At 43.2% G+C, this 277,413-nt stretch overlaps 2 protein-coding genes and 1 long non-coding RNA gene across 4 annotated transcripts; 1 reads left to right on the forward strand and 2 right to left on the reverse strand.

Annotated features, from left to right (window-relative positions):
• The first annotated feature begins 23,856 nt into the window (after positions 1-23,856).
• Nptn (neuroplastin) lies at positions 23,857-102,094 on the forward strand. 2 transcript variants are annotated; one of them, XM_052762207.1, is made up of 9 exons: positions 23,857-24,058; positions 66,483-66,830; positions 71,534-71,702; positions 76,074-76,168; positions 89,346-89,479; positions 92,334-92,607; positions 99,460-99,481; positions 100,507-100,581; positions 101,089-102,094. In XM_052762207.1, exons 1-8 carry the CDS (start codon positions 23,968-23,970, stop codon positions 100,565-100,567), a joined length of 1,194 nt encoding a protein of 397 aa, XP_052618167.1. In that variant the 5' UTR covers positions 23,857-23,967; the 3' UTR covers positions 100,568-100,581; positions 101,089-102,094. The 2 variants fall into 2 exon arrangements, with proteins under 2 accessions (XP_052618167.1, XP_052618176.1); XM_052762216.1 differs by having other exon boundaries at positions 99,472-99,481.
• Positions 101,720-209,981, reverse strand: Rec114 (REC114 meiotic recombination protein). The gene is made up of 6 exons (XM_052762231.1): positions 209,826-209,981; positions 177,834-177,923; positions 123,690-123,773; positions 110,321-110,518; positions 106,826-106,912; positions 101,720-102,323 (listed from the first exon to the last, which is right to left on the reverse strand). Exons 1-6 carry the CDS (start codon positions 209,979-209,981, stop codon positions 102,165-102,167), a joined length of 774 nt encoding a protein of 257 aa, XP_052618191.1. The 3' UTR covers positions 101,720-102,164.
• Positions 209,982-245,814: 35,833 nt separating this feature from the next.
• LOC128104273 (uncharacterized) lies at positions 245,815-267,880 on the reverse strand. The gene is made up of 3 exons (XR_008215932.1): positions 267,482-267,880; positions 248,580-248,676; positions 245,815-245,921 (listed from the first exon to the last, which is right to left on the reverse strand). It is a non-coding gene; the product is annotated as an uncharacterized LOC128104273 (long non-coding RNA).
• Between the last annotated feature and the right edge of the window lie 9,533 nt (positions 267,881-277,413).

Consider the following 277,413-nt stretch of genomic DNA (forward strand, 5'->3'; position numbering starts at 1 on the left):
CTACCTGCCTGCCTGTCTGCTACCATACTCCCTCCATGACAGTCTTGGACTCTACTACCCTCTGGAACCATGAGCCCCCAAATTAAACGCTTTCTTTTAGACATTGCCTTGGTCGTGGTGTCTCTTCACTGCAGCAGAAAAGTAACTAAGACAAGCACAGAAACAGGTGATTCAAAAAAGTCTGCAGTTTTGCCTCAAAGTCCCCAAGGAAGTCACAAACCAATCCTGAAAGACCCAGATTGAGACAGACAGTCCTTCCCCACATTTTCTACCTATACAGCCTGCCGGCTCCCCAGACTCAACAATACAAAACTAAACTATCACCTGTCCTTGAAACCTGTTCCTTCTAAAACCAAGAAGGACCTGAGACACAAACCAGGACTCAGTTTGTTCTTACCTCCTTACAGCCAAAACCCAGATAGGCACTAAAGGACACCCCTCCCCCAAACGTCTCCAGAGTCCATCCCTTCTCTGAATACCTTATTCCCTGCTCACCCTTCTGGGTCCCCAGTATTCCTCACTGGATTGTTGTGGGGTCTCTTCACTGATTCTCCTGAACTTACTCATCAATTGTCACTTGCCAGAGATTTTTTTTAAAATATAAATTCTCTTACAACGTTCCTGTTCAACTACCAGCCCTTTCTCTGTTCTCATTTGCCCTCAGGCTGCCAATTGTCACCTAAGATTTATTCTCCTCTTCTTCCTTAAAATAGAGTACAGTTTCTGTTCTCTGAAGTTCCAAGTTAGGCTGGTGGATGTAGCTAGGTTGACACAGTGCTTGCTTACTGTACACAGACTCCTGGGTTTAATCCCCAGCATTATATGAAAACCAAATTCCAGCACTGGGGAGGGCAGGGGGAGGATCAGAAATTCAAGGATGTCCTTTGCTAGATAGCAAGTTTGATTCCCATCCTGGAATACATGAGATCTGAAGAAGAAGAAGAAGAAGAAGAAGAAGAAGAAGAAGAAGAAGAAGAAGAAGAAGAAGAAGAAGAAGAAGAAGAAGAAGGAAGAGGAGGAGGAGGAGGAGGAGGAGGAGGAGGAGGAAAGAAAAAAAGATTCTATGCCTAGTTAAAAAAATGTTTGTTTGTTTTTTTTCCCTCAGACTTCCTTGCAGCTAGAAGTGAGCATGTGACCCAGTGTAGCCAATGAGATGAAAGTGAAACTCTGATTAGGGCTAGCGAGGGGGGGCGGTGTTTATTAAAGTAGTAGGCTTGTATTTGGGGACGGGTGGAGTTCCTAAACAATTGAAATAGGATTACCATAGAATCCAGCAATTCTACTTCTGAGTTTATTCCCCCAAAGAATTGAAAGCAGAGTCTCAAATCAATGCCTATATATTCATGTTCACAATATCATGGTTTACAATTGCCAAAAGCAAACCAAATTTCCACTGATAGTTAAATGGGCAAGTTAATGTCATTCCATACTATGAAACCCACTCTTGTTACTTTTCACAGATACTTTCCTTGAGAGCTTGAATGTCCTAGACAGGTCCTTATATTCAAGGTTTAGCCCCTAACTTGGCACTATTGAAAGGTGATGAAAACGTTCAGAGATAGATCATGGGGGAGGTTTACACCCATTCGAGGCAAGCCTTTGAAAGTGATAATGGGATTTCCTCCAGGTTCTTACCACCATGGTGTGCTGTGCACCAGTGGCTCAAAAGCAACAGGCCAATTGACTATGGACAGAAACCTCTAAGACTATAAGCCAAAAATTAACCCTATATCCCAGACTGGCCTCAAACTCCCAATCCTCCTGCCTCAGCCTCCCAATTGCATGCACCACAACACCTAGCGAACCTTTTCTGTTTATAAGTGTCTCAGATGTTTCTCATGGTAACAGAAGGGTAACACACCAAGGCAGGTGGGAGTTAATGGCAAAACTAAGAAATAGCTTCCCTTGGCATCATGTGTCCTTCAAAAGGGCAAATGCCTCCCTTATCTATTTAAATTCACTTGAGAAAAATGAGTTCCTTTATCTCGCTTTAAAGTGAAGGCTATGAAGACGTTTCTGGCTCTTTAGAACATCCCACCTTTGGGTGGTTGGTTGGTTGGTTGGCTGCTTGGTTAACTGGTTGGTTTTTTGAGACAAGGCCTCGTATAGCCCAAGCTGGCCTCAAACTTGCTATGTAGCCAAAGATAACTGTTAATTTCTGATCCTCTATGCCTTTACCTCCTGAGTGCTAAGATCACAGGCATGTGCCATCATGCCCAGTTTTATGGAGAGCTGGAGATCAAACTTAGGGCTTTGTTTTTGAGACAGGGTCTTTTTTTTTTTTTTTTTTGGTTTTTCGAGACAGGGTTCCTCTGCGTAGCTTTGCGCCTTTCCTGGGACTCACTTGGTAGCCCAGGCTGGCCTCGAACTCACAGAGATCCGCCTGGCTCTGCCTCCCAAGTGCTGGGACTAAAGGCGTGCGCCACCACCGCCCGGCAAACTTAGGGCTTTGTGTATGCTGGGCATACACAAAGAAGCAGCCCATCTTAAAAAGCCTCAATACTCAAAATCTACTTTTTTTATCTGCTTCTTTAAGAAAGAAAAATCAAGCCTTGGCAATGCCAGAGCCCAAGGCCCTGTGTGGGTATTTTCTAGAGAATCTCTGTGACACTTAGCCAATACTTTGGCCCTGGCCTCCAAGCTCAGCCTGGAGTTGTTTACATTTTCAGGCCCCACATCCTTGGAGTTTTGGCAAGGGCCACCACTCCACCCTGTGAACTCAAGTAGGACCCACAGGACTGCCCTCCAACATCCAACCCAGACCGAGGCAACCACATTTCTCCAAATGACCAAGACCAATGCAGGACTGGAAACAGTAAGTGGTGGCCACTGCAGGCTCCTTCTTTCTGGCTTCCTATTCCTGGGAATTGAATCTTGGAACAGGCTTCAAGTGTCTAGATACAAATGCTTCCAGCTGGAAGCAGCTGGAAGGCAAAATAGCAGAAGCAACCTCCAAAAAGAACTGATTAGCCAGGCAGTGGTGGTGCACACCTTTAATCCCAGCACTCGGGAGGCAAAGGCAGGTGGATCTCAGTGAGTATGAGGCCAGCCCAGTCTACAAAGCGTATTCCAGGACAGCCAGGACTGTTACACAGAGAAACCTTGTCTTGAAAAAAAAAAGAGAGAGAGAGAGAGAGAGCTGATCACCCAAAGAGGATCATCTGAGACATTCCACTCCACCTCAGTACATACACTCAAAACAACAAACTATAACCCAGCTTGTATAGCCAGCTGCCTCCGTCTGACTCACTGTCCCCTCTTCTTCCTTGTTCACCCTCTTCTATAGCTGTCCTCCTTCCCCATCCTCCGTGAAACCATTCATTCAACCCATTCTTGCTTTCCCCAAGAGTTTTTCAGAGCTCAGGCTGACACTCCCCATACCAGGAATCTATTTTAGACTTTCTTGGAGGTGCTACCACTGAAGGTTTAGGACATCCTCCAAATCAGAGCCTTAGGACAGTGTTTAGAGAGAGAGAGAGGACAAGCACTGAAAAGATGGCTCAGCTGGTTAAGTTTGTTGTCCAAGCATGAGGACTTCAGCTCAATACCCAGCACCTACATCATTGTGCACCCGTAATCTCAGTGCTGGTGAAATGGAGACAGAAGGACCACTGGGGTTAGGCCAGTCTAGCCTAATCACTGAGCTCCAGGTTAAACAGGAGACCTAGTCTTAAAATGTAAGGTTGGAAGCCAGACATGGTGGCACATACCTTTAAACCTACCACTGGAGAAGCAAAGGCAAGCAGATCTCTATGAGATCGAGGCCAGCCTGGTCTACATAGAATTCTAGGCCAGCTAAGGCTACAGAGTGAGGCCCTATCTCAAACAAAACAAAAACAAACAATCTTAGAGTTTCTATCGCTGTGAAGGGACACCATGATCATGGCAACTCTTATAAAGGAAAATATTTGATTGGGGCTGGCTTACAGTTTCACAAGTTTCATCCATTATCATCATGATGGGAAACATGGTGGCGTGCCGTCAGACATGGTGCTGGAGAAGGAGCTGAGAGTTCTACATCTTGATCTGCAGGCAACAGAAGTGGAAGTGACAGCAGGCCTAACTTGAGCAACTGAGACCTCAAAGCCCGCCCCCACAGTGACGCACTTCCTCCAACAAGGCCACACCTCCTAACAGTGCCACCCCCTATTAGCCAAGCATTCAAATACATGAGTCTACGGGGGCCATTCCTATTCAAACCACCACACAAGCAAAAAACAAAATAATCAAATGTGGTTGGAAAGCGATTACAGAAGATGACTGATATTGATCCCTGGCCTCCATAGGCATGCGCACACATGTACATGCACAACCCCATGCATAAACATACATACCATGTACACACACAGATACAACCAGACCAAAATGAAGTCCATACTATGGTGCAGGGGTGAAGCTTCCATCTTACTGTTGTCAGTTTCTAGTAGCTTCCGTGTATGAAGACTGAGTTATTCCAAACAGGCTTCTCACTTGACCTGAAAGTGAGAACCTTCTGTGAGTTTGAACTCTAAGGGGTCTCACTTCACAGTAGTCTTGCCCTTTCTCATAGGTTTGGTCCATGACAGGATCCAAAAAGACACACAGGCCTGAATAAGACTAAGACCAGGGGTTTGGAGAACAGAGGTCTAGCACATGAAGTCGACAATGGCGATCCTCTTGTAGAAGGCAGTGGATAAGCCACAGGAAATCCAGAAATCTTGACCTCGAGCCAGGTGCTAGAGCTCCAGGGCTAATGTTGCTGTGTACAGAGTCACAGGGTCCCTTTGAGTTAGCTGTTACCAGATAGGTCTGAGATACTGTGCTGGAGCATCTTTGGGTATCCTACTACAGCCTTGGCCCTCAAAGGAAGGCACCAACTGGGATAACACCAAAGCTATCCCAATGGGGAGAACATTCCTAGTCCTCCCTAATGAACACTCCTAACCTGCCAGTCCTCACACACTTTCCCTGCTACCCTACTCTGCCACCGGAAGTGGGGCTCTCTGCCCACTCGAAGTTACCACAGTTGATGTGGGGCATTATTGCTTAACTGTTTCTTCCACTGTTGTGGTTAGCAGTTGATAATGAATACAATCTTACGCTTGTTTTCTTAAAACATAACTCTTAGCACAATAGTGGATTTGGCCTTTCTTCCTCTTTCCTCATTTCCCATGAGATCTTCACAAGTGTACCTTCTACAATTCTTACAGTCACTGTTTCAGAGGAAACACAGCCCTCTCCAGGCAAGCAGTGGGCCTCTGTACTCCTAGGAGGAACTTTAACTGTGGTGGACCTTTCTCCCCTAATTCTAAATATCCCCCCGATTAGGGAGAGGGATGCAGCTCAGCTGGAGGACTGCTTGCATGAAGGCCTGAAGTCAATGCCAAGCACTGTATAAGCCAGATTGCTAGCACACCTTAACTTTGGCACTTGGCAGGAGGATAAGAAGTTCAAGGTCATCTTTGGCTACATAGCAAGTTCAAGGCCAACCTCTTTCACAAAAAAGTCCATAATCAGTCTCTCAGTACACTCTTGGGGTCTGTATTGCTGTTACAATGTGGCTTCCCCATTATCCCTCAACACTCCTACCCCACCATAAATAACACAGTTTCCTCTCCCATCAGGGAGGAAGACTATCATTGATAGTCTCACTAGCTGGATAAATTCACTCCCCTTCCAGTCTTCAGGGCACAGGGGCTGTCTTAGTCACTTTTCTATTGCTGTGACAAAACACCAGGACCAATGCAACTTGTAAAAGAAAACATTTAATTGGGCTTACAGCTTCAGAGGGTAGAGTCCATGGTGGCAGTGTAAAGGCATGGTGGCAGGGACAGCTGAGAGATCACATCTTGATCTGAAAGCCAAAGGCAGCAGTGTGGGGGGGGGAGCAGCTCAAATCCCACCCCCAGTGACACCTCCTGCAACAAGGCCACACCTCCTAGTCCTTCCCAAACAGTTCCACCAACTTCTGACTACGTAGTTAAATACATGAGCCAATGGGGGCCATTCTCTTTCAAACTACTACAGCTCCCAAAATTAGCCCTGCTCTGTTCAGATATGTATTGTCCACGGTTTTCTGTTCTGTACTATTCATGTGACTTACGTGAGGGTACTGGACCTGGCAAGACGGTTCGGTGGTGTAAAGATGCTTGCCATCAAGCCGGACAACCTGAGTCTGATATCCTGGACTCACACAGTGGAAGGAAAGAACCGACTTTGGCAAGCTGTCTTCTGAATTCCACATGTGTCATGGCACACACAGATACTATTGCATGTGCTTCAATCCAAACACACACACGCACGCACGCACGCACCACTAAACCACTAAATAAATATATAAATGTTAAAAGAAAGAATTCCCTGATGGCAGGGACCCTGGCCTATCCCCTCCATTCCCCACATTGCACCACAGCCTTCCCTTCCCCACTGCTAATGCTATAGCTGCCCCAAAGCTTAAACTCTGGGGGGAATGCCCTACCTTGGCTGGTGGAAATAGGGTAAAGGGTACATGGTTCAGCAGGCTGGAGACCAGGGTTCTAAGCTCACCTCTCAGGCCTGCTGTGGAGGAGCTACATGGCCAGGAGAAAGAAGTGACTTAACGGTGCAGGACCCCTGCCTCCTTTTCTTTGGTGCATCCTCCCCAGACTTGCCTGCAGCCTGTTGGGTCACCGACCATTTCTCACCAAGAGTACCAGGAGGGTCTTTTCCTTGGCCCTGTAGCATGGGACCCAAGAAACAGGGCAGCGCAGTGGGCAGGCAGCCTACAAGGCCAGGAATAGAATAAGTCTGCTTCCAGCTTTCCATCCAAGTTCTTGCCAAGGTTGACTAGGGCACTTGTTCCGGTGAGTCCCCTAGTGGTGATAGGTGGAAACGCAGCTAAAGAGGGTTCTTTCTCACTCATGCTGAGGCACTGCTAGGTCAATCTCTTAACAGCCACTTGAGACATCCCTCTCTAGACCATAGCACTGGCTTGTTTTTCCATTCACCACAGTGGTGGTTCCTTCTAGTTTCTTATGCTGGCCTCTTCTCTCCATAACCCCTTAAAGTTGGGGAATCCCAGGACTGAGTACTCAGATTTCTTTTCTTTGGGGTTTTTTGCCCACTCCTTTGTTGTCCTGTCTGAGGCTTTGACTGAAATTACGTGAGACTTCTCTAAAGAAAATCTCCAGCTAAGCGGAGTCACTGAGATTTGCATATCCAAAGGCCTACTTAACATCTTCACTTCACTTTTGTTCCCCAGAACTTTCACAGCCCCAACCACTGTCCACAAAACAAAATGAGCCATTTGCCTGCCGATGGCAAGCCCATTTTCCCAGCAGCTCAGACTAAATACTTTGCAGTCATTCTTGCTTTTTCTCTTTCTTGCCAAACCCACATTTACTACTCTACCTTAAGACTCTTAATGGTGAAGGGGTGTGATGATTAGCATATAGGTCATGACCCAGGGCCGGGAAGAACCGCTCCTTACATGGGCCAGAGGAGAGGGTAGAAGATGGGTAATAGAATGTGAAAAGGAAACTGATGGATGTGACTGGTAGCTTCTTTTATTTTTTCGCCTGTTACATATAAGGCAAGATCACCATCTATTTTCCTGTTGCCTAAGGATCAAAGATGTAGAATTCTCAGCTCCTTCTCCAGCACGTCTGCCTGCATGCCACTGTGTCCCACCATGATAATGAACTGACCCTCTGAACTGTAAGCCACCCAATTAAATGTTTTCCTTTATCAGAGTTGCCATGGTCATGGTGTCTCTTCACAGCAATAGAGACCCTGACTAAAACATTGATATGTTTTAACATTTTGCTTGCATGCATACATGTGCCTGGTGCTCATGGAGAAAAGAAAATGTCATTAGATTCTCTGGAACTAGGGTTATAGATAGTTATAAGCACCCACCATGTGGGTGCTGGGAACTTAACATGGGTCCTCTGCTTTTAACCCCCAGCCCAGATCCCCACTCTCCAGCCACAAAGAACTTCAAGGGTCAGTAAGGACCAGAAACAGCAAAGCATCCATACACACAAAATAAAATAAAATTTTAAAAAATTCCATCTAAAAAACAGAAGTCAAGTGGAGAGAAATGGAGGGAGGAAGGAGAACGGAGAGAAAAGGTTAAAGAGCTGTATGTTCTCTGTCCTACCTTCCCCCATTAATTTTCAGGTCCATAAAGGGTTATAGGTAAATATTTTCATAACTTCAAAAAAAGATAATCCCCATAATATTTATAATAACAAGTTCCAAAACTCAACTGATTTTTCTGGGCCCACATTTATATATTTGTTTACTGATTGATTAATTGCTTAATTTTTGGTGCTGGGGATTAAACTCAAAGCTTGTGTAAAACTACCACTAAATCACACCCTTTTCCTAGAAAATGTTTTAAAAATACATCTATTTCTTGGCTTCTCAAACTCAGTGAACTAAAAATCCCCAAAATTTGGCCTGGGAATCTTTCCCATAGGATCTTTTATTTTCATTTCAGAAGCTGTATTTGGTGATTATTTTAAAAATTCAAAAATGTGAGCTGGGCGGTGGTGGCACATGCATAGGCAGGCAGATTTCTGTGAATCCCAGGGCAGTCTGATCTGTAAAGCGAATTTTAGGCCAGCCAGGGCTGGCTGCACAGAGAAACGCTGTCTCTAAAAACCAAAAAAAAACCAAAAACCCAAAATCAGAAACAAAAACAAAGTTTATAGGACATTCTCATTTTAAAAGATGCATATAAATTACAAATAAAATATGGTTCAGTGATTAAGAGCTCTCAATGCTCTTGCAGAGAAACTGGGTTCAATTCCCAGGACCCACAAAGAGTAGCTCACAATTGCCAGGAATTCCAGCTCTAGGGGATCCTACACTCTCTTCTAGTCTCTTCAGGAACCTTCACTCAGGTGCACACACACACACATACACGTAATTGAAAAATAAAAATAACTCTGTAGTAGGGAATAGTAGCATATGCTTTTGATCCCAGCACTTGGGAGGCAGAGGCAGGTGGATCTGTGTTCTAGGCCAGTCTGGTGTTCATAGTGGGTTCCAGGACAGCCAGAGCTACACACTGAGGCCACTCTGTCTCAAAAAATAAAATAAAATAATAAAAAAGAAATCCTTAAAAAAAAATAGAAACAATTGGTAAAGATGGTAAAGAAGGCACACATTTGTCTTTTCTTTCTCCTGAAACTGCATTAGGATGATTGTGGTCATATTGTGTCCCCCAATATACTATGCACCCTAATAAACTTATCAGGGTTCAGAGAACAGAACAGCCACTAGATAGATATAGAGGCCAGAAAATGTTGTCACACACCTTTAATCCTAGCATTCTGGAGGCAGAGATCCATCCGGATCTCTTTGAGTTCAAAGCCACACTGGAAACAGCCAGGCACGATGACACATGCCTTTAATCCCAGGAAGTTATGGCAGGAAGCAGAAAGGTATATTAAGGCATGAGGACCAGGAACTAGAAGTCCTTTTAAGCTTTTAGGCTTTTAGCTGAGATCCATTTGGATGAGGACTCAGAGGCTTCCAGTTTGAGGAAACAAGATCAGCCAAGGAATTGGCGAGGTGAGGAAGCTGTGGCTGGTTCTGTTTCTCTGATCTTTCAGCGGTCACCCCAATACCTGGCTCTGGATTTGTTTTTATTAATAAGACCTTTTAAGATTCGTGTTACAGATGATAATGCAGTAAATAAACTTTGCACAACAAAGAGAATGAAATTAATATGGAACGCTGAAGAGGTAGCTGGTACTTTCAGCAGAGGCCATAGTTCGCAGCTGAAGAGAGAAGAGGTACAAGGAGAGAAGAGATGAAGTGGACATCTTTCCACACACAACTTCTGGGTGACCACTGCCCCTTGCTACCTCTTCTCACACAGAGCTCAAACATATGGGAGTAAGAAAATGAAAGTTTCTAGGTGGCTATCCTGGTTTCCTTTCTGTTGCTGTGATACAATATCCAGTCAAAAAGCAACGTATGTGAGGAAAGGTTTATTTGTCTTACAGTCCCAGATAATAGTCCATCATTGCAAGGAAGTCCAGGCAGGAGCTTGAGACAGCTAGTCACATCACATCCAAGAGCAGAGAAAGAATAAATACATGCATGCCTTCTTGTTCTCAGCTAATTTCTCCACTTGTACACAATCAAGGACACATTGCCTAGGGTGCTGTTCACACTGGGCTGGGTCTTCCCACATCTATTAACTTCTCCTCCTGCCCCAGAGACAGGCTAACCCAACATAGACGATTAATAGTGCCCATCACAATGGATACCTATATTTCAGAATAAAGCCTTCTCCTTTTTGAAGCATTCCCTGTGTAGGCAGAATATAGTCTTTTCTGTCAAAGGATTAAATAACACGAAGTTCTATTTTAAACAGTTGTAGCAAGCTAGAGAGGTAGCTCAGAGGTTAAGAACCCTTGTTGATCTTGCCAAGGACCTGATTTAGTTCCTAGTACCCACATGGCAGCTCACAACTCTTTGCAACTCCAATTTTAGAGGATCAGAAGCTCTCTTCTGGCCTCCACGGGCACCAGGCACACATGTGGTGCACATACACACACATAAAATAAAAATAAATAAATCTTCAAAAATTTGTGAAGAAGCTACTTTGCAGAAATTCAGATCTCACCATGGTCAGCTCTTCTTGGAATCAAAACATGCTTGCTTGATTTCTTCCTAGAAAGTGCACTGTGTTGTATTGGGTCAATCACATAAGAATGTAAAGCAGAGCTCTGACCACTAGGGAGGCACAGGACATTTCTCATTAGGTATAAAAGCCCAGAGGGACTCCTACTGTGTATGCTCTCTCATTTGAGTGTGGCTGGAACTTTTCTGCAGAAAGAAACCATTTTTCCTTGTCAAAATACTTTGGACTGTGCAGTCATCTTCTTGAGACCCCAGATCCACTTCTTACATCATCACCATTCAAGCCCAATGCCACTCTTTCAAAAATGACAAACCTTGTTCAGAGAACCTTGGGGCAGTATTTTCTTTATGGTGGCATAAGACAGGAAAATAGACAGACTCATAGAACACATAAGGAATGCATATCATCAACCCAGCCAAATATATATATATATATATATATATATATATATATATGGTTTCTCATTTATAAATATAAAACAGTAAATGTAGACCACTACCCAGGCAAATAAAGGAAAAACATTATATTGAACTATTTTTTAAAAACTTCCAGCCGGGCGGTGGTGGTGCACGCCTTTAATCCCAGCACTCAGGAGGCAGAGGCAGGCGGATCTCTGTGAGTTCGAGGCCAGCCTGGTCTACAGAGTGAGTTCCAGGAAAGGCGCAAAGCAACACAGAGAAACCCTGTCTCGAAAAAAAAAAAAAACTTCTAGCCCAAGAGAAATAGAGAACACGGAGAATGTAAAACCTTTACAAATTATATTTCTAGAAAGATTTTAAAGTAATAGCATATCTACAAAATGGTACAAATTGTTATGATAAAGGAACAGCAATGGAGTAAGAAATTGCTCTTAGAATTTTATGTATAACTGCTGAAGTTAGAAATGTCATAGAAGAATTGGCAGATAAAGGAAATCTTTTAGAATAAATCAAAAAGTAAAAGTAACGGTAATTTCGAGGTAAAAGATAAAACAGAGAATAGATTCAGAAAATCAAACATTTCAGAAAGAGAACAAAGAACATGGAATGTTAGGATCCATCTTGAATGTTAGACATTAATTTTCAGATTAAAAGATCCCAGGAGTATTGAGCAGAACAAATGATTAGTCAGTCTAATTTCACATTTTTATTTACTTTGTGTGCCTGTGTGTGGGCACACATGTGCCCCAGTGTGTGTGTGTGTGTGTGTGTGTGTGTGTGTGTGTGTGTGTATGTGTGTGTGTAGGACAGAGGACAACTTGCAAGAGTTGGTCCTCTCCTCTCACCACGTGGGTTCTGGGGATCAAACCCAGGTCATTGGGTGTGGCAAGCGCCTTTATCCACTGAGCATCTCATCAGCCACTCAGACAAAGTTAAACTTAAAGGGGGCTGACTTCCAGGTAAGACAGAGGACTAGAAGCTGCCTCCCTGTGGCCCAGTGAAGGAGACTTGGAATAAAAATAAAATAAAGTAAGTCTGTTCTAAAAAGTGGAAGTGAGGAAGATCTTTAAGAATAGCAGAGGTGGTAGGATACCTGAAAAACATGGAAAAATCAGCAGGTGGTATACCAAAAAGATACAAACCAAGTCACTTTCAACTCCAGCTGCACACCTCCACAGAGACGGTGGGAAACAGAAGCCTCATCTAAAAAGCAAACCAGGCCCGTCTCTGTGAAAAGTGACAGGAAGTCCTACCTCTCAGGACAAGCCCTCAGCCTTCACAAACCTTAGACCCAGATTCTGCTTCAACAGGTGGATCAGAATCCTATTTTGTCTTGTCACTCAACATGTCCTGGAGGGCAGTGATCAGGGTCATCTTGATAGAGAACCTGTCATTTAAAATTGAGCTCCCCTGGCGCCCTGAGAATAGGGAGCACCTGTAAGCTGGGGAGTCTGAACTTACCTTGCTGTAGTGTCAGGGTGAGTGACAGCTCTGGAAAGCAGTTCTAAAGAGAGAGAGGGCCAAGGAGACGGTTGCAAGGGGTTTGGATCAGTGAGTGAATACACAGGAAATGTGTGGCTACAGGCAGCCAGAGGAATCTCATCAGCTGCAATGAGCCTGGAGTTCGATGGTCCTGAGCCTCAGGCCAGCAGGTGGATCAGCCTCTGGAGCCCTCATCTACTGTTCCCTGCTGCAGAACCTAAAATTCAGAAGCTGCAGCGGGCAACTTGATATCAACAGCTGCATCGATCCAGCAGGGTGATTAACGTCCAGTGGGGTTTTGAAAGCATGGAGAAGGGTCCACGACATCCAGGAGCTCTGTAATACAATCAAGAGACCAAACCTATGTCTATGGGACGGAAAAAGAAGAGCTGAGAGAAAACAAAACAAAATTCTCATAAGCATAGTGAATCTGTTTAATGAAATTACAGCAAAATAAATAAATAAATAAATAATTTTTTTTTTTTAAAAAAATGCCCCAAATCTAGAGAAATAGACACCTAAATACAAGAAGCACTTAGGGCTCCAAATACACATGACCAGAGAAGAGCCTCTCCATGACATACAATAATTAAACATCAGACAAGCAAGCCTGGCCTACTGGCGCAGGTGGATTTCCGAGAGTTTGAGGCCAGCCTGTGTAGTGAGAGTCCCTGCAGAGCTCTGGCCGGTTTGATTCTGGAGTTTTAGCAGCTAGCTTTGATCTGCCTTTCGTGATTGCCACCTCTTGTGTCCTGTGTCTTCTGTTTTAAGTATGTAAATCTTTCCCCCCCTTTTTTTAATTATAAAGAAATTTTCTATTTATTTTATATACCAACCACAGATTCCTCCCTCTTCCCTCTTCCTGCCCCCCCCCCCAGCCTTCCCCCACAATTCTCCTCCCCATTCCCACCTCCTCCAAGTCAAGGTCTCCCATCTGAGAATTTCCTAAAGGTTCAAAGCCTATGTGAAACTTGGTTATGAGAGGACTCAGCAAGCTGAGATATCCTGTGCCTGGGAATTGTTTTGGCGTTTGTCTCTTTGGGAGTTTCAGATAAGAGATTTTGGTATGAGGAAACTGACTTGGTAAAAGATGTAAATTGTATAACAATAAAAGAGCCTTTGGCTCAGCTACAGTCAGTCAGTTCCCCAGAGGCTGCCTCCCCTGCAGCTGAGAAGGCTAAAGTTCATCCTCTTTCTTCCACAGACGAGTGAACCGAACACCCTACACAAAAAGCCTGGTCTAGCTGGGCAGTGGTGGTGCATACCTTTAATCCCAGCATTCAGGAGGCAGAGCCAGGCGGATCTCTGTGAGTTCGGGGCCAGCCTGGTCTACAGAGTGAGTTCCAGGACAGGCACCAAAACTACAGAGAGAAACCCTATCTCGAAAAAAGCCTGGTCTACACAGTCAGTTCCAGGACAGCCAGAGCTATATAGTGAGACCCTGTCTCAAAAACAATAACAAACAAACAAAAAACCAAACAACAACAAAAACATATATACCAAAGAAATAATATTTAAAGCCATAAGGAAAAAAACCCAACTTCCCTACAAAGGCTGATACATTAGAATAATATCATCTCTCTTATCAGCAACCCAATAGCTGGGAAAGCATGGAATGATATATTTAAAACTCTGAAGGTAAATCACTGCCAACTGAGATTGTTATTCCCAGCAAAGCTAGCTTTAAAACTGATGGAGAAACAAGTACATTTCAAGACAAATACAAACTAAGGCTCATGTACCCGTCCCTAATTGAAAAGGTATCTAAAGAAAACAGTGGACACCAACTTATGCTTGCTAGAGAGGATTAGGGTCCCACCCAAAGCCCTCAGTTTGATTTTCAGCACCACATTTACCAGGCATGGAGGCTCAAACCTGAAATCCCAGCAACTCCAGCAGTGTAAGTGCTGCTAAGGAACTTGTTGCAGATCCTCAGGCCCCATCCCAGGCCAAGTGAATCAGAAACTGAGGAAGTGGGGCCCGGCAATCCATTTTTGAACAGTTTTCAAAGTAATTCTACTGAAATTTGAAGCAATAGGGGCTGGTGCTGCAGCTCAGTGATAGAGCATTTTCCTAGCATGTGTGAAGTCTGTGTTTGATCCTCAGCACCATGTAAAATATTGAAATAATAATACAAATCCATTGGAACACATGTTTCAATTTTTACTATGGGTTGGAATTAATTAGAGTCTTTAAAAAAAAAAAAAAGATTTATTTTAGCCTGGTGGTGGTAGCGCACACCTTTAATCCCAGCACTTGGGAGGTAGAGCCAGGCAGATCTCTGTGAGTTCGAGGCCAGCCTGGTCTACAGAGTGAGATCCAGGACAGGCACCAAAACTACACAGAGAAACCCTGTCTCAAAAAAACAAAAAGAAAACAAACAAACAAAAAGACCTAGTGCAGATCCATGAAGGCTCCATTATTGCGGCTTCAGTCTCTCGCCCCCTCTGAATCCTGCTTAGTTGAAGTCTGTGGGCCGTGTTCTCCAAGTGTCCCTGACTCCTCTGACTCCTACATTTCTTCCTCTCTCTCTTCCATGGGGTTCCCCAAGCTCCAAGGGGAGGGACTTCGTGGAGATCTTCAATTTGGGCTTTCTGTCTCCCTAGTGTTCGGCTGTAGGCCTCTGCATCTGCTTCCTGTAGCCTCTTTGATGACGATTAGGGTAGGCACCATTTTATGAGTATATAAGAATATCATTAGGAATCACTTTTATTGATTTTTTTTTCTATTATAGTTCTTTGGGCTTTCCAGCCTCCAATTCTTGGTCATTCAGGTAGTTGGTCATGGGCTCCCTCTCGTGGTGTGGGCCTCAAGTTAGACCAGCAATTGATCACTCTAACAAGTTCTGTCCTTCCATTGTCCCAGTCCACCTTGCAGGTGGGATAGATTATAGGTTGAAGGTTTGTGACTGGGCTGGTGTCCCAGTCTCACCTCTGGAAGCCTTGCCTAGTTAAAGAAGGTGGCCAGTTCAGGCTCTGAATCCTGTTACCAGGAGTTCTTGATAGGGTCACCCTTGTAGAATCCCAAGAGTTCTACTGGACTAAGTTTCCACATCACACCCCACCACCCAGATGCCCTCCAATTCCAGTCATCTCTCCCCATCCCTCCTGTTCCCATCCCCACCTTCCCCCAGTCCACCCACAAAAGCTATTCTTTTTGTCCTTTCCAGGGAGATCCATGTGTCCCCCTTAGAGCCCTCCTTGTTACTTAGCCTTTCTGGGTCTGTGGATTATAGCATGATTATCATTGACTTAACAGCTAATATTCACTTACGAGTGAGTACATACCATGTTCATCTTTTTGGTTCTGGGTTACCTCACTCAGGATGATTTTTTCTAGTCCTATCCATCTGCTTGCAAATTTCATGATGTCATTTTTTTTAAAACAGCTAAGTAATACTCAGTTGTGTAAATGTACCACATCTTCTTTATCCATTCTTCTGTTGAGGGACATATAGTTTGTTTTCAGTTTCTGGCTATTATGAATAAAGCTGCTGTGAACATAGCTGAGCAAATGTCTTTGTGATAGGATGGAGCATCCTTTGGGTATATACCCAAGAGTAGTATAGCTGGGTCTTGAGGTAGATCAATTTCCAGTTTTCTGAGGAACTGCCATATTGATTTTCATAGTGGCTGTATGAGTTTGCACTCACACTAGCAATGGAGGAGTGTTCCCCTTGCTACACATCCTCGTCAACATGAGCTGTCAGTTGTGTTATTGATCTTAGCCATTCTGTCAGGTGTAAGATAGAATCTCAAAGTAGTTTTGATTCACATTCCCCTGATGGCTAAGGGCATTAAACAATTCTTTAAGTGTTTCTCAACCATTTTGCTTTCCTCTTTTGAGAATTTTGTTTAGATCTGTACCCATTTTTTAATTGGATTATTTGTTTTCTTGATATCTAATTTCTTGAGTTCTTTGTATATTTTGGATATGAGCCCTTTACCTGTTGTGGAGTGGGTGAGAGTATTTTCCTATTCTTTAGGCTGCTGTTTTGTTCTATTGATGGTGTCCTTTGCCTTACAGAAGATTTTCAGTTTCATGAGGTCCCAGTTATCGATTGTTGATCTTAGTGCCTGTGCTGTTGGTTTTCTGTTCCAGAAGTTGTCTCCTGTGCCAATAGATTCAAAGTTACTCCTCACTTTCTCTTCTGTCAAGTTCAGTGTGTCTGGTTTTACGTTGAGGTCTTTGATCCACTTGAGTTTTGTGCAGGGTAATAGATATGGATCTATTTGTATTCTTCTACATGGCAACATTCAGTTAGACCATCACCAATTGTTGAACATGCATTCTTTTTTTCCATTCTGTATTTCTGGCTCCTTTATTGAAAATCAGGTGTCCATAGGTCTGTGGATTTATGTCTGAGTTTTCAATTTGATTTCATTGATCAGTGTGTCTGTTTTTATGTCAATATCATGAGGTTTTTATTATTATAGCTTTGTAGTACAGCTTGAAATCAGGGATGGTGATACCTCCGGAAGTTCTTTTATTGTTTAGGATTATTTTTAGCTACACTGTTTTTTTTTTTTTTTTCATATAGGGTTGAGTACTGTCTTTTCAAAGTCTGTAAAGAATTGTGTTAGAATTTTGGTGGGGATTGCATTGAATCTGTAGATTGCTTTTGGTAGGATAGACAATTTTACTATGTTGATCTTACCAATCCATGAGCATGGAAGATCTTTGCATCTTCTGATGTCTACTTTGATTCCTTTCTTGAAAGACTTGAGGTTTTTTTTTTTGTTGTTGTTTTGTTTTTTTTCCCGTTTTTCGAGACAGGGTTTCTCTGTGTAGCTTTGCGCCTTTCCTGGGACTCGCTTGGTAGCCCAGGCTGGCCTCGAACTCACAGAGATCCACCTGGCTCTGCCTTCTGAGTGCTGGGATTAAAGGCATGCGCCACCACCGCCCGGCCGAGGTTTTTTTTTTAATCATACGAGTCTTTCACTTGTGTGGTTAAAGTTACTCCAAGGTATTTTATATTGTTTGTGGTTATTGTGAAGGGTATATTTCCCTGATTTCTTTTCCTTTCATTTGTCATTTGTATATAAGAGGGCTACTGATTTTTTTAAGTTTATCTTGTATCCAGCCACTTCACAGCACACACCCTTACCCACTGAGCTATCACTCCAGCCCAGGATTGAAATTGTTTAATAGTTCTCTGGTTGCTCTAAGGTGCAACAAATCTTGAAATGCAGAACATTTGCACAGTAGCACATTACAGATCATTATGGAGCTACTTAAACTGGGACCCACCCCAGACAATGGAATAGAAATCTCCTGAGCCTAAGAGCTGAATGTTGGTGTGCCTATCTCTTTTAGTGCTGGCATTTTATTCATGTTCCCCAGTTGATTCTAATGTGTAGCCACAAAGGATCATTTCATTATTGTAATTCTCACAGCTTCCTTTTACTCCCTTCTTGCCCTGTGGGCTCGAGTGAGGTTTCTGGTAAGCCATTGTGGGAAGGAACTGAGCAAGTTTGAGATCTGCTATCTACAGAGGATATGAAAGTGTTCGGTTTTGCTTCTCTGTCATGCCCTAAATTTCCAAGTGGTAATGGGAAACTTAGGGTTTTCACTCACTGTTGGTGCCTCTGACTGTACATATACAAGCCACTCTCGGGAGCAAACTATTCCCAAGGTGGTGTGGCTAGCAGACTCTTGGATGTTATCCAATGTAACCTTTATAAGAGGGATATTTTAATCTCTCTAGGCATACTCTTAAGTCTTTCATTCAATTATTTCCAAATCTGAGCAAGATGAGCCCCTAAGATCCAACCCCAACCATAGAGAGCCTACCCCAGCTGTCAGGTTGCTCTGCCTCATCCCTGCAATAGTCATCAGGGTAGGTATGGTACCCAAAGTTCTTCCCCAAGAAATGGTAAACATCCCATGCTACTGTCAAGTGAATAAACATTATTCTAACCTTAGCAGATCCTGAATGGAGAGGGTTGCACAAGGAGGTTGCTTTACTCAGACAAAATTCATACTGAATGAGGAGGGCCATTTGTTGCAAGAGACTGTCTTCCTCTACATCAGTGGTTCTCAACTTGTGGGTCATGACCCCTTTGGAAGGGTCACCTAAGACCACCAGAAAACACAGATATTTACATTACGATTCATAACACTAGCAAAATTACAGTTATGAAGCAGCAAGGAAAATAATTTGATGGGTCACCACAACATGAGCAACTGTATTAGAGGGGCGTAGCATCAGGCAGGTTGGGAACCAGTGCTGTAGGTGGTGTCTCACTCATCCTTAGTATATTCCCTTTGGGTTCAAAAGGACTTTGATTCTAATTCTGCCTTAGTTGCCTTCCAGGTGGGAGCTGAGAAGAAGTTATTCTCCTTTCTAAGCCCTGATTGCCTTATGAAAATGGTCATAGTGATAATCACATGGGATAATATAGAAATGCTTGCTTTCTTTCTTTCTTTCTTTCTTTCTTTCTTTCTTTCTTTCTTTCTTTCTTTCTTTCTTTCCCCCAGACAGGGTTTCTCTGTGTAACAGCCCTGACTGTCCTGGAACTCTCTTTGTAGACCAGGCTGGCCTCAAATTCACAGAGATCCTCCTGAGTGCTGGGACTAAAGGCATGTGCCACCACGTCAGCCTTGGAAATGCTTTCTAAGTTGTGGAAAGGTGCAACAGATAAGAGTTTGTTAGCATAAGCCTGATGTTCTAGATGGGAAGTGGAAGTAGGGATGTGTAAAGCTGACCTGTATCACTCATGGCTTGCTACTAGTTTTCAATGGTACAGAGAAGAGGGAGGAAGCATGGAGGGCTGGTAACCTGCCAATCATTGACAGTTTATGGAGGCAGAATCATCCCTCCCTCCCTCTATGCTTCATTCCCTTCCCCTGTAGAGACAGCAGTCCCTACATGATGGCCTCAGGGAGGAAGACACATGCCCCTTTATGTTTCAACCCAAGGGATAAATATCCTTTCTTTCAATTCCTGAAGACCAAATCTTTGGGAGACAGTTAAAAATAAATGCTACTAATAGAAGAGAATGTTAATAGAGAAGCACACCATCAGGCTTTCAGAGAGAGCTCTTTGAGGATTGGTGGTTGTGTTTTGTTGGGCAGAGGTTTAATTGGTGAGAAGAATGAGGTAGTTGGTACTTGGAACTCTGGGTACTAAACCTTCTGAACTGTCCTCTCTATGTTCTAGGCTGAGACCTTCCCTCACCTGAGACAGGAAGACAAGTCAATGAATTCTAGACTGCAACTTACTGTGAAGAGTAGAAAAATGCGTGCTAGGCTACAAGTCCACTCAGAAGATGACGAGACAAGGCAAAGCCATGCTAGTTGCTCTCAGCTAGTCGCTGTTCACCATCATGGCATCAACACCATTGAGATGATCTCAGTATCAGGAAAATACAGAGTATAAACACTGGTGACCCCAGACACTAGTAATTCTGACATAAGAAGCATGCCAGGACCAATGGTGGGAAGCAAACCTACCAGAACTTATTTTTGCTTGTACTATTAGTTTTGTGGGGCTGGGGGTTGAAGGAGATGGACTAAAGTGTTCAAGTGGAACCTCAGTTGGTTCCAGTGAGAAGGTTGTTGGAAATGAAAAGGTAAAAGAACTGAGACACCAAAGTACTGAAGAGGTTGTCAGCACAACTGTTGAATTCATGTATGGAGTTCAAAGACAGTGCAAGGAGCTGGAAAGGACAAGGAAAAGATGACATCGACTGGAAGGTCAGATGACAGCAATCAAGACAAATGGAGCAGTACATATGAATAGAAATAAATCTGTACAGGATGAAGAGAGAAAACCATTAGGAAGTTCAAGGTCATCTCTAGGAACCCCACTAATGTAGCCTTTTGACCAACCTTCCAAGGGCAGAATGAACCAGTTAAACCAAACCAAGGGAAGACTTTCGGTTGGGAATTACAGGCCTTCCCACCAGGGGGCGCTACCAACACTAAAAAGAAGACCTCCAAGGGAGTACTCAGAGGCTGGGAAAGTGTTTCAGTCTGAGCTCTGAGGACCCCTAGGGCTCTTCTGATATATTACAAGGAGCTTAAAAATGCTGGGACACATCTGCAGTTGCAGTTTCCTTAGTGTGTATAAATAAATATTGGTTTTATTTAAGACAGGGTTACACTCTCTGTAGCCTAGCCTGACCTTGAACTTGCAGTGATCCTCCTGCCTCAGCTTTCCAAGTATTGGTGTGAGCTACAATGTCCGGTTTTAGCTAGTTTGTAAGCCATAAACGACAGCAAGACCCCTGCATTTCTAAATTCCTTCAACGAAGCCACTGAATCAATAGGTGATTTTAGTTATGTTTTTTTTTTTTTTTTTTTTTTTTTTTTGGTTTTTCGAGACAGGGTTTCTCTGTGTAGCTTTGCGCCTCTCCTGGAACTCACTTGGTAGCCCAGGCTGGCCTCGAACTCACAGAGATCCGCCTGGCTCTGCCTCCCGAGTGCTGGGATTAAAGGCGTGTGCCACCACCGCCCGGCTTAGTTATGTATTTTAACAACAGAAGGAAACCAGTAATACTGCTACTGTCATGTGGGACTTGCTGACATTTTCTTCTAGGCAAAAGGGTTCTTCTTCATAACTGAGTGTTTTGAGAGATTATCGGTAGCACTCAGAGTCAAAAGGTTGTTCCGATTCACTTCTTGTAATCATGATGTTGCAGCAGTGGGGAGGGGAACTGTAGGCTGGAGTCCGAGTTGTAGTGGTGTCATGATAAACATTGGTGTCTTGCCACACACCACAGATGGTTCGAAACATTGCACATAAACTTACCCAGCTTTTCTTACCACAGTCTTTTGAGGTTGCCATGATCTTTGTCCCTACTTGATGGCTAATGTCAAGAGAAATTCTTAGGTCACTTGTGCAAAGATGCCTAACTCATAGATACTAGTGATACTGTGGGGTGGATTTGTTCACTTGTGCTTTAAGAACACCCACTGGGGCTGGAGAGGCAGCTCAATGGTTAGGAACACTTCCTGCTCTTGCAGAGGACCCATCTTCAGTTCTCGGCACTCACATGGACCCTCACAACCATTTGTAACTCCAGTTTCTGGGGTTCCAACGCTCCCTTGTGACCCCCCCCCCCCCACCCAGGCACTGCACGGCGCACATACATACATCAAGCAAAATATTCACACATGTAAAATAAAGATTTTTAAAGTGGAAGAGAACAAGCGTCCTTGAATCTCAATAAGTTTAACTCAAGAGATGTTATCTGTTCTGTGTGGGTGGGCAGGAGGGTTCAACTTACTGTGCTAACTTAAGGATCCAAGTGGATATACATTTCCTGTTGGCATGCATTTTCACTATCATAATCATTACCCATTATTACCAGGGCAAAAGAGTTTGAAACCCTGGATGCTTCAATTGGAAAAAAAAAAAAAAAAAAAAAAAAAAGATGCATGCCACTTCTCAAATTTCATTGGCTGAGTCAGTCACATGACACTCCTAACTTCAAGAGGGCAAGGAGCTATGCTTCTAAAGTAAGCCTAGAAGCAAGTGAACTAGACTGTCTGGCATCAACATTTATGCCTGGAGATCCTGAGCAAACCATGCCATCTTCTTAGCCTCAGTTTCCCTTTCTACAAATGATAATTTTGTAAGGATTCCTCATTGCAAGGATAAAATAGGCATGTTTGTTGTGGGTTCTAGGAGGCAGAAGGGCTGCATTCAACCAGCGCTTCCATCAGCTGAGAATCTTGGCTTCACTACAGGCCGCCGGGTAGCTGTCCTTACAGGATGTCAACAGAATGGCCTTTGTTCAGACAGAAATACCTGCCAGCCCTTTTATCACACGTACACATTTGAGGTTTTGAACAGGTTTTCCTCTGTGAGCATACCACAGTTGTAGTGCTAGCCCTTGCTGGAAAGCGCAGTCTATAGCCACTAGTTGTCTTGTTCTTGGGAAAGCTGGCGAGATTGTGAGGGTCTCCTTCCTCCAGATTCTCTAAACCCTTTGAATAAAGTCAGGTCAGCAGGCTGGTTTACAGTTTCTCATTTTTAAGTCATAGACACACCCGAGGACGCCTGTTGTGACTCAGGGATGAGATAAGCCCCAGAAAACACTCCTTTGCTAACCACAAGTGCTGAGGGTGGTACAGAAAAAAAAAAAAAAGGCCAACTCCCCCAAAGCTGTGTTTGTGTGTCCGTGTGTGAGCAAGCCTGCATGCACTTGGAGGCCAAAAGGCAACTTCTGGGTATCTCCCTTAACCACTTTGCACTTCAGTTTTTGAGGCAAGGTCTCTCAACTGAAGCTGGAGTTCATGGACTGGCGAGGCTAGCTAGCCAGCAAGCTCCAGGTCCTCCTGTTCTCCACCTCTCCAGACTGGGATTACACAGGCGGCCCTGGTGGTCATCTTGTTCCTTTTATGCTGGGGAACTCAGGTCTTCATCCCTGGGCAGCAAGTATTTTTACGGACTATGGCATCTCTCCAATATCCTCCTCCCCCCAAAGGAAGCATTTCTCAAATTTCCATGCAACGTAGATAAACTTTTTTTCTGACCCCTTTCCTATGGGTCATTTGACTCTTCCTAATCTCCGATAGACTAGGCTGAACTGTGAACTGAGTGGAAACTATTTCCTTACCGGTGTCTCTCCCAAAGATTCTGCCTACCACTTGACATATGACGACTTCCTTGTAGAATTGTATCTATGGCCCTACAATTAGACTAGTTAACTTTGGGCCCTCAGAGCCTGTGAAGCTAAAATAAGGCCAAAGGGGGGTGGGGAGGGCATAGGTAGAGAGGAAAAGGAGGACACTTGAAGGCAGAGGGAACAGATGTCCGCGCAGGAAGGCGCAGCAAGCTTGTAACACTGCCTGGGAGGGGGAAAAAACATGAGGCAGAGAGGTTGTGGCCAGATACCTCTAGCGGTCTCTGGTCAAAGTCCAGAAGGAAGACTAGCAGGTTTTTGATAAGGGACAATGACAGGAAGCTTAAAAGCAGAGTCTGGTGTATCCATTTCTGAAGCTTAGAGCGGTAACGCATGAAAGGCAGGATGGGTGGAGGAGAGACATTGTTTTCTCAATGCTTCCTCTAATTGATGGGCACTAGGATTCCACCGAAGGGAGAACTGTACTCCGCCGTGCTCTCCGCCGTCCTCCCCCGTGGGAGAGCGGGCGGGTGGAGTCCCCGCCTCGCCCCATCACGTGGCCAGAAGCGCCCTTTGCACGTGACCTCCCTTGCGCTAGGCCAATCAGCCTCCGCAGGGGCGGGGACTTCGGGCTAGGGCCTCTTCTCGCGAGCCTTGCCGCCGGAGCTCCTGGACCGCCCACGGCCGCCAGCGGAGGTCTCGCGAGGCTTGGGCGCTGCGGCGGTAGGAGGAGGACGGGGAAGGACGGAGCTCGGCCGCGGCTGCCTCCCTCGCTCACTCCCTCGCGCGCTCGCCCGCCCCCTCCCTCCCTCCCCTCCCTTCCCCGGCCCCGGCCCCGGCCCATTCGCTGCGCGCTCTCCGGCTAGGGAGGATGTCGGGCTCTTCGCTCCCCAGCGCCCTGGCCCTCTCGCTCTTGCTGGTCTCTGGCTCGCTCCTCCCAGGGCCAGGCGCTGCTCAGAACGGTAAGCCGAGGGGCCGGGGGCGGGCCAGGCGGGGGCGCCGGGCTCCGGCAACCAGAGGGGCCGGGCCCAGGCCTGAGGGGGATGCCGGAGCCGGGAGCGGGCGGCCGGGCTGAGGCGAGGAGGCGCTTCGTCGAGAGTGGAGGCGTCGCTGTGGTGCGAGCGCGGGGCGCTGGAGACAGGTCCGCGGCGTGGGGCTCTTCGCTCGCCCGGAGCTGGAGTAGCGGGGGCGGCTCTGGAGAAGGCGGCGGGAGACAGGCGTTCGAATTCGAGCCGGCGGAGGGGTGTTGGTGGCGAGAGAACCGGGCTCCGCGGGCGCTGACACCCGGGATTCTACTGGGGCCCCGGAACACTAGTGACAGCCTGAAAAATGGGAGGAGGGGGAAGCTGGGGTGAAAAGGATCCTGAAGAACACCTAGCGGGAGCCGACTACTTGAGTCTCTAAGGAGAGGGCTTAGTAAGGGATTCGGGAACCTTGGATTTGGGGGTAGAGGGAAGGTGGGCGGAAAGATGATGGAGTGGGTTGACTGCAGTAGGGGACCTGGAAAAGAGAAGCAGCAGTGTCTCCGAGCGAGCTGGGGGAAGAGGACTGGGTTTTGCCAAAGAGGGTGGAGTGCTGGGCATTCTAGGGTAGCGGCTGGGAAAGCAAAAGGGAGTTTCTAAATAAGGAGAGGAAAATGAGCAGAGGATGGGGGGAAAGCATTAAAACTGGGGTAGAGGAAACAGAAGTAAAGGGTGCCTGGGTATAGAGGTGGGTGTGGGGGCAGACGAAAAATAAGGGAAGGGAGTAAAATGCAGGAAGTCGGGGGTGTAATGTTGCTTTGCAGCGTGGCGGATACATTAGGGAGGGGATGAGTTGTGGCAAACGCTGTATGATGTTGGTTCGGCCTTTGGGGAGGGCTGGGACACAGTCACATCTGCAGTGGTGGGATTGAGGGCAGTTGAGTGATGGCAGGGAAATGTGGGCTTTTGAGATCTGAAAGTTTCAAGACTGAAAAGGTATTATTTCTGAGGAATATGAATGTGGCCTCTGGGATGTGTTCAAGGTACAGTGGAAGCAAGAATTGGGTTTTGAACTGAAGCTCTTTAGAGAAGATGGTGAAAGATAATGGCATGGGGGAGCTAAACATGACAGATTCTGATTGACAGCATTGTCATAGTTCTGTTGCTGAACTGATCTTTCAGAAACAAACTTAAAAGGATAATGAACTTATTTCAGCTATTGTGGAAACAACTATTAAGAGGTTTAAGGATTTTTTTTTAATATGGAAAAACTATAAGAAGTCGGTTAGGTCTAGGGAGCCATAAATTAGTTTTAATCTCCGTATTCTTTGTTGTTAGGCTAAAACAATTGAAATTGCTCTTGTCTGAAATTAAAATGACTTTCATTAAAACAAAATCACTCAGTCAGTGGCGTCGAGTGTTCTGAAGAGAAACTCACCTTAAAATGCTAGAGGTTACAGTGAAAATATATTACAGTATTGAAAAAGTCACTTTAAGTATCAAATTCTACTAAGGGAATTTTATGCCCTATGGCTTTGTTTCTGCATGGGTCAGAAAGGAAACATTTTTCTGTCTCTTACATTGAATATTCTAAGGATGTGGGCACACCCCACCCCCTTTTCCTTAAGTACAAAACTGTGGAAGGGAAATGGTAGAGTTAGCCTGATTGGCATTTTTTAATCAATCAGTCATCTATGTTAATATGAGTTAAGTCTAATTCCTATTGCAGTTATTTGTGGAAATAGCACAGTTTCATTTTGTCCTATAGGTGAGATTCTTGATCGTAGATGTTTAATCTCTGCTGGCATAAGTTGGTAGATGTTTAATCTCTGCTGGCATAGTTGTTTCCGATGATTTAGAATATGGTAAATTGTAGTTTCTTAGCAACTAAGGCAAGGTTTTTGGATAGGCCTACAAAGACTCATCTGGCTGCTCTTAGTGATAATATGTTCTAAATACAGCATAGTACAGCCTTTCTCTTGAAGTGAGCTTGGATTTAGTCACATGACAAGACTAGTAAAGCGACGATGAGCCCATAGTTGATCCAAATGAATGTAAATTGAATTCAAGAAAGAAATGGTTACTTTTGATTTTATATGGTTAAGGATGCCATTTTAAAGCTTTCTGCAATGTGTCTCGGTGATAATATTCAAGCTTTCTGTTGATAATAGCCCTGCAATAGTCTGATTTCATGTCCTGAAGGTTTTACTTTTTATACAGTGATTCAGAAAGGGATACTATGTTCCATATATATAATATTGAAATGTTAGACATACATATTACCTATCTAAAATAATGCTTTGGAAAATCAGTGGTAGAGTTACTGCTTCTGAATCGAAAATATGGCAGTTTAGATTAGGCATTCAGAACTTTTTGAAAAGGCTTCTGTTTTCATTATTCCTCAAATGAAGACTTTGGTCTAGATGACCCACAGCTTCTCTTAACTCCAAAAGGAATCGACTCATTACTATAGGGATTCAAGTAGATTTCGTTTTCCATATAAATATTTAGATTTGTAAGACCACAGTTTCAGGTACCCCCCCCCTTTTATGTATCACACACCAACAATAAAATTTTAAGGCAAAGATCTTAAGATATTCAAAAGTGTTAGGTTAAAATTGAATATTAAACCAAGCAGTATAATGTGATCTAGAGCACAGGCTTTGAACACAGATACAGCTGTTTTGGTTTTATTGCGCTCTCTCTCTCTCTCTCTCTCTCTCTCTCTCTCTCTCTGTGTGTGTGTGTGTGTGTGTGTGTGTGTGTGTGTGTGTGTGTGTAAGAGAGAGAGAGAGAGAGAGAGAGAGAGAGAGAGAGAGAGAGAGAGAGAGAGAGAGAGAGAGACTAGTCCTAGGGTTCAAACCTTTGTACATAATACTAGGCAAGCATGCTACCATTGAGGTATATCTTCCCAAGAATTGGGTTTGGATTCTAATTCTCCACAGCTAAGTGACCTTGAGTAAGGCAAGTCTTAGTTTGATCTATGAAATGGGGATTAGGGTGTTAGTCATTTAGGGATGATGTAAGGATTAAATGAGGTAATGAGGCTAGTTGGATTTCAGTTTGGCAGTATTTCAAGTCTCAGTGATGGTTAACCATTACTGTTATTCTTAAAAAGTAGCATAATTGTTTTTCTTGTGCGTATTAAACACTTGTTAAGGCTTCTGTCATCATAAGTATAAGTAAATAGGTCATGTGAAGGTCCCTTATAGAGATTTGTGCCAACCATGTGCCTGCAATTGAAATTCTGGTGAGGAAGCTCATATTTCCTTTTGATTGGGAGATTTCACGACATTCATTTCTCCTGACCCCCACTGCCCCAGCAAATGAACATATTTTCATAAGGGTCAAGTGCTGCCTTTTCTTAGAATACCATTATTGTAAGAGAAGTAGAATGTGGTAGCTGGAAGATACTCAAGAGCTTTACAGATGTTAGCTGAATGAATGAATATGAATGGAGTATAAAAATGTAATATGTTCATCCTGAAACTTATCAAATTAGGTTAAATAATACTGTTATGTGGGGGTCAAATAAGAGAATCTAGTGAATTTCATTGTTATGGCAGCATTTGGAGAGACCATTTTGTTTAGGTGACCGTAGGTAGCTGTGAACATTATGCTCATAACAACGCCAGTATCTGTACTAGGTGATTCATAAATCTGTCAAGTGTTAGTTGCTTCACTTGTTTGACAATTTGCTGTTAACTATTTTCCCACTTAGGGTGAACTGAAACGACCATCAGAAAGATAAACCTTATCAGTGGTGGCCATGGCACAAATGATATGACAAATGTCAAGCAACAGATTTAAACATAATTCAAATATTATTTGACCAGAATAAGGAACCTGCCTTTGAATAAAGTCTTTACTAAGGAGACCATATGTCTTTAATCTCTTTGATGACTGAATGGAGCACCAGGCACAAATTTGTCAGGAGTCTGGCAGGAAAGGCCATATGACTACATTAGAACCTATTTCTTGGCTTGTTTTTTTATATAGTTATTGGGTCCTTATTAGAGAGACAGATTATTGTGTGTATGTGTTGGCAAACACAGAGCTTAACCTGTGAGTATGCCAAAGTTTAACAGAAAATGAAAGAAAAATCCTTAAATATAAATGCTCCACAGTTAATTTACTTGCCACAAAGATTTGATTTCATTGTAGATTTGATTTTGCATGAGTTTTATTTTCCTGAGAAATTAGACTGTTACAAAAAATTTCTTGCTTTATTTCAGTATAGTTTTGCTGTGAAACATTTCCTTGTAGGCTCTAAGGCAGAGTTTGTGAGTTGGAAACCCCTTTGGGACTCATTTGACCCTTTCACAGGGGTTGCTGTAAATCAGATGTTCTGCATATCAGATATTTACATTACAATTCATGACAGAAGCAAAATTACAGTTATGAAGTAGCAATGAAAATAACTTTATCGTTGGAGTCACTACAACATGAGGAACTGTATTAAAGGGTCACAGTGTTAGGATGGTTGAGAACCACTGCTCTAAGGTGATGTTACTGTACTATCATTTTAATTTTATTAAAAATTTTTTTTAATAGTGGGGAGATTAAATTTAGGGCCTCACTCATGCTAGGCAAAACCCTGATCTTATTTGTTATTTAAAACTTTCTTGGGGCTGGGTAGATGGTTCAGCAGTTAAGAGCACTGGCTCCTTTTCCAAAGGACTGGTGTTCAATTCTCAGCACTCCCACAGCAGTTCACAACTATCTGTACCTCCAGTTCCAGGGGATTTGGCATCCTCACACAAGCATACATGTAGGTAAAACCCCAATGTACATAATAGATAAATAAGTCTTAAAAAAAAAACACCAAAACTTTCTTACACTTATTTACCTCTGTGTGTGTGTGTGTGTGTGTGTGTGTGTGTGTGTGTGTGTGTGTGTATGTGTGTGTGTGTGTGTGTGTGTTTCTATGTATATGTGCGTGGACATTCCATTCCTTGGTACATCTGTGCAAATCAGGACAACCTACAGAATTAGTTTTCTTCTACCATGTAGATGATCTTGGGGATTGAACTCAGGTGTCAGTCCTGGTGGTTTGGTGGCAATGCCTTTACCCTCTGAACCATCTCCCAGTTTTATTTTTTAAATAAGAATTTAACTAGGCCTTCAAAGATGTGACTTAGAAAAGTGCTCTGTGAGTTTGAATGTTTTTAGTTAAAATGTTCTTTGGAATTGGGAGCTAGGTAAAGTGTTTGTTCCCCTTCATTTCATTTTGCTTTTTTTTTTTTTTTTTTTTTTAAAGACAGGTTCTTGATGGGCAGTCCAGTCTGACCTTGAACTCAGATCCTTATACCTCAGCCTGAGTACTAGAATGTGTGAAAATTTTTATGCTTTGGGAAGGAGATTGGGTGCTGTTATCTGTGAAAATGAAACACAGAAAAACGAGTGACCATTTTGAATAACATATAAAAGGTGTTCAGTGAAATTTTGATAAATAGTTTGATAATAAAATTACACAGCAGTTTTGGAAAATGGAAAAAAGCTTTGTGAAATAATTTCTGATGTTTAACTTACTGTTTAACTGTTTACAACAAGAGCACAATCTGGATAGCTCAAACGTAATGAATGAGGTTTTGAGACAAGGGAAAGCCAGAAGGTAGCAGTAGGACAAGGAGAAAAGTTGTATGTACAAATAAGGAATGGATGGACCTTTATCTGAGGAACATCTGGAGTGATAGAAGCTGCTGGAAAGAATAGCAGGATAGGGGCTAGAGGAATGACTCAGCAGTTAGGAATGCATACTGTGCCTGGCAGGTGGTGGTGTGCACCTTTGATCCCAGCACTCAAGAAGCAGAGGCAGGTGGATGGATCCCTGTGAGTTCAAGGCCAGCCTGGTCTACAGAGCAAGTTCCAGGACAGCCAAGGGCTACACTGAGAAAGCCTGTCTCAAAAAACAAAAACAAACAAACAAACCCTCCCCCCCCCCCCAAAAAAAATGCATGTTGCTCTTCTAGAGGATGCTGGTATCTCACAATTGCTTCTGACTCTTACTCTAGGGGATCCAGGAACCTTTGGCTTCTGTGGACACATACCCCATAAAAATGATAAGAATAAATCTTAAAAAAAGGAATAGTAGAGACTTTTAAGTAAATTGACACATCAAAATTGTATAAGTGGTGCAAAAGCACTTCCTGTAAACAACTTAACTTTGATAATGACTGTGAACAAAAACAATTTACATAAATGAACAAATGACATTGATACTGTAGAGTTTAATTTTAACAACCTTAGACAATACATTTTAAAACTCATTTATGAGGTTTTTGAAGACTACCTTTTAAAAGTTCTTAATTTTAGTCGGTAAGCATTTAGTTTTAGGAAAACAGGAAACTTCCTATAAAAATGAATTGATTATAAACTGGTACATTTTATAGACTTATATACTTAAATAAACTCACTTATTTTAAAGTGATCATGTATAAAAACATGTCTAAATTTAAAAGTGAATATGTGACTTGATTTTCTAGTGGTCTTTTTGTTTGCCTTTTCATATATACAAAGACAAGACAAACTGTATCTTAAACCTAATTAATTAGAGGTTATTTTGAACTGATTTCTCAGAACTTTTAATTGATATGTGTGGAAATGAGGTTTCCTAATGTTTAAAGAATTACCCAAGTGTCCACATTTTTGGTCTATGTAGTAAGTTAGGGGATAGTGTTTATATTCCTTAGATACCCGGTGGCATTTTGTTTCTTGCTTTTATTTTTCAAACTAAAAGCAAAAAAGCTCACATCTGACCTGTCACTTAAAACAGAATATGATCTACTTGATGGTTATACCCTGTGCTAAGTTTCTTATGCTAATAAATACTAAGTAGTATTTCTGAAAGACAGTTATATAATGTTTAAAACTAAGCCTTACTAAACAATTAATTTTTAGCGCTTTATATTTTTTCCAGATGTTTATCAATTTGAATATGATTTGCTTTCCTTTGTATTAAATATTGTTTCAAATTGATCAAACAGACGTATCAGATGATGTGAAATCACTCTGTATGTTATTTAAAATTATATTTCAAAACATTAAGTTTCAGATTACACCAACAGTTTTAATCACATCCAGGTGTATCCTCATATTCTAAAAATGATTAAACAAAATATATGTCAAAACTTTAAAACCTTTCCAGATAGAATGCTGACCAGGTCCACTGCTCATGCTCATGCAGAAGAGTTACAAGTAAAACTGTAAGAATGCTGCATGTTTGGGTTATTGTTATTGACTCTTCTTTCCGTTCCTGCCATCTTTTTTAGATTGCTGGGTCTGATATCTCAACTGTCTTCCAGTTCTAAAAATGACTTAGTTCTGTTGATTTACAGTGTAGGTGCTGTCTCCAGTGGGTTTTTATAAGCATCTCTTTTTATAAGCTTTTAGAAACTTACTTTAGGGAAGATGATAATATTAAGATATAGACTTTTGAAATCTGACTTTTTTCTGCATATATTTCAAACAGTACTTGGAGTTTCTGTTTTAAGGAAGGCAGAGCAGTGTCTGTTATAGAGATTACAGCTTAGTGCAGAAATTGCCAGTGTGAATTAAGAACAATTAAGAAATGAACATTCTTGCCAAATAGATATTTTGTATTCCTTTCTGTTGGTTGAAAACTGTTTGGCTAATGAAGAGACAATGAAATAATACTTAACTATTATTATTGTTTAATGTTATCCTTTGAGGAAGTCTGTTTTTGTATATGACTTATTTCCACCAATTATTTACGTATCTAAAATAGAATAAAAATCTCTTTGTGGGTGAAGAAACAACATGTAAACCTTTAAAAATATTTATTTTGTGTGCATGCACATGTGTATATACATATAATGTGCATATATGAGCACTCACCTGCCTCAGTGTGTGTGTTGAGGTCAGAGAACAACTTGTAGAAATTGATTGTCTACTTTCACCAAGTGGATTTCTAGGATTGAATTCAGGTTGTCAGGCTTGGTGCAAGTGCCTTTACCCACTGAGTCTCACCTTTCCAAAACATCAAATTTAAAGGACACAGTTTATCAGCTTATTTATCATGCTTGCTAGGTCTGCTTCTTCTTTTCCATTTTTGTTAGAATTGTAAACATACAGCAAATAAACTACATATGGTGGCACATGCCTGTAATCCCAACAGTTGGGAAATGGAGGTAGGAAGATCATGAGTCTAAAATCTTCATTGGCTACATAACAAGCTGGAGACCAACGTGGGCTCAGAAAAACAAAATCAGCCCAACGAACAAACCAAAACTAAAAGAGAGCATGTAATAAACTCCTATGTACTCAACTACTTTCAGTAGTTGTCAGCCACATCTTTGTTGCTTATTAACTGAAAATAACCTAAGAAATGTAATTTTGCATTACAAACTAGAATTTTTTATGATCTAAAATATAGTTAGGATTTAATTTGTAGTACAACAGTGTATTTGGCTCACAAGATGTTAAAATAACTGTGTAAGATTGTAAGAATTACTGTTGGCAGACTTGGTGTATGTTTGTAATCCCAGAACCCAGGAGGTTGAGACAGGAAGGAAAAGAGTTTGAGACTAGCCTAGGTTACATAGCAAGACTCTGTCTCCAAGTGTGTGTGTGTGTGTGTGTGTGTGTGTGTGTGTGTGTGTGTGTGTGTGTGTGTGTGTCTGTGTGTGTGTCTGTGACTCGGAAGAGAAGATTATTAGGCTGATGAGATGGCTCAGTGGGTAAAGTTGCTTGCTACCAAGACTGGTAACCTGAGTTCAATTTCCAGAACCAACTCCTGCAAACTGTTCTCTTACTTCTACGTAATGTGCACTTTGGCACACATGCCCTCTCCACCATGCATGCACCCACATAAATATTATAATAAAGTTCACAACTAATGCAGTATATTTAACAACCTGGGGAAGTAGTATCTTTTAAGAAAATTGTAGTGATCACCTCAGTTGATTTAACAGTTCATTAATGGGTCATGACACTCAGTTTGAAAATAATATTTTTAGTAGAAATAGTGATTGCGTGAATACTGTCTTTACTTGCACTCTTTCAGGAAATCAAGATTCTTATATATTTTTAGAGTATAATAAAACAGATGTGAATTGTACTTAATGAATAATGTATTTGTATCTGTGCATATTACTTAAAAATCTATAAAGTTTCTAGGGCATTGACTACTAGATTTTAAGCATTTTTTTTCTAAAATATTTACAAAATTATAAATATAATCTCCATCTTTTCTTAATAGTATAAAGAAGTGATGAACTCTTACTAATTAATAGTAGAAGGGTAAATATGTATTTTAAAGACCATAGAGTACATTTTCTATTGTACCTTTTGAAAAAAGAAAACTGAAGAGGATTCTAAAAGTATAGGATATGTGTGCTTCTTTTCCTTTTAGGAATTTTCTTCTGAATTCCCTGAGGGAATTTTCTAGAATCTCAGAATTGAAAGAGACCTGAAGTTCATCCAGTCTAACCTGTTAACAAATGCAGGCGTCCCTTTTCCAAGGTTGTCTTTCCACCTTGAACACTTGCAGTGACTTTACCTTACAAGCAGTGCATTCATTGTTGAGCAGCTCTTTAGGAGAGCTCCTTAACAGAGTTGAAGCCTCCCTCCCTTCTCCCTCCCTTCTGGTAACTTTTGTCAGCTCTGTTCTCCAAGAGAGTGTTAGAATGAGAGTGAATCCTCCACCTTCTCTTTCACAGGCTGTTGGTTGACTCCTTTGCTGAAGTGATTTACAGAAGGACTCCTTAGATACATTGTTTCCACATCTAATGGAATCCAAGGTGTAGCTCTAAAGAACAAAGTTATATTTTAATTTACCCTCACATGTATGTAGAAAGGTAGATAGATCCTGTGTCATTTTATGTAAATGATACCATAACTGAAAACATTTGGGAGATGGTTTGTGCTGTTGCCGGCCAACTAGGAAAGCTGTTCCTTTGCTTTGGGGTAGTTTGTCCCTGACTTGAGCAACCCACTTCCTTTGGTGTGCACCCGAAGAGGGAATTTCTGAAGTACTGTCCAACACCAGTATTTTGAATATATACATGAGCAAACACAGTACCATAAGTTACTTTATAGTTAGATACACCTAGTGTGGGAAAAGCACTGGACCTAGTTCTGTGGTATTTTTACCTCACCTGAAGGGAAAAGCCTGTCAGCCTTTAACTTCTTCATGAAAGGTGACATCTGAGATATGTATTACAGTAATGTCAGCTTTTGCTCAAAAACAACTTTAGGAAAATAGTGATGATAGGTGACCTCGAACAATGTCATTTAGTTCAGGAGATCTCTAAATGTAGCTGTAAATTTGGGGTTAATTTGGCTTTGTATATTGGATCTTTAAATCAATGGTTTTCAATTTGTGGGTCACAACCCCCTGGGGGGGTCACACATCAGATATCCACTTTATGATTCATAACAGTAGCAAAATTACAGTTTTGAAGTAGCAACTAAATACTTTTATGGTTGGGGGTCACCATAACATGTGGAACTGTGTTAAAGGGTCACAGCTTTAGGAAGGTTGAGAACCACTGTTTTAAATATAAGTTTTTTAATGCAGAAAAATATATTTTCAGGTATGGAGTCATTTTAGAATTTAATTTATTTACCTATTTTTAAGCCCCCTTTCCCTACCCATGCAATCTGACTTGGAACTTTTCATTCTTCTTCCTCTCCACTTCTTATCCCCCTGCTGGAATTACAGAAGTATGCTGCCCTATTCAGATTTATGGCTTGTTTACTTGTTTTGATTTTGTTTTTTTTTCAGACAGCAGAGTGTTGCTATGTAACCTAGGCTGGCCTCAAGCTTTCAGTAATCCTTCTGCCTTAACTTCCTAAATATTGGGTTTACGTGGCATACTTTTATTTTTTAAAGATTTGTATATTTCTATTTTATGTGTATGTGTATTTTGTCTGCATGTATGTGCACTGTGTGCATGCCTGTTATCCACAGAGAATTCCGTGGACCTCGAGTTACTGACAGTTGTGAGCTGCCATGTATATGCTGGGAATCAATAAGCACGCTTAACTGTTGAGCCATCATCCCAACCTGTTTTTAGTTTTTTGTATGCCATCTTAATCTTGACAATCTAATGATCTTAAGGCATTTATCAATCTGTACTATCAGCACATACTGTTACTAGTATGTTTCTGGTAAAGTAGAGGATTTTAAAAGTTGGCTTTTCCACCCTCCTTTATTTGAACTTGAGTTTGGGGAAGGTAGTAGTAAAGTGAAGCCACAATACTTTGAGTATTGTAATAAAAACATAACTTTTCTTCCAGTATGTTTAGTTGTCCTTAAATTAGGGTTTGTGCTCCTTGCTCTAGCCCCCCTGCCTTTTTGTTAGTGATTGAGTGCAGGACTGGCACTGCTATCTTCTGAGCTGCTGCAGAGAGGCAGGCAGGCAGGCAGACAGACAGACAGACAGACGGGCACCTCCAGTTGTCATTGAAGAATCATCTCCTTTCATGAAAAGGTCTTAAGTGCAGGATCATTTTCTTCATTTTAGGTTTTGCTACTTATAGGGGAAACACAGGAAGATGTCCTCCCTTCTGTTGGCAGCTGTCAGTGAAATACTTTTAATGTATAGTTTGAAGGAATGTGTTACAAGTTTAGCCAGTTTGGGAACCATTACAGGGCAGCAGGAAAAAAATAGCACAGCAGTTCCAGCATTGAAATTATATTCATTAATACTGTATCTCAAGTCTTTCACCAAGGGAGACGAGAAAATGGCCTTAATGCAAACCAGGAAACTGCTACCTGGAAAAGAGCAAGTACAAAGAAAAGAGGTTTCAAATAGCTGGCAGTGAACTGTCATTGAATTACCCTTAGTGAGCAGCATAGTGACCACATAACAAAATGATGGCACAGTAACAGTGTTACTGTTTTCTTATTAAGATTAAACTACAAATAATTAAAAAATCTTCTGGACACATTTAGGAGAGAGTGTGGATAATTGTGCATTGATTGTAGTTTAAGATTCAGGAGCTAAACTTAGGAAAAGGGAGCACTAGGGGGATGTGGTTGTCTATTAATACCTTCAAGGTAGCAGTGTAAATGAAGTAAGGGAATTACGCAGTCTCCAAAGATGGATGGGCTGTATGAAAGAGCAAAGGCCTAGAGCTTGGGGAAGAAAAACAGAGGTTTAGTATTTGATTTTTTTTTTTTAAATGAAACTAGCAGAATATAGTTATTTGCACTTATCATTGCTAGGCTCATCATAAGTAGGGCACAGCTGCTTGAAGGGGGGCAAAACAAAACAAAATCTCTGTTGCAGGTAGTGCTTGTTTTGGAGCTCAGTAGGAGAAAAATAATAAAAACTGAGTATGAAATGAAATGAGCTTTCCCAAAGTTTTAAAGGGTCAGAAATCAGTTCTAGTTCTAAAGTTCCATGCCTATGAATTCAAGAAAAATTTATTAGTTTGTAGGAAAATTGGTAGTACATAAAACTGGATTTTGTTTAACTATAACCTTCATAAGCAACTTTTTTGTTCAGTTATCTTGTAACTTGATTTTTGTCTCAACAGTTCTAAGGAGGGAGCAGGATTAAAAGATCAAGGCCATTCTCACTTTTGTATATGGAATTAGAGGCCAGCCTGGTGTACCTGAGACTCTCAAAACAAAAAAAACAAACAACAACAAAAAAACAAAAACACCCAATCCAGAAAGCCTTCTAAAGTAGATTAGTATGGGTAAAAGTATGTTACATTGATGCTTTGTATGAGAAAATACAGCTTAGATATCATGCAGATTTATTTGGGTCACACTTTAGTTCTGTATGTGTCTTCTTCAGCTACCTTGTTTGACAGAGTCATTTTTAAGTTCTGTGAAAATTAAAGCTGTTTTTGTGGAGATAAGCAGAGGACCTCACTGAGTTCTACCCACACTACTAATTCAAGGGTACAGAGTAATTTTTACTTGCTAAAATATAACCAACTAATCTAAAGAATCAGAGAAAGTGGAGTTACCTCTTGGAAGACTAGGGATGTAATTTCTTTGCAGTTAAAATTAACAGTAAGAGAAACCTTGGTTTCTGAGGGTTTTTGTTGTTTGGTTTTGTGGTACTGGGCATTGAGACTAGAGGCTTGCACATGTGCAAGTGTTTTCTCCTGAGCTGTATCTCCAGCCCTTAAGAGTTTGGTTTAATAAGGTCTTTTGAGTAGTGGCATGCCTCTCACTGTATGTCAGTACTCTTATGATTCTTCTGGGAGCCAGGAAGAGGATGGTGAATATAGGAATAAGTAACATAACTTTCCAAGAAGAGTGGAATTAAGCATAACATGAAGCATAATCATAGCTGAACTTACACATGTTTTTTTAAATATCTAATGCAGCTTTAAATATTTAGCTAAAATAGTGTTTTTATGAAACTGGGAAATTATACTCTAAATTTGTTGTTTAAACTTGGAGGTAGTTTTATAGAATAAATAAATGGATGCACTCCATGATCACTGTAAATATAACATGAGTAAGAATTCTGTTAAGGGGCTGGAGTGTTGGCTCAGTGGTTAAGAGCACTGGCTGCCCTTCCAAAGGACCCGGATTCAATTCTCAGCACTACATGGCAGTTCACAACTGTCTGTAACTCCCGTTCTAGGGGATCTGACACCTTTACACCAATACACATAAAATAAAGTTAAATAAATTATTAAAAAATATTTTAAAGAGTTCTGTCAAGAAAGATCAACTTGTGAGGCGTTGAGCTTGAGTAGAAAAGGCACTGGGCATGTTAGGAGTCTGAAATTTTCTTCTTCCACTTTAGTTCTTATGTCATTTAAAAAAATTAGTATAATACTTAGTCTATAAAGTTTTGTGAGAGCAAATGATAATGTATAGAAAGGTACTTAAACCACTCTATGTTGTGAATGGCATGTTTGTGTGGTTTTTAAGATTTAGGACCTGGTAGTTCACTGCAACAATAGTTCAGAGAAAATAATGTATTTATGAAAAGGATCAGATTATTTCATTGTTTGTGTTTTGAGACTGGGTCTCACTATGTGGACCAAGCTGGCCTCAGAGTTGCAAAAATCCTGCCTTTGCAGGAGTGTATTCTACCACATCCACTTGTTTTTTTTTCTTTTTTCTTTTAAAAAACAAATGATGATAGTATAAGGTTGCACATTTTAGATGGTTGTTGATAGACTAATAAACTTTCCATTGGATTATTGTCAACTGAGAAAAGTTCTTAGGATTTTTGATTGTTTGTTTGTCTTTGAGACAGGATCTCTCTGTTTAGCTCTGGCTGTCCTGATATTCCCTTTGTAGACCAGGCTGTCCTTGAACTCACAGATCCGTATGACTCCCAGGTGCTGGGATTAAAGGTGTACACCACCTTGGCCCATATGAATTTCCATAATCTTCAAAGTATGTCCATTGTTCTTATCTCAAGTTAAATGTAGTTCCAGAGGTACTTTGTTATCATTCTCCTCATATTTCTCTATCCCCCAGGTATGGACAAAAGTAAAATCTCAGGCATTTCTCTTTTATCTCTTTTTTTATGGCCAGTTTGTATATAGTTCCCTTTTATTATCATGAAGTAAAATTCATGTTTTATTATACCTAGATTATTAAAAAAAGAGCTCCAAACTATATGATATAAGGGAGAATAACTTAAAATATTTAGATCAATCATTCTTAAATACATATGTATATTAAATATATAGAAATATATATATATATATGCATATATAGAAAAACAAAGTTGCGATACCAAATATGTGCTAACTGATAGTGTGCTGTGATGGTGACTTACATTCTACAGCTAGCATCATTGTTAATAATGTGATTTTTTTTTCTTTATTTTTTGGTGGTGGGGGGGTGGGCAAGATGAATAGTTTTGGGTAACAGCTAGTCTTGACCTCACCTCACACAGGAATTTTGTTCCTGGAAAATTGAGTGAGGATTAAAACCAAGCAAGAATACTTGTATTTAAGACAGGGTTAGGTTCTAGGCTCCTAGCAAGTTTTCCATCTTGGCTTTCATTCAGAGTTGTCTACAGTTCTTTGTTGTATACGATCCCACCCCTTATCCCCTTTTGTAACATATTGAGGATCCTTGGGGACTGTCTGCAATTAAAAAACTATACCCACAAATTTCCAAAGTGCCCTCTAAAAGGCAGAGTGGGTCCCATTGAAAATAATTCTGTTTTGTCACTGTATTTCTTAAGTATCTGCCCATGTAAAATCACAACACTTAATCTCCTGCACTGCCACTTGTCAGAACTCTATCTTTTCTAGGAACAGAAAGACAAGGGTAATTGCTGTTTGCTTGTCTTTATTCTCTTGGTGAACTGCAGTGAAGTAGGAATTGCAAATTCATATATTTACCTTGGGATCAAAGCATAAATGCCATTTGATATATTGAAAAGTGCTTGCTTTGACTCAAAGTGTAAGTTAAACTTGGTCCTGATTTTTGATGAATTCCCTAATCTAGCTCAGTTTCTTTTCTGATATACTTATTGGGCATAATGTACATTTCATAGGATGGTAAAAATAATATCATATACATAAAGTACCTAGCACAGTGCCCGACACAACATGTGCTTGAGAGTTTCTCTTTGCACTGATAATGCTTTTTTAAATTGTTTTATTTTTTAAATTAATTTTTGAACACGTAACAATGTGTTCTATAGGGAAATGACTAAGAAAATTTGAAAATTTAATATAAGGAGTGTTAGTCACCCTCTTATTTTTTTTTTTTTTTGGTTTTTCGAGACAGGGTTTCTCTGTGTAGCTTTGCGCCTTTCCTGGGACTCACTTGGTAGCCCAGGCTGGCCTCGAACTCACAGAGATTCGCCTGGCTCTGCCTCCCGAGTGCTGGGATTAAAGGCGTGTGCCACCACCGCCCGGCCACCCTCTTATTTTTAAAAAATTAATTTAGAAGACAGACTCATGTAGACTAGACTGGCTTTGAATTTCCCATGTAGCTATTGGGTTTTCAATTTTTTGTTTGTTTGTTTGTTTTTTGAGACAGGGTTTCTCTGTGTATCTTTGGTGCCTGTCCTGGAGCTCACTCTGTAGACCAGGCTGTCCTCGAACTCACAGAGATCTGTTTGCCTTTGCTTCCTGAGTGCTGGGACTAAAGGTGTGCGCCACCACCGTCTGGCATGTTTTCAGATTTTAACAGCAGAATTTTTCTTAAATTTTACTCTAGTAAATAAGACAATGATCTAAATGATAAAAGCAATAAAAACTATCTTTGTTTTCATAGCTCTATTCATTTTCTTCCACAGTATGATTTTTGAGTCCTATTAAAGAACTTTCTGTGCCTTAGTTATATGTATATTATATTTTTATAAAGTATTTTTCCTTTTGTTTTTCCTATTTTGATTTACCCTTTCCATACTTAATCATTTCTTTTCTGTTACCTTAAGTTATTTCTAGGTAAGCACCTGGAGTTACATTGTTTTATTTGGCTATTTTAGGTAAAAGGTGACTTTGTATTACACTTGTAACAAACATTTAGTTTGTTGTATACTTGTAACAATCATTTAGTTTGCATCTTTGAGTGTTTTGAGTAGAAGGTGACATTGTACTATATGTGTAACAAGCGTTTAGTTTATATCATTGGGTATTTGAACAGGAATGTTTGGGCATTGGGAGTTCACTTTATTTTCTGTTTTCTAGTGGGTTTTTTTAATGGTTTCTTTTTTGGTAGATATTTTTCTAACATGCTTTTTTTAATCTTTTAATCCCTACAGGGTCATAATGTTCATATTTCTCAGAAACAGCTCAGCTAGTCTTCGAGGCCTAGTCACAAAGAAAATTAATTCCTGATGGAACTAAGGACATCAAGGCAGAAAGAATTCCAGGCAGGCCGCTAGAAGTGAATATTGATTGTGAGCTATGAGGTATTTGCTGTGGGCTGGTCAATTTTAGTGTTTTCCTGTAAGGTTATCATATACTGTACTTACAAACTGTACTGACGTGTAGCATATAATTTGCTACCTGTGGCAAGTAGATATAAAAGTTCAGTTATGGAATGGGGGTGATATTAGAGAGTTACCCAGTTTTACAGCTGGAAGAAGAAAAGGGTAAATTCTGATTTACATTAGAGGAAAGAAAAATCTACCAGAGTATACAGAGTGGTACTTCTTGTGCAAATAACCAGAGCTGAGTTCCTTAGCATTTATATTTCAGTAGCAAATATGTATATTTTAGCATCTTTTCAAAGCCAGAATGGAAGAGTATATGGAATATGTTTTAGTTGTAGTTAGTGAGGTGTCATTTACCTTCCTGTAACATAATATCTGTTTGTCACTGAAAGAGCTCAAGAATTGTATCGTCTTAAACTCTTAAAATAACACCACTGGAAAAACTTGACAGACCTGGCAGGACTAGGTGAGCTTTAGGTAACCAGATACACAAGCTTGCCATTAAATTCAGTGCATAGAACTCTAGGGTTTCATCGGGTTGAACTTTTAGAGTAGATGGAACTAGCTGGAAGTATTAGCAGATAGCAAGGATGACCCCTCCTGCATTGAGTAGTGGTGAAACAAACTTTCAACATGGAATTATTTCACTTTTTCAAAACAAAGGGGAAAGGTTATTGAATTTCTAAAAATTATTAATGCAAACATAAAAAATTCAACATGGAACTTAACAGGGAAACTTCAAGTACTTAAAGTGAAATAATTGAACTTCTCCCTTTCCCCCTCATTACCACTTCATGGGAATAAACCTTTGTAGTTTATTGTATATGGTTTCAAAGCTTGTTCTGTGTAGACATGTTATTGATATACTGTGATACTTTTATATTATTTGGTAATATTAACTATGTCACAATTCATGCTGTTCTATATAGTCTTTTGAATACAGAATTGTAGTGGTTTTCATTTATATACAGTTAGGACAGTTCTAGTATACATTTGTTATTATCACTGAAAGGGAATTATATTGATGATGAGTTCATTCTTGATACTGAAATTGGCCTACTGAGAGGGCCTTTAGTATCCCAAGCAGAAAGGCTTCATTTAGTGGAAAAGAACAATATAGTACTCTGATTTTTATTCTTAGTTGTACTTTTGGGCAGGAATCTAAATGTTCATTCACACATAACAACTTAGCTTTGTGAATAATTTCTAGGGTAACTGCTAATTTTTAGCAAAAGTATTATAGAAAATTTGCTGTTCCTCTTTAGGAGAAACAGTGATATTTTGCTTATGCAAATAATATTGGTCATAAATGATCAGAACTAAAAGTTCCTTGGTGTTTGTACTTCAGTAGCAAGTATGTGTGTATGCATGTCTGGGACACTAGGTAAGTAATAAAACTTGACCGTCCACTTGATTGTAGAGGTAGAGAGAGATTGTAGTGTGGTGATGAAATTATGAAGGCCCCAAAACAAGTGTAAATAAGTAATTATTAAAGAAAATAGACTTGAGTAGTTGGCTGGGTTTGGAGATTCCCAAGGGATTGAGGAGGCAGCAGCAGGTTTTAGTACATTTAGAATATTAGTGAACGAGACTATTTAGATGTTATGTAGAGTTTTACAACTAAATTAGAGCCTGGACACTAGATTTTCTCTATATGCTAAACCTTTAGAGTAAAAAGTAGTGTTTTTTTTCCTTAATATTACATAGAATTTTACTTTGTTAATTAGATAAAAGTGTATCTGAGGTATTATAGTGTTTCAGAGTTTGAAGAGTTGGACTTTTTAATTGTAGAAGTGGAGAACTCCTTTGCAGACTTACTCTAAAACCTTTAGATAGGAAGTTTTTTTTTTTTGTTTTTTTTTTAAAAGATTTATTTATTTATTTATTATGTGTACAGCATATGTGACTGCAGGCCAGAAGAGGGCACCAGATCTCATTACAGGTGGTTGTGAGCCACCATGTGGTTGCTGGGAATTGAACTCAGGACCTCTGGAAGAGCAGACAGTGCTCTTAACCTCTGAGCCATCTCTCCAGTCCCTAGATAGGAAGTTTTATACCTTTGGTTTATGATCTGCTTGGTCAGTCTTGATGCCTTCATGGACGTGGTCATAAGGATGTTTTTGCAAAGTCAGTGATTAAAATTCTTATGTTCATGGTTGCACTGAGAACAAAAGGATAGGACAAACCCTTTAAAGCTAAGGCACAATCTGTAGAATAGCATGAAAATAATCTCATACGACAGACTCAGCACATTTTGTTTTAAATTTTGGTTATACTCTAGATTTAATTTGAGGCCTTGCACGTGCTAGATGAGCACTCTTACACTGTCCTGTGTCCTCACACTTCTTCCCTCTCACTTTTATTTATTTATCTTTTTTAAACTTTAAAGACCAGAGTGTATGAATGCTTGCTTGAGTTTGGGCATGTGGCAGTCAGAGGCAATTTAATGGAGTAGTTTCACTCCTTCCACCTTACTGTGGGTTGTTGGTATTGAACTCAGTACTTGCATGCGTGGCAAGTACTTCTACCCACTAAGTCATCAGCTGGTTGGCTTTTTTTTTTTTTTTTTTTTTTAAGATTACTGAGTGTTTTGCCTGCATGTATGTATGTGTACCACATGTGTGCAGTGCCTGAAGAGAGCAGAAAAGGGTATTGGATCTCCTGAAACTAAGAGACAGTTGTGTGTGAGCTGCCATGTGAGTGCTAGAATCCAACCTGGGCCCCCTGGAAGAGCAGCCAGTGCCTGTAACTGCTGAGCCACCATTCCAGCCCTATTTGCCTTTGAGACAGGTCTCAATCTTAGCCCAAGCTGGTTCCAAATTTACTTTGCAATCTAGGCTGGCTTCAAACTACAGTGTTGTCTTAGTGTCCTAAGTGCTGGAATTACATGTGAGCTATCATGCCCACCCCCCAATCCCTATTTTGCTTCTTATTTTTGAGAAAAGGTCTTGCTAAAATACTCAGGCAGAACTTGAGTTTGCTGTCTTTGGCTCCCAAGTAGTTGGGATTCCGGGCCTGTGCCTCCAGGACTGACCAACCTGACTTTGAAATCTAAGAATATCCACATGATAGGAGAGTACAGAAGCATATTAAGTCTCTACTTGGGAAAGGGAAGAAATAGGATTTTTATTCCTTCTTGATGGGAAGAAAATCTTTGTGAGTATAGTTTTGGCAACCTTCTGGGAGATATACCAGTAAGAACTAGATGGAGATCTAACAAAGTTCTGGTTTTCTGGCTAGGTAGGAACACTGGTTCAAGAAAATTGGAAATAATTGGTAATGCCAAGAACTCTTTAAACTCTATTATTATGATCAATCTACGTGAGTCTATTTAATGGATAATAGGGATTTATTAAGATACAAATTGAGGAAATACACTCAGGAATACAGAACGGAGTAGACAGCTGAAGTCACGCTCTGATCTGACCTAGAGCGAATCCATCTCTCAGGCAGGAGCCAGGGAGAAGGGGCATATGACCCTTCTCGTTCTCTTTTTAAGAGGTCACGTACAAAGGCAGGAAGCGCCACCTCCTTTGGGCCCTATAGCCCAAGGTCATGGGTGGAGCAAATAGCACTATTTTCTATGCCTGCACAAGATTTCTGTTTAGTAAAGGCGACCATGATAGTACTGGGTGGTTGTTTAAGGTTCTCTGAGAAGGAAGCAGTCATTCTAAGATTTGGATTTAACTTCCAATATTTAGATACTATTTAGTTCTAGTTGTCCACAGTAAATAACTCATTGCTGTCAGTCAGGCTAGTACTTGTAAACTCTAAAATTGGGCTGTGAGAGAGAGCATCCTATCTCTGTAGTATAAGAAAGTGCTATCTTCTGTGCTTAAGTCAGTAACACAAGATAGTTGGACATTAGTGGCTTGTCTGAAGAGAATCAGTTCTATTGCTTTAAAAATGCTTTTCCATGTTTCATTTTGTTTATTTGAATTACTAATCAGCATACTCAGACTCAAGGCAGGTAACTCTTAGAACATTTTCCAATTAATGATTTTTTTTTTTTTTGGTTTTTCAAGACAGGGTTCCTCTGTGTAGCTTTGTGCCTTTCCTGGAACTCTCTTTGGAGACCAGGCTGGCCTTGAACTCACAGAGATCCTTCTGGCTCTGCCTCCCGAGTGCTGGGATTAAAGGCATGTGCCACCACCGCCCGGCCCAATTAATGATTTTTTTTTTTTTTTTTTTTTTTTTTTTTTTGTTTTTCGAGACAGGGTTTCTCTGTGTAGCTTTGCGCCTCTCCTGGAACTCACTTGGTAGCCCAGGCTGGCCTCGAACTCACAGAGATCCGCCTGACTCTGCCTCCCGAGTGCTGGGATTAAAGGCGTGCGCCACCACCGCCCGGCCAATTAATGATTTTTAATTCATTTAAAAATACACATTTTTTAAAAGAATGTTTTTAGGTTCACAATAGAACGAGAAGGTGCAGACAGTTCTCCCTCCTACCCTTGTTCCTTCACACATACGCTCTCCCTTACTACAGCATCTCCCGATAAGTACATTTGTTACAGTTGAGGAACCTCTATTCATTATCATTAAAAGCCCATAATTGATCTTGGGGTTCATTCAGGGTTTTTTTTTTTTTTTTTTTTTTTCCCTGAGACAGGGCTTCTCTGTGTAGTTTTGGTGCCTGTAGATCTTGCTCTATAGAACAGGCTGGCCTCGAACTCACAGAGATCCATCTGCCTCTGCTTCCTGAGTGCTGGGATTAAAGGCGTGTGCACCACTACTTGGCAATTTGTTGTCTTAAAAAGGAAAAAAAATTAATGAGAGCTGGGGAGATGGCCAAGACAGTAAAGTGTTTGTCAAGCAAGCATGGGAGCCTGAGTTTGAATTAGTGGCCAAGTACTAAGCCTGTGTGAAGTACTAGCCTGGTGTGGGAGCGTACCTTCATAATGCTGGGGAGGTGGAGTAAGGCAGGATCTAGCTTAGTCAGTTGCCCCAGCTGAATTGAACAGCTCCAGGTTTAGTGAGAGACTGATTAGGATCGACATCACGTCTGTGTATACATGCACACTTACCTACACACATATGCATACACCACACATGCAAAATAATTAAGACTATAATTTTTATTATAAATATATTGCTATGTATATACAAATAATGTATACTGGTTATATATGTATACATTCATATATGTATGTGTCCAGTGTTACAGGACCAGAGAGTGGATCCACGTCTCTCAAGTTCCCTATAGCTTACCTGTATACTTCCCTTCCACTTACCTCTTGGTAACCTCTCATCTTTTTGCTGTCCCCATAGTTGTGCTGTTCATGGTGTCATATAATTGGAAACATTCTGTGTAATAGCTTTTGAGACTGGCTTCTTCAGTTAATAGTACACATTTAAGGTTTCTCCATGTCTTTTCATGACTTGGTAGCTCATTTCTTTCTAGTGCTGGATAATATTTAATTTTCTTTTCTTTCTTTTTCTTTTTCTTTTCAAGGCAGGGTTTTTCTTTGTAGCCCTGGCTGTCCAGGAACTTGCTCTGTAGACTAGGCTGGCCTCGAACTCAGAGATCCTCCTGCCTCTACCTCCTGAGTGCCAGGATTAAAAGTGTGTGCCACCACTGCCCTGCTATATTTAATTTTTTATAAGTGTATTAAATATTAAGGAAGTTTACTGATTGACTCTAGATTTGAATAACAAAATTTGCAAGTAGGATCTGTTTGATTCTTTTAACAGTAGGATGAATATATGATAAATTCCTGTTTAGTGAGGATGAAATTGTTTTATTCAAGCATGACTTGGCATGTAACTGAATGAATTGTAATTATATGAATTGTTGAGAGTTTGGGAAGAAATACAGCTTTTTATAAATAGTGTACTGTGTCAGATATTCTTGAAATCCTGTGTAATTTTACTATCTAAAAATAGTTGCCACCATTATGACTTAAGTTGTGGTAAAATTTGATATTTCAATATAATTGTTTTTTCTCCATGTGGAAAGTTTTATTGGGAGGGGAGATAGGAAGGGGGTGGGGAAAGAGAAAGGGGGAAATGGGGGAGGTACCTCATGGGAATAGAGAAAAAGAGAGTTGATATAATTGTTAATGTGGTCTTTTATGTTTTATAGTTTTTTGTTTTTGTATTTTAAAGCTGGATTGTGTTCAGAAGGGTCAAATGTGAGGTTATAAGACAATGTTGTGGAGTTGGTTTCCTCCTCCTACCATGGGGGTTTGAACTCCGGTTACCAGGCTTGAGAAGTAAGCACATATACTTGCTGTGTCATCTCACTGGCCCATTACGATGATATTTTATTTGTATTAAAATGTTATTTGTATGTTAATAAATAAAGTTCCCCGGGGGTCAGAGCTATTAGCAAGCCATAGGAAAGCCGGGCGGTGGTGGCGTATGTTTGTAATCCCAGCACTTGGTAGGCAGAGCTAGGTAAGTTTCTGTGTGTTCAGGGATACAGCCAGCATTGGATACACACGCCTTTAATCTCAATACCAACCATAGAAGACCTGGAGGTCTATACAGACAGGTAGTGACGAGGCGGTCATGTGGTTGGGTTTACAACCAATGAGAAGGCAGGACAGGAACTCTATATAAAGACTTTAACACAGGGGTAGCTCTGGTTCGGAGAGGTAGGACCACCGCAGGAGGAAGGGTAAGGTTTTAGCTCTTAGCTCTGACCTCTTGGCTTTCTTCTTTGCATTGGTTCTGTGTTTCTTTTTTTTTTTTTTTAAAGATTTATTTATTTATTATGTATACAGAAGAGGGAGCCAGATCTCATTACAGATGGTTGTGAGCCATCATGTGGTTGCTGGGACTTGAACTCAGGACCTCTGGAGGAGCAGTCAGTGCTCTTAACCTCTGAGCCATCTCTCCAGCCCCTGGTTCTGTGTTTCTTATTTAATAAGATGGTTGGTTACATCTACATTTGGCGCTCTACAGCCCATCATAACTTACTTTTAAAAAATTCAGAGTAAGGGGCTGGAGAGATGGTTCAGAGGTTAAGAGCACTGGCTGTTCGTCCAGAGGACCTGAGTTCAATTCCCAGCAACCACATGGTGGCTCACAGCCATCTGTAATGACGTCTGGCGCCCTCTTCTGGTGTGCAAGCATACACACAGAACACTGTATACATAATAAATAAAACCTTTTGGGCCTGGAGAAATGGCTCAGAGGTGAAGAGCACCGACTGCTCTTCCAGAGGTCCTGAGTTCAATTCCCAGCACCCACATGGTGGCTCACAACCATCTGTAATGAGATCTGGCACCCTCTTCTGTATACATAATAAATAAATAAATCTTTAAAAAAAAAAAAAAAAAATTCAGAGTAAGCCAGGCTAGTAATCCTACCAAGGCAGGAGGATAGCAATTTCAAGGAAAGCCTGGGCTACAGAATGAATTCTTGGCCAGGCCAGCCTGGGCAACGTAGTGAGACCCTGTCTCAAAATTTTTTGAAAAGGAAGAAACAGGCCTAAGGATATACATCCCAGTAGCATAGCACTTACACAGTACGTGTCTGTCTTCAATGCTGCAATCAATCAGTATATTAATCAGTGTCCTCTTGAGTAGCCTCAGTTTTTTTCTCCTCCTCCTCCTGCTCCTCCTTTTATTATGTTTTTTCGAGACATAGTTTCTCTGTGTATTCTCTGTGTAGCCCTAGCTGTCCTAGAACTAGCTCTGTAGACCAGACTGGCCTCAAACTCACAGAGATGTGCCTGCCTCTGTCTCCCGAGTGCTGAGATTAAAGGTGTGTGCTGCTGCGGCCCAGCCTAATAACTTCTGTTTTTTTCCTTCTTTCTTTTCTTTCCTTTTTCCTTTCCTTTTTCCTTTCCTTTTTCCTTCCCTTCCCTTTTCCCTTTTCCCTTTTCCCTTTTCCCTCTTTTCTCTTTTCCCTTTTCCCTTTTCTCCCTTTTTTCCCTTTTCCCTTTTTTCCCTTTGGTTTTTTTGGTTTTTTTCGAGACAGGGTTTCTCTGTGTGGTTTTGGTGCTTGTCCTGGATCTTGCTCTCTAGACCAGGCTGGCCTTGAACTCACAGAGATCTGCCTGGCTCTGCCTCCTGAGTGCTGGGACTAAAGGCATGGGCCACCAACACCCGGCTCTTTCTCTCTTTTTTTTTAGTAGCCTCAGTTTTTAAAATTGAGAGACCATGGGAGCCTAGGAAGGAAAAGGAAACTCCATTCTGTGTCATTATTGAAATGGAGAATTTCCTGGTCAAAAGTCTGTCACATCCTTTTGTTTTTATTTGTCTTTTGTCTGAGATAGGAGTGGGGAACACATGTATATACATGTTATATTTGGGGTGGACATATATGTATGCAGGTGCATGTGTTTGTACATGTATGGAGGCCAGAGGACAACTTGAGGTATCATTCTTCAGTTAGCAGCCACCTTCTATTTAGTTGCTTTTATTTTATTTTATTATCATTATTATTATTATTATTATTATTTTTTTTTTTTTTTGGTTTTTCGAGACAGGGTTTCTCTGTGTAGCTTTGCGCCTTTCCTGGAACTCACTTGGTAGTCCAGGCTGGCCTCGAACTCACAGAGATCCGCCTGGCTCTGCCTCCCGAGTGCTGGGATTAAAGGCATGTGCCACCACCGCCCGGCTTATTATTATTTTTTTAAAAGGCAGGGTCTTCTACTAGTTTGGGAATTGCCAAGTAGGTTAGGCCTGGCTGGCTGGCAAGCCCCAGAAATTGGCTTGTCTCTATCTTCACAGTGCTAGGATTTCAAGCATATACCAGCACTTGGTTTTTGCTTTGCTTTTTTTCTTATTTTAAAAACATGGGTACCAGATATTGATTTTGGGCCCTTACGATTTTGTAACATTCAGTTACTTTGCCTTAACAACTAAGTCATCTCATCAACTTTCTTTACTTTTGAGAAAGGGTTTGTGTAGTCTAGGCTGGCCTTGAACTTGAGGTCCTGCCTCTATCTTGAATGCTGGGATTCCAGGTATGTACCACCATGTCCAGCATATCCAGTATTTTTCAAAATCAGATTTAGTTAATCTTTGCAGAGATAGGGATGAGGCCAAAAAGGTAGGGGGAAAAAAACCATAAATATTATAATACCTGATGAACTTTTAAAAAAATTAGTAATTAAGATAGAAGTTACTGTTTCTCTAGATATTTTCCCCTAGGAATGTCTGGAACATTGTTGCTTTTTTCAGTACTCTAGAGTGAGGAAGGAACTTGTTTAGCCTTGGGCTTTAGGCTGAGATTCTATATATTTTCTTTCTTACAAGTTGAGAAGATTTGTCAGGCATGGTAGCCCATGTCTTTAATCTCAGCATTTCAGGAGGATGTCTGTGACTGCAAGGCCAGCCTGGTCTACATAGTAAGTTCCAGGCCAGCTAGGGCTACGTAGAGAGATCCTATCTTTAAAAAATAAAACATTTCCAGAGAAGAAATGTTTTTTTCTGAGAGCTTAAGGAGTCTTTATAAAAGCTAATAATCTCATCATGTATTCTACTCAGGTGAAGTTCAGTGGTGTTTCCAGTTTAGATAATATGCCTTATATTTAGTCACAGGTATCAAGTACATGAAAAGCAGCAGAAAAAAATGTAACATGTTATTAAAAGTATTGCCTAGAAAGGTAATTCCCATTTTGATGCATTTTATCCTAGTGAATGTATTTTGTATTTAGTGGTGAATCTTTGTTTTGGAAAGAATGGCCATGTAAAAAGTTCCATTCTGTATTCCTTTTCCATCCTCCCTAACTGTCCCGTTTGCCCATGGCTTCAACTGCTGCTCAAGCTGACCATCTGCTAGTTCCCTAGTACATACTGCCAACTGCTTCTGCACGTTAGGTCCTTGCTACTTCTGGACATGTCACCAGGATAACTTGTCTTGTATATATGCCTCCACACAAACCTCAGCCTCCCTTCCTTTACTCCATTATGCTATAATGTTCTATTCAGTGGTCATCAGTGGTCATTTGATTCTGTCTTGTTAACATTTCTCACATTCCCGAAGCTACTCTTATTTTTGAGACTCATTTTTTCATTTGGATTATTGAAGGAGATTCAGACTTTTCTGATATTGTTCTTTGTTTTTGACATACTTTGTGTTGTCACCATTCAGATCAGAATCTTTGTTCAGGGGAAGGAATTTCAGGCTGTTCTTCATAGTCTACAGGATGCTTTTCATTCTTATTTTTCTGAGTAACATTAACAACTAACAGGTACTTGAGGTGTAATAGCACTAAAAAAATGATAACCTTTCTTTGCCACCTTTCTTTAGAACTGGACTTCCCTGACTCCTTTGAACATTGTTCATGCTATTATATCTCTTCAGGTTAGTCTTTTATCTTCTGCACTGACAAGGCTCCGCTCAGATTTTATCTCATTTAAAATTAAAATCTCGTTTTTTATTATATACACTTGTTCTAAATGGCCATTATCATTTGTATTGTATTTTGATGAATACTGTGTATTGTGGGATTTTTTTTAGACTTTTAAAAAAAATTCTTTTACAATTTCATAGATGTGTACATTGCATTTCAGTCATATCTACTCCTAACTCCTCTCTTCTACTCTCCCTGTATTGCCCATGTGACCACCACTTAATCCTCTGAGACCAATTGATGCTGCCAGCTGGAATGTTGACTGATGTTGTTCCCTTGATTTTGTGCAGGTAACCATAGCTACAGTGAGTTCATGCGTGTAACAACCATATCATGTCCAAAAGGCAGCATTTCGTAGCATCTCTCCCTGTCCTCCCAACTCAAAGACAGCCTTTCCATCCTTTCTTCTGCAATGTTCTCTTTGGGGGTCATGATAAAGATGTCCCATTTAGAGCTGAGCACTCAGCAGTGATTCTCAGTACTTTGACCAGTTGTGAATCTTGGCATTGCTGCTGTCCACTGCAGAAAGAAGCTTCTCTGGCCAGTTTAGAGAGTAGCACTGATCTGTGGGTATAAACATAAATATTTCAAAGGCTGTATGGCAATATGTCCATTTAGTAAAACAACAGTAGTAGGTACCCCTACCTAGGGCCTATGATCTCTCCAGCCATGGGACTTTGACCAGGTTTATAGTATCAGGTATGAATACCCTCTTGTGGTGCAGGTTTCACATTCAGTCAGGAATCAGTTGTTTTCTCCTATAACCTTCATGCCACTCTTGGACCAGTGGGTGTATCTTACCTGGCAGGTTAGTATTGTAGCATGTGAGGTTCACCATTGATGGCTTTTCTCCCCTAGCTTCTAGCACTATGAAAGTTAGTTAGCAGGAAGCAAGTTTTCAAGTGAATTACAGCTAGATTTCTCTATGACCTGTAACCAAAGTGTGTTGTGCAATAGGGTCTTACCCTATCTCGTTATGGTAGACAACCAAGACCAATGATAATAGTCTGTGTTGTTTTGGAGGCCTCTGGATCCTCTCTGGTCAATATGTTGCAGGGCAGTCTCCCACACCTGGCACTGAAATTTTCATTTGCTGTGTCTACCCATGCAAGGTACTTGTGTCCAGACTCCTTATAAACACACACACACACACACACACACACACACACACACACACACACACACACACACAATTATATATATTTAATTAGCTTTCAAAGTAATGGACTTCCATAGGAATTTTCATAGCACCTTCCAGCACTATGAAAGCTAGCCAATAGGGATGAAGTTTCCAGGTGAGTACCAACTTGATTTCTCCCTGTTCTCTGTCTCAAGTTTCTTCAGCAGTAAGGTCTTACTGTCAGATTCTTGGGTAACTAAGAATATTGGCGTAGTCTGTAATAATGAACACTTTTTAAAGTGTTTATTAGCCATTTTTATTTCTTTTGGGAACTCTCTGTTCAGTACCATGACCCAGTTTTTTTAAAATTGTTTTTTGATGTTAGGTTTGACTTTTTTGTATATTTTAGATACTAATCCTCTGTTTGATAAATAGCTAGTGAAGATTTTTCTCTCATTCTGTAGGCTGTCCCTTCACTTGATTGATTTTTGCCTATGCAGTACAAAAGCATTTAAATTTCGTGGTATTCTAATTGTTGATTACTTGCCTTATTTCCTGTTCCCAGAGTCCTTACCTGTGCCTGTATCTTGAAGTGCACTCCCTACTTCCTCCTCTAGCATTGTCAGAGTTTCTGAGGTCCTTGTCCCTTTGGAATTGACTTTGTGCAAGATGAGAGTTAAGGATTTAATTTTATTCATCTATATGTAGATACTCAGTTTTCCTGGCATCTTTGCCAAAAATCAGGTGCTGTAGCTGTGTGGCCTTATATCTAGGTTCTTTTGTTTGTTTTCTTTTTTTTCGAGACAAGGTTTATCTGTGTAGGTCTGGCTGTCCTGAAACTCACAGAGATCCACCTGTCTCTGCTTCTCAAGTGCTGTGACTAAAGGCATGTACCGCCACTGCCTAGTTAATGTCTAGGTTCTTTATTCTATTCCATTGATCCATGTGTTTGTGCCAGTACCATGATATGTCTCTGTAGTAAAATTTGAAATCAGGTATAGTGAATCCTCCAACAGTATTCTTTTTGTTCAGGATTGCTTTGGCTATCCTGGGTTTCTTGTATTTTCATATGACTTTTAAAAGACAGATTTTTTTCCCCCTATTGTGGTGAATGTCACTAGAAATTTGATTAGGATTGCATTGAATCTGTAGATTACTTTTGGTAAGATTTCACAGTATTAATTTTCACAATTTGTGAGCATGAGAGGTCTTTATATTCTAGTGTTTTCTTCAATTTCTTTTTTCAGTGTTTTAAAGTTTTCATTATAGAGTATTTCATATTTTTGCTTAGGTTTATTCTACAGTTGTCATTTTTGTTTTTGAGGCTATTGTGAATGGGATTGTTTCCCTGGTAAATATTCAGCTATTGATTTTTTGTGAGTTAACTTTGTGTCCTGCTATGTTGTGGAGAGTGTTAACAGTTTTAAGAGTTTTGAGTCTTTTGGATCTCGTATGTATGGAATCTGCAATACCGTCTGCAAATACAGATGCTCTGACTTCTCCCTTTCTTGTCTGTATCCCTATTATTTACTTCTCTTGTCTTACTGCTCTAGCTTAGACTTCTAGTGCTATATTGACTATGAGTGGAGAAAGTCAGCAAGGCAACAGTTACCCAAAATGGGGACCAGGACCCTACAGGTTCCCCCTTTTACTAAAAAATGAGCTTCTGACTTAGGTTGTAGCCACCTTACCCGTCATGGAGATACCTGCCCAGGCCACAGGCGCTCTGTCTTAGGTTGGTGAGTGCCCCCCCATTACCCATCTCTGAATACTCATTATCGTACAGGCTCAATCCTGTGTGAGCTGCAGAGTTAATTGTTGCCAAAGATCTCAAAGTGGCGCTGGGCTTGCAATCTGTGTGTTCGACACAGAAAAGACCAACAGAAGTCCTAACCCACCCATAGCCAGTAGGCTAAAGGCAACTGAGCCATTCCCTTCCTTAACAAGCCTTACTGCAAATTGGAGTCTTTGTAAGATGGTATTGCAAAAGCAAATGGAACTTGAGTTTATAAATCTATAATTTTCAAAGCCAATTGAAATGTATGTAACTATTGAATTAAATTTATCATGCCCAATAGAATGAAAGATTAACTAACTGTGGTAGCTACTTTTGCTGCTAGGGTCTCCACTGTGCTAGCTGTAGTAACTAATTATGAAATGGTAATCCCAGAAACAGTAGCAGCGGTGGCCGCCACTGCTATAACAGCAACAACGGCAGCAGTGATGTCAAATTCTCTTCTGGAGTGTGTGGGCATCCACTGGCGTGGACCTTGACCTTGATATCATCCCTATGCTAATTCCCTGCCGGTTTCCACCCTTCTGAATGCTTAAGGGAAGTTCCTTGTCTGTGTATCCAGCATATTGGGTGTTAACAGCTTAGACGCAAGATTGTAAAACATCGGTAGTGAACTTCTGCCCTCCAGGTTCTCCCATTGTGCTGTAAGCCTGTATTTAAGACCTCTTCCCTCCTTCAATAAACGGCATTCGGCATTAAAAAAAAAGAGTGGAAAAAGTAGACATCTATACCTTGTTCTTGCTTTTAGTGGAAATACTTTTGAGTTTTTTTCCCCCATTTAATGAAACATTATAGGCTTGTAGTATATAGTCTCTGTTAGGTTGAGATGTGTTCCTCCTATTCTGAAGGGGGGGGCGGGGGGGGGGTGGCACTCGAAGTGCCTATTCCCAGGGTCTCACTGTGTAACTCTGGCTGTCCCCAAATTCACAGAAATATGCCTCCCTATTCCCCCCTAATACTGGAATTAAAGGTATGTGCCCTGACAACCAGCCCTTTCATGACTCTTAACCACATAGAATGCTGTTTTTGTCAAGTTTTTTTCCTGAATCTGACAAGATGCTCTATCTCAGAATTTAAGGAACAAAGTTTATCTGTTCCTATACACAGTACTTGGAAAATAGGTCCTCAGCAAACAATTATATTGCAGATATGTTCCCAGTGTATAGACTAATAAATTAATTGAAAAGACAAGACAAACCAGGGATGGTAGCACTTGTTTTTAATCCTAACACTCAGGAGGCTGAAGGAGGAAGATCAAGAATTCAAGGTCAGTGTTGGCTACGTAGGGAGTTTGAGGACCATCTGAGGTGCATCAGACTCTGTATCAAAGCCAAACAAACAAAACGTGCAAATACAAAGCAAAAGTCATGGCTTTGGAGTATGGTATTTTTTTGTTTTTGTTACTTTTGGCCTTGGGACATGAATTCACCTGCTGGAATAATATTTATATGGTTTTAAAAATAACGGTGGCTCTTATTCTTTTACTTTCCTTCTATTTGAACAACTTGGATTTGTAGCAGTTTCAGAGTATCTTAGACATTAGATGTCAAAGTGTGGTCCCTGGACCAGATGTATTAGCATCAGAATTTGGACACATGCTCAAGCCTCACTTCAGATTGACAAAGTCAGAAACTCAGTTCAAGTCAGTAGTCTGTTTTAGTAAGCTCTCTAAATGATTTTAATACATGAAGAAGTTCAAGACTCACTGTCCTCTGGTCTTATCATCTAAGGAAAATTTTGCCCTTGATATATAATAACAAGATTCCTGTTTTGGAAATAATTCAATAGCTGAAAAGAGAGCTAATATCACTTAACAGCCTAAAATGTGAATAAGAAATTCCCCACTGTGCAATGTAGTTGACTGCTGAATGTTTTAAAAACAGAGAAAGCCAGTTGGTGGTGGCACAGGCCTTTAAATCCCAGCATTCCAGGGAAATAGAGGCAAGTGGATCTTGGTGAGTTCATGGCCATCCTGGTTTACAAAGTAAGTTCCAGGACAGCCAAGGCTACACAGAGAACCTCAAAAAAACAAACAAGCAAACAAACAAACACCACCCTCCCAACACACACACAAGGGTATTTACTACCTCTTGGAACTAAAATATTTTCTAGATTATATTATGATCAGCTTGAATAACTGGTGTTATGCTCATGGGATGTGTCATGATGGAAAAATGAGATGAATTGTGTGGTGTTTATTGGATTTTTTTGTTTTGTTTGTTTTTGAGACAAGGTCTCTGTATCTCCAGCTGGCCTCAGAACAGTCCTACCTCAGTCATCAGAATTCTAGAATTATCATTGTGAACCATATGGCCCATTGTATATAAACTGTTATCTCTAGCATTTAATACTGAATTGTAAGTAGTTGTCAGAGACTGTGAACTTGTTATCAGACGTTAACACTGTAGAAAGTTATGCTTCACAGTAAAAGTAGTGGAGATGAGCTTTTGTTTTTAATTTCTCATAGTTTCTGATAATTGTTTATTTAACTTATGAACAAATTATTTGGTGCTGTTTGTTAAAGCCTGATAAAGAAGACTTTGTTTAGACAGTAAATATAGGGACTGCTTCAGTGGAGGGTTAGGTTCTACCCTGAATACAGCACAGCAAGCTGGAATTTATAGCTATGGAGAATGATGGGGGGGGGGGGGGGGCGGGCGTCAGTGGAGGATTCTGAAGAAACCAACCTAACAGAATTCATTTTTTTTGGAGACAGGTTCTCACTATGTAGCCCTGGCCGTCCTAGAACACATTATTTGCAGGCTGGCCTTAAACTCATAGAGATCCACATGCCTCTGTCTCTGCAAGTGCTGATTAAGTTGTGCACCTTGCCTAGTTTCTAACAGAATTCTGAAGACAGACCAGAGTAATCAGACCTCACTTGAGGCCTGGTAGAGGATGCCTGATCATGTATCAAGGGTTGGCAGATACTGAAGATAGGTAAATTTTTTTTGTTAAACTGACTTAGCAGAATTCTTTGCTAAAAGTGAATCTTACAAGGACGTACATTGATGATCCTAGAAGAATCAGAAGCATGACTTAATGTTAGTCATGCAAAAAATTGTCAAATTGGTATATTCAACCTTTGTAGCATATCATTTTCATTTTGCTTTTTTTTTTTTTTGGTTTTTCGAGACAGGGTTTCTCTGTGTAGCTTTGCGCCTTTCCTGGAACTCACTTGGTAGCCCAGGCTGGCCTCGAACTCACAGAGATCCGCCTGGCTCTGCCTCCCGAGTGCTGGGATTAAAGGCGTGCGCCACCACCGCCCGGCATGTTACTAGTTTTAAAAGGCCAAGATCAAAGTCAAATAGGACCTGATTTATATTTGGTCTCCCTTCCTTTGATCTCATTGTCTTTGCTTTCTGGGTTAAAGAAGAAATGTTTGTCTCAAGGTGTATGGAACTGTTTACTTCAACATTGTAAAAGCCTAGACTAAGTGTCTTTGCTGTTTTGGTAACTTACTAAGGAGAACATTCAGTCTCTTAGAGCCCACACCAAGGCTATTGGATATCAAGGTAGCCATTGGAACTGCAGTTATCAGAGAAATGTAAGAGGTCACTCCAAGCTTCTGATTCTTTTCTTTGTTATTAAAATCTTCCAGTTCAGCAAGGTGTAAAGCACGCCTTTAATCCCTGTACTTGGGATTCCAGGGCAGGCTGATTTCCATGAATTCAAGGCCAGCCTGGTCTACATAGTGAGTTCAGGACAGCCAGAACTACATAGAGAGGCCCTGTCTTAGGAAAAAAAGAAGAAAAAGAAACCCAAACCATTTCAGTCTGTTCTTAGATTTGGTGTCAAGGTCTATAATTTAAGACATTTTATGAATATTGGTGTTTTGCCTTCATAGTTGTCTGTACCACATGTGTGCCTAGTGTCCATGGAGGCCAGAAGAGGGCATTGGATGTTTTGGAACTGGAGTTACAGACAATTGTAAACGTCCATATGGGCACTGGAAAACTGAAACAGAGCTCTCTGAAAGTGTTAAGCTCTTCAGTGCTAAATTCTCTCTCAGTGCACTTAACCACTGAGCTATCTCTCGAGCCCCACAAGCCAGAATTGATTATAAGTTTTTATTTTTTACTCACAATCTTACTTCATTTAAGGTTGGTCAGTTTTGGTTTGAAACATGTTGGAATTCTTTGTGCTGGTGATTTTCAATACTCTTTTAGAAAACTGAAAAATAAAAATTGAGATAGTCAGGCTACTGGGATGGCCCAGCAAGTATGCTTGCCACACAAGCTGATCTCCTAAGTTTGATCACCAGAGAGAGAACTGACTACTGAAAGTTGTCCTTTAGCATATACGTGTCATGGTGTTCACACTCTCAAATGCACAATGAGTAAAGGTTACAAACATTCAGAGCTGGACATGTTGGTGCATGCCTTTATTTTAGCATTCAGTAGGCAAGTGGACCTCTGAGTGAGTTTGAGTCCAGCCTGGTGTATAAAGCAAGCTCTAGGCCAGCCAGGGATACATAGTGAGGATCCTCCACACAACACAATCAGATAGTCTAGATAAGTTTTCCCCATTCCCAGTGAGTGAGTCTCCTGAGTCAAGACTACATTCTTTCAACTTCTTTTTAAAAATTAGCTCCACAGAACACCTAGGACTGACTGGTTTGGACTATTTTTTAGATTATAGAGTAGAATGTTTGTATAATATGCCGTTTTATAATATATTTGTAGCTTCCCAGGTTACAGGTATTTTATATACATGGTTCATGTGAACTTCACTTTACCATCACGGTTAAGATAGGAATTATTGTTCCCATTTTCCAGATGAGAAATTTGAGATTGAAGAAATGGAAGACTCCCATCCATTTCCCTATAAGGTGAGCTGTTGGCTTCATAGAGAGACTCTTAGATGTCCATTTATCTAACAGTTGTACAGTGTAGACTCAGGGTATTAAGCCTTGGGTCTGCAACACTACAGAAGTGTGCTTATATTTTTCTGAGATGAGAGAAGCCTGTGGCCTTTTAGTCATACTTCTTTTTGTTAGTGACTTTTTTTTTTCTTTTTGACAAAGGGTCTTACTGTCTTACTCTGGTTGGCCTGGAACTCATTATGTGGACTAGGCTGGCCTCAGACTTCTAGATCTGCTTACCTTTGTCTCCTCAGTGCTGAATAAAAGGCCTGCACATGCCTGGTTTGTCAATGGCTTTTTTAAGCCCACAGAGCTCAGAAGATTATTGTTTGTTTGCTCTGTCAGTGGGAATTAATAGCAAAACTGAAATAAGAATGCTTGTTGAAGATCACTATCTCAAGTGCTTTTTTTCCTCTTTGGGTCTTTCCTGGAGTTATTTAAGATGTGGAATGTCTTTACAGTTTCACAGAACTGTTCCACACATGTTACATGATCTTCATAGCATCATTCCTTTTGAAGAAACTGTTGTAAGTGAAGAGGATTTAAGTTGTGGAGACGCTAACTTAGAGTGTCACATTTTTCACGCCGAAGTTAAACTAATTTGATCTGAATAAATCAAATCTGGTTTTATCTCGAGTTTTTGTGAATTTACAGTTTGGCCTAACCAGTATTCAGTGTTTTTCTGTATCTCAATTGTTAAGCCAAACTTGTAATGAATAGGCCTTGTTCTGAGTTGGTGAGATGGCTCAGTAGGTAAAGATACTTGCTTCCAGGTCTGATTACCTGAGTTTGATACCTGGGACCTGCATCATAGGACAGAACTAATACAACCTGTCCTCTGACCTACACATGGCACATGGCCTTCAGCATGCTTCTGCATGTGCCCAGTGGAGAAAGAGAGAGAGGGAACACGTGAGCGCACAGCGCTCGCACGCTCTCTCTCTCTCTCTCTCTCTCTCTCTCTCTCTCTCTCTCTCTCTCTCTCTCTCTCACTCACTCTCTCACAGAGAGTGGGGGTGGAGGTCTGTTTCTAAAAATAGGCCTGCTCTTTCTTTATGGAGAATATCTACTTTCATAAGGAGAATATATACTGTCTCTCTTTTTGTTATCTGTGTTTTTGAGACAGGGTTTTATTTGTAGTTTGAACTGAACTAGAATGTTGTACTAACTCTATTCTTAAATATTTAAAAAAATATTTTATTTATGTACATTGGTGTTGAGGGTATTGGATGCCCTGGAACTGGAGTTAGACCGTTGTGAGCTGCCATGTGGGTGCTGGGAATTAAACCCAGGTCCTCTGGAAGGCAGTCAGTACCGCCAGCCGCTGAGCCATCTCTCCAGCCCCCTAACTCTACTCTTATTGGATTCATAATCTCTCAGGTTCAGTGGCTTACAACTTTTAGCAGCTGCCAGTTACTTGTGTCAACATATGTGTATCTGTTGTTAGTTACCACTCTATCAAGTCTAGTTTGCTCTAAGAAGAGGAAGGACTGAAGAATTCCCTTACTTTACATTGTTCTGTTAACATCGCCACAGTGGTCCTCATTTTATTTGAAAAGTTACAGTTAATTTTTTTTTAAAGTTGGATTCTAAGTTAAATTTGTTGTATGTGTAAAGTTCTGTTTCCCAGACTGTTGTAAAGCAATGCAAAGGTTGCTGTATGTGGTCTGTTCAGCATTTATTTCTTTGGAGACACACAATAATAGGTAACATTATTGAGTGCTTAGTAGTGCCATGTGCTGTTGTAAGCTGTGTTGTTTTCTTTAATCCTCACAATAACCCTCTAAGGAAATCGCTATTATTAACTCCTTTTTACAGATTAAGCAGATGAAGCTCAGAGAGGTTAGGCCACTTGCCTAAGGTAAGACAGTTAGTAACAGGATCTTATGTGAACCCAGGCATTCTGATTTTACTGTTTGTTAAATTTAATCACTAAACTATGCAGACTTTTTATTTTTTTGGCATCAGCCAAATTTCCCTGTTTTTCCAAAGCAGAGAAGCTAGTTAATTTAGGCTAACCAAAATCCTATTGCTATTTTGGATGGTATAATTTCATAACCAAAGGTGGACTTTGGTTTATAATGTTTCTAATACCCACACTTTGACATGTTTGCTTGATTGAAAGGCTCAGGCTTGAATTTGGAAAATGTTTTGTGATGGCTGCCATCTCTGCCTAGTGCTAGTGATCAGGATAATCCAAGAGTTTACCAGCGCTTCCCCCTTCGCCAACATCTTCTGCTGCCGAGAATGAGATTGCCCAGTTTCTACTACTGTGAGATCTTCAGGCCTGCTTTACTCTTGGTTGGTGTACATGGAATGAGTGCCTGTGGACTTTTGACCAGTTTAGTGTTAAATGGTGGTGATACATGGTCTGCTTAATTAGCAGTAAAGATAGGCAAGCTATCTAGGCTCAAGTCTATGACATTTTTACAGCAATTTCATGCAGATTCTCATTCCCTGTAACCACACTGAGCTATCAGTAGGCCTTGCTCAGTATTTTTGAGGTAGGTGATTTGAATTTGTGTATGTATGTGAGAGAGAAAGAACAGACACAATTTCTTGAATCTTTTGCTATCATTTCTTTTTATTTTGAGATATGAAGGAGAGACAGCATGAGCCACCCACAGGAATCTATGGTAGAGGGGCTTGAAGGGAACAGCTATTTCCTTTCCTTTCCTTTCCCTTTCCCTTTTTCCTTTTTCCTTTCTTTTTCCCTTCCCCCTTCTCCCCTTCCCTTTTCTCCCCTTCCCCCTTCCCTTTTTCCCCCTTTCCCTTTTTTCTTCCCTCCCCTCCCTTCTTTCTTTCTTTATAAAGCAAGTGGCAAGTGTAGGTAAGATTTAAAGGCCTGACCTTGGCAGCAGTCAGCTGAGGGAGAGAAGTTAATGAATGTTACCTGTTACTGTGGTTGCCTTGAAGGCAAGTAAGAATTTGATGGTAAAAATTCCTTCCTCTTTTTTAAGGTGTATGTGGAGATAGTTTTCTTGATGAGTTCACCGTGGCTCTTCTGTGTTCCCTTTCTATTTTGCACTCTGTTTATATCTACACACCCAGGTTTTCCTGAACCCAGTGCTCCTCTTTTTCCCTGCTGCTCGCCCCAGCTGTCATCTGTGCTTCCCACCCCCAACCTCAGCTCTGCAGATTTTCATTACACTCTTCTGGGGTTTGCTGCCTCCATTTTCACCTCTTTAACACCAGCTTCTGTTCCCTCCCTCCATTCCCAAAGCCCTGTGTCATTGTTCAGATAAGTGCTTCTGGAGGTCCCCAACTTCAAGCTGTTGTATACTTTCATGTTGAGGGCACAGTTTGTTTAAAAGCCCTTGGTGATGAAAGGCAGGGCAGTGAGTCAGGTTCTGAGCTGCTTCTGAAAGCTGGTTCTTCTGAATTGGAGCTAATTTTGGGTAGATAATGAGGTGGATGATTGCTAATAACCTTCCCTTGCTAATTGTGATTTATTTCCTGGTGCTGTATAGAGAAGTTCTTCTTTCTTTTCCTCTCTTTGGAGGGGAAATATTTACATGGCTTTTTTTGATAAGGGTTCAGCTATCAAGGAGTCTCATAGTTTCTGTAGAGACAGTATAGTTTGTGGGAAGGAGCCTCAGAGTAAGAATTAAAGACACTTTAGTTCCAGGTAAACTCAGGCTTAGCCACTAAAGTGGAGGATATATAGTGGTTTGTGTCTAAGAATTAACCAATTAATTACTAAATTAAATGATAAAGTATATCATTAATTTACTTTTAATAATTACAGACACTTGTCTAGCCTTGTAAGACACAATGACTGCAGTTGTGGACAGTGTTAAGAGATTATGCTTTGGCTTTGGACTGGTTCTGTGCTAGACTCTCATGATAATGGGCAAAATAGCCTTTCCCCGCTCTTGCAGCGCAAGAGATTCAGACCCAAGCAAGGGCTTGTGTATGTTAGGCAAGCACTCTTAACACTGAGCTACATCCCCAGCTTGTAACACTTAACATTTTTGGACCATAGTTCTATCTTTAAGGGTTTCAACAATAACTATTTTATAAAGTAGGAGAGCTGGTGTGGTGGTGCAAGACATTTAATACCAGCACTCAGGAGTCAGAGGCAGGCGGATCTCTTAGTTTGAGGCCAGCAGTCTACAGAGTGAGTACCAGGACACCTAGGGCTATACAGAGAAACCCTGTCTCCAAAAAACAAACAAAAGGCAGTATTGGGAATAATGTAGACAGAGTGCCTGAAATCTAACACATACTTAGAAAATGTTTCCTTAGATCAGGGAGGACCTCATGAGCCTCCATCCCTGACCAAGGAGTTATTGAAAGTTAATGGCTTCTGGAGGACAGAAAACGCCTTGGTTTTTTGTTTATTTGTTTTAAGAGTATGGTCCCTTGTTAGCTGGACCACACTCCAGTAGATGGTCTCACATCCATAGGCAGCTCAAAGTGGATGCAGTGGGACATTAAAAAAGAGGTACGTATGGGGGGGGGGGTGGGAGGAGAGGGGGGAGGAAGGAAGGCTGGAGAGATAGCTCAGCAGTTGAGAACACTGACTGTTCTTCCAGATGACTGGGTTCAATTCCCAGCACCCACATGGCAGCTCACACCTGTCTGTAACTCCAGTCCCAGGATTATTAACACCCTCATACAGACATACATGCAGGCAAAACACCAGTGGACATACAATATGAGTGTGCAGTTCCTGATAAAGCCAGAAGAGGAAGTCTGATTTCCCTGGAGTCTGTGAAACTAGACCCATTTGGTTATAGGAACCAAACCCAGGTCCTCTGCAGGAGCAACACGTGCTCTTAACCACTGAACATATCTCCAGCGCCTTCTATTTTGTTTTTAAAAATTTGCATCTTATGATTTACCAGTTCAAATAATAAATTTGACTTGGGCTTGATATGACTGATACATGTAGGCTTTTTTGTTTTTTTTCTGAGATGGAATTTCTCTGTGTAGCCCTGGCTGTCCTGGAACTCGTTCTGTAGACCAGGTTGGCCTTGAACTGAAAGATCTGCCTGCCTCTGCCTTCTGAGTGTTGAGATCAAGGACATGTGCCACCAAGCCTGGTCTAAGCCTGACCTACAGGTAGGCATTTGAACTGAATTAGATCATCATTTTTTCCTTCTTGGTAGGAAATCTTGCCTGGGGTAGCAGGACCAGCCTGAGTAATTTGCTTTGTTTTGTGCAGTGGGAATCATGTTTACATCCTTTTCTCAATACTTTTGAATTGTGTAATATTGAGATTTGGGGTTGCACTGGAGTTTCATGGATTGTATTGATTTGGATCATCCTTTTTATATTAGCTTGGTCAACAGATTGGTAAACAAGTTTAACTTTAAAAGCTTTGTGCTGTTCAGAAGAAAGTAGAAAATATGCAAGTCTACTAATAGTTTCTAGGATATTGTCAAGTACTTAATTACAGCATCTGAGGGATATAAGAACCCCACTTTCGTGGACAGTGTCAGAGTAAGATGTGATTTCTATTAAGTGGTCAAGAATATGATTAAAAAAATCTTCACAGTGTTTTAAGAACTTACTGATAGGTAGTTTTCACTGGTGATGACACTAATAGTAAAACCCAGCTTCCTGAACCTCTCCCCTTCTATTTGTAGGCATTGACTTTTTGACATTGGTAACAGTTTATGAGGCTGACTGAGACATGACCCTTTAGATCTAGCAGCAAGCTCAGCTCTATACAGGACCTTTGGGGCTCTTTTCTATGTTTATTAAACAACTTCTGTGTCTGAGATTGACATTTGTTTGACCTGTTGGGGCTTGTATTAGATAGTTTCTTACAAGGAATAAATTCTAGATCCAAAGGGGAAGTTTCAAATAGCCATATTCAAAGTACAACATTTAGTATAAACCTGTTAATTACTGTATTTCTTTACTATTCACTCTGAAAGCTAGTTGATAGGCCAGAATGAATTTGGAGGTCTTGACCTGTACTTGAATGCGACAGTCAGCAACCTCCTTATAGATCTACAGAATGGGATTTGTTTCCACAGGCAGATACTGCTGTGGCTATAAACAGTACTATTTCTATTTACTAACCTTCAGTTTCAGGTAACTAATTACATCCTTGGTACCTAGACTATAGAAAAACTTGCATTTTTGTTCTCTCTGTCCTCCGGAGTGTTCTTTAGTATTGGCAATTCTGACCTGGTAATCTGTTCACTGCAGGTGAGCATGCTTAGCTCATGAGCCAAGCTACTCAGACTGTCCTCCTCTAAATTCTTGACTTACACTTTAGGGCGTTGCCTAATTGGTAGAAATTTGAATAAATTTGGGGAGTGAAAGAGTGAGTGGATGGTTGCACTGTGGTGTCTTTCCCACTATAGGCTCTACTCCAGGTTTTAAAATAAGCCTGGGTGATGATAATGATTAAAACAATCAAACAAACAAAACCCCAACTCTTTCTGCCACTACTACCTTGCCTTATAGACAACAAGTTATGGGCAGGTAGACATAAGTAGGCATGAGCTTTAGTTCTGAGCAGTGCCCTCGAATGCAAGTTGAGGCATAACCTTCACCCTTACAGTATAGTTCATCAATGTCAATTCTCATCCTTTTGTATTGACTGCTAGCAACCAAATACCCTTTAGAGAGAACCTATCAAGAACCACAGTTATTTCAAAGACTGGCTGTTGAGGAGATTTACTAGTAGAATTTATAGGATCATGAAGAGCATTGTCCCTCTTCTCACTGGCATTGATTGGGTTGCTGTTAGTGTTGGTTCAGCTCCTGGGCTGAGCTCAATAGTTCTCACTTTGGTGTGAAGTACAGACTGTGCCTTATTTTTCTGTTCCTGAGGGTCTGTATTCAGATAGGTTGGCATAGACAGCTAGGCTGTTTGTTTGCTATGGGCCCAGGGAAGATTAGGAGATGGGAAAAGACTAAACTAAGGATAGTACCCTGCATGTGAGAATTTTGCTGCCCTTCAGCTGAAATTTGGACTCTGAATAACAAGAGAAGGTACCAGTAGATGAGTTACTACATCTTGTTGAGGCTTAGGAAAGATACTGCATCTCTAATGAAATGTTTACCCATTCAAAAAAGATCCTGACTTGGCATAAAAACCCATTGCCACTTCCTGTTATCTTCCATCATTTGCCTGAGTTTGGAAAGGTAATGGTTTTGTGCTGTTGGAAGGATGCTCTTTCCAAGACCCAAGGCTTTCTCATTCCTACCAGCTGGGCCCATTGCTAAAATGCTTTCCAGTGGGCTTGCTTCTGCCTGGCCAGCACCTGGGCTGCCCCAGCTTGTAATTGGCCTGCCTTCGCTTCATAAGCTTCCCAGGGTGGTTCTTCTTCTAAAAGCTTGTATGAATTGCTATTACTGTCTCTTTATAGTTTAAAAATGAATCCTTTTTTTGTTCTCTGCAACTCATTTGCTTTTTTTCTTTTCTTTTCTTTCCTTTAAATTATTAACACCTGTTGATTCTTTTGTTTTTTTTTTTCTGGTTGGCCTGTCACTGCATTCCTGCTCCCCCTCCCTCTAGCTGGGTTTGTCAAGTCGCCCATGTCAGAAACTAAGCTCACGGGGGACGCCTTTGAGCTGTACTGTGACGTGGTCGGGAGCCCCACGCCAGAGATCCAGTGGTGGTACGCAGAAGTCAACCGGGCAGAGTCTTTCAGACAGCTGTGGGACGGTGCTCGGAAGCGCCGTGTCACCGTAAACACCGCCTACGGGTCAAACGGCGTGAGTGTGCTGAGAATAACCCGGCTCACCTTGGAGGACTCTGGGACTTACGAGTGCAGGGCCAGCAACGACCCCAAGAGGAATGACTTGAGGCAAAACCCTTCCATAACATGGATTCGAGCCCAGGCCACCATAAGCGTCCTTCAGAGTGAGTCCAGCACCCTACAGTAGTAGTACTGTAGTCTTTAGAGGTGGCCCAATGACCCTTCCCTTCTGCTTCCGTTCCCCCTACCCCAGTATGATCGCTAACCCCACCCCTTGTCTTCGTTTTTTCAAATCCACGACCCTTCTGGTTGTAGTGTATGAAAACATTTGTGGCAATTTTTTTTTTTTTAATTTGCCGTCCTTTCTACTTTCCTTATCCCCCAACCCTTCTCTGTGTCTTTCTCCTCAGGAACAAAGAACTTGAGGAAATCCATGACTGTCCAAAGTCAGCTGCGCTGGGAAGAGGTGGGGAGGGAGAACTGGGGAAGCAAAAATTTTTTAGAAGCACAAATGCCAGGCAGTCGAATGAGGGTAGTGTTGAAACTGTTTCTTTCCCTCCTCCTTAATTTTGTAGTAGGTTTCCTGCTCTCCTTTTGCTGATTGCTTCTCTGGTGCCTTTCTATTTTTGTTTCTCTCCCCACTCTAACTACTTTTATTTCCCCTGGTCATCTGTTGGAAGTTTTCTGAATAGCTAGCTGCCTTCACCTCTGGTTTTAAGTTTGTGTCTGCCCAGCCTTTTCCCTCTCTGTGACTTGGTGTTATCCTGTTCTGTTGGTGGGAATGTTGCTATGGTGCAGCGTGGTGGTGTGTGTTTTGTTGGGTGGCATGTAAGCTTGGATATTCCATAGCTCCAGCTCTTTTTCTTTTCTAAAGCAGTGGCATGTGCTTCTCTGACAGCAGACCTCCAATGCAACAGCACAGTTCTTACTGAGACTGTTTTCTTAAAAGTAGCTGCCTGAGATTCTCTCCCTTGCTCTTGCTATCAGGAGCTAAGTGGTCTGAAGCTGCAAATTATATTGTTTTTAAAACTATTATGCTGTCTTTAAAGTTGGAATTGCATTTGATCCCTGTTCACAGACAGCTTGACTCTGATGTTTGCACAAAGTTCCTTATCGTGGTGGATGATAAACCCCAAGATAGTTTGGACACCATTCACACTGCCTCTTTATTTGTCTTCAAAAAAGAAAGCTGTTAAATTCCAACCCCAGTCCTCTTGAGTCCTTTGTTGTAAAAGTTAGGTTTGGGTGGCCAGTTCTCTTTCTGAAACCTGCATGGTAGGAAACAGAGAGCCCACCACAAAATCAGTGTTCTCACCAGGAAGGGTTCTAGTCCTGCATTGGACTTATTTATGACTGAGGGGCATTCTCAATTTAATGGAGGGGCCTCATACTGTTATATGATCTTGAATGACTCAGTGAGAGACCTGTAGCCATTTTTAGCATGAAGAAGTGACTGATTTAGGGAGAATGAAGTTTAAGTAGTAAAATAGACTTTTTTTTGTGTGTGAGAAATTTGGTGGCAATGCAGCAATAGGAGAGGGTCCCTGAATCTTTATACTTATAATGGAAAAATAGCAAATTAGTGTCCGTTTTGTATCCACTTGAAAAACTGGGGGAGGGGTGTGAAAGGGAGACAGGAGAGGCTGTTGCAGTTGCCACTGCTGAATCAGAGAACCTGCTTCTGTGAAGGGGAAAAGAAAACCTGTCTATGTGAAAATGGGGACTATTAACCCAGCAATTTTTCTTTCTTCTTCTTCTTTTTTTTTTAAAACAAATTTTTCCTCCTTGCATGCCTCCTTCTCCTGCCCCCTTGCTCCTTTCCTTAAACAAAAAGCAGAATTAATCCAAATGGCCACAAAGGTCTGTAGAAGTTTATAGTCATAGACTGGGCATTTGGTAGTTTTACTTCCAAGAACTTTAACTTGTAGCTAAAAAGACCATGCCTAGAGAGTATAAAAATAGGGCTTTGGGGTTACCTATGTATCAGTTCCTAAGAACATATAGTACTTCCCCAGTTTACTTAGAAATAAGTTCATTAACTTATGGGTGTCTGCATATACTTGAGCCACAGCCTGCCTAGTTAGTCTCTCCCTGGATATCCACATCAGTTGGTTAACACAAGTTAGCTGTAACATCCTGAGTTTAACTTTAATTGAATTGTTTTGTGATCTTAGGCCTCCCTAGAAACATTGCCTCCACAGGGAGGTTGGAATCTTCTAAGAATGATATACCAGCAGTACTTTTCTCAAAGGTCTTTAAATAATGTAAACCAGAAGAGAAATGGGTCCAGTTTTTAGGCTTTCTTTGCCATAATATGTTCTTTACATATACATGGTGGCCAGGGTAAGGGTCCTACTACCTGATGCTTCTAAATAGGAGTCAGTGATAGGTAAAAATATTTGAATTCTAAATGTTCATCTCTCTTGGACTTTTCACTGGGTAGCACTGGGCCACAGAGCTAAATGTCTCACCTTCATCCTGGTGTAGAATACAAATGGAGTACTGCAGCCAAGGAACTCAGTAATCATAGGAGTCAGGTCATCCCACCTACAGTCCTCCTCTGATACAGAATCATATTTAAAGCTAATCAACTTGCTCCCAGCTGACTCTCTCCTGGATCCTTAACATTTAAGGGAAAAAGTACTTTCTTTTGCCTTCTAAGATTTCTTGGCAGAAAGTCTACCAGATTGCTTTCCTCACCTTCTTAATCTCCCTGAGCTGGAGTGGCCATTTGCACCGTCACAGGTAAGAGTAGCATTTACTTTGCCTCCTTGTATATAAACATCTGGGAACTCTTGGCCTCCTTCTCCTCCGAGTTCGCCCTTTCTCAGTGCATCTGAGAGGAAGAACTGGGAGATGATTCCCAAGTGGGACAGAAAATGAAATTGGACAATAAAAATTGAGTGAAAACTTGAAAGTGTGTTTGGGTTTAATGTTGTTTTTGATACATTTTTTTTTTTAAATTTCTCTTCTGTGGAGTACTGGTTCTATCCTTTTCTCTTCTGTTTTTGCTTGGTTTTAATTTTTCTTGGAATTGTGATGCTTTCTGCTGATGGTGTATGTGCGCCTTCCATTGCAGGATTTGCAGCTATTCTGCTAGACTTACTAAAGCCCAGGGAATTGGCTTCTGTCCAGTGTGTCTGGAAACCACGGGACACCACTGCGCTAACGTGTTTACATGCATCTGCTTTTGTCTTAGTGGCTGCTATGCCTCCATTATTTGTATATAGAGACCGTTTGGTGTTACTGAATAGGACCAGTACTGAATGGAAGATAACCATTATCCTGTTGTCAGAATTGGAAATAAGTTAGAATCAGTTTGTTAATTGAGGCAATTTCAAGATTTACTTTATCATAAGATTATCAAGATACTAATATTATAAGTTAGTATAATGCAGAAGTTACATGGGTTAGGAAGTCATTAAGGCATTACATTTTCCAAGTATCTTGTGACTTCTCCATCCTCTTCCCTCCTCTGAACTAGAAAAAGAAGCAGTTTCAGAAGAGGGAGGTAGTTCTATCCTCAAGACTTAGAACCATTCTTTATAAAATGATGAGGTGAGCTGCTGTGGAAATATATACTAGAAGTAGCCAGATACAGGGAAGTGGGAAATCAGCCATGGGTGTTTGAGAAGGGGTGTGGGGAGGAGGCAAATACCTCTTAATGTGAATGGGGAAAGGTGATTGGTTGAGACTTCACCTGAAAGAAAACGTTTGATCCAAAGTAGGGGGGAAAAGAAACCTGGGAAAAGATAAAACACACATGCAACATAGTCCTGACTATAATATGGAAATGAAAATTTCAAAGTTTTTCAAGATAAATCTTCCAGAAATGATTCGATGTGATTTATCAATTTTCTGCTTAATGGGTTCTATTTATCTAATTGTAGGTTATTTTTGTAGACCAAGTGCTATCTTAAGTTACCCAAGCCCAGAATAGAACCATAAAGAAAAAAGTCTTTACCCTGTGTTAAGGTGAAGGTTTTTGGGGGCTAGGAGGTGTTGGGAGTAGGGGACAGGATAAGGACACTCAGTCAGATGCATTTTATAGGGACACTTTTGCCACTGATAGTAATTAGGGCCTTGTACAAGTCATTTCACTTCTCTAGCCCATAGGAGAGAAGGGTAAAGTCTAAGGGCTTGTAGTTCTAAGTTTCTAGGAGCCCATATGCCAAGACATATTACACTCCAGTATAATCGTGTTGTCTTGTAGTGAGTGTGTGTTAAAGTGCAATTCTGAGAAGGTTGTTTTGGGAATAAATGTGGGCTGGAGAAAGAGTCAGTGGTTCTTTAAGAAGTTACCTTCAGAATTTGAAAGAGTGCGAGAGACTTACAATGGGAAGTTTACTTTTAAATCTAGTACCCTTTCTATATGAAGGCCATGGTTGGTTTGCTCTAGGTAAACAGATTCCAATGTGGGAACAATCATACATGTATTATATGTTGCTGTTCCTAGGCCAGTGGCTCCGTAAGGAGTCTGACATACTGCCTTTGCATTCAGAACTGCAAGGTAGAGCTCCATTTTCTTATAGATGCTGAATTGGCTGGTGGTTCTTAAAATTCATAAAATTGTGGTATTCAGAACTGTAAGTGAATTGTTGACAGTGCAAGCACATGTAATACTCTCATTCTTTCACGTCTAGGCCAACTGGTCTTCAGGCTGTTGTCTGCGCTAGTGGTCATTTGCTTATGATCATTGTTTTTCCTTTTTTAACTTCCTCCAAAGTGGTAAAGTGAAAGTCCTAATGTAGTCCTGTCTGCCTGCCCTCTTTTTCTAGTCTCCCCGTCCTACCCCATCCAAGTCTCAGGCCAGGGCTGCAAACAATGGAAAGCTATGGCACTCTGTCATTGTGTACTCTAATTACAGAGCCAAGAATTGTCACCAGTGAAGAGGTCATTATTCGAGACAGCCTCCTTCCTGTTACCCTACAGTGTAACCTCACCTCCAGCTCTCACACCCTTATGCACAGCTACTGGACAAAGAATGGGGTAGAACTCACTGCCACTCGTAAGAATGCCAGCAACATGGAATACAGGTGAGAGGGACTAACATTCTTGGGAACAAGGGAGAGAGTATGGATAAGATTACTTGTTCATAAACCTTAATTATTAGCAATTTACATTTATGTGATGTAATTATGAGTATGAAAATGCTACTTAAAAGATACATTGTGGAGCTTGGTGAGATGGCTCAGCAGTTAAGGGTGCTTGCCACCAGGCCTGATAACCTAAGTTTAGTCTGAAGTCCACATGGTGGAAGGAAGAACCAACTCTGGCAAGTTGTCTTGTGTGTGCATGTGTGTGTGTATACACTAAACAAATAAATGTTTTTTAAAAAGAGATATGGCCGGGCGGTGGTGGCGCACACCTTTAATCCCAGCAGCACTTGGGAGGCAGAGCCAGGTAGATCTCTGTGAGTTCGAGGCCAGCCTGGTCTACAGAGTGAGATCCAGGACAGGCACCAAAACTACACAGTGGAAACCCTGTCTCAGAAAAACAAACAAACAAACAAAAAAACAACAACAAAAAAAACCAAAACAAAAAAGTAAGAGAGAGAGAGAGAAAAATACATTGGGTGTGGTGGATGTGATCCTAGCACTTGAGAGGCAGAGGTATGCAGATCTTTGTGAGTTCAAAGTCAGCCTCATTTACATAGTGAGTTTCAGGACTGCCAGAACTATGTAGAGAGACCCTGTCTCAAAACAAAACAAATAAACAAACAAAAAACCAAAACAAAACCCAACAAAAAAGGAGGTGGGGTGGGGTAGAGACAGAGACACACATTGTGGATTTTTTTTGTACAGTGAGTTGAACTGGTTTCTAATCTGGACCTTTACCTTTGTAGTGATGTGTGTTTTCATGCTTCTCTAAAGGCCTTTCTTATGTGTCTTAGCCTCATTAGAAATTTTATATGTACATGTTGAAAAGACAAATTTGAGAATGTTTCTATAAAAAAATTTAGTATGATCTCATTCATTTCAGTGAACTGAACTCTTCTAATTTTCTAATTTTGTCTGTCTATCTATCTATATCTATCTATCTATCTATCTATCTATCTATCTATCTATCTATCTATCTATCTATCTATCTATCTATCTATCATTTTTGAGGCAAGGTCTCTTTTTGTAGTCCTGGTTGTCCTGGTATTCTCTATGTACAGGCTGGCCTCCAACTCACAGAGGTCCTCCTGCCTGTGCCACCTAGTACTTCTGAGACCTGCAATCAAAGGCATGTACCTCTGCACTCAGCCTTGGCCCTCTTAGATGGTCTAGTCTGGTGTATCTGAGGCAAGGCCCAGAAATCTGTCAGAGATTTCTAAATGACTCTAGTGGGCAGTCATGTTTAGAGCCATAGATGGTCCTCTCACTGGGATAATTAAGAAACAGAAACTGAGAACAACAGGGAGTTATTTGCTCAAGGAGTCAATATTAGTTAACAGTTGAGTTACAGTTAGAATACAGGCTCTTGACTTACTTCAGTAGTCAGAAGCAAAGTAAAGTTAGCTTTGAAACTTGACTCTTGGCACAAGGGATTTTTCCTATGAATAGGTGTCCTAATGAATTGTCTTCTAGGAGTAACATCACCATAATCTAATCAGGACCAGTGGATACAGTGGTCTTTAGTGATCTGGGGTGAGGTTGGTAGCCTAGAAATACCCTCTGAATAAAGGGTATTGCTGGTCTTAGTTACCTGGAACCCCAGTGATTTGGTGCCTTTTAGAGTGCTGAGAACACTTGGCAACCCATCTTTCAGAAAAGTTTGTTTGCAAAGAGATCTGGAAAAGGATCAGCTCATCCCGCTTGGCAGGATGACACAATATCAAGAAATAGTGCTGAAGGGAGACCAGGAAAGCCTGTGGAATTAGCAGCAAAGACATTCTGCAGTATTTCCACATCACTTAGATTTTCAGGCCCTTACTTAATTGGTCTACATGAGTTTGTAGGTCCTCATCCTGTTTTCAGATGAGGAAACTAAGGCTCAGAGAGTAGCAGGTCTTGGTTGCCTTTATGGTCAAATATTACATTATATTTGTACCAATGTGCGATTTCACATCTACTTTGAATTGTTTTTTAAGTACTTTCCTCCCAACCTGTACCATACAGTTAGTGGCAACTTGCTCTGTCTTCACTGTGGTTTCTTCTGATGCTAATTGAGAATTTAGTCTTGACTGAATTTTCATAGCTTGGAAAGTGTTAACCAGGTGGAGCTCTTAGGTGGTATTTATTCCATACCTCTTTCGAGGAAGCAGGTATCCACTAATCTTTCCCTGGGTTTTGTCTTGCCCACAGAGCTGTTAGCTGTAAGTAAATGAAGTTTCTGCTTGACTTTATCAGCTGTCTCTTTGCCTCTGCTCCTGTCTGCCTCAGTGCACTTGATAGTCTCTGGGTTATGGATTAACAGCTTAGATATTCTTGGGCTACTCAGGAAGTCAGCCATTGAATCAGCTTTAGAAGACTGTTCTGCCTACCTACCCTGTAGGGAACATTGTCTGTTTGCTTCAATTTCCTTCCCAATAGTTAGTTCAAGGGAATGGTTTTGGGAGATTGTACACACAAAGGCATGCCCTTGAGCTTGGGAGTCTTTTTTTCCTAGGTTTTCTTTGTGGAACTTAGAGTCAGCCAAACCCTGAAGATAGGCTGTTGCTCATTCCTAGAATACTTAAGAACAGCTGATATGTATGTATTTTGAGAGCATAGATTCAAGGTGGGATATTTGTGTCAAGTTGAGAAGACGTCTTGACTGCTCCTTTTAGAATATTGTGCCGACATAGATATGCTGAGTCAGTTCGTATCTGTGGTTTCTTAACTTGTGTTTCTTTTTTTGTAATGAACAATAAGATGGGTAAATTCATTGGGCCAGTAAGTAGTTATGAATAGGAGCTTTTATTAAACATTAATTTCTGCAGAGGAGGTTTGATTATCCTTTAAGAATATGGATCTAGCCCTGTAGTAGCATTTATCCTCTAATCTGGGGGTAGCTGAGTTTTTTGTTTTTGTTTGCTGCAATTAGTCTCTCTGTCTCTGGTCTGTGTGAGGTTGGCATCAGCTGTGAGACTTGAAGGGAACTAATATCCTGGCCACACATGGTTCTTACAGTAATTTCTTAACTTGTTCTGGGTCCACATACAGTTGTTTGCTCTGACTGTATTTGTTCGTTTATTCACTTGTTTATTCTTTTCTTTTAAACAGTATGAGTACCAGGTGAGGGCTGAGTGTAGAACTGTGTACCAGTTAAACAGTGTCTACATAAAACTTGTTCTGTTGTGAATATCAATCAAGTGATATCATAAATACATGATTATGCTTTGTGGTAAGTGCTGGGAAGAACCAATGTGATAGTTAATGGAGGAGGAGGACATTTAGATGAGGTGAAAGTGAGATGTGAGCCCAGACCTGACAGAAAAGTATGCCAGGGGATAGGAAGAGCAGTGCAGGAGCCAGGAGCATTGTATGGAGATTTTGAGGTGGAAACAAGTTCGGCATATTAAAACACTGCAGAATGCCTAGCAGAGCTAGAAAAGAGCATGATTTTTTTTTTCTTTTAAAAAAGCTGGATCTTAGTAGATAAATGTTCTCTTGGTAGGTTTGGTTGTTTGTCTTTTTAAAAGAAAACTATGCTTGAACCTCTTTGTGTGTTGACTTCCTGAAAGGCATGCTACTTAAATCAGATCTTCAGAGAAGCTCAGAAAGACTTGTGAAACACCCCACCCCTTTGTGTGTAGCCTCCAGAAGAGCAAATTTTTATTGATGGTTCTGTATTTCAATATAAATTGTGCTTGGTGAAGCATTCTTTTTTGGTTTTTCGAGACAGGGTTTCTCTGTGTAGCTTTGCGCCTTTCCTGGAACTCGCTTTGTAGACCAGCCTGGCCTCGAACTCTCAGAGATCTGCCTGCCTCTGCTTCCTTAGTGCTGGGATTAAAGGCATGCGCCACCACCGCCCGGTGAAGCATTCCTTTTTTTTTTTTTTTTTTTTTTTTTGGTTTTTCGAGACAGGGTTTCTCTGTGTAGCTTTGCGCCTCTCCTGGAACTCACTTGGTAGCCCAGGCTGGCCTCGAACTCACAGAGATCCGCCTGGCTCTGCCTCCCGAGTGCTGGGATTAAAGGCGTGAGCCACCACCGCCCGGTGAAGCATTCCATTTTTGATTGCTTGTTTTGTAGTTGTTTCTCCCAATAAACTATAGCTAAAGACCAGAAGCCCATTCCATTTCTATTACTGGTACCCAGCAGATAATAAGGCATTAACATTTGGGAATACATAAAGGAAGGCTTTTATGAGGAAGAGGTGAGTTACAACGAAGAGCAGGATTTGGAAAGTATGGTGCCATCTTGTTACCCATTTGCTTTGCCTTCTGTTATATTTTGACCATTCCCAGTTACCTCATTTCATTTTTCTTCTTATCTCTGCAGGATCAATAAGCCAAGAGCTGAGGATTCAGGCGAATACCACTGTGTATATCACTTTGTCAGCGCTCCTAAAGCAAATGCCACCATTGAAGTGAAAGGTACAACCTTCAAAGACTTCAGTGTTAGCCTCTTGTTTCTTCTGAGATCCTACCTGGTTCTGGATGCCTGGCCTTCAAATTCCTTTTATTTCCATTTTGAGAAGCAATGTAATTTATGGCTAAGACCACAGGATTAGGAGCCTGGCTGCCTATTTTTAAATCCCAACTTTATGTACTAGCTATATATTGGCAAGTCCCTAATTTCTATGCTTCCTTTCCCTTATTTGTAAAATAAGGATGTCAGTAACACTTGATACATTTGGTAGGAGCATTAATTATAGTAGACTTACTATATGAAATTAGTTTCACATGTCAAAATGTTTTAAGTAGTAGCATCTTATATAATCCAACATTGTGTAAGCTCTTAAACCATATCTTATAGGTGTGACTACATAGGTCTCCAGTGGGCCTGGCCACATTTTTTGAAAGTACATTGTGCAAGGTTAATATAAAGCTATTTGTTTTTAAGGAAACCCTGTGGGTGTGTGGCATCTTAAAGATGAGGCTGTAGCAGAAAGTTTCATGGGCAAACAGAACTATACAAATTGGAGCTACCTAATAACATTAATCTCTGTTTTCATACATTATTCACAAGGAGAATCTGAGACCCAAAAAGTGAAACCATTGTGCCCTGTAATGAGTTTGTGTCAGAGCTAGCCTAGAGCCCAGGTCTTGACTCCTCAATACAGTATTTTTCGCGTTGTAACAATATCTAAGAAGAGGCAGAACTACTGTTTAAGGTCCTACTTAGGAAACAAGTTTTTTTTTTTTTTTTAAAAGGAAACAAGATTTTAATTTATTTTATTTTGTTGAGGAGGGACTATAGAAAGACAAACTTGTGCTGGAAGGACAGATTTGGTAAAAAGAAAGGGCTAAACAGATACTTAGCTCTTCCTTAAAACATTTGGAAGATTAAAAATACAGATCGAAGAAAGAGTTAGCCGTGTTCTGCATCCACTGAATATGAAGGGAAAGTAGTGTCGTGGTGATGCAGTCCTGACTGAGAGCTGATAAAGGCACTGTCAGATTAAATTCCGACTTGTGGAATTATAGTGGTTCCAGCAGGTCCCAACAGGCCAGGACTTGTTGCTTGCTTCCTTTCTGCTTTTAAAGAATGTCACATTTGTTTACATGACTATGTAAGGTGTGGGAAAACATTTTCTCTATGGCAGTCATGGACCTTCCCAACTGCAAGTGTGCTGAATTGTGTGGGGAGACTTTGACTTTGTAGTTGAAGCCCTGCATCATTCCTGCTGAACTCTTGGTACAAAGTCCTAAGAGCTGTGGGACTGGATAGGTGTATTTGGCTGGTGGTCTTCCTCATGCCTTTGGGACAATCACACACATTTGCAAATACTGAACAACTGCTTCTTTATGGATTTGGCAATAATAATTTATAAGCATCATTTCAAGAATGCAAAAAAAAGTTTCTCCTCTTTGTTGAGCCAGCTTAGATGTAGGATTCAGAACTGGTGAGATGCTTGCTGTGCTAAGCTGGTGGGTGACCTGGTTCAATCCTCAGAACTCAAATGAAGTTATAAAGAGAGCACCAGCCCCACAGTTATTCTCTAACCTCCACAGGCTCACCATGTCCCCAATGCACACAACAACCACACAGAAGTAAATAAATCTTGTTTTTTGTTTGTTTTGTTCTGTTACTTTAAGGTGGGGTTCAGCCGTTCCAGAGGTATCCTTCTTTATATTTCTGTAGCAGATATGAAGCAGTGGTGAGGAGGGGCAGAACATAGAGGCTGGCTGCTGACTTAGTGTTTTGAGACAGAAGTTACAACTTAGAAGATTGGGGAGTAGCTCAGTAAAGTGCTTGCTATTACAAACATGAGGATCTGAGTTTGACTCCCCAGAACTCGCATGAAAAATGGCATGACTCTGCAATCCCAGCTCTGTAGGCAGATACAGGAGGGTCCCTGGGCTTTGATCCCATCTCAAAATAATGTGGAAGGTAGTTGAGGAAGACACCAACATTGACTTCTAGCCTCCACTTGTAAGCACACCCTTGGGCGTGTATCTTCATGTTATTTCATTTGCTATCGTGTTCAAGTTGTTGACTTCACTGTTAATGTTTCTACTGAACCTATAGCCCTTTGACGAAGACAGATGGTGGTATCCTCCTTTAGAAGACTGAGACAGGCTGTATGTGAAATCTTAAGGAATTGACTGGGACTCCATTGGCTAGATCAATATGTAATATACAATCCATCAACAGCCAATCAGAATTCCTAAGGAGTTTTATAAGTTTTTGTATTCTCTTCCTTAACATGTGGATAGAAAACAGTGTGTAATATGTTGAGTCTTTAAGATTGTTGATAGTTTAGTCTGGTAAAGATTAGGAACGTTGAGATTTTTCTAAGTTCAAAAAGCTTTTGACTAAACCCAGGATCATATTCTAAGCTAGCTTCCAGTTCTGACTTAAATTTAGAGGGGGGTGTGCTTTAATTCTAAACCACTGTGAAGTATACTGTATTTTCATCAGAGCTTCTGGGGTAGGGTTAGAAACAGTTGCCATTTTATAGCTGTGAGACAAACCCTGCCTCAAAAAGTAAGGTGAAGAGTTATAAAAGACAACACCCAGTGTTGACCTCTGTGTGGACATAAACTCATACCTAGATCACCCACACACAAACACTCAGATACACACACATGTGCATACTCCAAAAGTAATATTTTCCCCATTCTCTTATAGGATCTATAGCCTAAATTGGCCTTGTGATCCTCCTGCCTCAGAATCCCACCACATAGCTTAGGTGTTTGACAAACAACTTGAGCAACTGTTGGGATGGAAGAAGGAACAAGACTGGCCAGGAGAGGAGAAAGAGTTGTGATAATGTTCCGAGTCTGTCTTCCCTGAGATCTGCCAAGCTCGTTCAGAGGAGAGCACATTTCTCCAGCTTCTTGACTCAAGAGATTGTGGCTTCCAGGGACTGTACAGATAGAGGATTCATTGAAGAATACATGTTCAGTTTTTTTCTTCATATAGTTCCTCAATCCTTTGCCCCTTTCTCTTTTTTTTTATCTACCTATCTTTTCTAAACTGATGTTCTTCTATCCTCCCTACTTAGCTTTCTTTACATGTGAATATTTTTTGAGGATGAAATCCCAGGATTTCTGGAAGAACGTGCCCTGCTGCCAGCTGGACAAGATACTGTGTGGTGATGTTGAGTGTCATTATTGAAAGGAATAACAATATCTCAGATCTGTTTATTATCTTGAACAAAAGCAGTGTTTTCCTGGTCTTTCATTCAGGAGGCTGTCCAGATAATGCCTTTAGGCTGCAACTGATATAAAAGCTGGTTTTGACTCCCAAGTTGTGTCTACATGATAACTCTTTGAAAGCATAATTATAGTATTGCTGAGGAGTAAATGAGCATCATCTTCAGCTCAAATAACTATTCCTGATCTACTCTCAGGATGCTGTTGACCTTTCATAATAAGAATAGCTAACATTGTATACTTACTGTATGCCAGGCATACAATAATGAGTGTTTCTCTCCTCTCCTTGAGTCTTCACAAATGTATGTAGTAAATATTATTATATCCACTAGCCAGGTGAGAAAATAGGGTTTTTTTGTGGGATTAAATCACTGGTCCATTGTGGCTGAGTTAACTAGTGGAGCCAGATTTCACCCAGGCACTCTAGCACCAGAAGAGCCTGTGCTTAGGAGCACAGGCTATGCTGCTGTGTTTGGCACAGGACAGTTGAAAGGCCTGTGACTGAGACTTAGAGAAAATGGATTCTAATCCTGTCCTGTCTTTAAACTCACCACAAGCTTGACCAGGCCACTTTTCACCTCTGGGCCCCAGTTTCCTCTAGTGTTAGATGAAATAAAATTAAGACAGTAACCTTTAAAGTTCCTTTATGGTTTTAAGTCTGTGGAATCCTCAGTTGGACACAGGGGAGAGTTTAATACTGAAGGAAATTAATTTTTATCCTGTTGCTTTTTGTTTTCTGTTTTTGGAGACAGGGTCTTACTATATACCTTAGTGACTTGGATATTTACTGTCTAGACTTGGCTGGCCTCAAATGTGGTACAATCCTTTTACAGCTGCCTCTCAAGTTTTGGAATTACAGGCATGTACCACTATGCCTACCCTTAGTATTTATTTCTGACTGAGTTCTCACCTTTTGTTAGGTTTGTGTAGAGTTGTGATTTAATCTTTTCAAGGCCTCTATGAAATAATGTGTAGCTATTGCATTTTACAGGAGGAAACACTGAAACCCAAAAGATTTTAAATGACTAGTGTTAGGTTGCTCAGTTAGTTAGTAAACTAATAGAGGCCTGGTAGCATCTAGGTATCTTTGATTTCCAAATTCACAACTTTGCTTTTTATATTATGTGGCATAGTTAAACTCTAAGGGGTTAATCAGTCTCACTTTATAGTCAGATTATTCCAGCATATATACAAGCAATAATAATGTGAGAAATTGGTTTTGCAGTTTTCACTTAATCATATAATATATTGTAATTTTTTGTGTAATCTGTTCTCGTTTCCCCCTCAGTACAGTACAAAATGCGTGGTCTCTGTAATAAGTCATGAGTTAGATTCTAGCTTTGCCTTTTACTAGCAGCCTAATTAGAGACATCAAATAACTTCCAAACTTGATTTTTCCAGTTCATGTATGTATTGTATGGGGTAATATATGCTTTGTCATTCAGTGTAGTTGTTATCTGTTCCTTGTTCTGGAATTACCTGAAGCCTGACTAAGTGTCTGTTCTCGGAATGGCTCACTCATATTTGTTTTCACTGGTCCTCCTTCTGAGGGCCTCTACAAGTGACTGTTCCCTATGGTGGCACCAACGCCCCCACCCTCAGAGAGCAAGCCAGGGAAACACAGTGCTTTTTGTAAGTAGTTTATAGAACTGTCTATCTTTACTTACCCTTTTATTTTGTTAGAAGGGAGTCATTAAATCCAGTCCCAATTCAGCAGAAGGGAAATGGGTTTCATCTCTTGAATGGCAACATCTGAGAATTTGGTTGGGCCTGAATAGTTTCTCACTGGTAACTCTCACAGAGTACCTGGGTGTCTTGCTGTGGATGTACTGTCCTGCCCAGCAGGTGAAGCTGAAACAGGCTGCCTGATTGAGCTGCTACTATAAATGATAAAGTGATAGGTCTTTGTATTGACCCAAGGTTAAAGTGATCATTATTATAGTCATTGCCTTCAGGGATAGAATGGTTTAGCTTGGATTGACTTTCTCTGTTCTTAATGTAGTAGTGATGCTTCTACCATCTAAAGGGTGAATAACCAGGACCTTATTCTTTGGAATGCATTTTTATGCAGTAGTCTTTGAAAAGAAGAGGAGAAAGCAGCAATTGGTCTTTTTTAGTAGGCTTATATCTGTAAACACGACCAGTAAAGCACAGTTGGGATTAACTAAGCCAGTAGTAGCCTTTAAGGTCATGTTCCCATATGTAAATAGAAACCTCTATAGAATGCTTTCCTTACTAGGTGAATGAAACAAAAAGTGGTACTGTCCTTTTTTAAAACATCAAGGCAGGAGTGAAGACCATTTTTATCCTTCTCTCTGTTGGGACCATTTAAGTTTGAGGCCTTTCAGAATCGAGATTTGATAAGAGGCAGTGGAGCTATATATCAAACCACCTTTTAGTCTTCTATGTTAGTGATTCATACTAGCAGCAGAATTACATTTATGAAATAGTAATGAAAATAATTTTATGATTGGAGGTCACCACAACATGAGGAATTGTACTAAAGGGTGACAGCATTAGGAAGGTTGAGAACCACTGTTCTAGTGGTTTTGATATATACTTTAGAAATGAGTTCCTGTATTAGTATTAGTTATCCCTGTATTTCTGCCAAAATACCAAGCAGAAACAATGTAAGGGAGGAAAGGTTTATTTTGCTCATATTTTCAGAGGAATTTAAGTGCATCATGGCAGGGAAGTCAGGGTGGGATAGTTCCATTTGTGGTTTTGCAAGTTTGAGGTGTTGGCTTGTTCACATTGTGGCAGACAGGAAGCAGTATATAGGCCAGAACCATGGGTGGGTCAGCCCCACCCCTAGTTATCTTTTTCCTCCAGCAGTGTGCTCTAAAGGCTCTGTAGCTTTCAAAACAGTGTCACAAGCTGGGGATTGAGCATTCAAAACATGAAAAACATAGGGAATATTTCAGATTCAAACCATAGCAAAATCACTGGATTTACATATCTAAGAGCATCAAGCAATAATGGTCCAGAGCGGAGACCAAGTCAAAGGGGAATAAAAGTGAGGGGGAAAAATAAAACCCACATCCTGTTTCCTCATATTTGTCTGTCTTAGACCATTCCCATAAGCACCTGAAGAGCCTACCAATAACTCAACCTGAATGGATATATATATATATCTCCATCTTTAACAAATTTTAATCTTGAGCTCCTGGTTTTCATCATCACGGTTGCTCTCTTCCTCAGCATAACAACAAACAAGAAGTTTCCTCCTATGGTCTTCCTTACCATAGTAACTGGCAGTTGTTTTTGGAGCTACTCAAGGCAGAGAGATCTTTGAGTCATACCTGAAGCCTTTTTTCTGATGTCCCATATCCAGTTGTTAACAAATATATCAACTCAGCATATACACTGTAACAGAGTCCCTTACCTCTTCTCACTTCTGCTACTACCATCACGTGACTCTCACTTTTCTTGTCTGGATGTTGAGTACCCTTCTGACTGGTCATACATGTTCTTATTTACTGTAAATTGTAAACTCTTAATGAAACAAGTACATGCCTGCCTCAGGGCCTTTGCTTTTCCCCTCTCCTGTAGTGTTTTTTTCCCTCAAGATACTTAAGACCTATACCCTGGTTTTTTCAACAACGGTGCTAAAATACAACTAAGCAGTAAGGTCTTACTTCTGTAAGACATGCCTTGGGCTTGCGGAGGAGGTACTAGAGAAGTGTGTCGAGTCAGTAAACACAGCTGGGGAACATGGTAGCTTTTCTACTCCTTGTGTATCATGTCTCTCTGCAAGTGTTTTGGTTGACATATATCTATAGAACTTTCCTTGCCTTGGAATGATTATATATATATATATATATATATATATATATATATATATATTTTTTTTTTTTTTTTTTTTTTTTTTTTTGGTTTTTCGAGACAGGGTTTCTCTGTGTAGCTTTGCGCCTTTCCTGGGACTCACTTGGTAGCCCAGGCTGGCCTCGAACTCACAGAGATCCTCCTGGCTCTGCCTCCCGAGTGCTGGGATTAAAGGCGTGCGCCACCACCGCCCGGCTGATTATATATTTTTTTAGATTGTAATTTAATTACATTTCTTCCTTTTCTTTCCTCCCTTCAAGCTCTTCCATATAACCCTCCCTATTCTCTTTTTTTCAGTAATTGTTTTGCATATAGGTATGTATTTGTATATACATATATATTCCTAAATATAACTGGTTGAGTCCATATATTGTTACTTGTATATGTGTTTTCAGGGTTGTCTGTTTAGCACTGGACAACCAATTAGTGTGCTTTTCTCTGGGGAGAACCACATTTCTAGCTCCCAGCTTTACTCAGTGCCTGCGGTTCTTTGTGTAGAGTTGAGGTTTTGTGGGCTTTTCCCCATCCAGTTTGGCATGTTCATTGGTATTGTCATTGTTCAGCTTAAGTTTGGGTGGTCATGCTGGTAAGACTTTACAGTTACAGCTTCTGATGTTACTAGGTGACAGCAAATTCCCTGATCCTCTGGCTCATAGAATCTTTCTGCCTCCTCTTCTGCTGTGTTCCCTGAGCCTTAGGTGTGGGAGTGTTTTGGAGATGTAGCCTTTGGGACTGGGTTCCATAACTCTGCATTTTGATTGGTTGTGGTTTTCTTTAGTGGTCTCTGTCTGTTGCAAAGAGAGGTTTTCTTGATGAGGGGTGAAGACTACACTTACAGGTTAGATCCTGGAGGAGGATGTGGAAAGTCTGAGTATGGAGTTGGGTGGTAGAGGTGGCACAGTGGGTCCTTAATATTTTTGACTGAAAAAAAATATCTATGAGAAAAAGTGATCAGCAGACCATAGAAATGGCAGAGTAGCTGTGGAAAAGTGGAGCAGTAGAGGCAGCCTGATACTCCTCGGGTAGTGAAGGAAAAACAAAAAGACATTTCCTTGATAATATCCAACCTAGAAAGCATTTCACAGAGCGGTACCAAAGCAGACTTGGATTTGGCAGGAACCCAACACAGTTTGGGGCCTTACCTATTCCAGTCCATCCCAGGTGCCTCTGGAAGTTGCAAGCAAGTCCAGTCTACTTGGGAAGCAGTCTGTGTACTGTAGGACTTTGGATTGTTTTTAAACTAAAAAAGCCGAGCAGTTCAAAGGTAGTATATGGCATCAGATCAACAGTTCTCCAGGATTCTACAGTTTTAGTGGATATTGGACATCTTACCTACCTGTTTAAGACTACTGGGAACTAGGCAGGTGCAAGAATTATCTCCGTTTGATAAGTATAGATCAAAGCACAGAAGAAAGCTCCAACTCAACTGGGATTTGGATCAATGTCTCTTTCCTAATCTGGCCAACAAAGAGATAGCTGGCCTACTTTGATTTCATTGCTTTCAGATGTCTTGTCAGGTACTAGTGGAAAATAGAATTAGGACAAAAGAAGTTTAAATTCAAAGAATTAGCTCCACATCAGGCTTCTTGGATCCTTAAAGCTGATCTGAAACAGGTGCTGTTTATTTCTTAAGTGAGTCCTAAAAGTGGAGAATAGTCTCTAGCATATCTAGATCTCAAAATTCTCCAAATATTGGGCTTAAGATTGATAGACGTGGAGAGTCATTGTTTTTGTTTTGTTTTGTTTTTTGCTCCCCTTCCCCAACGTGGTCTCATGTGGGTGAGGCTGGCTTCAAATCCCCCTTTTCCCCTTCTGCCTCCTAAGTGCTGAGATTGCAGCATGAACCACCACATTCAGTATTATTAATTTGTTTCTTTTTAAAATTTTCTCTTGAAATTATAATTATGTCATTTCCCCCTTTCCTTTCCTTCCTCCAAACACCCCTCCTTGCTTTCTTTCAAATTCATGGCCTCTTTTCATTAATTGTTGTTATATACATGTATGTCTAGATGTGTGTGTGTGTGTGTGTGTGTGTGTGTGTGTGTGTATTCGCACACACACAACATCTGCATACATAAATACAACCTGTTTAATATGTATAATGTTACTTGTTTGCATGTTTTCAAGGCTGACATTTGGGGTCACCAGTTGGTGTGCTCTTTTCTGGGGAAGGCTGTTTCTCCCACTCTCAGCATTCATTAGTTGTCTTTAGTTCTTTGTGTAGGGTGGAGGACTTGTGGTATTTCCCCGACCACTTTGGCATATCTGTTGTTGCCCTTGTTCAGCTCATGTTTAGGCAGTCATGTTAGTGAAACTTAATGGGTGTAGTTCTGGCGTTACTATGCAACACAGTCTCAGCAAACTCCCCAGTCCTTTGGCTCTTACAGTTTTTCTGCTTCCTCTACTGCAAAGATCCCTGAGCCTTAGGTGCATGGGTGTTTTGTGTATTCATTGGCACTGGGCTCCACAGCTCTGCAGTTTTCATCAGTTGTGGTTTTTCTGTAATGGTCTTTTGTCTGTTGCAAAGAGAAGTTTCCTTGATGAGGGATGAGGACTACATTTATCTGTAGGTATAAAGACAAGTATTTACAGTGTCATTAGAGCTTATGCTGGTTTAGGAAAGTGGTGGTTATAGGTTCTCCTCCAAGACCCATTACTTCACTAGCATTGTGGGTAGTTTGCTAGGTTTTCAGTACCAAGCTCAGTGTCTCTTGTTGAGTGGTTCTTAAGCCTTATTAGAGAGTTGTTAATTACTGCTAAACCACTACTGTACCCGTATAGTTAGCGTGCCATGCTGGTTGTTGTTGTGTTTCATAGATATCATATCTGGGTAGGACTGTGGATTGTTTTCCTCCTTTGGAAGTTTGCATCTGATGAGCTAGTCCTCTGGGAAAAAACAAACACTCAGTTCAGTTCCAGCTCAGGGGCCTCTGGGCCTTGTGTATGAGTGTATCTTCAGCAGCAGTCACATAACTTCCACTTTTGTGAAGCTGTGAAGGGCAGTAGCAATAGCCTACCTATATGTTTTGGGAGTTACTTGGACAACCCTGACCAATAACCTCATGCTTGGTATTGGAGTTTGTATTAGATGATCTTTGGTTTTTGGAGGGAGAATTGTCAGCCCAGATAAGAAAATTTCATTTAAATTATATATGCACGCATACATACACACACACAGACTTACGTGTATTATAGGTCTTTTTAAGGTAGTTAACTCTTTCAGACATCCTTACTGTTACTTCACTCTCCTCCCTCCTTCTGTGTTTATCTCCTTCCTCTCTCATTAGAGCCCCCCCTTTCCCATTTCCCTGTTATTCCACCTCTCTATTGTTCCCCACCTCCTTCCCCCCACAGTGGTCTCTTTTTACTTCCCTGGATTCTGCAGTTACTCTAGGATAAGTCCTCATACCTGGAGATTTGGAACTAGGAGCTTCCAATGAGAGAGCTCATGTTATGGTTGTATTTCTAAATCTGGGTATCCTCACTCAATATGATCTTTTCTAGTTCTGTCCATTTACCTGCAGAGTTCATGATACCATTTTTATTTACAGCTGAGTAGTATTTCATAGTATATATGTCCCACATTTCATTATACACTCATCAGTTAGGTTGTTTAAGTTTTCTAGGTATAGTCCATAGAGCAACAATGAACATGTCTGAGCAGTGTCTGTGGAGTAGGATGTCAAGTCCTTTGGGCATGTGCCAGTGAGTGGTATAGCTGGGTCATTATTTTTAGTTTTGGAGGATTCTCCACATTGATCTCCATTGTACTGCACTAGTTTTCAGCCCCAACAGTGAATGAGGGTTCCCCTCTCCCCATTTGTTAGAGGTTTGTTTTTTTGATCTTTTCCATTCTGACTTGGGTAATATGAAATCTCAAAGTTGTTTGATTTGCGTTTCCCTAATTGCTAGAGATGATTAATTAATTAATTTTAAAAGCTATTTATTAGCTTTTTTTTGTTGTTTTGAAAACTTCCAGTTCCCACGCCCATTTTTTGAATGAGTCTTTTGTTGTTATTGTTGTTGTTGTTTTGAGTTCTTTATATATTCTGGGTGTTAATTCTGTCAGATGTATAGCTGGTAAAGATTCTCTTCCATTTTGTGAACTTCTTTTCACTAGTTGATTGTTTCTTTAGCTGTACAGAAGCTTTTTAGTTTTAGGAATGTCCCACTTGTCAATTGTTGCCTTTAATTGGTAGGCAAATGGACACAAAATCCCTTTCTTTTCCTGTATCATAGAAGTATGCTTATGGGACTGGAGAGATGGCTCAGAGGTTAAGAACACTGACTGCTCTTCCAGAGGTCATGAGCTCAATTCCCAGCACCCACATTGCAGCTAATAACTGTAACTACAAGATCTGACATCCTCACAGAGACATGCATACAGGCAGAACACCAATGCACATAAAATAAAAATAAATAAATTTAAAAAAAGTATGCTTATATTTTCTTGTAGCAGTTTCAGGTTTCAAGTTTAGATCTTTGGTTATTTGGAGTTAGTTTTTTGTTGAAGGAGATAGGTACAAGTTGTCTAATTTCATTCTTTTGCATCATTTTTTTTTTACAGCTTCATTTGTTGAAGATGCTTTCTTTCCCTCAGTTTATGTTTTTGGCATCTTTATCAATTATAAAATGGCTGGTTATATGTACTCGTATTTGGCTCTTCAGTTTTGTTACATTGGTCTGCATATCTGTTTTTGTTCCAGTACCATGTTGTTTTTATTACAGTGGTCTGTAATATATCTTAAGATCTGGAATGGCAATTCCTCCAGCATTGCTCTTTTTGTTTAGGATTATTTTGGCCATCCAGGGTCTTCTGTGGTTCTATATGAACGCCAGGACAGTTTTTGTTTGTTTGTTTCTTAATTTTATGTAAATGTGCGTGCGTGCGTGCCTGTGTGTTGCAGAGGGGGCAGTGTTGGGGGACAGTATGTGTGGTGTGTGTGTGTGGTTCATGTGTGTGTGTGTCTCTGTGTGTGTCTGTGTCTGTGTGTGTGTTGCGGGTGGGGGGGCAGTGTTAGGACAGTATGTGTGGCTCTGTCCTTCCACTCTGTGAGCTAGCTGCAGGGATCTAAATCAGGCTGTCAGGTTTGGCAGCATTGTTTGTTTCCTTTTTGGAGAGAGGGTTTTGCTGTGTAGTCCCAGGCTGCCCTTGAAATCTCCATATACTTGCCTCCACTTCCCAGTAGACACGTCTCAAGTCACGTTTTTATTCTTCTAACAAACACTTGGGGATGTTGGTTTTCCTGGAAGAGCTCTGGTCCTTAGTTCTTAGCGATTAAGCTTTTCAAGCATGCATCCATTTTCATATATCTTACAATAACCTTGATTTTATGTAGCTCAATCTTTCGTTTCCTTATGAAAATACATGACATTTGTTATTTATATATATAGTATATCTATATACTATATATATAAATACTATATATATATAAACATATAGTTATTGCAGGTGTTTGAAGAAGAAAACTTGTACTAATATAAGTGACAATGGCTTCTGTTTGAATGTTTTCTGAGGAAGGTATTTGGGCAGTTAGGGCAATTGAGCTTGTGTATTTTTCCAGTTCTACACTGGTAGAAATTCTTATATCAATAACCCTGATATTTCCTTGCTGCTTTGGTAAGTAAGTGTAGGGAATGGTATTGGTCCTCTTACCCTATTCTGACCTGAAAGGCTCTTTAGACACACTTTCATATTTAGCTTTGATAATATGATAAGCTGATGATAATTGTGGGATATTTTGAGTGCACTCTGACACTCCTGAGACTGCCAATAAAGTTTACTTTGAATCAGAGGGCGGGGCTAGCTATTAGCTGACTAAATTAGCCATAGAGGTTTCAGAGGACCAAGGACATACAGAAAGACACAGGTAGTTGTAAGGAGGGGCTTAGAAAGATTCTCAGCTTCTTGAATGGAGGAAGGAGAGAAGAGGAGGTCACTGGTTGCTTCTCCACCTCTCTGATCAGTCAGGTTCTTACCCTGAAATCTGTCTTCTGAGTTTTTATTCATAAAGAATAATTAGTTAAATGCTTCAGATGATAGTATTAGAAACAGGGCTCTGAGCCAGTAGGTAAGGCCTTTGGTATCCTCCTCAGGTGGTAACAGTTTAACACCTTTTTACAGCTGCTCCTGACATCACTGGCCATAAACGGAGTGAAAACAAAAATGAAGGGCAGGATGCCATGATGTACTGCAAGTCAGTTGGCTACCCCCATCCAGAATGGATATGGCGCAAGAAGGAGAATGGTATATTCCAGGTGAGTAGGAGGTAGCCCTATACCTATACCGAAATCTCTTTGCTTGCTTACTAGAGTTTTTCCTGAGGAGGTCCAGACATCTGGACCAGTTACTGCAACAACTATTTCTTTGAATGTAGGATGGCTTGGACCATTGTGGAGTGAATTACAGTTTACATCATGAATGTGGAGGTTAGTCGGTACTCCATTGCTAAAGCTGTCTGTCTGGTAAGAGATTAGATTGCTTGCTTTCACAGTAGAACACAGAGCTAAAACCAATCTAAATGTTTTGCTATGATTCTGGAATGGGTTGTTTTTGTTTGTTCTTCAGAAGAAAAGGGACCAAGAGATACTTAAAAAAAGTCAAAGAACATTTTTTTCCAGTCTGTGGAATGATTTTATTTGTGTGTGTGTGTGTGTGTGTGTGTGTGTTTTGTGTTAGTTTACACATTTGTGTGGGTACCTACAGAGGCCAGAAGAGGGTGTACTACCTGTACTCCTGCTCCAGAAGTACAGGTAGTTGTGAGCTGTCTGTTGTGGGTGCTGGGAACTGAATTCCAGTCCTCTGCAAGAGCAGCAAGTACTCATAACTGCTGAGCCATCTCCGCAGCCCTAAATAATTCTGAAGCTTTATTTGTTTGGGGGTGGGCTTGACCTACCTGTGCATATTTGTGGAGGTCAAAGAGGGTATTAATCTTCCTCTGTCCGTTTTCATGTGCTGAGGCAGTGCCTCTCCCTGAACCTGGGGCTCATATTTTCTTGGCTAGTCTGGAAGCCAGCCATCCTCCTGTAGCCACCCCTTCTCAGAGCTGGGGTTACAGGTGCTATGCAGGATGCCTAGCTTATTACATGTGCACTGGCATCAGAATTCTGGTTCTCCTGATTGCACAGCAAGCGCTCATAACTGCTGAGCCATCTTCTGGCTCCTGTGGAGCGGTTCTTGACAGTGTTTAAATAGTGCCTTGGAGTCTTTTATTCTCTGATTCAGTGATTTCCAAACAATTTCCTTTCCTGACAGGGGATTTTCATACATCCACTTCAGCTTTTATGCCCAGATTATACTTTATAGGCATCCTTTTTTATTACCATCCCTCAGAATCAGAAAGGACTCTGCAGCTCATCTAATCCAGCTTCTTTGGAAAAGTAACATATTGAACAACATAAGTTACTGGCAAAATCAAGGATAATATGCAATTTTATTTCAAGTCCTGTGTATTTCCCATCTTATGACCTCTTGATAGAAAATGTCAAGTATTGATGACTCTGGTGTCAACAGTGATTTTAGAACTACTTTAGTAAAGAGGATCAGGAGCTAGGAGGTGAAGATGCTGAGCTGAGTATTTTCAGGGAAAGCCATTGTGTTTTCTAAGGGGCTACGAAGGAATATCCATTTCTCTTCTGGTCATTAGAAAGGATGTCTCTGGCTTTTGCCAAAACTGATTGAAATTACTTCGTATTTTCATTTCTTGAAAGGTGAAAGTTGGAATTTCACTGTGCAGGTTGAGTTCCCTCTTTCAGCTGTGTACCCACACAAAATGCAAGCATGCTGTAACTGGGATAATACGAAAGATGGTCTTCCTCTTTATCTGTGCTATTTTTGTATGTTGTTAGCTGTTGCTAGTGCAGGGTGAAGATGCCTAGAGTGCTCCATACCTGTCACAGCTCCATGACCCTGTACTAGGGCCAGCTCTTTGAAGCTCTTCCTGGCTCTCCTGCAATGGCTCCTCAATACTTCCCAGTTTTCCATCCTGCACTCTTTTGTTTTAAAAACAAAAACAACAACAACAACAACAACAAAACACATTCTCAGCCGGGCGGTGGTGGCGCACGCCTTTAATCCCAGCACTCGGGAGGCAGAGCCAGGCGGATCTCTGTGAGTTCGAGGCCAGCCTGGACTACCAAGTGAGTTCCAGGAAAGGCGCAAAGCTACACAGAGAAACCCTGTCTCGAAAAACCAAAAAAAAAAAAAAAAAAAAAAAAAAAACACATTCTCTCTGTGAGTTCGAGGCCAGCCTGGGCTACAGAGTGAGTTCCAGGAAAGGTGCAAAGCTACACAGAGAAACCCTGTCTTGAAAAAAACCAAAACCAAAAACATATTCCTGAAGTCAGTCATCCCTTTGGATGTCCACCCTGCCTTAACCTATCATTACACACATACTGAGGTCTGAGGACAACTTTTGGGAGTTTGTTCTCTCTTGCTATCCTAGGTTCCAGGGATGGAACTCAGGTTGACAGGCTTGCATAACAAATGCATTTGCCTATGGAGCTCTCTCCTTCCTTCTTGAAGCTAGATTTCTTGTGTATCTTCCCTTTAATAGGATATGAGATGTATAGGTATTTATTAATTAGTAGATACTTGTTGATTGGTTGAATAGTCTTTAATGCCAGAGTCCTGGAAGGGAAGTCAGGGTTTTCTCCCTGCTCCCTCCTGAGAGCAAGTTTTTAGCATTGCTTCTGAGCAGTTTAAAGACTTGTCAGGACTGGTCAAGTAAAGAAATAAATGTGCTGGCTCTTACCAGACAGTCCTGAGGTTCTCAGACATGCCAGACATTGGGTATCTTGCTTCTCAGCTACAGTTGTTCTCCCCTGTTGTTTGAAGCAGCATTTGTTAATTTGTCTGTCTGTAGGGTCTGCAAGCAGCAGGCCTCCACTCACTCTGGAAGTTGGAGAAGTTCAAAGGATCAACAGTAATGGAAATTTGTACCCTATTTCTACCAGAAGTGTATTGAATCCTGAAGGGAAGTCATCAGTTAAGTGCTCAGAATCTTCTGAACAAAGATGGTGTCTCATTCCAGCCATTATCCTGATAAGAATGAGGATATTGTCACCCTTCCTTGGGTAGCTCATCTACTCTGACCTGCCTTTTTCCCCCCAGGACATTTCCAATAACTCTGGTCGCTTCTTCATCATCAACAAGGAGAATTACACTGAATTGAATATTATGAATCTCCAGATCACAGAAGATCCCGGCGAGTATGAATGTAATGCCACCAACTCCATTGGCACTGCCTCCGTTTCCACCGTCCTCAGGGTACGGAGCCACCTTGCCCCACTTTGGCCTTTCTTGGGAATTCTGGCTGAAATCATCATCCTTGTGGTGATCATTGTTGTGTATGAGAAGAGGAAGAGGCCAGATGAGGTTCCTGATGGTAAGAGCATCCCAACAAAACAGTAAAGTTGGGGTTGGTTCTTGGGTGGTTTCCAAGTACTGAAAGAGGAATATAAGGATCTGGTTAAGTACCGAAAGAGAAGAAAGAAAACTTTCATACTAGTGATAATCTGTGCTCCCCACTCCCCACAATTTTTGTATTAGCCACCTAGAGATATAATTAGCTCTCTCCCTGTTTAGGTGTTCTCCAAACCCTAGGCCTTGGCCTTCAGGCCATGTGGTGAATGGGCAGCTGTCAAACTCTTTGTTCAGCTCTGTCCTCCTTCAATACAGATCATCAGGCAGATTGAGCTTGAGGAGAATCCAAGTCAAGCCTAGAAGCCACCCCAAGATCACAGGCCACCTGTCCTTTCAGGCAGATTTAAGGTATATAATTGGTTGTCACATGATTACCTGGCATAGTCCCTGTAGGTAACTGTCCCAACCCAGTCTAGACGACTGTTCAGAAAGCCATTAGAAGGAGCCAGACTTGGGTTCCTTTTGTTGGTCTCTTTGGTAGGTCTTCAAGGCTCTCTTCTGGCTTTTCTGTTTGTGTCCCACTGACAAGAATGGCAGGGAAGATGTAGCTTACTCTAGGTTTAGGAAGCCAAGTGCCAACTCCTCAGCACACACTCAGGGCATTTCCCCAGCTGGCCCCGAGTTACAGAAGATACCATGGGAGTAGACCCGTCTGGAACCGTCATTAGAAAGCATGAGACCTGGATATGCGGGATATGCTTAAAATCGGGAAAGCTGTGGGAAAGTCTTGTATATTTGGTTATAGATTTTTGATTTCTAACCCTGTGAATAGAACAGAGAACTTATCGAAGCTTGAATCACTAGTATTCACTAAAAAGCTCCTCATCTTCTCCCCTATGAACTATAATACTGTATCAGCAAATAGAAATTGATTGGTCAACTAGCCATAACTGCCCCTTGCCTGTCACTGTCTAGACTAGAGGATGTACCCCAAGCTCAGTGCAGACTGCCTGGGGCCAGTGGTGGTGCTGGCTACCATCTGTACTTGTGGTACAGTGTCCTCCCCCAGACTTGATGGATCTATATCACTGAGCAGTAGTGTGTTTCCCTATCTCCACATCATACCATATCTGTTAGTGGACAGCACCAAGTGAGATCTTGTACTCCCTTGGAGAGAGTACAGCCTCAAAAGCATGGCATGGCTTTAGACTCTGAAAAGAATGTTTAAGAGCGACAACCACCTTTTCTTTCTTTTCCTTTCTTCTTAGCAGCTCTAAGTCTCTTGTCTGAACTAAGTAGAGTCTGAGTGGAGTTGAGTACTGAGATGGGTAGGAAGTCTTGACATTCATCTCTGAGGGAGATCTGGTGGGCTTCCGTCCTGATGAGCCGGATAGAAAAATGAGAGAGACGAGCTGGAAGTAGGGGGCCTTTGTCCAGTTCCTTGCAATAAAGGATATCCCCAGTTTTGCTTTCTCATTCTGTGAAGTGAAGCTGCATTCTTAGGATTTTCATGTGTCCCTGATGCCCCTTTCTCCAAGTTTTTCTTTTTCTTGTTAAATGTTAAGACACTCCCAAGGTAGAGTGCTGTGCCTAGATTCAGACCTGAGAATAAGGGAGGGAGAAGGTCGTCTACCTTTCAGATGTTTACAGCTTGGCTGTCTGGGAAGTCACATTTCATTCCTAAAAAGGGCCCATCCTCTTAGAATGTTTCAAACATTAGGAGCCTAAGGGCTTAGATTTAGGTCGGTGTTAGAGCCCAAGACCTGGAGTTTGTTCTTCATCACTGGAAGGGGATGGGATCCCCAAAAGGCCAGAGAGAGACTGAGACAGATACAACACTAGCTGTGCCAAATACCACCTTCTTCAACTTATATAAAGCTGAGGAGCCAAAAAGTTAGCTAAGAAAAGGCAAAGATGGGCTTCAAAGTCTGGTTTTTAAATTTAAGACAAGGGTGGCTGCCATTTTCACAGCAGTTGCACATTGGCTTAGCCTGTCCTTACCAGAGGGACCAGTCTTATAAGCCATTTGTGTTAGTGTTTCTGTCCCAGCATGTTTTAGGTTAGACTTCAGAAACTGTTAAAGGTAGTTCTGTCTGACAGGCACATGCCTGTGCATGGGAGCAGCTCTCCTCTTAAGAGTTCTTGGTGGTTGAAGTGAAGGGGGAGGGAGGGTGGCTGGTAGAGCCAGTCTTCGAAGAGCTTCCTGGATGGAAAAGCACGAGCTACATTTCTATAGAGAGTGAATGGACTCTCCGTAAAACAGATGACTGCAGGGTAAGTGCAAAGTGAACCTCCTTGCACTGGCTTCGGGAGAATATTATCATGCAAGCAGCTTTTACTTCTTTGTTGTTGGATTGGGTGAAAATCTGGGATTCCGGAATGATCGCACTGTTCACCATCTCTCCTTTCCCGACAGCCAGTACGGTCCAGGGTCCATTTTCCACCTCCACTTCCCTGCCCCCTTCAGCATTGTCAGACTTCTCCCTGCTTCCATCTCCCTCTTTGGGTTTTGGCTTTTCTTCTGGAAGAGGGGTGTGTGTTGATCTTCAGTGAATTTTCCTTATGTTGTGGCCTTTCCTTTGTTAAGTTTCTCCTCAGCTCCCATCTCAATTCATAAGAACGGCAAACTCACTGATGCTTTGTTCCTATTTTCTCCTCCCTTAATTTACTTGTAGATACACATACATATTTTTAGTCTGTTGAGGATGAATGAAGAGGTGTACTCTATCTGAGACAAACTCAGAATGTTTTAGTGATGAAATCTTACCTATAATCGTGGCTGTTAGCCTCTTTATGCCACTATGAAAACGTGAAGTTTTTATAGGTCTGGTGTGCTTTTTATTACCAACATCTGTGGTTGATTTGAGCTTCAGTGAACTCTAAAAAGAAACTCATGTACTTATATTTTCGGTAGTCTGTAGTTATTGGTAACTTTTCTGCTTAAGTAGAAAGCACTAAGTGAACAGTGCAACAATATAAAAGAACACAAATACAGAATTAGAAAAGCATGTGTCCCTTTCGATTTCTCGCACTGAAAATGTATATGGTTGAGGTTAACTGCTTTCTTTGAAAGCGGCTTTGGTCCATTTATCTCCTGAGTACTCAGGCCATTTCATAGAAGAAATCACACAGTTCTTTAGTCCCCTGTTAGATCTTTTTGAGGACCAGTGCCACATAAGTTATCTCATAGGTAGATTATTTACACATGCACTTCACTTTTAGTGTTTCTAGTAACAAGTCAATTACAGAGTCCATTCAGAGCTTTGCCTTTCATGGAGAGTACGCCGAGAGTGTTAAGTAGTGCAGTCTTCCTTCTGTTACAACTGGACTCCTACTTGGAGCCACATTTGTGTTGGTCCCTTTTTGACTCAGCTCAGAGTACAGTTAACATATCCCTCCCAGGATTCCTTCTACCCACTGGTAAACAGGCTGGGGTGAACCTGCTCAGTCTTGGGGCCTTCCGTTCTACTAGATATTTTGGTGTCCTTGAAGGCATTGAGTTAAAACAGCTGATTTAAGAAAGAAAATACTAGCATCAGAAACTCTTCAATTTTCACACTGGGATAATTTTTTAAGTTGGTCAAAGGATTCTTCCTGAAGTTACTGGTGGAGGAGGTACTAGCATAGCAAGTTTGAGGGGCAGAAGAGGGAGAGCACTGTTTAGTAACTGTGACCTGAGTTCTCTTAGACTCTTTGAACTGAAGCCTTGTTCTGATAGTCCAAAATTTGTCAGTTGATCAAAGCATTTGGTAGCATATGGAGCTTCATAGCAGGCCAGAGATGCCGGAAAAGAGGGACTTGGTAACGTGACACCAAAAATACATTCCGTGTGCTTAACTAGGGTCAGTCACAAGTACCTTGTGAGAAAATACAGATGAAACATGGAAAATGATTCAGAGATGGGGCAAACCACAATAAACTCTAGCACTTGAGGCAGGAGGATTGTTTGATGCCAGCCTAGGCTAGATAGCAGGTTCTGCCAAGGGATGGTGGTGGTGGCTGAGGACGTAACTTATTTGGTAGAGGGCTTGCCTGGCAGGCACGATTCCACCTTCGATCCTCAGCAACTTAGAAACATCCATGGCAGTGCATACCTGGAAGCTTAGCACCTAGGAGGTGGAAGCAGGTCACCCTCAGCCATGTAGGGAGTTGGGCCAGTGTGGGGAATAAAGATCTTATTACTCCACTCCACAAAAAAAGATCGAACACACACACACACACACACACACACACACACACACACACACACACACACACACACACACACACCCCAGTGAGGTGATTAAAGTGGCATAGGGGCTTTGACCAGAATCAACTCTTGACTGTTTTGAATCTAAAGCCATCACTTTATGTTGTATAGTGGGTGCAGTATGTTACTTACTGCATCTCAGTGCCCACCCCAGATAATGAGGTGTGTGTGTGTGTGTGTCAGGATGGGGGTGGGACGGGCCTTGAGGGCAGCCGTACTTCAGCGAGGAGAGAGCATTCAGGCAAATCAGTCTGTGCACCACTCCAACAGGAGCGTCACACTCATCCAATGGATTCCAGAAGCATCTTGTTTCCTTCTCCCTCAGTCCTCTCCTCTCATCTAGCCAGTGGCTGTGAGTAATCCCCAGGTGGAGAGAACAGTCTTTAAGGCGGCTTTGACCTGAGGGTTTGGGGGTATGTTGATATTTGTCGGTTACTGTGACTTCTTTTTTTTCCCCCTTCAATTGCATCAAACCCTTAAAAACATGGTGGTAAGTGAGCGATATGCATGCTTTTGGAGTTTGTTTAATCTCCGCTTCAGTCTATACAATGCACAGTTCATAATGTTAACACTTTCTTCAAGTTTACTTCATTCACTTTCACAACTAATTTGGATTTTCAGTTTGCTGTTTAGTCCTCATTTACTTTATTTTGTGCCTTTCTCTGTAACTCTGTTCTCTCCTGACCTCCTGTGGAGGTCAAGGTGTTCTTTTGTCTGGCCTGTATGGGAGAGTGGTGCTGCAGGCAGTGGCTCAGCACAGGGTGGGGTGGGGTGTCCTCTTCTTTGTGGTGTCCAAGTGGATTTGGGAATGAAAGGGGGTTCCTGGGATTTAGACACTGTGAGTCACAGCTGCTCCCACTTTCAGGCATGGCAGCTCCACCAGAGACACTGTTGCTCATACTCACATGCAAACCCTTGCATGTGGCTAGCTTGTTCCGTTGGAAAGTGGTTTAGACACCAGGGTACATCCCCACGCCAAAAGAAAGGACTGTGGTGTGAAGTGCGCTTGGGTTAGTCTAGTGTCCTGCTAGGAAAAGACTGGCCTTGCTATTGTGTTTTCCCTTCTCTTGTTTTTTTAAAGTTGGGAGTGGATTTGGCTGTCTTGCATTAGAATTTTGTATTTTGGGGTGCACACTAAAATTAATCAGTTTGTTCCTGTGTCGTCTTTAAATTCCCAAGGTGCTTAGCTTCTAGCATGTTATCTGATTGGCCTGCCCTGGGTGCTGACCAGTAGGCTGTGGAGGGGAGGGTTCAGGCTGGGCTTGTGTGTCTTAGTACCTGGTATGTCCTTGTATCTTTCCACTGCATACACAGCAAACAGATGTCTTGGGTGTCCTGAGTCCTAGTTTGTTCTCTGTACCTCTTTTAATAGCAGTGTTGTTAGTGGTGGACTCCTGTGGACACTGGTATGTTGCTAGCCTATTGTTTTGCTGATGAGTCATTGGTTTGTGGTTAGTTTTTGTTTTGTTTTGTTTTGTTTTAAATCCTGTTTTGCTCCAGTCACTGTGTGCTGGCGGTGGCTTTGCCTCTCCGTTGCCTGAAAGGAACAGGTGGAGCAATGTCTCCCTGACAGACATTACTCCTGATATGTGCTCCTGCAGATGCCTACACCAAGATTGTAATCTCCATAACTGCTTCATGTGCACCAAGTCCCCTTGTGGAATCCTGCTGAGAGTTTTTCTAGATGCCTTCAGTGAAAGCACCCAACTGTTGTACAGTAAAAACAAAGGGTGCTTACTTGGTATCCTCCTTTTGTGAGTTTTTAAATAACTTTTTTTATTTTAATAACATTTTCTCGATGTATGCATATCTACTAAGAGAAGACCAAGTTGTCAGAATTATGAAGTATTAATAAGGCTTCTAAATGCAAATGACAAAAACTTTTTAATTAAAAAAACAAACATCCTATGGCTTTTCTTGTTTTGGCCAGGGCACAAAAGTGAGCCCATCTTTTTGTGTGGAGTTCTATAGAAGGGTGTCACTCTTCAGCTCTCCCTATGATGTCACAGAACATCCTCTGCTTCTCATATGTCTCTTCCTGGCCCAGTTGAGCATGGGTAGCCAAGGATTAGGTTGAACTATTATGGCTTCATCTTCCTCAGTCTCATGCTTCAGATCAGTGACCTCATAAAGATTGTAAAACAGCAGGAAAAACAGTGCCCTCTGGGGAAGTGAGGATGTGTGGTTAAATGTATAGAATGTACACATCCATTTACATTGAAGAACTGCATACATTCTCCACAAGAAAACAAACAGCAGGATTTTACAACTGAAATGTTGGTTTGTCTTCTCATCTATTTTGAGTGAACCACTGGAACTTGGGGACAAGATGAGTACAATGATATTGCAGCCTATCTGTCCGCTACAGTTGCAGTTTTTCATGACGAGCATTCAAAGTGTTAACTAAAACCATTGAAAGAACATATCTGCCATTAAAACTGAATCTAGAAACAACTTCATGAGTGTTTTGCACCTCCAGATGGAATGGCCTTTAATAAATGCTATGAATAGCCATGTTTGCCACTTGCACTTGACTGTCCTGTTCATTCTTAGGCAGAGTCTAATGGCTTTCTCCTTTCTTCTCTTCTATCTCATGGATCATTAAAAACCGAACATCTCATATAGATGATGAACCAGCCGGGCCAATGTGAGTACTTCATTGGATAGATTTTACAGTTTGAATTGTGTTGTGTTTGCAGTTTGGCCAAAAGGAATACTAAAGATTGTAAGAGAAGGCAATTCCCTTACAATGAAAGTTGCAGTGTACACTTTTTTTCCTCTGAGACAGGGTTTCTCTGTGTAGTTTTGGTACCTGTCCTGGATCTCACTCTGTAGATCAGGCTGGCCTCGAACTCACAGAGATCCACCTGGCTCTGCCTCCCGAGTGCTGGGATTAAAGGTGTGTGCCACCACCGCCACTTTTTAAGCCTGACAGAATTCTGACTGGTGACCTCTTGATTCCTAGGCCAGGTCTTGTTTTTAGCCATACAAGTGAATAGTATGCAAAAGAAATTGAAAAAAGATTATGCGTTTGACATGCTTAAACTGATAATATAGGAGAAGTAAGCAGTATAACCAAGTCAACTTCAAACTGGACTGTAGAATTAGACAAACTACTGTCTAGTTCCATTAACAATTGCTGACGAGAGATGGAGCTGTAACATGGAATGAGTCCAAGGCTACCAGGCTTTCCTAGAGTTGGACGTTATAAGAAACCAGAGGGGCAGTTGGTGGGTTAATGGCCAAAGGGCTCAGCATGGCTAGTTGCTGGTCATCTTTTATCATTTAAGAAATTAAGTGTTCAAGCCGAGCAGTGGTAGCGCATGACTTTAATCCCAGCACTTGGGAGGCAGAGACAGGTGGATCTCTGTGAGTTAAGGCCAGCCTGGTCTACAGAGTGAGATCCAGGATAGGTTCTAACGCTACAGAGAAACCCTGTAAGCATAGTTTAGAAATCAAAGGGAAAGCATTGTCTGCCTTTGGGAGTCTGAAGGATCTATTCATTGAAAGTAGGAGGTACTTTATGTAAGGAATGTTATACACTACTGTTAGAAGTAGACTTTGCTGCTACACCAGGGATGGAAGGAAGTGAAGAGTCTCTGTTTCCATGTGTTGTATTTTTCAAACGATAATGACTAGTTGAACTCACACAGTGCAATTTTTCCTCCAAAGGAAAACCAACTCTACCAACAATCACAAAGATAAAAACTTGCGCCAGAGAAACACAAATTAAGTACTGCTTATAATGTAAGTATGGCCTTCTTTAGAGATTTAAAAGTTCTATTCAAATGAACTGTGCCTCTGCTCACCTTTCTACGAATTCTTCAGTAGTTCGTGTTATGTGGTAAGACCTTATTGTTAATTTCAGAATAGCTGATACTGATGGAAAAAGTTCTTTCTGTTCACTGCAATGTATGGAAAGGGAATGTATTTCAGCTGTGTTGACCCACATATTTATATTAGGTTTATTTCACAATAAATACCTTGCATTGCAGTCTCCTTACATATTTTTAAAAAGAAACAAATTGTTACCTTCTTAGATAGAGTATCCCAAAAGCCTGTTAGTACCATGCGTGATCTCCGCTGAAGGCAAGACAGAGGTGGTGGCCGTAAGGCAGCATGCCTACACACATGGAGATCAGAAGTTCATCCCACATCCCTGAGCATGCTGTTTGAACCAAAGCTTTGTTTGATGTGGCACTGACAGCTGTGAGTGACAGTGCATATTCTTAATTTCTAATACTTCCTTTACAGCTCTTTAGGTTCCTGAAAACGGTGGCATCATGACCTGCTACATTTTCTGCTTGGACCTTTTTGGTCTCTCCCTTCAAGTGAGCAACACCACAATGACCGTCTAAAGCATGCCTTATTTAGCCTCTCCTATAAGGGTGACCTAGCCAGGTACATTTTAAACAATGCTTCAGTGTAGAAGGTGTAAACTATTTTGGGCTTGATGTGCTGTGAATGTTGCTTCCCCTCCCTTTGGTAAAATATTTAAATAGAAGTGAAAAGGTCCTCTGAGGATCAGATCATGCATGCGCCATTTTTTACATATGCAGCTGTTAAATTGGCAAAGCTCTAAATGCACTGCTGCCATCTAGTGATCATTTTGTAAAGTACAGCAAAACCTACAGATATATACAGTATATAAATATATATATATATTTATATTTTTGGGGGTGGGAGAAATCCAAAATAAACTAAACGCTTGTTTCATTTTTAAGCTGCTGATACTCATTCCTTATTGTCTGTTGTCAGATGAGGAAGCTGCAGTTCTGGTACATGAGAGTGTAAACTTAAGTCTCATTCTAAGGGCTTACCCTATAACTTTTAAGAACCTGGAACAGTCCACTGAACAGCTGTAATGAATTGCAGTATATATGTATGATTGCTTTTTAAGTGACTTTTCCTTTTGTCAAATCATGTAAATTCTGAAATCTTTTGCACTGATGTGTTGAACTACTTATTCTTGTACATTCGATCAAGGCAACTTTTATAATTTCCCCTTTTGTTTTCAATGACCCTGAAATGTTAATAGCATGGTGATACTCTATGCAACTCTAGTTATACTTTTTGGTTTGACACTGTATTTTTCACATCGATTTAATGATTGATGATAGATTTTATAACCTGACTGGGTTCTCATTCGGTACTAACTGTAGATGCATGTACTTGTGTTCTGTGTAATTATTGAAGTGCAATGGTGTACAAAAAAAAGTGGATTCACCTCTTTTTAACAATAAAACATTGATAAAAGGTGCTTGGAATAATACTCTTTATTCAAATATTTTCAGTTCCTTAATTGCATATGTGTGCAGGGCTTTGGTTTCTTAGCTCTGTGTGATCTTTTTAAGTTCCTTCTCCACCTCTTCCACAAATGCTGGGAAGTTTTGATCCATGAGGCATAAGCGTAGAAAGGGGCGCAACTCTTCTGCTCCCCATGAAGATTGTTCATAGGCTAGGGGCAGCTTCTCTGATGCCAGGAGTCTCTGCAGGGGTGCCAAAAAAAAGGGAGGGTTGACTGCGGGTGGGAACACTATCCCAGATGATATAATATAGGAAACAATGCCTTAAAATTTAGAGAAACACTACCCCAAAACTAAAAGTTCCTGGCTTTACAAAGTCCTTTTCCACAGTTAGGTTTCACATTTATTAGGTTGTGTTTATGTTTCCTTCTTTCATCCCTCTGGCACACTTGTATTGTCTCCCTGCTTCCTGTCTCCCCACCCTCACAAAAAACAAGAGTTTCACTATCACTCAGGCTGGTCCCAAATGCCTATATTATAGCTAGGTAGTATTTACTGTTTTATTTTCTAGATATATACAAAAAGTAAGAGAAGCTTGGATCCTTAAGGAGATGTATCTATAAAGTTGAGATCCAGGGAACAAACACTATGCTACTAACATTCTTCATGTGGAAGGTGGATTCTGAATGGAAATAGGTGTCTACCTGGGGATGTAGCTTAGTGATAGAATACTTGCATAGCATGGATAAAGTGTAGAGTTTGATCCTTAGCATCACCAACAAAAGCAGGGTTGGGGGAGGTGGTTGTAAAGTGACCATCCAAACGACAAAAGTCATGGTTTTGTGTTTTGTTTTGTTTTTTTTTTTTTGGTGGTGGCCATCTGAGTAATTTGACAGAAACACGCAACCTTTCCCACAATCAAAATACAGGATGCTTTGTGTCCTAAAAAAAAAATTTCTTGTGCTGTTGACTGTTGTCAAACCCTTAAGGCTGGATAACTCTGAATCTCTTCTCCAGCCTTCATGTTGCCTTTTTAAAAAATGTTATCTTCTGTACAATAAATCATAGTGTAAACTCCCTTTTTAATGAGTCTCACTCCCTTGATTTCTTGACTAGACAGTGGAATAAAAGTAGTATGCATTCCATAGAAATTGCACTTTAGCGCTTGTCCTTTCCTTCGGTAGCAACATGAGATGCAGGCAGCATGGTGAGCTCTGGCTTCCTGTCCCAGGCACGAAGGTCTGTAGCCTGTACTCCACGCTTATGTTGCTAAACTATAATGTTCCAGAGTTTAGGTGTTTGAAACATTTTAATGTATTTCGCTTTACAATGACTTGATACAGATTCAGCCACACTGTAAGCTGGAGAGCATCTGTATTTTGGCTTCTTTCACTTAATATGGGTTAATGTTAAGTGTATGTGTAATTCATTCCCATTTTTGAAATTAAATATTCAGTGGTGCAGGTGTACCACAATTCACACATTCTCTTTCAGTTGGCCTGGGTTTTGCTTTGTGTTGCTATAAATGTTCAGAAGGTTTGTTTGAGATGGTATCTTACCATGTGGCCTAGACAGTTTTCTCTGACTCACCTGTGTGAACCCTTCTGTGTTCACCTTATATAAGTACTGGGATTGCAGGCATGTGTTACTGTGCCTCTTTAAATTCAGAGTTTCATTTATTAAAATAGGCAGATACCTAGGAGTAGCATGGCTGGGCCATATACTAAGTGTACTAAGTAACTTAAGGCAAACTGCCAGGGCCCTATCGTTGTGCACTTAGAAGTACTGCAGTTTTTCTTCGTATTGTGACTGTATGGAAATGCAGGGGCACACATACCACAATGTGTACCTAGAGACCAGAGGATGACTTTTAGTAGTCAGTTCTTTCCTGCCACCTTGTTGAGACAGGATCTCTCTTGTTTCTGGCCTTGTAGCTTCAATAAATTCTTTTATCTCTGCTTCCCATCTTGCCACAGGAATGCTGGGATTTAGGGTGTCTGGGACTGAACTTGGGTTATCAGGCTTGCCTGGCAAGTACCTCTACCCACTGAGCCACCTTACTGGCCCTCTGAGTTTGTTTTTAATTTTGGCTTTTCTAAAAAACATGCAGAGCTGTCTCATTGTAGTTTTAATTTACATTTCTCTGATCAGAAGTAATACTGAACATCAATTCATGTATTTATTGGACATTCATATGGCTTTGGGTAACCTGCAACATTTTAAAACCAATTAAGGAGCTGGAGAGGTGAGCTCATAAAGTGCCAGAACTCATGTGAACAGAAGTAGTGTGGTATACCTGCAATCCTGGCACTGGGATTGATTGTGGGTTTCTTGTTTAAGAGGTCTCAAGTTGCACAGGGTGGTCTCAAACCCCTTATGTTGCCAAGGGTAATCTCGAACTCCTGGTCCTCCTGCCTCTACCTCTTGAGTACTAGGGTTACAGGCATATGAATAGAACCCAGGGCTTCATGTGGGCCTACATCACCAACCCTGAAAACCAATTCATAAGTTTAAATATTAGAGTTCAAACTGAAGTCTGACTGTGCTTGACTATTTGAAAGATGTCATCTCTTGACAAACGTGGAGTCAGTGAGTTCCAGCTGTTGAGATCCACTTAGTTTTGGATCTCTGGCTCATGTGTCTGGCAGACTGCTTACACTAATGCTGTCAGGTAGATAACTCCTGTCAGAAAGGTAGCTCTCTTTCTGTGGGAATACTACATGGCTTACTGCCTGTGTTCCAGAGTATTTCTCTAAGAATAACATGTATCAATAACAGGAATTTACCTTTCTAAATTTAAATTGAGTTTTAGATTCTGCCTAAAGGAAGTAAAGAGAAAATGAAAATAGTCCATCGTGTTCTCCATTGAGAGCCGCTGTTAACACGCAACAGTGTTTATATATACTTTCAAATTTAGTATATGAAAGAATGGTATTTCATAGCTTTAAGGAAAAAAATCAGTGTGCTATGATTGTCCATGCCAATGACAGGGCTTGACATCAATTTGATTTACTTGTTGCTGGGGAGGTTGTGGGAGGTTGCCATGACACACACGGAGGTCAGAGGACAACTTGCCGAAACCAGGTCTTTTCTTCCACTTCATGGGTCCAAGGAATCAAAATGAGGTCATCAGGCTTGGCAACAAATCACCTTTAGCCACTGAGTCACTTGCTGGCCCTGATCACAGTTCTCATATGTGTAGTAATACTGTACTTTAACCACTTAGGATAGTGAGCATTTATGTTGATTCCATTCTTAATTGTAAACAGTATTATAATAAACATTCTATGTACAACTATATATCTGAAATGCAGCTGTAAGAAAGTAGAATAATAAACTTGGTTTATATTAACTGGCTTCCAAGAAGTTTATCCAACTTTGTATTCACAGGATGATCTGCCCAAAAGGTCAGAACAAATTCGTGCTGTTTCTGGTCTTGTCAGTATTGTGTAAATCAGCTGCTGGGGCCCCACTGATGGCAGTGTTCTCCTCTGTAAGAGCGCAGCACCTTGCCCTGCTCACTCACTCCCCAGAACAAAGAAAAAAAAAAGTCTACCTACTGCTGGACAAGGTTTTTTACCTTCACAGTTGCTGGGTCATTAAGGATAAGAATTCTGTCTTTTTTCCCCTCTTCTGTGTGTGCAGATTGGGGATTGAATCCAGGGTCTCATACATAAGCATTTGCTTTCCTGCTGCCTTCTCTCAAGTTCTTTATCTGTAACTACCCCATTTTATTTTTAGTGGTAAGCCAGACCCCCACCCCACCCCCAAAAGCCCTTATTTTTCTTTATGTTCCACTCTTTACACAGTTTAATAGATACTATTCAAATAAAAACTCTTCATCCTTGCATATTGATGGATATGCTGGCTCTGCGGAAAGCACGAGCTGCTGGCACAAAGCCCTTGCCTGGTATAGCCAGGATATAGTGAACCAAAAACTCCTCGGGATTCCAGCAGAGGGGGACAGCTGACAACTATAAGTGTGACTGGAACTACAAGTGGGCAGGAGCTGTCTGCAAGGCAGCTGAGATAGCAAGCCAAAGAAGATTCTGAAGGGTCCTGGCAATAGTTCTTCAAAGGGCTGAGTAGGCTCCCTGGGCTCAGGCAGACTTACCAAGCTCACTGTTTATGAGCTGTGGCATACAGCCGTTGGTCCAAGGATTTAAAGAATCGGGGGTAGGAGAGGTGGGTCTGTAGGCACGGGCAGCTCATATGGCTTTTATCACCTGTGTCCTTGGAAGTGTGGTGTTCATGTTAAATGTTCTGGAAATGGTTCCAAGGCCATCTTTACCAGAGCCCATGTTCTGAAAAACAGCAATAGGTTTTTGTTTTTTTTTTTTTTTTTTTTTTTATATGCCTTCCACCTACTTTCCAACGCTCCTTAGTTGAGACTGTAGCACTGAAGGTTGGCCCTGCAGGAATTATAGTCCAGATTTGGTTTGGGTATTTGTTTTAGAATAGTTTACAATCTTCATTCCAAAATTGAATTCATTTCTTTTGTCCTTTTGGGGAGGTGGTGATTTAAGTTCTTTCTAGCACGGTAAGCAGCCCCTCTTCATTTCCTCAGGCAGGCAGTCTGCACAGGCCACCACCATCTGTACTCGAAGGGCAGGGTAAACGGCAGCCACCGTCCTTTTAGCTTCTGTTCGGAACACTTAGGTTCTTTCCTATAGCAAGGGAAAGACTTGAGGAATATCAGTTCTTGTGGACTACCATTTTTAGGACAAAACCCAGCACAGAGATACCTGAGCTAGATGCGTCACTGAAGTCCTTCCCTCCAGAGCACCAGTGCCAGCTGCCATATACACCTGCTGCTCCAGGTTCAGGTAAGGCTGCAGAGAAACATACAGTTAGAGGAGGGGGTTAGAGATTGATCTCAGTGGGGTGCTCTTGAGTCCTCAGCTCCAAGGGTTCATCTCTGGAGACAGACAAACAAAGAAACGTACTTAGGAAAGACAGTCCTGGTGATAGGTACCACAGCACAGGTACCTATCACCGTCTACCTGGTGGTCTCGGCCTGATGGGCAGTTAGCTATCACAGCGCACTTCTGCCCAGAAGACCCATGTGTGACTCAAGACTATGATCCAAGGAAGCAGGAGCACTGTGTGCCACCCTGTGTACCCTATGTGCTTATGGAACCCCTGCATGCTGTAAGACAGCATTTTAATAAGAGTACATTGTAAGAATCTCATTTTGAACAGTGTGCAGTTGTGAGTTTTTCATTAAATAAAATTCCTTAGATAGTTCTAGCAACTGTTTCTACTTTATCCAAGGCACTGAGTGATACAGGATGGGCATTAGATGAACAGGACAGAGGTCCCATCCTCTGGAACTCTGTAGCCTGCTAAGAGCCAAGTTTATCTCCTACCACATCCACAGGCCTGGCCGTGCTCTGGGAACCTGTAGCCACACTGCTAATCTTGAGGAGAAGAGTGTCCCTGTGCTAGGTAATAGAGAAAATAAACTGCTCTCTGAGGGCATCTCTTGTCCATCAGAAACATGTCTGTCTGCCAGAAGAAGAGGTTACTCAGCCTGCCTTCTATGAAGAAGCTGACTTGCTAGTGAGTTGGTGACAGAAAACCAGACTTGAAAGTACCCTCTCTGCTCCCCAAATAGGGATGGGCACACAATGAGAACTAGTGGATACCAAAAATCAAAATGAGAAAAGGCCAAGGCGGGTGTGGGATATGGGTGGGGAATGGGATGGGAGTATATAGGAGCCCTTAGGTAAGTCTGGATCACATGTTCTGTTTCTATAGTTTCTCTAACAGAAGTCAAACTCTGGTGCTTAGTAACCCTCCATCTCTGCTGTCAGTGCTTTCTGGGACACCTATTAGTTCAGTTCACATGGTGCTGCACCAGTGGAAAGAGGCCAGCCAAAATACCATCCCCCAACACTGAACAGCAGCTGAGGGTGGCCAGACTCTTGAATCTGGTGGACTCTTGGACTCAGGTGGGCCTCCTCACCAGCAGAGGAGAGGAAGGCTTTATGCACATAGTAACAGACTTCACCCACCTCTGTGCTCACTAAAAGAAAAGGTCATAAGAACTACCACCTTCTTCCTGTCTGCCCACACTCCCTGCCCAGCCCTCTCCTATGGTGGGGTGGGTTGCCTCAAAGGCCCTTGATTGAGAAACACCTGGTGAGGCCACAATTAACAAAATTACAAGGCTGAGGAAAAGTAAAAACTAAAGCCAAGAAATGACTCAAGAACTTTAAATAGAAAAGACATAGAATTATCCCTATCTGCAAAGAAGGGAACAACTACTTCAGACTAAAAGGACATAGTATTGGTAGACATACACTTGAACGCAGCAATGAACCGAACTTGGCCATGCCTCAACTTTTAAGGTAGACTAAGCATGTATATAGATTTGCATGTCAGAAGTTGCGGGTCAACTTGGGAAGCTCAGTGGATTTACCTAGCTGTCTGCTCTGCCACCTCAGTGTGTCTCCTGTTCCTTCTGGGTTCTGGAGGTTCTGATCTTTGCTCACTGGCAGGAAGAGCAGAGCTGAGAAGGTAGCTATGCTGGCAGCAGCGATTGTGATGGACAGTGTGGTTTCTGTTTTGTCTGTCAGGCACTGTTCAGTGTTCCCAGCAATTCTCGCTCACCACTTCACAGAGGAGGTTCATGGCTTGCACAAGATCACTCAGCTACCACAAAACCAGGCCAGAACTCTGACCTAGATCTGTTCAGATACCAGAGCTTATGGCCTTTGTATAACATCAGGCTGTCTCAACTATCCAAAACACCAAATTACAGATGAGACAAGACCCTGAAAATAGACCCAGTACTTTTAGGGTGTTTCTACCTAGCCAGTTGGGACCAGCCTTTAAAGTCAGCACACCAGAGCCTTCATCTGCTGTTCCAGCTCACAGCTCCAGTCTGCATGTGTTCCTAGATGGTGCGGCCCTAACTTGCCTTACTGGTTTATGTGCACACAGGCAGCACAGACTGAACCATAGCAGTGCACTTGCAATGCCCCGACACCACAGCCACTTGTCTGTTTTGCACTTGGACAGCTCTCTCGCAGCCATTTGGAATCTTTAGGTACCATGCATTGGTCAGCTATAGATACTGGTTCAGTCAACTACACCTAACTTCCAGGTGTTAACAGAGTCTGTCACTGGTTCATAAAGAGTAAATCACATTCACTTAGGCTCAGAATGTCTTTGGGGTCAGGAAGGCCCAACACCTGTGTGGTAGACACAAGTTTTCCAAGATTCTGATTTCAACTTAGACTTCCAGCCCAGCACACTGCACAACCCTGTAATTTTAGCACTCTGGAGGCTGGGGCAGGAGGATCACAGGTTAGAGGACAGATCCTAAAACCAAAACTGGGACCTTCTGTGCCTGTCAGTAAGTAGTGTGCATTGTTATCTGGGGTGAAAGGCCTAGCTTCCCTTTGAGATGATCACTGGAAGCTGCACTGCTATGGGGTGGGTGCCCATGGCTCTGTTAAGCACCATGTGAGGGCAGAGGCAGTTTGGCTGCTGGGGCCAGGTGTCTCACCCAGGTGCTTTCCAGAAACAACCAGCACTCATCCAGTGTGGGCCCTTTTTACTCTGCATGCCTTGTGAAGGAAGGGTGTGGCGGCTGGCAGTTGTGTCCACTGCTTGGCTTGTAGTGGCAGGAGCCAGACCCACAGGTCTTTGGTCCTCCTAAAGGACAGTGAAAGTGGTGGGTAACATTTTACTGTGATGAAAGTGTTTTGACCTTGGGTCCCAGGGATCAGGCTTTGAGAACCCTTGCTCTGTGATGACACTGAAATACTGCTGAGGCTCCCTGTCATTTCTTTGAGATTAGGCAGCTAATTTGAAAGTATGAACCTTGAATTGAAAAGATCACTCAACAGATACTTTTAAAAATGATTTGTGGGGGGCTGGAGAAATGGCTCAGAGGTTAAGAACACTGGCTGTTCTTCCAGAGGTCCTGAGTTCAGTTCCCAGCACCCATATGGTGGCTCACAACCATCTGTAATGAGATCTGGCGCTCTCTTCTGGCCTGCAGGGATACATGCAGACAGAACACTGTATACATAAAAAATAAATCTTAAAAAAAAATGATTTGTGTGTGTGTGCATGCACGCATGTGTACACACTCGAGCATATGTGAGTGAGGAGGCTCGGAGAGCATAGTGGATCGCCTTGAGCTGGTGTTAGAGGTGACAGTTCACCTGGGTCCTCACTGCATTATGCCATCGGGTTTCTTGTGGACCTAGCACATCAGCACTCACCCCCTGCTGCAGCGGTTCCTTCCCTTGGCTTTTGCCTGCCCCCGGTGGGCCTGGGCTCTGCTGATGCTGCTGGCCGATGCTGTCAGGTGCCTGAACGGTGATGTACTGGGCCAGGATCCGCACACAGCTGCAGCAGTGCTCCAGCGCCTCTTCCTCAGACTCCCCACTAAACTGTACACGAAACATGCGGCTCTTGTTCTGTGTGAAAATCAAATGCCATCACTGAGAGGTGTTTGCTGTGGGGTCTTCGGGTGAACACTCTCCTGCTTGTTGGGGCTAGTACAGAGAAGCCAGGAACTTGTTTCTGTGCCTTTTTAGAAGCCTTTCCTCGTGGGAATGCATTTCTCTCAGGCAACCGACACTAGCAAACTGGATGGTCTACTGAGTGAGTGGTAGGCTGGTGTTTTGTCTTGCTTTCAATACAGATTTTACAGCTGATATTTTTAAATTTTTAATAAATTTTTAGGTTAGCATACAAAATAGCAAGTTTCACAGCATCTAATTCCTTAAATAGAAAAATCTGGAAACAATATACGACAGTCCTGGTTCAACAAAATGTTTCTGAATGGAAAGGGAAGAGCAGGCCAGGCTGGGGAGATGGTTCTGAGAGTTACGTGCTTGCTGTGCAGACATGAGGACCTGCATGGGACCCCAGCGTCCAGGTAAAGGCCAGGCACTGCAGTTGGCCTGTAATCCCTGCACTGGGGAGTGGAGGAGGGAGGACCCCAGGGTCGCGGTGGCCAGACAGCCTAGCTGAAACACAGTGAGAACCTGCCTCAAAAAATGAGGAGGAGAGGGACTGAGAAGACTGAGCTCTGACCTCAGGGAACATCCTACATACATGAAGGCTTACGCAGGAGGGAAAGGAGAGGAAGCAGGCTGCCATATGAAATGAGGTAGGGAACTTCCATGTCCTGGGGAGAGGACACCTCATTAAGGATCCCTAGACAGCTGACTGTTACCCCTTTAGTTTCCTCTATGAGTTACATCCTTGGGCAGATTGACAAGTGTGGGACAGGACAACTACAAACAACTCCCCCTCCCAAACCTAGATGTGGCAGTTCAGAGTTACTTGATCATAGGCTTAAAAACAGGCCTGGGCTGTAATAACAAAACCACTAGTAACAGTTTCCTCCTTCTAGGCTGGTATTCTGTCTAGATGAGTCAACCTACACAAAGCCACCCAAGCGACAGCAAATGCAGTTGTGCAGGTTTTTCCCCCGTAAAGAAAGCAGGTGCGGAGATGAGCATGCAGACCACCCACCCTTTATACTCTATGTAAACCACATATGTTAGTGGGAAAACATTTCTGACCTTAGCAAATTCTAGAAGTTCCTATAAGCAAGTTGTTGCTTTCCCCCAGATCAGTTTATTCTGTTTAAATAAACCACATCAAAACAGTCATAGTCTTGGACTCTAGGGAGTGTGTAGCATGTCCCACCCCCTCGCCACCCTGCTTCTCTTCGCATTTCCATTTACTCTTCTTTCTGAGTGTGAGTTAATTGTTATCACTCCCTTGGACAGTCTTGTGTATCCGGATCTGTTAGAAGACATCTTAGAGCTCTCCTATATAAAATATAATATATAGGTTGTATTTTGTGCATATTTTTAAGCTACAGTGCTGTAGCCTAATTTTCTATTCAATAGGTGTATAAGAATAGAAGTACAGCTCATTACTTCTAAAAGCCGAAGCATATCCCTGTATTTAACTGGCCTCCTACTGACAGATATTCAGGTTGCCCCAGCCTTTCCCTATCACAAACCACACAGAGAGCTTTATAAACTCTGAAAGCATCTTTGAATTAAAAATGCCTAAATGCAGACTTGCCCATGTGCCCACTCCCTGTGCATTCCAGCACTGGCATGCTTACTCATTTGCATCACATAGTAGGTAAACAGATTTTCAAATGTGCATTTCTCTGGTTACAATTGAGCTTGAAGAGTTTTCTTAACTTTCCTAGTTGATGTGTATTTTTCTTTTGTGTGGGCTTATTACTGCCTTTGGCCTCTGAGTCTTTGGGGTGAATAATTTCTAAATTATCCAGTCATTAAAAGCGGCCTTCCCTGAGGAAAGGAAATGGCATGTTAGCCACCTGCTTTCTCATGTGGTTGTTTTGAACTCATCCTACCCCAGGTGCTATAGGAAGATGTCTGTGCACTCCTTTACCCCTAAGAGTCACACGCACCAAAACCCAGGACTCTAACTGCTGAAAAGCTGCAGCGCAGACACACTAAGTGACCAGGCACAGACACTGTCAGCAGCTGTGCCTCTGGAGGAGCCCGTGCAGGAACCGGTTTAGACAGGGCTCACCTAGAGGAAGGCCTTATGTCTGACGTCTGTGGCTGGCTTCCCCATCTACATCTATGAAACCCTCAGGAGGAGTCTGAGCTTACTGTCTGGAGCCAGAAATGCACCTCATGCATACAGACCCAAGCTAACGGCAGCACCCACTGGGGAGACAGAAAAGAAGACAGACACAGCCATCTTTATCTTCCGTCCTCACTACCTGTGGGCCAGCCAGAAGGTGCGCTGGGACGGAACTCTTGCATCTATTAAAAGAATGATCTTACTAGGAACAAAAACATCTTTGTATGTACACGTATTTGCATACGTGTGCATGCGTGCGCACGTATGTGCATGTGTGCACCCACAGAGGCCAGAAGAGGGTGTCAGATGTCCTGGAGCTGCAGCTACAGGCAGTTGTTAGTGAGCGGCCTGATGTGGGTGGGTGCTGGGAACAGAACTCTGGCCCTCTTCAAGAGCAGTAAGTTCTATCTGCTGAGCCATCTCTCCAGCTCCAAGGAAAACATTTTTAAGTTCACAAGCTGTCAGGACAGTCTCTGCTGTTAGTCACCTAATGTATTACAATATTTTAAGAAGTGGTTCTGATGTTAATAGAAGATAATTTCAAGTTAATCTCCAGGAAACTCCACCTTCCACAGACCTCTTGAGGACAGAGGAAGTGAGGCTGAATGCTGGCCTCTGCGCTGTCTCCACACACAGCAAAGCAGGGGAATTTCTTCCCGGGAGGGACTGGGCTCAGCAAGGCTGACAAGCCATTCTACAGCATTTACTGTCCTCCGGCCCAGGTGATGGGATACCCCCATGCCACTCAGAGCCAGGGAGGCCTCAGAGAGCTCACACGCCCATTGTACTTTCCTGTGAGGTCCTAAGGAATATAATGCCACTGTCAAGACTTCACCAAGACTCAGTTGACTGAATCTCTGTACTGTCAAAAGGTTCAGGAATACAGAAAAAAGCCTCCATGCTGAGGGTCAAACTGGGTCTTGAGGCCCAAGAGGACAGACTGTAACCCAGGAGTGTGAGAAGTCAGGCCTTTAGGAGGTCATTAGATTGCGGAAGGTCGCTGGGGAGAGGCTAGACACATGCTTGCACCCTAGTTCTTGCCGTGACATGCCCTGTACCACTTTGAGACCATGTCAGCAAGAAGGCCCTCACCAGATGCCAGTCTCTTGAGCCTCCAAGACTGCGGGCTATGTAAACCTTTTTTCTTTATAAAGTAACCTTGCCTGTTATTTCATTATAGCAACAGAATACAGTCAGAGAACAAGTTTCAGTGTGTTTGCTTTGAAACCAATAGGTAATCCTCAAAGCCCAGGCCAGACAAAGTCAACAGACTTGCTTTAGTGAGTCACTAGGATGAGAAACGAAGACAACACTGGTCTAGGTTTTCTCCTTTCATCCAAAGTGCCCTTCAGACAGGGATTAAGTGTCTGCTGGTAGCCAACTGGCCATTATTCTGACGAGTGATCAGAACTGTTGAAAGGAAGGAGACCCACCTCACAAGCCTATTTTAGTCTGTGTATTCTGCCTAAAGAGAGAAAAATACTATTTACTATCTGAAGAATCTAAATTATGTTAAATTTCTGCTACAGGAATGCAAACTTTACCTCGATTTGTTAATTTAAACAGTAGTGTATGCTGTGTAGTACTTAGGAATTAAAAGTGATCCAAAGCCAGAAGCCAGCTAAGACAGAAGGCAGAGGCCGACAGTTGTTATGTGACATCAAAGCAGCAGAGAGGAAAAAAGAAACATCATTTTGCTAAGTGTCAAAAAGTATTTGTGAGGCCTGCAAGATGGCTTAGTGTAAAGGCACTTGCTGCTAATGCTGATGGCCTTAGTTCTCTCTCTGGGACCCACATGGTGGACGGAGAAACTCAACTCCCAAAGTTGTCCTCTGACCAGGCACTCCCGTGCCTCTTGCCACTCAAACAATAAACTGTTTTTAAAAAGCACTTGATGGACTGTATTGTACAATCCTGGTAAAGGTCTTAGTAAATAAACTACAACTGAGCAATACTTCCTTGATGTAGCGAAGACCTGAACAGCAGCTAGAGATCATTTACCATCTAAACACCACAACCCGTGCAGTCATGGGGAGGCCAGGGTTCCAGGGCTCAGTACAGACACAAGTGAGTTTTCTGTTGCTCTGACAAGTACTTGACGGAAAGCAGCTGGAGAGAAGGAAGGTTTACACTGGCTCAGGGTTTTATGGGGTTTAGCTTCTTGTGGAGTGGAAGCGGTAGGCAGGCTGACAGGGCGGGTCACATGCCCTCTGCAGGCAGAGAGGAATGCTGTGTTCAGACTTCCCTGCTTCGCCTCCACTTTATTCAGTCTGGGTGCCCATGCCACAGCCAGGGTCAGTCTTGTCTCCACACTGAAACTTCTCTGAGACACCTGCACAGACATGCTTAGCCGTGTTTCTCCTGGCTGATTCTAAAAAGCCAAACTCTTTCTTTTTCACTTCACAAACAACACAGGTTAACCATCAAAGGTGAGGAAAGTATGACAAAATGTGAACCACTGGAAATAAATATTCATTGTTTGCTGATGATAAAATCACTTTCCTAGAAACCTAAAATATTATCACGTTATTGTTAATAAAAGTTTAGTAAGGAAGTTCAATTTAAGTTGATTCAGGACAGGCCATGCCACTCAACAGCTGCAGGGCACACCAGCCAGAAAAAGACCACACCAGCCAGAAGAAGAGACAGGCAAACTCAGGCAGAGACTCCCTGCTGGACCAGAAACCACACCAGCTGCCAGAACTCCAGATAGGTGGCTCACTCGAGACCTCCTCCACTCTATCAGTGCCCCCCAACACTATTCCTAGTCCCCACTCCCCTCATCACTGTGTCCCACCCCCTAAGCTGGGCAGCAACCTCCCCCCCTCCGCCCCGTTGGACCAAAGGCCATGCTAACCACCAGAAGTGCTGCCCCCAACTCAGATGGAGACTCTGCTGGACCAGAGGTCACACTGGCTTCTAGAATTCCAGGCCACAAAGACAGAAGACCAAAGAGGAAACAGAAACCAAGAAAGAAAACACTCATCCAACAAAGACAACTCAGAAATTGACACCTAGATCTATACTTCCCCCAAACCTAGATGCCTAGACACCAGTGTAAGAACTCAAATCAACAAGAGCCAGAGCAATGTTACCACTAGAGCCCAGCTATCCTACAACAAGTCCTGAATATTCCAACACTGCTGAAGCACAAGAAAATTACCTTAAAACCAACTTTATGAAGATGGTAGAGGTCCTTGTCTTAGTTGGAGTTTCTATTTCTGTAAAGAGACACCATGACCATGACAACTCTTATAAAGGAAAACGTGTGTGTCTTACAGTTTCAGAGGTTTAGTCCATTATCATCATGGCAGGACATGGTAGTATGTAGGTAGACATGATGCTGGGGAAGGAGTTGAGAGTACTGTATCTTGATTTGCAGGCAATAGGAAGTGAACTGTGCCACACTGAGCATAGCTTGAGCATAGGGGACCTCAAAGCCTATCCCCACAGTGACACACTTCCTCCAACAAGGCCACACCTCCTAATAGTGCCATTCCCTATGAGCTTATGGGGATCAATTATATTCAAACTACCACAGTCCTTAAAGAGGAAATGAATAAATCTCTTAAGGAACTTGAGGAAAAGACAAAAAATTGGAAAAATGAATAAATCCTTTAAAGCCAAGAAAAAAGCAAACAAGTAGTTGAAGGAATGAATAAAACTGTTGAAGACCTTAAAATGGAAATAGAAACAATAAAGAAGCAGAAACTGAGGGAATTCTGGAAATAGAAAATCTAGGTAAGAGAACAGAAACTACAGATGCAAACATCACCAACAGAATACAAGAGATGGAAGACAGAATCTCAGGTGCTGAAGACACAATAAAGAAAATAGATAACATCAGTCAAAGAAAATGTTAAATATAAAAATTCCTGACACAAACATCCAGGAAATCTGAGATAGTATGAAAAGACCAAACCTAAGAATAATAGGAATAGAAGAAGAATCCCAGCTTAAAGGCCCAGAAAATATTTTTAACAAAATCATAGAAGAAAATCTTCCTAACCTAAAGAAGGACATGTCTATAAAGGTACAAGAAGCTTACAGAACACCAAATACATAGGACCAGAAAAGAAAGTCCCCTCACCACATAATAGTCAAAACTCTAAACATACAGAACAAAGAAAGAATATTAAAAGCTGCAAAGGAAAAAGGTCAAGTAATATATAAACGCAGATATATGAGAATTACACCTGACTAATCAAACCGAGACTCTAAAATCCAGAAGGTTCTGGACAGATGGCCTACAGACTCTTAAGAAACCACAGATGCGAGCACAGACGATTATACCCAGCAAAACTTTCAGCCACCATAGATGAAGAAAACAAGAGATTCCATGACAAAATCAAATTTAAACACTATCCACAAACCCAGACCTACAGAAGGTACTAGAAGGAAAATTCCAACTTAAGGAGGTTAAAGGTTAACTACACTTATGAAAACACAGGAAATAAATAATCTCACACCAGCAAAAACAAAAGTACGTGCGTGCGAGCACACACACACACACACACACACACACACACACACACACACACACACGCTACCACCATCACCAAGATATCAGAAACTAACAATGATTGGTTATTAATATCAATAATCTCTCAATATCAATGGACTCAATTCAATAATGAAAAACCAATGGATGCAAAAATAGGAGTCCATCTTTCTGCTGTATATAAGAAACATACCTCGACATCAAAGATGGACATTAGCTCAGAGTGAAGCGTTGGAATAAGATTTCCTAGGCAAATGGACTCAAGAAGCAAACTGATGTAGTTATTCTAAAATCTAACAAAATAGACTTCAAACCAAAATTAATGGGAAGGATACTTCATACTCAAAGGAAAAATCCACCAAGATGACATTTCAATTCTTAAAATCTATGCCCCAAACGCAAGGCACCCACATTTGTAAAAGAAATATCACTAAAGCTTAAATTACACATTGACCCTCACACATTAATAGTAGGAAACTCAATACCCCACTCTCATTAATGGACAGGCCATCCAGACAAAAACTAAAGAGAGAAATCCTGGAGCTAACATGTTATGAACCAAATGGACCTCATAGATATCTACAAACATTTCAACCAAACACAAAAGAATATACTTTTCAGGGACTCATAGAACTTTCTCCAAAACTGACTAGTATACATGAAAGTTGAAATAACCCCCTGTATCCTATCAGACCACCATGGATTAAAGCTGGATTTCAACAATAGAAACAACAGAAAGCCTACAAACTCATGGAAACTGAACAACTCTCTACTGAATGACTACTGGGTCAAGGCAGAAATAAAGAAATTAAAGACTTCCTAGAATTCAATGAAAGTGAATGCACAACATACCCAAACTTAGGGGACACATGAAAGCAGTGCTAAGAGGAAAGTTCATAGCACTAAGTGCCTATATAAAGAAATTGGATAGATCTTATATTAGCAACTTAACACCACACCTAAAAGCTCTAGAAGAAAAAGAAGCAAACACACCCAATAGTAGACAGCAAAAAATGATCAAACTGAGGGCTGAAACCAATAAAATAGAAATAAAGAGAACAATACAAAGAATCAATGAAACAAAGAGTTAGTTCTTTGAGAAAAATCAACAAGATAGACAAACGCTTATCCAAACTATCTAAAAGACAGAGAGAATATTCAAATAAAATCAGAAATGAAAAGGAAGACATAACAATAGACAATTGGACAACTGAATAAAGTCAAAGGCCAGGTGGTTTTAGCACAGAATTCTACCAGACTTTGAAAGAGCTAATCCTCAAATTATTACACAAACTAGAAACAGAAAAAAAAAAAAGCCAAATTCATTTTATAAGGCCACAGTCACCCTGATACCCAAATCACACAAAGATTCAACAGAGAAAAGAGAATTACCAACCAATTTCACTCATGAACAATGATGCAAAAATACTCAATAAAATACCCAGAAACTGAATCCAAGAACACATCCATCAAAAACATCATCCACTATGATCAAGTAGGCTTCATCCCATAGATGAAGGGATGGTTCAACATACGAAAATCTATTGGTGTAATCCACCATATAAACAAACTGAAGGAAAAAAAAGAAAAAACATGATAATCTCATCAGTTGCTGAAAAAGCCTTTGAAAAAAATCCAGCACTCCTTCATGATAAAAGTCTTGGTGAGGTCTGGGATACGAGGAACATTCCTAAACACAAAGAAGGCCATTTACAGCACCCTGACAGCCAGCATCAAATTAAATGGAAAGAAACTCAAAGCAATTCCGCTAAAGTCAGGAACGAGGCAAGGCTGTCCACTCTCTCTGTACCTAGTCAACATAGTACTTGAAGTTCAGCCAGAGCAATAAGACAACTAAAGGAGATCAAGGGGATACAAATTGGAAAGGAACAATTCAAAGTATCATTATTTGCAGATGATATGATAGTATACATAAATGATCCCAAAAATTCTACTAGAGAACTCCTACAGCTGATAAACACCTTCAGTGAAGTAGCTGGATATAGTATGAACTCAAAAAAAAATCAGGAGCCCTCCTATATACAGAAGAAAAATGGGCCGAGAAAGAAATCAGGGAACAACACTCTTCATAATAGCCACAAATAATATAAAATATCTTGTGGTAACCCTAACCATGCATGTGAAAGACTTTTATGACAATAACTTCAAATCTTTGAAGACAGAAATTGAAGAAGATATCAGAAGATGAAAAGATCTCCCATGCTCATGGATTGGTAGGATTAACATAGTAAAAATGGCAATCTTACCAAAAGCAATCTGTAGATTCAATGCAACCCTCATCAAAATTCCAACACAATTTTTTACAGAACTTGAAAGGACAATACTCAACTTCATATGAAAAAAAATCCAGGATAGCTAAAACAATCCTGTATAATAAAAGAACTTCCAGAGGTATCACCACCCCTGATTTCAAGCTGTAATACAGAGCTATAATAATAAAAGCCACATGGTATTAGCATAAAAACAGACAGGTTGATCAATGAAATTGAATAGAAGACCCAGACATAAATCCATATACCTATGGGCACCTGATTTTTGATAAAGAAGCTAGAAATAATAGAATGGAAAAAAGAAAGCATCTTCAACAAAAGGTGCTGGTCTAACTGGATGTCTGAATGTAGAAGAATGCAAATAAATCCATATTTATCACCCTACACAAAACTCAAGTCCAAGTAGATCAAAGTCCTCAACACAAAAACAAGAAACACTGAATCTGAGAGAAGAGAAAGTGCGAAAAGCCTCGAATGCACTGCACAGGAGATGACTTTCTCAGCAGAACACTGACAGTGCAGGCACTAAGACTGACAATAAATGGGACCTCGTGAAACTGAAAATCTTCTGTCAGGCAAAAGACACTGTCAATAGGACAAAACATCAGCCTACAGAGTGGGAAAAGAACTTCTCCAATCCCACATTGGACAGAGGGCCAATATCCAAAATATATTAAAAAACTCAAGAAACTAGACATCAACAAACCAAATAATCCAATTTAAAAATGGAGTAGGGATCTAAAGAGAGGATTCTCAATAGAGGAAACCAAAATGGCTGAGAAACACTTAAAGAAATGTTCAACATCATTAGCCATCAGGGAAATGCAAATCAAAATGATTTTGAGATTCCATCTTGTACCGGTCAAAATGGCTAAGAGCAAAAACACAAATGAGGGCTGGAGAGATGGCTCAGAGGTTAAGAGCACTGACTGCTCTTCCAGAGGTCCTGAGTTCAATTCCCAGCACCCACATGGTGGCTCACAACCATCTACATGTAATGAGATCTGGCGCCCTCTTCTGTGTACATAATAAATAAATAAATCTTTAAAAAAAAAAACACAACTGACAGCTCATGCTGGAGAGGATGTGGAGCAAGGTGAACACTCCTCCATTGCTGGTGGGAGTGTAAACTTGTACAGCCACTTTGGAAATCAATATGGCAGTTTCTCAAAAAACTGGGAATCAATCTATCTCAAGATCCGGCTATCCCACTCCTGGACATATACCCAAAGGATGCTCCATCCTACCACAAGGACACTTATTTAACTATGTTCATAGCAGCTTTATTCATTATAGCCAAAAACTAGAAACAACCTAGATGTCCCTCAACAGAAGAATGGATAAAGAAAATGTGGAACATTTACACAATGGCGTATTACTTGGTTGCTAAAAATAAAAATGGCATTATGAAATTTGCAGGCAAATGAATGGAACTAGAAAACAATTATCCTGAGTGAGGCAACCCAGCCCAGAAAGCCAAATGTGGCATGTACTCACTTTTAAAAGGATAATCATGTGACAATCCACAGACCCAGACAGGCTAAGTAACAAGGAGGGCTCAAGTGAAGGACACATGGATCTCCCAGAAAAAGGGAAGTAGAATAGATTTTGTGGATGGACTGGGGGCCAGTGGGGATGGGAACAGGAAAGATCAGGTTGGCAGGGAGGAATGGATGGAGAGAGTACTAGGAGAAACAAAAAAATTGGGAGACATTTTGGGGATGAGGTAGAAACCTAGTGGAATTGATGGAAACTCCTTGGAATTGATGAGGAATTGACACTAGTGAAGACTCCTAGTAATGGGGGATATGGAGTCTGAACCAGCCATCTTCTGTAACCAAGCAAGACTTCCAGTGGTGGGACTGGGACACCAACCCAGTCACAAAACCTTCGAGCTACAATTGTCCTGCCTGCAGGATGTGTTGGAGTAAAGGTGGTACAGAGCTTGTGGGAGTGGCCATCCAATGACTGGTTCAACTTGAGACCCATGCCATAAGAAGGAGCCCACACCTGACACTGCCTGGAGGGCCAGGAACCAGAGGCTGGGTAGCTCAAAGACCTAGGATAGAACCAAACATAAATGCCAAAAAAAAAAAGTCAATGAAATTATTCCTAATGATATTCTCCTCATAGACTGGAGCCTAGCATAACTGTCATCAGAGAAGCTCTATCCAGTAATTGATAGGAGCAGATGCAGAGACCCACAGCCAAACATGAGGCAGAGCTAGGGGAATACCACACAAGAGAGGGAGGAAGGACTGTAGGAGCCAGAGAGGTCAAGAACACCATAAGAACATGGCCCACAGAATCAACTAAGCAGGACTCATAGGGGCTCACAGAGACTGAAGTGACAATTAGGGAGCCTCTGTGGGTCTGAGCTAGGTCCTCTGCATATATGTTATGGTTGTGTAGCTTGGTGTTCTTGTGGGACTCCTAACTGTGTGAGTGGAGGTGTCTCTGAATCTTTTGCCTGCTCTTGGGACCCTTTTCCTCCTACTAGGCTGCCTCTTCTAGCCTTGATATGAGGGTTTGTGTCTAGTCTTATTTAAATGTTATACCATGTTTGGTTGATATCCCTGTAAGGTCTGCTCTTTTCTGAAGGGAAACAGAGGAGAAGTAGATCTGGGAGAGGGGAGTAAGGGAGAGAGACTGGGAGGAGAAGAGGGAAGGGAAGCTACAGTTGGGATGTAATGCACGAGATAATAATAAATAATTTAAAAAATAAACTGACTCAGACAAAATCAAGAAGCTGGAAATATGTTGTGGATAAAGAATATCATTTATATAACAGCAAGCAAAAGACACACTTGTTGGAGATGGGCTGGATCTGCTGACCTCTCCATTGTGTCCCCTTGTGGTCCTGGATACCAGTTCTTATGGAGAGTTGTTACAGTAGTAAACACTACCTGTGAACTGCTCATGTAGGCCTTCTTGTTAATATATTGTAAAGGGTTAAATGTCAGGACTGTAGCCATCTTGAGATACAATGAGCATAAATGGCACCTGAGACCAACAACTGTACTGTGACAGGGAAGTATCTGTGGGTCCACTGTGAGAAATCCCATACTATTGCAGTTTGTTGCCCACACTCAGGGCAGAAAGAACTGACAAGTTAGAGGTCACTGAAAATCCCTATTAGGTTCACAGACCCCCTGCTCTGTGAAGCTCTTTGGGGCCTGTGCTCCAGGCTAAGATCTGTCCACTAGATGCTTTTGAGGTCTCCTTTAATTCCTAAGGTTTGTGAGTTACTTAAAAATTTGCACCTTTCCCCTAAGTTTCATTATTATATGCTCAGTGGATGATAACAAATTGCTTTTCATGGTTATTTTTAAGGGGCATCATCTAGGTGATGAGTTTGCATGTATCTTTCATGAGGATCACCCTTCATGTTTAACACAGCTAGCAAACAAATAAAAAGAAATTTTAATTTTTAAAGATTTACTTGCATTATTTATTTATTGTATATGTGTGTGGGTTCCCACAGAGGTTAGAAGAGAGAATAAGATCCCCTGGAGCTGAGTTACAGGGGGCTATGATCTGTCTGAGGTGCCATCCCATGGGGGTCAGAGTGTAGCTTATGGGTGTGGGTGCTCTCTGTTCATTGTATGGGTCCCATAGATTGAACACAGGCTATCAGGTGTGGCAACAAGCACCATTACCCACTAAGCCTTCTTACTGGCCAGGGACTTTTTTGTTTGTTTTTTGTTTTGAGACAGTGTTTTTCTACATAGCCCTGGCTGACTTGGAACTCACTATGTAGACCATACACACTGGCCTTGAAGTCACAGAGATCAGCCTGCCTCTGCTTCCTGAGTGCTGGGATTAAAGGTGTGTACCACCACACCCAGATCTTATATTTTAATATTACACTGAGAAAAGGTGAAAACACATATTCAATGGAACTGTCAAAAATACCCTTTTAAACATCTAACTAACCCAGACACATAGTGCCAACCCACCCGCTCCCAGTGCTCAGAGCAGAGAGGCTCACAGCCCAGTGCCACACTGACCAGCCAGCCTGCACACCAGGGGCAGCTCCAGCTTGCTTTGGGTCTTGCTTACTGGGCAAACCTTTCTTCAACACATTATTTTCCCATCACTGGTCCCCCACCCAGAGGCTCCCCACCCCCACCCTGACAAACACACAGTAAGGGAAGAGTGGGGCATTCATGTAAACATGGCTGGCCACACAGCTCTGTGTCATCTTGCCTTTATCGTTGTTCCAAACAGAAGACAGTCCATGCGTCTTACAATCTTCAACCAGCTCTTGCTGCCAATGAGCGAGAATCCTTCCTGAAACAGCAATTAGGAGGGTTAGCAACAGAAGCAGAGAGGGACACTGGAGACAGGGTCCCTATGAACAAGTCGGTCCTCTTAATTCACACCCATGGAAGCAATGCCACCAGACGCTGAGGTGAACACCTCACCAGTGCCAGGTCCTGGCACTTATTTAAAAAACGGTTCTTAACGTCTTTGTATTAAAATGATACTGAAGTAGTAAACATCACATTCATACTTGCTGTAAAACACATCTATGCTTCCAGATCTGCCCAAACGACCTTCTGTTCCCAAGAAACAGGCTTCGTTATTCTCGTTTTTCAGTTTATCAGACCCACTGCTGGCAGCATGGTGAGATTCCTCATCAGAAGAACCTTGTTTTCCATTATTTGGTTTTTTGAGTATTAGTTCTTCATTTACATCTGATAGAGGGAGAGAAAGGAAGAACCAGCAGAAAGGGCAACAGAGGGCGCACAAGTCTCAAAGAGTGCTGAGGGGGTCTAGAGCTGTCTGCAGACCAGACAGCAAGGACCCTGTGGCCTGCAGCTCCTAAGCTACCTGCACGCTGCTGGCTGCAGCCTGAGCTGAATGTGTTCAGCCTGATCGCCCGCCGTGAGCAAAAACTCCAGTGGACAGTGCCTTCACCTGAGAAGGTCAAGAACTCAAAGGTCAAGGTAAACAAGAAAATGCCCTTGACTTTCTTGGAAAGTTACCAATAGTTTCTTCTTCTTAAAGGAAAAAAAAAAAAAAAAAGAACAAGAAGTCAAGCAAAGAATTTATAGTTTCTCCTTAAAACTTTCTCAGGCTGGCATGGTGGTACACACCTGAGATACTCAGAAGTACTGAGTCAGGATGATCGCCACAAGTTTGAGGCCTGCCCAAGTTGCATAATGAGACCTGGTCTCAAAATAAAAACAAAACAAAAACTCCCAGATTCGTAAAAGGAAGTATGTAATTATGATACCCCAGAGAATAAGCTGTTGTTTCAGGCGGCAGGCTGTGGAGAAGGCATAGAGTACACATTAGTGCAGTGCTTATGGGGGGCAATTTGATAATACTGGTACTGCAAATGTGTTTATCCTTTAGCCTAATAGTCCAAGTGTTAAGGACGCATTCATGGGTCAGCCTGCACTCATCCTGACGTGATGCATGGATAGGATAGACATTACTGCATTAAATCTGATTACATTTAATTAATTAGTTAATTAGACAGGAGGGAAAAGGTGGAGGGTGCCATCATGCAAGTGTGGAAGTAAGAAGACATTCCACAGGGATCAATGTTCTCCTTCCACCATGTGGGTCTGGGGATTGAACTCATGTTAGTTATTAGGCTTAGTGACAGGCACCTTTACCCACTGATGTGGCTCATCAGCCCCTGCTGCAATTTAAAAAGGATTTTATGTGTATGAGTGTTTTGCCCACGTGCATATGATGCACATCACATGCCTGCAGTTCCTGCACAGTCCACAAGAGGGCCCTGAATCCCCGGAACAGGAGTTACAGTAGGTTGTGAGCCCTGTGAGTGCTGGAGACCAAACCCAGCTCCTGTCAGAGCTGGAAGCGCTCCTAACTGCTGAGCCATCTCTCCAGGACTCTGCCTCACCTGCCTTTTTAAAAGGGAAGAAGAACCCAAGTGCACACCAAAGACAGACTGATTAAGTTGTGGATGCTGTGCAAGGTCAGAACATACAGCTATAAAAGAAAAGAATGAAAACTCCATCAGTGCTGTCCAGTAGGAAGAGAATTTGAACCACATTTGTAACTTAAAAATTTCTAGTTATTATTTTAAAAAGATACCGGTAAAGTTAATTTTAATATTTCATATTTTGTTAATAACAATTTGATTTACTATATATTAAATTTTATATAAATATAATCTTTTTTATATATAAATATAATAATTTATTTAACCTAATATATGAAAATATGTCAGTATGCAGACAAAGTAAGCAGTTAAATTGTTTTTTAAAATGATTAAAATTGGCCTGTGAAATCCAGCATGTTTTACACTCACTGTGGGTACTATATACTTTTATTATTGGTGTGCCATGTGGACGGAGGTCATAGGACAACTGACAGGAGTGTTTCTCTCCCTCCACCCTTCAGGAGGGTCCCAGGGGTCAAACTCAGGTGGTCAGGCCTGTGCAGCAAGCACTGTCCTGCTGAGCCACATCACAGCCCCAAGGGAGGCTGCTATAATTTGCTAGTTAATGTGAAATGTAGTCCTAGAAAAAAGTAGAGTTTAATAAGAAAATATTTCATATCATGTCTATTTTAAAAAATATATATTAAAATGAAGTTATATTTGGAAGACGGGTTTTTTGTTGTTGTTTTGCACTTCATATCCAGCCTGTCTGCACCATAGGATGGAGAGGCCGATCTCTGGCCTATGCCTGACTCCCCCCCACTTCCTCTCTTCACACTCACTGCTGTTATTCTGCTGAGCTTGGACAGAGTATCCCAGAGGCCCTTTGGCTGGAATGGCACTGGATTCCAAGGGGCCTGCAGTGCACATCTCTGGAAGGACAGCTGCACACAATGGCTTTCCTGCATTATTACTGTGCAGCTCATTTCCAGAGTCTAATCACAGTGTGGTCCTTGATCCCCCAGATCACACCTAATGCTTGCCATGGTGGCTCATGTCTGTAATCCCAGTACCTGGGAAGCTGGGGCAGAAGGATTGCCATAAGCTCAAAGCCAGCCTGATCTACACAGTGAAGTCCAGAGTGAGACCCAATCTAAAAAAATTAACAATTAAAAAGTAAAAAAAAAAAAACAATAAAAAGTCTCCATAAACAAAGAGGAAGCCATAAAGAGAGGTAGCAAAGGACCCTAAGACTGGTGCTAAGTCCAAGGATGGCTACCTCACTGAACTGGTTTCTTCATGGCTCAGATGCACCCCCACCCCCTTTCCAGGGTCTTGCTATGTAGCTCACACTGGCCTCTAACTTGGGGTCCTCCTGCCTCAGCCTCCCAAATGCTGAGATTACAGGCCTGCTTCTCCACACAGCCTCGGATGCCTCCTGGCTCCAACTTTACTGGCCAGTGTAAGCCAGTCGCTACCCAGGAGGATGTCATGGCAGGTAGGGTCACTGGTACTGAGCAAGATAAATCAGCTTTAAACCCATGCCAAGTGTGACTTTATAAGCTTTGAAGTGAGCAGGGCACTTCACTTTCATGAAGATGACAAAGCATTCCCACCTGCTACAAAGACCCTGAATCCGAGGGAAGCAGCAGAGGAGACTGTGGTTCCAAAAATAGCTCAATGACTAACTGCTGATAATCCTTTCAGTCCTAAGCTCTGGGTGCCAAGGGCTTCTTGATGAAGGGGAGCGGGCTCTCAGGTGCCAGGTGATATATTTAAAAAACGAGATCCTGCCTGAAGCTTCAGGGATGTGTTTCTCTACTCACTCTGGAAGCTCCGGGTTTATGAGGTTCAAATTATGCTGAAAACGGGAAATATCCACAATAACAGAGTCTTTGCAGGACGCAACAATGTGAGGGAAGAAAAAGGAAGCAGAAGGAATTCGGGTTCTAAAAAATGTGCACTTTCCACAGTTATAACCAATGATTATTTATTCAGTTAATAAAAAAGAGTAATGAGATGGGCAATAAAACAATTTGTAGCTGAGTCAGGGTTAGATTTTAGTCTAAGACTTGCATGTGGATATTTCTACTTCATTAAAAAATGTTGTAACAGAGAAGAAACAATGGTCTAATTCCCAAGGGGCCACCCCACACTTCCCACAAAAATAAACATCATGTCTCAGACTGATGATCACATCCAAGCTGAGACGCCACACAGTAGACTCCTGGGTTTGGATGCTGTGGATGCTGTGCCTGGTATATACCAGAAACACAACCAGTTGGTCTCATGCTGAACCACAGGCAGTTTAAAAGTAAGGCAAATAAACAATAGACAGTGACCATTATGTAAGGCCCACTATGCGACACTGATTACACCAGTCATTCCTGTCAATTATCAGACCGGAGTCAAGAGGCTGGGTCATAAATACCTGCTGCAGGACACGCTGCACAGCTCACCCCAACAAAGCCACCTGCTATGACTCTGGCACGGGCCTCACAGAGTAACTGCAGGTTGAGCCAATCAGCTATCTCTCTGTGGCTCTCCACAGGGCCCTGTGTCCAAAGGCTTTCTTTCAAAGCACCTCACAGGACTTTTATCCTTCCTAATAAAGCCTTGAGACACACCAGAGGTCCCTTGCACTGTGAGAGTTTTCCAGACTACAATCTTATTCCTTGTTTATTATTCCCAAATGAAACCTTTTGCTTAGATATCTATTTTTCTGCTTTCATTTTTTGAGACATGGTCTCATCACACAATCCAGATTGCCCTAAAACTTCCAACCCCCCTGCCTCCACCAGATTCATTTTTTTTTTGTATCCTGTAATGTAAATTTTCAAACATGCATACAGGAGTAGAGAAAAAGAGCACAATGAAGTGATCTTCTGGCTACGGCTGTCATCACACAGCCCATGTTACTTCATTCACACCCACTCAACAGCCACCCACTCCCTGGATCATTCTATTCTAAAGCTAAGATAGATATCCGTAAATATCCCAGGATGTATTTCTTCCAAGCTAAGGTCTTAAAACATAACCACAAAACCAATCTTTAAAAATTAACAACTTTGCCAAGTGGTGGTGGCACACACCTTTAATCCCAGCACTTGGGAGGCAGAGACAGATGGATCTCTGTGAGTTCGAGGCCAGCCTGGTCTATAGAGCAAGTTCCAGGACAGCCAAGAATTGCTAAGGCTACACAAAGAAACCCTGTCTTGAAAAACCAAACCCAAACAAGTCAAAACAAAAACCCAAAGAAAACAAAAAACCAAACCAAACCAAAATACCAAACTAAACAAAACAAAACAAAAAACCAAAACCAAAACAACCCCCCAAACTCCTTCCTGCTGTCAAATGCCTTTGACACTCCCACATTTCCCTGTCTTCTAGGGTTTTTCTATATTCCTTAATTTTTGAAAAGGTATCCAAATATCATCCACACACTGTGACATGGGGCTGCGGTGTCCTTGGGTCTTGCAGACGTCTCCCTGTCTTTTCTCATCTTTCCTAACGCTGAGTCACGAGGTCTCTAGATCCAAGGTTAACAGCCCTGTGTAGAGCTGCCGAGTAACTATCTTAGGCGCATGGGTCTTGCAGTCTGCAGGCCACATGTGAACTCAGGCCTGTAGTGGGAAAGCAGCCACAGGCAAACAAGTGGGGCTGCCATCTAACAACGTTTTACCATGGACACTAAAACCAGAACTGCACAGAATTTTTCATAGCTCACAAGGCAGTATTCCTTTCTGAATGCTTTTTAACCATTCCAAAAAGATAAACTAGGGGCTGTATAACAATTTGATCCTTAGAATCCACATAAAAAAGCTAGGCACAATGATACATTATAATTCTAGTCCAGTGAGGAGCAGACAAGTGGACCCTGGGCTGGCTGGCCAGCTAGTCTAGCCTAGTCAGCAAACCTAGGTCCCAATAAGAGACCCTGCCTCAGAAATAAAGTGTATGGACCCTAAGGGGTGACAGTCAAGGCTGGCCTCTGGCTTCTACCTGCAGACAGGTGCACCCTACATACTAACACTCATCCACACACAAATACATGCACACTCAGACAAACAGAAAGCAAAGGCCACTCTGCCCACTGTTTGTTACTTCCCCAGACTCATCCTCACTAAACTGTTCGTGTACCTCCGTGGATGCGCTTCCTATATACCCTGTCTCCTAGAGTCCTCACAGATGAAGAAATCTGGTCAAATTCAGGCTTATCTTCCTTTGGAATTTGTCCCATCACTCTCCGACAGACACAGCATGTCTCTGTCCTTGTGTGTGTGAATTAACAGTTACTAGGAGCATTGCTTATAATCACTAATTCATTAGAATTTGCAAAAAAAATGGTATTTTTATTCCTTCTTCTCGTATGAACTTGAATATCTATGAAGAGGGACTTTGATCCCAGCATAGTGGTACACATTCATCATTCCAGCACTCAAGAAGGCAGAGGCAGGAGGGTTCAGATTGAGGCCAGCCTAGGCTATGTGGTGAGACACTATCTCAAAAATCAAAATCAAACAAAACCATAGAAGAAGAGATCAGAGCTGTAAAGATAGTTCTGTCAGTAAAGTGCCAGTATGAGGACCTGGGTTTGATCCCCAGTGCCATGGTGTGTTCGCAATCTCAAACGCATGCACACATACATACATTTTCAGAGAATTCTTCATCTACAGTTTACAATCAACTCTTCTAGGTAATGACAGGAAAGGCAGGGTAAATGTTTGCTTTAGCTCTCATTTTTGTTGGATTTCAAAATAATGGTGTGGTTCCTTGCTATTCTCCGAAGACAGCAAGGACTTCCACACTCTGAAAAATAATCTGACTATATTTGCTGTTTCAAACCACTGTAGTAACTATTGATGCTTCAGTGACCAGTCTGGTTAATAAGGACGTTTTCAGAAAAGCTGACTCCTGCATCCTGTGGGTGTGACTTGGGTGATCTCCAGCGACCTCCGCTGCTTCCCATAGGAGACAACACAATGCAGGTCTTGTTGCTGTCAATGATTTAACTCCATCCACTCACACCTGGAGAGTCGCAGGAATGTCAGGCCATCTCATTGTTGAAGACATTACCCATAATTCCCTCAGTGTGCAGTTTCACTGACTTGGTTTTAGAGAGGAAACTAGTAAAAATTAAAAAGCCATCATGCTATTTCTTCCCAAGAGGGACTAAGAGGGTCACAAATTCTACTCATCACGTACACACTGAGATGAAAACAAGTCAAGTAGGATTTCGGGACTTGAAGAAAGGGTAACCAGCAGACTGAGTGAGCCTATGATCACCTAAGCTTTGTGCTTGGAATCAGTTTCCAGACTGAAGCCAGGCATGCTGGTACACATCTGCAATCTCAACACTTGGGAGGAAGGAAGACCAGAGTTCAAGGTCATTCTTGGCTACTTATCACCTTCAAGGCCAGCCTAGGCTACATAAGATCCTGTCTCAAACACCTTTTTTAAAAAAGATGTATAGATTTTATTTTATGGATGTGAGTGTTTTGCCTGCATGTATTTATGACCATCATGTGCTATGTCCGATGCCCAGAGGTCAAAAGAGGGTGTCAGATCCCCTGGAACTGGAGTTACTGATGGTTCTGAGCCACCATGTGGGTACTGGAAATCAAACCCAGATCCTCTGTAAGAAAAACAAGTGCCCTAAACTCCTTAGCCATCTCTCCAGCCAATCCCCCATCTTAAAAATCTTTAAAAATTAATAAGAAAAAAATTCAGACTGGCAAAGAAAAGGGGAACCTGCTGAGTTTGTAGTCTTACTGAGTTAAGGAAAAAGCAGTGGGAAAAGGCTGCAGTGGCTGGAGCTGGTTACAGGATTGCTGGAAGAGCTTCTGAAGCCTGCCTCAGGGGTCCTGGAGCCTCTGGCTGACCTGCAGTCTAGGCACTGCAGATGCCACACCAACCCTGTTCAAGAGCAACCTCACAGTGAGAAACAGCCTGAGTTGAGAGCCTTCCTGGAATGCAGAGGCTCTTCAGGACACAGCACACCTCAAAATGCTGCTGAATTAGCTGCAGGGTGAAGGCCACTCTACACCCACCCTAGAGAGAATCAAAACAAGTTTCCAAAAGGTCAAACTGGTAAGTACTTTAACTGCTTGCCTAAAACTCCCCAAATTTTTAAGGGGCACAAAAAACAACTATCACTTTACAATGTAAGGATCATGTCTGATCAGAAATCACTGACAAATGAAATACTGGGCAGCTTAACAGGCTAACAAGAATTATTTAAAGAAAAATGTGTCAACAACCAACTGAAATTGCAGTGCTGATCCTATAGACAGGGAAGGATGTTTAAAAAGTTACATGTGCTCAAGCATTAAAAACAAACAAAACATGATCGTGCTTAAGAGGGAAACAAAATATACGATCTAACATATATGTGTACATATAGATATGTATTTTGCTGGCCTCCAACTTGAGAAGGGTTACTTCTGAGGGTAACAAATTATATTGATGGTGGAGGTGGAAGGCACCCGGATGACTTTCAGTATATGTAAATTAGGCCTCAATAACGAGAAACCACTAACATCATCCCCAAATTAAAGGACAAGCATAAGGCCCTGAGTAAAGAAGCGGGTGGTATAGTGTGGGTGGTATAGACGTGACTGGGGAAGTGCAGGGCACCCACATGGCTGTAATGCAGGCTGAACAGAGAGACATAGTTTCTCAAAGAGGCCTTCCTATTATGCTAAAAGGTTTTAGAGCTCAAGATGACATCATTTTTCTATTTTCTGGCAATGTGATACAATAGTTTTTAAGTTTTAAATACTACGCTCGTTGGCCCAAATTTGTCTTCAAGATTACTTGTTCGTCTCTACTAATAAATAGCAGGGCATATAGCAGATGAAGTACTGCCCTTCTCCCGCATCAGAACTAGACCCAATGCTCCTGTGCTACAGCGGCACACAGAACGCACAGAGCCCATGCAGAAGCGAGTGCTCAAATGCACTGGCCCAAAGGCTTCTTTTCACAGCAAAAACGAACATCTGCTGGTTCTGCCTACATAGTGAGTACTCTTCTTTATTTTTCTTTTGGAAATCACTTGCTCCCATTCAGAGGCTCCAGACAAGGCTGGTTTCTTACCTGCCCTTGCTCCAGAGGTAGACAGGTGCCTGTCAGCATATGGAACTGCTCCTGACCACTGTGTTGCATTTATGAGTAGGCATATAAGCTAGTAAATGTTGAGACCTTTGTTACAACTGTCAAGGAGAGGCTCTTATCATTGGGGTTGTTTGTCTGAAGGATAAATAAGCCTGCCATTGCTGGGACCCCTCAGGAGCAAGCCTTCCTTACAGGAAAGTAGAGCTGGGAGAATGTGACAGTGTGTGAGCCTCTGGGTCCACTGCATTGAAAACCACCCTGATTTCTGTACATTGCAGTTTTGTGAGGCAGTAAGTCTTATTCGTTTACAAGAATGTAAGATGGGCCTGTGTTACTTGCAACCCAGAGTTTATAGCTTTAGAAGCACAATAGCCATGCTAATTCCCTTTCACTGCTCAAATATCCATCCAAATTTCCCTACCCAATTGCCACCGCATTTTCAAAATTCCACATCTCCTCATTCAACAATATAGCAATCATTATTATTATTGAAATCTTCCTTAATGCCACGGTAGGAGCATAGCTGACCACTTGCCCTTCCTTCTCCCAGCACTTCTGTGATTCCTTTGCTACCTTACCCAGAGTCCCGTCTTCACCACACCTCAGGCTCAGTCACGATTTAAATAGCAGGTCTCCAGCACAGAGCTTTCTAAGACCCTTAAAGAAGCCTGAGGCTAACAGCAAAGAACCATGGGATAGTCACCCTGCTTGAGTGGCTCAGAGAGACCTCCAGCTCCAACCACCTATGACCAGAGCTGTGGTCACCACACATACCTGCTTCCAGTGCTGGCTCTTTTCTGAATTCCTAACTTGGGAGGATGAGGGAGGGAGGCCACCTTCAGAAGGCTGAAGAGACCAGAAACCTTCCATCTCTCCTACCTCGACTCATCTCTGAGTTGCTGCTTTTTCCTCGTACACAGCTCCTCCATCAAGCCCTTTTCCCCCATGCTGACATTGCCATCTTCTTTCTTGATTTACTAAAATGGCCTTCCCCATCTTTCACAGGCCTTTTATGTTCTCTTGTCCACCCCTCCTATTCTTACACAACTTCAAGAAATAATGTTTCTATCGAAAATGTAACAGGCTGTCACTCACTGGCTTCGAATCTGTCGATAGTTTCCTATTTTTCTTGATAAACATAAAATCTCTATAGGACCTGCAAGGGAGTACACAGGAAGAATGAGGTAGATGACCACTGTACACCTGACTCGTAAACAGGAGATGTGGAGATCATAAACTTCCATGAAGTCCCAGGAGCCTTCTAACCCTGATGCCTCTTAAGACAAGGAAGGGCCAAGGCCACAGAACAACATGTCTAGTGCTGTTCTCAGCTCCCAGGAAGGAATGAGAATCTAAGGGGTAGTCTCATAAAACACCAGGGTGTTGGCTGTCAGCATCTTCCAGCACATTCCCTGAATACAACTTTGCGGGTATTGAGCTCTCTGCCTGCACATTCTCTAATGTTCGTGTGCTGATCTTAGCTTACTTTCTCTCTGGTGTAAGCCTGGGAGCATTCTTACCTCCTGGAGAGACCTTTCCCTATCTTGGCTTTGATTTTTATGGTTTAGCACTCCCAGGGAAATCTAGTTTTGCTCCAAACTTCTAAGATCATAAAAGTCCATGGTGGGTTGTTTTTAGGCTAACTGTGGGTGTCTATCTAAAACCCTCAGAGACACTCAGAACACTAATAATCAGAATGCTAATTCTGTTGGTAGCTTAAAGCTATAGGAAGTGGTCTTTATGTTCAATTCCTTCTTAATAAAATGGACTGGGGGAGGAGGCTGGGAAGATAGCCCAGTCAGTAAGTTCTTGCTGGGCAAACAAGAAGATCTGAATTCAGGTTCCTGGTACCAAACAAACAAACAAACAAACAAATAGTAAGGTGTGGCAGCATGCAACTGTAATCCTAGCACCAGGAAATAAAGACAGGAGGATCCCTAGGACTTGCTGGCTACTTAGACAATCATCAGGTTCAGTGAGAGACCCTGTGTCCAAAAAGCAAGGTGGAGAACATTTGAGAAAGACACCCAACATCAACCTGTGGCCTTCACATATACACATGTCCAGCTCATATATATACATATACATGGACATGCACATATATACAAAATAAACAAAAAGCATTATGGGAAAATAAAAGTAGATATTATGTGCTTTCAATAGCATTTCATGTTCATGAAAAGTTGCCCACACTTAGCTCAGTGGCTGGGCGTCTTGGACAGGTTTCTATTGCTGTGCTAAAACACCATGGTCAAAAGCAACTTGGGGAGGAAATGGTTTATTTCATCTTACAGTTTGTAGCCCATCATCCAGGGAAGGCAGGATGTCATGAACTGAGGCAGACACCAGGGAGGAATGCTGCTTACTGGGTTGCTGCTCTCGGCTTGCTCAGCCTGCTTTCTTATAGCACTAAACACCACCAGTGAGCTGGGCCCTCCCATATCAATAATCAATCAAGAAAGGCACCATACAGGCTTGCCCACAGGCCAGTAGGGTGGGGGCATTTTCTTAATTGAGGTTCCCTCTTCCAAAATGATTCTAGCTTTGCCAAGCTGACAAAACTAGCTAGCACAATGGGTATGCCACAGGCATTTCCTTCTCACATTTCTGAGGGCCGAGACACCTGAAATTAGGAGCAGGCAGGCTATGTGAAGGACTAGTAAAGGTTACTTCTTGGCTGGTGGAGCCATCCCTTCATTATGCTCACCTGGTCTTTCTTGGTGCATGCTTGAGATAGTAAAGAGTTCTCTCTCTTCATACAAAGTCACTAACTTCACTAGGGACTTCCTTTCATGACATCATCCATACCTAATCACGTCCCAAGGCCTGACTTCCAAATACCATCACACTGGGGGGGCTTAGAGCTTCAATATATGGTGGGACCTGGTTCAGCTCATACCATTCCTTAAAATTCAACTGCCAATATACTTTGAGCAACTGTAACTTTAGCAACTCAATAAAAACACAGCTCTAACTATGTTTGTTGAAATGTGGAAACATTATTAAAGTTAAAACTATAATCATAAGAACTTGTTTCAAAAAAGAAACTCAAGACCTAACTCTAATATAATACAAGTTGTTTTAATGTATTAGTGTATTTTTAAAATAATCTGGCCACCTCCAAACCCACAAGCCCCCATCACACAGGGGTGCTATAAGCTCAGCCACAGCAAGAGACCCTGTCCCCTCCTGCTCTGGACCCCAGCCCACTCTACCTCTAGATCCTTGTGCCCCAGCCACTCTGTGTAGATGTTGCAGCCCTGGACCTAGACTAAAACCAGTAAGAAACCCACCCCCACTCCTCCACTGAAGCTCCTGCCCCTAGACACTACCCCAGAGTCTCCCCAAAACACCTGTCCCAGAATGCGGCCCTGCCTTCAAAATCTGGGACATAAACTCACATCAAAAGACAATCGACATTCTAACTCAATATGTCCAGGTCTCATAGCAAAAATACAAATAGTATGATAAAACGAGACAATATATCCCTGCCAAAATCACCAATCCCATAGGAATGCTTCTCAAGGAGAAAACTTAGACAAAACTCAAGACACACAATTCAAAAGAATAATTGTAAACATGCTCAATTCATTCAAAGCATTCAAAGAGGGCACAGACATGGGGATTTTAAAAGGACAGGAATAAAATGACTAAGGGCCAAGAAAATTAGAACAAACAGCTGAATGAGGTAATTAGGACAATCCAGAAATTTTAAATCAAATCCAATACAGAGATAGAAAGACTAGAGAAAATGCAAACTGAAATGAACCGAGGAGGGGAGGACTCAGCAAGTATACTGAAAAGTTCAAGGGAGAGCGACACCCACAGAACAGAGTGTGTGGAAGGCAGAGTATCCAGGCCTGAAGACAGGGTATAGGAACTCAAAGAAAATGATCACTTAAATTCGTCAACAAAATATGCAAGAACTTGGCAGTACCATGAAAAAGCCAACCTATGAATTATAGGCATAGAAGAAGGAAAGAATTCCAGGCAAAAGGCATAGTTAATATGAGAACAGGAAGAAGCAAAGTGCTAGAGAGGCCCACAGAAATCCACAAAGATACCCCCACAACTGACTGCTGGCAATGGTCGAGATACAGCCCGAACTGACCTACTCTGGTGATGGGATGGCCAAACACCCTAATTGTCGTGCTAGAAACCCCATCCAACTACTAAGGGATCTGGATGCAGAGATCCATGACTAGGCCCCGGGTGGATCTCTGGGAGTCCAATTAGTGAGAATGAGGAGGGTTTATATGAGCGAGAATTGTTGAGACCAAGGTTGGATAAAGCACAGGGACAAATAGCCAAATGAATGGAAACACATGAACTATGAACCAATGGCTGAGGGGTCACCAACTGGATCAGGCCCTCTGAATGGGTGAGACAGTTGATTGGCTTGATCTGTTTGGGAGGCACCCAGGCAGTGGGACCGGGTCCTGTGCTCATTGCATGAGTCGGCTGTTTGAAACCTGGGGCCTATGCAGGAACGCTTGGCTCGGCCTGGGAGGAGGGGAATGGACCTACCTGGACTGAGTCTACCAGGTTGATCTTAGTCCGCAGGGGAGGCTTTGCCCTGGAGGAGGTGGGAATGGGGGGTGGGCTGGGGGGAAGGTGAGGGGGGCGGGAGGGGGGAGAACAAGGGAATCCGTGGCTGATATGTAGAACTGAATTGTATTGCAAAATAAAAATAAAAATAAATATTTTGAATAAAAATCATGAGAGAAAATTTCTCAAATCTACAGGAAGAGATACTCATTTAGGTAGGAAAGGCCCACAGATCACCAAATAGACAGGACCAGAAAACAAATCAACAATATATTATAGTTAAAATACTAAAAACACAGACTAAAGAAGGGGTACTAAAAGTTGTTGGGGAGAAGTGCCAAGTCACATATAAAGACAGACTCATCAGAACAACAGCTGATAATTTAATGGAAACTTTTAAAGCCAGAAGGACCTGGAAAGAAGTATTCCAATTTCTAAAAGATCACAACTACTAGCCAGACTATTATACCCAGCAAAACTACTCATTAAAATTTAAGCAGAAATAATGCCAGGTATAATGGCACAAGTCTTTGATCCCAGTGCTCAGGAGGCACAGGCAGGCAGATCTCTGTGAGTTCAATACCAGCCTGGTCTACATACTGAGTTGCTGGTCATCCAGGTCTACATGTTGAAACTCTATGGGGAACCAAGGAAGCTCTGAGTAAATGTGTATTATTAATATGGGCAAGGCCATGTCAATGACCCAATGCCTCAGACCAAAGGAAATGGCAAAGCTGTCCCCCAGGGTGAGGCTCAAGAGGCATGGTGTCTTAGTTCTTTTCTATTGCTGTAACAAAACATCATGACCAAGACAACTTAAAGAAGAAAGTGTTTAATATTGGGCTTAGAGTCCATGAAGGTGGAACAAAGGCATGGCGTCAGGAATTGCTGGGAGCTCACATCTTAATCTGTAAGTATGAAGTATACAGAAAGAGAATTCAAATTGGCACAAGTCTTTTGAAACCTCAAAGCCTGCCCCCAGTGACATACATACTTCCTCCAGCAAGGCCACATCTCCTAATCCTCTCTAAAGGGCTACCAACTGGAGACCAAGTATTCAGACCTATGAACCTATGGGAACCATTCTCATTCACACATCACAGATGGCAAACTTTCCTCTGGTTTGAATTTGAATGTTAAGTGTATACAAACACTAGCAACCACAGCTGCCTCCTCCCAGATGACTGAAACCTGAGGCTGCTCCCCTATAGAGACCTCCTATCAAGACTAGCATAATGAAAGTATTGAGGTTCCCGGGTTTTGTTGAGTAGTTGATACTGCTCTCTCAGAGCCTGAACAGCCCCGGCAATCCCAGCGTTTCTGTATGTGTGTCTGTCCTTCCTTCATGCCCTCACCACCCCAGGCAGGTTTCCAGGACCAAGCAGTGCAGGACATGACAAGACCCTATCTCAGAACAAACAAAACAACAACAAAGAAGCTGAAAGAGAAACAAAGACTTGCCGTGATAAAAATAAACTAAGTTCACACGACCACTACATATATCCTCTACAGAGGGTATTGGAAGAATTAAAAAAATTTTAAATATATTACATCCCAACTGCAATTTCTACTTCCTCCATTCCTCCTGGTCCCTCCCCCACCGCCCCTCTTCCCCAGATCAACTCCTGTTTCCTACAAACAAACAAACAAACAAACAAACAAACAAACAAAAAGCAGGTCTCCAAGGGATACCCACAGAGCACGGCCTAACAATAAGACTGGACACAAACCCTCATATCATGGCTGGATGTGGAAACCCAGAAGTATAGGAACCAGGTGCTTCCCCAGCCTGCCTTCAGCCACTCCGAGCTAGCAGCCACACCATTACCAGCCACCAAAATTGACATATTTAAAAAGTCCCTGTCATCACAGCCAACTCTCTGTCTCTCTTTTGTCTGTTTCTCTTGTCCCTGCTGAGAGGGGGCCTTTCAAGTCCCTTCCAATAAATCTCTCTTGTGATATCTGTTGTGTGGTGTGATTTCTGTGGCATTTCTTGGCCTGGATCTGCCAAGGTACTCTTCTGCTGCTAAACTGGAACAGTAGGAGGAAAAAGGTCCCAAGCATAGGCAAATGAGTGGACACTCCCCGACTCCCACTGTTAGGAGTCTCACAAGAACACCAAGCTACACAACCATAACATATATGCATGCCGTGGACCTAGATGAGACCCATAGAGGGTGTGATTGTCACTTCAGTCTGTGAGCCCCTATGAGCCCTGCTTAGTTGATTCTATGGGCCATGTTCTCCTGGTGTCCTTGATCCCTCTGGCCCCTGCAATCCTTCCTTCCCATCTTCCGGCTCTGCCCAGTGTTTGACTGTGGGTCTCTGCATCTGCTCCCATCAGTCGCTGGAAGACACCTTTCTGATGATAACTGGGCTAGGCACTGATCTATGAGCATGGCAGAATATCAATAGGAATCATTTCACTGACCTTTTTTTTTTTTTTTTTTTTTGGCAGTGCTGTTTTGTTCTATCCTGGGTCTCTGGGCTTTCCTGCCTCTGGAGAGGGAATAGAATAGATTTTTCAGGTGTACTGGGGGCAGGTGGGTATGGGAATGGGAGGGATCAGTCAGGGTGGAGGGGGTGGGGAGGAGGGAGAGAGTACTAGTAGAGTTGATTGGAATTGGGGGGTACTTGGGGGACAATGTAGAAACCTAGTGCAGTTGAAACTCCCTAGAATCTACAAAGTGACCCTAGAAAAGTCTATTAATGGGGGATATGGAGCCCGACCTGACCATCTTCTATAACCAGGCAAGGCTTCTAGCAGAGAGACAGGGACATCAACCTAGCCACAAAACCTTTGACCTACACTCTATCCTGCCTGCAAGATGTGCTGGGACAATGGTGGCACAGAACCTGTGGGAGTGGCCGACCCATGACTAGTCCAACTTGAGGCCCATGCCATGGGAGGGAGCCTAAGCCTGACACTGCCTGGATGGCCAGGAAGAAATTCTTCAGACTAAAGAGAAGGATAAATATAACCAAGAGGCCACAGTCAAAAATAAACAATGCTGGGACAGTTAATCAAAAAAGATCTAAGAAAAACACCACAACATTAACATAGTAAGAATAGATTTCTTTACATTTTTATTTGTGTGTGTGTGTGTGTGTGTGTGTGTGTGTGTGTGTGTGTGTGTGTGTGTGGTGCACACATGCCACAGCATACATGTAGAGGCTAAGAGACCATTTGTGGAGTTGGTTTTTGCCTTCCATTACATGGGTCCTGTGAACCAAACTCAGATTTCCAGGCTTTTCCACACGTGTCCTCATTTACTGAACCATATCACTGACCCAACGCATTTTTTTTTTTTTGAGACAGGGTTTCTTTGTGTTACAGCTCTGACTGTCCTGGAACTCACTTTGTAGACCAGGCTGGCCTTGAACTCACAGAGAGCCACCTTTCACCTGCCTCGCCTCCAGAGTGCTGGGATTAAAGGTGTGCATCATGACTGCCTGGCATATTTTTTAACTTAATGTTTTTATTGATTATTTTAAAATTTCACATAATGCACCCCCAATCCCATTTACTTCCCAGTCCTCCCATGTCCACTGCCCATTTATGACCACCCTCAAACAACAGAAATAAAAAGGGGGAAAAGAAAAACAAGTCCGGTTTGTGTTGTCCATATCTCACTGGAGCACAGTCAAGCTCCCAGTGGGCAGCCCCTTAAAGAAAACCGAGTCTTTCTGTTAAGTTCTGCTGTGGCAGCAGCCTGCCTGGGCCGAGGCAGTTAAGTTACGGATTCACCCGTCCCCTCGTGCCTTCCCTCCATCAGCTGTGCGACATGTGCACCCCTGAAAAGTGTGCGCCAGGCACAGCTCACTCTCTTGCCTCTCTTCTTCCTCGCCTCTCCCCTGTTCTGTCTCCCACTCCGACACGGCCATTTGCTCTTTCTCTCCCTCCCTTCTCCGTCCTCCAATAAACCTCTTGCACACCTCTGTTGTCAATGGCGCGTTGGCTTAGTGGCACACCCTGGCAGGGCCCACCAAAAGGTACCCACTTCGCCTTTCTTTTTTATCATTACACCCTCCTCTACCTCACCCCTAGCAGAGGCCACCAACTGTGAAGAGAGATACTTCAGCATCCTTATCACATCTGTTTAAGAGTTCTCTTCAAACTCCTGTCTGTTTCTTTTGTGGGGTAGGGTGGGGAAAGGTTGTCACTGAAGCCTCCAATGTCTCTCATCCTCAACTGTGAGTCTGCAGCCATCGATACCACTGCAGAAGAAGCTTCCCTGCCCTTTACAGTCAGCGGCAGCATGGATCATGGACTTCCACATGGTTTCTGGCTACAGGATGGCCATGGCATCGCTGTCTGTAGTTTGACACCCCTACTCTGCTGCATCCAACTCTGTTCAGCCATCTTTCCTTCCAACTTTGGGAGTCCACTTTTTAAAAGTATCTTCCCACAGACCTGCCCTTCTCTGCCATGCTTCAGGTTTTCATCTTCCAATACACATCTTTAAATAGTAACTCTGAATATTAATTTTCCTAATTCTCCAACTAAAAAGACAGAGTAGCAGATCAGATTAGTAAACAGGACCTGTCTTTATGCTGCCTCCAAGAACTATATTTCATCATTATAGATAGATACCACCTCAGGACAGAAGGATGGGGAAGGGTATTCCGAGCAAATCAAACTCGGAAACAAGCAGGCCTGGGTATTCTAATGCCTGAGGAAATCGACTTCAGAATAAAACTCATCCGAAGAGATCTTGAAAAAGGTCACTTCATACTCATTAAAAAAACAGCAGCCATCAAGAGGATATTATAATTCTAAACAATTATGAACCAAACACGCTACCCTCAATTTCATAAAACAAATACTGTTAGATTATAAAGTCACAGATTAACTCCAACACAGAGAACAGTAGGAGATTTCAATACTCCATTCTTACAATGCACAGGTCATCTGATAAAAAAAAAAACCCAGAGAAACATTAGAGTTAAATGAAATGATAAAGCAAATAAATCATCAGAAATCTATGGAATATTCCACACAAAGCTTAAAGAATACACATAATTTTCAGCAGGTTATGGAATCTTCTCCATAATGGATAATGTGTTAGGACACAAAGCAAGCCTCAGCAAATTTAGGGAAGTCAAAATAACATCCTATGTGAACACAACTGAATAAAGCTAGATACTAAACCAAGAGACACTACAGGAAGTCCATAAACTCTTAGAGATTAACAATGAATTCATTGAACAATGAATAGGTCACTAAAGAAATTAAGGAAATAAAAAAAGAATCCCTAGAATTTGAATTAAAATAAAAACACAACATATCAAAATTTATAGGATACAAGGAAGTAGCTCTGAGAGGAAAGTTCATAGCACTAAGTGCCTATATTTAAAAAAAAAATTAATGATGCACCTTAAGGTCATGAAAAACCAACAACAAATCAATCCCAAAACAGTAAATAGGGAGAATTAATTAAGACCAAAACAGAAATTAATGAACTAAAAATAGAGAAAAAAACAATACAAAGAATTTCTGAAACAAAGAGTTTTTTTTTAAATAAGAGAGACTGAAACTTTAAGCCAAATTAACCAAAGGGAAAGAAAATGCAAATAAATAAAACCAGAGATGAAAAAGGAGACGTTACAATGAACATCAATGAAATTCAGAAAAGCACAGGAACCATACCTTAAAAAAACCTATATTTCATGACACTGGGGAAAAATCTAAAAGAAATGGATGCAGTTTTAGATGCATATGACCTAACAAAATTAAACAAAGACAAAATAATTTAAACAGATTTATAACCAGCAATAGATAACCAGACTGAAGCAGTAATAAAAAGTCTACTAAAAAACAAGCCCAGGGCTACTTGAATCTGCTACAGAGTTCTACCAGACCTTTGAAGAACTAACACCATCTACTAAATTATTTCCTAAAATAAGAAGGAATACTTTCAGACAGTACTATACTAACACAACAACTAGAAAAAGATAATGATTAAATAAAAATTAGACAACCCTGTCTCGAAAAACCAAAAAAAAATTAGACTGATCTCCTTTATTAACATAGATGAAAAAATGGTCAATAAAATACTTGCAAACTGAATTTAAGATTATAGCAAAAAGATCATTCACCATGACCAAAATGGCACTATCTAGAGATGCAGCAATGGTTTACAATATGTAATTAAATGAAAATCCACTGCATAAATGAAGCCAAAGACAGTAATCACATTATCTCAACAGATACAGAAAGGGGTTTGACGAAATCTGACACCCCTTCATGATAAAAGTCATGGAGAGGCAGGGAAGGAGGAAGCTCACCTTCACATAATAAAGGCTATAGACAGCAAGCCTGTAGCCAACATGATGTAGGCAGAGCAGACTCAAAGCACCCCACTAAGATCAGGAACAAGGCAGTGCTTAAAGTCTTGGTGAGAGCAACAGAACAAGATGGAAATCAAAAAGACAAAGAGAAAAAAAATCATTGCCAATGTATTCCTATCTGCAGATGATACTATTTTACACACAAGACCCTAAAGACTCCACAAAAATCTCCTTGAAAGTAGCAAGATACACAAAATCAACTCACAAATCAGCAGTCTTCCCATATACCAATGATAAACAAAATTGAAAAAAAAAAATCAGGGAAAAAAATCTCTTTTATAATGCTGAAGAGAAGAAAGGGGAAGAACAAGAAGAAGGAAAGAGAACAGGCAAACGCCAAACTTGAAATAAACCAAAGACAAGAAAGATCTCTACAGTAAAAACTTTAAAGCATCAAAGAAATAGAAAAGGACACCAGAAGATGCTGAGACCTTCCATGTTCACAGACAGAAAGAATTAATACTGTGGCATGCCACCCTATCAAATGCAATCTACATCAATGCAACCCCAATCCAAATTCCAGGGCCATTCTTCACAGAGATAGAAAAATCAGTCTTAAAATTTATATGGAAGTGCAAAGGACCAAGAGTAGCCAAAGCAGTTGTGAACAAAAAGAATACTGCAGGAGGCAGCACCGTCCCTGACTTCAGGTTGTCCCGCAGAGCCACAGTAATACATACCAACAGCAGATTACGGGCCCAAATGCAGTACCACAGATTAACGGAGCAGGATACAGGTGGGCCCAGATACAAGTCCACACAACTACAGGCTACCTGGTTTTGACAAGGATGCCAAACACACACACTGGAGAAGAGACAGCATCTTCAACAAACGGTGCTGCCCGAGGCAAGAATGTGACAGTTGGGGGCTCAACACCAAACAAGACATTTTATACCATTCTCTCTGAGCTCAGAGGACACTGTAGACAAGGGGCAGTGAGTACAGAAAAGTCTGAAGAGGAGACTTAGGCAGGGTGAAGGGCCCCAAGATGCCGTTCTCTAGATGCACACAACCAGGGCAGTCGTGAGCTGAACAACTGCAGGTACCTGTGGTGGACCCACCAAGACTTGCCCTGTCGTGGAGGGGTGAGGGGGCTCATGAGGCCCTACCCTGTACTACAGAACTGCTGGCTACAGACGGATTCTGGGAGAAGGCAGTCACTGGCTTAGGTTGTGGATTCACTACTGCGCCCACAATTCTCCAAAGGACAGCTCTAGGGTCACACAGGTGGCCCTTGTTAAACTCAAGGGGTCACAAAACTAAAACTAACAGATGTAAGTATGTGGTGGTATTTTACTTGTACTGAAATGTGATTTTAATTGTATGTTAATAAATAAAGTTGTCTGGGGGTCAGAGCTATTAGAGCCATAGCAAGTGTGTGGCGGCGGTGGCGCACGCCTTTAAGGACCTGGAGGGCGGTACATTCAGGCAGTGATGAGGCAGTCACATGTTTGGGTTTACAACCAATGAGAAGGCAGAACAGCTAGAGTATATAAAGACATACACACAGGAAGTAGGTCCTTTTTTCGGAGAGCTCTCTTGGCTGAAGAGGATCCCTGAATCAGGAAGGGTGAGGCTCTTAGCTCTGACCCCTTGGCTTTCTTCTCTGAATCGGCTCTGTGTTTCTTATTTAATAAGACCGTTGGTTACATCTACATAAGTATGATAAAGAGACTCACAGGGAACAGGGGAAATGGACAGGGCTACCAGGGAGATGAGAGGAGAAGGAGAGTGTTCAGTTTGCATTATGTACATGTGTAAAACTGTCAGAGAACAAACTTAAGTAATAAAAATAGCTGAAAGTTAAAAAAAAACTTTTTAAAAATAAAAAAGAATCGGACAGAGGAAATGTTGGTAGCCTGGTAGCTCCCATCCAAGCCCCAGCCCACCCTGAGATAGGATCCTGTCAGGTAGCCCAGGCTAGCCTTGAACTCAACAGTTTCTCAAGTTCTGAGATTATAAGTATGCACTACCTTGCCCAAACACAGAAATAAAGAGAAGGGATGGGGGTGAGATGAAGGAAGGAAAGGAGAGAGAGAGAGAGAGAGAGAGAGAGAGAGAGAGAGAGAGAGAGAGAGAGAGAGAGAGAAGGGGGTGAGATGAAGGGAGGGAAAATGGGGACTTTTAGTCACTGGTACTCAGATTTATCCTAACTGCAGGAAATAGGCATCCTTTTCTGTTTTCACATTTTAAAGACTTTCCTCCTAGCTGCTCTTTCTATTTTATAATTATAATTAAACTGTACTTACACTCTCAATTCTGCTCTCTTCCCTGAAATTACAGCGGAGCCTTTTCCATGCACTATGTATTTGTAAGAATTACCATCTTTAATGTCTAGCGTGGACCCAACAGCTTTTAGAAACCCTCCCTCTGCAAAGGGGACAACTATGGGCACCTCTCTTTTACTCCCACTATGAAGAACACCGTGATGAACACTGTTAGGTGAACTTTTTTTTTTTTTTTTTTTTCACTACTGGGGATTGAACCTAAGGCCTTGCACATTCCAGGCAAGGACATTACCAATAAAGCTCTACTCTCAGCCCATGCTTTGTTTTGTTTTGAATATACTTTAAATTATCTTCATGTCATTTTAAGAAGCAAAATTGGGTCAAAGGTTAACAGCTGTGTACTGGTGGGGAGGTCTTGATAAATACTGGCACACGATGACAATGTGTCAGAGAGAAACCACACACTATGCCACCAGAACAAAAGGGCACAATGGTGCCAGCACTCGCCTATCGATGCTGTATGCTAAAATTCAGTTTCTCCATATTAGATGACTGAAAAGATTTATTCTATTTGCTCTTCAACAAGCAATCTTCTGTGGGCCAGACACAGTAGCGAGCTTAGAAAACATAACAGAAGGCACAATCTCTGACCTCAGAGTGCTTGGAGCTTTGATTCTGAGGGAGGAGAAAACAAGCAAACAAATTGGAGATTACAATGGAAATTAGTGCACAGCTAGGTGAGCATGGGATGCTGTGGGGACGTACAGAAATGGCCCTGGCCTTGATCCTGAGGAAGTGATGCCCACGCCGTGCTGATTACCACTAGACAGCTCGATCATAAGTCTGCTTTCTTTTCTGTGCTCTAAGCCTTTGCGTTCTAAACAACAGCCTTACATCCTTTTGTTAATTCTCGTGAACTCTGTTATAACAAAAATACCGTCATCACCTTGTGGATAAAATATGCAGTATGCACACACATACAGTAGATGTCTAATATTTGTTTTTATGAATGGGGAGAGAATAAAAAGGTAAAAACACTGCTTTGCAAGAGTCAGTCTCAGCCGTGCCACTCAGTCACCCAGGTGCCCTTCCTCAGGACAACCCTGACTTCACATTCTTGTGAAGTGCCAACCTACACCTAATGCACATTCAGGCAGCTATGGTTATTCGATGTATTTTTAGTTAAGTTATACACACACTGCTGTAGGCAGTATCTCTGTTGCTCATTGTAGCTGGGTAATACTTTATCAACTGAGTTTTAGGCATTTATAAACACAGGAAATGAATGCTTCAGTTTGAGCTAGTGTCCTATCATGAGTTCTCACTTTCAAACCTTGTTTATGCTATTTTCTTCATATAAAAGTTTGGAGGGCCGGGTGGTGGCAGCGGAGCACGCCTTTAATCCCAGCACTCGGGAGGCAGAGGCAGGCAGATCTCTGCGAGTTCAAGGCCAGCCTGGTCTACAGAGTGAGTTCCAGGACAGGCACCAAAACTATAGAGAAACCCTGTCTCAAGAAAACAAAAAAACAAAAAAGGTCTGGAGGGCTTCATATAGCAAACTGTATCAATCCTTTTTTTCTTTCTTTTTATTTATTCTATGTGTCTTTTCTATATCAGTCTTTTAATCTACATAGCATAAGGTTTGGCTTGGTTTTAGAAGGAATCTCACTATGTAGCCCAGGCTGGCCTGGAACTCATAGTGATTTGTCTGCCTCCACCTCCAGTGTGTTGGAATGTTGGGATTAAGGTAATACACCCCTGCACTTAACTTTAAACCATAAGTTTTCATTTTTAATTTAGAAAGGCTTTTTTGGTGTGTGTGTGTGTGTGTGTGTGTGTGTGTGTGTGTGTGTGTGTGTGTGTGTGTGTTTCCAAGACAGGGTTTCTCTCAGTAGCCCTGGATGTCCTAGAACTTGCTCTGTAAACCAGGCTGGCCTTACACTCAGAGATGCACCTGCCAAGTGCTGGGATTAAAGGCGTGTACCACCATCACCCAGCTAGAAAGGCTTTCTTACTCTAAGACCCCCCCCTCCTTTTTTTTTTTTGCTTTAGTTTGGGTATAGTTGCCATTTGATAAACCAAAGCTTTCCATTTTTATACAACCAGCACTGTTGATCTTTTCTTTGGTGATTTAGAAAACTTTCCTGTGGAGCAGGTACACGAACCTCCCAGACCTATGTTGCTCTCCATGTCCCAAAGGATCTCCACACCTGGCATGATCACTGGCCTCTCAGGTAAATAAAAGCATTTATAAAAGCCACTCATGAAGTTACACCTGTTCCCTCACTACAACTGTAATAATGACCCTACAAATGACTGAATATTATTCTAATTAGACCACATGTATGTGTGAATTAAATTCTCATTCTTATCAGACCAGTTAATTTGCTTTGCTCACACTGCGCATTGACTTCTTGTGGGTTTCCTGGACTATGAAAACACAGCACTCCCACCTGCACTCACTTCTAGTGCCACTCCAGCCACAAGATGTCAGCACCACAGGCATCAGTTTAGACTTGGTGAGCAGTAGGGAGTCCACCAGCACAGCAAACAGGCTGCCGCACTACAAAGGCCACGCCTTGCTATTTCAGCACAGCTTAGACAATAAGAAGTCACATCAAGAGCAGAGCCAAGAAGACACAGCAAAGATTTTAAAAGGGGAAGGGTCACAGCATAGAGCCCCATCCCTCAGTTCTCACTACCTTCCATTGTTAGGAAATGGATGCAGTAAAAAAAGACCAGATTCAATCAGCTTTGAAGATTAACAAGGAAGCCTCCTTGCTTGTCAAAATGGAGTGGACTCAGTAAGTAAATGATGAGCCAGTAACGCTCTGTGGAGGCATTCTTTACGAACAACTACACCAATATGGAAATGTCCATTCACAAAAAGAGAAGGCCATGGATATTTACTATTTGTCATTCGGAAAAAGATGTGTGTGTATTCTCCATGTGAACCACAGCTCTCAGGCAGATCTTCTTCAAGGTCTTCCCCAAGAACAAAACTTTAAAAGAGGCTCTCTGAGCTAAGAACATGGTTCTCCCACGGCTACAACAGTCAAGGAATAACCAGAAAATTTTCTGTGAACTTTAGGTAGTGTGAGTCAGAGGGCTGCACCTGAGTGAGTGACAGGTGAGAGAAGACCAGACCACGTCCAGGGCAAAGGGCACTGGTAAACAAGAAGAGGGTCCTAACTAGTTGTGTCAAAGATGGGTAGAAAACGGCCCCATGCAGCAAATACGACCAAAACCGATTCCACAGGAACCTTAGTGGAGTTAACAGTTGAGACAAGCAGTTCAAGTACACATAGCAGGGCCTCGTAATAATACTGCATACACATTTATTTTGAACACTTACACAGACTGTTGAACTAATTTATAGAAAAAATTTAAACAATTATATACATGAAGACTATCACAAACAGTGAGTATCAGGTCATTCACAAACATACGTGGACGGCCATTTACTATTATTTTAATAGCCGTGCAAGGTTACTTCAGATTAACAGATGAGTGAGGCTGAATAGGCAGTTTCCCGAGTAGAGAAAGGGGGTGTTATTTGTGCAGACTGCAAATACAAGTGTACAAAGGAACAGAGGGAGAAGGCATGAGCGAGGGGAGAATGTGACGGTTTGACTAAAACACAAGATGCAAGTTCAGTACTGTAGGTGTGGCCGCTACTCAGGAGGAAGAGAGAAGAGGATCCAGCCAGGGCTACAGTAAGACCCTGTCTAAAACATAAATTTAGGTGACTCAAGGTCCAGGGCTACAGTAAGACCCTATCTAAAACACAAATTTAGGTGACTCAAGGTCCAGGGCTACAGTAAGACCCTATCTAAAACACAAATTTAGGTGACTCAAGGTCCAGGGTTTTGTTTTGTTTTTAAACAAACTAGAATAGAGCTAAATGAATTGACCATGTTGACGTCCATGTCCAAGTTTCGCACAGCATATGATACAGACATAATCAGTGCTCTAATAAGTTAAAAGTAACAAAACCATCCCAAGCCTGCCCCATGTAGAAACTGTGCTCTTCTCTGTCCAGACTTCTACCCGATACATTCCTGAGGGAAACGTGAAATAATGGATTTCTGAAGGCAAGCTAGCAAAGGCCCATCTGTGACCGCTCCGCTCCGAAGCAGCCAAAAGGAAAGGAAGCAACCGCTGGCTGTGGGTGAGGTGGCAGGGCTGGGCTCCTTGCTCAGCAGAGTCCAGGCGGGGAACCTGAGCAGCAGGCAGGACAGCACTTCCTAATGTCAAGGATAAGACGGTGCCTGGACAGTTCACCACAAAGATGGATCTCAAGAGGGCTAGAGACAGATGTTAAAACACAGGAACATGTAAATATTTCTACAGAATAAGCTCTTAATAAGATACGAAGGGCACAAAGAGGACTGGAGAGATGGCCCAGCAGTTAAGAGCACTTGCTGCTCTTGCAGAGGACCCAGGTTGAGTTCCCAGAACCCACATGGTGGCTTACAATAGTCTGTAACTCCAGTTCCAGGGGATCTGATGCCCTCTCCTGGCCTCTGTGGGTATCAGATATACACGTGGCACATATAACTATCTGCAGGCAAAGCACTCATACACATAAAATAAAAATAAATCTTAAAAAAAGAAGTACATAATTGACAAATCCAACTACATACAAAATTAATACTTATATAATATGAAAGCTACCATAAACGACTTGAAAAGCCAGCTGTAGGCTGGGAAAAGTTTCCCAACAAAGAAGAAGCTGGCAGAATGGGTACAGAACCGAGACAGAACCAAACACAATTCAGAGGTGAGGAAAGCTGGACTGTCAATATGAAAAGATGCTAAAGATCATTATAATCAGAAAAACAAGGTGGAAAACCATGACATCCCATTCACCACCCACCAAACACCACAGCAGGGCCTTGGAGCTCTTAGGAAAGCACACCCACACATTTGTGCTCCAGCCCAGCATCCCCAGAGATCTCGTCTCATCTCTACTGGAAAATTCTGAAATGAACCCAAGACATCATGCATTACTTCATATCATTCACATCACCCCTCCCTCCCGTTCTCCCCTCTTCTGTGTGGGTGTGTGCACATACGTGTACGTGTGCCTGTGTGTGAACAAATCAGTTATATCTTTAAAAGAAAAAAAACTTCAAGTCAGAAAGTCAGACTTACTAAGGAAGAATTTACACACAGCAAAATTCACCTTCCTAGTTTACAGTTCTGAGTGTGACAAATAACTGCAGTCATGAACCCAGAACAGTCCAGACAGCATGCTCATCATCTCTCTGAATTACCTGCTCAGCCTGTCATCAGCCTCCACCCTGCTCCTCCCTGCTGACTGGCAGTCACTTGTCTTTTTCTGCCCTATAGCTCCCCCTTTCCGGAATGTCAGAGGGGTGGCGGAGCACCCTCCATACTCCGAGAGTCTGGCTTCCCTCACTTGCAAATGAGAGTGGGATTCACCCATGCTATGTGCCTGCAGTAACCTGCAGACCCTGCTGAGAAGAACAGGAAGGTGGGGCCACAGCTCTCTACTCCTTCACTGGTTACAGATTTGGGGGATAACACAACTACAGGCAGCCTTTGAGAGGTAACGCTGTGTCAAAATACATTCTGATTTCTCTTGAATAAATTTCTAAGAGCCTTTCCAGCTAAGAGCATTATCTAACTTTAGAAGAAACTGCCAGACTTTTTGCCAAAGTAGCTATACTATTTTGTGTTTCTAACAGCATAAGTATAAGAGCTAAACTGACTGGCATCCTGGCAAACAGGATTGGAGTCCTGGCTAACCCTGGCCACTCTAATGGCCTGCAGTGGTGAAATTCGGCAACACTGAAACACCGAACAACATTAAAGAACATCACAGCTGGGTGATAGATGAGACGCCTTTCTTTTCTCTTTGTTTTTTTCCTGTTTGAAATAGTTTTGTAACAAAGTATTTTTAGCCTTTAAATCTGTTTTTATGGTTCTTTACACATGGCTTTAAAAAGTTACTTCAGTCTCAGTCAGTACATGCCTTAAAGAGACTTCCTTTTTTATACAAATCATCACTCACAAATGGTTTTGGGGGAGGTAACTGCATTCTGAAGAATGGGCTAGGATTTCACAAAGTCATAATTTCAAATATTTATGCCATGATGAAACTAATCTTAACTAATAAACTTTAGTCAAATGAAATCTAAATCTAATTAGAATGATAAGGTGAGACTACTGTAGAAATTTAATCTTCAGCTTTGACATTTTCATTCTTTTCCATAGGACTCGGTATTTAATGACATGGAGAATGCAAGAGGTACAAGCATTACGTTCTGTATAGACGACATCACCGTCTCTCCTTGCTAAGACCTTCACTCTCAGACCTATTCTTCCGACAGATCCTGTACTTCTCTCAAATCCTATGAATATTCACAAAAGAAATGCATTTAGTAGTATCACATCAGCACTAGGAGTATAATCTCTGTTTCACAAGAAAACAAGCTTGACATGTACAGTTTGAGCACCCCCAACTCTCATTACAGCACTGCCTGAGGCCCTGCTTTCTGGAGAACACAACAGAAAACCGCTGTGTAGCTGGAATTTTCTTTTGTGGCTGCCACCTCACAAATAATGACACGAAGACTTATTATTAATTATGAAAGCTTGGCCTTAGCTTAGGCTTGTTCCTAACTAGTTCTTATAACTTAAACGAACCCTTTTTTTTTCATTTTTTTATTAAGAAATTTTCTACTCACTCCACATACCATCCATAAGTCCCCCCTCCTCCCTCCCCCCCCAGCTCTCTTTCCCAAGCCACCCCACAACCCCACATCCCCCAAATCGAGGTCTCCCATGGGGCGTCAGCAGAGCCCAGCACACTGAACCTAGGCAGGTCCAAGCCCCTTCCCACTGCACCAAGGCTGTGCAAGGCATCACACCACAGGCACCGGATTCCCAGAAGCCTGCCCATGCACCAGGGACAGATTCCGATCCCTCTGCCTGGGTGCCCCCCAAACAGTTCGAGCCAAACAACTGTCTTCCATATCCAGAGGGCCTAGTCCAGTCCCATGGGGGCTCCACTGCCACCAGTCCACAATTCATGGGCTTCCACTAGTGTGGCCGGTCATCTCTGCATGTCCTCCCATCATGATCTCGACGTCCTTCACCTGCAGTATCTCTCCTCTCTCTCATCAATTGGATTCCTGGAACTCAGCCTGGTGCCTGGCCATGGATCTCTGCATCTGCCTCAGTCAGTCACTGGACAAAGGCTCTATGATGACAGCTAGGTTATTTGCTAGGCTGGTCACCCGAGTGGACCAGTCCAGGCACCTCTGGACCACTGCCAGCAGACTAAGGTGGGGTCAACCTTGTGGATTCCTGAGAGCCTCCCCAGCACCCTGCCTCTTCCTATTCCCATGATGTCCTCATCTATCATGGCATCTTCCTCCCTGCCCTCCCACTCTGTCCCTGTTCCAGCTTGACTTTCCCATTTCCCCTATGTTCTCATCCCCCACTCCTCACCCTCTGCCACCCCCCCCCCCACCCAGTTCACTCATGTAGATCTATCTCATCCATTTCTCCTTCGCTGGGTCATCCATGTGTCCCTCCTAGGGTCTTTCCCTGTTAGCCAGCCTCTCTGGAGTTGTGGGCTGCAGTCTGGCCATCGTTTCCCTCCATCTAGTATCCACTTACGAGTGAGTACATACTATGTTTGTCCTTCTGAGTCTGCAAACCCGTATTTTTAACCTACACTCTTCCATGTGGCTTGCTATCTCATCTCTGTACCGCCCATCCTGCTTCCTCCCGCGTCTTGCTGGTAAGCCGCCTTTTTTCCTCCCAGAGTTCTCTCTGCCCACCTCTCCTCTCCTGCCTAGCTATGGCCATTCAGCTTTTTATTACACCAATCACAGCATATCTTCACATGGTGTACAAACATCCCACAACACAGCTGTCTCTCCTCAATAACAAAATGGCAGAGACCCTTGAGATAAAGTCTCCCTGCCATTAAAGACCTTCCTATGAATTACGCTTTTACCATCTTTTTTTTTTTTTTTTAAACAAGAGGAAACTTAGTATAAAACGCACCTGCCCCTAACTGTGCTATGGATTCCCATATGGCGTGTACAAACAAACCTGTTTCCTTTAAGCTCCAGTTACTTGTGACTTACTCGCCTTACATACTGTATCAGCATGACTCTGTTGCAGGAAGACAATGCTTACCAATGCATGCTTGGGGCTGTCGGTTTACTTGAAGCAGGACATTTTTTCACAGCATATACCTTCTTCACACGGACACACTTGTCTAGCACATTGGTCTTTGTCACTGTGATCAAAAACTGAATAGAAACAAATTCAGGGAAGAAAGGCACCTTCTGGCCCACAATCTCGGACAGGTTCGTCCATGGTTACCCGGCCCCATTGAACTTCAGCAGAATATCATGAAGACAGGAGTATGTGCAGAATGAGTTCATCTCATGCTGACAGTAAGTTGACAAAAAGAAACACGAGAAAGGACAGGACAAGATGTAGCACCCAACAGAACATCCACGTGACCTACTTCCTCTGCCTAGGACCCATTTCCTACTTTCTAACACTCCAATAATGTCATCATCATCAAAGGATTCATCCACTCAGCAGAGGCAAGTCTCAAGGGAACACACTCAGAACACTGGTGTGTACTAGGCACTTCCCTATCCAAGCACGCTGAACATTAAGATTAACCATTATATTTAGGTATGAGCAATTACTGGATGTTACTAAAGTCTCATGTAACCCCTATTACTGTTGTTAACTCATTGCCTTTCCAAAGTATTAATTTCTTTGAATCCCACGTCATCCACAAATGTATGTAAATAAGCTGTAAGGCAGTTGACTTCCTTTCCCAACTCTTTTTTTAAAATTAATTTATTTTATATGGCAACTGAAGTTTCCCCTCCCTCCGCTCCTCCCATTCCATCCCCCACCTCTCTCTACCCATCCCCCCATCTATTCTTGTTTCTGTTCAGAAAGGGGCAGGCCTTCCATGGGTATCCACAAAGCATGGCATATCAAGTTGCGGTAAGACTAAGCATCTTTTGTATTAAGGCTGGGCAAGGTGATCCAGTATGAGGAATAGGTTCCCAAGAGCCAGCCAAAGCGTTAGGGACAGGCCCAGCTCCCACTGTTAGGAGTCCCAAAAGTAGACCAAGCTACACAATTGTCATATATGCAGAGGGCCTAGGTCCTCTCCCAACTCTTAAAACCAGGGAGACACTTGACACACTATGAGCTATCCACAGGCTGGTCTGCACTCAGAGGACTGAGGTGCTGTGGATGAAAAGGAGAGATGGATTATAAAATGGACTCATACTTTGAGAGAAGTGAGTGTGGCGAGAATGGGCCAACTCCAGTTTTTAAATTTCAGTAATAATTTTTTAAAAATTTTATAATTAACTTAATTACACATATCAGCCAAGGATTCCCCCGTCCTCCCCTCCTCCCACCCCCCAGTCCTCCCCCCACAATCCACCCCCATTCCCACCTCCTCCAAGGCAAGGTCTCCCCTGGGGAGTCAGCCCAGCCTGGTACTCAGCCGAGGCAGGTCTAGTCTCCTCTTCCCTACACCAAGGCTGAGCAAAGTGTCCCAGCATAGGCCCCAGGTTCCAAAAAGCCAGCCCATGCACCAAGGATGGGTCCTGGCTCCACTGCCTGGGGGCCTCCCAAACAGTTCAAGCTAATCAACTGTCTCACTTTTCCAGAGGGCCTGGTCCAGTTCCATGGGGGTTTCCTCTGCCATTGGTTCACAGTTCATGCGTTTCTACTGGTTTGGCTATTTGTCCCATAATTTCAGTAATAATTTTTTTTTAAAAGATTATTATACTAGCTGGCAAAGAAGTAACTAAAGAAAGTTGGGGGGAAAAATCTGAGGTGAGATGCAGCTTCCACACAGCAATATACATAGGACTGGAGATGGCTTAGTGGTTAAGAGCACTTGCAGCTCTTATAGAGGACTGGAGTTTGGTTCCTCATAACTATAACGGGTGGATCACTTGTAACCTCTAGTTCCAGGGGGATTCGACTCCTCTCCTGCTGGCCTTCAAGCGCACCTGCATGTACGTGGTGCACATACGGATAAGCAGACACACACACACAACTAAAAACATTATTTTAAAATGAAGGCAGAAATTCTAGGCTTTCATACTTCTTAAAAAAATCAAAACTTCAGGCAGTGGTGATGTACACCTTTAACCCCAGCACTTGGGAGGCAGAGCAGCAGATCTCTGTGAGTTTGAGGCCAGCCTGGTCTACAAATCAAGTTCCAGGACAGCCAGGACTGTTACACAGGTAAACCCTGTCTCAAAAAAACAAACAAAAAAACCCAAAACCAAAACAAAACAAAAGAAAAAAACCCTTTAGTATGTCAATTGATAACATTTCATGCACATATATTTAACTATCATCCAAATAAAAAGGGATTACTTTATGTTATGACCTCAACCACCTACTGCCCATATACATTCTACAACTACAGAGAGAATTTCTACCTTGTTTATATTGTTGTTTTAGTTTGAGTTTGTTTTGTTTTTTTTTGTAAGATTTATTTTTATGTACACAGGAGCTTTGCCTGCATGTATGCCTGCAGACCAGAAGAGGCCATCAGATTGTGAGCTGCCATGTGGGCGCTGGGAGTTGAACCCAGGACCTCTGGAAGAACAGCCAGTGCTCTTAACTGCTGAGCCAACTCTCCAACCCTGGTTTGAGTTTCTAAGGCAGGATCTCACTCTGTAGCCCAAGCTGGCTTTACTCTCAGGAACCTCCTGCCTCAGTGTCTAAGTACTGGGGTTATAGGTTTGCACCACCATGCTTCAGTTCTACTTTTCTTAGTACACACACACACACACACACACACACACACACACACACACACACACACACCCATGCTTCTACACTTGTATGTCTAGTTTTTTTGGGGAAATGTTTATGTAATTTTATGCATGTATTCTTGGGAAGCAAAGAGAAAAGGATAAAGCAAGATGGAGATGGGTTTTCATTTTCCTGTTTATTAGACACCAGTGTCCATGTCAGGTATGGAGAATGCCAGCTGAAAGCATACTGTTACAGCACTTACAACCCGGAGGGGCAGACAGCTAAGTGGGCCATGGCATCCAAGAAAAGGACCGTCTTGGTGCTCTGGAGAACACAGCAAAGGGGTGGTTTTGCTTAGTGAAGTCCTGGAAGCCTTCATTTGAAGAAGAAGGAAAAAAGTCCAGTTGAAAGATTTGCTAAAAATGTTGAGACTAAGAACCGGGTGAGGAATTCATATGGGGTATTATATTACTCCCTATATTCCTCTGTATGTTTGACAAAACCTTAATAAAAAGGTTTTTTAGAAGTTTAAATTGTCTTAAAGTATGACCAGGAGCTATCAGTAAGACAACAGAGAAACAATGACAGCAAAGACTAGAAGGCAGCATGCAGTCCCCGGGGAGCTCACGTCACACTGGGAGGAGGCGGGGTCTGGACTGACAACTCCCAGAGGGCCCCTCCCTCTATGCCCTGTCCTACAGCAAGTGGAAGCCACAAAAGTCAGCATAAGCGAGAAGGTGATCTGATCTGCATTTTACACTGGTTCCTCTGCAGATGTCAGTACACACGAGGAAAGAGACTAGGGAGAAGAGGTCAGAGGACAGTCACTGCAGTGGCTGGACAGGAGACAGTGAGGGCCTAAACTGAGGTATGGCTATGGAGATGAAAGGACAAGCCAGTGTCACAAACACTTAGTGTCAATATGATTCATTAAAAACTACCTTGTTCTCTGTCAACCAAACTAGAAGATTTAGCAAGAAGGTCTAGATCAGAGATCAAATAGAAAGCCTGAGTTTTGGTGCATAGATATTTAATTTTGTTTTTTAGAACATTCACTGGACTTTGCAGCAATCAACGTTTTTCATAATACTTATCCTTCATAACTTGTTTAGCCCAATTAAATAAAAGTTCAACAATATAATTCAGAAGTATAAACACCTTCATAGTGGTTTCAGGAGGGTACCCACCCACCTGCTGTAGTCACTATGAGACTTTAGGTACCTGGTAGGCCAGTGACACAGTGGATGGAGGTAGAGAGGTGGAGTTCAACTGAGCACCACACAGCAGATAAGTCAACATCCAAAAGACAAGAAAAACATGCAGTTTCAAACAAATCAAAAGCTAAACTGAACCGCAAGTCTAATTCATTCACAGCATTTCTTGCAGACTTGGTATCTCAGAGGATGTTACAAATCCACACCAGGGACATCTCTCCTCAAGATTACTAGCATACGACTCCCTTATAACAGCTTCAGTACCTTCTCTTAGCTTTTATACACACATACAACATCAAGGCAAATGGCTTTTTAATCCTTTACTGTATTGGGGAACAAAATAGCCTAGATCCATTCATATAATCATTTCCTGTGATCTGTTTTTTTTTTCCACACACTGGTTTCACACCTTTATTTGGTCATATTCATTAAAATGAAATGAAAAAAAAAAACCCACAAAAACCCCCACACTACGGTGTGAAAGCTGTTTCTTCCGTTAGAAATATTGAACAAAGTGGGGACTCATTTACTCTCCTTGGATAGTTGAGGTTCGAGTATGTGATTTCTACTCCCTGGTCTCATCACTGACAACCGCTGAAGTCAGGAAACTGTTAGGATTTGCCACCTCACGGTGCTCAGGCAGGCCGACCTACTTAGCAGCTTAGGCAACTATTTTTTGCCTGATTGTTGTGACAGGAAGAAATAAAATCTTCTTTGCCAAAGACAGGCAGAAGAAGAAAACAACCCAACTTAAATCACAAACTTAGTGTTCAATAGATCCCCTAAATATCTACAGCAAACAGGATGGAGACACAAATGATCTTAGTCACAAGGATATACGTATTGATTCAGAAACTTAATGAGAAAAAGTCACATCAAGGACTTCTACACACAGTGTTGTCACAGGTACCTAAAAAGACTCACAAGCCAAACTGGGAAAAAATGCAAAGAATAAAAACATTCACAACACCATATGGCTTTGTGTGCTTCACAAATCCTTAATAAAGTACACCAGAGGTAATATTTCAAACCCAGAAACTCTTTAAGAGGCAGGAAAAGTCACGTTTGGGGGCCTGAGCTATGGCTCAGTAAAGTGCCTCCCAAGCGAGCATGAAGACCCGAGTTCAAACAACGAGCTTGGAGGTGGGCATCCATAACCCCAGCATCAGGAAAGGGTGGAGACAGGAGGTTCCCAGAACCTTGCTGCTAGCCAGCAGAGCCAAACAGATGAGCCGTAAGTAAGAGACTCTGTCTCGAAAACAAGGTGGGAGCGATGGGGGAAGACCCCTGTCATCAACCTCTGACCTCCTGCACACGCACCTGCATGCACACATACTCACACGCACATGCACCACATCATCTACACAACAGATTTTTAAAAACTGTACTTTCATAAGCCACATTTGGTTTGGCAATTTATTTTTATGTGAAATATGGGAGTTTTCAAAACTAACATTCAAAGAAACTGTTAGCTGCATGATATTCTAGGGAATTCAGAAAGATGTTTTACAGCAGAATGCGTGTGTTCTATCTCTGTGACTTGGGCTTTCCCCTGCCTCTGACTTACACACACCTGGTTCTCCTTTCATCTTGGCCCTCTGTCCTAGTCAGGGTTTCTGTTGCTGCACCAAAACACCAAGACCAGAAAGCAAGTTGGGGAGGAAAGGGTTATTTGGCTTACACTTCTAGATCATAATCCATCATTGGAGGAAGGCAGAACAGGAACTCAAGCAGGGCTGGAACTTGAAGACAGGAGCTGATGCAGAGGCCATGGAGGGGTGCTGCTTACTGGCTTGCTCCTCATGGCTTGCTCAGCCTGCTTTCTTATAGAACCCAGGACCACCAGCCCAGGGATGGCACCACCCACCATGGGCTGGACTCTTCTCCATTGCTCACTAATTGAGAAAATGTCTTACAGCTGGATCTCATGGAGGCATTTCCTCAACTGAGGCTCATTCCTCTACGATGACTCTAACTTGTGTCAAGCTGACACACAAAAACAGCCAGCATACCTTGCATGCGGAAATTAATGTGCATGGCCCGAAGAAACCCAGTTCTCTGTTCACTCACAGATGATTAATAACCAAATACAAGCAGTATTACTATTGTATTACATTTTGTTGTTTACAAATCTATCATACATATAGCAGAACACATGTTACTTCTCATTGTACCACTGAGGGCACTGAGGATAGAGAACAGTTCAATATTTTGCCTGAAGCTGAATTTCATGAAACATGAAGAAGTTCAGAACTTTGATATTTCCATTAATGACATGGTGTTAGGGTCCAAACCACAGTGATGAAGGATAAACTCTACTGGTGAAGTGACTACCCACAAGTCCATACTCACATCAAATAACTGAATACAGAAGGAAACGGCAGAAAAGATACAGACCTTTATTCCAGCAGACTTGTGATTAAAAATATAAAAAGAATAACAGGAACTGAAGACCATTTGTCAAGCAGAATAAAACTACTACAGTGCAGAAAAAAAAATCAATGGATGCTAAAATTAGCAGGCAAGAAAATATTGAGAAGGCTGAGGTGGCTCAGCAGGTAAAGGCGCCTGCTGTTCAAGCCTGACGGCCTGAGTTCAGCCCCACAACTCTCCGAAGTTGTTCTCTGATCTCCACATGTGCATGATGGCGCACACACACACACACATGACACATACACACACACACACACACACACACACACACACACACACACACACACACACACTCATCATCACCACCAAATAAATAAATGAAATGAAAATTGAAGAATAGAACATAGGACTTGTATATCTCAGATTTTCTCCTCAGAAGACACTAATTTTGATGAGAGATAGAATGGCGACAGAAAGGAGGAGACAGTAGATGCCACCTTAACTAAGTGACCAAGGTCAATGGCACCAGCAACAATGTGTGCCAGTATGCCCTGAGAAGAAGAACTAGGAAAGGCTGAACAGCCTTTCATTATTCAGAGGTACTCACAACATAACTGGCCAGTACTCTTTGAAGGTGTCAAAGTCACAAAAAGAAAGACCAAACAACTGTCACAGATTGGGAGAGCCCAAGGAACCATAAAAAGGAAATGAATGTGCGTGAATGTCACGTTAATCCATTCTACTTATAATTTGATATCCAAATGCTACTCAGATCTTGAACCTGGCGACAGATAATAAAACAACTGCTAATATTTGAGTGACATCTGTAGGTTAGTTACCATATGTAACACCTTTTTATTCAGCCACCCACAGTCAAGATGAGTCTTCCCACTTCAATTAACCTAATTTAAATAATTTCACATATATGCCCAGAGGCCTCTCTCTTAATTGATTCTAGATAAATATTAACCATCTCAGATAGCTTTTCTTCAATAATACAAGATTCACTATTTTAAAATAATCAGATAAAACCAATCCAATTGGACCTGATGTACATTTGAATACTATGGGAGGTGAGAATCCTATTTAAAAATGTATTTTCTAGCTGGGTGGTGGTGGCACACGCCTTTAATCCCAGCACTCAGGAGGCAGAGGCAGGTGGATCTCTGTGAGTTTGAGGCCAGCCTGGGCTACAGAGTTCGTTCCAGGAAAGGCTCCAAAGCTATACAGAGAAACCCTGTCTCAAAAAAAAAATAATAAAACAAAAAATGTATTTTTTTATACAAAAAGACCCCAAATCTGTATCCTCCTAATAAGTGCAGGACTCTAGAAGCTTGTCAGAGTACTATAAAATAACCTTCCCATGCCACCTAAAATGGTAAGAGCAAAAAGGGCATAAATTAATCCAAGAATTATGTTGTTACAGTCAAAAACATTAAGAGAAACAGGAAAACATTTTTAAAAGATGTATTTTATTTTTAATTATGTGTATGCATATGCACCTGCATGTGGGTCTGTGCATGTGAGTGCAGGTATCCAAAAAAGGACATCAGATCCCTTGGAGCTGGAATGACAGCTGTTGTGAACAGCTGGACATGAGTGCTAGAAACCAAACTTGGGTCCTCTGCAAGAGCATAAAATGCTCTTAATCAGGGAACCATCAGCCCCACAAGTTCACTTCTAAAGAAGGGCACTGAAAAGCATCTTTAAAGCTCTAATATTTAGGATGTTTTGTTTTGGATTATGATATAAATAAAATGATGACTAGTAAGTGACACTCTACTGCAATCTTCGGGAAACATACAAATCAAATAGAATTTAGCCTCAAAAAAAAAAAAAAAAGGCATTTTTCTGCCCAAACCACAAATCTAATAAACTAAACAAGAGCTCTAAAATAAAGACACAAACACTGGCAAGTATGTTTGACTCCAGTGTCAGTAGATGAAAACAGGAAGAGGAATGTCAAATGTCAGAACTATCCCCTTCTAAAAGCATTATCACAAAGTTACAGCTCACTTTGGAGAGACAAGAAGAAACTAAACAGTATTACTGGCTTCCTATTCCTAAGATTTTCATTCTAAACACAAAGTATTAAAGAATTATAGTCCCTAAGAAAAGGAGAACCAGAAGCACATATAAGGTTGAGATGTGAGTGCAACCGAACATTCAATTACAGTTCTTAAAGTAGCGTGGGGAGATACCGCCCTGAACTACTTATCAGAGCCATTACCCATCAGTGAAGCTGGATATAGACACTTTCTTTCCACAGAACACTTAGCAGAACAAGGCGTGGGTCAAAGATCACTGTTTCAGCTGCCCAATTAGAGTGCCTCTGTTATCAATTATGGTGAGCGAATTATTTACATCTCCATAAATGTTCTTGATTTGTATTTGATTATCTGTACTCTAGCCCACTCACATTAGATTGCTCATTTAAATGAACAATTCACCAGAGATACCATGAGTTACTAAGCCTCACAGAAAGTTATACAACTTTCAACTGTTACCCTACAATGAGAAAAGGGATGTATTAATACTTAAAGTTATTTTAAGGACCAGAGAGACAGCACAGTTGGTAGTGGTTGCTGCACAAACATAAGGCACGGGTTCGATCCCCAGGCCTCACATAAAGACAAAGCTGGGTGTGATGGCATCACCTGTAATCCCAGCACCGGGGAAGGGAAGGACAGCTGGATTCCTGGCTTACCAGGTAGCCTGCCTAGCCTAGGCCAACAGGAGAGCCTGATCATTGACTCATGAGGAACGACACTTGAGGCTGGCCTCTGGCAAACACATGAGTGTACATGTGCAACTACACAGATAAACAAAAAGGGCTCAAGTTGGAAAAAAAAAAGGAAAAAATAGAAAAAAAAAATCTAAATGTTTTAGACTCCCAAATATGAAAACCTCTAAAAGGGTGGGGGGGAACAGTCAGTAAAGTGTTTGCCATGCAAGCACTAGAACTGAATTTGGATCCTCACCCCAGGTAAAAGCTAGGCACAGAGGAGTGCCTCTGTAACTGCAGTATGTGGAGGTGAAGACAGACAGATTCCTGGAGCTTGCTGGCCTGCCGGTCTAGCTAATCAGCAAGCTACAGGCTCAGCAAGAAACCCAGTCCCCCAAAATAAAGTGGAGAACAAGTGAGGAAGATACACACACACACACACAACAACAACAACAACAACAACACGGGGAGAAAGGCACCTTAAATAGTATTTCTCCTAACGAAATTAACATGCTAAACAAATGTAAACAGGAAAAAATGACATCAGTGCTAGGAATGGATGTCAGTCACGTGACAGAGCTGTTGAAGAATTTATGGAAAACATGGTAAGATGAATCCAGATGCAGAAAAGATGTCAAAAGTCGACTAGTGGTTTGGCTTTGGGGGAAGGGAGTCCAGGAGGGAATGTGAGGAGATGAGGGCAGGAACACTGGGAAGGAGAGCTAGGGAAGAGGGAAGGGAGGGCCATGGGAAAGTAAGGAGCTCGCCATTTGCACTGACAGTCACTTGCTGTGTTATTGTCAATCCTGAACACTTGAAACAACTGTATCCTAGGATGTTTATACCCAAGATATCAGAAAGAGTCTATGTGGCTGGGTGGTTCTGGAGCACATTTTTGATCCAACACTCAGGAGGCAGAGGCAAGCAGATCTCTGAGTTCAAGGCCAGCCTGGTCTACAGAGTGAGTTCCAGGACAGCCAAGACTACACAGAGAAACCCTGTCTTGAAAAACCAAAAGTAAATAAATAAATAAATAAAACAAAACAAAGCCCAAAAACCGATGTTAGAAACAATGGGCAGATACTTAGAAACATGAATAAAGATCCACAGTGTGCAACTGCTCCATGGTTGGAAAATAATTCTTCACAGAAGGAATAAGAGACAATTCTCTGCTATGACAGGTTCTCAGTCCATTCCTCAGAGGCTTCTGGGTTGGCGAAGAATATAAATTTATATTAGAAATGTTCCTTTTGTGATATTTGAAAGGATAATCTATCCGTGTCCAAGGAAGGACAGTGAGGTTATTGCTGCCAACCGCCCACAGGTCTCTCCAGATAGAAGAGCGAATGTAACAGCCAAGGCTTGTCTCTTTTTCTTTCTTCTTCCAGTGCGGAGGACCCAACCCAGGGCCTGTGCTTGCTCAGCTTGCACGCTCACCAGTGGGCTAACCTGCTAACTCCAAGACAACTCAGTTGAAGATCAGACTTCATGAAATTAGAGAAGTCTGCAAAGGCACAGTTTTTTGAAGCCATAGGAGTACATCAGAGCTTGAGCAACAGATCTGAGGTTAGCCAAGAACAGAGAAAAGCAGAGCTGGGAGAATCACGGAAAAACCAGCAGAAGTAGAAACTGCACCAAACATAACCTGATAGAAAAATTACTGCAAGATTTCACACAAAAAGGACATTTTGCTGATCTATAAACATCAGAAATGTTTATCCAACCCCATCCTAGTCTGTTTTCTGTAGTTTTAACAGAATACCTGAGATCAGTAACGGGCAGAGAGCAGAAGTTCGTGTGGGCATACAATAGAGGCTGGAAAGCAAAAGGGTGTGGTGCTGGGATCTTCTTGGTTTCTGGAGAGGGCCTTGGTGCTGCTTTACCTGTGGCAGAAACGTGAGGAGGCCACTCACTTTACAACCACATCTGTGGGAACCAAGACCGTCCTGTGAGAGCAACTCACACAGGAGGCCATTAATCCATCAACCAGAGTTCTACCCCAAGACCTGAACACCTTCCACAATGCTCTGTACCCGGAGTTTTCAAGGTAAAAGCCTGGGCTCCAGAAGCCAGACCAAACTAGGCTCAGTCACCAGTATGCCAACTCACTGGCATAGTAAGAATGAAAAGCAGACAGGAGATTTATTCCATATGGCCATGTTGGAAAGAGGTACAAATACAGGGGATCCAGTGGCCCCGCTCTATCCTTAAGGTAGTAACATGAGGTTTACGTTTAAAGAGTAGAATTGGGGTAAGGAGAGGAGCTGTGCAAGTGTGGCTTAGCGGAATATTACTTCCATTCTGCAGGGCAGTCTGAAGAAATCCTAAGCCAGATAAATAAATAAATAAATAAATCCTCAGGAGATAACTTCCGTATCTGAGTGCAGCCTCACCATGATGGACAATCGCCCTCATATGAGACAGTCTGCTGTTCCTGGAGTCCAAGGTGACTCTGATGGGTTTAAGGTAACAATTTGTCCCTGAGCCTCTTCAGCCTTGAAGAGGAATGAGATTGACGTGACAGACACTCTGTAGTGATCAACAGGCCTATGTGTAGGTAAATGGGTGCCCAAAGAGACACAGAATAAAAGCAGAAATGTCAGGCCTTTACCCTGTATTTTTCCTTGTGGACCCAAATGAAGAGTCAATGCGTTTTAGCAAAAGTAGCTTCTGTTAAATATTGGTGAAATTATTAAGGCCACTCCACATAGTTAAAAGGAAGATTTATTTAGTGGGTAACTTTCAAATGAAGGGATAGGTAGGTCGAGGGGTCTGGGAAAGGTGTATCGAAGTCCAGCGGTGTTCTCTGGAGCTCTGCTGGGTCAACCTCCACCATCTCGGGTCCAGCAACAGAGAGTGCGCTGGCCCATCCAAATCTCCAGGCGCCTCCCTTGGCCCCGCCTTGTAGGCGTGACAGTTGCCGAAGCCTCAATGGGGGTTGGAACTTCCAGATCAAAGCTGGAATGGCTACCCACTACAGTTAAATGTCTGTTTCAGTTTCCCCTCACAACTCTGCCACACTGAGGACCAAGTCTCAATGTGTGTTTTGGTGGGGACAAGCCAGATTCAAACAGCAGTAACCTTACTGTTTAGCTAGGCTATAAATTACAACCATAAGGAGGAATCAAAACATAGCTACCAAAATGGCTAAAATGAAAACAGAATTTCAGGAATGGATTGCCAAGAATATGGAGAACTCTCTCCCTGTGACTCACAGGAATGTAAATTAGGCACAATACTTGGGAAGTTTTTCCAGCAGTATCTACCAAGGCTGAAAACAAGCACATCTACCGCCTCGTCAGATGGTGGGCTCAGGTATTGGTGGCATCAGCTTAACCCTGGAGTTGGCCAGATCCACAGCATCTCAAAGGATGATCAAGCCTACTGGTTTGCATTCAGCATTCTTTAAAATTTTTACTCACTCTCTCTCTCTCTCTCTCTCTCTCTCTCTCTCTCTCTCTCTCTCTCTCTCTCTCTCTCTCTCTCTGTGTGTGTGTGTGTGTGTGTGTGTGTGTGTGTGTGTGTGTGCCATCGTGTGGGGGGTGGAAGATAACTTTCAGGAGTTCGTCTTCACCTTTCACCTTGTTGTGGCAAAGTCTCTTTTTGCTGTTTCTGCTGCCACATTATTAAAGCTAGTATTACAGGCTAGCTGGCCAGCAGGCTTTGGGACTGATTCTGCTCTTTGCCTCCTATCTCGCTATAGGAGTGCTGGGATTACAGACGTGTGCCACCACATCCAGCTTCTCTCACCCCTTTTTATTTTTTGTGGGTGTTTTGCCTGCATGCATGTGTGTGTACCATGTGCCCAAAGAGGTCAGAAAAGGGCATCAGATCCCATGGAACTAGAGTTACAGACAGTTGTGAGCTGCCATGTGGGTGCTGGGAATCGAACCCTGGCCCTTTAAGACAAGAGAAGCTGGTACTCTTAACCACTGAGAAATCTCTAAAGCCCCCACCATCCAGTTTTTTATGTAGGTTCTAGGGTTAGAACTCAGGTCATCGGGCTTAGCTAGTGATTCTGCCTGCGAGCCATCTCCTCAGCCCACAATCAGCATTTTAACAACAGCCCCAAGTATTCACTAAGATCTATAACTCAGCCATTTTACTCTAAAGTCAGCTAGTTCACTCCTAGTTAGAATCAAGAAAACAACATATAACACTGACCAAAAGACACATACTGAAATGTTTGTAACAGTGTTACCTGATAGTTAAAAACTAGAAATTACCCAAACCCCAGCAACCTGAAGGGTCAGCACTGTGACAGACTCCTAAAACAGAGTCAACAGCTGCACACAGCACTTTAGACAAGCCCCACAGAAACAGTAATGGGTGGAAACTCAGACACAGACGTGTCCTGTACCAGCCATGGCATCTAAAGTAGAGCTAATCTTCACTTAGAAGCCACATTGCCGGCTGGCCTCCGGGGAGACAGAGAGGCAGTAGTCACTGACTGCTACACAAGAAAGGCTTCTGGGAGATGGGATTAGGAAGGCTAGCTTGTGAACAATGCGCTTCACCGGCCATCCAGGAAAAGAGAATTAAACACAATGGCACGGCACAGGCAGCGGAGCAAGTGAAACCAGAGACTGACGACATTATCACTTAAGTAAGCATGCCTAGTGGGAGAGCCAAATCCGCCAATCCCCTTTAAAACAGAACAGAACTTCCTTGTGAAGTTAGATACTAATTTACTATTTGATCTGGTAATCCTACACTTAGGTATTACCCAAGAGAAATTAAGGTAACACATGAAAACTCATATAAATGTTCTTAGTAGCTTTAATTGTCCCAAATTAGAACTGACCCAAATATTCACCCACAGGAGAAGAGGGTAAATAAACGGTGGTCACCATAAAGGGAAATGCAGCCGACAGTAAAAACCATGACACATCCAACAGTGTGGTCACCTCTCTGCTACCAAGACAGCGTCCCTGAACTGAAAAAAGAACTTAATCCTGATTCCAGGGCACTGAGTGTACTTTCTCTTCCTACCATGAAATGCCACGGTCAGCATCGGGGAGTACCACCAGCAAAGCCCTCCTCTTCATCACCGTGGGTTTGGAAGGAGTGCTAGACAGCCACATGAGAGACTGTGGTTGAGGACAGCCGGGTGCCTGAGATTAGTGACATAGCAGTTAAGTGGGATGTTTGGTCTGTTTCTTGAGTTCACAGATTGTACCCCTCTGCTATGATCGGATTGTGTGCTCAGAAATTCAAATCTTGGAACTACATCTCCAACAGGACAGTGGAAAGAGGTGGGGATTCAGTTTAGTCACAAGGACAGTGCTCTCGAATGAGATCAGGCCCCAGGAAGACTTAAGTGGGTTAGCTCCCTTCCACTCTTCCCCACGTAAGGGCACAGACATTCATCCCTTCCATGGTATCAGGACACAGTGCTCCTCTCCCTGGAGGATGCTGCAACATAGCACCATCTGGAAGCAGAGGGTGACCCTTGCTGTACTCAATCCCCCTGCACCACGAGAAGGAAACTAGAACAGTCTATGGTATTTTGTTACAGCAGCACACTGGCTCCTCACCAAGGCGGTGAGGATGATTTCAGCTTCCAAAAGGGAGCTGAAAAACAAGATGGGGGGTCATGTCACAGGGCCCTGAGCTCGGGGACCTCACAGACAAATACTTGAAACTTCTTAGGAAACTATTGCATATACTCTAAAGCTTATTGGATACGGGAAACTATAAATGTAGACTAGCAAATGTTTTACTCTTGCCCACCCATCTCTCAATTGGTGCCAATGGTTGTTAATGTGTGAAAGGATGATAACATTATGGAGGACTGTTTTATTTTTCTGGAAAAAGTAGCCAAAGAAAAGATGAGTACTGTGGTGACATACATAACACGCAGGGAGCTGAGGCAGGAGGATTTGAGTTCAAGGCTAGTCTGAGCTACATAGTGAAACTGTCAGAAGGAAGAGGAGAGGATGGGAGGGAGCGGACTGGCATTAATTTAGAGTTTAACTGTGTGAATAACTTAATTTCAAAAATTCGTACTAAATCTTCCTTCTTAGAAAACTCTCAGATTGAGACAGGAGGACTTCAGAAAACCAACTGGATTAAAATAGCATTTGAAGGCTAGAGGGATCACTTAAATAGGAATGTACCGTTTCTTGAAGGTAAACAGAGTCATGATTTCCTTCTGAAGAACATTAGCACTGGGCGTGAAAAATAAAAAGGAGATGAAAACAAAGCACATGAATTCCATCACTTCTAGGATGAGCCAGGTTTCCCAAGCAAACAGAATTAAAATTGCCTCAACACCATTTCATCCGAGTTCAAGAGGAATTTCTTTTAGTGAAGACACACACAGCGGGTCAGAACTAACTGAGATGAGGAGTGGCTGGAAACAGTGGCCAAAGTCTTGGGAAATAATTTCCCACTGGCCATTTCTAGAATGTTGGCTTGAGACTTAGGCTTCACAACTTGTGAGGTGAAGAGAGAGGTGAACACAGTGTTTTTAAATTTGGAGAAACAACCCTAAAGAGTTACAAATTATCCCGTTTATTTATTTTAGATTTTTATTTTTTTGTGTATGAGTGTTTTGCCTGCTGGACATATGTGCACTGTGTATGTACCCAGTGTCCACAGAGGTCAGAAGAGGATGGCAGAGCCTCTGAAGCCGGAGTTAGGAATGGTCGTGAGCCACCATGAGGGTGCTGGGGACCAAACCCAAGTCGTCTGTAAGAGCAACAAGTGCTCATTGATGTGAGCCCTCATGTGGGTCGGAGCTCTCATGATATAGTGGCTTTGGTAATGGCGACAGACATATAGGAAAGTGTGCTTTAGTAAGTTCCTACATGTCTTTCAATTCGATCACATTGATAGTTGTGGTGATATATTGTGTACCCTAATAAAATTTGCCTGAAGATCAAAGAACAGAACAAGCCACTAGATTAAACATAGATGCCAGGCAGTGGTGGGCACACACCTTTAATCCTAGCACTTGGGAGGCAGAGATCCATCTAGATCTCTGTGAGTTCAAAGCCACCCTGGACTACATGAGGTTGATTCAGTCTAGGAGAAAAACAGAGCCAGGCAGAGTGGAGTCACACACCTTTAATCCCAGCACTTGAGATCTCATGCCTTTGCTACCAGTATTTGGGAAGCACGGGCACCTTTAATCCCAGCACTAGGAAGGAAGTGATGGCTGGGTGGAGAAAGGTATATAAGGTGTGAGGAGACAGGAACTAGAGCCTTTTCAGCTGAAGGCTTTTTGGCTAGAGGGCTTTTTCAGCTGAGGACTCAGAGGCTTTCTTTTTCTTTTCTTTTCTTTTTTGGTTTTTTGAGACAGGGTTTCTCTGTGTAGTTTTGGTGCCTGTCCTGGATCTCGCTCTGTAGACCAGGCTGGCCTCGAACTCACAGAGATCCGCCTGGCTCTGCCCCCCAAGTGCTAGGATTAAAGGTGTGTGCCACCACCGCCCAGCTCTCAGAGGCTTTCAAACAGAAGGTTCGTGGAGTTGGCGAGGTGAGATGTGGCAGTGGCTTGTTCCTTTGTCTTTCTGATCTTTCAGCATTTACCCCAATATCTGGCTCCAGGTTTTTTTTTTTTTTTTTTTTTTTTTTTTTGGTTTTTCGAGACAGGGTTTCTCTGTGTAGCTTTGCGCCTTTCCTGGGACTCACTTGGTAGCCCAGGCTGGCCTCGAACTCACAGAGATCCGCCTGCCTCTGCCTCCCCCGAGTGCTGGGATTAAAGGCGTGCGCCACCACCGCCCGGCCAGGTTTTTTATTATAAGACCATTTTAGAATTTGAGCAACAGACAGTCAAGATTAAGCACTACATTCAGCAGTTCTTATGAGTATGCAGCTAAATCAACTGAAAGCTGAGTTTCAGAGAGTACATGTACACATGTTTACAGCAAGCATTATTCACAACAGGCAAGAGGTGGAAATAACCCAATATCTACTGACAGATGAATCTGTAAACAAATGGAGTTTTATCCAGCCTTGTAAAGGAAAGGACTATGGCACATGCTACAACATGGATGGACCTTAAAGACCTAAGTGAAATAAGCCAGTCTCAAAAGGACAAAACTGTACGATTCCACTTATATGAAATAATCTTGAGAAATCCAATTTGCAGACAGAAAGCAAAGGGTACTTACCACAGTGAGGGGATGGGGAGGGGACGTTACTAATTAATGGATTCAGATTTACAATTTTGCAAAATAAAGAGAGTTCTGGAGATGGATGGTGGTGATGGCTGTACAATATGGATGTTTACTGTCGTTGATATGTGTGTATAAAAATAGTTCAGATAGTAAATTTTATGTGTAGTAATCACAATTAGAAAAAAAATTAAGGTTCCAAATATCCAAGGGAGAATCTGTTTGAAAAGCCCAGCTCCATTTGAGGCCAAGTACAAGGCAGAATGAAAATAGGGCTAAGACCTTCATCTTCTTGCTATAGCAACCCTTTGACATGAATGACAACAGAGCGGCCTGGGTAGATTACTGTCATGGCAGGAAGCATGGCAGCGTGCAGGCAGACATGGTGCTGGAGAGGTAGCTCAGAGTTCTCCCTGGCAGGCAGCATCAGAAGTGACGGTGACACACTTGTCCCGCTTGAGCTTCTGAGACCTCAAAGCCCACACCCTAGTGACACACCTCCTCCAACAAAGCCACACCTACTCCCATAAGGCCACACCTCCTAATAGTGCCACTCCCTACAGACCTAAAGGGGCCATTTTTATTCAAATCACCACAATAAATATCGTGCATTACCATCCATGCCAACAACTAGATTTCATTCTAAGACAAATGTGGCCAAAATTTCCACAGATGCCCTGTCCTTACCTTTCATGAGAAAAATTCTAATATTCTAACATAACTTAATTAGTATGAAGGCAGAGGGTGTATAAACGTAATATCACCATAAAATTGCAACTTAAATATATTATAACCCAAATGTGTTGCTATGTTATGTTCTTATTTTGTGGATATGTAGAAAATACTAAGAATAAATTGACAAAAATTATTCATTAAGGAGTAAAAATTCTTTAAATATGTATTCTTAGCTCTACCACACTTACACATATATATAATTTTTGAAAGTCAAATGCTTCTATAGTAAAGATAGATTCAATAAGAACTGAATACTTTTTATTTGTTATTTTTGTTTATGGAGACAGGGTCTCTCTCTGTAGCTATATATAGCTGTCTTAGAACTCACTATGTAGACCAGACTGGCCTCAAATTCAGAGACCCTTCTGCCTCTGCTTCTCAAGTGGGGGGACTAAAGGTGTCCAGCACCTTTACCCAGCAAGAACTGAAGTGCTAGGATATTAACAGAACTTTTAGAAGGCCATCTCACCAGATGCCAAAAAAGCATTCAACACAACTCAGCTCATATCAAGGATTAAAAACTCATCAGAGCCAGTCGGCGGTGGCGCACGCCTTTAATCCCAGCACTTGGGGGGCAGAGCCAGGCGGATCTCTGTGAGTTCGAGGCCAGCCTGGCCTACAGAGTGAGATCCAGGACAGGCACCAAAACTACACAGAGAAACCCTGTCTCGGAAAGCCAAAACAAACAAACAAACAAACAAACAAACAAACAAAAACTCATCAGAGAAAGCAATCAGGAAAATGAAAAGGCAACCTATACAATGGAAGTAAATGTCTGCAAATCATAAATCTGACAGTAGGTTAATATAAGAAATTCAACATAATAGCAAAAGCTAAAGAATCCGTTTTAAAAAATGGGCAAAAGACCTAGTGTCAGGTTCCCATCATTGGTAAACGCTTGAGGCAATGGGTTGAAGGAGCAAAGGTTTCTCTGGCTCCTCTTTTGCTGGCTCCAGTCTCCATCAGTTGCTCTCCTTGCTTTGGAGACATCACAGTGGAGGCACGCAAAGGGACAAACTACTCATCTGTGCCCAAGAAGCCAAAGAGAGTTAAGAGGATGGGCTGGGGTTCTGTGATGCCCTCAGGGCACTCCCTCAATGACCTCAAGACACCCCACTGAGCTCCTACACCTAGTAAAGATTCCACAGCTTCCTAATAAAGGTAAAGCCTTTAACACACAGGTGCCTGGAGGAGCCTGAAGCAAATGCTAACAAACATGAATACAGTTTCTCCCAAGAGACTCACAGTCAGTGTATATATATGTGAGATGTGCAATCTGATCAATCACCACAATTGTAGTAATGAGTTACTGTCCCATGCTACTTCTAAAATATTATTTTAAACAAGATGTGTGTGTGTGTGTGTGTGTGTGTGTGTGTGCGCACGCGCGCGCGCGCACCCATGTGATTGTAGGCACCCTCAGAGGGGCAGAGGCAGTAGAGTCCCCTGGAGCTAGAGTGATGGGTGGTTGCAAACTGCCCAAAGTAGGTGCTGTGCTGGGAACTGAACTCAGGTCCTCTCTCTGAAAGAGCAGTGTGCACTCTTAATCACTGAGCCATCTCTCTAGCCCCACCCAATATTTAATATGTGGATTATAAAAATAGATTTAAAAATTATAAGAATACAGAGAAAAAGCAACCCTTAGACATTGTTGGTAGGGTTGAAAACATACGGTCATGACAGAAAACAGTATGAAGTTGTCTCAAACTTTCCAGAATTACCATATGACCCAGCAATCTAGTCTATTTCTATCTACACAGCCAAAGAAATGAAGTCACCGCTTGGAAGAGACCCCTGCAGTCTCATGTTTATTGTAGCATTGTTTATGACAGCAAAGAGGTGGGAACATCCTAAGTGTACCTGAGTGGCTCAGCACATGAAGGGACTGTGACATATACACGTGGAATGCTACTCAGCAGAAGGAGTCCTGACATCTTTAACAATATGCATGGCCCTAGAGTCCATTATACTAAGTGAAATAATCAAAATGCAAAGAGAAAAACATTTCAGGACTAGAAGGACAAATGTCACATTCCCTCTCTCATGTGGATCATAGCTTTGAAGTTTTACACTTATATGTTTAACTTGGAATGTTTACAGCAACCAGGAAACTATAAAAGGCCTCTGGTAAGGTTAGGGGGAAGCATAAAGGGGACTAGAACTCATGTAAAATAGAGGTGAATTCTGGAGTAGTAAGGTATAAATGGGAGGGGGCACAGGGAGAGGATGGAGAGAGGGTTAATTAAAACTAAAAATATATGAAGAAGTCACAGGGACTCCTACTGCTCTATAAGCTAATTTTAAAGATACAGCTCTTTTTTTCTTTTTTAGTTTGAACAGAAACACCCTGCACAGGTGGATAATGTCAGTCCCAGAAGACATGGGTGAGCAAATGAAAATCCAGAGCCAGGGTGGGATACCTTCCTAGAGGAGTTGTTGGTCAGGATGGTACCAGAGACCTCTCAAAACACAGGCCATTGCCTTGACCACCTGCCAAAACTAGATGGTAAGCCCCTGTCGCAAAAACAACACCTGGAACTGAGCTGGAAGCTTCCTCCCTGCTGACTAGCTTCCATAGTACTATGCAGGCAAAAGTCATCAGTGATCTTGCCCAGCGGTAAACCATGCCCAGCAGGCAAGACCTTGCTTGTGCTCACTGGTGTAAGGGCAGCACGACTCTTATGGGAGCAAACAATCACTTTCTGCTTGGTTTTGGACCTGCTTCTTAGGACAGAATTCATTCCAGGCATTGAAATCTGCTCAGAAACCTAAGGCTGGAGACATCAGAAGCTGTGGGGAGGGAATTCACTACTGGTGTGTTGACAAATGGCTGTGGTATCAAACTGCCTTCTGTATTAGTCAGGGTCTCTAGAGGAACAGAATGAAAATACGCAGGTGGTGGTGGCACCCACCTTTAGTCCCAGCACTCAGGAGGCAGAGGCAGGTGGGTCTCTGAGTTCAAGGACTAAACTACAGCATGGACTACAAAGTGAGCTCCAGGACAGCCTGGGCTACACAGAGAAACCCTGTCTTCAGAAACAACAACAATAACAAAAATTAGTGTAATCAGAATGCATTATATACACAGATTAAATGCCAAAGAATACATTTAATAAAAAGGACAAATATTATATATATCTTACTTATATGTAAGAATGTTAAAAAGTTTATTTTATGTGTATGAGTGGTCACCATGCTATAGAAACTGTAGAACCTTAACATGCATAGAACCTGCACAAGATGTGGAAAAGCCAGTTACATGGCCAGCCACACTAGAGGTGAGGCTTCAAGGCCACTAGCTGTCAGTGGTGGAGGGAGCAGCAGCAGCAGAATCCCAATACCTAGGTCCAGAAGCCACTGTCCAAAGCTGAGGAATCCTGGCTTCCAGAGCCTACACAAAGCTCTAACACTTGTCCAGGATTAAGGATACCAGTACCAGAGACCTACACAAGAACTCTAACACTAGAGGGCGCATCTGCTCCTGCTGCTCCTATCTGCAGACTGCTCCTGCTTGCTGCCATCAACCACAGGGTGATACAACGGAGGGCTTTTTATTTATGCAAGATTTGTATTCCCATCGAACAAAAGTTCCCGGCCAGCTGATTAGTAACTTCACACACACACACACACACACACAGTGCACAATCACACAGATGGAATCTCTAGCTATTCTAAGACACTGCTGTGAGAAATTAAAGCAGATATAAATAAATGGAGAGTTAAATTGTGCTCATGGGTTGGAAAACTTAACAGCAGTAAGTAAATTCTTCCCAAATTGATTTACAGATTCAAAGCAGCTCTAAACAAAACCCAGCAGGCTTTCTGGTAGGAAAGTTCATTCCAAAATTCACATGGAAATGCAAATAACAAAATAGTCAAAACAACTTTGAAAAAGAACACTGAGGAATTAAAAATATGATTGAAATTATGTATTACTGTAACCTGCATCAAGTAATTGCAGGGCTAGAGATCCTCTTACATTTCTTAGCAGGGGTTGTTTTGAATTTGGTTAAGCTTGGTTTTGTAACTTCAGTGAAAAAAAAATTATTCCATATATGATAGAAAGCAACCTGGACTAGATTTTAACAACCCCTGTAAAATGACAGCTGAATAGAAAGCAAGCATGAGGTGGTGCCCTCCATCTGAGGAAATCACACTGCACTGATACCACCATTCAGCAAGATCTATGACTCTGACAGGGAGAACTAGCCAGGCATCTCTCAGAAGCAAGGCTACCAGCTAGAGTGGTCTTCATAGCAGCCACAGAAGCCTAATCTCGTGGAATGGATGCCAGCCGTTAGGGTAGCAGGCAGAGCTACACATGCTGTGTGACTTTTAAAGGCACAAAGAAGGCAAAGCTAGCTTTGCAGATCTCCTCACATTCACTGATGACACTGTGCTTCATTTAAGTGGAAAAAATGAACCATTCCAACACACATATGTGGGATCCTGTCATTGTATTATAACAGGACTTAGAAGCGAGTACGCAGAAGTTATGGTCCTTAAATACACTTGGTCTGCTTACTTATTGTGTTTCTCCTCACTAGAGTGGTACTCCAGTGACAGGATTTCGCCTATGCTGTGTGCTGATATTCCCAGCCTCCTCCAACAACAACAAAAAAGTAAACTAACTGCTGAATAAATATTTGTTAAATGACTAAATTATACCCATGTAAACACTTGTTATGTGAATTTATGACATCTGTATAGATACTATGCCCAGGAAATAATGTAATAATCACACATAACCTTCTCTAAAACAATTTCTTTGATCAGATTAAGAGTTAATTATCTCCCAGCACACGGGAGGCAGAGGCAGGCGGATCTCTGTGAGTTCGAGGCCAGCCTGGTCTACAGAGCGAGATCCAGGAAAGGCGCAAAGCTACACAGAGAAACCCTGTCTCGAAAAAACCAAAAAAAAAAAAAAAAAAAGAGTTAATTATCTTCTCTTTATTCATACTGTTTATAAGAACCTGAACTTACCAGAAAAGTGGTAAGGGACTGGATGATTCCCCTCCCTCTCTTTGTTCTCATTGGTATCGCTGTAGACCAGCCTCAGGCTGCCCTCCAACCTACAGTAATTCTCCTGCCTCTGCCTCCTGAACACAGGAATTTCATGCATGTGACACTGCCCCAGCCTGTTTGCTTTTATTTTATAATTTCTGAAAATGCATACATACTCAGAGTAGAAAGGACAAGTGTATTGGGGAATATTATTTTAAGGTGTGTTACTTTTGTTCCATTTGTTTATCTCTGTGAAGCTGAGATACTTCCCCTGTCTAAAACACCTGATGTTCTAATAAATAGCTGAACAGCCAATAGTGAAGCAGGAGAAAGATAGGTGGGGCTGGTAGACAGAAAGAATTAATAGAAGGAGCAAGAGAACAAGGAGAAGAGGACATCAGGGGTCAGCCACCCACCTACCCAACCAGCAACAGAGTAAGAAAGAAAGGTATACAGAAATAGAGAAAGATAAAAACCCAGAGGCAAAGATAAATGGGATAATTTAAAGTTAAGAAAAGCTGACAACTGAACACCACCCCCTAAAAAAAGAAAGAAAGAAGCTGACAAGAAACAAGCCAAGCTAAGGCTGAGCATTTAAAATTAAGAATAAGCCTCTCTGTGTGTGATTTATTTGGGAGGAAGGTGGCAGGCCCCCAGGAGAGCAAAAACAAATAACAACATGAATACTTCTTTAGAAAGCCAGCATCCTATAAATTAATCATACCATGCTTTGTTTTCTTTTTGTTGTTTGACTCTGTTCTTTTCTCTACCTGGAAAAGCCTCCACAGTCTTCTCTCCAAGCTAGTCTATCTTCATTCAGTCTTTCCAATTAAGAATCCTTTATCGTCAGGCAGTGGTGGCACACACCTTTAATTCCAGCACTTGGGAGGCAGAGGCAGGCGGATCTCTGGGAGTTTGAAGCCAGCCTGGTCTACATAGTGAGTTCCAGGACAGCTAGGGCTGTTACACAGAGCAAGCCTGTCTCGAAAAACCAAACCAAAACCAAAACAAAACAAAAAAGAATCCTTTATCACACTGGTTAATGACAATCCTTTGATCTACTTTGGTCACTAGATCCAAAACTCCTTCAAGGCAGGGAATAATCAGTATGTTTCTGGATTTCCCACTGTTAAAACATGCTAGAAAACCCTTGGTTGGCTGAACTTAAGGGATTTTAGTAAGACTGAAGAAGCTTGAAGGCACAAAACAATGACATAAAGCTACAAACATGAAGAAATAAAGTGCAGATTGAACTATGAGCACCTTAACCTACCAGTAGTGTCTGCCCTTGGGAAATGAAGAAGTGACCTGATACAACGATGGTGAGAACAAGAGACCCAGACTCTTCACTCGGCTCAAAGACCTTGAAGAAGAGAGAAAAACATGAGAGGTATTTCTATGATACACATAAAACCAGTTCTGATAACAGACTGCTTTCTCACCTTGGTGTTCATCTCTGAACCTTCTTTTTCATTTACTCTGTGGCTTTCTCTTATAGTTTCAGGCTTCCTTCATGTGTGTTCGTGTGTGTGTGTGTGTGTGTGTGTGTGTGTGTGTGTGTGTGTGTAAGATATGCTTTTAAAAAATAAAGTTAAAAAAAAAAAACCAGTATTTCCAAATACAAAGACGACCAGATTAATAAAGAAAGATGGGTCCTAAGCCATACCTTTTCAGTTGTATTTTAATAAATCATCTCTTCTAAGAGTCTAAATTTCCCTCCTACAAAATGAAGATGATTCTTTCCAGAATCTGCGAGACCTCAGAGCGGCACGTCCTCAGCCAGGTAATCACTTTCAGCACACTGCAAAGCAGCTGCCTTCCTCTCCTGACCTCCCATGTGTCAGTGCCATTTACAGCAGGGGGCCGCAGGTACAGCTACCACAGCCTCTGGGTGTGAGCTGGTGATCCCTGGGGCCTCAGCAGTTCTGCCTACCTTAACCTTTCAGGGGTAGTCCCACTGCAGAGTGTGATCTGAAATCACCACCTTATGTTGGTGAATCCCATTCTCCCTTTCCCCATCTTGAGCCTAAATAAAAGGCCTTGGATTTATCCCCACTGTAGATTATTTTGTTAGATTTACTTGGTATACTTTTCCATACTTCTGAGTTATGGAGAGAAAACTGAGGCACTTAAACCAAAGTATCAGGGAAGACATGATCAAACACACCTAAGAGAGAGAATCAATCAGGTCTTAAGAGACTGAATGATTAAAAAACAAATAACACTGTAAACAACTTTGTATAGCAAACTTTACTGCTTCAAGATTAAATAATTAACATACAAATAACTCTAGCTAGGAATATTTCTTTCTATAAGGTCTTGCAATTTCTACTTTACAGTTTCTTATGTAGGTTTCAGAATTTCAGTTATATAATTAAATTCACAATTTCCTGAGTTCTAATTCATTTTAAATCCCACACTTCAAAAGCAAATATTTCAGATGTCAAGAGGGATATTGTAAACCCTGTCCAGTTCCCCTGGAGCTCGAGTTACAGGCAACTGTATGCTACCTAATGTGGACGCTGGGGTGTGGACTTGGGTCCTCTGGAAGAGTAGTAAGTGCTCTTAACTACTAAGCCATCTCCTGAGCCCCAATTTGCATAGTTTTTATGTTTGGCTTCATCAATGTTGCTGTATGTGCACACAGGGACATGGCAGTGAGTAGACATATACACACATTTTCATTACTGTAGAATATCACTCTACAACTATGCCATCATTTTTTTTTTGCATTTCTATTAGTGATTTTTCCCCCAAGCATAGTTTTTGTGCAAAGTACACTTATGAACACTCTTGTTAGTCTCTTGTTAGATAGGAATGTTCATTTTAAAGATGCCATTTCCTTCTAAACTACTTTTTCAAGTGATGACTATGGTCTGCTGGAAGAGTCTGTGTAGATTTCTCTCTGCTCCCAACTTATTGCCTACAATTGCCCAGGCAACATCTCTATACAAAAGTGTCACAGACACCTCAAATTTACCTTCTCACTACATTACATGATGCACTCTGACTCCCAGTTTTCCTGCCTCATAAAACATATTATCCTTCCAGTTCTTCAGGGGAAAACCACATAATCACCCACCGCTCCTTTTGCGAATATCCAAATCCAATCCATCAGTAAATCCTCCATGTCAAAACACCCAGAAGCAGACAATTCTTCTCAGGTCTGGCTGTCTGTCCTCATCACTGCCAGCTCCACTACTCTAACAGCCTCCTGACTGGCTTCATTTCTGCTCTTGCTTCCTTCTCCAATACAGTTTATTTCCATCCAGGAAAGTAGCCAGGGCGATCCTGTAAATAATCAATTTTTGAATTTCTAGCTCAAAGGCCTTTAGTTACTCCCCCATTCCAAACCCTCACTGCCTCTCTGCTTCTGTCTGCTCTCTGCCCCTACCTGTTGTGCATGTTTAGAATTACAGCCCTCCATGTTTTCAGGGTTGTGCTAGCTGGAGATCTCTCCTGGACTCCTGCATGCTCTCTTCTCCGCTTCAGTGCTCCCCCCACTCCATCCCCCTTCCCAGATTTATCTCCATAGCTCTTGCTGCATTTTTAAAAACTATTCTATTGTTACTTATTGTTAGATGTCTACCCGGAGCAAGTTTTATCCTCCAGGAAGACTGAGATGCATCACTGCTAAGTATCTTATATATCCTAATGTCTAGGATTTGCCTGAAACTTAGCACATATACAGCATCTTTTTCACTGAAAAAACGAGTTTGAAATTCCCAAAGAAAGTACCATATTAAAATGCACCACTTTCAAAGGAAACAAAAATGTTTTCAGAAAGAATTCATCATTAGAACTGCACTAGGGGGGAAAATGTTAACGGCCATCCTTCGGGCAGAACAATGAGATCAGATGAAAATGGGAATACTGGAAATAGTAATCACCTGGGTGATTACATCGGAATTCCTTATTCACAAGTCATTAAAAGCTAATAACTGACATTACAAAGAATACTAATTCCAAATGAAGGAAGACTAAGGAGAAAAAAGAAGACTATGGGATGGCTCAGTAGGTAAAGACACTTGCAGCCAAGATGGAAGACACCCAAGTTCAATGCCCAGAACCCACATGGCGAAAAGAGAATTGACTCCTACAAGGTATCTGGTACCACACAATGTGGTACAACCTCCCGAGTGCCTCCAGCTCATCATGCACATCAATAAATGTAGTAAAAATAAAATTTAAATGTAAGCCAGAAGTAGTGGTGCGTGTCTTTAATCCCAGCTCTTGGGAGGCAGAGACACACAGATCTCCGGGAGTCTGAAGCCAGCCTGGACTACTCACTTAGTTGAGGTCAACCAAGGGCTATACAGTGAGAACCTATCTCCAAAAATATTTAAAAAAAATAAGGAATGGATGGGCCAAATAAATAAATAAGTACATAACAAATAGCAAATGACAAATTTAACTCTATCAATAACCACAATAAATGTAAATGATTCAAACATTCCAATTAAAGGCAGAAGCTGTTAGATTATATTAAAAATACTCTTTTTATACGATATATGTTGATCACGTTTTCCTCTTCTTCAATTCCACCCAAATCCCTCCCATCTCCCTACTTAATCAACTTTGTTTTCCTTGTTCTCTTTCAAAAAACAACACACACACACACACACACACAAAAAAAAAAAAAAATCAAACAAGCAAAAGATCATGTCTTATTCAGAGTTACTATTGCTGTGATAAACATCATAACCAAAAGCAACTTGAGGAAGAGAGGGTTTGTCTGGCTTACACTTCCAAATCATTGTTCGTCATCAAGGAAGTCAGGGCATGAACCTGGAAGCGGGAGATGATGAAGAAGCCAGGGAGGGGTCCTGCTTTACCGGCTTGCTCTCATGGCTTTCTCAGCTTTTCTTTTCTTTTTTAAAATTCTCTCATACATCACATCCTGACCACAGTTTCTCCTCCCTCCATTCCTCCCAGTGCTCCTCCCCCTCCCCTCTCCCCCAGATCCACTCCTCCCAGTGCTCCTCCCCCCTCCCCCAGATCCACTCCTCCCAGTGCTCCTCCCCCCTCCCCCAGATCCACTCCTCCCAGTGCTCCTCCCCATCTCCCCTCTCTCCCAGATCCACTCCTCCTATCTCCTTAAAAAAAAAAAAAAAAAAAAAAAGCAGGTCTCCAAGGGATCAACCGAACATGGCCTAACAGATTACAATAAAACTAGGCACATATCAAGGCTGGAAGAAGCAACCCAGTAGGAAAAAAAGGGTCCCAAGCACAGGCAAAAGAGTCAGACTCCCTGTTCTCACTGTTAGGAGCCCCACAAGAACACCAAGCTACATAACCACAACGTATTATGTAGAGGACCTAGCTCAAACCCGTACAGGATCTGTTATGGTCGTCAGTGTCTGTGAGCCCCTATGAGCCCTACTTAATTGATTCTGTGGGCCATGTTCTCATGGTGTCCTTGATCCCTCTGGCTCCTACAATCTTTTCTCCCCCTCTTCTGTAGGGGTTCCCCTGGCTCTACCTAGTGTTTGGCTGTGGATTTCTGCTTTGTTATAGAACCCAGGACCACCAGCTCAGGGATGGCACCACCCACAATGGCCTGGGCCTTCCCTTCTCAATCACTAATTAAGAAAATACCCTTCAGGCTTGCCTACAGCCCCATCTAATGGAGGTAGTTTTCATTTTTTTTTATTTTTTCTATTATCAGCTTGATACAGTACAAATTCTTATCCTAATAGTGAAATGTTTCACTGAGGCTTGCCCAGCGATTGAGTAAAACCAAAACTTATTATAAGCCACAGTCTTCCTAGGGTCCCCCCTGCTATGTAGCCTCCCTGGTTCTGTGGGTTGCAGTCTGATTGTTCTTTGCTTTATATCTAGAATCCACTTATGAGTGAGTACACCATGTTTGTCCTTCTGGGTTTGGGTTACCTCACTCAGGATATTTTCTAGTTCCATCCATTTGCCTGTAAATTTCATGCTGTCATTGTTTTTCTCTGCTGAGTAGTACTCCATTGTGTATATGTGCCACATTTTCTTAATCCATTCTTCAACTGATGGGCATCTAGGTTGTATAATAAAGCAACCTCTGGAGGCATCACCATCCCTGACCCCAAGCTCTACTATAGAGCTACAGTAATAAAAACAGCTTGGTACTGGTATAAAAACCGACATACAGACCAATGGAATCGAATTGAAGACCCTGACATTAATCCACGCACATATGAACACCTGATATTTGACAAAGAAGCCAAAACTATACAATGGAAAAAAAAAAGTATCCTCAACAACTGGTGCTGGCATAACTGGATGTCAATATGTAAAAGATTACAAATAGATCCATATCTGTCACCATGCACAAAACTCAAGTCCAAATGAAGGCAGTTTCTTAATTGAGGTTTTCTCCTCTGAGATGACTTTAGCTTGTGTCAAGTTGACATAAACCATCCAGAACAACTGACCCCTTGTCAACCTGACACACACACATTACTGATAAACCACCTTTCCTTTCTTGTTCATTTCCGAGATCACACATTACTATCAACATCACAATATAAAATGTTTTACAAACTTAACTCCCACAGTCTTGACAAATAAAACACTTTAAAATTCAGTCTCTTTAAAAATCCAAAGTCTCTTTTAAAACCCAAAATTTCTTAAAAAATTTAGTCTCTCAAGCCGGGCGGTGGTGGCACACGCTCTTAATCCCGGCACTCGAGAGGCAGGCGGATCTCTGTGAGTTCCAGGCCAGCCTGGGCTACAGAGTGAGTTCCAGAAAAGGCTCCAAAGCTACACAGAGAAACTTTGTCTCAAACCGCGCACCCCCAAAAATCTCTCAACTGTGAGCTCCTGTAAACAAAACAAAACAAACAAACAAAAAATTAAATACTTCCTTACTTCAAGAGAGAAGTACCAGGACACAGCCACAATCAGATCAAAGCAAAACCAAACTCCAAAGTGTAAATGACTCCATGTCTAATGTCTGGGATCTACTCATATCTTCAGGACTCCCCCCAAGAGGCCTGGGTCACTTCTCCAGCTCTGCCCTCTGCAGCACACACAGCCTGTCTTCTAGGCCTCAGTCGGCTCCACTCTACCATCGCTGCTGTTCTTGGTGGCTGTCCCATAGTTCTGACATCTCCAAAATGCTGGGGTCTCTGCTGCAACTGGGTAGCACTTTCACCAATAGCCTCTCCTGGGCTCTCTTCATGGTGCCAAGCCTCAGTTCTTCTCCATGGCCCCAAAATCCTAGGGCTTCATCTGCTACTGAGGCTGCACTTTCTCCAATGGCCTCTCCTGGCCTCTCATAGTGCCAAGCCTCAGCTGCTTTTCATGCCCTCTTCATGCCTTCAAAACCAGTTCCACCTGGGTAACTCTTATGTATACCAAGTTTGGCTGCCAGTGTGAGGTACAACTTGGTGTGCCTCTGAAGAAACACTTCCCAGAAGATTTCACCTCAATGCTTACCTTTTCTTAATCTCTACTAATTTCTCAGCTCCAGCTGACTAGCATCAAATTGTCCCAGTAAAGCAAAGGTTTTACTTCAGTGGTTCTGATCTCTTGTTAAACACAGCTGATTCTTCAGCCCCAGCTGAACAAAACCACAGATTCTCACCAAATTAGGAAACAGCCCTGACTGAGTCTTTAAATTACTCTCAATGGCCCTCTAGCACAGCAGTTCTCAACCTGGATCATGACCCCTCTGGGGCCAAACGGCCCTTTCACAGGGGTCGCCTAAGACCACTGGAAAACACAGACACTACAATTATGATTCATAACAGTAGCAAAATTACAGTTAAGGAGGAGAAACGAAAATAGTTTTATGGTTGGGGGCCACCATAGCATGAGGAATTGTACAGAAGGGTCTCAGCATTAGAAAAGTTGAGAGCCACAGCTCTAGAACTCCACAAGCCAGGCCTCCATCATTTGCATTGCTTTCAATGTTCTTATCTTCCAAGTTCCCACAGAAAAGCTCATCAAACATTGACCAGTCCATGGTTTTTCTAGCCCAAAGCTCCAAAGTCCTTCCACAATCCTCCCCAAAATAACATGGTCAGGTCTGTCATGATCCTGGTACCAACTGGTCTTAGTTGGGGCTATTATTGATGTGATGAAATACCATGACCAAAAGCAACTTGGAGAGGAAAGGGTTAATTTCACTTACACTTCTATATCACTGCTCATTATCAAGACAGGAACTCAAGCAGGGCAGGAACCTGGAGGCAGGAGCTGATGCAAAGACCATGAAGAGATGCAGCTTACTGGCATGCTCCTCGTGGCTTTCTTAGCCTGCTTTCTAATAGAACCTAGGACCACCAGCCCAAGGATGGCACCACCCACAAAGGTCTGGGTCCTCCTCCATCAATCACTAATTAAGAAAATGCCCTACAGGCTTGCCTACAGCCCAATTTATGGAGCATTTTCGTTCCCTCCTCTCTGATGACTTTAGTTTGTGTCAAGTTGACATAAAACTATCCAGCACAGACCACTAAGACAAAAACATCAAAAAGGCCAGGTGATGTCGTGCAAGCCTTTAATCCCAGCACTCAAGAGGCAGAGGCAGGTGGATCTCTGAGTTTGAGGCTAGCCTGGTCTACAGAGTGAGTTCCCACACAGCCAGAGCTACACAGAGAAACCCTGTCTGGGTGGGTGGGTGCAGACGACAAAAAAGTCAAAACAAAGCAAAATGAAACAAAAAGGCCACAAAACCAGCAAGCATTGAGTTTGTTTTGTGTTGGCCAACTAACTATTCCTGGATATGGGATCTTTCCTGAAGTACGGTTGGTTGATAGACACAATGAAACTCTACTGGAGAAAACTGATTTTCCCTCTGCCAGCCGATAGTTTCTTGATAAAGGGGTGGAACTCCATGCCCACTCCCCTACCTGGCTGGTACCTGTGCAGGTTTTGTGTGTGTTGCCACAGTCTCTGTGAGTTCATATGTGCATCACTCATGTTATGTCTGGAAGACACTGTTGACTTTCAATCATCCATCACCACTGGCTCTTATAATTTTTCTGCCTCCTTTTTTGTATAGATCCCTGAGCCTTGAGGGGTGGGGGTTGATGAAAACATCCTATACTAATGCTAGCCACAAGAAAGTTGCAATGATTACAATAATATCTGATTAGAATATTAAAAATATATAAAGATCATTTAATATTGATAAGTAGTCAATTAATCAAGAAACATAATCATCCTAAATACCTATGCTTTCAATAACAGCTAAAAATGCATGAAGCAATAAGAAAGAACTAAACAAGTCTATGATTATATCAAGCTATATTTCAATACTCTACTTTCAATAACTAATAAACAAGTCTGTAGGGCTGCTTGGCCCACGCTGGTGAAAGATACCCATAGGCCAGCCTGGATTCTCACAGTCCTTGTGGTAGGACTGTGGTAGGTGGGTAGGTCCCACTATGATGAGCAAATATATGGTGGAGAAATGGGAGAGAAAAGAAGCAGATGGTTCGTGTGCTGTGGAAAGGGGTGGAACTGAAGAAGCGAGGGTGGTGAGGAACAGGCTGATGTTGGTGGCCTGCTTGCCACCTGGAGCCAGGGAAAACATCTGGGCCAATGTCTGGGTCAGTGGTCCTACCACAGCCAGGATCTGTGTTGACATCTATGACCCATGTTGCCACCAAAGGCCACAAGGATGCCCAGGGTCTGGTCAGCCACCTGAGACCATGTGGGTGTCCAAGGGCCATGCGGCCACTAGGGCCATACTGGTGACCCGTGTTGCTACCTGGGCCATGGTGACATCCAGGCCCAAGCTGCTGCTAAGGGCCATGTCTGGGTCCATGGTCCTGCTGCAACTGGAGTTTGCATTGATGTCCATGGCCTGTGGTACCTACCACAGGTGGCCATAGGAACCATATGTATTGATATCTGAGTGCCATGCTGAGCCAGTCCCACCCTTCACTGGCCCCAGGATAGCTGGCTCTGGCCCTCGATGGACACTGCAGTGGGAGAGGTGGTCCCACCCATCATCACAGGTGTGGGAGAGTGGCTCTGATGGTATGGGTGTAGGAGAGTTGGCTCTGCCCCTTTGCTGGAGGGGGGCAGTCCCAGTGTCCTGGAATGACCAGCTCAGCTATCACCCAGGCCCACAATCCGGGCCTTAGATTGGCCTACCCAACATTTACTCCACCTATGAATTCTGGAGCTCCTGAAAGGAATGGTCCTGAGGAATAATACCCGCAGGACCTTCATGACTTGGGGCAATGGCAAGATATCCAAGAGGAATTTCAGTGATAATGGTGTAACAGGGGCCAGAGGCCTTGAGCCAGACCAATGACTCATTGCAATGGACATTTGTGGGTGAGGCTAGTGGACAAAAGGGTGTACGGTGTGACACCCCACAGCTCCCAATGCCACTAGGATGGATGAAGAGGTGTTGGAGAGATGGGAAAGATGGAGGACTGAAGTAGGGTTTTTTTGTTTTGTTTTGAATTAACTTTTTTGGGGGGGATTCTTTTGGGGAAGAGCTGTAGGGATGAGGGTTGGATATGGAGGTACTGGGAGGTAAGCAAGATTGGGGTACATGATGTGAAATTACCAAAGAATCAGTAAAGAATTATGTTATTAAAAAAAGTTCATAGAAATTACCAAGTATATAGTAGACTGGAAGACACCCCAACCAACACGGCCTGACTGACATTTAGTACCTCACACTCTACAGTACCCCAACATCAGCACAAAATACACTCTTTAAGAATGTATGGAACATTCACCAAGACAAACCATTCTGGGCCATAGAATATGATTTTATAAGTTTAGACTTCACCAAAACTGTTAGAATTAATATGTACAATAAAGTTATGATGCAAAATTAGTTCATAAAAATTAGTAATATTTCTATACACTAACAACAAACCAAACATGGAATAAAGAAAACAATCCACTTAAATAGCTAGAAAAACAGACTGTTTGGGAGTATGTTTAAACAAGGGAATGGAAGAATTCCACTGAAAACTAGGAAGCACTGGTGAACGGAGCTAAAGACGCATAAACCAGTGCAAAAGCATCCCATGTTCACGCACCGGGAGCATTAATGTTGTCTAAGTGTCCATGCTACCTAAACACCCCCAGATGCAGTGCAGTCCACATCAAACACACTAACCCGAAGTACAAAGAACCAAGCTAGCAGCATCATACTACCTACCTCACAGCCACAGTGACACACACAGCGTGGTGGCACCAAACAGACACAGGCCAAGGGGGAAGTACAAGAACATAGGAAGAAGCCTGCGCACTTACAGTCAATGGGTTTAACTATACTACCAGCAGCACTCCAGGGAAAGGATAGTCCCTCCAGTAGACAGTCAGTGCTCACTATCCACAACGGTAGAGATGCCCTAGCTGCCAGAAAAGACATATTAACAAGTCTAGTCAATGGCACTGATGGAAAAATAAAACTTTACTAAAAAAAGAAGGCATACAACATGGATTAAAGTCTTAAATATAAAACCTACAACTATGAAACTACTAAGAGAAAAACATAAGAGATGTTCTAAGGGGCTGAGTAGATGGTTCAGTGGATAAGAGCATTTGCTGTGTGAGTATGAGGACATGGGTTCAAATCCCCAGAACCCACATAAAAACCACGCATAGCTGAGCACACAACTATAACCTCAGTGCTGCAAGTGACAGAACTTGCAGGCTGTTAGCCTAGTCACACAAATACCAGTTATACACCACACGTTAGCCTAGTCACACAAATACCAGTTATACACCACACATGTTAGCCTAGTCACATAAATACCAGGTACACACCACACATGTTAGCCTAGTCACACAAATACCAGGTACACACCACACATTTTAGCCTAGTCACACAAATACCAGGTACACACCAAACATGTACATACAATCTCTCTCTCTCTCTCTCTCTCTCTCTCTCTCTCTCTCTCTCTCTCTCTCTCTCACACACACACACACACACACACACACACACACACTCACGAGAACAAAGAGTTCTAGAATAAGGACCTACAAGCACAGACAACAAAAGCAGGATAGGCAAATGTAACTACATAACTATTAGTCTACAGACTAGAGGGAACCGTTTGCAAAGAGCACATCTGACCAGTGGTCAGTTATGCAGAGTACACAGAAATTCAATCAACAGCAGATACAAAATAACAAATTCAGTATAAAAGTGGGCAGAAGTCTTGGATAAACATTTCTCAAAAGACACACATGGCAAACAGGAAGTATGTACAGGAAGTCCATTCATTGTCAGGGAAATCAAGTCACTACCAGAGAGGTATCCCCAAACAAGAGTGGCTCTCATCCGACAAGCAGCGAGCCTGCCTGGGACCGACCAGGGCTGTCTGCATATGTGACAGTTGTGTAGCCTGGCCTTCTTGTGGGACTCCTAACAGTGGGAGTGGGCTGCTTTGGGGACCCTTTCCTCACACCTGGTCACCTCGTCCAGCCTTAGTAGAAGAGGAAGTACCTGGTCTCACTGTAACTTGATACCAACGACTGGTTGATAGCCACGGAAGGCCCGCCTGCCCTTTTCTAAAGAGAAATGTAGGAGAGGAGGGAAACTTTGGTCAGGATGTAAAAACAAACAAATAAATAAGTACAAAAAAGAAAGAAAAAGAACGGCTATGACCAAAGAACAAAGCTGCTGGAGATGAGGAGAAGGAAACATCCTTTTGGTGCAAATGTGAGTAAGTGCATTCGTTGTCAGAAAAAGTGAGCAGGTTCCTCAAAGAACTAAAATTAGAACTCCAGCAATGATCCAGCAATCCCACGACTGGGTACACACCCAAAGGAAAGGAAATCAGTCTTGTCAAAGAGATGGCGCTCATTCCTGTTCACAGCAACACTCTTCATGGCAGCCTGGCTGTTCACCAGGGGTGAATGGATGAAGAAAATGTGGTTATATACACAAGGAAACACTAGCCAACCTCGAAAAAGAACTAAGTTCTTGGGGATGTAGCTCAGCGGTGGAATACTCACCCGGCATGTGCTGGGTCCTGGGCTCAACCCCCGGCAAGACAGGGCAAGGACAAAGTGACTACAGTTAATACTGTATTGAAATTTTCAATATCTACAAGAAGGGATTTAAATTTAAGTTCTCACTAAAAAGAACTGATAAATGTTTGCACTGATATAATAAATACCCTGATTGATTTTATCATGTATATTTACCAAAGCATCACACTATATCCCATTAAATGGATATATGTTCATGAAAAACAAATCAAAGAATATTCTCCGGGCACAGTTAAGTAAAAAAAAAAAAAAAAATAGTAACAGGTGCTGAAAAACTGCTCAAATATTTTAGAACTAAAGAGCACCTGAACAAAATAAGAAACTAAAAGAGAAATGAAGTAGTCTGAACTCCATGTCCTACACCAAGCTAACACGACACAAAGCTGTGTGGTCAGTAACTGAGCCTGCAGAGAAGCATGGAGCAAACCCCATCACCTGGTCCTGATTTTAAAAATCCAGAAAACTAAAAACTAGATGGAACTTTCCAGATGACAGGGCATCTGTATGAAGCTGACAGTTAATATGGCACTTCCTGGTAACAGCATTACCTAAGAAACAAGAGGAGCAATGCACTCATTAGTCCACGTTCTTTACTAGGGAGGTGTAATTGTTGTGAAAGAGAAGAAACAAAAAGCACTCAGACCGTAAAGGAAAATTAAAACCACATTTAATCACAGACAATGATAGTCTATGCAGAAAATCCAATCGACTTTAACAGAATAAGTGGATTTTGAAAGGTTGCACTTACCAAGATAACATATGAAAACAAATTATATTTATATGCACACCAGTTGCTGTGGTTTGGATGTACACTGTTTCCCACAGGCACATTCATTTGAATATTTGGTCTCTAGCTGGTGCTGCTGGAAGAAACAGGTCACTAGGAATAGGCCTTGAGTTTAGTAGCCCAGACCCACTTCTCATGTGTTTTCTGGTTCCTCACTGTGGACACTAAGTGCCCAGCCACTTGGGGCTCTTGCCAGCATGCCCCCCCAGCCCCAGCCCCAGTTCCCAGGGGAACTGTGTAGCCCCTTCAACTGTAGTCAGAATAAGGCCTCCATCCCTTGAATTGGTTCTTGTCAGGTGGTCGGTCACAGAAAGAAGGAAAGTAACTAATGTGCTAAGTAAAAAACTGGAATTTGGTTTTAAAAGCACCAAACTTTATAATATCATCAAAAATATAAACCACTTAGGGATAAATGGCAAAATCTGTGAAAGAATGGCACATTACAAGTTGAGATAAACTTAAATCATAAATACATGGAGAGAGCTTTCCTCATGGATAGAAAGATTTAGTATTATTAAAAGGCTGGTAGGCAGGCTAATAGCTAAAGGTGTCCATGTCCTAATGCCTAGAACCTGTGAATGTTATCTCACACAGCAAAAGGGACTTTGCTAATGTGATTAAGTACCTTGAGATAGGGAGATTATCCTGGATTATCCAAGTGGGCCAGTGCAATCGCGCCTGTCATTGAGGGAAAGAGGGTGCCAGCCAGAGGAAGGATATTGTGACTACTGCTGTGGAGGTAGAAGCCAGGCACAGAGTGCAGGCAAAATATGGATCCTTCCTGGAGCCTCCACACAGAATTCAGTCTTCCTCACATTAAATCTAGCTCCATAAAATATCACTTTTAGATTTCTGACCTGCAGAGCTATAAGCCATATTATGCTGTTTTGTGGGAGTTTGTTACAACCACGATAGGAAACCGGAATAGGACAGGTCTTCCCAGACTGATCTAGCCAATCCAAATGAAAAGTCTGAGCCTGGGAAGTGCTCAGCAGGTAAAAGCACTTGCTGCTCAAGCCTGATGATCTGAGTTTGATCCCCGGACACATGTAAAGGTAGATGGAGAGAACCCACTCCTCCCCAAAATTGTCCTTTGACCTCTATTCATGTGCTGTGGTGTGCACAGGATAGTACTCTCACACATATACACACAACACACATAATAATAAATATTTAAAAATTAATTCCTAATTTTGTAGACATTCCACTAATTTTAAAATTCACACAGACACGTAAGAGTCTAAAGTACATGGAACATGTATCAAGCATTTAAATGTTTTTAAATATTTATTTTATGGGTAGGTATGTATACATGAGTGTAAATACATGCACATGTGTGCATGATCACATGATGGTCAGAAGAGAGTGTTGGATCCCTTGAAACTACAATTACACGTGGTTGTGAGCCACCATGTGAATGCTGGGAACCAAACCTCTGCAAGAGCAGGAGACACTTATCCATTGAACCATCTCTCTGGTCACCATCTAAGCATTTAAATAAACCAGTTAACATTAACAAGGTACTCACCACATACAGACCCTTCTTATAAATTATTGGGAAAGAAAAAAATCAGGAAAGCCCCTGACCTTAAGCTTCATTCATTCATCTCTTCATTTAACAGATATTTGCTAAAAATCCCTTAGATGCCAAGCATTATTCAAGATGGGGAACATCACTGAACAAAACAAGCACCTGCCCTCATGGTGCTCTGTGGCATAGACCTGTACAGCAAGTGGACAAACAGAGACAAAGGAGTGTAACTCGAGACGTGCTAAGGGTAGGTAGGGGAGCAGTCCATTCCAGGGGTAGGCAACAGGGAGGGTTTTGTCTATAGGGAATTGACAAATACTCAAACTGAGTAATCCACCTGGTTTTATTACTACTATGAGTCATCAATTCTTATCCACATCCGGGATAAATGTATCCTTTGTTGGTCTAAGCCCTAAATGCTGTTAGCCTTTGAATGAGGGTTAAGGGAAGTCAGAGGTGCCTTCTGTCTACACTTCCTTTAACCTCTCTGCTGCTGTCCTCTGGGCCTATCCCTTTTTGGTGCGGAGTGCCCCTAGAGGACCCCTGTCCTGTGCTCATCAGGAGCCTCCCTCACTTTGCCTTCACAAGAGGGTTGCAATACTATGATCAACACTCCCAGGGTTGGCAAGGTGGGATTTTACTTAAAGAAGGGTAAAGTTGTTGGCCTGGCCTTGAAAATGCACTGAGTCCTTCTTTTTTCTATATCTGGTAATCCTGCCAGTAACTATGTAGAACACCCCTTTGCATGTATAGATAGCATTGCAATGGCCATGGTCTGGTGCAAGTTCATTGTCACCAACTAGAGCTCCATCAGGGCCTGTCTCATTTGCTGCTTCCATACTGTTTTTCCCCCAGCAATATCACACTCCATCCTCTGCATCTCCTATGCTGTAAAGGTACTTCCTGGGGCTACTCTTCATGGCAGCTTGGTGTACAAATACATCTCCCTCGGTATCCTTCCTATTGATGAAACCATATCCATTTCTCACACGGAACCATTTTACCATTCCCCGTAGCCTGCTTGTCTCTGCACACAGGCTCAGCTGCTGTGAGACCACTGCTTCTTGCTCTGCATACAGAACCAAGCTTGATGTAGCCCTGCCAAGAACAGCTACTGGGTCTCAGGAGAGGCGAAGGTGATTGTGCTGGTGTGGAGCTGCTCAGGCCCCTCTGAGTCCTGCTCTCGGCTGCTGACTAAACTCTGCCTGTAATTTCCAAGTCCTTCAAACTTAACTTCTGCCAGCCTGTGTTGACCAGAAGCCTTTCCCATGACATCAACAGTTAGATAACACATATTTTGTAAGCCACACATAGCTGTTTATGTGGGACAACCTGAGAAATCACTTTTTACTGAGAAAATCCTATTTCTCATGTGAAAAATGTGTGGGAACTGACATATCACTTTTATTGTGATAGACAATTTCCTGACAGATGGACTGCTCACACTGAGATGATCAGCATCACACTGTGTTTAAAGTGGATGCTGGCGCTACCTGAGCTCACCACAGAGCAGCAGGAGGGAGCTGTGGAGTCACAGCAGTCCGGGACACAATGCAGTTCATTTTAGACTGTTCTGATTTCAGGCAGCTCCTTATGCTTCTCTCCATCATGGGCAGTGTCATGTATACTGTTTACATTTTAATTAAGTTTGTTACTTTTTAGAAAGTTTCTCATATACATTTTTGTACTTATGTGTGTTTGCCATCCATGTGTGCATGCCCACAGATGCCAGGAGAGGGTGTCAGACCTCCTGGAGCTGTAATTACAGCTGGTAAGAAGCCTGATGTGGGTCTTGGAACTGAATTCAGGTCTTCTGCAGGAATACTAAGTGCTCTTAACCTCTGAGTCATCTAGTCAGCCCCCACATTTATACCTTTTAATTACAGATTTCATGTTTTATGATGATAAATGATGAAATCATCTATTATCTATGTAAATTTTATGTATACATAATATACCAAACTTTTCTATATATTTTTTCTCTAGGTTTGCAGTTAGCCCACAATTTTTTTCCAAAATTTTGCAAATCTCTTCCAAAGACTCTCTAGCTCTGTGGTACTCACTATTCACTTCTACATTTGAAAGGTAGTCTGTCTCACAATGAACCAAGACAGCACAGTGATGGTCAAATTCTCATTTTAGGGGACCTTATGGTATTTATCTCTGTGCTTAAAAATTCAAAACACTGAAATGAAATATAAATAGTAAGATGTAACATCTTTGGTTAAATGTAATTTTCAATTCAATATTTTACTAAATTTGAACATTATCTTTAACACTGAAATAAATTTATCTCATTCTGTAGACCAGGCTGGTCTCAAACCCATAGCAATCCTTCTGCTTCGACCTTCCAAGTGCTGAGATTACAGGTATGAGCCAGCATGCCCAGAAAAATATATTCTTTTAAAACCACTAACTACTGGGCCATCAAGATAGCTTAGGGGTAAAGGAATCTTCCATAAAAGTCTGACCCCTGAAGCCCAGATAAAAAGAGGATGGAGAGAATGGACTCCACAAAATTGTCCTCTGACCTCTATGTACACATCATGGTTGTACATGCATACACATACACACACACAAATAAATTTTTTTTAATTTTCTAAATGTTTTAAAAATAGAGGGGGAAATGTGATTTTATGAGTAGTTGCCTAAATTGTAGCTTTTAGAGATCTATAGCTTTACTAAATAATAATTCTATTCGTTACCAAGCAAATAATTATGTAAACTCTCTCTTTTTTTTTTTTTTTTTTTTTTTTTTTTTGGTTTTTCGAGACAGGGTTTCTCTGTGTAGTTTTGCGCCTTTCCTGGGACTCACTTGGTAGCCCAGGCTGGCCTCGAACTCACAGAGATTCACCTGGCTCTGCCTCCCGAGTGCTGGAATTAAAGGCGTGCGCCACCACCGCCCAGCTAATTATGTAAACTCTATCAGCCTGTGACCAGGGATCGGGGTTCAAGTAGCCGCCAACAATGAAGCACACTGCCGCCATGGCTGCGAGCTTCTTACTGCCATGTACTGTGACGTGCACTTTCTCGTTACTTAACTGGCATGACTATAACACAACTAAAAAACCTCCAGCTGGCGTGATAAAGGAATACACAATTAATTTCATATTCATTCCTGAAAATGATTTCATCCCTTGGGGAAAGAAAGTGTCAAAAATGATCCATTCTGGGTATCAAATATCCTGGGTACAACACTGAACACAGCAAAGAATTGTCTAGTTCGTAAGATAATGCTAAGAGCTAGGAAGAGAAACAGCAAAGGAAACGAGAAGACCAGAAAGAATGTGAGTGTCAGTACGAACAGAAGCTGAAAGGGGGCTCTAGTTGGATTCCTGGGAACCACGTCAGGTGGCTCACAATCACCCGTAACTCGCTCTAGGGTACCCAAATGCCTCTGGCCTCTGGGAGCACCTGCACTCATATGTGTACACACACACACACACACACACACACACACACACACACACACACACACACACAAAATAAATAAATAAATAAAAAGCATGAATAAGAAGCTGAGAGCAGGAGCTTTGTTGAGAAGCATGAGAGAGTTAGCCAGGTATCAGGAGAGGATGCCAAGTTGGCCTCAAACCCACAGCAATCCTGCTGCCTCAGCCTCTTAAGTGCTAGGATTACAGGTGTGAGCCTGTACTTTTCAGAGAACTGCTATAATCCCTCATTTTAAAACTCTATATAAGTTCATACAGTTTTAAAATGTCTAATTTAAAAGCTTCTCCAGGGTTCAGGAGGGAGAATGGTAGCTAGATTCTACCCTGTGGTCTTCCTTTTCCCAGTGCAATCCAAGACCAATCACCTTCCTGGAGCACGATTAAGATCAGTATTCAAGTGGTTATGAAGAGTGGGCAGAGGCCTCTGGGGCCAGATAAAGGAACAGCAAAATGCTTTCCTCTCCAGAAGGGAAGTGGTAAGACTGAGCATGGAACCCTGGGAAAGGACGATATTGCAGCGCCTGGGCAAGCCTTGCCCTACAGAAGAACAGCACCGGACAGTGTGCTCTCAAGTTCCATCCACCTCCCAGGTCCAACAAGTACTCCCTACTCCTCCGCAGGAGGATGAAACCCATTATTACTGTACAGTTAATATACTGGGGGGGGGGGGAAGAAAACCCCAAATAAGGACAACCCAGAGGAGCAAACCAATTCAAGGAGACCAAGAAGAGCCTGAACACAAGTAATTATTACTAATAACATTCAGTAGAGTCTTGGAGTTAAAACTATGCTTCATGGAAAGACAGTCAGTAGGTATTTGAAGAATTGCCTGGACGGTGAGGCCAAATTAATGGTGAAGAAGGAGAAATACTTAGAATTGCAGGGGAAACACAAAGGGGAGGAAATCATGAGTGACAGTATAAGATGCAGGCGACAAAGATTCAGTCAGAAGAACAAATGCTGGTGACAGGGTGGGGAACAGACCCAGGGAAGGCACTGACTAAACAAGAAAAAAAATCAAGAACTGGACACATCCAGGGAAATTCCTAAATCCCAGGCATTGGGAAAGATCTTCAAAGTGCCCGGTTAAACACAAGAACAACTTAGCACTTGAGGATTCTAGGGAACCCATTTTTTTTTTAAAGATTGATTTATTTATTATGTATACAGTGTTCTGCCTACATGCATGCTTGCAGGCCAGAAGAGGGCACCAGATCTCATTACGGATGGTTGTGAGCCACCATGTGGTTGCTGGGAATTGAACTCAGGACCTCTGGAAGAACAGCCAGTGCTCTTAACCTCTGAGCCATTTCTCCAGCCCCGAACCCATTTTTTTAAGTGACAAAGTAAGAGGAAGAATCGAGCACTGACGTCACTTTTGTTACGGAATATAACCACACTAAAGCTGGGTATGCAGGGCACTGCACCTGTAATCCCAGAGCCATACTAAAGCTGAGTACACAGGGCACTGCACCTGTAATCCCAGAGCCATACTAAAGCTGAGTATGCAGGGCACTGCACCTGTAATCCCAGAGCCACACTAAAGCTGGATATGCACAGCACTGCAACTGTAATCCCAGAGCCACACTGAAGCTGGGTATGCACGGCACTGCAACTGTAATCCCAGAGCCACACTGAAGCTGGGTATGCACGGTATTGCACCTGTAATCCCAGAGCCACACTGAAGCTGGGTATGCACGGTATTGCACCTGTAATCCCAGAGCCATACTAAAGCTGAGTATGCAGGGCACTGCAACTGTAATCCCAGAGCCACACTGAAGCTGGGTATGCACGGTATTGCACCTGTAATCCCAGAGCCACACTGAAGCTGGGTATGCACGGCATTGCACCTGTAATCTCAGAGCGGAGAAGGGAGGACAGAGAAAATCACCAAAGCAAGCTGGTTAGCCAGATAAGCAGAGTTGTTCAGCTAGAGACCCTGCCTCAGAACATAAGGTGGCAAGCTTTCTGGATACCTTATGGGAACGTAAACACATACATGAACACACACCACAAAACGTAAGAAAATCTTCACAGACTAACAAATCCTACAAAAAAACCCCATCAACTAAAGCAGGTATGGGGTTGCATGCCTGTAATCACAACACTTGGGAAACTGAGGCAGAAGGATCATGAGCTAGAGGCCAGCTTCTATTACATAATGAGACTCTGTCTCAAAAACAAACAAACACAAAAAAAAACCAAAAACCAAGACCCAAACAAACAAAACCGCCACTGCCACTACCACCAAACACCAACTAGACTAGAAAGTGGTCCTTCCCACTGGCACACTGAGGTGTTGGTAACGCTCACATTTTCCTCTTGTATCTTCGACCCATTTATAGGGCCAGGGAAGCACTTAGCAGTTCCAATACCCAAAGTCTATTTCTAAATAGGAATTAAAGGTTTTAAAGCACCGGGCGGTGGTGGCGCACGCCTTTAATCCCAGCACTCGGGAGGCAGAGACAGGCGGATCTCTGTGAGTTCGGGGCCAGCCTGGGCTACAGAGTGAGTTCCAGGAAAGGCGCAAAGCTACACAGAGAAACCCTGTCTCGAAAAACCCAAAAAAAAAAAAAAAAAAAAAAGGTTTTAAAGCAAGTCTCGGGAGCCAGCACTATCACTGGGAACTGAGAAGACCCCTGGGTTCCACATAAGCAGGCAGGTGGGCTCGGCTGGCCAGTCATCTCAGAGTTGCAGCCGTAAGCCGTCTCTAACAGAGCTTTACAGTGTGTGGTGGGCAGGGGGAAAAAAAACCCAAACTGAGGAGTTTTTAGTACTTGTGGCCCTCCCTCTTAAACTGTAACTTCTAAGATTCCTTAAACCACCAAGCTGAAAACACTCTTCTTCGCTCTATCTGTCCAGATAAATTCCACCTTAAATAATGTTATGCAAACAAGCCGTGGCCTCCATGGAAACTATGTCTGCTGTACAAAATTAAGCTTTTGTTTTTGAAGAATGAGAACAAAGTCTGACCCCAAGGTAGAAATATGTATTTATACACTAGATTTTTCGGAACAAGTAATGATTTTGTCATAAGAAAAAAATGTTGGAACATCACTTAAAAGATCCTTTCTCAAAATCCGAGGCAACCTACAGCGAGTGTAGCATATGCTCCACTTAGGCAGCACCACAAGTGTGGAACACTTCTATGTCAGTCAGGATGTGCTAGAGCACCCCACAGGCACTGACATTCCTCCAGAACTCCAAAGACGTGTTTCTCGCTTACTGCCCACCCGTCCTTCCTGTTTTCTTACTCTAGCTCACACTGCCTGCCACTCTTACAGCCCTGGCAAGCGTGCCAAAGGAAAAAGGAAGAGCAATCAGGCTCTGGCTCTTCAAGCTTCTGCCCATGACCTGTCAATTATGCTCCCATTTCACTGCCCCAAACCAGTCACATCCCAGGCACATGTAACTTAACACAGACCAAGTGAAATTATAGTATGTTTGGATAGCACCAACAACTACCCCTTTGTAAAAGACATTATTGGAGTCAGGTAGACCTAGAGTCAAATCTTAGCCTTACCATTTACAAGTATAATTTTTTCATCTGTAAAATAGAAATAGTACTCACTACCGTGCAAACTTTTGGATAGTTTGTTAACTGTGGGTCATGGTCCCTAACTGAATGTGGAGGTAGTGAAAAAAAAAAATCTACCAACAGCAGAATGTTTTTGAACACCAACAGCCAAGAAATGATTCTATGTTGCATGATGGGACTTCACTGAATGCAGCCTTATTACTGAACACACAACATGTACACTTTGCCCTCCACGTGTACTTACGCCACACACCAATGAACACTGCTTGAAATACCCTGGCTAGGATTTGAGACTACTGTGTGTTATGAATTGTGGAGTGTTTACTGTACATACAAAGTCTTCTGTTCTTAGAGAAATATGGTTTAGTAGGGGGAAACAATTACCTTTAGTACTTTTCTACTGTCAGTCCTCGGTATACCTCTAGTTTATACTGTGTTAGAATGTTTGGTTTTTAAAACTGCTGTTGGCTTGGAAGGCTTAATTTTAAAAATTAATTGCTATTTGCGGGCTGGAGAGGGGGCTCTGCAGTTAAGATTTCTGACTGTTCTTACAGAGGACCTGGGTTTGATTCCCAGCACCCACATGGCATCTCATAACCATCTATAACTCCAATTCCAGAGGATCTGATGCCCTTGGGCCTCCATGGGCACACCATTTGTGTGGTACACCGGCATAGATGCAGGCACACATATGTAGAGAAAATAAGTAAATCTTTGAAAGTTGATATTTGAGTTGCTGGCTTGGATTCCACAAAAATTGTTAAAGAAAAGTTAGTTAAATGAATTTTGGCTTGGGACTAGAACCAAATTTCCAACACGTTTTGAAATGGCCTTAAACATGCTTCGGCCATCTTGTGCTACTTACTGATATGAAGCAGCATTCTCATCACTGACAATTAGAAAAGCAAAATACCAACTCTAAAAACCACCAGTGATGCTCTACATCCTACAATTAAAAATCTGCTAACATTCAACTCTACATGTAAAATTAAACAAGCACAACCGAAGAGTTGTTTCAAAATAAGTAATGTATTGTGATTATCATCAGTGAATGCGGGATTTCTATATCTATTTTATATACTTACGTACCCAAAGTCGCACAAAAATGACTTGGTCACAAAGGGCTGGGAGCGGAAAAAGCTTAAAAGCCCTGCTTATAGAATTTTCGAAGATTAAAGGACATTGTGAGGTTAGATGCTCAGCAGAATGCTTAGCTCTGATTCACCCATTCAGTAAAACTTTATGGAGCACTAGCCAGGCACCAGGCCAGGAATGAGCATACAGTATTTACACACTAAGTAACAGTTAATTTTGTTACTTCTACTAATCCACTTTCTGTTGGTATAATGAAATTCCCGAGACTGGGAACTTTATAAACAGGTTCCTTTAGCTCATGGTTTTGGAGGCTCAAAGTCTAAGATTAAGTGGCTCAGTAAGCCTGGATTCTGGTGAGGCTCCCCTCTGGTGAGGCTCCCTGCTCATGTTATAACACAGTGCAGAAGCAGAAAGGAAACATGGCCAAGTATAGAAGGCACGGGATACACAGGGCAATGACCTTTAGTTCTCAGGAGAACTAACCCATGCTCGGAGACCAGCATCAATCCCTTCTGAGGATGGTGCTAATTACCATGCTCTAGACCTCCGTCTCACTAGAGACTGGTGTCCAGCACACCAATCTTTGAGGAACAGATGGAAAACAGCACTGTCATTACAAATGCCTTCTGAGTTCCAACCACAGACTCAGAAATAAGTCATCAGAGTCAGAGCATGTTAACTAACTGCCAACTAAGCTCAGCTATTCATTTTCCTTTTACATGGTAAGAGGACACATGACCTTGCGGCATACATCATTAATTCATGTGAGTTTAAGCTCTGTCTACCACGTTGTGAGGTGAAGCAACACATGGGGGCTTGCAGGAAGCTCCTCGGGAGACGGACCTCTGTCCACGTGTTCCCTTCTTCAAGCTTCTAGAACACCGGCTCTTTCTCAGACTGACTATAGTGTCTTAATTTCTCTTCTTGTTGCTGTGATAAAATACTCTGAGACAAAGGCAACAAAAGAAGAAAGGTTGATTGTGGATCACAGTTTATGGGTCCATCACAGCAGAGAAGTCACGGGGGCATGAGCTTGTGGTAGCTGGTCACGCTGCATCCACCGTCAGGAAGTTGAGTGAATATAACCCAGGATCCAAGTTCATCAGATGGTGCCTCCACATTCAGAGTAGGTCTTCTCACTTCAATCAACCGAAGGAAGAGAATCCTTCACAGATATACCCAGAGGCTAGCCTAATCTAGACAACTCCTCACAAGTGTGCCCAGAGGCTTGTCTCAAGGATAATCCTAGACCCTGTCAAGCTGACAGTATTAACCATCACGTAGTAGAATGTTATTTTAAGGTGTGTTACTTTTGTTTATGTTGCATTTGTTTAACTCTGTAAAGCTGTGTTACTGTGCCTGTCTAAAACACCTGATGGTCTAATAAAGACCTGAATGGCCAATAGCAAGGCAGGAGAAAGGATAGGTGGGGCTGGCAGGCAGAGAGTATGAATAGAAAGAGAAATATCGGAAGAAGTATTGGAGAGCTAGGGGTCAGAGAAGGAGAAGGACTGGCCAGCCACCCAGCTACACAGGGAGCCACAGAGTAAGAGTAAGATTTACAGAAGTTAGAGAACGGGGAAAAGCCTAGAGGAAAAAGGTAGTCAGAATAAGTTAAGCAAAGCTGGCAAGAAACAAGCCAAGCTAAGGCAGGGCATTCATAAGTAAGAATAAGTCTCCATGTGTGATTTATTTGGGGGCTGGGTGGCAGTCCCCCAAAAAGAGCAAAAACCCCAACAACACCATCCCAATAGTCATGCATGGCAGAAGAACAGAATAAAAGAAGACTCAGTTCCTGAGAGTGGAGCATCACTCCAGCTCTAGACTCAAGATGAAAGATGTTTGTTACTCTGGGTCTGGGTTACCTCACTCAGGATGATTTTTCTCTAGTTCCATCCATTTCATGATGGTTTTTGGGTTTGTTTGTTTTTTTTTTAAAGACAGGGTTTCTCTGTGTAATAGCTCTGGCTGTCCTGGAACTCACTGTGTAGAGCAGGCTGGCCTTGAACTCACAGAGATCTGCTGCTTCCTAAGTGCTGGGATTAAAGGTGTGTGTCACCACTGCCAGGCCTATCTATACCCCATTTTTTATTGGATTATTTGGGTTGTTTATTTCTAGTTTCTTGAGTTCTTTATATATTTTGGACATTAGCCCTTTGTCAGATGTGGACTTGATGAAAATCTTTTCCCATTCTGTAGGCTGCTGTTTTGACTTACTGATGCATCCTTTGCCTTACAGAAGCTTTTTAGTTTCATGAGGTCCCAGGTATTAATTGTTGAACTGACCATCTTCTGTAACCAGGTGAAGCCCCAGTGGAGAAGGGACTGGGACACCAACCCAGCCACAAAACCTTCAACCTAAAATTGTCCTGCCTGCAAGATGTGCTGGGGGAAAGGTGGCGCAGAACTTGTGGCAATGACCAACCAATGACTGGTCCAACTTGAGACCCACACCATGAGAGGGAGCCATGCCTGACACTGCCTGGAGGGCCAGGAACCAGAGGCTAGATAGCCCAGAGGCTTAAGATAGAACCAAACAGGACTGGGGGCGGGGGAAGAGTCAGTAAAATGATTCCTTTTTTTTTTTTTTTTTTTTTTTTTTTTTTTTGGTTTTCCTGAGATAGGGTTTCTCTGTGTAGTTTTGGAGCCTGTCCTGGATCTCACTCTGTAGACCAGGCTGGCCTCAAACTCACAGGGATCCACCTGGCTCTGCCTCCCAAGTGCTGGGATTAAAGGTGTGCACTGCCCAGCTTTTTTCCATTCTTTTTTTTTTTTCCGTTTTAGTAAAATGATTCCTAATGATAGTCTGCTACACTCATAGACTGGAGCCAAGCATAATCATCATCAGAGAGGCTCCATCCAGCAAGTGATTGGAGCAGATACAGAAACCCACAGCCAAACATTAGGTGGAGTTTGGAGAATACCATGGAAGAAGGGGAGGAAGGATTGTAGGAGCCAGGGGGGCTAAGGACACAACATGAACATGGCCTACAGAAGCAACTAACCAGGACTGATAGGGGCTCACAGAGACTAAAATGACAATCAGGGAGCCTGTATAGGTCTGACCTAGGTCCTCTGTATGGTTGTGTAGCTGGGTGTTCTTTGCAGAACTCCCAACAGTGGGGATGGGGGTGTCTCTGACTCTTTTGCCTGCTCTTGGGACCCTTTTCCTCCTACCAGGAAAGGCTTGCCTCGTCCAGCCCTGACATGAGGGTTTGTGCCTAGTCTTATTGTAACTTGTTATGCCGTGTTCAGTTGATATCCCTGGGAGGCCTGCTCTTTTCTGAAGGGAAACCGAGGAGGAGTGGATCTGGGGGAGAGGGGAAGTGGGGAGAAGGACTGGTAGGAGAGAAGAGAGGGGAAACTTAGGTCAGGATGTAATATATGAGAGAAGAATAAATTAATTAATTAATTTAAGAACTGGATGTTTCTTAAGTGAATAGTAACTCTTGACAGTAATTCTACATCTTCAGGAGAAAAGACAGCAACACAGGAAGCAGCAGCTGTGGCAGAATGAGGAAGATCCGGGCTTCAGAATCTATCTTTCCATTTCCCGTGTCAACCTTTGGTAAGCTATTGAGCTAGCCAGGTTTTAACTTCTTGTCTATACCCTCTAAGACCCAAAGAGCTATGAGAAGAACATGGGATGTACATGGAAAGAAGTTCATGGAAAGCCTCTGATGAAGGCTGTCTGTCCATCTTGAGGAGTGTGGCTCCAGGGGCCCACTCTACCTATTCTAACCCAACACTGGAATACCTAATACAGTCACGGCTACAGAATGGTGTTTCAGCCCCAAACAAGCCACAGGACCACACACACAACAATGGTCCCATAAAACAGTAACATTTAATGACATGCTACTCATTTTGGTTTGTCTAACTACAGATTAGGATGTTAGTTTAACAACGCAACTGTCTAATGATGCTGTGCTCAGAATTTAACTATATCGTTAAGGGTAACATGATTATATTTTAAGACTGTGTGAGGTCAGGCATGGTGGAACACCTTGTAATCCCAGCACTGGAGAAGGTGGGGCAGGAACACTGAAACCAGCCAAGGCTATGTGGTAAGACCTGTCTGTAACAAACAACGAGAAGACCGAGTGAATCCCAAGGACAGTTCCACGGCGTCTCCAGGGGATGAGCTGCAGTGGAGAGAGCCCAAGTGGAAGCAACCTAAGAGCTCACTGTGGACTTCCTTTTCAGGCTAGCATGAAGCAACAGGGGTCAAATTTACTCTCCTGCCTAAACAACTAAAGTACTGAGTAAATTAGAGGGAGTATCCATTTTCAAGTTACTGGGTACAGGAAATGAAGGACGGGATTTCCGAGAAATTGCAAGATATGAAGTGAGCTCTCCTACTACTGCCCCAAAGAGTTGTAAGATATAAGTAGGAAGACGTTAGGAAAATGCAAAATTATAAAGTGTCATACAATGTCTGCCACTGCTTGGAGAATTGTCATCGTGAAGTGCAAGAAAAAACCAACAAAAACCAACCCTGGCAGGATCTGGGAAGATCTCCCTGAGTTTAAGAGGTGGAGCTGTATGGTCAAGATGGCAGAAAGGCAAGACTACATGGGACAGAATACCAGAGTACACCCAGAGTGGACATCAGTCATTCCGAAGCCTGTCCTTCAGGGCAGCCCTGCTCAGCACACATGGCTGGGGAAAGAACCACCTCCGTGAATGTAAGGAAGCACTGCCTAGACCCACGCAGAGCCCTGAACACTGCCTACTGTTTAGCAGCCAGAGTGAAAGACACTTCATTTATGGGGCACTGGGTAGTGTTCTCTCAAGAATTTTCCTTCAGGAGTTGGTGAGGGTTAGTCCTAAACCAAATGCTCTGCCAGTCTTCACATGGTTTACAAAACAGACTTGAAAGAATGCAACTCTTTCCAAGTAACTTATCCCATGTGTGGGGTTGGGTGGGGGTGGGGTGAGGGTAGGGTGGGGTGGGGTGGGGGTGTTGCTGGAGTATTTATAGAAACACAAAACTTTCCTGGACCCAACAACTTAAAATTCACAACAATAAGGATCTACTAAAAAATCACCAGCATACAAAGGAGAACTGCTATTTTGCTATTTCTTTAAAATAATTTTCTTGAAATTTTACTGAATCTTAAATTGCCCTGAAGACATTAACAAAATCATCTTAATCGTGTTCACCTTACATGCTACTTTGAAAACTCCTGAAATACTAACATTTCTAAGGTAAGCAGCCCTGTAATTAAAAGCATGAACTTTAAAGACAAGAAAACTAGAGTCTGAATTACTCCCAACTTCCCTCTAAACACTGAGAAAAGCCACAGAACATCCCTCAGTTTCAGCTGATTGATTCATAAAATAATATTTGCTTCTTAGGGCTGCAGTAAGAGATAGGCATGCCTTGGATCCCAGCACTTGGGAGGCAGAAACAGACAGACCTCTGTGAGTTCAAGTCAGTCTGGTCTGTAAGTTCCAGGGCAGCTAGACCTACACAGTGAGGCCCTGTTTCAAAAATGGAAAAAAAAAAAAGGTTGCCACACCACACATTCAGACAAACATTACTAAGGATTTATCATGTGGCGGGGAGCACGGAGGCACTAGAAATATGAAAGAGAAAGGTGCTGTGGGATGTCTTTCTGTATGCTGTGACTATGCATGGCTCCCATTGGATAATAAATAAAGCTGTTTTGGCCTATGGCAAGAAAACTTACAGCCAGGCAGGAAATCCAAGCAGAGAGACCGAGAAGAAGGGCAGAGTCAAGGAGATGCCAGCCTGCCACCGAAGGAGCAAAAAGAGGCCAGCAGACTGGTAACGCCACAGCCACATGGCAACATATAGATTAATAGAAATGGGTTGAATTAAGTTATAAGAACTAGCTAGCAAGAAGCCTGACCCATAGGCCATTCAAGGTGTAAGTAATATAAGCCTCAGTGTATTTACTTGGGACTGAGCAGCTGCACAGGACTGGGCGGGACACAGGGAAACTTGCGGCTACAGAAAGGTCCTCAGAGTGTACTCTACATTGAACTCACATTAAAAGTTCAACTCAAGTACAAGCTTCATATGCCATTTCTTAGTTTCTAAGTAGGGCAATTATTTTAAGGTTCGCCTACAAAAATTAAAGGATCACTTTTTTTTTCTTTGAAAAAATAATCTAAGAAGTTGTCAGGTTCAACCAATTAAGGCATGTCTGGGAAATATTTAGAATCTGAAAAACATGGTAAAACTTTAATTGAAAAGCAACCTGCAATTAACATCACCTTTCAAAATTCTCAAATTAACAGACTAAATTATATACAGACATAAAATGGACCAATCTGTTATGATGATAATTTTTGTCAGAAAGGCTGGGCCAATAGATATAAGGAACAAAAATCAAGTTCAAGTTTGTATTTCATTTGCTCTTTTCACTTAGATGATGACATATGGCTTAAGTATTAACCCCACTAATAAAATATTTGCATATTCATTTTGAATCTAACTTAGTCATGCCTCTATAAATTCATTTTATTAATTGCACTACATAGCGGCTCACTTCACTCAGGGTCTCCCAAATCCCTGCCTCTCAAAGCATAGTCCCCAGACCATCACCAGTGCCACCTGGGAGCTTACTATGATGGCCGAATCTCACTCCCCACAACAATCTATTCTGGTTGAGTCAGAATTCACACTTTAACAAAATCCCCACAGGATGGCTATGAACACTGATGCCTGAGTAGCAAAGCTGTAAACTGTGGTAGGTTTGGGGGTTTTATTCTGTTCACTGTTAAAAAAAAAGTTTATTTGCTACCAAATAGTGTAACATGTAATAACAATTCAGAGTAGTAAATGGAATCAGCATGGTGGGCATTTCTCTGTATACCATAATGTCTCCTAACTTGACCTTACCTCTCAACTGGGACTTGTAGTCTGAGAAATCTTACACTGGTCATCTTTCTCTTAGATGGACAGTTTTGCCAGCATGTGGCCACTGTGATGAGCATCCTCTTTAAAGCTAAATAATTACACATATGGGATCAAGAGAACAGAGTTGCTCCATAATTGGGGGGGCAATTAAAAAAATCAAAATGGAAGCAGGGCAGCAGTGGTGCACACCTTTAATTCCAGCACTCGGGAGGCAGAGCCAGGTAGATCTCTGAGTTTCAGGCCAACCTGGTCTACAGAGTGAGATCCAGGACAGGCGCCTAAACCACACAGAGAAACCCTGTCTTGAAAAACAAAACAAAACAAAATTTATCCACAGTTGAATTTGAAACATTCCGTATGAAAAAAAACCCTACCAGAATGACTATATCATAATAAATTTCTGTGTATCATCTAACACATAGTTTTATTGTAGGTATCACATGTTTTTAAAAGAAATTCACATGAGGCTTGGAGAGTACAGCATTATTGTTACTATTATACAATAGTCACAGTGTCTATAACATAGAACAAATCCTGTTTCTCTTTCATTTAAAAGAAATATATGACAGACCTAAGGTGAAACTGATCACAGCAGGCAGGATGGCTGGGCACAGATTCAAACCAAGGTACAAATATCCAGTTTTCAAAATCCCTGCAAACACCAACTTCATCTCTTAGCCCTATGGCCATGGTGTTATGTCAAACATTTGAAAACAGCTGAAAAGTGCTGTTCCTTATGAGCAATTATGAAGAGCTTTGCAAAGAGAAGGTAAAAACTGTAATAACAGTCGATTCCTTAGAGTGGTCAAAATGCCCATGCTCTGGGTTGCAATAGAAGAGTTACCTGGCTGAATCTGAGCCAATGCACCCAACACGGAGCAAGGATTGAAAAGGATTAAAGAGTTGCTAGGAGAAATCATCAAGAAGCCTACTGAAGCAGTCTTGGAAGTTAAATATGTCCTCCAACATCCCTGGCCTTTCATAAGATCCAATTATAGACCCGTCACACTTGCATTTAACTCCTCCTCACTCCACTTTGCATTTTTGGCCTATATCTTCTTTTAGGATACAGAGTTCCACAAGAGCACAACAAGATGTTTAATGATTTTTTTAAATGGGCCTAAATATATTGATTTCCAGTTTTAGAGTACCATTTACTCTAATATTTCAGAACATCATGAATAATTCACAACGTCCTATTTCTATTCACATCCCCAGCCAAAGCTCTCAGAACTGTGCACTTGCCTCTATTTATTCACCTGTCAGTCACTTTTCAATCCCCTTCTGGCTGCCTTCTAGACCCTCCACTCATTCAAACTCCTCTTCGACCATGAATAACCAACCCTTCGTGTGGCTAAATGCAATGGCCGGCCTCTAGTCATTCAACAAACTTAACCAAGCATTCTCTCCCTCTTGAAAGAACTCTCTTCATTCTCCTAGGTACTTTACAACTCTCCAGCCCACGTCAATCTGTGAGGTTCTGACACTTCCAGCTGACCTACAGTGGTTGCACTCCCTTGAGAACAGGTCCTGGAATCTCCTCTAACCTCATAACTGTATCACCTTCAGATGCTGGCTCACACCTTCACATGCTCAGATCCGCCTTCTGAGTCCGGAACAGTACACCCGACCGAGCACAAGCGGCATTTCACTGGGCACATGAAGCTCAGCACATGCAAATCTGAAGCCTTAGAGCGTCCTGTTCCCCCTCCAGTGCAGCCCACTCCCCTGTTGCTGCCTCTGCCAGAAACCAAATCCCTTTACCCTCCCCGCACACATTCAATCAATAGCCACCCTTTCGTTTCTATCCTCCAAAGTCTGTGTCCCGTCTGTCTCCCCATCTCTTCTGTCTCCCCGCCCCCCCCATCCCCGCAGGCCTGAGGTGTCATTATCTTTTGTCTTCCTGAATTCACGGACACTGTCCTCTAATTCTATCTACAAAGACAGAGTGATTTGTCAAAGAAGAAAACGATTAAAACCCTTCCTCTGGCTTGCCCGTGGGCTCTAAGAATACTCACAAGACACCTGTCCTCCTCTGCAGACAGCCACGCCACTTAGGCTCATTTCCTTGGCTCCCCAAGCGCCAACCTTTTATATATTAGACCTGCTAAGTGGAGCCTGTCACATGTTACAACTTTCACCTGGAATATCTGTTTTTCTTTACTTTTATCTTACCCACGGCGATCCAAAAACATAAACAACTCAGTGTACATGCACACATGCCCTATGAAGTAAGACTGTTATTTTTATTCCTGTTGCATCTCAACTACACTTATTTCAATATAACATCAAGATACTTCTATTTTACGATAAATAAGATTCAGAGAAGCCAAGCAGCTTAACCGAGAACGTGGAAATTCACCATCAAAGCTGGATTTCAGGGGCTGGCAGTGTAGCTCAGTGGTAAAGCACATGCTTAGCACACAGGAGACCTTGGTCCAATCCCCAGCACCCAAACTAAAACAGCTGGAATCTAACTTTAGTCTTGTGTAGGTGCTTGATTACCAAAGAGTATGACAATTTAGCTATGGATGACTTAATTCTCCCTGCCACAATTTACACAGTTATCTGGGTAAACACTATGTCCTCAGGAAACCAGGATCAATGGGGTCGAGAGACACAGCTCAGGGATGGGGCACCACAGACTCCCCCAGCACCATGAGAAAACAAAACCATGCATGAGAGCAGGGACCATTCAGGCCTTGCTCCATGTTAAATCCCTAGCATACTGAACAGTGTCTAGTATGCAGCTCACGTTCAATCAGTATCTGTTGAATATCTGAATGTTTATCTCATTCTTTGCATAATTAGTTTGAGAATGAAATCAACTACAACTATGCCTCCTATTCCGACTCAGACACAAGTTTCCTACGTTAGCGCCTCCCGTCCTTGTAGAGGTGTGAGGCTGGGGCACTGGCCCGATGTGCTGCTGGCCAGGGTCCTCCTTACTTCCCTGGGGATCTGGCAGCTGACGGTCCTTCCCTCCCTCAGGCCTCACCTTCCAAGTGGGCGAGGACGCTACAGCATCCTCCGAGCTAGGCCCAGGCGACTCTGCGGTGTCCAAGAGCATGAAGCGACCATAGCGCTTCAGAGGCCACTGGGAGACTTCTCCTGGAAGGCCGAGGCCCGAGGCGACATTTCCCGCCTCAGCCATGCCTGCCCACGGTCCTGGAAAGGCTGCCTCCACGTGACACCTCACGACAATCAGCCAGCCAATCAGGAAGCGCGGTGGCTCAAGGCCCACCCCCTCCCCTAAGCGGAAAGCGGAGGATGCCTTTACCGGAAGTGTGCTCTTCGCTGGGTTTTTCTTTTTCTATCTTCTTCCCTCCCTCCCTCTCTCCATCCTTCCTTTCCTCTCTCCCTCCCCCTTCCCTTCCTCTCTCCCTCCCTCCCTCCTCTCCCTCTTTCTTTTCTTTCTTTTTCTCTTTCTTTTTCTTTTTTCTTTTTTCTTTTTTTTTTTTGACTTTGGGTACCCAAGAGAGATTGTCACAATTTCCGCCTGGAAGTGAGGCTATTATGCTTACAATGCGGACGGTTTCAGCGCCGGCATGGGAGACTTCACCTTCCCTCAAGGCAACCCCGGTCATTCATCAGCCCCGAGCCTTGAGAGAGTTCCCAAACTGGCAGACTTCCTCATAACCGCTAAACGCTGGCACTAGGCTGGCGCTCTAGGGTGTCTCCCTCCTCACAGCAGTCTCTCAGATCGTGGCATCTCTTCACATCCTACCTCAAATCAACCACAACCATTCAGGAACCATGGCTACTTTCTCATCAGCCTGTACCCCTGGGCATACTGTCTCTTTTCTTCGCCTGAAGAGAGGAGCAGATGGGTAGGGGGCAGCCAAGCAGCAAAAGGTGTACCTCCATCAAACAGCAAGCAAATGACATTTCTGGGTGATTTATAGCCAGCAAAACATTTCCACATCTGTTAGTTCATTTATCCTCCCAACAACCTTGCGGTGAGTTACAGAAACACAACAGGGATTATTACCCCACCCCTTAGCCCAGAACGGATGGTGGTAAAATAAGGTCCAGGGAGCAGACGTTATTTATCTATGGACAAAGCTGTTGAATGGTAGAGCTAAAGTAGAACTGTGGACCCCAGAGTCTCTTCCTATGTCTGCTCCACTTAAAGGAATTTAAGTATTTATACAATCTGTGCCAAGTCAGAATAATGTATACAGAGAATGGAAGCTATGTTAACCAAACACCAAGTAAAAACAAACTGAAAACTTCAAAGTTTTTTTTAAATTGGGTTTTGTTTTCTTTCTGTTTTGAGACAGGATCTCATTCTCTAGCCTAGGCTGGTCTCAAACTTGTGGTGAGCCTGCCTCAGCCTCCTGAATGTTGGGATTGTAGCTAGGAGCCATCAAACCTGGCTCAATTCAAACAGTTTTTAAACTACACAGTAAACGTTTAGAGAACGGTTGGGAAGGTGGTAATTTGTTCAGTACAGCGCATCAACTATCTATAGTGTGCCAAAACTATGCTGGTCAACAACTGGTTCCGGAAAACGGTTACCCATTCTTACGGTGCACACCCAGCCTCCGGGATCTCAGGATCTCATAAGGAAGCATGAAAAAAGGCGCAAACAAACTCATTTGTCTAAGGTCACATGCCCAGTGGGCAGCAGAGCCTCAGAATAACTATGGGTTCCACAGCGGCTCCATGTGTCAGCCCCACTCACAAAGAATTTAAGTATTTATAAGGCTAGGCCAAGCCAGGAGCTTGGGAGCTATAACTGACAGGAAATGCTGTGTCGTGACATCATCAGTCTACCAGGAGGGAGTGGTGGTGGCATGTGACTGGGGGCTTGAAGGGTGAGAGTTTCCCAAGGAATGAGGAGGAAGCTGGCATCCCATGGGGGGCAGGGTTGAAGATCAGAGAGACAGAGGTGCCAGCAAAGCTCGCACCTGAAAGAAGAAGGGAAAGCCCGGCGGTGGTGGCGCACGCCTTTAATCCCAGCACTCGGGAGGCAGAGGCAGGCAGATCTCTGTGAGTTCGGGGCCAGCCTGGGCTACAGAGTGAGTTCCAGGAAAGGCACAAAGCTACCCAGAGAAACCCTGTCTCGAAAAAACCAAAAAAAAAAAGAAGGGAGTTGGGGCAGAAGGGCACCTAATTGGCTGGTGGTTAGGAATGTGGAAAATTTGCATAAGTAAGTGACACTGCCCCAGTGGTGGGGGGTGGGGGAACGGGGATAAATGAGATAAACTGGATTAAAGGCAAGGGGAATTTGTTTCTAACCGTTTCGTTCATTCAGTAAAGCTTACTGAAAAGGTCAGGTCTCAGAAACCGCTTCTGAAGGTCCTGAAATGACACAGCAGTACTGTCATTAGTGGGGTGGTAAACAGTTAAAAGCTTGGTTTGAGTCTCAGGTCTACGGCCTGCCAGTTGTGTGACCTTGGGGAGGTCACTCACCCTCTCTGTAGAATAGGACCATTAAACAACTACCTTACGGGATCACGACAAGATGAAATGAGAGCATATGGGAGGAAACACTTGGTAAATTGGAAATGCTACACGTGTGGATCCTTTCTGTTTCCAGGGTTAAAGTGACTTTCCATGGGCCTGCTACAGGAAGGGAGGATGGGAACAGAAGGCTGACACTGAGTCTCAGGGGCACTCACCTTCCAGGTCCAGGGTTGCAGCTGCTGTCAGACACCCTTCACAGGAACAGATGGTGCTCACAGTTGGGACCCTGTCAGTGCCCAAGGACACCCAGAGTCCTGCTGAGTTCCCACCTGCGAGCTCCTTTCCTAGACAATACACCTGCATCCAGCTTCCGGGGCCACTAGCATCTGCCAAGAATAGGTCATGCCTGCAGAGGGAGATATATGATAAAGCCATAGCCCAAGGCATGGAAGCTCGCACAAACTTACGGTATTAATGAGAATTACTTGAACACCCAAGAGACCTAAGCACTGCAAGGAGTGAAACCTACTAGGCTTCTCCCTTCTTCTAAGGCTTGCACTAGTGGAGGTCAGACCACTGAGCAAACCACTGCATCTTCTGAACAGCTAAAGTGTCTTCTTTTGTAAAGATCCAAGTGAAATGTCTATTAAAGGACAGTATCACACAACAAAAAGCACAGATCTCTGGTGTTTAATTAGATAATTCTGTGCTTTCTGTTCTATTTTTTATTTTTGTTTTTGAGATGGGGGCTCACTATGTAGCCCTTAGGCTGGCCTGAAACTCCCACAGACCCACCTGTTTCCTGAGTGCTGGGATTAAAGCGGTGGGCCACCATACTCAGCCAGTTTAGGTGAGTTTTAACACCAGTGTTTACTCATGTAACCACCCAAAACAAGATATTAAACATTTTTGAAACTCTTAAATTCCTTCCTCTTCCCAGTTAATGTCTACCTCACAAAATAAACAGATGGTCTGGCCTGTTTTATCACCATGGCCTGGCTTTCTTCCCCCAGGACTCCACATACATGAACGTATCCATGGTAAGCCCATTATATCGACCGTTTTCTTTTCTTTTTTGAGACAGGAGCTCATGTAGCCCAGGCTGACCTCTACCAAAAATGACCTTGAACTCTTGTTCCCACTGTCCCCCACCTCCCACATGTTGGTATTACGGACATGCACTTCCAAGCCCCTGGCTTAGATCTGCTTCTCTTGTTATTTGTAATTTCATTTTTAGGCTCTATCAACAATTTACTCTTTTTTTAGAACTAAACAGCATTCTACTGTATAACTAGTTCACAGTTTGCTTTTTAAAAAACGATTCCAGTGCTGTGGGGATTGAAGCCAGGGCCTCATGCATGCTGGAGGAGCATCTACTGCGGACCTCCACGTCTAGCCCATATTCTCCTGCAAGTCTCTTCTCTAGTGTATGCTGTCATTAAACTGGAGATCTCTAGACATAAAGTGAAGGATGATTGAAGAAGACAGCTGGCATCAACTTCAAGCCCAAATATCCATGTTCCCCACACAAGTGTACCCACACACATACATAAGCAAAAAAAAAAGTCCACTTCTCGGGTAAGATAGGGATACGTGACCAGTTCATCTTTGGGATGAACCAGTGCCCACACCTAGAGAGTTTTGACCCTGAGGTAAGAGATAAAGGAGGGCCTGAGGAGTAAGGGGCAGACACGTCCTGTACATCGGGGACAAGATGGGATCTGACTTTGACTTTTAGAGGGTAATGAGTTATTGATTATGTCCCGAGAATCTATTTGTCCCTTTTCCTCCTCACTCCTCAGGTGGGATAATGCTGAGATCTGTGTAATGCCCTGTTTCCCAGCATTCCCTAGTGGGATTCAGCTCCAGCTGGTAATGATTCTTTCATGTCTAACTCCCCTCTCCCTCCCTCTCAGTGTTTCCTAGGATCAGCTGCAAAAGAAATGATTCGTGCTGGAATCCTTGGCCCGGGATCTGCTTCTGCAACAAACTAAGGTGGCAACAACCAAGACCGACAGAGCTTCAGATTCCGTTTTAAGACAGTTGTAGAGAAGCAGACGGTACAAGGGGTATTTAGGAGAGGAAGAATCCTTCTCAATCCAAAGACTCTCCCATGCCTAAGTAACTAGCTGCAGTCACAGCAGAATTTGTGACCTAAAGTACTGAATGGCACCTGTGACATGAATTCATTGAGGGGGGGAGTAATAAACACCTATCCCCACCCCAGACAGTGCACCAGTGGCAGACTAAAGTCTGAGTCGGTACACCAGTGATTTTATTGTGCTTTCTTGTAGAGCATGGGTGAGGGAATATTTACAGAGATGTCGGCGATCCCAAAGCAGCCACACCATTGAAAAGTCTCACCCCACGATGAATGAAAATTTCCAATGACTGCATGGATAGAGATTTCACAATCTCTAGATCCAGCATCCCCAAACCACAGGACCATGAGCAATCAGGGCAGAAGTAGACTGAGCTAGCTGGGAGGTGCAGAAGGGAGTGCCTGAGATAAAAAGGGAGAGCCTAGTATCTCTTCCTGCTCCTCCTTTTATGAAGGGATCTCCACAATCTACAGGCCCCATTTCCAGGGCTGTCTGCAGAGGGTCACAGCTGCCCTGATGAAGAGAATGGCTATTTGACTTTGGAGGCTAGCTTTCTACAGCACCCCCTCTTCTGAGACGGTTCCTAGACAGAAAAATAAAATCCCAGAAATTGAAAAAGTACTTATTTCGTTAAACATCTTTTTTTTTAAAATCCTTTTCATGTGTAACTATTTTGCAGGTGACATTCAACACAGAGAGGCATTAGCTGCTTGAGTAGTTAGCATTATTGTCCAAGGTGTGCCACAGAACTGTGGAGGAAAGCATGTGTGTCTTAGTGGAGTGCTTGCCTAGCATGCTCAAGGCGCTAGGTTGGATTCCCCAGCCCTGCAAAAGCCAAGTGGACATGACGGCACGTGCTGTAATTTCAGCACTCAGGAGGGAGAGGATAAAGGTATATTTGATTACAGCTAAGGCCAAGCCTAGACTACACAAGATCTTACGAAAAGAAGGAAGGAAGGGAGGGAGGGAGGAAGGGAGGGAGGGAGGGAGGGAGGGAGGGAGGGAGGGAGGGAGGGAGGAAGGAAGGAAGGAAGGAAGGAAGGAAGGAAGGGGAAATAGTTTTAGAATCTGATCATGTCCTTTTCAAAACAGACCAGGAACTCAAACATCCCTTTTCCTTGGATATTAAGTTGACAAAGGAAATGGCTCCAGTGTCCTCAGGTCCCCGGCACCGCAGGATGACAAAGACATACACTTCTGCTCTGCCTGCTGGGTCCCTCAGCTACAGCACAGTCTCTGAGCACAGCAGAGCACTGTCCGTGGCAGTGGGGGTTTTCCAGAAAATCCCTGCTCTCGTCAATACAGCCAGAGGATGTATCTCCATAAGGTCAGACCCCAGGTGGCTGTGTGTGGAAGGGATGTTCCTGTGGAACCTCACGCTCACAGCTAGAAAACAACTGTGCTCATTTCTACTCCATCCTTCACGTGCAAAAAACCAGCTGTCCTATCGCAGGTAATTGAAGGGACTTCAATGTGACACAGACAGGTCCAACTTGTTCTCAGGCTGCTGCTCATTGGCACAACATGAAAGGAGATTAAGACTGGCTTTTCCCATTCATTAAAAGCTCCAAGAAAAAACAGGCTAGTTAGAAACATGTTTGCCAGCTGGTAAATTTGGGAGCATGCTTTGCAAACTGTGTTAGAACCAGAAAGAGAACTGAAAACAAACCCTACAGAAAAACTACAAACCCCCACCATGAAAAGGACTGCTTTGCTAATATTGGAATCAGAGTTCCTGGCATGGTTTTCTTCTTAGTGAAGGGCTGCAGATATTAATTCGGAAGTAATGGATGATTTAAGACACTTTGAATATACAAAGGGCAAACCTAGGAAAAAATTCCTTTCCTATCCTAATGTCCATAAGTAATGGAAATGGGAAAGTAGAAATGTAACATCTCAAAAATCTTATCCTGGTAGTTGTTCTATTTGGGACATTTCTAACAGTAACACCTGCAACCACACCGTTAAATAGAGGAGTGCGGACCCCTCTAGAAATCTGTTCCAATTTGATGCATCGCTTACTTCTTCCTCGTTCCTTCCCCGGAGAAATCATTTCACCCACCTCTGTAGACAGGGGCGGTAAGATTAGCAATTCACACCTCAGAGACAGATGAAAGCATCATGAAGAAAATGCTTTGTGCTGGACAGTGACTCAGCAAGAGTGTTCTGAGCTTCATCATTGAGATAATTTGAATAATTTAGCCGGCAGCCAGTGAAGGCACATCTGCAGCAGATGTTAGGGTAGGACTGGATGGAGCTGGGAGGTCAGTTGCAGAGGGACCTTTGGGAATGGCCAGGGATATTTGCACTGTTTACCTGCAAGCAACACTTTCTCTTTGAGGGTATCACAATGTAGTTTAGAATGAAAATCCCTTCTTTAGGGAAAATTTTTTATGTGTGTGTGTGTGTGTTATATGTTTTAAATGATATTTTACTTTTTGCATGCACATAAATGCCAGTTTGGAGGTCAGAGGACAACTTGCCCAGTACATTATAATTGTAATCTTTAAAATAATGACTTTCATGCTGTATAATTTTATCACGAGAAGTAGAGTCCACCCTTCTGCACCCTGCATTTCCTAATTCCTCTGCCTCCACACTGGGGACATGGAGTCCCAGAGCTTACAGGAGACAGGGTTTGGGTCCTGTTCATCTAGCTGCATTTGTTCTCATTCAGCCTTTGGGCCTTCTTGGAACCGGTCACACTGGACGGCAGGTAGTCACCTTTTAATCCCCTTCAAGGAGGGTGTACAGTCCCCCAGAAAGGTCAGACAAGAGGATTTTGCATGCATTTGTAAGCATGTGTCTGCTTTACAGTGTGCTTATTGCTATGTTTTGAGCTTTGTTTTGTTTTGTTTTTGTTTTTGTTTGATAAAGAATTCACTGTTTAAAACAGACCTTGAGTTTGGAACCAGTATGTATTAACTACAAGAGTACAGTATACCTTACAGAAAAAAATGTGTATGTTGGTTAAACTTCATTCAGGTAAGAATTATACTAAGTTCAAGTGAATAAAAATATATATTATCCCAGCACTTGGGAGGCAGAGGCAGGTGGATCTCTGTGAGTTCAAGGCCAACCTGGTCTACAGAGCTGGTCCAGGACAGGCTCCAAAGCTACAGAGAGAAACCCTGTCTCAAAACTCCCCCCTATGTATATATATATTAAACAAGACATAATTAAACAGAAATACACATAAAACGAGGTATGTATTACCTGGTTGGTGAAATGGGCTTGTAGCAGCCTAACCCTACATTTCCCTCAGGAGCAACAGCCCAGGGTTCACTAATTCAGTATGCATGGTGATTGTTCAGAACAGAATTCCACAGGTAGTGACGACCTGCTCTGTGTAGTATTTTCACTTTGTATATATTAAATTACAACAAGATAGTTGTGCCTTTGGGGCCTGGGGGGACGGCTCAGGCAGTGAAGTGTTTGCCTTACAAGCACAAGGACCCGAGCTGAAGGTCCAACACCCACGTACAAAGCTGTGCATAGTGGCACATGTCTTGTAACAGATCTAAGTCAATGCTTTAAGATAGCAAGATAGGACATAAAAATATGGGGGGGGGGGCGCTGGGGACATAGTTCAATCAGAAAAGTGCTTGCTATGCAAGCACTGAGAAGCTGAACGTGGATACCCAGCATGCACATTCAAAAAACAAAACAAACAAACAACATCAACAACCTGGGTTCAGCAGCTTGTGCCTTTAATCTCAGTGTTGAGGAGGCAGAGATAAAAGATCCCTGGAGCTCACTGGCCAGACAGTCTGACTTAATTGGTGAGCTTCAAGCCAATGAGAGACCATCTCAAATGAGGTAGGTGGCACTCCTGAGGTAGAGGCCAAGGTTATCCTTTGGCCTCTTTACTCATGTACACAGGAAAACACACACACACACACACACACACAAATACACACACACACACACAAATACACACACACACACACACACACAAATACACACACACACACACACATACATGTACAGACTTTTCTTGTCATCATTTCAGAAACAACACAGAAGCACGACTATTTACATAATGTTTACATTGCATTAGGTATTGTAAGTAACCTAGAGATGTTCAAAGTATATGGGAGGATTTGCATATGCAAATGCTTCAGCAGTTTATCTAAGAGGCTGAGCATCTGGGGAGTTGGCATCTGCAGGGGTCCTGGCAACCCTCCTCAGTGGTTAACAGGATGACTGCAATTGCATACCAGAAAGACCCTGTTTTGATCTTTGCTTCAGGGAATATAAGCTAAAAGAAAAAAGGTTCTCAAACTTCACTATTACAGAAAGGAAAACACACACACACACACACACACACACACACACACACACACACACACATACACACAAACACAAAAATCTCTGTTTTATTCTTTTACTTAGGTTTCCTTATATCCATGGGTGAGTTTTTCCCTGGGGTATGAATCTAAAGGGAGAGCTGCTGAGTACTGTGTGCTCGCTGTTTATTTTATTTGAAATTGCCAAGTTACTTCCCCATATAAGGAACACTACTCAACACTTGTCCAGTGTTCCCATATTCTCTTTGAAAGTAATGACCTGTGATAGTTTGAATGAGAATGACCCCATAGGCTTATAGTGCAATGCTTAGTCACCAGTTAGTGGAACTCTTTGGGAAGGATTAGGAGGTGTGGCCTTGTTAGAGTAGGTGTGTCACTAGGAGTGGTCTTTGAGGTTTCAAAAGCTCATGCCAGTCCCAGTGTCTGTTTCTCTGCCTGGCCGCCTGCAGATCAGGATGTAAAGCTCTCAGATACTGCTCCTGCATCATGCCTGTCTGCTTCCCGCCATGATAATGGACAAACTCTCTAAAAGTGTAAGCAAGCTCACAATAAAATGTTTCCTTTTATGAGAATTACCTTGGTCATGGTGTCTCTTCACAGCAATAGAACAGTAACTAAGAAATGGCCCATTATTATTTCTGACACATATTCTCTTAATCATTATCTCAGTTAGTCATGACTTTATAGGTACACCATTTTGTCGTCCCCCACACCATGTGAATTGCTCACTCATCCCCTTCACTCATTTTTCTATTGGTTCCATATTTTTGTTATTTGCTTATAGCAGTTTTCCACACATTCTAGATACTGTTTTAATACCTATTAATTATATTACAAACATTTTCTCAATTTTCCGATACTTAGACTTTTCAGCTTTTTTCCTTTGACAATTGCATCATGTGTACAATACCTTCCTTCTGTCTACTCCCAACTCTCCCCTCCTACTCCCCCAGACACGCCCTCTCCGCCCCTTTTCCACCTTCACGTTTCTTTATTTGAACCCACTCAGTCCAGTGAGTGCTGTCTGTGCTCCCCAATCCTGTTGGCTTGCTCACGTGCAGATAAGCACAGTTGAGGGGAGTTACTGAGTGTGACAGCCCTGTCATGTCCAGGAGACGGCATTTATCTGCACTCCTCCCCATCTTCCAGCTCTCACAGTCTTCTCAGACATCTTTGATTTTCAATGGGATCCAACTTTTTCTCTTGACTGATTTTTTTTTTTGTATGTGCACATATGAGATGGAGGTGTATGGTGCGTGTGCATGGGTACTGAGGTCAGATGTTTTCCTCTATCAATGTCCACCATGTTCGGGTCTCTTAATGCTTACATTTTTTTGGCTAGGCAGGCAACTGCCAAGCTCCAGCAATCCTATCTCTGCCCTGCTTAGTGCTGGGGTTCCACATGTACATGGTATCATGCCCAGTCCATTACACGGGTGCTGGATATCTGAACTCTGGTTCTCTTTCTTGCACAGCAAGCTCTCTTAACTTCTGAGACATCTTTGAAGCTCCTACCAGAATTTTTAAAAATATCTCAGGAAATCTCTTCTATGGAAGTTTATAATGATATTAACTATTTTCCTCTTCCATAGCCTTACATTTAAGTCTTTATTACCTTTGGAATTTATTTCCAAACATGCTACGAGACAGAACTATTTTCTAGCTAGCAAGCATTGAGAAGAAGCTTTTCCTTGCATTAAAAAAAAAAAAAAAAAAAAAGGTTTCTCGGGTGACATCTTGGCATTTTGCTTAATTACATTTTTCAGTCCTTGAAATGGCAGAATGGTAGGAAAAGGAAGAAAAGAAGCCAGGGATGGTAGAGAAATTTCACATTTCATCCAAATGTAAAGACCTTATTTGGGCAAAGCAATCATATAAAAATCGCCTAGGAAAGTTTGCCATGGGTCTCAGTTGGCCACGGGTGGCACATTAGTGAGTGTTTTTGGATTCCCTCACATCCATTAGCCAGTTGAAATAGGCTCTGGGAAATTGCCAAAACGACAGAAAAAGGAAAATAAATACCTTCAGTCTGAGCCAAACACAATGGGAAAAGGTTTGTGGTAAGAAAACTACATTTCAAAGTCCAAGTTCCAGTCGTGGGGAGGTTCTGCTGCTTCAGAATAGCTACTTGCCCTGGATTCCAGTATTGTATGCTGAGACCCTACTCTGTTCCAAGGACCATCCTGGGAGGATGGGAGCTATAGAAAGGAGTAAGTCTCTCTCCTTGCCTGCTCCCTTCTAGGCAAAAAGACATAAGGAAATGAATCTCTTTTCTCTGGGATAAACATGAAAGTGGCCATAGTCTGTTTTTCAGACTTACCCCAGAGCTGGAGAAATAAGTAACTGAAAGGGGAGAGGATGGTCTAGGAGCAGCTGTTCCTGGAGAAATCAGCATTTGAAGTCAATAGGGGACTAGACAGACGGGGCAGTGGGTATGGGTGCCTTCAAAGGACATTTCAGTGGGAAGGAGCAGAGAAATCGGACACGTGAGAGACTGATGCCCCTAGGTGGTAGTGAGAAAAGAGCACCTCACCTCAGCTTCTCCTGATATTCTACCATTACTCATCTGTTGCTGTGATAAAACACTCTGACTGAAGCAACTTGAGAAGGAAAGGATTTGTTTGACTTATGCTTCCAGGTCTTACGCCATCCCCGAGGGAAGTCAGGACAGGAACTCAAGGCAGGGACCTGGAGGCAGAAACTGTTGTGGGACACTGCTTACTGGCTGGTTCCCTGGCTTAGGCTCAGCAAGCTTTCTTCTACAGCCCAGGACCACCTGCCTAGGGATGGTACCGCCAATGGTGGGCTCAGCCCTCAATCATTAATCATCAAAACAATTTCTCCTAGACATGCCCACAGGCCAGTCTGATTGAGGCAATTCCTCAGTTGAGGCTCCCTCTTGCCAGGTGACTCTAGGTTTATGTCAAATTGACAATAAACACTAACACATATACTCTTCAGTTTGAACTTGTCTTAGTTTTGAAAAGGAATCACACTTTTGACAAAGGGAACAAATATGAGCTGAAATCCATCATCTTTTACATATGTACCTAGGTGGCCTTTATTCATCTGATAAACAATTTTTGTTAATCACTCACTGTGCCAGATGCTAGAGATACTGAAGATCACGTGCAAAGAAAGGCAGGGGCACAGGGATTAGAAACAGGACTGTGTCGAGGTCCTGGCTACATGAAGAAAGTGCCTGGTTCTGCCTGGAAAAATCACGGAAGAGATAATGAACAGAAACTTGACAGGAAAATAAGCTTGCCAGGGAGAGACATAGGAAGGACACTTGTCCAGGCAGTGGCTGCGGGACGCTCTGCTACAGGAGCGTCACCACGCCCCTTCAACTTGTCACCAGCTCAGCTACACTGGAATCAAGGCCAGCTTTTAAAGGATGGTGGCTGCTGAGTGGACTAGAGGTTTCCTCCTCACAGTTAATGGCCTATAAAGTAGCCAGACACACAGGGGCTTACCCAATTAGGAGGCATTGGGAAAATAGACTCAGCCAATCAGAATGAGTCCCTCAAGAATTCAGAGAATGAAAATGGATGGTCTGCCCATCCGAGTAGAAGGGTGACAAAGCCAACACTCAGGAAGAAGAAAGAAGCAGGCTGTGAGGAGGCCGGTGCCTAGGGTTCTCTGGAGCCCTGGTCAGCTTTGTGATGCAGGATCCTGTCTCTGCGTGTTCCTACAATAAGGCTCCTTTCCTCTCCAGTGGCCAAGCCCTGCACCTCTGACCACACACGTATACAGCGTGCTTGTCACAGAGGCTTGAGTAGCTTCCAACTTCAGGTCATTTGCAGACATTTGGGGCAGCTCAAGGTCAAGGGTAAGCAAGGTCAAAAGAGTTAACATTGACAGAGCAATTACTCCATACCAGGAGGCCTTCTACCCTAAGGGAAGACATTCTACTCTAAGTGCTTCACAAGTACACACCCAGTTCACTTCCAAGAGTCCCCATGAAGTACTATCAGGCCCACCTTAGCATTAAGGAAACCCAGGCCCAGAGAGGTGAAAGACTGTCCATTGAGAAAGGATTTGAACTCCATTTGGTTCTAGACTCCTCAAACTCAGCCCCTGTTTTCTTCTGTAAGGTCAGAGGTGGTGGCGTGGAACTGGAGAGATGGCTCTGTTGATAAAATATGCCTTGAAAGCACAAGGACCTGAGTGGGATTTTCCCAGAAGCCAGGTTTGGGGCGGGGAAAGCCAGGTATGATGACTATGCTAGTACAGAGGAAGCAGAAACCGGAACCCACTGGCTGGCCAGCATCTATCTGGAGAGCTCCCGACCAATGAGAGAACAAAAGCCAAGGTTGTCTCTGGCCTCCATGCACATGAACATGCACACACTTGTGCACCAGTATACTAATGAACACACACACACACACACACACACACACACACATACACACACACACACAGAGCAGGGGGACAGACTGTGGAAGCCCTCACATGCCTTCCTAAGGAGCCTACACAGTTCACAGAACAGTTCCTCGTCTATCTGCTGCCCATCACATATGGTATTTCTGTTTGAAGATTGCAGTAAGATACAGGACTCTGCTTCAAGAACCACTAGAATGGCAACGGCTGGGGAATCTTGAGACAGGGAGTCGGTGACTTGGTCTGATTTGTCTTTCAGGAAGATCATGCTGACAGTGGTGAGGACAGCGAGCTGGCCTATCTGCACCTGGAGGAGGGGCTGCTGCAGTGGCCCAGGTGAGAGATGAGGAGGTTTGACACAGGATGGTACAGAAGGGCGGGGAGAGCAGAAGAGGCTGTGAGATGCATTTAGGAGGGAAAAAAACAGGACTGAAGAGACTGGATGTGGAGGGAGAAAGGCAGGGCTCTTGGGCAGCTTGGACCTCCACACTCCTATGCACACTCAAGGGCACACCTCATCCACCACATTCTGTTGGCACACACATGCTGCACACAGAGGGAGATGTATAAACTGGATGTGAGTGCACATCCTCAGGCCAGCAAATGTGTGACTTGAGGGGATGTCACTCAAGGTCGCATTTGCAAATTTTCTCTTGTTCTCTAACAGAGACAGTTTGATCGAAGTAGTTCTTCGCCCAGGGTGTGCTGCCCTACTCCACACATACCCTAGGCTGAACTCACAATCCTCCTGCCCCCATCTTCAGAGGGCTGGAATTCCAGACATGCACCACCACACCCTTCCAGACAGGCTTAATTGTTATAATGACCTGGACCTGCTATTGACCTTTACTGCTCAGGGACCAGAGATGCTAAATATTATTCCATTTTTAAAAATGTTCTGCTGCTAATACTAATAACATCACTTCTGAGAAATACTGGCAGAACTTTGTGGTTGAAAATCCCGGGTTTGAACCCAGCTGGGGCAAGCTGGTGTCTTTGAACCTTAGTTTCATCACTTGTAAGAAGTATCTGCCTTCTTTCTTAAACAAAACAACTGTGTGTGTGTGTGTGTGTGTGTGTGTGTGTGTCTGTCTGTCTGTCTGTCTGTCTGTCTCTGTGTGTGTATGTCTGTGTGTGCGTGTGTGTCTGTCTGTGTCTGTGTGTCTATGGGTACACAGACCCACTCATTGTGTGAGTACTGCTACATGTACACGATGGTGGCCAGAGGACAACCTCTGGTATTGGTCCTCCCTTTCCACATTGTTCAAGGCAGAGTCTCTTGTTTCCTGCCTGGGAACATAGGATGCTGAATCACAGCTTCCAGGGCCAGCTTTACGTAGGTTCTGAGAATTTACCCGCTGAGCCACATCCCCAGCCCTGTTATTGGATGTCTTAGTTAGGGTTACTATTGCTGTGATGAAGCACCGTGACCAAAAGCAAGTCGAGGAGAAAAGGGTTTATTTCACTTACACTTCCATGTTGTAGTTCATCATCAGAGTCAGACAGGACAGGAAGGAGGAAGGAGCTGATGCAGAAGCCATGGGGGAACGCTGCTTGCTGGCTTGCTCAATCTGCTTTCTTAGAGCATTCAGGACCACCATCCCAGGATATCTTCACTCACAATGGGCTGGGCCTGCTCGCATCCATCACTAACTAAGAAAATGCCCTCCAGGCCTGCCTATAACCCTGTCTTACAGAGGCATTTCTTAACTGAGGTTCCCTTCTCTCAGATGACTCTAGCTTCTGTCAAGCTGACATAAAAACTAGCTGGCACGTCTGCCTTCTTGCATGGACTCAACAAGGTCACATAGAGCCTGGCAGACACTGGGGTGGGTTTTAGATGGAGACTATGGGCACTGAGATGGATTGCTGGGGAGTAAAGAGTTTATGAAAAGAGTTATTAGTGCCATGGACATACAGGCAGAGAGGCATCAGCATGGCAGGGTCTCTGAAAGGAGGAGGTAGCGCCCACAGATGGAAGAGGGGGTTGACTGCTCGCCTGCTCACTCTTCTAGCTCTTTGAGGATGGGCTTTCACAGTAGGAGCTTACAGTCAGACTCTGTTTCCCAGTCAGGAGGTAGGAAGGGGGTGGAGAGAAGGGTGTGTGCTTTGGTATAAACCCCACTTCCTAACTGAGACGGGATCCGAACTCAGATGGCTTTACCGTTGGAGCCATCTCCCAGCCCTGTTGCCTGCCTTCTGGCTAGGACTTGGGAGGTGGCTCAGTGTCTGACGCAGACGGGGTTCTTGGTAAGAATAGCTTCCTCCCGGTTAGCAGCAATTTCTTTTCTCGGCTTCCTTTTATGGGTCGTGAACCAGTGTGCTAATTTCCAAGAAACAAATGTTGTTTCCACCCTCTCAGGATCCCCGGTGCAAGCCTAGCCTGTGTAGTCCACTTGAGGGGTATGTGATTGACAGCAAAATGTCCCTTGAAATAACTCAGGAACAGCTTGGAGAGGTTGGGCTGTCAGAAACTCCAGCTCAGAAAGAGCTGTTGCCAGCATTAGTGGCTGTCAGTTTGTTCTATTTAGAGACAGGGGCAGTGTGGCTGAGTGGATGGTTCAAGCCCAAAATGGGCGAGAAATGGGGGAGAGGCCAGTGGCTCCTTCCATACTCCAGAAACTGGAGAAGCTGATCACCCTTCGAAGGCATTTACAAGCTCCTCAGTTACCTGAGTTTTTTCCAGTGGTCTCTTGAGATAGTAAGTGTCCCTTGGCGTCAATTAACTCCCCACTATGGGCCAAGCCCTGAGCTAGACACCCGAGTTATAATCCTTCTGTTCGACAGTTTAAATGTGGCTTGTTCTGGAGGGTTCAGATTGGGCAGTTTGGTCTCCTGAGTGTTGGTGTGGAGGTGGTATATTCTTGTAAGAGGTACATTCTAATGGGAAATGGGTAGGTCATTGAGGCCCCAGCCTCAGAAGGGATACAGGTGTTTTTCATGGGCCCTCAGCTGGCTTCTGAGTGTGTGAATTGTTATGAAAGAAGGAGTCTGATCTCCAGCTCCCTTTTTTGTCATATAACCCTCCCTTTCCCACGTCCTCTGGTACGCTGCCATATAACACATGACAGAGGCAAGGAAATCGTCAACAGAAGTGAAAAAAGGCCGCCGGATGTTGGATTCTAGTCTCTTAAACAAGCCGGCTAAATCTCCTTATCTATTACCTGGCCTCTGGTATTTTGATACAGCAATGGAAAACAGATGAATATACTCTAAGTTTTCAAAACTGATCTTAGAGACAATTCTTAATTCATTTTATAGACGTGAACACTGAAGATTGGCAAGGTGGGCCTATAACTAACCAAGTTCATTTTGATCCTAGTTTGTCTAGTCTCCGGGGAAGTAAAAGTTCACTAAATGCTACCGAGGGCCATGGAGGCTTTGGGTGGGTTTTATTTTCCTTTCTTGAGCCCATGCTTCTGTTAGTATTTGATATGGATGGCCCTGCTCTCCCTTGGCCCTCTGTGTCTGGTAGTAGAACCCATGCTCTGGCCTGCTGATGGGCTAAGGGTACCCTACAGATTTATGTGCTACTCTGAGCTGATGGTGACTAAGTGATCATGACTATGGCCGTGGCTCAAGTCACCAGGATGGTACCATGGCAATGACACCTCCCACAGATTTGTAACTGCACGATATTACTCATTAAATACTATTTACATCACTCCTAATTGATTATGAGTTTGAAGCTGATTTCAGAATGTTGGTTTTGTTCCATAAGTTACTAGTATGATAAAGACTAGCAAAAGCAGTTTTTAACTTTCATTTCTTAATTTATTTATTTATTTTTCTGTGTGTGAACATATGCATGCCACAGCACACGTGTAGAGATCTGAGGACAACCTTGGGCGGCAGTTCTCTCCCTCTTCGATGTGCATGAGAGGGATCAAACTTAGGTCATCAGCCTAGGTGGCTGGCACCTTGAGTGGGCTGTATGTGGACCGAGATGAATCACCATGGGGAGTCAGAAATGGAGAGATGAGACGCACTGTGGCCAAGGAGACTCGAGTCGGAGGTCAGGCTGGGGCCATGGGGAAGGGCAGAAAGAAGCACCTGCAGGTCCCTGAAGGCCACTTCTGAACTGAATCAACCCTAAGCTCACCTCACCTCTGGCCTTTTCAGTTCCAGAAGCCAAAAAATTACTCCCTTATCTTCTGAGAGAGTTCAAACTAAGTTTTCCATTCCTCAAACTGAAATCCTAAGGGATAGATTACTAAAACAGGTTTAGAAAAATAAAATTCATCACCCATAATTCTGCCCACCAGTTTTGTTAGTATTTTAATGTGTTTTCCCAAACCTTCCCTTTGTACTGGAGCAACAGAGTTTTCTCACGGATGAGATGAGATGGTTTGTAAAATTTTGCATTCCGCTTTCACTCTAGCATCTTGGAACAAGCATCCTCCTTGCTTTCAAATTTTCTTTATCTTTTTTCAGTGTAATAAAGAATATAGAACATAAAAGTTACCTTCTTAGCCATTTTAAAGTATGTAGTTCAGCAGCATTAGGGATATGCACATTGCTGTGGAGCACCAGAATCTTTCCATCCTGCAGAACTGAAGCTCTACATCCAGTAGACACCCCCCACTTCTCCTCCTCCGTGGCCTGGCTCTGTGAACCGTTTTAACAGCATTATGTTATATCATTTAGCTTCATTCAAAGTCATTCCCAGCCAGGCATGGATATGTAATCCCAGCACTTGGTGGGCAGAGGCAGGTTGGTCTCTTTGAGTCAGCCAGGTCTACACAGAGTTCCAGAGAGTACACAGAGCTTCATGGAGAAACCAGGCCAACACAACAACAACAAAAACAACAAAACAAACAGAGGAAGATAAAAGAATAAAGAAAGCCATTGCTCCTCCTCCACCCTGTCTTTGTTACTTTTCTTGTTGCTATGACAAAATACCTTTACAAAAGCAACATAAGGCAGGGTTTATTTGGGCTTCCAGTTTGAAGGTGGAGTCCATCACAGCAGTGAGGGCATGCGGCAGGGGGCGAGGCAGCCGGTCACATTGCATCTGCAGCCTGGAAGCAGAGAGAGATGAATGCTGGTGTTCAGTTCAGTTCAGGACCCCAGGCCACAGGATGTCACACACATTCAAGATGGGTCCTCTCATTTCAGTTAGCCTTTTCTAGACACACCCAAAGGTGTGTTTCCTGGGTGATTGCAAATCTGGGTATCTTAAGCTGTTTGAAGACTTTTTTTTTATTGCCTGTGTGCTTCCGCTGAGCATCCCACAGGTATCACTGGCCTGAGGCAAATTTTATACTAATTTCTTAGTTTGGGTTTCTGGACTATTAAGGAGAATAAATTCAAGCAGTAAGCTCAATGTCAGGTATGGACAGCTACAAATTCTCAGGGATGGTTCTCCCAAGTAAGGAAAGACAAGCTTCCTTGACACTGTCCTTTGTGGGGGCCTGGGGGTGGAGAATTTTCATCTGGTCTACCACACATACACCGTCAATGACACACTCAACTGCCCTCAACATTCACCAGTATTACACAAATGAATGGCACCCCACTGTGAACGCCTGTGACTGGCTGCTGAGGGCTTTTACTTTTATGAGTGAGATGAGTTGGAAGTTCTGGGAGTAGTGAAGGCCTTTAGAAGCAGTTCTGTGCCAGTGATGAACTGGAGATGAGGCCTTGGCTCCATAGTGGAAGTTCTACCGAGTTCCTTCCCGGTCTCTCTCTTCATTCTCTCCACCGTGCTGCAGTTTGGGAACACCGTCAAATAAGCTATTCATTCACAAGTTCCTTTTTACTATAAGAAAGCTGGTGCCAAAACTGATCCAAGGAAACAGATTCTCACATCTGCTAACCTGAGGGCAGTTAGTGGTACACGGGGCAGCAATACCAGCTGTTATGTCATCACAATAAGTAAAGCTCTTACCTATAGACTGGGTTGGGAGACAGAGGAGATGCTATGCTTATTCAACGGCTCTGGCATCTGAAAGATACAGGGACAGCGGTAACCATAGGGACGGCCGAGTTGGTTGTCTATTGTCACCTACCATAGAAACCTAGAAGGAAAAAAAAGTAGCAAGCTTTTATAGCTGCCTAGTATCACATCAGGGCACATTGTGAAAGCCATGGGGCCTGCATAGCAATGTTCAAAGTGATCCTCATCTTCTGTAGCTAAAGGACAAATTGTGCTGAAAAATCAGGCCAAACTTTGATTGCAAGAGTGGTAAAATTACCAAGGAAGATGAGGACTGAGTATGGCTCAGAGGCAGAGTACTGGCCTGTGTGAGGACCTATGCTCAGTTCAGTCTAAGCACAAAAAAAAAAAAAAAAAAAAAAAAGGAGGAGGAGGAGGATCCATAGTCTTAACAAGCACCAAGGTGAGGGTCCTGGTACAGTGAGATCAGGACCTGGCAGTGGGGTGAGGATGGAGCTTTGTTTAAGTGGATGCCTTTAAGAACCTGAAACCAAGCCGGGCAGCAATGGCGCATGCCTTTAATCCTAGCACTCAGGAGGCAGAGCCAGACAGATCTCTGTGAGTTCGAGGCCAGCCTGGTTTACAGATCGAGATCCAGGACAGACACCAAAACTACACAGAGAAACCCTGTCTCAAAAAACCAAAACAAACAAACAAACAAAAGAACCTGAACCCAGGCTGGAGGGGTGGCTCAGTGGCTAAGAGTACTGGTTGTTCCTGCTGAGGACCCAGGTTCAGTTTCCAGCACCTGCATGGTGGCTCACAGCCATCTCTAACTCCAATCCAAGGGATCCGACAGCCTTTTCTGGCCTCCACAGACACCAGGCAGGCATGTGGTGCACAGACATACATGCGGGCAAAACACTTATACCCATCTTTTAAAAAAAAGTTTTAATTTTTTTCTTTTGCTTTTCAAGACAGAGTTTCTCTGTAACAGCCCTGGCTGTCTTGGAACTTGCTCTTTAGACCAGGCTGGCCTTGAACTCACAGAGATCTACCTGCCTCTCCCTCCTGAGTGCTGGCATTAAAGGTGTGCGCCACTACCGACCAGCTAAGTTTTGATTTATTTTATTTTTTTTAATTTTATAATTAATTTAATTTTACATATCTGCCACGGATTCCCCTGTCTTCCCTCCTCCTGCCCTCCCCCCAACCCACCCCCCCATTCCCACCTTCTCCAAGGCAAGATCTCCCCTGGCTCAGTAGTTAGGAGCGCTGCTCTTCCAGAGGACCCAGGTTCAACTCCCAGCACCCACATGGTTACTCACAACAGTCTGTAAGTACAGTTCTAAGGGATATGCCACCATCTGTCCTCGGTTGGGCACTGTACACAGTGTATCACTGTACACACGTGATACACAGACATACACACAATCAAAACATTTACACACATAAAATTAAAATAAATAAATCTCTTTTTAAAAAAAGGATCCTGCCGGAGGGACAGACACACTCAACAGTAATATGAAAGACAAGGAAACAACTCTGTTTTTATCCCAGCCCTCCCCATACTCGCTGCCTGAAGGCACTGCCCACTCTAGAGGAAGGTCTTCCTGTCCAGAAATGGAGACCCCAGAGGTGTTTCTCCTAGCTGCCTTCTGGTCCAAGCTGATAATCAAGATTAAGCACCACCCACCTCTGTGGTTTTGGAGTAACATCTTGGTAAGGCTAACTGGACCTGATGCTTACATAGAATGCTCCTTGAAGCTTGGAACCTGGATGGTCTGTGGGAAATAAAGTTGAGATATCTTAGCAGAGTACTGAGGAGGCGGTCAAAAGCCTCCGAGCACTAAGCATGCCAGAGGGAATGTATTATATAAAACCAGAGAACCCTCCATCTGATTATGTTCCCTGGGAAATTTCAGCGGACACTTTTCTCATTAAAGTAACAAGGAATGTGCTGGCGAGGTTGCTCAGTGGAGGCTGCCTTTGGTCCAGGGTTAATGGTAAGAGATGTTCTGCAAAACTAGGGTCCCTAGTGTCAATGAGATGATAGAATTCTGGAAAGGCACAAATCAAGGGACAGTGCCTCACCTGTCAAAGTCTGGGTAGGTGTAATTACCACGACTCACAACAAGACTGCAAGGAAATCAAAGCCCGAAACCTCAGGGATCCAGAGCAGGGCTGTTTCTAGGGGTGAGAGATGTGCATGGCCAATGAGAACGCCGCTTTACCTGTGTGATCAAAAGCAACCAAGAGGAGGTGAATAGAAGGTCGATTACAATGGGAAAGTGTCATAATTTCACATCAAATTTCCAGGCATGGGGCGAGTTTCAGGGACTTGATTTAAGGGAAGTATGCTACTTTAAAGAAGGACCCCCTCCAATGTCCTCACTCTTTCCCTCACCGGGACCCGGTGTCCTCACCCCTTCCTCCAAAGGGACCTGGTGTCCTCACTCCATCCCCAAAATGGTCCTAGAGACATTTATCAGAGTGACGTTAATCATGGGAACCTCTAGATGTTTTGAAAGCTGTTGGGCATGATGGGTCTGAGCTGACATCAATACCATAAGACACAAAATACTGTCACTGTCCTTCTGCTTAGAGTCGGGGAGCTTTCTAGAAGTCAAGAGTTACATGGATTTCTAGTCCAAACTTATTTTTCCTGTTCCTGCTTGCAGAGTTGAGATGGATCTAACTATTAGCAGGTTTCCTGACTTGTGAGATAAGAGTCATTGCAATATGAAAATCAAAAATGGAAGTTTCTTAAGCTACCTCCCACCCAAGTTGGAGTGAGATTGAATCTTGGGTAGAGTAGTAGAGATTAGCACCACTCTTAAGAGCTTAAAATCAGTTGGTGGGTTAATGAAAGTTCCAGAAAGTGGTAGTCACAATCTCAGCTGCTGTGCCAAACTAAGTATTTAATTTTTTAATGTATTGATTTTTATGTTATAAATGTTTTGCCTGCATGTATATAATAAGTGCCTTGTGTGCATACATGCAGTGCTCACAGACGTCAGAAGAGGGCATTGGATCCCTTTGAGTTACATGTGGTTGTGAGCCACCACATGGACACTGGGAACACTCCCCAGGTCTTCTGCAAGAGTAGCAAGTGCTCTTAACCACTGAGCCATCGCTGTAGCCCCCAAACTTAGGGTTTTTGCTAACCAGATCAACACAACCTTTGGTAACTGGTGATGCCTTCTGAGCTAGTGAGTGTGTTATTTTCAACCTGCTAGTAAAGCAAGTCAATAACAGTTTGTAATTGTCTAGGGCAAGAGCAGTGCTCATCCATTGCTCTACAGCCAGAGGAACTCTTCTGTTCCCTGTCAATATAGCCCTGCCACAAACAAATACAGCTAAAAATATATCTTCTCAACATTCTGGAGAAGTGTATGCTGGTCCACCATATGGATAAAATCACATTAATCAGATCTAGGAGGGGGAGCTGACAAGTATTCTGGAAGACACTGGAACCAGAGAGTAAATGAGAACGCCTACAAAAAAAAAATCAAGAGGCCGCCCACACCAATGAAGTAATATTTTAGCTGCTCAACAGTGTGGGAGATGTTCGAATAGTCTCATCAAGTAAAGGGGAAATGACTGTGTCTTATCAGCCCTAGCATTAAGAAGGAACCCAGTCATACTTGGAAGGTCGCTGGATTCTGGAGACAGCACAGACCATGGTAGTAATACTGTTTGGTTCTGTTTATCAGATGAACTGGAAGGCTGCTGGTTTCAAGCTGAGCCTAGAGTAGGAGTGAGCTCCTCAGCTGGCCCAGGCTACCTCAGGCAGTGCTGTTCCCAGAGCTCACCTAAATGGGGTTAGAGGGTAAGGATGCTGCACAGAATCTCTGAGAAGTTCTTTTAGGATAGTAGCAGCACGAACATTAGCTGCTGAGGAAGGGCTGGTGTCTATACCAGAGGCAGCCATCGTTTCCACATTAGTTCTTGGCAGAGAATGAGAACATGGCCATGGGGCATCTGGTACTGTGTGACTAGCACTGACCTTCCAAGTTGGATCTTGTTACTTTCAACAAATCCCAAGTGTGAGAGCCACAAGGAGCAATCCATCATAACCTAGAACTGATGCATTTGAAATTGTGTCCAACTAAAACTGGAGAGCTCAAACTATTTATACCCTCAGGTGTCCCAATGGCACCTACCTCAGTTATACCAACAAGGTATTCTGTATAACCAGGTAACACAGGCATAAAACAGTCTGGTTTGTGAATGGAGTGCCTTGATTGGTTGAGGTGAGCCAAGATTGAAATGGTACCATACCACCCATTTTGGGCTGTAATCTTCCTAGAAGGCTAAGCTCTGTGTAGAACACCTGCCCACTAACATTTGTGATGAGAAAAGGTGGCCTGGGATAAGAGTGTTAGTGTTATAAACAATGGAAGATGCTGTAAGTTCCCAGAAAGGAAACTGATGAGAACTACCCTTCAGGTGAGCCTTATCAGGAAAGTTACAGCATTGTGGCCTGAGGTGGGAGAGTGAAACATCCAGAAGAGCTTCCTTAGAAGAGACAGTCATCATGGGTAGTGTGACAGGAGTACCAAAGGGAGAGAGCCTTCAGTTCCTTTCAGTTCCCAGATTACTAGGTAAGTTATAGTATTAGACCATAGACAGCGTGATGGGGCCTTGAAGGGAGAGGGAGCCTTCTATCCATAGGACAAAGGCAGTTTCTGATTCTTAGGGCTTTTTACGGGACTAGGGGTGTGTGTGTTAAGTTCCATACTATGTGACTTAGCCTATATGCCATAAGTTAGGATGGAGACAGGTGCTAGATAAGGCTGTCTTGGGTCTAGGCACCAGGAAGCTGGACTTTCTCACGGTTGCAAAGGGGAGGTAGAAGTTTCAAGTCTTTGTGAGAGCTTCAAGGTCACAGCAGCTCTCTGCAGTTAGGGAGAGGGAGGGAGAGGGAAGGAAGTCAAGAAACGGAGGGGGAAAGAGATACACTGTAGGAGGTGGGGGGGGCTGATGTGGAGGACAGAGCCGAAGACAGAGGGCGTGTGATCTAACAATTAGCATCCTGCTGTACGGCCATACTCGCTTTGTTTATCTGCCCATAGGAAACTGTGTTGTCCCCTTTCTGACTGCTCCGTTGAATGCTGTTCTGAACATTCATGTATACATTTTTGTTGGAATGGATGTTTTCAGATTTCTTGGCTGGAATTGCTATGTCACATGATAATTCTGTTTAACATTTTTGGGAACCTGCCAACCTTTTCCTTGTTTGCTCTTCCATTTTACGCTATCACCAGTAACATAACCATCCTAGTGGGTATGAAGGGATGTCTCCTTTTGGTTTTGATTTTCATTTCCCTGGTGGCTGGTGAAAGCTTCAGCTGTCATACTTGTAAGCTTAAGCATATGTTAAAATCCTACTTGTTATGTTTTAATCTAAGTATTGTAGTGGGCACATCCATGATGTCCTTCTTACCATGCTTTGGTTAGAATATGGCCCTCAGAATTTATGGCTTGGAAACTTAGTCCACAAATTCCTATGTTAGAGGTATTTGGAGGTATAACCTGTAGGAGGTTACTGGATCAATGAAAAAAGAGATCAATGCATTCATAGATGAATAGGTTCCGGAGGGGTTTGATCATCTCTCATGAGCCCCTTACCATGTGCCGTGTGAACTACCCTGGAACCCTATAAAGGACTCCGCTGCAGCAAGAAGAACCTCCCCTCAATCTTGCTTTCCCAGCCTGTGGAACCATAAGAAATAAAGTTCTGTTTGTTATAGACTGCCCAGGCTCTTTCAGACATGGTGATTTTTTGCCTAGAATCCTACCTCTGGGAAGGGAGAGCCAGGAAGATCAGGAGTTCAAGGCCAAGTCCTTGGCGGTAGGTGAAGCTTCTGTTTAGCCTGGGTTGCAAGATCATCAGTTTCCAAATAAAAATAAATGGTGTACTAGTTAGTTTGTATCGCCAACTTGATACACCTTAGAGTCACCTGGGAAGAGGGAACCTCGATCTGAGAATCCCCTAGGTAACTGTCTGGATGGTTGATTGATGTGAGAGGGCTCAGCTCACTAAGGGCAGTGCCACCCCTGGCAGGTGGTCCCGGGCTGTCTGAGAAAACAGCTGAGCACAAGCCAGAGGGAGCGAGTCAGTAAACCGCTTTCCTCTATTACTGCTGCCCCCAGGCTCCCGCCTCGAATTCCTTGGTCTCTTGGTCACAGACAATGAGTTGTCCCTTTCCTTACTAAGTTACTTTTGATGATGACATTTCCCACAGTAACAGAAAGCCAGCTAGGACAGGGTGCTGGGGAGACGGCTCAGTCACTAAAGTGCTTGCCAGGAAAGCGTGAGGACCGGAGTCTGGATCCCAAATACTCAGGAAAATGTCACATAAAAACAGCACCACCTATCTGTAAGCCTGGTGTCGGGGTGAGGGAGAGAGACAGGGGGATCCTGGAGCATCAAGCCCCCAGCATAGCCACAGGACGGGGGTGGGAGGGTGGGGGGTGGGGGGGGGTAGCCTGCCAATCTGAGCCTGACCCTCTTACCAATCTCATGTTACAGCCATAAATGGAACTGGATAGCCCCTGAGTGGTCCTGCTCTTGCAGAGTTTCTACCCTCAGGTAGGACGGCAGCTTCTTCAAGGCAGCCCCCATGGTCCCCTCAGAATACAATTAGGATGATCCAGCTGGAGACTGTCAAGTGTGTACTTTCACAAAGAGACAATCTGGATTTAATTGGGGAGAGGATTCCATTAACCCATTATTCAATCAATTGAAAGGCCCTCTAACCTGTAAATTTGGAAATGCAAATGAAGGCAGACACAGTCAGAGTGATTTTTAATATCTGAGTGTCCAAGGGCCAGATTATAGCTCACTCCACATGCACAGCTAATTCTCTCCAAGCCTTTTCCCAGTAATTACTGTAAAAAGCTTTGAGATACCTTGAGCATAATCACAGTTCCAGGAAAACACATTAGACAGCACATTAATTACATTGGTTGCCGAAAATATGGGGGGCGGGGCAAACAATTCCATAAGGGTTAGGGCTGTGGGACAGCCCGGATGAAATAATGTACTTCTGCCTGTAAAAACTGCAAAATCAGGGCATCTGGGGGAACTATCACCTAAACCCCAGATGGTCACGGGAGAACACTGCTGACGCCCTGATGGTCACAGGGGGATTCAGGGAAGCTGCTGAGCACAGCTCAGGCTCAGGCCCACGGAGAAGCACAGCCTGATCCTGCAGGAGCCTCTGCTGGGATGGGCGAGTGGGGTGAGGTGAGCCGAGCCATAAAAAGATTCACGCAGGGCCGGGGAGGTAGTTGGTAAAGTCCCTGCAGTGTCAGCAGGGGAATTTGAGTTCAGATCTGCACCCTCCGCATCAAAAGCAGTGGGGTGCTGAAGACAGATCCCCGGAGCTCCGTGTTTAGTAAGGCATGCTGTTTTAAAGGATAAAGCGGTGAGCGATTGAGGAAAACATCCCACATCAACCTTTGTTTTCCACACGCACATTTACTTCCCTCAGACACCTTCATGCACGTATCCACATGAACATACACACCACACACACACACACACACACACACACACACACACACAAAGCTTCACGGAGTTTTAAGACAAACTTCACAAAAACGTTATCAGAAAGGGAGTCTTAGGGTGGTGAGAGCTAATCAGGTAAAGGTGCTTGCTGAGAAGTTTGAGGACTTGAGTTCGATCCCCAGGATCCACTCCGTGGAAGGAGAAAACTATCTCTCCAGCAAGCAGTCCTCTGGCTTCCATATGTGTCATGTGGCCCTGAATAAATAAATAAATGTAATTTTTTAAAAGAGAAAGTTTTGATATACTTGCACATGAACTCTGTGCTGAGGACTGCTCCATCAGCAGCCAGGGGTTTCCTCACAATGCTACCACTGACTATGCTGGGAAATCTTCCTATATGCCATTCAAGACTCAGTTCGGGTCTTACCTCATGGAGCAGCTAGCCTGCACTGAGATCTCCCTCCCCAAGCAGTAGTGACTTGCAAAGGTTATATGCTGACCATGGACCACCCTGTGGAAGAGACAAGACCTTATTCAGCATCAGCCATCCCTGTCTCGTCCTTACCTCCATCTTCCTCAAAAGCCCTCCTAGATTCAACTAGTGACCAGTCAATACCACTTGACATTCTCATGATGTCATGTCTGAAGTTAGATATATGTAGGCTTCTATGGACAAGAGCCCTTTCCTACCCTCTCAGAGCATGTACTTTGTATCTTTTAGGTAGTGTTCTTCGCTAAGGGCAGTAGGGTTTTAAAACAAGGAGAGCCTGTCTCTCTAACCAGGTTTGTAGGTCCAGAAGGGCTAGCCAGGGAGAATGGAACAGGGCAGAGCAGGAGGAACACCACCTCCACCACCCAGAGTCACAGAAGCACTTGGAAGCTGCTAGAGGTTCAGAGTCAGGACATCAGTCATAGCTCCGTACACTGCCTGAATCATCAGGTGAATCATCTAGAAAAGAATCTTCCTTGCCTGCCCTCATGACCATCCAGGCTATGTGGAAAACTCTCCTGTGCACCACGGTGCTTCACTCTTTGGGAGCTGAGCTGGTGTCTGTGCTGGGAGAAACGTAAAGTAGGTTGGAAAGAACATTTACAACAGGTGGGTGGTCTGGACTCTATTCCTGGGTCTGATTATCACCACTGACTGCTGGGGACTTGCCACTAAAAGCTCTCCAGTTCAACCCCCCTCTGGTAAACGGGGGATGAAAGACTTCTGACCTGCTAGATGGGGTGGACCTGCACCAGAAGGCTTCTTGTATTCCTTTCCAAACCTATTTTTTGTTTTTATAAAACCTGTATTGTTTTATGCCCTTTTATTCTGAAATGCAACACCATAGGGAAGACCAGAGTGTGAACAGGGACTTTAATCATTCCTATGGACTGGCCACCCAGGTAATCAGTGCAGCTGATAGAAGACAGTATCTAGAGCTCTACTGAAGCAAACTCATGCACCCCTTCTTATTCACAACTCTGATTTCTCCCTAACAGGGTTACTCTACCCTGGTAATTATGGCACTCACATGCCACCAAGGTACAAAAGTCTGTTTAGACACAGTAGCTTGGCTCGATGGTCTTCAAAACAGTATATAGATGGAATCATGTATACTGTATTCATTTGAGCATGACTTATTTTGTTTAAAATTGTGTTTATGAGAGTCAGCTGGTTTCATTGTGTTGCTATATACTGTTCCACTGTATGAACATACCACAGTTTATATATTCTACTATTGCGGGCATGAACCCAGTCCAAGGATATTGTAGGCAATACTGTTGTTGGAACTTTTGCCTTCACATATTCTTCTAAGGAATTTTGGGGTCATTGAGTATATATATCTTCAACTTCATGAGCAAATACCAGCTATCCAAAGCGGTGGTGTCAATTTACACTCCCCTAAACAGTGCAAGAGAATTCCTATTTTACCACATGCTGCCTATAGTGGTTTGAATAGGTCTGGCCCCCACAGACTTATGTGTTTGAATACTTGGTCCATAGGAAATGGCATTATAGGAAGTGTGGCCTTGTTGGAGGAATTGTGTCACTGTGGAGGTGGGCTTTGAGGTTTCATAAGCTCAAGTCTTGCCAGTGTGACACAGATTCCTTCTGCTGCCTGCTGATCAAGATGTAGAACCCTCAGCTCCTTCTCCAGCACCATGTCTGCCTGCATGCTGCCATGTCCTGCCAACTGATAGTGGACTTAAATCTCTGAAATCCATATGTGTATATATATATATATATATATATATATATATATATATATATACATATATATGATCTAAATGAAATTGCCAAATAACAGAGGATACAGAGCCCTAACTGGCCATCTCTTGTCACCAAATGAAGCTTTCACTACTGGGATTGGGTTACATCTATTTGAATTGTTGCCAAAAGGGTCCCATGGGAATCTCCAAACAGCCTAAGCTGTTGCCAAATGTATAGGACCCAAACTGACAGCAGGGTCCCATTGCTGAAGACAACAACTCCACAACTCATTGGAATCAAACTGGTGTCTACAAAGAGCCTTCACTCCTACATTCTATCATCTCTAGTACAGGAAGATACTCTGTACTCTACCAAAGGAGAAATGTCAACACTACCCCAGCCACAAACCCTTCAATCTACAATAGTGTCCTGCCTGAAAGATATGCTAGTGCAAAGGTGGCTTAAAGCTTGTGGGAGTAATTAAACAATATCTAAATTGACCCACAAGATGGAACCCATATCCAGCACTACTTGGGTGACCAAGAACCTGAGACTAGATAGCCCAAGACCTAGGGTAAAACCAAATAGTACTGGTCTAAAAAACCCTAGCAATAAAATGACTCCTAATGACATTCTACTATACTCATAGATCAGTGCCTTGCTCAACCATCGTCAGAAAAGCTTCCTCCTGAAGCAGAGGTCAACAAAGAGAGTTCCAAAGCCAGACATTATGCAAAGAGTGAGAGACCTTGGAACACTCAGCCCTACATGGGATGTTAACACCAAATCCTTCCCTTCAGGGCTCAGGGAATCCTGAGGAAGAAGAAGCAGAAAGAGTATAAGAGTCAGAAGGGGCGGAGGAAACCAAGAAAATAAGGCCCTTTAAGTCAACATGATCTGCGCACACATGAAGGCATGGAGACTAAGAAGCATGCATGGGCCTGCACCTGTCAGGGCTTTAGAGCTGAGAGTGTCAGTGGACACACATTCCCATCCCCACCCCGGAAGCAATCTCCACTTAATAACCACTTTCAAATGAAAATGTAGTTTCCTCCAAGGGAGGTCACTGGGGAAACAAACTACTCTTAAGGGCATACCTGCCGCATGCCCAGTAGTAGCTGGACAACAGAAAACTAACTCAATGGCGTCCTTGGAGGTTCCACGTCTCATGATGTCACTCACAGCTTTCATTTTTTCTTCTTTTTTAAACTGTATCTTTTTATTTTTTATTATATGTATTTCTTCTCTCTTTTTAACCTATAGATCCTTTGTGCATATATTATGGCTTCCAGATTAGTGTTTTTTTTTATGGGATTCCTGTGTGAATGAGTGGGTCTCTGTTTCTTGTGCCTTCTCTTGGGTTTTTTTCCTTCTGTTTGTTTAGTCCAATTCCTACATGTTAATTTTTGTTATATTTTATTTTATTTTATTATTACTCCTTAGAAGTCCACTTGTTTTCTAATGAGAGGCAGAAAGGGAGTGGATCCTGAGGGAGGGGAAACCGTAAGCAAGATATATTATGTGATGAAAAAAATATCTATTTGCAATAAAAGGGAAAAAACTTAAAAAGCACATCATCTTTTTTTCTTTTACAGGTTTCTAAGAGTTCCTTCTTAGAGCAGTGTGCATAGACAAGGTCTCCCTCCTTGCTGCGGCCCATCTGCTCACATCTGGACTACCATCTCTTGAAGCGCAAAGGTCGTCATGTAGAACAATCTTTTACTGTTTTTCTGCTTTGTATCTTATGAAATTTTTTCTACCCTAAGGTCGTAAAGGTGTCTCCTAAATTATCTCTTAAAATCTTTATTGTTTGTTTTTAATTTGTAGGACTCCAACTATTGAGAATTTTCCAGACCATCTGAAATTTATTTTCATCAAGCAATATAGAAACACGTGTCTGCATGGATGCTTCTTAGTAGCAATGTGACCTCCTGAGTGTTCTCTCCAACTATCCTCAGAAGTTACATACAATCTATTCCACTGGTTCTATTCCCAGTCCTTACACTAACACTGTATTTTCTTAATTATCATAGCTTGCTTCATAGAATATTTTTTAAAAATTAAGTTTAGATTTATTTGTTTTATGCATGTGAGTATTTTGCCTGCATGTATGTCTGTGCACCACATGCATGCAGCACCAATAGAGACCAGAAAAGGGCGTCAGATCCCCTGAAACTGGAGTTATGGATGGTTGTGAGCCACCATGTGGATGCTGGTACCCAAACTCACATCCTTAGCAAGAACAACAAGTGCTTTAAACCACTGAGTCATCTCTCTAGCCTCACCTTATAATAAATCTTGATCTCTTCTAGAAGTCCTCTTAATTTGTTTTTTGAGTGCTGAGACTCAAACCCAGAGCCTTGGGTGCACTAGACAAGCATTCTATCCCTTATCTTGTTCTTTTATGAACATTTTGGAAAAATTAACCTTTTACATTTACACACAAAATTTAGAATCCAGACTATAATACTTCATGAAAAAGTATTGTGGTTTCAGTTGGGTTTTACTGAACTTACTTATTAAATTAGGAAAAATATTTTTACAATATTGGTTTCCAATCCATGAACATAGCACATTGTTCCTTTCTTTTTTTTTTCCTTTTAAAAATCTCTCAGGTTTTTTCACAGTTATATTCATTGACATTTTGTAATAAAGTAGCCACTATTCTTAGGACCATCTCAGTGCTCTGTGATGCCATCAGTTATCCAAGTCCCTCTGTCCACACTGTCCACAGCTACACTCTCCCTGAACACTTAAGCCAAGTAATCAAATACAAGGAACCTTCCTCTTTCTAAACCTTTCCTGGACACGTACCAGTTCCTACTTCTTTTCTGAACTATCGGAAACAGCTACCACACACCCTGCATCATCTCAGTGGTAAACAGAATTCTAGTCGCCTTCACGCTCCCTGGCAGGTGACTAATGAGTAGGCGATGCTGACTGTAGTGACTTCCTCTGGGAACTCTCTTCACAGCTGTGTATCTCAGCCCCAGAAAAGCCACTCACACGATAAGGTAAGTTTCTCAATCTCCGGGTTTAGTGATATCAATAACTCTACAACTTCCTTAAACCTTCACTTCCTGTCTGTGCTGGCTAATTTTATATCAACTTGACACAAGCTAGAGTTATTTGGGAAGAAGGAGAAAAATTTCCCACCAGACTGGCCTGTGAGGCATTTTCTTGATGGATGACGGATGTGGGAGGGCACCGCTCATGTTGGTGGTCCTGAGAGCTATAACAAGCCGAGACTGCCATGAGGAGCAATCTAGTAAGTAGCACTCCTCCACGGCCTCTTCTTCAGTTCCTGCCTCCAGGTTCCTGCCCTGGGTTCCCTTCATGATGGACTGTAGCTGTAAGTTGAAATAAACCCTTTCCTCCCCAAGTTGTATTTGGTCACGGTGTTTTATCACAGCAATAGACACTCTAACTAAGACATTGTCTAAAGTCTAGGCGTGCCTTTAAGAAGTACTGAGGCCAAGCAGACTAGAATGGACATTGACAATGTTCCCTCTCTTCATGCAAAACATGTGTCACATAAATAGACTAACATAGTATCTAGGCCTATAGGTTGATGAGTTAATTTAGGCATATCATATCTTCTCTTAGTCTGAGATTGCTCATTTGGAATAGCACTTTTCCTGGCAGATAGTATAGATCAGCTGACTTAGCACCTGTTTTAACCATATTTTCTCCTACTTTACTCTAAAACAAAATATAACAAGTGAAGTTCTCTGTGTGTGGGGGCGAGTATGTGTGGAGGGGGTGAACTTGCCTGTGTGTGCACATGGAGGCCACCGATCAACATCGGATATCTTCCTCTATTTTTTGAGACAGTCTCTCTCTGACCTAACTTTCTATTCCAGCTATGCTGGGTTACCAAAACATCCCAAGGGTCCTCCCCAGCACTGGGGTTACACTGAACCCCCACTCTGAGCTTCTATGTGGGTGCTAAGGATCTGAACTCAGTTCCTCACACTTGCACAGCGAGCGCTCTACTCAACAAGCCATCTCTTCAGCCCACAGTGGAGTCCTCACATCCCCACTCTATCTTGCAGGGAGATGGAGCCAAGACATCTCTGGTAATGAGATGCGGACAGTAGACTATAAGGGACCTTCCTTTCCTGAATACAAAGACAATGGCTGGAAAGGACCAGATGCTGCACTTTACTGCTTGTCTTTTGTCTCCCCCAATCTCTCTTCTTTCTGTCTACAACTTGGCTGGGTTGCCTAGAGGTACAGAATCTATCCTACTCAATTTAAGAAACACACGCACGCGCGCGCATACACACACACACACACACACACACACACACACACACACACACACACACACAGGTGAGGTGACTGGACACAAGAAGCACAGTTCCTCATGATGACTTTGATCAACCGTATAGTTCTGAATTTCCCAACACAAACATCTGTTTCTAATGGGAAAAACAAACTCCTCACTCTTACGCCTTTTGATTTCATTTTGCAGTGCCTTGCACATGATAGGTAAGCACTCCATCTCTGAGCTGTATCCCTAGGCCTCACTCCTTGTTTAAGTGATGGGAACATCTAATGCTATAACTAAAAGCATTCCCTGGGTCTAGAGATGTGGTAAGGATTCAATACCCAGAACCCTATAAACTATGCATCATGGTGAATGTCCATAATCTAGGCACTCCAGAGGTAGAGGCAGGAGGATTAGAAATTCAAGATCATCATATGGTTACATAATGAGTTGACAGCCAGACTGGGATACATGGGACCTTGTCTCAATAAGTGAATAAAGATAGATAGATAGATAGATAGATAGATAGATAGATAGATAGATAGATAGGTAGGTAGATAGGTAGATAAGTAGATAAAGATAGATAGATAGATGATAGATAGTTGTAGTTTTTTTTTTTAAACTCTTTTGCTCTTTTGACTTTTTGGAATCCTGCCACACAGCTCCTAAATAGACACTCAGAGTCTTATTATTCCTTATAAAGGCCAAGCCTTAGCTTAGCTTGTTTCTAACCAGCTTTTCTTAACTTAAATTATCCCATCTACCTTTTGCCTCTGGGCTTTTATCTTTCTCTATTTCTGTATATCTTTCTTTACTTCTTTCTCCATGGCTTGCTGTGTAGCTGGGTGGATGGCCCCCAGAGTCTTTCTCTCCTCTTCTTTCTCACTCCTCAATCTTCCCTTCCCAGATTTCTCCTCCTGTTTATTCTCTCTGCCTGCCAGCCCTGCCCATCTTTTCTTCAGCCTTGCTATTGGCCGTTCAGATCATCATTGGACCAATCAGGTGTTTTAGACAGGCAAAGTAACACAGCTTCACAGAGTTAAACAAATACAACATAAAATAATGCAACACATCTTTGCGTCATTAAACAAATGTTCCACAGCATAAACAAAAGTGACACATCTTTAACTAGTATTCTACAACAGATAGCCTCCCTAATACTCTACATTATAGGGTTGTGATCAGAAAGATATTGGTTTCAATGTCCCATTATGTCTAGTGTTTGGTGATCACCTAATAAACAGAACATACTATTACAGACCTCTGCTATGAGTTCATGCCTGCAGAAAGACTAGGAACTACTGAAGGCCAGACCCAGGAAAGTGGTGGGCTGGGACAGAGTGGGCTCAGTGCAGACTGAGTTGAACTAAACCACATTAGATAATCAGGGTCTCTACCCGAGGGTGTATGAATTAATCAGTTCAGCGTGGACCAAAGAAACTGCCCCAAATATTTTATGCAGAAAGAGACTTCATACAAAGAATGAGGTAGATTGTTTGGATCTGGGGTGTGGAAGTAAGGGTTCTGCTACCAGGCTAATGACTAAATGACCACATCACTAAAACTATCAGGATCTAGCCTCTGCTATCACTTCTGCAGACACTATGACTGACCCTCATCCTACGAAACTGGCCACTAGCCATCAGAACTCCCATCTGCCGCTCCAACTTTTAGACATTCTCAACATTGATTGCCAGAAGCAGCTGTAAGACAGCCTTCCCTCACTTCTTCCTTCCAAATAACATTTGAGTACATGGGTTTGGTAAAAGTTATGTTGAAGACAGCAGTCTACATGTAAAGGAGTACGAGAAATACCATGTCTAAGGTTCCTAGCTAGAAGAAGGAAGGATGGAGGACACAGAAGGGATGTAGGGAGGAAACAAGATGAGAGAGAGTAGAAGAGCATTTGTGGGGCGGGGAAGGGATGAGTGCAATGCAGATGTTTCCTATGATTTTTTTCCCCAGTGAGGAAAGGGGACCAACAAATGAATATTTTCTAATTCCTGATGGTTTTGCAAGAATCAGTTCTGACAGGCAAGCTGACAGCTTGTGGGGGAAGGAAAAAGGCAGACCACATGTTCACATGGGTCTCATTCTCTTAGAGAAGCAGAAGCAGATATGGATGAGCTGGGGGTGGGGCGTCACACTAAGTGGGCAGAGGTCGAAGTCAGATGTTTCCCTCAATTGATCTCCACATTATTGTTTGGGACAGGGTCTCTCACTGAACCCAGAGCTGATGGATTCAGCAAGACTATCTAGCCAGTGAACTCAAAGGCTCCCCCTATCACAGTGCTATGATTACAGGCATGCACTCCTACACCCAGATTTTTTTAACAGGTGCTAGGGACCCAGACTTGGGTTATGCATGTGTGACAAGCACTGTACTGACTGAGCCAGCTCCCCAGTCCCACAATTTTAAAATAGTTGTCAAAAAAGCAAAACAAAACTAGAAGGTAAGTAAGTCTAACATAACTGAGACCTATCCAACTTTGGGGGATCATTTAATAGAAACAATTACATAACATCATTGAAGCAATGTAAAAACAAGGAGATAACAGAAGAATGGTGGTTATTCTTAAACTAATATATAAAATCATTACTATTCTAGGTAACAGGGTTTTCTGTGGAAAACAACAATGTGATTCTAACATTTATATGGAATCGTGAAGTATCAAAATAGCCAAGACCCCCCTGAGCAGCACCATGGTGTCAGGCAAGAACAAGGGCTTAGAAAGGAAAAAGTATGTGTGTGGGGTGGGGTGAGGGTGGAGAGGCAGTAAGGCAGTCACTGAACCACCTTCTAAGAAGGATTAAGGGCTGGGGTGATGGTTCAGTGGGTAAATCTGTTTGCCATGCAAGCTTGAGTTCAATCCCCCACAACCCACATGTAAAGCCAGAGGTAGCAATACTCAGCTATAATCCCAGGGCTCCTACGGTGAGATGAGGGAAGGGAGAGGGGACTCTCAGAAGCTCACAGGCCTGGAGTATGCAGTGTGGCAGAAGTAATAAGAGAAGACCTGCCTCAAACACAAGGTGGAAAGAGATAAAAATTCTCAAAATTTGTCCTCTGACCACCACACATGTTCCATGGCCTGCTCACCTCCCCCCAATAAAATAATAATAATAATAATAATAATAAAAAAACCAAATAAAATTAATTAACATTTAAAACAGAACTACTGTCATTAAAAATATTATGCCTAATGCTTATATCTTATGAAAAAAAAAATCCCAGATAGGCTAAAGATCTAATTGTGAAAGTTAAAATTTTTAAAAACTTTAGAGGAAGACAAAAGAGAGCTTTCTATATCCACCTTGGGGTAGGAAAATGTGTCTTAGACTCAAGGGAAAAGACTCAATCATAATGTTGAAAATAGATAAGTTCAACCACATTAAAAGTAAAAACTTTCCTGCACAAAATACATTACAATTGAGAAATCTAGTCATTGGGAGGCAGCTTGTGTGACCATGAAGCTAATGAAGAGCCAGTTTAGAGAAGATATAAAGAACGTCTGTAAGTCATTGAGAGAAGGACCAACAATGAGGGAGTGTAGTGGTTTGAATAGGAATGGCCCCCCATAGGCTTATAGACTTGAATGCTTGGTCATTGGGGAGTGGCACTACTTGGGAGGAATTAGGAGGTGTGGTCTTGTTGGAGGAAGTGTCACTGGGGGTGGGACTTTGACGGTTCAGAAGCCCAAGCCAGACCCAGTGGCTCACTCTCTTCCTGCTGCCTGTGGATCTGGATGTAGAACTCTCAGCTCCTTCTCCAGCACCATGTCTGCCTGTGTGCCACCATGCTCCTTGCCATAACGACAATGAACTAAACCTCTGAAACTGTAAGCCAGCCCCAATGAACTCTTTTATAAGAGTTGCTGTGGTCATGGTGTCTCTTCACAGCAATAGAACAAGACAGGGGATGGGACAGTCAAATAGGGAGGTCACAGACAAGTAAAATTCATAAGTAATCAGAGATATGGAAGATTAAGAGAGCAGGATACATTATTTCATGCTCTACAGATGGGCAGGAAAATCAGAATGTGGTATGGCAGAGAATCTCATATAACCACTTTTAGAAAAGCTGCTAAACATACTATGCACATACCCTAGAAATCAACAACTATTCTACTGGCCGCTAAATAGAAACTCTTATGTATGTGCTTAGAAAAACAGGCACAAATTGTCATTTGTGGGGCTGGAGAGATGGCTCAGCAGTCCTTGCAGAGGACCCTGGTTCCATTCCCAGCACCCACATGGCGGCTCACAGCCACCTGCAACTTCAGTTTCAGGGGATCTGGCACCCTCTTCTGGCCTCTATGGGCACTGCACAACATGGTACGCAGACATACATGCAGACAAAACATCTATACATATAAAATAGAAATAAATGTATCTTTTTAAAAGAAAGAAAGAAAAGAAGGAAAGAAGGAAGGAAGAATGAAAGGAAGAAAGAAAGAGGTAGGTCTTAAGAGTACACAATGTTAAATTTGGAGGCAGAGTAGTGGTACCTAGGTGTTTGCTAAAGTATTTCTTTATACTTCTTTTGGTTGCCTAAACTACCTCCTGACTTTAGGTTAGGATTGAAGCTAAAAAAAAAACATTGATGTCAGGGTTCTGTCTTAAGACCTCACTTGTCATCACAAGCAGGAGTCTTTGTGGAAGGGCGGGCAAACACAGAACAGCCCTGATCAAAGTACCATGCTGTTTGCTGATGTTAGGTACTACTAGAATCTGGGAGATTTAATCAGGCCCTTACTTCAGGTCCAAAAGATATCATCCCAGGTTGTGTGTATGTATGCATGTTGTATGCAGGCAAGTGCACGTGTGTGTACATGGGCATGAAAGATAACCTCCCTCAGGTTTTAGTCTTCAGGAGCCATTCACATTACTTCTTTGAGATACAGTCCCTTACTGGAGCTTGCCAAGTAGGCTAGGCTGGCTGGGCGGTGAGCCTCATAGACCCACCTGTCTCCATCCCCTAGCACTGGGATTACAAGTGCACACCATCACGTCCAGTTCTTTATGTGGGTTCTAGGTCTCTGAGCTCTTCCCAGCCTGATATCATATTTTTATAGAGCTGGATGAACGTAAAGGTCCTTGCATTGGGGTTCTAGCCCCCTTCTGGAGTGTCCTGTATTTCTCCTTGACTCTCAGGGAGAAGCAAGTCAGGGATTATGGAACATCTCTGGGCCCTTCCCTCCCTCCCCTGCTGTGCCTCCCCTTGTCCCACAATCTTTCTGTCCTTGTCCATTTCATTATTTTTAACTTTATATTATGAAACATTAGAGACATAAAATGTAGAAAGAATGGTTAAAGGAACCCTTATAAATCACCACCCGTTTCGACAATTATGAATATTAAATACTTGCCAATCTGATCTCATAAATCTCCCTGATGCTTTTTGCTGCAGTATTCTAAAGCAAATCCCAGGCATCATTTTATCTCAACCATAAATACTTCAGCGTTAGCAGACGACTTTTAAAAATGACTGTAACACCATTATCACACCTAAGAAAATGAATAACAATCCCTCAATATCTTCTAATACAATAATACAGGCTGGCTTTCAGACCTGAGCTAAGCCCCAGTCCTGTTACCAACAACCCATGGCCTGACATTCACTCTGTGACTAATGCCTCTCCAGTCCCGGAGAATTGCTTCTCTGCTCTGCTTACCCTGAGGCTGTCCAAGGAAAGGTGTCTCCGTCCAATGCTGAGTAGGCATAAGAGCTGTGCAGCTTCTGAGGTTGGAACTGGGTCCACTGCCGCGAGCCTGTGGATTTTAGCAGCAGAGCACTTCAGTAGAGAAAGACAAATTAATTAACTTGTCAAACCTTTCTCTCAGAGAATGTGAATGCAGGATTTTCTTGCATAATGAAGTGTCTACCCCAGCAGTGTCAAAAGACCATGTGCTTGCTTCTCTTTATACTCTAGTTCATGGTTTTGGAGACACCCGTGAATTAACAGAGTGCAGTCATATGTGGTGACTGAGAAATGTTTTACAAAACCACACAATTCTAACATGCCAAATTTAGAAGGAATGTCAACTATGCATGATGCTGATTCTTATATTGGCAACCACTGTACACTGACGATTGGTATAAAATGATGTGTATGCTTGTCCCTATGTGGGTACACATATGTGTGGAGGTCAGAGGCTGACATCAGGTGCCTCTCTCATTTTTTCATCCACTTTGTTTTTTCAATGAACCTGGGGCTCGCTGGTTTGGCTACACTGGCAGGTTAGTAATCTTCCAGAGTCCTGTCTGTCTCCCCGGTGCTGCGAGTGCAGACACATGCTGTTGTAGATACATGCTGTTGTAGATGCATACTGTTGTAGATGCATGCTGTTGTAGATACATGCTGCTGTAGATGCATGCTGTTGTAGATGCATGCTGTTGTAGATACATGCTGTTGTAGATGCATGCTGTTGTAGATGCATGCTGTTGTAGATGCATGCTGCTGTGCCCAGTTTCTTACCTGGTAACTGGGGATCTGAACTCAGGTCCTCATGCTTGCTCAGCAAACATTTTATCAACTAAGGCATCTTCTCAGGCCCAAATCGTGATTATTTTTAATAAAAATATTCCACATACAACTAAAAATTTTAAAAATTTCGTCATTAGCTAAATAATTTGCATTTGAACTTCTGATGTGTTAACTTTTATGTTAACTATTATCATAACTATTGTGACTATGATTTTAGTTTTCCCTCTTAACTCAACAGATAACTTAGGCCAACATTTGGCAAGCATTTTCAGTAAAGAGCTACTTATTGAAGTGTTGGGGCTTTGGGGCCACCGAGGGCATGTCAAAGCTAGAGGCTTCTTTGTGTTTGATTTTACACTCTTTTCAAAATGTATATGGCACCCACAATGAGGTACCTGTCATAAGGACAGAGATGCCTAAAATAAGGAAGGCAGACAATAGTAAGTGTTGACAGGGATGTAGAGAAACAAAATGTCCAGGGAAACGTAGAAGGTGTAGTCTCTTTGGAACACTGGCAGTTCCTTACTGAGGGAAACGGGTGACCTGACAATTCTACTCCTAGTCTATACCCAAGAGAACTGAAAGCATGCGTTCATACAAAAATGTGTCTGTGCGTAATTTCAAAACAGTGCAACTGTGGGAGCAACTCAATCATCCATCAACCAGTCAATGGGTTTCAAAATGTGGTCAGGATATATGGACAGTGAAGACATGCATTTGATTTCTGCCCTTGGTTTCTGGCACTTAGGTCCTAAAGCCTTTGGAATTTCTCAAGTACTAGGAATGTCTTTGTTATCTGTAAGATGTCCCTTTGATCACATGTAAGTTTGTGCTGATGACTCAAAGCGGGGAATGGGGGGGTAGATAGACTTCAGACGAGGTCTAGTAACCAGAGAGGCAAAAACTGTGGTTGGGGAGTAGGAAACGTCAGCATCTTTTCCCCCTAGTCCCTTTCCATCTCTAATTGGTGAAGAGGGCTAGAGATTGGTTATAAAAACTCACCAACAGGAGCCCAGGGGCATCCAGGTTGGCTATTATATATAATATTATATATATTACAACTATACTATATTGAGGGTGGCATGCCCAGACAGAACATGGGCACTTTGTGTCACATCCCTTGCCCCCCGAATCTTTTCCTTTTGCTTTATTAGGTACCAGTAAATATATTTTCCCGAGTTCCACAAGTCATTCTAGCACACACCTGAGGAAGGTGTGAGGGACCCCAAAATTTGCAATTGAATGGAAATGTTAGTAGTCTGAGTACCCCACTTACAGCTGGCATCTGAAACGGAGGCAGTCTCATGGGACTGAGCCTTTAAACGGTGGGGTCTACGCTAATCCTGGATAACTAGTGTGTGAACTGAGTTGTCCACGACCCAGTTAGTATCAGAGAATTGACTGGCAGTGGTGTGCGAGAAGGTAAGTAGTTGGTGCCAGAGGATGAAAAAAAAACCATACTCAATGTCATAACTGGTATCAGAAAATGATGCATATGTATTCATACAATGGCATGTTTTTTACGTATGATACATGCTTCAACATAAATAATTCTTGACTGTGTTTAATAAAACTATTTTGACTTAACAGGTAGCATATTATACTATCAAATTAGTATAAAAATTACAAAATAGAGATCCATGGATCTAGAAAGTAGATTGGAGGTTTTCAGGGACTTTGGCAGACACAGCGGGTGACGGGAGCAACTATTAATAGGCCGTCTGCCCTATAATAGTCTACTATTCTTGTGATAAAGACTATGATCAAAAGCAACTCCGGCTGGCTGTGGTGGCTCTCGGGAGGCAGAGGCAGGAGGATCTCTGTGAGTTTGAGGCCAGCCTGGTCTATAGCGTGAGTTCCAGAATAGCTAGAACCGTTACACAGAGAAACAATGTCTTGAAAAAAAAAAACCCAAAACCAAAGGGAAAACAAAAAAGAAAGGAGGGAAAAGCAGCCCGGGGAGGGAACGGTGTCCTTCATCTTTCAACTCTTAGGTCACACTCTGTCACTAAAGGAAGTCAGAGCAAGAGCGAGCTCTGGCAGGACGCTGACGCAGAAGGAACACTTCTCATTGGCTGCACCTCATGCCTTCCTCATCTCGTTTTATACAACTCAGGACCACCTGTCTAGCACCTACAACGCCCTCCCACATCAGTCATCCGTCAGGAAAATGCCCACAGACTCGCCTACAGGCCAATCTGATGGAGGCATTTCTCAGATGACCCCAGACAAAATACTAACCAGCTCACCAGCGTTGTCTGGGGTGATGGAAGTGTTCCAGAATTAGATGTGGTACAGTTATCCAATGCTGTGACTACCCCAAAGCCCTGATAAATTATGTACTTTAAAAGAATGAATTTCGTGAGAAAATTTATACCTTAACAAAGCTGTTATTTAAAATCCATAAAAAACGATTTTCAACATCAGGGCTGGATTTAATCTGCAGGTGAGTCTGTCACCTCCTACTTTAGATGGCAAAATTGCTCTTTGGAAACAAAGAAACAACATAGGTTTCTACTCTTCATCCGATCTCTAGTCACATAAGAAGCTATTCTGAGGTGTCTAATGTCTAGTTCACCTTCATGTTGATTAGATTTCTAAAAAAAAAAGTTTCTTAACACATTTACTCTCCCTTCCCATGACCCTGTTCTCTCTTGGATATCCCTCGAGACACACTGCTCCTTCTGCATTTGTTTCTAGTTGCACATGGATGGTGGAAGGAGCCTGGGGAAGAGGTCTTCATACAGCTCGGCTAAACATCTCAACTGCAAGCAGATCTTTATCACGGTGATGATTCAAGAGTGGAAGCCCCAAACAATTGTCAATCATATCATTTAGGTGACAATAACAAAAGAGGTATTGGTGCTATGGCTGGGATGGTGGTGGAAGAGGCCAGTCCTGGTGCAGTTGGTGCAGCCCATAATGCTATGGAGCAAGTTTGAGAAGAAACCCCTTTTTGTGAGCAATTATGCTATTTTCTCTCATTCTTGAGTTAGCTTGGAAAATGAGTCTCCACCAGGATCTGGGCAAGCTGGAGACTGCAGTAATATTTAGAGTTCTATTTTGTGATTTTATAGAACCGCTGAAAAGGTCAAAAACATTTCTTTAAATGTCAATGGCCTGAGGGTCCAATTACCCAGGGGAGGACATTCTTGGAAGAGGAGCTTTGTAAGGTTGGCAGGCTGAATGGTGTGGGAAGAGCTCAGTGAGTCGGAAGCCAAGGGGTAGCCCCAAGCTTCCGGGAGCCAGCATCCTAAGTGGACTCAGAGGGAGGACAGGGTTCTGCAGATTCTGCAGACACTGTTGATGCTGTCTTCCCTGAAGGAGAAGACCCGGCCGAGTTGCCCTCTCCAGACAGGGCTGATGTTCTTTCTGTCCCTTTCTGGGAAACTGAGTCCCCTAAACTCCAAACTGAGTTCCTAGAGTCCTCTGTACAGAATTGTAGGGCACACTGGAGAGGGATCAGTGTGATGGGTCATGTTAACTGTCAGCAGGACACAACCTAGAACCATCCAGGAGGAGAATCGCAGTGAGGGTCATCTAGAGCGGGTTGGCCTGTGGGCAAGCCTGGGACAATGGTCTTGAGCACTTCAGCTCATGTGAGAAGACCCAGCCGGAAGGTACACAGCACCTTTCCCTGGTTTGGGGACTTAGACGGTGTAAGAGCAGAAAATGGTATCTGAGTACTAAGCATTCATTTTCTCTCTGCTCTCCACAGTGGATGTGCTGTGACCAGCTGTCCCAATTTCCTGCCTCTGTGACTTCCCCGCAATAAAGGACTGTACCCTGGACTGTGAGCTAAACCCTTTCTCCCATAAGTTGCTTTCGTCAGGGTATTTTTTATTGCATCAACAGAAAGGAAACTGGGACACCCAGCATCTGCCTCCTAGACTATGTGGTCAACCTCCTGAGTGTGTGTTGGCAAATTTCATGAATGCAAGTGTCTCCCAGATAACAAATGGAAAATGTAGATCCCCGAGCCACCCTCTATAGCAATGTGGTGTCAAAGATCTTAAAACCAATGACATCTTAAAAATAATAGGGAAGGAAGCTATTTTCACAGGAGGAAGATGGCTTGTTAAAACACACATTCCCCAGCACTCAGAGAAATGGTGTATGGGAAGAGGAGGACTGGCCCCTCGGTAACTTGACCACATATGTGACTCTGAGGACAATTTTCCCCAGGCCTCACTGCAAAAACCAGTGCCCTTGCCTGGAGAATCTTGTGTCCTCTGCAAATCTCTCTTTTGGAAAGCTTTCACCACCCACATGGGCCTTGATTGGGCAGACCATCCTCAAGCAAGTTAGCAGGTTCCATTACTGTTACTTGGCACGTGGGAGGTGTCAGGGAGGGCTTCCGGTCAAGGCCATCTGTTTCCCTCTGCACCTGGGGATGGCTCAAGTGTGTCTGTCTGAGCATGTGTTTAATATGTATCCTCCTTGTGGTCCTGTGTTATCACCATAATTATTATACCACTAACCTGTAGTTCAGAGGTGCTGACCCAAGTAAGGAGAAGGAAAGCTGAGATGGGCTTGTTCATACCTTATACATGATCATGGCCAGCGCCTTAGAAAGGGTAGCTGGTGCTGACACAGGATGGCTATGACCAGGGTTCTTATCCTGATGCTATACCCTGGGAATCAATCTTCCTCCTAAGGGACAATGGTGGATCTTCAAGCTTCCACCAGGGTCTTCCCATTCACCCAGGGAGCAGAGGGTTTCCAGAGTCACCTCAAGAGTTATGTGTGGGCCTACCTAAGGAGGGACTGAGATTCCCTTCTCTAGCCCACCGCTGGGGGACAGCCCTTGGCACCCTTGTCTAACCTGTTAGAAATAGCTCCTGCTTAGTGATCTTGCTACTTGAAGAGGGGACTAAGAAGACTCCATATCTTGATACAACATTTCCAAGTTGTAATGTATTGAGTACCTGCTGTGGGCCAAGAGCTTACATTCACCATCTCTTTGAACGAGCACCAACCACACCCTGTTGTTTAGGTACCAGTATCTGTCCCATTTTACAGATGAGGAAGCAGGACTTCACGCCACAGTAAATGTTGGCATCTAACTCAAACCCAGCTATACATGACTCCAGATCCTGGGATCTTATCTTTGGGCTCTGTGATGACTAATCTTGGTGGTCAACATGACCACATCTGGAATCAACTAAAACTCAAACAGCTAAACATACCTGTGAGGGATTTTCTTGATTGAACCATTTGAGGCGAGGAGACCCACTATAAACTGAGCCACATCTTCCGGTGGCAGCCTATATGAAGGACATGGAAGCCTTGCTTATTGTCTGCCCACCTTCATGCTCCCTGACAAATTCATCTACCCTGATGCCGAGGAATTCCTTCACTGGCATTAGAACCTACTTTGGGATTCCAATGTAGACTGAAGACCAGCAGCTTTCTGAGACTTCCTGGGGACTCCAGCACCAGACTGGGACTGTTGAGACATTCAGTCTCTTGTACCAAAGAACTACTGGGTTCTTGGCCTTTCTCTTGGACTACCTGGACCACAACTTGCAAGTCATTCTAATAAATCCCGTTCTATCTGCTCTGTCCTTTAGACCTGACTAACACAGCCTCCACCTCAAGCACTAAGTAAACCTAGCAGGACAAGAGGATGCCAGAGGAAGACAGGAGAGGTGGGTTAGGAGGCCCAGCCTCCGAGGTGACAGACAACAGCCTGAGTGGGGTGATGAGCCAGAACTGCAGCTGAGGGGAGGAAAGATGTCCTGTTGTGTGTGCTCCCAGAAATGACTGAAGAGAATGCAAAGAGCCACAGGTTCCTCAAGTGGGACTGGCAAAGCAACCCCTCAGTCTTCTCAGAGAGACAGCAAAGAGAGATGAACTTGTGCTGTTGGGACATCAACCCAGGGCCTTTGCATGTGAGACAAGGACTCAGTCACTGAGCTGAAGCCTCAGCCCCTGTTACTGTTGTGTTTGTTTGTTTTTGTTTTTGTTTTGAGACAGGGCCTTACCATATAGCAGCCCAGGCAAGCCCTGAATCGGTGATCCTCCTGCCTCAGGCACCCAACCAGCATTTGCCACCACAGTCAACTGGAAACAGTCACTGTATTACTCCATTCTCTGGTCACAGTTGATAGATCCAGAGAGGGGAACCTAGTGCAAGTTGAGCCAACCTGACTTCTTTCCTGGGCTTTTTCTTTTGAATCGGTACAGAGAGAGTCCACTCTCTTCAGGAGTTGAGGTTGTCAGGGGGAGCCTAGGAGGTTTGGAAAGCCAATCTTTCGTTAGAAGCAGGAAGAAGAAGACAGGTTCTTGGCGGCCTTCAAGAGGCATTCAGGTATTCTTGCAGCCCAGCAGTAACCCTTTGTCCCCTAGGTTGACTGTTCAACCTCACAGAGGCACTTTGACATTCTGTATGATACAGACACAGTTGTACTCCACACTGTAAAAAGGAATTGGCACATTCATGTCCTTACTGTAACAGTTTAGCACATACACACTGGTCATGTTTTGCTTCTTCTGGGTTCACTCCCCCCTGGTCCAGATGTCCCTAGATGAGTATACAGAGTTGATCCCAGCAGCAACTACCTTGACTCAGCATTTCTGGATGCGCCTGCACATTTCAAACATCCACAGGATGAGGGAAGAGTGCAAGGTACGACAAGGAGGCATCCCAAGTCCCCCCAAAAAATGTGGCTGACCACCTGACCGGAGGGGCAAGCCTGAGTTCCAGAATGACTGACGGCCTGACTCTGCCCCTCCTCTCTGTAATCTCCTGACTGGAGATGAGTCAGAAGACAGGTTTTTAGGAAGTTAATCCACTGTCTTCTCAGAATGCTGTCTGTCTGAATAAAGAACAGTTTTACAAACTGAACGTCTATCTCTGCTCATCGCATCTGAGAGGGCTGGTGAGATCCAGCATTCTGGTACGGATTCTTCTTTTGGCTGGGATATGTTTGCATTATTCCATGCCTGGCTGCCCACAATGACAGCCTCACCCCCCCGCCCCCCATCTATCCACACATCCTATCCTGTGCTAAGGTTTAGTATGAACTGGATTTTGTCCCTTGTCCCCAAGAGACCGATCTGATCATTCCCTTCCTCTAGCACTGCTTCACGTGGAAGAGACAGTCGGTATGTTCCAGAAAGGTGAGGAGGCAGTGGAGCCAACGGGAAGGGTGCCAGGTGCCTGAAAGTGACATGGCGTCAAGTGTGGGCCTGAAACAGCTGGTCCCAGAGCTGCAGCATGGGGTCAGAAGTCAATCCTCCAGGCCAGGTCCACTCCCAGTACCCCAAACTGAAGCCAAAGACATGGGTGGGAGGCAGTGGTGCTAATCATTCCAGCGCCAGAGCCAGGGACAACATAGTGACTCCTCAATCTCAAGGAATCACTCTGAAAATCGTGGCACTTCCCCCAGGAGGCCAACACTAGGCAGAGAGGTCCTCAGAGCCAACAGCAACTAGGGAGAGACAGAAAGGAGGACAGGAGAGGGGAGTGCTCTGGAGGACAATGGCCAGGGACCTACAGAAAGATGCTTGTTTTGTTTGTTTTCTAGACAGCATCCTACTCTGTAGCCCAGGCTGGCCTCACACTTAGGAGTCTCCTTTCTACAAAGCACTTCCTACTCAGAAGGTAATGGCAGATACCCAGCTGAGCAGCCAGACTGCAAAGCTCCTGGGTGGACAGCCCTTCTGGGTCTTGACTCCTTTCTAGAGGCTTCTCTGACTTGAGTGAGGATCTATGAGTATGTCCATTTGAGGATGGAGAGAGCTTGGCCCTGTGATTCTGCAGGCTGTGTTATCCTTCTGGAGACACAGCTAAGGACTGGCCTGGCCTCTGTTTGCTGACTGCAAAGGGAAGGAGGTGTAGTGTGAAAGAACGGGACACAACAGCAGTTGTGTGGAAGATTGGAACGCACAGCAGGAACAAACATGGTTCCCCCTTCTCCCACATGCACTTCTGGCCCCTGTCTCTCTCTGGCTTACAATGCCCTTGCTCACCTGCCCTCTCATGGTAGGGGTCACAGGAGTCCCTGCAGGAAGGTCTGACAACAGCAACCATGTCTACAATCCCAGAAGGCTAAGAACTCAAGTCGGTGACTCCCCTACTCAGAATCCACAGTACGACCTGGAGAACTGACTTCTCCCGTGACATGCCTGCCTCCCCTGGAGGCCTGGCCTGCCCCCTTGCCTCCCTGTGCCCGGGCGCTCCCCACCTAGCTTCGCCTCTGCTAAACGCTTCTGACTCTTTCTCTGTGGTAACTCTCTAAGTGGTGGCTGAGATAATGTGGCAAAGGGCCAAAGGTGTCTCTATAATTCTTTGTCTCTCTGTCTCTCTCTCCCCACACCCCTTTCCTTCTTGGGGACCAGCTCCTGCCTCCGGTGCACAGCGACCTTCTGAAATGTTAAGAGAATACAGGTTGCCCTGTAAGGTTGCAGTACTTTGAAAGTCGTGGGCCCCATTCCAGTCCTTCCAGCCCCTCCTCCAGCCTCCCCAGACACCCCTATGGGGTCTCTAAGGCAAACCCAGAGCTAGATAACCCCCAGAGTGTATGGGGGAGGATTTCATCAAAATTCACTTTGAGAGAAGTAACTAATCAGAGCCATTTATTGCTTAATTGGTTTTAAACCTAAGGAAGAATTCTCATTAGCCTGGGGGTGACTTCCCAAGGGCAGTCCTCTGAACAAGGACTGGGGGCAGAGGAGAAGCCCCTTTTCCTGCCAGCCTCCCTCTAGACTCCACCCTGTACACCCTACAGTGAGCTCCAGAGCCAAGCTTTGGATGCCTCTTCTTCCCCACAAGGTCTCTCAGGAAGCCTAAGACTGTATCTCGGTCGCTAGTTCTTCCCATGCTCCAACCCCTAACATGACAAACAGTATTAAGGGAGGGCTGTAGGGAAAAGGGTAATTAGCTCCAGGGGTGAAACTATCACCATCTAGATTGGTGTCCTCAGAAAAGAGGCCCGACTGAGCTGGTCTGTCCCCTCTCCCATGTGAAGACATGGCTGGAGACTCGGTCTGCGACTCTGAAAGGGCCTCCTAGACCATGCTGGCATCCGAGCTTGAGCTTCTCAGCTTCTAGACTACAACAAATAAACGTTTGTTATCTGTAAGTCACACGGTGTATGGTAATTTGTTACAGTAGCCTAAACAGACTGCCAGTTGCCCTGACTGCCCAAGAGGCTGACTCTCAACCACAATCTTCTTCGGCACCACGGTAAGCACCACACAAACCGGGCACCGGTTGAAGCATGCCAGTGTGCTTCTCAACCGGAGAGCTGAGGCTGCCTCCCGGCTCACCCCTCTCCCTTCCCACTTCCTCTCTTCCTCTTCCTTAGCCTCCTCCCAGCATCCGCCTATCTCTTCCTTGTTTTTCCTCCAGTCAGCTGTCCCTGTGGCTAAAGGGACACCCGACCAGTGGAGGGCAACAAGGGCCACCAAAGACAACCCCTCATATTGTCAATCACAATCCAATCGCTGATCCTCAAGTCAGCATCCCATTCCAGCTTCCTGAGCACACTGCTGTTTTCTGAAGGGGAGTCGGGGTATAAGGGGACTGGGAACCCATTTTATGCAGAGATGGGAGAAGCAAGAGGTAAATTGGAAGAGAGAAAGGTCACAATGACACTTCCTATTCCCTCCTGCAGGGTGACTCAGCTGAGTGAACAGCCTGGGCTTGTGCAGGCAGGACAGAGCTAGGTCTGGTACTGAACTAAAGGTTATCCAGAGAAGCCAGTCGAATACAAAACACTCAATGGTTTTGTTTGCCCAGACTTCTAGTAAAAGCATTCCTCTCATAAGGGAACCTGCCCTCCCACCCTCCACAAGGCTCCAAAATGGCGACCGCTCCTAGTCCACTATTTCCTACTCTCTGGTCACAAGACATGACCAGGCCAATCCTAACCTCCCATAGCCCTGTGCACGGTGACTGGCTCAAGAATGGGCATGTGACTCAAAGTCTGTTCGTCTTAGCCCTTCCCTGGGGATTTATGTGTAGCCACCAGGAGAAAGAAGATGTCTCTTCCAGTTCACCACTTACCGTGATGTGTGTTGGTAGTTGCTGGCTGCTTTGCCCCAGTCTCACAGAGAAACAGTCACAGAAAACAGAGAGAGAACAACATTGGTTCCCTAAGTCCTTGAAGTCACCTCCCTACCACCTTTCCCAATTTCTTCGACCAATGAATACCCTTTTCTGGTGAGCCAGCGTGCTGGGTTCCTGTCACTTCAACTCAAAAAGTATCTAACTGACACAAGAACTTTCTCAGGGTCAGCACAGCCACATGGGGGCTGGGCAACCTCGGGAGGTGACAGCTCCTCAGGGGGAGCTGGACAACCTCCTGCCAGGAACACTGCAGAGGAAATTTCTGGATCCAATTGTGCCAGATAAGAGCTAGCATTCATCAAGTACCTGGTGTTTTATAACCATTACCTTGGCTAGTCTGGAGGAAGGGATTGCTTCCTCCATTTTGTAGACAAAGAAACAAGAGTCTTAAGGAGGCTTGTTACCTTGTCAAGGTAGCACAGTCTAGGCTGAAGTGTATTTTTTGACCCCAGAGCCCATGTTCCACAAACACAAAGATGTGGAAGCCCTTGGCTCCCCCTCTTCCTCAAAGCTTGGACACCTCTGGAGGGGGCAAACACAGACCTGGTTTCTGCAGTCAGCTCAGCAGCTCCTAAATAGGACAGTCGATAGAGACACAGCAGCGCTGTGTCCAGGTGAGCGGAGAGGCACATGGCCCCAGCTGGCTCTGGGGACAGGCTGCCTGCAGAAGCGCAGGAGTGGAAGAAACCCGGAGGGTGGAGGGGGCCTCCGGGGAAGGGGCAGATGAATGGTAGGCACGTCTTTCTCCCTGGAGAAGGGGCTCTGAGCCTTTCTGTGTGGTACAGATGCTTCGGGGAATCTGATGGGATCTATAGGCTTCTAGAAACAAGGATATGTATGAATGAAGGAGGCTTTGTACACAATTTCAGGGATGTCTAAGACTCCCCTGGAACCATGTGTGGAATCCCAGTTGCTGAATTAAGAGCTCCTTGAGAAGCATGCAAAGTGCATAGTGGCCTGCCCCAGCCCACGGAGCCATGCCTACCAAACCTTAGAGAAGCCTGGACCTCCATTACTCAATTGTTTTACCCAGCCATGTCTAGCTGAAGAAGCTGGTGGCATTTCCTCCACCCTTTACAAGTTTGCTGACCCAGGACTCTCTGGCCTCCATTTCTGGAAGTGCATGGATGAAGAGCTGGAGAGAGAGGGCTGTGGTTATTCCACTCTCCATTTCTATCTTTACCCTCACACATCTTCAGGAGAGAGTGAGTGTCACAAGCTAGCAAAACAATCAAGAAGATGGGAGCTGTGACTCAGGGTGGGCTGCTGAGGAAGGAGGAGAAGGAGCCAATGAGGTGGAGGTAACTGGATGGACAGGAGGCAGGAGGTGGGTAAATGACAGGAATGGAGGTACTTGGAGTAGCTCTGGCCTCATGATAGGGCTGAAGGGGGAAGACCTGCTGAGGGGGGCCTGGAGTTCAGGCCCACACATCGGTCCTCCACAACTCCCCCAATTCCTTCCTTCTAGGGCTTCCCCCACACTTGAGGCCCCTTCCATCTGAGCACTCTGTCCAGCATCTGTCTCCTTGACCTCTGAAGTGTGACTCTTATCTGGAGAGCCAGGGCAATCACAGTAAGTAGGAGACAGATTGGCCCAGAACGCTGGTGGGAGAAGAAGCCATGTGCCTGGAAAACTCCGAGGGGTGTGTGAGATGTCTGCTCCCCATCTCAAGCACCCCCCGCCCGACCTTTAGCCTCATGCTTTCTCTGGACTTCCAAAGCTGGATGCCCTTTCCTCACTGGAATTGCTTGATTAATGGCCTGTCTGCTTCTTCCCTGTCAAGTTAATACAGAGTCCGCCATCGTATCACCAGTACCTAGCATGGTGCTTGGCACAGAGTACATACACCGTATCTAGAGATGCCTCATCAACATTTGTTTACAAGGAGAACTGGTCGCACACTCTCCCTCTGGGAAGGAAGTCCCGCGTGAGGTGGCATAGGTGCGGGAAAGCCCTTCGGAATGGGAAGAGATGATACCCAAGGCTTGCCTTGAGCGCCAGCAGCTTTACATGCCTTCTCTTTCTGGACTTCATTTTTTTTTATCTGAAACATGGATGTGGTTAGACTTACGAACCTGTGATCCTAGCACCAACAAAAGATTTTTAAAGTATCATGATTAATGCACAGGCATCTTGACTCACCACCACAAACATTGGCAACTTACCCTTTCCTTTTCTGCTCGTGGCCTGGCACCATGGGTATTTTTATCTGTATGTTCCTGGTCTAAAAAGAGCCCATCTCCTCATCCAGCCATGTAAGGGCTCCGTGCTCACAAAACTAACTAATTAATCAATGTGCTCACTCATTTGTTCATCCCAAATATTTATGGAATGCCTACCGTGAGTCAGAGATAAATCATATTTCCTTCACTGTCTTTGTGGGATGCTCAAGGAGAGCTGCGAGATACTAATAATGTAATGCAGCCAGGATGACCCCTCCCTCCTCACCCGCTCCGTGTCATCTCCCCTTCTGTTAGCTGCAAAGGTGCTGCTCTTCCCACGGTTCTTCCTAAGGCGCACTTAGTGACATTGGATGGACAGGCCACCAGTTCAGGGCTGTTAGCAGAGTTAGGTCAGAGGCTGGGGTCAGGCATGCCCCACAAGCATGGCTGCCCGTCCTCAACAGGCCAGTTAAACAGGCAAGAGCAACAGGCAAATCTGATTTACTTGCTATGACCACACCGGGAAGAGGAATGGAGGTCCAGTGACTGCCCCTGTCTTTCTTCTAGGTCTCGATGTCAAGTTTGGGTTTAAATAAAGAGCCTGGGGCATCTGCAATGAGGCAATCCTAGTTAAGACATGGTCCCACCCATCATCTTGTGTTAGCTCCAGGATCTTCTGAAAAATGGTCTGACGGGTTGTCAAACTGAAATCTCCTTCTGGAGACAAGCTCTCCCTCTGGCTGGCACAAGGTTCAGCCTGTTTCTTCTCCCAGAATGAGATTTCTGGGGAAATTCCAATTCTTGGGGTCTGTTGATTCAACAGTCTGGTAGTCAAAGGGGAGCACAGTGTCTCTTCACTCCTGCCAAGAAAGGTACATCAAGGTGATGGTGCTGGGGATCCGGCCTGAGGGTGAGTGCTGTCTGGGACTCCTCGTGGACTCTGACCTCCCACTGACTGCTGGGTGTGACCACAGCTTTGTGAGGATAGCAAAGAAGACATCCACTAACACACAGCAATAGCAACAGCCAGGGCCTCCTCCCAATAACCCCCAAATTACTCCAGCCTTACTAAATGTTTGCTCCTTCCTTTTGGTCTAGGGTACAGATGGGGATCAGGATATTGGTGTATAGGAGCCAGAGAAGGGGGAATTTTCCTTGATGTCCTCTAGACCAGGTCATACCAGCTCCAGGGTGGTCTGCAGAGCCCGAGAGGGGAATGCAGGACAGCTCTCCCCTGGCTGTGTCCTCAGGGCGACTCCTGGGCCATGCTGGGCTGGGTGAGGTGCTGATTTGATCAGCCTGCTTCACTGTCCACCCACACAGCTATGAGCTATACCTGCTGGGGATCCCCAACCTTAAGCACTGACTTCACAGATCCTCCTCCAGTTATAGCTGGGATCCCCTGACTGTCTAAAAACCCTTATAAAAAGAGAGGCAAAGCAAGCAAGCAAACAAACAAACTTGGCTACTGAACTTCCTAAAGGCAATACAAACACCTTTGAAAAAAGTAAATAACATAGTTGTTCAAAAAAAAAAAAACCCAAACAAACAAAGAAGTGCTACATATTTTTTGCAGATAATAATCTTTATCAGATTATTGCATTCAGATTAGGTTTTTTTTTTTGAGATATGGTCTCATTTAATCCCAGGGTGGTCTTGAACTTGCTTGAACTTCTGATTCTCCTGCCTCCACTTCCTGAGTGAGTGCCACCATTCCTGTTTTTTATGCAGTGCTGGGGATCGAACCCGGGGCTTTGTGCATACAAGGTGAGTGCTCTACCAGCTGAGTTACACTGCTAATCCTTCACACTCGGTTTCAACGACTATATCCCTAAATAATTCGTTCATGTTGTCAGGTGTTATTTCTGAACGTCTGTTCATTGCTGACACTGCCTTCTTCCGTCTTCCTTCTTTCTTTATTTCTCCTACCTTTTTTCTTTCCAGATGACCAAATGTCTTTGTCTTTTCTCTACCCAGATAAATCATTTAAACATAAAAAACCAATGATCAAAATTTCTCCCCTTCAATCTTAATTCCTGCTCATCTAAGACCCAACACACTTGAGCTTTCTGGGTAAACTTCTAAAGACAACAGAGTAGAGTGCTTGCCTAACATGCCGGAGGCTCTCCTTTCAATCCCCAAGACCCAAGGAAGCACCATCACCACCACCACCACCAAACCAGACTGCTCTAGCTGTCTTAAGTCTTCAGTTCATGCTGTCTGAACACCTTGGCCTTCCTTCTACCAAGACCGCTTTCTTCGAGGTCTTCTCTCCCTGGAGACAGAGGTGTCCTGTACGCCAGGAGTAACCCCGGGTTCCCCTGCATGCTGGGAGTCCTTTGCACTGATGATGTCCGGCTGCTTCACCTCTCACAGGCTGCACTCAACTGCCTGCGCCTCTCCCACAGCCACCCACAACTTCCCCACGGTTAGTGAAGTCTACTGACTTTAGCAGCTCTGGAACCCTCCACCTTCCCCGGCTGGTTCCTCACTCCCCTTTCTGTGTGCTTTCTCACTTTACAGTCACTTTCCCCATAAAGGCTGGGACTTTGTTAAGTTCTGTTGCTCTCCTTTAGCATTTAATCTTCTCTGAATTTCACCCACACCCACAGTTTCGGCTCATCATCCCCGCCCTCACCCTCAATTCGGGGCAGACTCTAAAGACTTCTGGGACTCATGGTGGCTTAAATGCAGGTTTACAAAACCACCCTCCCCGAACTTGACAGAAATGAACAAAAAGAAACAAAAAGGAGAGAAGAAGCTGCACCAGGGCTGAGACCATGGTACAGTTCTCCCCGAACACAAAAGGAGATTTAAATAGAGGCGGGCCTTCCTCTTGGAGGGGAAGACACAGTGATATGAGGATCAACAGAAATGAGCTGATAAACTCAATGTGATCCTAATCAAAATCGGCACAAGTCATTTCAATGAGATAGTTAACCTGGTAAGAAGTCTAGGCAAACTCTGAAAGAAATGGCTAGGGGTGTGTGTGTGTGTGTGTGTGTGTGTGTGTGTGTGTGTGTGTGTGTGTGTGTGATGAAGGGGGGTGTTAAAGGCAATACTATAGAAGTGACTGAAGAAACGCCATCTTGCCCTGCTCTTACCCTAACTCCACATTCTGTCTGCTCAGATGCTTTCCAGCCCTTAACCCCCTGAACAATCATGTCTGCCTTGGCAGCACATTCAGGACTTTCTAAGACCAGGACCATGGCCCAAATACATAATCAAAGTATCTGCTGGATGGATAGCCCAAACAGATGTCAGCTACCAGGCTCCCCTGACCCAAACCTGACAATGATCTCATTGTGGGGTTTACCTTTAAAAATGCTATGTCCCTGAGCCCCTGTGCCAGTTTGGAGCAAGAACCTGCTCTCGACGGCCAGATCAATAGAGGACTTTAATTCTGCCTTTTCTGCGTGGTAGTCTATAACTTTCTCAGATGGACTACAGCAGCGTGTCGTAATGACGTAGGGAAAGTATTGTAAGAAGCAAGTATATCCACATGTATACTAAAAACGTGTACGTGAGAAAGGGGACATTGTAAATTAATGATGGAAAGATACAAACATGAGAATTATCTATACAAAGAAAACCTAAGTGGGTATTTTGTTGTTTGACTGCATCTTTTTTTGTGGTGCTCGGGTGGAACTTGGGGCTTCACGCACGCTAACCGAGCGCCCCACCTCTGAACTCGGCCCCTAGCCCTCCATGGGAGTATCTCTTGTGGTGAGGCAAAGCTGAACAGTGTGAAATCCAAGTCAGAGATCACCGCGGGAAAGGCTGGGATGGGGAGTTCTGTATGGTGGAGCGTGCAGAACAAACGCAGTGACAGCTGGGAGGAAACGGGTGTTTGTGGCAACAAATGACAGACAGAGCAAAGGTGACTAGCTCCCACGGAGAACATGCTCCCTCACCCCGACAAGGAAAAGATAAAACTGATGAGACTGAGGGAAGAGCGGAATCGCTGAGAAGCCTTCATCTGCTCAGTCCGCTTGTGGAGGGACATGGGGACGGGTAGTGGGCTAGGAAAGCAACATGACAAGATGCTCTCAGACCCTCTCAATCTGTGTCTATAAATAAAGTTCCATTAACACCTCTAACCCAAAGCCCCTGCTGTTTCTCTCCTCGCACCTACAGAACCTCTGCCCTCTTCCTCCTCTGCCACAAGTATTTCTGGGAATTCCAAAAACAGAGTGCAAACGCTGAGTCTCACCCGTCTGGAATTCTTCTGCCCTAGTTCAACCCTGCTGCCGGCAAAGACCCTAGAAATAGCCTGAGCATGTTACGCCGAGGGTGACCTGTGTGTGACTGCTGCCCCAAGAAGGTATTGCTTCGAATGTTTCCAAAGTCACCACTTCTTGGGCCAAGTAGAGATAAAAATGGTTTCTCTACTGCCCAGTGGCCAGCTTAACCCAAGGCTTAATCCAACCAGAAGCCAGAGGCAGAGGGAGGCAGAAGAGGACTATGTTTGTTTCTTATTGATGGTGTAACAAATTACCCCAAACTTGATGGCTTAAAAGAATATGTATTTTATACCTGAGACACATGGCTCATATCTGCCACCCACTATTCAAGAAGCTGAGGCAGGAGGAGGATTGCTATGTATTCAAGGTCAGCTACACAGTAAGTTCTAAGACAGCCCGAGACCCTGCTTCATAACCAAAAACCAAGAACTGGAGAGATGGCTCAGTGGTTAAGAGCACGTGATGCTTATGGTCCTCACTGCCAGAGGACCTGAGTTCCAATCCCAGTACCCATGTCAGGCAGCTCATAACTGTCCGTAACCACAGCTCCAGGGACTCGGATACTCCCTTCTACATGGCATGCACACATGCACGTGAGCGTGCACACACAAGAGAGAGAAATAAAATAATTCAATAAATGAAAAGAAAATGGATAATAACTTTTTAAAACAGCACAGGATTTAATCAGGGATGACTAACCAGAACTAAAAATGCTTTAAAAAGCCATATGGAAACATACTACTTTGTAAGATAATAAAAATACAATTTCAGAAAAAAGTTTGGACAGAGGCACCCTGCATGGGTGGATAATGTCAATCCCAGAAGACATGAGTTATTAAAAACCCAAATGCCAGGTATGGACTTCCTTCCTATGAGATGTCAGTTAGGGAGCCCCCAGAGACCTCTCCAAACAATACAACCACCTGCCATTGCTCTTGGTTGCTGCCAGAATTGGACGCAAGACCCCATTGCTGAGGACACCATACACTGGTTCAGGACACAGAGAAATCACACTGGAACTGAACTAGAAGCTTCTTCCCAATGCTGGAAGGTGCTACGAAAGCAGCTGGGATGGGGGAGTCATCAGTGGTCTCACCCAGCAGTGGACTATGTGCCATAAAACTAACAGTAGCACGGCTGTGACAGGGGTAACCAGCTACTTCCTGCTTGGACGTGAGGCCTGCTTCACAAAAGGCCAGAATACCTGGTACTGTAAGCCTGAGCTTTTGACAGCTCATGGCTGGGGCTGGCATGGGAGCAGGGGGAATGTACTACTGCTGTTTACGTCTGTAGACCACTGCTGCTGTCAGCCTTGGTCAGAGAAGCTTCTTTTCACAGCGGGCAGTGGTTAATGCAGAGCCTCAGACCTGGTCAAAGTGCGGAAAATAAGTGACCGCCGAGTGCTCGGCCCTAAACAGGTTGTCTATATCATCCTCTCCAAGGCTCAGAGAACACTGAAAGAAGGAGCAGAAAGGATGTAAGAGCTGGAGAAAAAGGGAAGTGCGGCAGAAAGCTGTCTTCTGGAGATGGCATGTGTGATGGCTGCTATTGGTTGTCAACTTGACTCTCTGGAATGAACTACAATCCAGAAATGAAGGGCACACCTGTGATCCAGATCTTGAGGCAGGAAGACAACATTCCTTTGATCTGCATCTTGAAGCTGGAAGACACAGGCTTTTGATCCGGATCTTGAGGCAGGATTACACACACTTTTAATCCAGATCTTGATATGGGAAGACACACCTTTAATCTGGACCACACCTTCTGTTGGAAGCCTATATAAGGATATGGAAGAAGGAAGGATTCATTTCTCTTTGCCTGCTTGCTTGCTCTCACCTTGTCAGCACATCCATTCCTTCAGTGGCATTGGAGCCTACTTCTTCAGGATTCCAGCATACATAGAAGACCAGCTGAGACACCCAGCCCTGTGGGACTGAGCAACTACTAGATTCTTGGACTTTCCATTCACAGACAGCCATTGTTGGATTAGCTGGACTGCAGCCTGTAAGCCATTCCAATAAATTCACTTTATATTATATATATATATATATATATATATATATATATATATATATATATATATATATATATATATATATATATTCTATCTATCTATCTATCTATCTTTCTATCTATCTATCTATCTATCTATCTATCTATCTATCTATCTATATCTATGTCTATATATCCATTCCATAAGTTCGGTGACTCTAGAGAACTCTAATACAGCATGGTTATTGTACTCATGTACTATTGAACCATGAACTCATGGCAGCTGTTACCTGTATGAGACCTGTACAAGGCTGACCCCGTCAACATTCAATCATGTCTGGGAGAGGAGCTCATGAGGCCCCATCCCTAGCTGAGGAGTTATTGGCAGCTAACAGCTGCTAGGGAGAGGGGAGCCATTTTTCTTCAGTGATGTAACAGTAAGTAAATTGCCCATACTCCAGTAACTAACCCCCCATTTACACTCAGGCAAGCAACTCTAATTAAAGTCAGTGGGACATGGACACACACACACACACACACACACACACACACACACACACACACACACACACACACAAACACTAAAACAGACATAAAAGCAGGAGATGATGGGTGATTTTGGGGTGATGAAGGATTCACAGTGGGAGGGGGATAAGAATTAAAGGGGGAATATGATAAAAATACATTCTATACATGTGTGGAGTTGTCAAAGAGTAAATAATAAGTAAAAAATGATCTCACGTTTATTCTCTTAAAATTCTGAATGTCAGAGCCTGAAATAAGTTTCACTGGGCCAAGGCTTCAGTTTTGCTCTCTTCCAAGTCTCTAGGAGAGACTATGCCTCACTTCTTTCCAATTCTATGTGTGTTTCTTGGCTAGTGAGCCTTTCCTCCCTCCTCACAGCCACCATGGTTTGGTGGCTGCATTGTCTGCCTGCTCTGTGTCCCTTCAGCACCCACGTAGAGGATGTGGATGTGGTGGGCATGCTGCTCATAACCCCAGCTTGGGAGGACCGAGACAGGTGAATCATTGGAGCTTGCTAGCCAGCCCGCCAAGCCTAACTGGTGAGCTTCAGGCCAAGGAGAGACCTTCTCTCAAACACTAAGGCAGGCACACCTTAGGAGAGACATCAGAGGTTCTCTTCTGGCCTCCATACGCAGGCACACATTCATGTATCCACATACACAAACAGGCACTCACACACAAACATACACACAATCCTTAGCAAGTAACATCTCCATAGTCACACGACAACGAGGCCTAGCACTGTCCCATGATCACTAGCAGAAAGCCTGAGGGGCCAGAGTGCACCATGCTCGGGAGAGTGTGCCAGCTGCAGAGAGGCTGTGGATGCAGCTGCAGCCAGGCCGTAAGCAGCTTATTTGCAGGAGTCTGGGCTTTATCCTAAGGCCAGTGGAATTCATTGAAGAGTTTAAGCAGCTATGGCCAGATTTACATTCTGAAAAGCCATTCTGGCAGCATGGTGGATAATGGATTATTGTAGGGCAGGGCTGGAGTCAGGGAGGGCCGCCAGGCAGGAGGCCAGATGCTATAGTCTAGGCAGAAAACATCTGGAGTTGTGTCAAGGGACCTGAAAAGAAGTGGACACACTCGGGGGTGGGGGTGGGGTAGATTGATGGGGAAAGAGGGGGACTTTTGAATTAACTGGATGTAGGAAGCTTAGGAAGGAACCGAGATCGATGCCCAGGCTTCTGGCTTCAGCCCCTGGGCGGATGGCCGTCTTCAGTCAGTGGGAAGAGCAGGGGTCTTTGGAGATATTGTGGGTATTTAGACATTTAGAGTATGAAGATGGGGTGGGTGAGATGACGCAGTGGGTTGAAGGCCCACGTGTAAAAGCCTAACAGCTTAAGTTTGAACCCAGGGATCCCACAAGGTGGTAGGAAGAACTGACCAGGGGCAGAGGGCGGGGGTGGGGGGTGGGGGTGGGGGTGGTCTTCTGACCTCCACAGAGACATCATAGCACATGCATGGCGCTCACACACACTAAATGAAAAAGTATAGGGTACTTTAAGACATCCAAGAAGCTGTTGAATGAACAGGTCTGGAGACTATTGGAAAGATCTGAGCCGAGAGCACAGACAGTAACCAGAGGCGAGGGCCTGGCTAAAAGTCACCAGGGACAGAGATCTTAATTGGAAAATACAGATCACTCACTCAGTCACGGACAGAACACACATCTCTGAGGATCCATCAAAGGCTAGGACATGAAGAGAACCAAGGATTGGTCAAATATGTAGACAGAAAATCAGAAGAGGGCATGTTCCTGAGGTCAGATCAAGGGAGGGGCGTGTCAAGAAGGGAGAAACAGCACCATGGCACAGTGCGCCGAGGTCAGCAAGGAAAGAATGAAAGCATACTTGGTCCTCAGGAGGTCCTTGGTGGTCTTGCTTAAGACCTGGTCGGGAGTGAAGCTGACTATTGAAGGCTGGTGAATGGGGCAGGGGCTGAAAAAGAAAGGCGTGGATGATAAGGCAAGGGAGTGGAGCACACTGTCTTGATAAGAGTGAGGAGCTGGGCATGGGTGGCACGTGCCTTTAACCCTGGCATTTGGGAGGCAGAGGCAGATAGATCTCTGTGAGTTCGAGGCCAGACTGGTCTACAGAGTGAGTTTCAGGACAGCCAGGGCTGTTACTTAGAGAAACCCTGTCTCGAAGAAGAAGAAGAAGAAAAGCGTGAGGTGGAGGGTTTGGGGATCTAAGCTGGGGAGGTGATCAGGGCAGGAGGGATGCCCGGGCAGGCAGTGGACAAGGATAAGGCAAACTGGAACCCACCAAGTGGTGGGGCAGGTTTAACTCAGCGATAACTTCAGTAGGGAAGAATCCAGCCTGCACTGAGCTCAACTTCTCTGAAACAAAAGGCAGAAGGTTTTTTTTTAAGGCTGGGTACATCACAGGAAATCCATGAAGGGACAAGTGGGGGCTTTCCCTAAGTGGCTGGACCACCCGGGGTTTCTGAGTGGTGTTTAGGAAGTGAGGCTTCTACCATCCTTCAGAGACTGGGAGACTGGGCCCTATCTTCCAGTGTTGGCTGGAATGCACAGTAAATCCTTCTGACAACTTTGAGCTTTCCCAGGCAGGAGCCATACGGGGCCGGAGTCATCAGCCTAGAGACACAGCACTGATCTATTAGAAGTCATGCCAGTGTTTGTTTAAGTCACTTAGTGCAAGGGTTTAGACAGAGTCATCCTGTGCTAAAAGTGCTTCTGAGGTCCTCTCTACGCCCTTGAAAAGCAGTGGAAGACACAGGGCTGAGCACAGACAAGAAGGCTGAATTTCAGTTGTTAAAAATGGAGTCTTTCTAGGTGAAGCCACTGTGAAAACGGGTAACTGAAGGCCACTGAAAATCAGAAAAATCAGGGCCAGATGTCACAAAGATCTTTCTTTGTGGATCTTTCTTTTCTCCTAGGAAAGCAAGGATGTGGTAGGGGGGAATTCAAGTGAGAAAGATGCCCAGGAGACAACCATGGTGTGTCAGCCATGGGAGTCTGTGAGGAGCAGCAGGTGAGTGGCTGGGTATTATAGGGAGGTGATTTTAACCTCACTTCTGGATCATGGCAGTTGGGAGAATACACATCCAGCCATCAAGGACAGAGAGTGGCCTTCTGTGAAGAGTCTTCAGAGAGACAGTACTTAAAAATGCGAACCTGCTGGGTGGTGGCGGCGCACACCTTTAATCCCAGCACTCAGGAGGCAGAGCCAGGAGGATCTCTGTGAGTTCAAGGCCAGCCTGGTCTACAGAGTGAATTCCAGGACAGCCAGGGTTACACAGAGAAACCCTGTCTTGAAAAACAAAACAAAACAAACAAACAAAAAAAACCAACAACAACAACAACGACAAAAAAAACCCCAAACAAAACAAAACCAAAAACCAACCAACCACCACCACCAACAACAACAACAACAAAAAACCCCAAAAACCTGACCATAGTCCTTGCGGTCATAGTCCCACAGATGCCACAGAATGAATGAATATCACATTTAAGTAAGCACAATCCAGTTCAAATGTCCTTTTCACCGAAAAACATCAGCTCTGATTGAGAGAGCTACTTGTGGTAGGCAAGAGTGAGAGCCGGGGCAAGGTCAGGTGCAGCTGTCCCAAGTCCCCACACTTTGTCTAACTTCAGAGCTTAGGCAGTTTAGTCAACCTTTTAGAACCTCAATTTAATCATCTGTGAAATGGGGATAAGACCACTTACCTGACAGTTTCTGCATGGATTCCATGAGCTAATCCATGCTGAGCACTTGGCGTGCACAGTGCAAACTCTTCCTAAGTGTTAGCCATCCTGATCACGAGTTTATTTATTCTTCAATACCAGCTTGTGTTTGGTTACTCACAGAAGCATCTTCACATACCAGGGAAAGGGTTGTTCATAGCTGTGGAAAGCTCATCATGGACTTGACCAGAAGACTGTCCATCAGGCTTGGCAATAAATAACTTGTGGTTTCACAAGAACCCCCATCAATCCATAGCTGCACCCAGCTCAATGTGTAAGTTATTCTCCAAAGGGAACATTATCAGGAAAACAAAGGCCCAGAGAGCCAGAGTGGGAGTCAGCTTGCCAGTCCTGTAATTCCAGACAAATTCAGTTTCCTGTAAAGGAGGGTCTCAGTACAGTGCCCCAGACACTGGCTACTCCAGAAGCTGGGACAGGAGGTGGCTTCAGCCCATGAATTTCAGGGTAGCCTGAGCTACACAGTGTGGATTCCTCACCCCCATCTTGGAAGAAAGAAATGAAGGAAGGAGAAAGGAAAGGAGGAGAGAGAAAAGATAAACCAGAAAGGAGGGGAAATTTGTGCCTCAGAGAGTTAGTGGATGGTCACTTAGCCCTATTACTTTGGGCCTGTGATGGCAGAGAATTTCACCATGGGGAGTGCAGGGTGGAAGAGGCTACTCACCTCGTCAAAGCTTTGGGTCAAAAAAAAAAAAAGCAAGAAACTGGCTTTGGAATATCCCCTTCAAGGACACAGCACTAATGATATGTCCTTCTACCAGGCTCCACCTTTTCAGGGCTCTACCACCTCCCAGAAGTACCACATGCTGGCTACCACGGCTTCAACCTGTGACTTTGTGGGGACATTTAAGGTCCAGAGTATAGCAGCCATGGACCTGCCCACAGACACACTGTAATCTGCAGCAGTGCTAAGGGAACCAGCCTCCCTCACCTCCCTGCTGAAGTCTCTCATCTCAGCCTCAGCGCACAGCCCGCCCGCCCGCCGCCCGTGTTTCCACAAATGGCTGGGCCTGGCTGGGCCTGTGTGTTGCTGCTGTCACCGCCAACTGCTCTGTCGACCGTGGGAGTGTGGACCCGGGATCCAGGAACTGTTGTCCCAACTCTGATTGTGCCTTCAGACTTAGCCATATTTCTGTCTCAGCTCCTGTCAAAGCCTCCCCAGGGGCCCTACTGTAGGACCCACCCAAGCCCCCTTCACATCTCCTATGGGGACCCCGTCACAGACCCCAGAGCAGCCTAACGGGACTTGTTAGAGCCCCTGCCATGGCCCTGTCAGCCCCAGCCCTCGCACAGCCTCCATTGTAGGACTATTGCCTGTCAGTCCTCTCTCAGAGTCCCTGTCACAGAACCTGTCGGAACACCTGTCCTGGTTCCTGTTGGCCCCATTGAGCCTCTAGTACAGCCTGGATCGCAGCCCCTGTCACCAACGTCTGCCACAGCCTCTATCATAGACTCCGTCCCAGGCCCTGTCACACTTGTCTCTATCACAGCCCATTACACCATCAGTCTCTGCCAAACTAACTCTATGTCAGAGCCTTTATCACTGATCCCTGTCACAGTCTCTGCCACAGGCTCTGTCACGGCACATCATACGGTCTCTGTCATATCCCCCGTCACGGCCCCCTTCAGAGATCCTATCGGTGCAATGCTCCGGTGTCACAGCCCCTACTGTGGCATCTGCTACGGCTCCTGTGTCACCGTCTCTATCACAGCTTCCGTCTCAGTCCATCACACTCCTCACAGCCATGTCAGAGTCTCCACTGCCCTCTCCGTGGCTCTGCCAGCTCTCCTGGCCCCACAGTGTGGCCCGTGGGGCACAGCTCTCATTACACAGCGGAACTGTCTCTCTCTGGAAGGCATCCAGCGGAAGGCTCATGTAATAGCAGGTTATCCTGATGTGCAGGGCTTGTGGGAGGGAGGCTGGGCCATGGAGCCTGCACAAAAGATGTGCTTCACAGGGAGCTGGAGAGTACAGCTCCCAGCCTAGCACCCAGGGCTGGCTGTGGCTTCTTCTGTGTACCCACAGGGCTCAGGGGTCCAAACTCTACTTCCTGGAGTATGACAATGACTCCAGAGCATTCTGTCCGTCTCCTTGATTCCCCTTGGGTCTCCAGGGAACAGGGATTCAGTGTATTGTTTCCTGGCTTACTCTGCACAGCTAAGCCCAGGGCTGGGTTCCCAGGGCACACAATTCAATGGCTCTTCCAAAAATCGTATCTTAAATTGCTTCCAGTAGCTCCCCATCATTTCTAGAACCAAGCCATCTTGTTGTCCTTGTGGCTGTCTGCTCCTGGCCTGTCCACCTATCTCCATTCATGGGTCCCCTTTGGCCACTCCCTGCTCATAATGCGTCCTTCACCTGGCCTTCCCCCACTCATCTGTCTCCACTTCTCCAAATTGCACTCGACTTTTTCAGAGACAGATTCAAGCCTCTGTCCCTTGCCCCTCCTCCAGAAACTCCTTCCTCCGCTCTGCAGGCCTCTGGCCACACCACATGCCCTTGGACCCTGCTTGCCTCCTGTGATTTAGGGAAGTTGTTTCATTCTTGCCACAGTCTCTGGCGCTGATGCTTCAGAGCATCGTGCAGTAGGTGCTCAGTACATTTGCTGGAGAGTGAAGTGGCTAAGAGATGGGACAAATGAAAGGGTTGGGGGAGGGGCAGTAGACAGGGAGAGGGCCCAACAGACAGCAAGGGGTGCCATGAGTGAGGGATGGCCTTCCTGGATCAGTGGGGGGTCCCTGCATCATCCTGGGGGCCCCACTCACTAGCGGTCTCCAGTTCCCATGCCCCTGAGTCTCTCATTTGCTCCCCTGCCAGCTCATTCTGTCTCTCCCTGCTTTCACTCCCTCAAGCCTCTAATCCAGGCTGTTTAAACGGTCCCTCCTGAGTGTGTGTGTGTGGCTGTTTGAACCCACTGCGGCCCTGACAGATGGCAAGATCCAGACTTGAGACTGAGGAGCCTCCTCTACTTACTTCTTGGCAGCTCCTCTCTGCTGGCACCTCAGGGGCCTTCCCTACCAGTGCCCCCCTCCTCCAGCCTGGCTCCCAGTCCAGGTGGCCCAGACGTCCTGGAGCCCTGGCAGGACACAGAGACATAGTCCAGGCCTGGTTGAGCTGTCAGCATATCTTTCTCCACCCCATCCAGGGGCAGGAGGTGGCATGAGACCCCACCCAGGCCCTGGCAGAGTCCCCAGGAAGCAACGGGTACACAAGGTGGGAGGCAGCTGAGAGAACATGCAAGCCAAGGCTGGCCTGGAGCCGGGAGGGCTTTGGGCTCTGCTGGACTCTGCTGCATGCACATGGGAGGGTCTCAGGATTCCCAGGTGGTACCTTGTACCCAGGCAAGGGATGGAGCACAGGACAGCTCAATCGCTTCTGCTCCTAGATCCTAAAGAAACCAGGCAGAACTACCACGAAAGCAGATGGCAAGCTCAACAAGAAGACGAGCCCGCAAAGGCTTTCTGGCTCACTGTTGCCTTAATGGGATTAGGGGAAGGGCGAGCATGTTGGCTCACGGTACTTTTTATAGCCAGAATCTCACCCATGCCCCAGTAGAATCCCCGGGGAGCAGTGGGTGCACAGGATGGGAGAAAGCTGATAGACGAGGAGCTAAGGACCCAAGGCTGGCCTGCAGGGTGCTGGGCGGAGGGGACCAGGAGGATCCACTACTCTCCTTGTATGGAGACAGTGGATTTCCTCTTGAAGCCAGCTGAGGACAGAAGCTAAGCAGCCCGGCTTCAAGATGGGCGCTCGCCTCTCACTCTATCCTTTGTGAATTCCACTGAGCGAACACAGCAAGCATCATCCTTGACAAGTTACTCCATATTTATAGTCTCCTCCATCCCATTGCTTCATCCCTCCCTCTGCCCCGCGCCCCCCCCCACTGCCTAGAAAATCAAGCTTGCATCTCCTTTATCACCTCCTCCAGAAAGTCCACCTTGACCGTACTCAGGAGAATCATTGCCTGGAGCATCTCATATACTTCCCGTGACCCTCGCTCATATACCTCTGGGATGACCTCGTGCTTTCAACCAGCAAGGGCATCTATCAGCCTTCTCAAGCAACAGCTATGGAGGCCCTGAGCACACAATAGGACACCTGACGCTTGGTCAAAACCGGCTAGCTGACTCACTCCCCTTCACGTAAGTTCCCTTGCAGTGCTCTTGTGTGCTCCACCACCGCCCAGTGTATTCACCAGGAAGCCTTGGGACAAGGGTTCTTGCTGATGCTCTCCTTCTCAGAGCTCTGGTCTCCAAGTCAAGACTCTCAGCAGGAAGTCTCTGTGTCTGTGACCCATTCTTTACTATCTAGCCTGACAGAGCAGTAGGTACACTGGGCAGGATCAGATCCCCACAGGAAAAAAAGATGGAGAAGCATATGGGTCTGGAGCCCCCCACTCCTGTCTTCTGTGAAAGCAGCGTGGGGGGGGGGTGTCTTGAGCTCAGGGTCAAGACAGTGGCCTCTGAGCCAGCTGCCTCTGACCTGACTTTAGACAGCTGCCTGCAGGGCTTGGAGGATAAGTAAGTGCCCATCCCTGAGAGAAGATCTTCCTTGGGGACCCAGCTAGGGCTTCCCAGGGCTGACAGCTGAAGAGAAGCAGCTCTCTGTATAGTAAAGCACCTCTCTCATCCATACAAGAATTTTTAAGATGAACATATGACCTAAAGGTGGACTCCAAAGGTTGAGTGTCTCCTCAGCCACGGGCTGATGCAGTCTTTGTTCGGGATTCCATCATGTGATGTTAACTGAGCACTCACTACAGGTGGGATTGCATGTTCCACATGTGCATTTCTCCGTGTAGTCTTCATGACAACTTGTGACTATTGTCAAGCCCATTTTACAGAGGAGGAAGACCAAGGCACACACAGGCAGCAAGTGGCAGGGGATAACTGAACCCCAAGGTTTTTGTTTCCTATCACCACTCTCTATTGTTTCTAGCTGGGGTTCCCGAGCTTCTGGAATTCACAAACAAATAACAATTCCAAAATGATTTTTTGGGAACACAGACAGAACAGCATGCCAAATTCTGTTATTTGGCCAAGAACATTAAAAAACAAACAAACAAAAGAACCAAACACATTTCCCAGCACTATGATTTCATAAAATGGCATTTTAACACAGAAAATGTGGCAAGGATATTATCATAGAACACACAGCCTCTGAGAGAGGACAGGAGACAACATTCCACTTAAAATATTCCACATTATTCTCCCCCTCTCTTCTCTCTCCCACTTTCTCTCTCTCTTTATCTCTCATCTTGCACAAGAACTGGCCAAAATCTTGGCACTGCA

The sequence above is a fragment of the Peromyscus californicus genome, unplaced genomic scaffold (assembly GCF_007827085.1).
Source record: "Peromyscus californicus insignis strain IS unplaced genomic scaffold, ASM782708v3 Scaffold_11__1_contigs__length_118956290, whole genome shotgun sequence".
In the NCBI taxonomy this organism is placed as follows: Eukaryota; Metazoa; Chordata; class Mammalia; order Rodentia; family Cricetidae; genus Peromyscus; species Peromyscus californicus.

Bases quoted from the DNA above. Each gene is read 5' to 3' on its own strand.
- Nptn (XM_052762207.1), top strand. From the start codon at position 23,968: ATGTCGGGCTCTTCGCTCCCCAGCGCCCTGGCCCTCTCGCTCTTGCTG. The intron at 76,169-89,345 runs GTACAACCTTCA...ACCTTTTTACAG, and splicing joins TGCCACCATTGAAGTGAAAG to CTGCTCCTGACATCACTGGC. The intron at 99,482-100,506 runs GTGAGTACTTCA...TTTCCTCCAAAG, and splicing joins GATGAACCAGCCGGGCCAAT to GAAAACCAACTCTACCAACA.
- Rec114 (XM_052762231.1), bottom strand. From the start codon at position 209,981: ATGGCTGAGGCGGGAAATGTCGCCTCGGGCCTCGGCCTTCCAGGAGAA. The intron at 177,924-209,825 runs GTGAGGCCTGAG...CTCTTCTTCAAG, and splicing joins CGTCCTCGCCCACTTGGAAG to GTCTTTGAGCCGAGTGAAGA. The intron at 123,774-177,833 runs GTAGGTTAAGGT...TTGCTGTTTCAG, and splicing joins CCCAAGGGCAGACACTACTG to GAAGGATTCTCGCTCATTGG.